The sequence below is a fragment of the Camelus dromedarius genome, chromosome 24, assembly GCF_036321535.1.
Source record: "Camelus dromedarius isolate mCamDro1 chromosome 24, mCamDro1.pat, whole genome shotgun sequence".
NCBI lineage: Eukaryota > Metazoa > Chordata > Mammalia > Artiodactyla > Camelidae > Camelus > Camelus dromedarius.
The window spans coordinates 13,019,661-13,251,252 of record NC_087459.1 but is presented as its reverse complement, the minus strand read 5'-3'; the positions used below and the strand labels follow the sequence as shown (position 1 = coordinate 13,251,252).

At 45.1% G+C, this 231,592-nt stretch overlaps 4 protein-coding genes across 14 annotated transcripts; 3 read left to right on the top strand and 1 right to left on the bottom strand.

The window, feature by feature from the left end:
• The first annotated feature begins 28,835 nt into the window (after positions 1-28,835).
• On the top strand, positions 28,836-43,693 carry CEP20 (centrosomal protein 20). Its single transcript, XM_010982606.3, has 5 exons — positions 28,836-28,895; positions 31,915-32,112; positions 34,137-34,221; positions 38,192-38,328; positions 41,904-43,693. Exons 1-5 carry the CDS (start codon positions 28,868-28,870, stop codon positions 41,978-41,980), a joined length of 525 nt encoding a protein of 174 aa, XP_010980908.1. The 5' UTR covers positions 28,836-28,867; the 3' UTR covers positions 41,981-43,693.
• A 5,655-nt stretch (positions 43,694-49,348) lies between these two features.
• MYH11 (myosin heavy chain 11) lies at positions 49,349-156,052 on the top strand. Of its 4 annotated transcripts, XM_031433155.2 has the most exons (43): positions 49,349-49,500; positions 63,423-63,784; positions 73,156-73,312; positions 90,213-90,240; positions 101,125-101,227; positions 102,936-102,956; positions 105,195-105,287; positions 108,065-108,128; positions 110,193-110,291; positions 112,947-113,090; positions 117,774-117,869; positions 119,937-120,055; positions 120,759-120,911; positions 121,828-122,001; positions 122,988-123,161; positions 124,773-124,887; positions 126,269-126,462; positions 127,790-127,911; positions 128,035-128,104; positions 128,233-128,393; positions 129,721-129,829; positions 131,471-131,602; positions 131,694-131,900; positions 132,847-132,984; positions 134,032-134,155; positions 134,504-134,675; positions 136,299-136,511; positions 137,731-137,875; positions 139,378-139,584; positions 141,021-141,125; positions 141,217-141,369; positions 141,596-141,844; positions 143,585-143,797; positions 144,153-144,365; positions 144,596-144,757; positions 145,097-145,225; positions 145,543-145,631; positions 146,043-146,166; positions 146,753-146,961; positions 147,823-147,931; positions 148,009-148,181; positions 152,312-152,350; positions 155,358-155,474. In XM_031433155.2, the coding sequence occupies exons 2-42, from the start codon at positions 63,440-63,442 to the stop codon at positions 152,340-152,342; spliced, it is 5,838 nt and encodes a 1,945-aa protein (XP_031289015.1). In that variant the 5' UTR covers positions 49,349-49,500; positions 63,423-63,439; the 3' UTR covers positions 152,343-152,350; positions 155,358-155,474. The 4 variants fall into 4 exon arrangements, with proteins under 4 accessions (XP_031289015.1, XP_031289014.1, XP_031289018.1 ...); XM_031433154.2 differs by lacking the exon at positions 152,312-152,350 and having other exon boundaries at positions 155,358-155,613; XM_031433158.2 differs by lacking the exon at positions 102,936-102,956.
• Positions 156,053-156,890: 838 nt separating this feature from the next.
• NDE1 (nudE neurodevelopment protein 1) lies at positions 156,891-185,308 on the bottom strand. 4 transcript variants are annotated; one of them, XM_031433159.2, is made up of 9 exons: positions 185,212-185,308; positions 178,500-178,625; positions 177,333-177,486; positions 172,831-172,979; positions 163,015-163,151; positions 161,638-161,817; positions 160,101-160,192; positions 158,973-159,124; positions 156,891-158,143 (listed from the first exon to the last, which is right to left on the bottom strand). In XM_031433159.2, exons 2-9 carry the CDS (start codon positions 178,580-178,582, stop codon positions 158,050-158,052), a joined length of 1,041 nt encoding a protein of 346 aa, XP_031289019.1. In that variant the 5' UTR covers positions 178,583-178,625; positions 185,212-185,308; the 3' UTR covers positions 156,891-158,049. The 4 variants fall into 4 exon arrangements, with proteins under 4 accessions (XP_031289019.1, XP_064334540.1, XP_031289020.1 ...); XM_064478470.1 differs by having other exon boundaries at positions 156,891-157,949; XM_031433160.2 differs by having other exon boundaries at positions 172,831-172,976.
• A 4,080-nt stretch (positions 185,309-189,388) lies between these two features.
• Positions 189,389-228,492, top strand: MARF1 (meiosis regulator and mRNA stability factor 1). 5 transcript variants are annotated; one of them, XM_031433164.2, is made up of 27 exons: positions 189,389-189,511; positions 193,168-193,366; positions 195,516-196,205; positions 196,971-197,145; positions 198,060-198,286; positions 199,326-199,443; positions 200,024-200,196; positions 201,698-202,123; positions 202,323-202,480; positions 202,568-202,726; positions 203,761-203,950; positions 204,669-204,847; positions 206,630-206,710; positions 208,968-209,204; positions 209,335-209,454; positions 210,149-210,327; positions 211,625-211,845; positions 212,583-212,725; positions 212,902-213,035; positions 214,292-214,494; positions 215,192-215,419; positions 218,792-219,022; positions 220,947-221,159; positions 222,404-222,464; positions 222,550-222,675; positions 224,056-224,226; positions 225,895-228,492. In XM_031433164.2, exons 2-27 carry the CDS (start codon positions 193,226-193,228, stop codon positions 226,134-226,136), a joined length of 5,226 nt encoding a protein of 1,741 aa, XP_031289024.1. In that variant the 5' UTR covers positions 189,389-189,511; positions 193,168-193,225; the 3' UTR covers positions 226,137-228,492. The 5 variants fall into 5 exon arrangements, with proteins under 5 accessions (XP_031289024.1, XP_031289023.1, XP_010980912.1 ...); XM_031433163.2 differs by having other exon boundaries at positions 203,758-203,950; XM_010982610.3 differs by having other exon boundaries at positions 201,695-202,123.
• Positions 228,493-231,592: the final 3,100 nt, after the last annotated feature.

The following is a 231,592-nucleotide window of genomic DNA, read 5'->3' as shown; positions in this document are numbered from 1 at the left end:
CATTCAGAGTCTTATGAACACAAGATAATTTTCAAAATTAGGGTCTTAGGGAAATGGGACTTTAAAATATATCTATATTATATATATAACTTAACATAAACATTTTTGTCACAGAGAAGTATGATCTAGTGATTAATTTTTTTAAAAACTGTAAGTATATTATATTAGAATAGAAATCTGTGAGAGCAATGGAATGGAAATACAAATTCAAAGAGAAAAAAGAGTAAAATAAAATTTCCAACAAGTTAAGAACTTGTTCTTTTTTTTCTTACAGAATTTTTCATTTATTTCTATGATGCTGTGTGATTATGCCTACGGATTTTTTAATGAAAGATGGTAGATAAATTTAAAAGTGTGAAGTAAAAATTATTCTAAAATATCAATATTTACAATAACTGGGAAATTAAGACTCTGCAATGATTTAAACTTATGATAAACAGAATTTAGGTGTCAACTGAAATTTGTTCAAGGGGCACAGAGTTCTTAGAAATTCTTTAAGGAGAAACACAAATCAAATACTTGAAGATCACTAAACAAGACATTTTGTCCATCTGTGGAGCAGTAACCATGTGCAGGCAAAATGTTTGAGATCAAGACTGACAGGTCCCTGATCTTACGAAGATAATATCTAGTAAGTAATAAACAAATATCAACAAAGGAAGAAAAATAGGATTTGATACTTTGAAGAGCACAATAAATATAATAGACTGTCCCTTGAGTGAAGGTGGGAGTCGGGGAGGGATGGGTTTATCAAGGTAAGTCTCACAGGAGAAGTGACATTTGAACTGAGACCTGAATGGTCAGGGTATCAGCAATTCTGGGAAAGAGAGATTCAGGCTGAGGAAACAGCAAGTGCAAAGATCCTGTGGCAGAAACAAACTTGGTCTGTTCCAGGAATAGAAAGAAGATGCTTGTGACTAGAGCAGGGTGAGCCAGGGGGCAGTGCAGAAAAGGTAGGTTGGAGCCTTGTAGGCTGTGCTGTGGAGTCTGAATTTTATTCTAAAGATAGTAGGAATCCCTTAGAACAGAGTTTCTCAACTTCTGCCCTATTGACATTTGGTCCAGATAATTCTTTCTTGTAGGGGTTGTCCTGAGCATTGTAGGATGCTGGACAGCATTCCTGTGCTCTACTGACTAGATGCCAGTAGCCCCCCATCACTGCACTCCCCATTGTGACAACCAAAAATGTCTCCAGACATTACAAATATCCTCCGGCAGCAGCGGATGGGGAAGGGGTCCCTATAATGGGAAACTTCACAGCCACCAGAAATGGTTATGCTGGTCTATAGCTGATGAACAGGAAAGCGCTCATGACCCCAGTGAATCATGGCATATTGAACATATTTTATCTCTGCTCCCTCCCATAACCTCCCTGAAATGACCACCAAGGAGTAACAAAGGTTTAAATTAATGAGAAAAAGGAGAATGGGAGGGGAAAAAACATCAGGTGAAGAATGCCAACAAAATTTCAGAAGATGGAGAACAGGTGGTAAATGAACATGGCGATGGAAGCAAGCAGAACTAAGCTAATCCCCACTGTAAGAGCCAGAGGAGTCCAAGAAACTAACTGAACACGCCTGTTACATATGGCGGCTGTGACAAGTTGGGACTGAAAGCTGAAGGACGGTGTAGAAGTCGGCATAAGGATTCTTCCCACCCTATGGAGCAGTCGGCTCTATCCTTCCCAGCCAAAGAATAAGACAGGATGTTTTAGAGAGTCTGGATTTGGGAAGGGGCATAGTAGATGACAGTGTGAGTCATGAAACAGAAAACAGGTGGATGAAGTGAGAGGGTACCTAGGAATGGTGAGAATCCCAAGCTCTCATCCCCACTTGGCTCCCACAGTGATGACAGGCTTCAACCTCTGAGATAGTCAACACAGGCTCAGTTATGCTGCAGTAATGAAAATCCCTAAATCTCATCGTTTAAAACAATCAAAGTGTGTTATTCACTCAGCTTTCATCCCCTTATGGGTGATTATATTCACTCAGTCTCTTGGAGCAGCCATGATCTTAAGGTGGACAATCCCCATGCCAAGGGGAAAAGAGAGGTTCAGAGTCCAGCTTGGAGTAATATGTCTTTTTTTTTTTTTGTATGAAATTCATATAACATAAAATTCACCATTTCAAAATAGACATTTCACTGGTATTTAGTACATTCACAATGTTGTGTAACCAGCAACTCTATTTGATTTCAGATCATTGTCATCACCCTAAAAGGACACCCATACTCATAAGCAGCCTTTCCCCAGACCCCTTTCCCACTGCCTCTGCATCCATCCATCTGAATTCTGTCTCTATGGATTAACTTATTCTGGATTATTTCATATACAGCTAATCCTTGTTATATGTGGAGTCCGTATCTCTGAATTTGCCTTTCTAAATAAGTGTTAATTTATTTGTACTTTCAAAGTCAATACTTGTGACACTTTCGTGGTCACTGGTGGTAGTAAATAGAACAGAAAAAAATTTGAGTTGCTCAACATGCATATTCCCAGCTGAGGCTGAAGGAGGCAACACTCTTCTTGTTCCAGCTCTCATACTGTAAACGAGCTTTCATGGTATATTTGATGCCACATTTTGCATTTTTGTGGTTTTTGTTTGTGATTTCCCTACTTAAAATGGCCCCAAGTATAGTGCTGACGTGCTGTCTAGTGTTCTAGGCCAGCTTTGTTCAGGCATGAATAATAGTGCTGTTGGCCGTGACTTCAATGTTAATAAACAAACAATACATATTAAATAAGATTTCTTTAAACAGAAATACATATACATCAAGGTCATGTATTGATTGGTTCATATAAATGTGACCAGCAGTTCACAGGAACTGTATTCCCCCAGGAGCAATGGTTCACTGTTAACCAATTCAGTGTTCCCAGTGATGTTGCGGAAAATAACTACCATGAATGATGAAGATCATCAAATAAATGGAATCACCTACTATGTGACCTTTTGTCTGGCTTCTTTCACTTGGCATAATGTGTTTGAGTTTCATCTGCTTTGTAGTATGTATCTGCACTACATTCCTTTCAATGGCTGAATAATATTTCATTGTATGGATATGTCATACATTGTTTATCCATTCATTTGGACTGTTTCCATCTTTTGGCTATTGTGAATAGTGCCTCTGTCAACACATGTGTACACGCAATTTTTTGAATACCGGTCTTCAAGTATATATATAAAATACATATATATATATATATATATATATGTATACACACACACACACACACACACACACATACATACATACCTAGGAGTGGAATTGCTGGGTCATGTGGTAATTCTGTGTTTAAGTTTTTGAGGAACCACTGTTTTCCACAGCAGCTGAAACATTTTACATTCCCATCAACAATATTTCAGGGTTCCAATTTCTCCAACACTTGCTATTTTCTGGATTTTTGATTGTAGCTATCTTAGTGGGTGTATTTATATTTCTGTGATGGCTAATGCTGTTGAACATTTTATTATGTGTTTACTGGCCATTGATTCTTCTTTGGAGGGATGTCTAATCAAGTCCTTTGTCTATGTTTTGGTTGGGTTATTTGCCTTTTCATTGTTGAGTTGTAAGAGTTCTTATATGGTCTGGATACTAGACCTTTATCAGATAAATAATCTGCAGATATTTTCTCCCATTCTGTAGGTTTCCTTTTCACTTTCTTGATAATGTCCTTTGAGGCACAAAAGTTTTTAATTTGATGAAGTCCAACTTGTCTATCTTTCTGTTGTTGCTTATGCTTTTGTTGTCATATCAAAGAATTCATTGGCAAACCCCGAATCATGTTTTCTTCTAAGAGTTTTATAGTTTTAGCTGCTATATTTAGGTCAATGACCAATTTTGAGTTAATTTTCGTGTATGGCATGAGGGAAGGGTCCAACTCCATTCTTTTGCACATGCCTATCCATTTGTCCCAGGGCCATTTGTTAAAAAGACTGTCCCTTCCCCCAATGAATGGTCTTGGCATCCTTGTCAAAAATCAGTTGGCCATAGATTTATGGGTTTATTTCTGGATTCTCAGCTGTATTCAATTGGTGTGTATGTCTATGCTTATCTTAGTACTACATGGTTTTGATTACTGCAGCTTTGTGGTGTTTTAAAATTAGGAAGTGTGAGTACTCTTTGTTCTTCTTTTTCAAGGGTTTTGTTTTTTGTTTTTTGTCTTGTTTTGTTTTGTTTTGTTTGGCCATTCAGGGTCCTTTGCAATTCCCTGCGAGGATTGGCTTTTCCATTTACGCAAAAAAGACCATTGGGATGATCATAGGGATCACACTGGTGTGGATTGCACCAGGTAACGGTGCCATCTCACTGATAGTAAGTCTTCCAATCCATGAACATGGGATGTTTTCCCATTTATTTAGGTCTTCTTTAATTTCCTTCAGCAATGTTTCATAGTTTTCAGTTTTTACAAGTCTTAAACCTCTTTGGTTGAATTTATTCCTAAGTATTTTATTCTTTTTGATGCTATTGCAAATGAAATTGTTGTCTTAATTTTCTTTTCAGATTGTTCATTGCTGGGACACACATTATTTTCATTCATACCTCATGGGTTAAAACTACTGACATGGTCCAATCCAACCTCAAGGGACTGGGTGTAGTTGCAAGGAGAGAGACAGAAATATTTTCTGAACAACCCCAATGACTACCAAAACCTTCAAGGAGGAGATTGCAGAATTCTTCTCTAGAAAACTGAGTAGCCCAAGAGAAAGACCTACAGACTGACGTTTGGAGCTCTCCAATGATGTGGCTGGGTCTCTCACATCTCCCTACAATAGATCTTACCAGTCTATAAACCTCTCTTCATAGCAGAGCTTTCCAGAAACTTTCAGTGACTCACTAAAATACAAACAGGCAGCCAGACTCCAGTCACCTGGAGAGAAAAGCTTTTATTATGAAAGACAACTCCCAAACAATTAGGAAAAGGGAATTTGGAGACACATTGACAATGAAAGAAATGAAGTAAACTTCTAAAAAACTGCCATAAACATCTTAGAGAGATAGGAGATGATAATAATTGATACACAGCACTGTATAAATTTAAGGTGTAAAAAACAGGATATCTTTTAAAAGGACTATCTAGGGAACAATAAAAATGAAGCTCTTGGAAATCAAGAGATTGAGAAGTAAAAAATGTTCAGTGAAACAAAGGGAAGAAAAAATTGAGGAAATGCTCCAAGGAAAAGAGGAAATAGAGAACATAAGAAGATCACAACAGAAGGTCCAACATCTGAATAATAAGAATTTGAGAGAAATAAAACTGGGAAAACAAAGGACAGAAAATTATCAAGAAAATACTAGAAAAAAAATATTTTCAGAACTGATGGACATGATAAGTTTTTAGCATGGTATACTACGATATTTAGGGTGAAATGTCATGATCTCTGTAACTTACTTCAAAATATTTCAGCAAACCACAATGAGATACCACATTATACGGACCGGAATGGCTATAATAAAAAAAGATGTCAGAAACAGATGTGGGTTCTGGTTTGTCTTTGTTTTTTCCAATTCACATCTAGTTTTTTTTTCTTCCCCCAACTGCTGGCCTTACTGATCTCCAGCAACTTTGGCTCATTGAATTCTCCACCAGCTTCCACAATTTTATAAGATTTAATCTCAATAATAAATCCCTTATTAGGAGTGGTAAGGACTCATAAAGGTTGTTTACCTGATCAAACCCTAACTGATACAAGTATGGTACTAATTCCCTGAGGAAAGGTGGCTGTATCTGCAGAGATGCTACTGTGAGCACAGAATGTCTCTGAAAAGGCCTCACCAGCCACTAGTAACAGATGTTTGGACGGAGGGGTTTCGAGGTCCAGCAGCAGGGAGGCTCTTCACCTATTAGTTTGTTTGCAATTTTTTTTTTTTTGCCTTGTGCATGTATACATTTTTAAAACACATACTAATGGCAAAATATAACATGCATCCAGAAAAAGTGCATACTATATGTACACTATGCAGTGGTATCTCATTGTGATTTCAATTTGCATTTCCCTGATTACAAATGAAGCAGAGCAGTTTTTTGTATGTTTATTGGCCAAATGGATTTCTTCCTTTTTGCAAGGCCTCTTAAAGTCTTTTGCCATTTTTGCATCAACTGTCTTTTTCTTAATGATTTGAAGGAGCTCTGTTGGGTCTAGGTATAAATGCTTTGCTGTTTATATTTCAAGTATCTTCTATTACTCTGTGGGGTTTTCTTTAACTCTGTTTTGAAGAGGTTTCTTTTGATGAAATGTGTATTTCTTCTTGGTATACTCTGAGTGTTTGTGTCCCCTACAAATTCATGTGTTGAAATCCTAATCCCCGATGTGATGGTATTAAGAAGTGGAGACTTTGGAAGATGATTAGGTCATGAGGGCAGAGCCCTCATGAGGGAGATTAATACCTTTATATAAGGGACTCCAGAGAGCTCCCTTGTCCCCTTCCACCACGTGAGGCCACAGCAAGAAGGCACCAGCTACCAGCCAGGAATAGGACCCTCCCCAGAACGTGACCAGGCTGACACTTTGATCCTAAGCTTCCCAGCCTCCAGCACTGTGAGAAATTTACTTCTGCTGTTTACAAGCCGCCTGGTCTGTGGTATTTTGTTACAGCAGCCTGAGCAGATTAAGACACCTCTTTTCTCGAAGTAAATGCCATGCATTGACCAGCTCTCTCACAGCCCTTTGTGGGCAAGCTGAGAAAGTGCAGGCCCAATGTTCGTGTTACTTGCGTTCAGAAGAGTTTGAATCAGCAAACCCCACAGGCGCTGATAAACAGGTCTGTGCAGAAACTTTGTTGAGCGTTACATTCTGTTGTTTGCAGTCCTTTGTGATCATCATTTATTAAGTTACAAAGATCCAGGCCCTGTGTATGCTACAAACTTTATATACTTGGCCTATTTTCACTTTTTCACTCCTCCCAGTAACCGGAACCCAAGTATCCATCAGTTGCAAAAGGCACAGTGCCTAAGGCCGCAATACTTCGGAGGTCCTGGGAAAAAACATTTGGGGGGGTGTCATTAGGTTTATTTATTTATTTATTCTAATGGAAGTACCAGACATTGAACCCAGGACCTCATGCGTGCTAAGCATGCACTCTACCACTGAGCTATACCCTCCCTCCTGAAAATGTTTTAATTCTTTAAAAATCAGAAGAAAAATAAATATAACTCTGCCTTTATTATATTCATCTTACATCAACACAATCATAAAATATATATAGTTCTAGATTTTTTTTATTGAAGTATAGTCAGCTTATAATGTATCAATTTCTAGTGTACATCATAATAGTTCAGTCATACATATACATACATATATTGGTTTTCATGTTCTCTTTCACTGTAGGTTACTACAAGACACTAAATACGATTCCCTGTGCTATACAGTATAAACTTGTTGCTTATCTATTTTATATAGTTTTAGATTTTTTTTTTAATGGAAGAAGGTGGCCTAGCCAGCAACCCTACAAGGTGGACACTATTGTTATACAGTTTATTCAAGGGAGAAAACCAAAATCTGAGAAGTGACTTGGCCAAGGTCAGACACCTGTAAAATACAGGAGCAGGGACTTGAATGCACCCCTGGGAACCCTGCAGTGCTGATGCTTGGCCACTAAGTTAAAGGGCCCCAGGGCAACACCTTCGTATCCAGGGGTTGTGTCTGGCTGGAGTAGGGAAGGTTTACCCTTGAAGGAAAACACTTAGAGGAGATTCGATACAGTCTTCAAATATTTTAAGGGCTGTCACGTGGAAAAAGGATTAGCCCGGTTTTGTATGGCTCCGGTGAACAGAGCTGGGTTAGGTGGGGTGGGGTTTCAGGAAAGCAGATTTTTTTTCTTTTTCTTTTTAATTGAAGTATCATCGATTTACAGTGTTGTGTTAGTTTCTGGGGTACAGCATAGTGATTCAGTTATACACATACTTACATTCCTTTTCATATTATTTTTCATTATGGATTATTACAAGCTATTGAATATAGTTCCCTGTGCTATACAGTAAGATCTTCTTGTTTATCTATTTTATGTGTAGTAATTAGTACCTGCAAATCCCAAACTCCCAATTTATCCCTCCACCCTCCTCCTTTCCCCTGGTAACTATAAGTTTGTTTTCTATGTCTGTGAGTCTGTTTCTGTTTTGTTTGTAAGTTCATTTGTGTCTTATTTTTTTTTTAGAATCCATACATAAGTGATATCATATGGTATTTTTCTTTTTCTTTCTGGCTTACTTCACTTAGAATGATGATCTCCAGGTCCATCCATGTTGCAGCAAATGGCATTATTTTATTCTTTTTTATGGCTGAGTAGATTCCATTGTATAAATATACCACATCTTCTTTATCCAATCATCTGCTGGTGGACATTTAGGTTACTTCCATGTATTGGCTATTGTCAATAGTGTTGCTATGAACATTGGGGTGCATGTATCTTTTCCAATTAGAGTTCCTTCCGGATATATGCCAAGGAGTGGGGTTGCTGGATCATACAGTAAGTCAGTCTTCAGTTTTTTTGAGAAATCTCCATACTGTTTGCAGGAAATTAAATTGTTGACCCAGTCACTTATTAGTGGCAATTTATCCTGCAAACCAGAGAAACAAAGTTTCTGTCTCTGACAAGAGAAAAAAAATCAAAACAAGGCTGTATTGGAGAGGATTACTGCCTTGGGAAGGGAGTTAGACAAGAACAAGATGAAATTTATGTCCCTTTAACATTAAGATTCTACACTTGCAAATATTAGTTCAGCAAGTGTAGAATTTCACCAATCTTCATCGAGCCCTCATGCACTATTAGTGGGAGTATAAATGGATAGTCCTTTTGGAAGAGCTATTAGCAGGGTCTATTAACATTTAGACTGTTCATATCTTTTGACTTAGCAATTCTATGTGCAAGAATCTATCCTATAATGTAAGTGACAACTATGCAAAGATACGCATCAAGGATGTTCACCACCGTGTGTTTATAATAGCCAAAGGCTGGTCACAACCTAGGTGTCCATCAGAGGAGACTGGTTAAATGATTCAAACATCACACATCCTGTTAATGATCCAGGCTCTGTTGGAGGCCCTAGGGATCCCTAAATGAACGTAAATGACAAAGACTCCCACCCTTGTGGATTTCCCCCTTGTGGAGAGTGGGGGGATTATCAGACAGTAAATAAACATACTGGATAAGTAAATCAAACAGCAGGTGGTGAGGACTGTGTTACAAACTTGGGAATGTGGGGTGGAGGTGCGGGCGGGTTGCAATATTAAGTAAGGTGTTCAGGGTGGGCCTCACTGAAAAGGTCACATTAGAGAAAGACTCGATGCTCCGTAGGACACCTTCCACTTCGGCTGAAGTTCCCTGGGAGACACCTTTGAAGGGGCTGGCGTCCAACAGACCCTGAAGGACAGTAGCTATTGTTTACTCCGGTCCCTGGAATTGAAAAGAGCCCATAGAATGTTTATCTAAGAAGATGCCTAGAAGTTTGCAAATGAGGAGAGGGAGGGCTTGGGCTCTGATGACTATTTTACCTGCCTTCCCAGAAAGGAGTCAAAACATCTCTTTGAAGGGGAAGGTTTCTGCCGTGTGTCTTGTTGACCTGCCCGCCATTGTAGCAATCCATCATCCCACTGTGTTTCTTTCCATCAGTTTCACTGTGTGAGGGAGGCTCCCCAGCTTCCTTGTCCTTGATAAAGCCCCAGAGGCATTAATGAAGCCATTGTTGTGGTAAGGTCTCCCCCTAAACAAGAGACTACTCACCAGAAGCTCCTTAAACCCTGGGAGTTGGTCCCTGTCAATGCATTTATTCTGAGTCTTGGCAACAGACAGATGGGAGGTACCAAAGGGATTTGTTGCTTTCCCTGACTCCAAGCAGGCCTTAGCTAATTCTTTCTAAAAGTGGCTCTGGGCTCTTTAGGGTAACAGGTATCTAATGGAATCTGCTCTGGTTTAGATGTTACCTGAAGTAGAGAAAGGGGCTCCTTCAGGGGGAGAAGAGACAAATAGACTTCTATACAAACCTAGAAATAAGTACCCCAAGAGAGATGAATGAAGTCCCAACGTGGGGGGGGGGGTGCGATAAGGAACATCTTCACTGGCACCAAGGATGCTGCTGGTGGGACTGGAAGAGACACAGCTCTAGTTTTGACACAGAGAAATGGGGGATGGTATCCCAGGCAGAGGGCACAGCAAAGAAAACTACACGGAAGCAGCTAACAATGGAGCATATTCAAGCTGTTCTAAGTAGTTCCTTTTGTCTGGAGCATAATGATAAAGAAAAGAATAAATAATAGTAAAAACCAACATTCATTGTATACCCACTGTATGCCTGGCAGCGTTTGAAACTGTTTCTACTCTATCTAATCCTCACAACAATTCTTTAAGAAAATATATTAATATCCCAACTCTACAGGTGAGGAAACAGAGGCAGGGATAAGTTAATAACTGGCCTATTGTGGCTGAGGGGTTTGTAATACACACACCACCACCACCAATGATAATAACCGCATATTATCAAATGCCATGGATTGATCACCAAGCACTTTCCTGGGCATTGGCCATACCACCTCCTTGCATCCAACCCTCAGACTATCCAGGTAAAGAAATTGAGGCTTGGGGAGAGTGAGTGCCCAGCTCAAAACCATGGAACAGGTTTATGGGTAGAGCCATGATGGAAATCCAGAACCAAATTCCAAATCGTGGTTCTTAACTACTCTGGCAACAGATGAAGATGTATTTTGTGTATATCCATTTGGCAACTGGAATTTGGAGGGAAAGGAGACAGAAGCCTTAATTCCAATGAGAAGAGTAGTTCCCAACCTTTCTGTGCATCAGAATCTTTGAGGAAAGTGTATTGAAGTAAAGATTCCTGGAGAGTCTGAGTCAGCAGATTTGGGGTGGAGTTCTGAGATCATATTTTTAACAAATATAATCCTAACTTCCACTTTATGGGCAGCATAGAAATGTGGCTAATGGATTCTGGAATCAGATAGTCTGGCTTTAAATTCCAGCCCCTTTTCTTATCAGCTGTGTGTCCTGGGAAACCTCTCTGTAACCCAGTTTTCTCGTGCACAAACTGGAGATGATAATAATACTTATTATTTAGAGTTGCTGTGAAGATTAAGTGCGTACTTTCATGTAACATGGTTACATCTGTATACAACACAGTCGGTATTCAATAAGCATTCACTGTTCAGCAATAATGATGGTGGTAATGGGCAGCCAAGTTTGGGAATTACTGAGTTAAGAGCCTGTAGAAATGATGTAAGCTAGCATTTCCCAAATTGTGTAGCTGTCTTCTGATATGAGAGATAAGAATTTTCTTATCATGTGGATTTATCAATGGACTATTTATTAAATTATAAGAGATGTTTTTATTCTTAGGAAATACAAAGTGAAGTCTTTAGATGCAAAGGGGCATAATGTATGCAACTTACTCTCAAATGGTTCAGCAACAGTTGTAGATAGATATAGATGTAAGATATATTATTATATCTGAGACATTTCAGAGTATACATTGAGGACATATGTATATATTATATATATTAGAGAGAGAGAGAGAGAAAGAGAGAGATTGACAGAAAGAGAGAGCACAGGAGAAGAGAATGTAAGAAAATGTTAACATGAATATATCTAGGTCATATATATTGGGAAGCTCATTGTGCTGTTTTTGCAATGTTCCCATAAAGTGAATTAACTTTCAAAATCTAAAACAAGAAAAGAATATCTGTTTCTTAAAAATCACATTGGCTTATTAAAGTTTCTGAGAAGTTCTCTAATAAATAAATTTGCATCCCCCAGTGCTCCCTGAATTTGTTTATCCTAAGAATCTGTTTCTTCTTTGTTACCTGTAATTCCAGACAACATGTTAGGCATAGTCTAACATGATAGAAGTGGGAATAAAAGAGAGAAAGGATACAAAAGATGCAGTAAAGTACAAACCACAACACTAGGCACATTGAGTCATGAAGTTGGGCTTTGGTCACAGGGAGGGTGATGGAGCTGTAGAATAAATTCACCTCCTCTGATGGATAAGAGTAAGAGCAGGTGGAGAAGTCATTAAGTTTTGCTTTAGGTACCTTTAGGACATGCAAGTAGAGACTCTGAGCAGACAGTTGTAAGCATGTTCTGGAAATGGAGAGAGAAGTCAGCTTTCATTCTGGGAATTTGATAGAGTTAACAGTAGAAGTCAAGTGATGGGTGAGATCTTTGAAAGATAGAGGTATAATGGACAGTTGTCATTTTTTCCAACTCAGCATCCACTCTCTCTGCTTCAACAACATCTTAGTTTTCTTTTGTTGAGCTATCTACTCCTCAATGGGAACATTCTTAATGAGAGTGTCAATCAAAATGCCTTCCCTCTCTGGCCAAGGAGTGGGCATGTGAACCAACCTGGCCAATTAGACTCTTTCTTCAAGAAATTTGAGTATTGAGTAAAGTGACATCATTTCCAAAACTTTGGATTCAATTTATTCCAACATCATTGCCCTGTAAAGATTCTGCAGGCACATTACGTATGTTGTATCATCTTGCCAAAAATGTTTAACCTGGATCTAATTATGAGGAAACAATGAGACAAATAGCAAGTGGGACATTCTATTAGACATTTGACCTAGGCTCTTCTAAAAAGTCAATGTCACTGACTTTAAAAAAAAAAAAGTGGAGGAACTATTCTGGACTGAAAGAGATGAAAAAGATACAACAACTAAATGTAACAAATAGCCTTGATTGAATCCTTAACTGAGAAACAAAACAAAAGCCAATTGTAAAAAACAAACATCCAGAATATCTAGACAAAGCCTTTAAGTCAACTATTTTAACTGCTCAGAGAACTAAAGGAAACCATGACAAAGAACTAAAGAAAATCATAAAAGCAATATCTTACCAAATAGACTGTATCAGTAAAGAAACAGAAATTGTTAAAAGGAACCAAACAGAAATTCTAGTGTCAAAAAGTAAAATAACCGAAATGAAAATTCAGTAGCATGGTTCAAAGGAGATTTGAGCAGAACTGATGAATTTGAACATAGCTAAATTGAGATCACGCCACTTGAGGAACAGTAAAAAAATGAAGAAAAATGAGCAGAGACTAAAAGACTTGTGAGGGAACATCAAGTGTACCAAAAAACACATAATAGGAGTCCCAACAGGAAAGGAGAGAGAGAAAGAAGCAGAAAAATTATTGAAGAAATAATGGTCCAGAAACTTTCAATTTTGATGAAAGTTGTGCATCTAAACCTTCGAGAAGCTCAATGAAACCCGAAATAGGATAAACTCAAAGATATCCACTTTGAGACACATTATAATCAAACTGTTGAAAGACAATGAGAATCCTGAAATCAGCAAGAGAGAAGCAACTCATTGCACACAAGGGATCCCTGATAAGGTTAGCAGCTGATTTCTCATCAAAAACCATGGAGACCAGAAGGCAGTGGAATGACCTATCAAAGTTCTGGAAGAAGAAAACTATCAGCCAAGAATTTTAAAACCAGCAAAAAATCCATCCTTCAAAATTAAAGGAGAAATTAAGACATTCCCAGGTAAACAAAAACTGGGAGCGATCATTGATGGTAGACTTGACCTACAATAAATGTTGAAGAGAGTTTTTCACACTGAAATGAAAGGACACTAGACAGCAATTCAAATCTACATGGAAAATGAATAACACTGGTAAAGGTAACTATATAGGTAAGTATAAAATTCAGTATTCACGTCATTACATAGATATGCTACATCTTCTTTATCCATTCATCTATTGATGTACACTTAGGATGCTTCCATGTCTTGGCAATTATAAACAATGTTGCTGTTAATAGTGGGGCGTATGTACCTTTTTGAATTAATGTTTTTGTGGGTTTTTTTGGCTATATACCCAAGAGTGGAATTGCTGGGCTATATGGTGGTTCTATTTTTAGGTTTTTGAGAAACCTCCATATTATTTTACATAGTGGCTGCACCAATTTACATTCCTACCAACAGTGTACAAGGGTTTCCTTTTCTCTACATCCTTGCCAACATTTTTTGTGTTCTTTTTTGATGACAGCCATTCTGACAGGTGTGAGATAGTGTCTCACTGTGACATTATCTCACTGATATTAGTGATGCTGAGCAACTTTTCATGTTGGCCATCTGCATTTCCTCTTTTGGAAAAACGTCTATTCAGTTCTTCTGCCCATATTTTAAATGGGTTGATTGTTTGCTTTATAATTGAAGTACAATTGATTTAAAATGTAAAACAAACAAACAAGCAAACAAACTGTATGCATCCCTTTAAAAAAGTCAGCATTCATGTATTTTTGGTTTTTTACTCCTCTTTTTTCCTATGTGATTTAAAGGAAACAACATAAAACAGTAATTACAAATCTATATTGATGGGCACACAATGTATAAAGATGTAATTTGTGACAGGAACAACACAAAAGGAATAATGGAGCTCAAATGGAATAACAGAAGTACAATTTTTGTATAATATTGAAGCTATGTTGGCATTAATTCTAACTAGATTGTTGTAAGTTAAGTGCTAATTATAATTTCCAAGGAACCACTAAGAAAATAACTGAGACATATATAGCAAAAGAGAATCAGTACCAATCCTCTTAAGCTCTCTCAAGAAATAGAAGAGAGGGTAATACTACCTAATTCATTCTATGAGGTCAGTGTTACCCTGATACCACAGCCAGACAAAAACATCACAAGAAAACTACAGACCAATATCCCTTATGGATATAGATGCAAAAATCCTCAACAAAATACTAGCACATTGACTCCAGCTGCATATACATTATACATTATGATCAAATGAGATTTATCCCAGGAATGCAAACGTGATTCAACATTTAAAAAAATCAATGTCACACACCAAATTAATAGAACAAAGGGTGAGGGGAACCACAGCTCAACTGATGAAAAAAAAAAGCATTTGGTAAAATCTAACACCCATTTTAGGCTGAAAATACTCAACAACTGGGACTAAAAGGGAACTTTTTCATCCTATGCAGTGATAAAAGACTTAAAGCTTTCCCCTCAAGATCAGGAACAAGACAAGGATGTCTGTATTTGCTACCTCTATTCAACATTGTACTTGAATGTTTTTAAATATAGATTTTATTATTATTCAGGTATGGTGAGGCTAACAGATCAGGAGATGACTGCCATTGAAAAGATAGTTTATTACACCCTCAGACCTCAAGAGAAGGGAGCATGCCACACCGGGGTCGGGGTGGAAACAGGAAAACACTGGTGTTTGTCAGGAGGTAGAGATATAAGGGTAAAATGTGGACAAGAGATTTTATTGGAACTTCAAAGGGAAGGAATGGGAAACGTAGGACAGGCAGGTTCAGGACTGGCTAGTCCGAATAATTTCAGTAACCTCTGGGGTTTAAGGGCTGCCCTGAGTTGTCTCATACCTGGCCTTAAGAATTAGAAAACATTGATGCAAGAAATTAAAGAAGACCCAAATGAATAGAAAAATATCATGTCTCTATGGATTGGAAGACAAAAGCAACCCACAGATTTAATGCCATCCCTATCAAAATCCCAGTGTCCTTTTTTTACAATCATGGTAAAGCCAAACCTAAAATGTATATGGTATTGCAAGGGACTATGAAAGGTCAAAGTGATACTGGAAAAGAACAAAGCAGGAAGACTCATGATTTGTGATACAAAATTTACTAAGAGCTACAATAACTAAACATTGTGGTACTGGCATAAATACAGACATATAGATCAATTAAATTGATTACATCAATGAAATTGAAATTAAAAAGGAGTTGAGAGTCTGGAAATAAACCCATACATCTATGATCAATTGATTTTTGACAAGAGTGCCAAGACCATTTATTGGGGGAAAGAATAATCTCTTCAACAAATAGTCCTGAAGCAACTGGATATTCACATGCAAAAGAAGGAAGTTGGACCCTGAGCTCACATCATATACAAAAATTAACTCAAAGCAGATTAACTACCCAAATACAAGAATGAAAAACTGTAAAATACTTGGAAGAAAACCTAGTGGCAAATCTTCGTGATCTTGGAATTGGCAGTGGTTTCTTAAATATGGCATCAAATGCAGAATAACAAAAATAGGTCAATTAGACTTCATCAAAAGTAAAAACATTTGTGCATCAAAGGATATTATCAAAAGGATGAAAAGACAATCCCCAGAACAGGAGAAAATATTTGCAAATCGCATATTTGACAAAGCTCTAGGATCCAGAATATGTAAACAAACAAGCAAACAAACAAAAACCAAACAAACAAAAAAACTTTTACAACTCAACAACAGAAAAACAAAGCACTCAATTCAAAAATGAGCCAAGGATTTGAATAGACATTTCTCCAAAGAACATATTAAAATGGCCAACAAGAACATGAAAAGAGCCTCAACACCATTAATTACTAGGAAAATGGAAATAAAAAACCATAATGAAATGCCATTTCACAGACACTAGAATGACTATAATAAAATAAATGGAGGAGAAGATGGTGGAGTAGAGGGACTGACAGCTTGCCCTCTCCCACGAATACACAAGAATTACATCTACAGACCCACTGAATCGCACAGAACACCTACTGAACTTCAGAAGAGTGTCTCTTGCTTCGAAATACAGGAGGATTCCTCACAAAAACTGGTAGGAGAAAAAAGAAAAAATAAATAAAAAGAGGAAAGAAATTGGTGTAGGACAGGTCCTGTGGCGAGGGAGTGGCAAAGGAAGAAAGGCACATTCACATTGGGACATGCCCTCTCTAGCCGGGAGGTTAGCAGGGACAGAAGTGGAGCTTCTGAAGCTTGGGAGAGAAAGTGGCAGCCGCTTGGCAGACAGAGCTAAGAGAAACTGGCACCGAGGGTCCCTGAGATCCCCAGCCCTAGTCTCTAGCCGGCAAGGAGGGGCCAGGACTGGCTGCTGGAGCCTGGGGAGAGGGCTGAGGTCCACTGCACAGAGGCAGCCTCAGAGGACTGGAGAGTGGTGTGAGCTGTGGCAGGGAGTGTGTCCAGAACAGAACAGCCTGGGACCCCCATAAAAAAAGCACCACTGCTGGTGTTCATGGGCAGGGGGTGGGGGGGGAGGGGTGGGGGGAGAAGGGAGCCAAAGCTGTTGACTCTGCTTGGCTCCATTGTTGGTGCATTCTCGCAAGAAGAGAGATGAGGCTTGCTCATATCCATCACATCACTGCTGCCCAGGCTCCAGGGCAGAGGCAGGGATGAAACTTGAATCCTTATCCAGGGGCCCTGCACCTTCACAGGCAGGACGGAGATTTGCTTACAAGGGGGTGGATCTGTTCCACTGGTGCCTTTGTGGAACCACACTTCTGGGATGAACAGGCAGTGAGCAGAGTTCTGGCTCACAGTGGGGGCCAGCACAGGTACAGCATTTAAAACAGGCCAGCATACAATACCATACCCAGAGACGGGGCTGGGGTCTGTGCTGACTCCGTGGCGCACCACAGATTCAGGTGTGTGACTGCATGGTCACTACGGTGGCTCCTAGCACCTGACGTTGGTGGATCTGCACTGGTAGTTCTGCGGGTGGAGAACCTGTGGGACACCAGAGTGGGTGGCTGGCATTCCCACAGCTAAGGCGGGGACAGAGGCAACGTCAACAAAGCGTGTTTTGTAAGCCCAGATAACTAGTGACAGATAACACCACAGAGGGCGCTGCCCAGTGGACATCTCCTATAGAGGTATACTCAGCAACTCTTCTTCCCAGCTGAAATGTTCCAAACCCACCTACCACTATAGAAATGGCCTGCAGAGGAAACTCTCATCCATTACCACTCACCACCATTTGCATGTGCTGACCTTAATTTGCATGCATTGACCTTCATTTGCAGGCCCCACAGGAAAAAGTACACTGTGCATTTCCAAACAGAAAGTGCAACTACTTTACCAACCCAAAGGAAGAATTTCTCCTTGCTCAGCAACAGCCCAGCCAATGAGAAGCCACCACCACCCTGAACTCCTACTTTCCTCCAATGAAATTTCATTTAGAACAGCCCCTCCCAACTCCCTTCTTTTCCCTATAAAAGCAGGCTCCTTTCCTTTGTTCTCTGGTCATGCATGCAGTTTGCCATAGATTGCATGTCTGGAACTGCAGTTCTTTGCTGTTCCAAATAAACCCATTTTGCTGGTAAAACTGGCTGCTTTTAGGTTAACAGTGTCATTCTCAGTGAATCTCTTCTCACTCAGAGTCAGAGATGAAACCCAGCACTTCAGCTAGATCCTGCCTAGCAACCCCCAGAAAAAGAGTGTATCCCTTGTCCATTAGCTCCAGGGATGTCTTGGGTTTGAGTCTCATTGGCCCTGCTTGGGTCACATGACCGTTCCTGAACCAATCGCTGAGGCTGGTGGGGGCACGTGGAATGTCCTAAATGGTGAGAAGTGGGTCTTATGTCCACTCCTGCAGCCCCACTGAAAGGAGCAGTTGAGGGGAATAAACGGTCTCCCAATGGTAAGTTAGGCTACTGTCTATTCTGGTAGAATGGACAAGGGAAGCTGAGAAGAAAGAACAGACATTTAAAGCACACGATAGACAAGGTCCTGCACGATCAGCCTCTTCAGATTCATTTTGTGTCTATCCTTCTCTCTGCCCCTGTTACTTGGACTTGCTTTTACTTCCTCAAATGTGCCCATTGTTCCACCTCAGGACCTTTCTACATGCTGTTCCATGTTCCTAGATGCTGTTCCACCACTGTGCCTAGTGAACACTGACTTATCTTTCAGCTTTCAGGTCAAACATCACTTTCTCAGGGAAGCTGTGGTAGTTATTTTCCAAATATGACTGCAGTTATATCTCCCAAGGCACACACTCTTCTTACAAGTTAACTTTAACACTCTGCCCATTGAGAAGTGTGGTCTGTGTTCCCTTCCGTTGAATCCAGGTGAGGTTGAGATGACCATCAACCTGGCATTATGTGCCTTTAAAGCTAGGTCATAAAAGGTGAAAAGCTTCTGCCTGATTCTCTGGGGACACTCAGTCTTAGAACTCAGCTACCATGCCATGAGGAAACCCAAGCAGCCCATACAATGGCCCTGATGGAAGGAACTAGGATCCCTGGCCCAAAGCCCTGGCTGAATTCCTAGCTGGCAACCAATTTGCCAGCCAGGTGAGTGAGTCATCCTCAGGAGAATCCTCCAGAACCTTGACAATATTAAGTGACAGAAGCTGACACAGAAGGCCACATTTATATGAAATGTCCAGAATGTGAAAATCCACAGAAACAGAAAGTAAATTAGTGGTTACTTGGGGCTTGGGAGAGGGAAGCATGAGGAAGTGAATGCTTATGTAGTCACTATAGGATTTCTTTTTAAGGAAATGAAAACATCCTGGAATTAAGTAGCGATGATGCTTGCACAACCTTGTGAATATACCAAAAAACAAAAACAAAAAACAAAAAAACCCCACTCAACTGTATACTTTGAAATGCCACATTTTATAGTGTGCAGATTTTTAAAATTTTATTTTTTATGGAAGTGTAGTTGAGTTACAATGTTAGCTTCAAGTGTACAGTAAAGCAATTCAGTTATATATTATAGTATGTGAATTATATTTTTAAAAAAGAGTGAATTCTCCAATCCCAGTCAGACTGCCCCAGCTGATGTTATGTGGAGCCCAAACTTGCTGTCCAGGTTGGATTCTGCCCAAATTGCAGATTTGTGGGCAAAAATAAATGACTGTTGTTATTTTAAGACACTGGGATTTGGGAGAGTTTGTTACAGAAGCTTTCCCTAACCACTTCCCCAGTTTAGGATGTGGCCCCTGTTGTCTCTGTATTTTTTTTTTTAATTATAGCATTTACTCTGTTTGTAATCAAGTATTTGATTAGTCACTGTCTTCCCCCCTGGCCGTCGTGCTCTGGCACTGTGTTTAACAAAGGCCAGTTCCCAGCAGTGTGTGTACCCACAGTGTTTGAGAACTCTGCGGCAGGTATGGAAGTGGATGGAAAGCTGGGAGAACTGGCATTGTGGGACACAGGTGGGCAGGAAGATAAGGACTGCTTGATGCCCCTCTCCTATCTGGACACCAATGTGATACTGATGTGTTTCTCCATTGTCAGTCCTGATAAAGGGACATTTACTGGGAAACATCAGACATTCATCAGAAAATATCCCAGAAAAATAGACTCCAGAAGTCAAGCATTTCTGTCCCAAAGTACCCATTTATCCTGCTTGGGCAAAGAAGGATGTTTGGAATGATGAGTGCAGAAGGTGGGAGATGAGCCAAGATAAAGCAGGAGCCGGGAAAACTAGAGAAAGCATCAGATGGTTTGAATGGTCAGGTCTCTGCCCAGCTGTCTGACCTTGGGCAGGTCACTGCCTCCTGAAGCCTTGATTTCCTTATCTCATCTTTACATCAGGATAGCAGTAATACTTAGCTCTTGGGATAAGGTGAAGATTAAACTGAATGATACATGCAAAATGTGTTTGACACAGTGTCTACTAAGAGCTGAGTTTTTTAAAAAGAAAAACAAAAACAAACAAAAAAAAACAAGAGCCACTCCTGTTTTCAGGATTGTGCCCAGTGCAGCAATATTGCAAATAAAGACAGTAGCTGTTTTCCTCCTTAAGAAATCCAGAAAGAATTTGAATTCTCTTAGGATTCAGACCTATTCTTTTGACTCAGCAGCTTAGATTTGGTTGCGATAGTCTCAGGGGCCATGAATGGCTTATGTGCAGGCATGTCACATTTTCAAAAGTTGCCTGGACTTGTCTGTTGAGGAGATACTGTTCCTATAAAGTAATTGCCTCCAATTTGTAAAATTCCATCAATGCATTCCCCGCCTTATTCTCCAGACAGCCTCTCCTGCAGCTCCTAAGAAAAGGCAAGCCAACTTAGGAGGGAGGGGACTAAATCTTTTTTAAAAAAATATTTTTACTGAAGTAAAATCAGTTTACAATGTTGTGTCAGTTTCTGGTGTACAGCACAATACTACAGTCACATAAGAACATACATATATTCGTTTTCATATTCTTTTTCACCATAAGTTACTACAAGATATTGTATATGGTTCCCTGTGCTATACAGTATGAACTTGTTGTTTATCTATTTACATATACTAGTTAGCATTTGTAAATCTCCAACTCCGTTTATCCCTTCCCACCCTCTTCTTCTCCTGGCAACCCTAAGTTTGTTTTCTATGTCTGTGAGTCTGTTTCTCTTTTGTAAAAGGTTCATCTTTTTTTTTGTTGTTAGATTCCACATATAAGTGATATCATGTGGTATTTTTCTTTTTCTTTCTGGCTTACTTCACTTAGAATGACATTCTCCAGGCTCATCCATGTTGCTGCAAATGGCATTATTTTATTCTTTTTTATGGCTGAGTAGTATCCCATTGTATAAATATACCACAACTTCTTTATCCAGTCATCTGTTAATGGACATTTAGGTTGTTTCCATGTCTTGGCTATTGTCAATAGTGCTGCTGTGTTGGGGTGCATGTGTCTTTTTGAAGTAAGGTTGGTAAGGGACTTACTGAATTTTTTTGCACTCAACCTGCAGCTTTTGTCCAATTGGGATCCTCTGATAGAACACATCAGCAGGTATCACCTCAAGAATTCCTTATCCTTAATACTCTCAGTAAACAAAGCACTGAATGAATTTATTGCTCATCCTTCCAAGTGACTTGTTGAAAGTGGCATGAGAATATCATTGTATCTGGCAGATCCATTTTAATCCTCTAAAGGACTGACATTAATATCCACTACCCACTCCCATCCTCCTGAAAATCCCATTTTAAAGTCTCCCTCATGGCAAATTTCCAATGTGAGAACTATGTACATGCTACCGTGGAGAAATCGGGACCTCTGATCTCTGTGGGTTCCATTTTCTCAGTCCCTGTAGAGGAAAAAGGCTGGGTTGCGACCCTGCTCCACCACGCATAGTCCAATTACTCTGGGTCAGTTATTTCTCTGAGTGTCAGTTTCATTTGTGAGATGAGCTGCCTTTCAGGACTTCTTTCATTCAGTCATTCTACAAATATTTGTTCTACCAGAGAGGAGCAAGGTAGGCAAGGTTTCTGTCCTGCAAAGCAGTCTGGCGTGGGCACCAGATGTGAAACAGAGAGTCACAGTGCTGTTTTGTGGTGGTGCAGGTTGGGGGAATTCTGACGAGTTCTGAGGATGGCTGTAGTTTAACATTCCTGTGCTCTCCAGGTGCAATGCAGGAAACGCCCAGGGCTCTGGAATCACTGAGTGATGAGTCACCAGTGAGCCTGGAAAAGGTAGGTGACCAAGGGCAATCTGATCTATCACACATCTCTGGAACTGAGTGGCAGGTTCCCTGCAAAGCCAACTGTGAGAGTTAGAATATTAGGAAGTTTATTAGGGAGGGCTCTTGGGATCAACACTCAGGGAGAAGGATTGGGAGAGGGGAGGAGGAAGCCTGACTGCTATGCAGTCCTGGAAAGTCCTCAGCTTACCCCTCCGGAAGGTCTGAAATTTGTGGGGATCTCAAGGAATTGTCCCAAGCTGAGGTGAGGTGACTGAACCTTTACATTCCAGCATGGACCAGGCATTGGAAGTTGTCTGCCCCGCAAAGGGGGCATGACTTTGGTCCCTGGATTGGGGGAATGGGCGTGGTGCATCTCTATGTGGAAGCCTTCTCCTATCTATATATGCCTCCCTTTTTTCAGCGCCTCCCACTCCCAAAATATATCTGAGAAGAGAAGCCTCTTCTAGCCAGAGAAGGTTTAGGAAGAAATAAGTTATCAACTGACACCTGAAGAATGAGTGGAAATTAACTAGGAAGGGAGAGAGAGCAGGAGGGAGCTTCCAGGTGGCGGGAAGGGCATATGCAAAGGCCCAGTGGTAAGAGAGCGGAGGACAGGAGAGAAATGCCTCTTGTTTCAGGATAACTGATAATAGTTGAGCAGGGGTCATTGGACTTGAGATCTTCCTAATTCTGCCATTTACTTAGAAATTACCTAAACTCTCTCATCCCCAGTTTTTCTGCCAATGGGGGTGATACCTGCCTCCCAGTTGCTTTTAGGATGATGTGAAATAACCCGCACACAGTAAGGGCTTCATAAACGTTAGGTGCTCTGTTTATTATTACTGGCTATTGCTCAGAAAATAATAGTCAGTTTGTTAATATCCCTTGCCTAGAAAAATCACTGGAACAAGTAGTCAGGAGTTAGCAAATTTTCCTTAAAGGATCAGATTAAGTATTTTAAGCTTGTGGACCATGTGGTCTCTGTTACCATTACTCAACTCTTGTTGTGTGAAAGCAGCCACAGACAGTACATTCTAAAGTGGCAATGGCTATGTCCTAGTGATGCAGGAAAAACGGATGTGGGGCATGAGGAGGGCTGTGTCTCAGATCTCGGTTGAGCCCCTGGATGTGCCCTGCCAAGTGTGGGTCCTTGGCTTCACGCAGGAAAGAATTCAAGTGTGAGCCACAGTTTAGTAAAGGTAGATGTATTTAGAGAGATACATACTACATAGAATGTAGTCTGTTTCAAAGGCAAGAGAAAGGCCACCAGGTGTGGGGGTTGGGTGCGCAGGTTAAAATAAAAGTAGGTACACACTCTGCAGACAGAGTGAGGGCCATCTCCAAGGAGGAGGGAGCAAGAAAGGCGGCCATGCGACACCATGTTGCCAGTTTTTATGCTAATATAAAATTATAATTTAATATATAAAACTTTATATACTAATAAGTAGAAGCACCAGTCTACCCTGGGGAAGGGGCTGGGATCCCCAGGAACTTGGCCATTTCCCACTCTTTGACCTTTTGTGGCTAGCCTTGGGGCTGTCATGGCGCCTGTGGGCATGTTATTTACCATTCTAATATGTTACAATGAGCATATAATGAAGCTCAAGGTCTACTGGAACACAAATCTCCCACCATCTTGAGCCTCAAGGCCTACTGGGGGTTGAATCTTTCACCATCCTGTTGTTAATCGTTGTGTTATTCCTTGAATGGCTGTGCCCTGTCCCCTTCCTGTCTCACTGGTAAGGCTTTATTTACAGAAGCAGGTAGCCAAACCCCAAAACCAGATTGTTAAAACACCAAAACAAGTCTCTGGTTCAAGAAGGCATTTCAGGTTCCTTTTCTGTGCACCCTTTCTCCCCTGGCTTGAAATGTTCTCTGTGCACCTCAGTTACATATATCTGAATTGACAGACAATATTTCATAGACAATATTGCACAAAAAGTGAGATGCAACAATAAAATTCCTTTTTGACATCATAAGAGATCATGAGTTTAGATTCCATGAAGTTCAAGACCTGCCTTTTATTGCACTTGAGATGATCAGTTGCAATGATCTTGTCGAGAAACAAGTTCATCATTGTGAGGATGAGGAACTGTGCAAGAACTCTGCCTTTACTTCAATTGTCCTAGCTTGGTTTAATCCGAAAAGCAAAATCTGAGTCAAGAACTTAATTTGGAAATAATTTTGTCGGGGGAAGAATTCTGAGAAACTGGAGTCGGGGAACTGTGACAGTGAACTTGAAAAGAAGGTGAAACCAGTGCAATGGTGAGTTATTGAGCTGGTTATTGCTCTGGGCAAAAAGGACTCAATCTCACTGGAGGCCTTCTAAGGAACTATGTAGAACAGGTCTCAGAAATGTCCACGTGAAGGACCTACTGTATAGCACAAAGAAGTATATTCAACTTCTTGTAATATGAAATAATGGAAAAGAATCTGAAAACATATGTGTATGTATGTATATAACTGAATCGCTTTGCTGTACACCTGAAACTAACATTGTAAATCAACTTCAATAAAAAAATAAATAAATAAAATGTCCACCTGAGGCACGGATTATCCACTGGCTCCCGCTGGTCGAGGGAGGTGTTAATTCCGTTACATTTCAAGAAGTGAGTAGGTCAAGGTTCTTAATGTGGTCAAGGGAGGGCTACAAGTTTCACCTGCACACAGCTGGTTGTGCACAGTAATGAATGCACATAATTGAAAATTTAAATTGAAACTGGTCTATGGATTGAAAAATCTCTCTCTCTCTGACCACTGACTCCTTGTCATCCAATCTTCCTCCCTAGGAACAATTTTGGTTTGTATTTTCTTATATATCTTTTCAGAGGGATGCCATGTATAGATGATACTGAAACAGGTTTGTTTGCCTGATGTGCAATAAGCCAAACGCCGAGGTGCCGAGGTTTGCAGCAAAGAAAGGGTTTATTCACAAGGCAGCCAAGTGAGTAGATGAGGGAACAAGTCTCAGATCTGTCTCCTGAAGGCAAGGGGCTTGAGATATTTATGGGAAAAAGAAGTGGGGGAAAGGTGATTGGAGGTAAGGAAAACGTGAGGTAATCACTGTTTTGCAGAGACATATCAGTTACATGCTTCTTCATGGAATGAATGTATGTTAAAAAAAATGGAGGTGATCTGAGGGTGGAGTTTTTACCCTCTTGTTACCGAGTCCAAACTCATTTTGCTCGCCACATCATAGGCCAATAAATCAGGAGACGAGGTGTTGGGGCAAGGAATAATGACTTTATTCAGAAAGCCAGCAGACCAAGAAGATGGCAGACTAATGTCCTGGAGAACCATCCTAAGTCAGAATTCAGGCTCCTTTTATACTGAAAAGAGGAGGAGGTGTGGTTGATTGTTGCAAACTTCTTGGTGTGGGGAATCCTTTATTCTTGCAGCTGTCCACGTAGGTCAGGTCGTGGTGCTCCTGCAGACCTCCAACAAGACAAATATTATTTTCTATTCTGCAACTTTTTATCTATCTATGAATGGGAAACTGTTATACTCTTAAAGGGCGGAGCCTTGAGAATCTAGCTATTCTGTATATTTCTGGCTATAGGCAACATTCTTTTACAAAAGGTGCAGAATCAGCATGACTAAGCACAGGAAACAGTGCACAGGTTTAGAGCCAAAGGAACATATCTAATATGGAATCAGCTTTGTTCTTCCCTGTTATACTCTGACATCAAAAGGTGATTCATCAGACACCTGCAAAGGCCCGGTTTTAGGGTGAGTGCTCCCAGGCTGTCTTAGCCGGATTAAGCTTGAACTAGACACAGCTGACTCCAAGTTCCTGGAAAACAATATCTTATTGTTTAGGCTTCTAGAAGTTTTCTGAGTATGCAATTTGCAACAAAATAATTAAGGCATACTTGCTCAGTGAATGTGGGCTACAAGCAGAGGGTTTTTTCTTAAGCACGTGGTAAGACAAGCTCAAGAATGTCTGTTACCAGTTTCTGTTAATCCTGAGGCACAGTTTCATGATGATTTTTTTTTAACTCCATGGAGCATGGTTTCATAGGCAAATACTTAGTATTTCCCCTTTCTTTAAATCACTGGTGACAGACTACACACTTTCTATTGGACCATGCTTTTAAAAATTTCTATCTATACATCTTCCTGATAATTACATATACATGTGTAGAGCTTCTTCTTGGAAAGACGGTGTATTATTTCATTTATGACTGTGCCTTAATTTACTTTACCAATCTCCCTATTAATGATATGTGTATTTCCAGTAATTTTTAAAAAGTCAAGTTGATTGAGGTATACATGCAGTAGTGTACAGCTCTATGAATTTTGATAAACATATACAAACATGTAGTCTCAAGCAAGAGGTGGAACAGTTCCATCACTCCAAAAATCTAGCAGTTGCATCTTTATACATAGTTCTCTTCATTCATCCCCAGCTCCTAGCAACCACGGATCTGCTTTCTGTCCTTTTTCTGAAGGGACTTTGCCTTTTGCAGAATGTCATATAAATGGAATTATACAGGATGTGGCCTTTGAGCCTTGTTACCTTCACTAAGCACAATAAATTTGAGATTCATCCACATTGTTGTGCATATCAGTGTTTGGTTAGTTTTTATTACTGAGTGATAGTCCACAGTACAGGTATACCATAGCTAGCTTATATCCATTGACCAGTTGGAAGTCATTGGGTTATTTCCAGTTGGGACAATTATGAATAAATCTACTATTATTGCATACTGGTTTTCGTTTGGACATTAGTTTTTATTTCTCTTGGGTCAATACCTCGGAGTGGGAATATGGGGTTGTATAAGTGCCTGTTTGACTTGATAAGTAGTTGTCAAACTGATTTCCAAAGTGACGATACTACTTTGTTTTTCCACCAGCAAATTATACAAACTCACCAGCATTTGGTATTGTCATTGTCACTTGTTTTAATTTCAGCCATTCTGTTAGGTATATAAAGATTTTGTCTACAATGAATATTCTCATACACATATTCTTTGTTATTAGGTGTGAGTGTAACTGAAAGATACATTCTTAGAACTAGAATTGCTGAGTCAAAGGGTGGGAAAGGTTGATTATATATTGCCAAATAGCCTTTTGAGAAGGTGGGGCTAGTTTACTTGCCAGCAGCTGGGTATGGTAATATTTGTTTCCCCACATCCTTTTCAACATAGTGTACTACCCAGTTTTATTGCATCATTACATCTTTAAATGAAATTTCACCTTAGGTGATTACCCTTTGAGTATCTATCTCACAGGGTTGTTAATGAGGACACAATGTAAAGCTTTTAGAGCAGTGCCTGCCACACAGAGTGGCAGTGGCTATTAGTTATTATATGATTACCACTATTCATCATTATTATTTGCCTCTCTCTGAGTTCCTCAGTATATTCAAAAATGCTTTCCTCTGATGAGCTCAAACATTCTACCTACTGAGTTTAATTAATCTTTATAAATCTCTTCAGATACTGGCCAGGATTTCAGGCACTGTGGGTTTTACAGAACAGGGAAGTGTGACAGGATAGGACCTTTCTAAGGTTACAGAACAGATCTGTGACCCGCAAGGTCAAAATCAATCTAGTCTGGAACAGGAATAGAGTCCTCTAGGTTACAATGGCTTTTAACATTTTTTGGACTGCCACTCACCTTAAAAAATACATCAGGAACCAGAACACACGTATATACCAAAGACAAAAGTTTGAAAAACAATACTTCTATGTTTTCTATTTGTTCCATTCCATTTCGTTGAAAGTATATTCATTGGGACATACTAATAAATAGATGGGATGAGACTAGTAGTTTAAAGGGCACTGTTCTAGGTCACAGATGTTGGACTTCCTGGCAATACAACTGGAATTATAGAACCTCACACCCAGTTTCAGGTACATTATTCCCACGTTCATTTTTCTCCAATTCCTTGAGATACTAGAGCATATTCGTTCATCAATTATTTTCACAATCGTTCTTGGATTCTTTATGTGTACTGCCCAGTATTAAGCACCGGTGGAGAGAAGAGGCTTTGAAGAGCAAAAGGCCTAGATTCAAATCTCACCTCCACCATTTACTGGTGATCTTAGTAAAGCCTCTTCAGTCTTCAAAGACTCAGTTTCTTCCTTTGTGAAATGGAGTAATAGAGAAATCAAGGAACTAACGTGTGTAGAGCACTTAGCCCAGTGTTAGCTCAGTAAGTACTTAACACAGTGGTTCTCAAGGTGTGATCCCCAGACCAGCAGCATCAGCATCATCTGGTAACTTGTTAGAAATGCAGTTCTCGGACCTCACCCCGGATTCTCTGCATGGGAAATTCCACGGGTGGGGCCCAGCAATCTGTTCTAACAAGACTTCCAGGTGATTCTGATGCATGCTCAAGTTTGAGAACCATAGGCTTAACACATGGTAACTGTTAACATTTAGTACTTGAGGCTGCAGAGACGAGCAGCGGGCAGATCATGAAAGGATTAGTAGGCTAAAAGTAAGCCCTAGGGGTGCCCGCAGAACTTGCAGTAATGTTCCGACTTGTCTCAGTCCCTCAGCAGGGCCGGCCCAGAGCACTCGCTGATTGGTGGGGTCTCTTGGGGGCCGTCACCAGTCACCCAACCGCGGAGAGCGTAAACTGAGAGGGGCGGAACTAAAAGACAGAGAACTGCGCGCCTATTGGCTACAGACCACGCCGCGCACAGAACTGCGCATGCGCACGACCGAGGCCCGCCCCTGGCGGCCGTTGAAAAATGGCGAGTGTCGCAGAGCTGAAGGCTGGTGAGTGCAAGTGGGAGGCTTGTCGGGTGAAATTCATCGGCCTTCAGCCTGTGAAAAGGATAGGACGAAAGGAGGGCGCGCCCAACACTAGAGTCAGCCTTTTCGTGGGTCGTTCGGCGGTGCCAGGGCCTGAGGAGCGTCTGGCAGGAGTGGCGGCCGCAGCGCGGGGGCCTTGCAGGGATGTGGTTGCCCAGGGGCAATTGTTAAACCGGCTTTGAGCTGAAGGAGTCGTCCCAGGATCCGCAGGTACCTGAGAGGTCTACAGTCCTGCACCTTGGGGCTCTGGCGCATCTTTCTGGACCCCGTGAAGGTCGAGGCCTTGGGCCGGGCCTTTCCCTCCGGGCTGATGGTTACAGTACCTAAACAACCGTTGTTGGTGTTCCGCACGGTCCTAAACCGTTTGCTTGGTTATCTTACTGAATCCTTACAACAACCTGCGAGTAGGTCCCGATTTTCTATCTGGAAAAACTGGAGCTAGAAGGGTGTCTGGCCATTCTCCTGTTTTCTTAGGAGAAGTTCCATAAAGGTTCGAGCCCTACAACCTGAGAACATTTGTACACCTCTCGTTTTTGACTCAGGTGTCCAGACAAGTAATAGTAACTGTAATTATTCGTGATCTCAACTTATGTGTCAGGCACGGCCCAACCCCGTGTTATGTAATTAATTCCATGTAACAGCCCTTTGCCCATTTCATAGATTAGGGAATTTGAGGCGCTGAGAAGTGAAGCAGCTCGCCCAAAGTAATCTAGCGAAAGGCAGAGTATGAGGACCTAGAAATGCTGCGCGAGGTCTGCAGGTCTTAGTTACCGAGTGACACTGGTGCCCGGCTAGTAAAACCAGTTCCAGTTTTCCAAGAACGTATGCTCTAAATCAGTAATTCTTAGAGATTTGGCGGGGAGAATATGATTTGAGAATATGATTCAGTAACTATTGATATAAGTGTATGTTTGCGGCTGTGGCCTGGCAGTCATTAAAAAGGCATACCTTTGTCCAAAAGGACAGACTTCACATGAATGGGTGAACCCTTTCCCCAGGAAACACAGATCACCTGTAATACTGCGCGCAGCTTCTGAGGACTTAAAGATACTTTGGGCTGTAAGCCAGGTTAAGAACCTCTTTCAGAAGAAGTTATGGTACAGTGTTTTAATAAGCATGGTAATAGAGGGGAGGTCCGGGTGTTATGGAACCTTAGAACCCTCTGGGGAATAGGGGTGTCTTACACAGATGTAAAGAGCCCTTTATGTTTTTTCTGCATTCCCCAGGTCTGAATGTGCTTAGTGTTCAAGAGAAGCTCAATGAAAATGTTTGCCAATTATCTTACCTTATATGGGCTTTTACCTTTGGAAGCACTTTCACCTTATGTTTTCCCACCTAGATTCTGCCCCTAAGAGAGAGAACTCATTATGTTGGAGAAAGTAACTGAGGCAGGGGTTGGTGATCCACCACTGAAGTAGTGATGCGACATAGACAAGTTTCCTAACTCCAGCTTCATTAATTCTCATTTCTCTGCTGAGTTTGAGGCTGTGCTATGTGCAAATACGTTGTACGTGGGGAAAAAAAATCTCTCCATCTAATTTCCAAAGGTGGAATTAGGGAATAGGGATTTGGTTATGATCCCAACATGATAAAGCTGTATTGTCCTTTTAGGGCCTATTACACAGTCTGATTGGGTGATAACTACACAATAACTACTCTTAACATACCTGCAAAAAAGGGTAGAGGGGATGATCTAAATGTAAAGGGCAAGAAAGGTTAAAGTCTGGTCTAGATAATGTCCCCTTAATCATGTGACCAAGGTTTTGTTGTTGATTATCAAAGCTTAAAAAATTTTAAGAATATGAAAATGAATATATGTATGTATATGCATGACTGGAAAATTGTGCTGTACACCAAAGTTGACACATCGACTGTAACTTCAATTAAAAAAACTGACTGTACTTCAATTTTGAAAAATTATAAAAAAAATTTTATGTCCATGCCTACATGAATACGCTCCATGGACTCCCTTTATAAATTTTCATTACTGTGGTATACTTATTTGACACAATACAGTATTCAACTGTATTTATTATACCAAGAATACACAGCACAGTATTATAAGGCCCCTAGGTAGCATTTATTGAGCACTTACTCTTTTCTAGGCACTATGGGTGAAATGTGTTGATTCTCTGGAGTTGTTATTTAGCCATTAGGGACAACTTGAGGGAAAAAAAAGGTTCCAGACCACTGCAAGGAATGATGCCAATTCGGCCCTATCCATATTAGCATTTATAGCTAAATCTCATTATAACTACTGGTATTTGTAATAACGACCCTTGCTCATCAAGAAGTTAGATTACATTCAGCATATATATCTCTGTTTCCTCAAGAGAAAGTTACGTGTTGGATTTCTAACTAGGCTTACAATTTCAAAATCTTACTGTTTTGAGTAATTAACTCATAATTGTCTTTAGAAACACACACAAACCCCAAAATAAAAACTCACCTTTTTGTTTACAATGGGCCATTTCTTAAGGGTTCTGGATATCAATTTTTATACAGAAGACAGGACATAGTCCTTCTTTTTTGGAGTATACTTGTCATCTTTAATCATCTACTTTCTGGACCAAAGGTTTTTAGTGACATATGGAACCTGTCTGCAGTGATAACCACTCTTGAAAAGATACAAGACATGGGGAGATAAGTTCAGGTCCCAGTGAACTAAGTATAATTCTATCCCCCTGTTTTTCCTCACTAAAGAATGTGTATCAAATTATAGCTTCCTGACAGTGGTGGTATTGGGAGGATAAACTTGCATTTGCTTAAATACACTAAGATAGTAAATCATTTCAACTTGGGAACTTTATTTTTTACTACAAATATGGTTTGTGGTAGCTAATGTGATTGTTTAGTTTGTCACAGCGTATAGATTCGAAGCTGCTGTAATGCCATTTACCTTTTAAACATTTTTCTTCAAAGTATGCCTAAGAATGACAAAATGTATTCTATAACTGAAGCATTAATGTTTTACATTTAACAGTTTTAAAGGATACCTTGGAAAAAAGAGGAGTATTAGGGCATTTAAAAGCAAGGATTCGAGCTGAAGTGTTCAATGCCCTAGATGATGAAAGTGAACCCCGACCATCACTGTCACATGAAAACCTTCTAATTAATGAATTAATTCGGGAATATTTGGAATTTAACAAGTATAAGTATACAGCATCTGTCCTCATAGCAGGTAAGAGGTTATTTACTGTTAATCACCTGAGATGAAATCTGACTCTTCCCTTCCCCCAATTCTCCGAAAGTGTTTAGCCTAGAAATCTAATTCCATAACCAAACAGTGTCATCTGGGACATGACTGGACCGTAGAAATCACATGACCTCTTTCTGTGGCTTGAACAAGTGCTCATGAGGCTTATTGTGTTGTTACAAAGGAAAACAGATACCAAAATAAACACTTAAACTAGGTGCGTACTTTGAAAAATCATCCATAATTCCTGATACTGAAAATAAGCAGTTGTTTATATTTTATCCTATTTGCTGCCAGTCTTTTTTTCTATGTATATGCTTTAAGAATACACATACACAGGTTTAATATGTATATTCTTTATTTTAAAAAAATTGGAGATAAAGCCTCAAAATATTAGTACTATGATGATTAGCCATATATACAAATGTATGTAAAAGTGTGGTATTTAAAAAGGGTTAGATAATCTATAGAAATTTTGAATCACTATGTTATACACCTGAAACTAATATAAAATTGTGAATCAACTGTACCTCAAAAAAAAAAAAAAGGAAAAAAGGGATTAGGAAGGTAAACTCCAAAATCATTCTAGTGATCAGAGGGAGAGAAATGGTATTAGGGGGAGGGGGTCGGCAGTTAAACAGAAATTTACTTTATCTGTTGAATTTTATTTCTTAAGAAAGAAAGCAAAAGAACTGGAAGGACATGCTCAGTAATCAGGACCAGCGTTACCTCTGGGCTGGGGGGAGATGAGGTTGGGAGGATAAGCAAAACCTCCTATGTCATTGGATTCCTTGCTTAAGGTTAAAATGTGCTTTAAGATGATTTTGTGCCTCAGAGATATGCCTTATCTCAGTATCTTCACTTTCTTCAGTTTGTTATAGATGGCTATACAATACCGTTAAGACTCAGAAAAGAAGAATATGAAAATATTATCAATTAGGTGTCTTGGATTTGCGCTTACCTAGAGTAAAATGCAGTGACAGCAGTCAAGTTTCAGCAGTGTCCTGGATTTAAAAAAAAAAAAAGCTGAGGTATACTTAACATATAATATACTTTACCATTTTTAGTATGGAGTTCTATAGATTTTTGCCAAATTCATACAGTTGTGTAACCACCACAATCACAATCATGATATAGAACATTTCCATCACCTCAAAAAATTCCCTGTGCCCTTCTGTAGACAACTCCTTTGCCAACCCCCAAACTCCTAGCAACCTCTGATCTGTTGTTTTCTGTACCTGTCATTTGCCTTTTCCAGCATGTCATGAAGGTGAAACCAGACAGAGTGCAGTGTTTTGAATCTGCTTCCTTTCACTTTGCATGACACATTTGAGACTACGCTGTGTTGTTTTCTCCCCCTCCAAATAGCATTCCATTGTAGATTGTGTCAATTTATCTATTATCAGTTGATGGACATTTGGGTTGTTTCTAGTTTTTGGCCATTGTGAGTCAAGCTGCCATAAACATTCATTTACAAGTTTTGTCTCAATGTTGTTTTCATTTCTCTTGGGTAAAGAGCTAAGAGTGGGATTGCTGGGTTGTGTATGGAAAGTGTACAGCAGCCTTTATAAGTGGATGTACCTTTTCACTCTCCTACCAGTAAAGTATGAGTGTTCCAGTTGCCCTGTATCCTTGCCAGCACTTCATATTAGTGTTCATTTAACTTTGGAATTAGTGCCCCCAAATGGATATCAGTGCTGTCATGTATTTAATTTATAAGCATCTTAGAAAATAGGACTTCTAAAGTCTAGTACATAAAAACAGTATTTTCCCACCTCAAAATTGTGAGATTTAAAAAGTAAATTTATGTTAAACTGTATGAAGTTATGCATTTAACAAACTAGATGTCTTGAAAGTCGTAAACTCACGTCCAGTTGGATCTACCCTGGTGTGCCATCATCATTCTTCCAAAATCTGAAACACGTGTATACCTGATAAGTGTGGTTCTTATCAATGTCTGTTTACTTTTTAGATTAGTAAAAACTTGGTGTTTTATGATTTCCCCCCAGAATCTGGTCAACCTGTAGTTCCACTGGACAGACAATTTCTCATCCATGAACTAAATGCATTTGAAGAATCAAAGGATAATACAATGTAAGACTTTTTTAAAAAATAAGTTTTAAAATATGGTTCTTTTGTAGTCATAATTGCATAGCGGTGGTTTTATTTCATTTTAATTCAGCAGGTATTTATTTGGGTACGGTGTGGGTCTAGCACTGTACCACATCCAAGGTGTGTGGTGGTGAGTAAGTGAAGACGAGGCTTCTCCTGTCTGGAGCTAAAGTGCCAGTGATTCCAGAGGACCGAGCACCCTTGCTTCACTCTACGGTCACACCTCTTGGCTTCTTGATCCATCCTTTTGCTTTTTGTCTGAGGCTTGGCTCCATCGGTCGTTTTCTTCCTCACATTTAATTCTTCTCACTGCTTCCTTCACTTCAAGTTAGGAATGTACTCAAATCTCCCCTCTCCAAAAAGACCCTTTGAGGTCCTTTTTACCACTGAACTTAGTGGAAGTCAGCCCTCTGTTTTCATTTTGTTATCCCCTTTCGCCCTCCCTGTGTTTTAAATTCTCCCCTCACCATTTATTCCAAAACTATGCTCTTGAAAAAGTGACCACTTTCTGGTAGTTTCTTAGTTCTTTTCCTACTTGAGTGTTTCTTAAACTTTTTCCAGAGGATCCCTGAGTGACAAAAAAAAAAAATCAAATCTAGGCGGCCTGGGAACATAGTCAAAGCAGCCTTCCCCTAGCAGGAAATCTCTCTGAAGTCTTATGTTTTCTCTTTCTAAAGGTTTTTTGAATTTTTTCATTCTACTTCATGGTATAGTTGTTTGTTTTACCATAAAAATGTTTTAAATGACATACCAATTAAATTGAGCTCTCCCTCAAATCTTTGTGTAAAATTAGTGCTCCGGGATCATATGCCGCCTTTATCCTGTACTTTATACCAAGCCCCTAGCACAAAGAGTGTGTCTATATGTATTTCCAGTTTGAGAAGCTCAGTTTTACTTGTGTTTCTGCAGCATTTTTTAATATTGACTACTCTTCCTTAAAACACTTTTTGTTGTATGTCTTTTATGACCCTTTACTTGTCTTGGGTTTTTTTTGTCTCCCTAATAGTCATCTCAGTTTCTTCATTGGCTCCTTTAGGGTTCCTTTAAATTGTGGGCACTCTCCAAATTTTGTCCTTAACTTTTCCTCTGGGCCCCCTGCCCACTTTTCTAAGTATTCTTGAGTCTTTAATGATGCCTCCATGCTGGTGACTCTGCTTTAAGTCTGGCAGATCTCCTGAATCGTGGGCCCACATTTTTGCTGGCATCTTAAACTCAGTGTGTCCAAAAATTAAATCCGTTATTTTCATCTCTTCAGCCTCCCCCTGGTCGCTTCTTCCTATAACCATCCAGGTCTTAACTCAGAGTTCACTTACACTTTTGGCTTGTTCTCATTTCTCCACTGACCACTTGCGAGTCCCTTTAATTCTCCCTCTGCAGTAGCTCCTGTAGGTCCTCACCGCCCTGCACTGTGCTGTTGAGGAGCTGTCCGTCCATTTCTCTCCAGTCACCCTCTTTCCCAGCATCTGCATCACACTGCCAACTGTTTGCTTTCTAAAAGACACTGCTTTGTTTAAAAACATTCTCATTAAAGAGTTTTCAGATTTTAAAAAGCAATATGGTACATACACCAAACACCAGGTGTATGTGCCAGTGGGAGCCTGAAGTAGCACTCAGAGTCACATTAATATTTTTCAGTGAAATTTAAGATTTTTCACACAAAGTAGGATAAAGTATATAATAGCTTTGTTAGGTCAAGCCATGCCACCAAATAAGTTAGTACCAAATTTATGAAGAAAATTATTTTTCAGAGTTTTTGTTTTTTTCAAAATTGCAAATAAGGCATTGTGAAGCTGTACTTTAAAAAATTATTTTTTTTAACTTGTGTTTTTTTTAAGAAAAGAAACCATAATTTCATGAAGTTGTGGGTTCAATGTGCTAGTTATGTATTTTCTAATAACAGTAAAAATATCTAAATCTTGAAAACTTTAAATCTTAAGTAAATTTTATTGTAAATTTTGAAAATAAACTTATTTTTTAATTTAAAAATCTTTGGCCAGTTAACACTTTGGGAAACATTGGTTTAAAGTATACAAAGAGACCTATTTTATATTCCTAGATGATGCTTTTATAAGATCTGAGGCATCTTATTATGTAAAGAAACTTACTCTTTTGGTTTCTTTGTTGTATGGAAAATTGCTTTTGTATGCAATTAGTTATTTATTGCTATATAGCAGATTACCCCAGAATTTGGTGGTTTAAAACAACATTTATTATCTGTGGTGAGGAATCTGGGAGTGGCTTCTATGGCTGATCTGGCTCAGCCTTACTCATGGATGGCCAGGTTTGCAGCCATCTGAAGGCTTGGCTGGGGCTGGAGGACCTGTTCCTGTGTGGCTTACTCACGTGGCTGTTTGTAGAAGGCCTCAGTTATTAACCACATGTGCCTTTCCATGGGAGAGCTTGAGTGTCCTCATGACATGGCCACTGACTTTCCCCAGCGAGAATGACCAAGAGAGAAGACCAGGAGGAAGCCGCAGAGCCTTGACCTAGTCTCTGAAGTTGCAAGTGCTGTGACTTAATGCCTTCCTCAGTTCATTAGAAGTGAGTTCAGCTCACACTCAAGAGGAGGGCAGTTAGACTCTACCTTTTGTAGGGGAAGAATGTCATCTTTTTTTCTTCTTTTTAAAAATAATAGCTTTATTGAGATGTAATTCACATACTATAACATTCACTCTTTTAAGGTGTACAGTTCTCTGTGTGTTTTTTTTTTCAGTATATTCACAATTGTGCAACCATCACGGCTACTAATTTTGTTAAATTTTTTTTCATTTATGTATGTATTTTACAATATAATTTTTTTTAAACTGAAGTATAGTTGATGTACAATATTATATGTTACAGGTATACAATATAGTGATTCACAAATTTTTAAAGGTTGTACTCTATTTGTAGTTACTATAAAATACTGGCTACATTCCCCATGTAGTACAGTACATCCTTGTAGCTTATTTTATATCTGATAGTTGTACCTCTTAAGGAAGGATGTCATACTTTAAACCATCCTACCTGCTAATACGTGGATAGATATCTCAAGAAGACCAACCCATTAAATTGTTATTTTCAACTGTGAAATTGGAAACAAGGGAAAATCTCTCGTTATTGTCATCGGAGCAGCTTCCATTTGGGCAAGGCCACTAATATGCATCTCCAGGCAGCACACTGTAAGGGAAAGACTGTGCAGCTTGGGGTTCAAGTGTTACAAATTTGTTTACTGTCTAAGCGATCTTAGCAAATCCTCTGTGAGCTGTGGTTTTCTCATTTGTAAATTGGGGATGATGGTTACGACATCACAAGGTGAGCATAAAAGGAAGAGAGGGAAGAGTGTTTTATAAACTGTCGAGTAGCTTTTTGAAACTAGTTCTTCCCTGACTCCTGTATAGCTTGCCATTTACCACATATACTATTTAATATGTGCCAGGCATAGTTCTAAACACTTAACATTTATTAACTCATTTGGTCCATAACTGCCCGATGAGGTAGGGACTACGCTTGTCCTCATTTATAGAGGAGGAAACATTTATGAGGCTGGGGATGTTAAGAATCTTACTGAGCTCAAGTGGCAGGGTCAGAATTTGAACCCAGGCAAGGATTTGTTAATCCAACAAGTGTTTATTGAATAGTTGTTTTGTACTGGAAAATCTTACACTGAACTTTGGAGTTTAAAGGCTGAATTCCTATGCATTGATTGAAATTGTCTTTCAGTTTAGATGAAGTTTAAGTTGTTAACATGTTTTCTTTGAGTCTTAAAATTGTCTTTAGAGTTAAATGGTACTCTTGAATTTAAAAAAAGCAGTCATCCACTGCTCATGTGGATAATGACCATGCAGCTTTTTTTAAGTCGTGAATTACTTGGCTAGTTTGGTGTCAGAGGCTATCTTTTTTAAAAGTAGATGTTTTTAAGCTTTTCCTATTTGTGCAAATTTAATTGATTTTGATTTTCTTCCTGCTATAGACCACTTTTGTATGGGATTTTAGCTCATTTCTTGCATGGAACTAAGAATGACATCCAAAGTACATTTCTGAAAGGCTCTTCACTTCAGCCTCCAAACCCAAATCTTGGCAGACAACTGAGTGGAAGAAGGCAAATGGGTATGAGTTTTCTGAGCATTATCATTTAGCTCTCAGAAGTATATTTTCTTCCATTTTGCTTTGGAGTAGTTTTTCATGAGATTTTGAGTCATAGTTTAATTTCATTTATATCTAATATAGTTAGCCTGTGTTTTTTTTATCCTTGAAAAAACAAAGTGCTTTTTGGCAAGAGAATCTTGGAAGGGGCAGGGGATGACTGGACAAAATTCTTAGATATAATTTCTAAAAAGAAGTATTGAAAAACTTGATTTACACATAGATTTGTACTCTTTGGAGCAGCTTAGATCCTTAGAGTGAAGAAAGCTTTTTATCAAGTTATTTTTTTCCCCTCTGAGACTGAAAAAAGGCAAGATCGTTGAATATGGATAGAGAAGTCACAGGTTTATGTGTCCTTTGCATTTTCAGGAGTCTTTTTTTTGCAGGAGGAATACTCTTTGTGGTAGTGTTGTAGTATCTACAAATAACAGATTCTTGGGAGAACAGCTCATACTTCTTTCCAGAGGGCTCGCTCTTGCAGTGAGCTTTCAGTCATTTTGATTATATCAGCAATAGGACCTCAATTTGATAATCTGAATTGAATGGTTCCAACTTACGGTAGAGAGTTGAGCTCTCTTTTTAAGGACAGTCATTGGCAGCTGATTATCAGAGCAAATATAAATCTTGAATGTTGAAATAAACTTTTAAGAAACATCTAAAATACAAATTGTCTTCTGTAGTTTTCCTAAACTGCCATGAGCAATATTGATCATGTTAAATATTTGCTTTGTCTCTTTAAAATCGGAAAGCAAAATATATGTGAATCAGCGTGATCTCTTTGAGGTTAGTTCTGACTTTACTAGGAGTTACCCTTCTATATATCTTAGAATTCTGAGTTGATGGAACAATGGAAAAGAAATTCCCGTCTACTTATTTTAAAATTGAGAAAACCAAGCCTAAGAGGTTCACTGACCGATCTAAAGCCTGTAGCTGATCATTTTTAGCAGAGTCAGGACCCTTGATTGCCATTCCTGTGCACTTTTCCACTTAAAGAACATGGAGTTTTCCTAGTTCCCTTTTCAAGTTTTGGTAAGGAAGTGTCACTAGTGCCTGTTATTTGGCAAGTGCTTAAAAAGCAAAACAAAACACACAGTACATGAGTAAATCTCTAAACATCAAAATATAATGTGAAATTCCCTTGAACCTCCTCCCTCCTTGTCTTTCCCTAAATCCTTGATTTCCCTGCCCTCTGCAGAAGGTAGCACTGTTAGCTGCTTGGTGGGTGTCCTTCAGGAGTCATTTGTACATATTCAAATGTATATGCAGTTTCTGTACATACTATCCTACAGTTTGCGTTTTTCACTTGTTTTATCAATTTATGTAGATCTGCTTCTACCTCATTCTTAACTTTTTGTAGTATTCCATAGTACTACTGCTAATCCCTCTTTACTGATGTACTTCTGTGTATTTAAAATTTTTTTTGCTTTTATAGTATTGCAGGGTAGCATTTCTTCTTTGTCCACACAAGTATTTCTCTTATGTGGATGCCTAGAAGTAGAATTGCTGGTTTAAAATATATGCATATTAAAAAAGATAAAAGATAGATATACAAAAATAGTAGATATTGTCTAATTCCCCTCCAAAAAGGCTTTACCAGTTCATATGCTTACCAAGAATGTATGATAATACCAGTTTCTCTATTTAATCATCACCAGTGGATGTTGTACGCATTAATATGTGTTAACAGAGCAACCCCATGGTGTTGGTATTTTTAATTCTAATGGGGTGGCCTGGGGTGGGCTGGGATAGGGAGTGCTGGAGAGGATGTGGGAGTTCTGGGTTACTTTGGTTCCTCTCTGTATAAAGTGCCAGGGACATCAAAGAGTCGAGTTCAAGTCAGTAAAGCTTTGGGTACCTATTCTGCAGAAGGCGTGGAAAGGAGGCTGACTGCACTAAAAGTAGAACAGTGATGTTGCAAATTATTTTTCATGATCATCAAAAATGTTCTTGGCACACAGGAACCTCTTTGTGCAATGACTCGTGAAGAATTGTTAGCCCCAAATTGCACTGTGTTCCAGTACACATTTAGGCATTCCATTTACTTTCTTAACTCCAACCTATTGTTTGAAGGATACATATGTTTTATTTGACAACACTGAGAAGGTTATAAAGATATTAAAATAATTATTCTTCAGATTATAATACCTTCTCTCTATACAAACTCATACAGCCAAAATATAAAACACTAAAATTAAATTCCCTTTTATTTGAAAATAAGTCCAAAGCATGCCAATATGAAAGCACTTCTTTTTATCAAAGCTCTCAAAGTGCAGGGGTAAAAATGAAGAGGTTTTATATAGTAGGCACACTCATCTTTGAAATGGTGGCCATTAATGCTGCTGATATTAATGCTTGTGATACTGAATGCAAGGTAGTTTTTGCTGCAAATAAAAGCCTAGATATTTTATAATAGAGAAAATCATTCTCAGCTCAACTTTATTGCACATCTATGACATATATGGATAACATACTTCACGTTTTAATGACATTTTTCTAGAAAACCTAAAATAGTTTTCGCCTTAAGGATATGTTCATCTTGTTTTTCCAACGAAATTGCCTAAAACTGAGGGAGGTAGGTTTTCATCTGTGATCCAGACCTGTGGCAGTATGAGCACTTTACTTTACTTACGAGGACGATCAGCTGCTCTGGACTAACAAGACTGTGTGAGTCCATCAGGTGGTCCTCAGAATTAGCAAACCGGTGTGCATTTTTGGTGCTAAAATTGCTTATTTCCAACAACTTGTCTAAATGTGTATTCTTTGTGTCCTGTTACCAAAATGGTCCTTAAGAAGGTTTTGGTTTTTTTTAGTTGTAGAAAGTGTTTGGGGAACTGGTGGTGGTGGTGTTGGGGGTCATGTTTTCTTAGGAATTTACTTTGTCGCATTTTTGTTGCATTTGGATTTTAAGTCTCTAGGTTCTTTTGTGAACACTTCTGCCTTCTACCCTCTCCCCTAAGACAAAAGAAATGAGGCAGAAGTGACTAGGGCCCCCTCTTTATTATTCTGGAGCGCAGTGTGTGGTCCCAGGGGCTCTGGTCTCCTATGAACCCTCGTGGAGCTTTCTTACTTTGTTTTTGGCTGAAGAACATATTTTACACTTTCTTGGATGGTTTTCTGATTTTGGTGGGAAGATGTAAACCGTGCTAACTTTTCTTCTTGCCACAAGAGGGTGCTGCTGGGGGGGATTTCTATTTGAAGAAAAACTTTTTTTTCTCTTTAGATGAGCTTTGGCATCCCTCAAAATACTAACTGAACACGCAGTACTTTCTTGTGAAAGCCATCCCTTACATATAGTGTAAGGGAAGCTTGTAGCCACTTTTGTGTGAGTCTACTCCAGGGTGTGAATAGAGTCCAAGTACTAAACATTTCTGGTTTCTTCAATAGTGTTTAAAAAATACCTTTTTTCCCCATTGTCCTAAGCCATCTAAAGAACTCACACAATATTAAATATATGACATCCCCAAATCTGTGTAGATGAGTCTGCCTCCTGGCCGCTCTGACTTGGGGTGAGTACTGACATTCGTTTCTGCTAATTGCAGGTGACCACCTGCGACAGGAGAAGGGGAGGAGGATGGATGCTGAAGATCCACATGCTTCTTCCGCGATGAAGAGATGACATTTCCATCTGGGGCATCTTTTATCTTGAACTTGTGTGTATTAAGTAACTTATTTATTCTCCCAACATCACCAGAATTCATCACTAATATTTGTACCATGTAGAAATGTGAGTTTCTGCAAAACCTGTATTCCCTCGTGTTTTACTGCATTTGTGAATAAAAGCTAACTCTGTCATCTAGCTTACCGGATTTGACTTGAAAGAAATGCATTGTTTTTAGGAAAAATTTAAAGTTCCCTTAATTTGTGAGAAATGAAAGGGTTTTTTAGTACTTTATAAATTCTTCTAAAAAATTTCAGGTCTTTATAGCCATATGCTCTTTATGTTCTTTACCATGTTCTTTACCATGACACATTAATTAAATTTTCTTCAGGCTGGAATTATGTGGATATATAGGAAAATTCATTCATGTTTTTAAAAACATTTAAAAGAATACTAGAGCCAGAAAAAACTATAATTCCTATAAAGTTTGTTTTTTACAGGGGGTTTGGGGGGGGACTAGTTGTTTTTCAGATAACCATTTATAATTAGGTTAAATATCTGACTTACTATCTAAAGCCAAACTTTTTAAACTAGGTAACAATGTACTTTTTCTTTCCTTAGACCATTTTGGCTTCTCCTGGGAGATTTAATTAAAAGGTAGGGGGGAAATAATTCTTTCAGTTTTGCTGTAAGTAAAACAAAGAGTTTATTACATGAAGAATGTGGAATAAGCGTGAAGAGACAGGCTTTAGGAAAAACACCAGAAAGTACCTTTTAAAATATGTCATTGTTTAACCTCCACGTGGCCTTCACTCGTGCAATTACAAGATGAGCTCTGAAAGTCTTAGTAATGTCGATTTTTATTCCTGGGATAGAAAAATAGTAAGAGTACTACCTCTGAAATGCTACTTTGATATTTATTGACATTTTTATAATATGGAGTCTTCAAACTGATTTCATGGAAAACAACAAACTATTATAGTAGACAGAGCGTGCTTGGCAAAAGTCATAAGGTATGTTCAGACCAAAACGGCATGGGCGCCTGTACGCTGACAACGTTTAGCTTAAACGTTTTCCACGGGGAAAGTGGTAAGGGCTGTAGTTGGCAGAATGGGCATTCTTTCCAGGGTATTCCTTCCGTGCTGCTTTTGGAAATTATTGAAACTTTTGATTTTATTTTTTGGTGCTAGTCAGGGTTCAGTCCTTACAGATCAACCAAGAATTTTTATCTAAATGTAGAAAATTATTAAAGAAATCTCCTTAAACCATACTTTACAAGTCAAAGGATTTTGAGAGGCCCTATTTCTGGGCTAAAAATTACATATATAGATGTAGAAGTATTATTATAAGGGCTCACTTCCATTTTTTAAATGAAATCTATAGTATCTGATTACAATTATGAATTACATTGTGATATATGTGGAAATATAAATATCTGAATTCTTCTCAGAGGATTTGGTTTACATCCAAGGATGTTGGCAGTGGACACTTAAGTTTTACCTCAGGAATTGCAATAATGCAGGGCTAGATTAAGAAAAAAAATGATGGAGTTTATCATTTTGGATACTGATATAAAATCATCAAAATAGAAGCTAAATAGAATTGTCACATGTAGTCCATAGTGCTTTTGTACACATTATTCCGTAACTTGTTTGTACCTGGGCAACTTTTATACTTTCAGTGTATCGTTTAATAAAAATAAAAGAAAAAAGCAATTCACCTTTGTGCAAAGGGTGTTCCTGAGACTGTTCTGTCATTAAGAGGTGTACCCTGGGACCAGAAGAATGTTCTCTAGGCCTTCTGTTGGGATCTCCAGCAGCCTGGTTGTTGGAGGGTGTAGAGTGAGGTTGAGGGAGGGGAGCGTTTCCTGATGGACGCGTACTTGGCATTAGCCATTCGCCCTGGGACAGTTACTCTTAACAGGGTGGCAGTGGGCGGGGGCGATGGTGTTACTCGCTGAGAGGACCCTATCATAGCATGTAGGGCCACATGTGGTTTGAAAAAGCACATTCAGTCTTACATTTTTATATTTGGAAAAATGAAAACCACCTAATTTCAAAGTACTCACTATAATACTTTTATGATTATCCACAAAGGAGGACTTGGGTTCTTAAAAAGTTGAGAAAATCTGCTCTAGAAATTTCTAAACACAGGATTTTTGAACAGTGTCAATTTATATTCTAGTAGTTTAATAAACAGTTGCATGAGCTGAAACACTTAAACTCAAGGAAGGAAAGACAAATATAAATATAAAGAATCCATCATACTATTCTCATAAACTAAACTAGTACATCACTGCTGGTGGTTTTCATGGGGTTGTTGGGAAAAGTGATCCTCCAAAATGCAGGAGAAGTTTTAGGAGAAAACTTGAATTTATAAAAAAATAGGATGGAAATTAGACCTGGAAAGAGATGTAGGAAACGTAGACATTTAAAACTTTGGCAATATAAAAATTTATAACAGGAGCAGAGGTGGCTTTTGAAGATGATAAATTTAAGCTTAGCATACATGTTTGCTTAGAATAAACTAATAGCTTTATAATTATGTGCAAGAACATATTTGTGTATGACTCGCATGCCTGTATGATTATGTAAAATTTGATGTGTTCTTTTAACCTAAAGCCAAGTGTACGTGAAGGATTTAACGTTTGTGAGAATACGCCTTTAAAGGCATTTAGGACAATGCTTCCCAGCCACTTGGCATTTCATTTTTGTAACGAATGTTCTGCAAGGATTGTGTAATCTTCATAAAGTTTTTAAAAATGAAAGTGTGGTAAAATTACCTTTTAAAAATACTTTTTTTAACATTTAAAATTTTATTTATTTATTTATTGGTGGGGGAGGTAATTAGGTTTATTTATTTAGTTATTTGATGGAAATACTGAGAATTGAACCTAGGACCTTGTGCATGTTAAGCATATGCTCTACCACTGAGCTATATCATCCCCCCATGACTTTATTTTTTAAAGCAGTTTTAGGTTCACAGCAAAATAAAGTGTGAAGTACAGAGTTCCCACGTACCCCCTGGCACCACACAGTCACAGGCTCCCCCATTATCAGCATGCCTCCCCAGAGAGGTACATTAGTTACAGTGGATGAACCTACACTGACACATCATTATTACTCAAAGTCCATAGTTTACATTAGGGTTCACTCTTGGTGGTGTACATTTTGTGAGTTTGAACAAATGTATAGTGACATTTATCCACCATTACAGTGTCACACAGTAATTTCACTGCCCTAAAAAATCCTTTGTGTTCCATCTGTTCATCCCTCCTTCTCTTCTGACTTCTGATCTTTTTACTGTCTCCATAGTCTAGCCTTTTCCAGAATGTCATATAGTTGGACTCATACGGTCTATGGCCTTTTCATATTGGTTTCTTTCACTTAGTAATATGCATTTTAAGTTTTCTGCATGTCTTTTCATGGCTTGATAACCCATTTCTTTTTAGCGCTAAATAGTATTTCATCTTCTGAATGTACCACAGTTTATTTATCCATTCACCCCCTTAGAAGGATGTCTTGGTTGCTTCCAAGTCTTGGCAATCAGTGATTAAAGCTGCTCTAAATAAACACCTGCGTGCAGGTTTTAGTATGGCCGTGGGTTTTCAGCTCATTTCAGTACATCCCAAGGATCATGAGTTGCTGGGTCATATTGTAAGAATATGTTAACTTTTGTTAGAAACTGTAGAAGTACTTTTATTGAGAATTTTAGGACCCTTCCTGATAAAGGTAGAAGATCCAGAGTTACCAAGACACCAGAGCTGGAAACTGGTGATAAAGAAAAGAGCATTGCAGGTTACTGTGCAATTCGGTCTTGTACTTGGAGCGGCACGGGAGCCATGATGAGTGAAAGAAGTGCTTTTGTACAAGAGAGGTGGAGCTGAACCGTGTTTGTGGTCAGGAGAGAGGGCCCTTTACTCACAAGGAGGCAGAGTCCTGGGCAGATGTTGAGCTGGATGACCTGAGTGCTGATGCACTTTTAAATAATTACAACCCACGTGCAGGGAGCCGTATTTGGACCCACCCAATCTTTGATGTTATTAAAAACTGCAGGGAGTCATGCTTTGCAGCTTTTTGAACCTAGTAGCTAAAATCAAAGCTATTTGATTAAAAAAAAAAAAGAGAGAGAAATTTCCCTGCTGCCATCTTGTTCCATGAGTTCATGGAAACTCCCATTATACAGCACCTCCCAGAAGACATGCCAAGGAAACTTACTCGATGGCCCTTAGTCATAGTACCGTCTTTTTTAAAGTAACTGTCTTTTCCCTCTTTAACTGACTTTGAGCCATGAGAAATAAAATGGAGACGTCTGATTTAATTATTGTAACAATGCACCTTTGAAGATTCAAACATCTGAGTTTCTGCATTGGACGGATATTTATTGAATGACTGTTATGTGCACATACTGTCCCTGAGTACTTCTAGAGTGTGCCAGGAAGGTATGAAGCACTTTATGTAAGGCCTTCCCACGTTGAGGCAAAGATTCTGACCATCTGTGCTTTCCTTTGAGAAAACAGGCTCAGAGAGGTTCATGACAATCCCATGGCTGCCTGGCTGGTGCTTAGCAGATGATGAGTTCAAAACCTCGGACTTCTCATTTATTTACCATGGTTTCCATCACACAGGTGGGGTTGGAGTTCCTGCTCCACCATTAACTAGCTGGGCTAACTTGGCTGGTTATTTCACTCACCAAACCTGGTTTCTCCACAGCAAAATAGGAAAAAAAAAGTTTTAAGTCCCTACCTCATAGGGTTGTTATAAGGATTAGGTGAGATAATGAATGCAGTGCGATTCACTGTTATAAAGCCTTCATTTGTTAGAATTACTCTCTTTTAAAAGTTACCAAGTTCTTTAAAGAACCAAATGCAACCCTCTGGAATGTCAGTGTCAATGCCTCTGGAAAAATGCCAGTTTTTAGTCTGAGGCCAGCAAGTTCAACACTGACAGCCGGCTCTGGATTATCTTTCCAGGATGGGAAGGTGATGATCAACTTCAGTTTTTCCCCCTTCCTCTTCTCTGCTCCACATCAGCTCTGTACTAACGCAGGGACAGTTTCCACTCCTTTTACAGTGTAGACATGAAAAGGCATGTGGGGAAGCAGCCCATTCATCACTTTCGGAAGAACTTTACCCCTGACGTCCCAGCCTGCTGAATGCTGGCTGTTCTTGACTCTCTGACTTAGGCCCACTGAGAGGTAGGGAGCTGGGCCTGGTTGTTTTCAGGAGTGAAAACCCGGTGAGATGTTGGAGGGATGAGGAGGGGACCGAGAGGGTCTGACATACAGAACTCTGCAGAGGGGACCAGCAGCCTGCAGGCCAACACTGGGCAGGACAGTCTCTTACCATATGTCCCCAAGGCCTGGTGCAACTCTGTTTGGTGCCATGTTTGTTGAGAATAATAGCAGCTGACATGAAACAGTGTGCTGTATTCCTTTTACATGGGTCATCTTGAGGACTGTTTCCAAACATCTGGGAAGTGAGGTGAATGATGTTCTCCCCATTTTACAGGTAGGGAGACTGAGACACAGACAGTTACTTGCTCATAGTCAAACAGCTAGAAAACAGCACTGACAGATTCAAAGTTATATATCTTACCTCAAGGCTACTTCTGGGCATTTCCCTTTAACATCTCTGAAGTGAATCATGGCAAGGGTGGGCTGTAGACCCAATGAGGGCTGGGGCAAACCTCTTCACTCCTCCCGGACCTCAGTTTTCTCACCTGCAAAATGGGGGTATTAGTAAAGGCCCTACCTTCACGCGAACTGGTGGCCAGGGGAGGGTTCGTTGGGAAAGATTTGGACAAACAAGAGCCTGGTAAGGGTCTTCCAATTCCTTTAACCCTCTCTGCAAACCTCTGGCTGGAAGCAGCTGGGACCCACGTGGGACTGGGGAGAGCTGCCCCCTTCTGGCTCTGCCGCCAGCAAAAGGGGTCCCCTTCCCACCCCGCTGGCCTTGGATGCCGCCCCCCCAACCCCCGCGGGGCTCCGGGAGGCCGCTCGGCACCATATTTAGTCAGGGGGAGCGGGCAGCCCCAGGCTGGTATGCGGCACTGGGAATTCCTGCAGGAAGGAGCCTGCGCCTGTCCTTTTTGGGTTGTCTCCCGCCCAGCGCCCCCCGCCCACCCGCCGCGCCTAGGGAGGGAGGACCGGACCGGGAACCTCGGAGTTGGTCCAGGAGGGGAGCGGGGCGCCCCGGCTGCTCGCGGGTCCCCGGCCTGGCCCAGGGCCAGCCCACCGCTGCGGCTTCCTTTTATGGCCTGTGTGCGTGCGAGTGACAGAGAGGAGAGAGGCCGGGGAGAGAGCTAGAGAGGGAGGGAGATCTGGAGCCAGAGATACAGGGATCAGAGACAGAGAGATATAGAGACAGTAAGAGACAGCGTTGTTCCGAATGTCAGAGACATACAGAGTGGTAGAAAAAAGGCAGAACAAGACAGAAATGGTGATGGAGATACACTGTCAGACACACGTAAGGCCCATAGGGAGGGACCCAGGGGTAAGGGAGTGGTACTAAGAGGGAAAGAGACAGGGAGGAAACTTAGGAGCAGTTTTTTCATGGGCAAGAATTTTTTGGGGGTGGGGAGGAGCAGGTGAAGGGAACTTTCAAGACCTGGGTGGCACTCACATTCTCTTTGCATGTGACATGCACCTTGCAAATTACATAATAATCACTCACACAAAAACACACTTTTCAGCTTCGGACACTGAGGCTCTGAGAAGGGAAATGACTTGCTTGAGGTCCCGCAGCCAGCGAATGGCGCGCCCCAGGGCCTGAAGTCACAACAATTGGGCCTTTTTTTTTTTTTTTTTTTGCTTGTGGGTGGAGTGGGGACGCCAACTTGGGAAAAGTAAAAACTTCCCCTTCCCGCACGATTCCCAGCAGTCGAGGGCTCCTGCCTTGTACTTTGCAAAGTTCAAAAAATCCCCTTTCCCTACCCTTCACGCAGCACGGCCGGCCCCTTTCCAGGCAGTGGGGGAGGGCGGTGAATAAAATGGGGAGCGGGGAGAGGAGGTTTGGTCAACTCTGACCCCCACCCCAGTTCCTCCCTTGCGGCGGAAGCGGTTAAAGCCCGTGCGGCTGAAACTGACTCAAGGAAGAAATTCTCAGGCATCCGCTATAGACGCTCGCCGCTTGACCCCTTTCTCGAGGGACCCAGAGTCTCGGTGACTGCCCCGCAGCCGGGGTTAGACACCGACCCCGAACGTCTCTGCCGACTGCACCGTGCCCAGGAGCCTTGCGGCCCCTCGCGCCCCTCTTCGGGTGCGTCCCTTGCCGGGCGCCGCCGCAGGTGCGCCCAAGCCCTGGACCAAAGCTGCGCTTCTCCGACCCTGCAGGGGGCGCTGTGGAGGGAGCAGCGCGGGACTCATCCCTACTCCTCCCGCCTCAGCCGCCTCCCCTTTCCCACCCGCGGGCAGCTGTGGGTCTATAAAGAGAGGCCTCCGAGGCGAGCGGGGAGATTTGGATGCCCCGGCCTGGGAGGTGTGCCAGATCTGAGTTCTCTGCCCAGTTTCTTCTCTGCTCTGCCCCCAGTTGGAGATTTGTAAGTATGTGGTCCTGGTTGGGGAAGGGGAATTGAGTAGAGAGTTTAAGGGTCCTACAGGGCAACATACAGGAGCTGGGGAGCAGTGACACGCATCTGTTGTCATCCTCTTAAGGACTATGGGGAGGGGCTGGGGGTTCACAATTTTCATTTCTCTCTGTCCAGTCATCCTAGATTTTCCCCAAACTAGTATCTCCTAAGGTAGCCAATGATAAGTACCACCTTAGGGGTACTTATTAAAGATAAGGCCTGAGCCCAACTCCAGTTACCCTAGAATCTCCAGAAAAACCATACTGTATGTGTATATGAGTCCCAGCTGATCCTTTTTATGAGACAAACCTGGGAGATGTACTGCCTTAGAAATCTCAGCTGTCCAGCTTCCGCAGTCAGGCTTCTAACTTACTCAGGGCACAAAAAGAGTGCAGCTGAACTTCACTGAAAAGTCATTTCATATCACTCAAAGTAGGCAAAGTATGACTCCGAGTGGAGCTGGAAGCGTTGCTTAGTTCTGTTAATGCATTAAATCAGTTAAAAACACATGGGCAGAAAAGGGAGTGTTTTTCATCAGTCTAGAGGATGCGCTGTTGATAACCCTGGAGTGATAATGCTGATTATGATCCAGTTCATTTATTACAGCCTGAGTTTCTTCCAGACGCACCTCCCTCCAAATTTAAAAAAAAATCTCATCCAGGTTGACCCCAGGGGCTTCAAATACTCAGATACCAAGGTCTGTGTTTGCTTACTAAAGCCTGTAGGTGTGTTAGATAAGATGGGGCTGGGATTTCCTGCAGAGCATCCAGTGCACGTGTTACTCTTGCGTCCCACAAAGTGGGCAAAGTGAGAGAAAGTGGCTGCTGCCTGTTTTAAGTTCTCTTTGCACAGAGAGCTAGCTGGTGGGGGTTTGTCTGCTTGAGCAAAGACACTGTTCAAAGCCATACTTATCAAGAGGTAAGAGTAAATATTTAGAAACCCCAAGAAAGGAAGCATTTAAGACAGCATTAAGATTAATGTTAGATTAAATTGCAAACTGGCCTTTTTATACAGAGAGGAAGCTTGAAGACGCTGAGCTGAAAGTCATTCGATGGCAGTGTGTGAAATAGGATATTGAAGGTCCATGGAAGGAAATGCAGTCTTTCTTTGGTGCTTTCTCATTGAGAAAAGCTATCATTGATGGAGCATTTCTGTGCCAAGCACGGTAGCAGTGTTTGACTTAATTGATCTCATTTAATCATCACAACATTTTAAGGAAGGCGTTATGATGCCTGTTTAGTATAAAAGGCAGCTGAAACACAGAGAGGGTAAGTAATTTACCCTATGTCACACAGCTAGCAGGTGGTGGAACCCATTCCTGATGACAGTTCTATACCCTTGATCCCACTGTCTTTTTTCTTTATGATGAACAAAAGCTCTGTTGGAATCAGGTTTCTGGTGGGATCAGATGCGTCCAGTCAGGCAAGTGTTTATCATCTCCTCTTTGAAGAAAACATAAACTGACCTTTTGCAAATTTAAAATAAAATGCACTGCTTGTCCCCTGGTGGCTTGGTAATCTAGTTGGCCCAATGGTCTTAGGTGGGCTGCTGTCTGGGGAGTCCAAAATGTGAACTAACCTGGCCTTCCTTGAGAAGCTCCTGGGGCTTGTAAACACCATGTATTTTATTATCATGTCTGAAAGAGACGTGTTATTCCGTACAAGGTATTTGTTATGGATTTGTTATCATGACTTTTCTGTGCGAGGGCTGAGATTGAGGCAAACATGCCCATTTATGGTAGCGTTTTCCATGAGGCCATCCCTGGCCCCCTCACAAATTAACCTTGTATTACAGCTTTGTTGGTCCTGTCTCTGGGGATTTCTCTGCCCGTGTCCTCCCCATTTGGAAACAAGGAGGGAAGTCCAGAGGAGAAGATATTTGCGAGGAAAGGGAGATTACCTTCGCCTGCTCCCTCTTGTTTGGAAGTCTTATTTTGGGGATGGAAAAGTTGTCTTCTACTTTCCTCAGTGCATCGAGTCCAAGCAGGTGGATTTTGTACTGTAGGCTCAACCATGTGATGCTAAAATCCAATACACGTTAGATTTTTCTGGAAAACCACATCCAATTTTAAATCCACCAGAATCCTAGCATGCCACAGACAAATTTAGAAATCATCCATGTTGGTTTTCCCAAACCTCAGTTTTCCCATTTGTAAAATGGGGCTAATGAGACTAGCTAACGTCAGTCGAGCGCTTTTGCTGGACAACAGGCTGAATCCCTTATGGGCATCATGTTACTAAGTTTTCACAACAATACTTTGGAGCAGATACTGTTATTATCAGCCCTGTTTTACAAATGTGGAGTCAGAATAACTTGCTCAAGTTAGCTCGACTAGCCAATGAGGAAGAGAGAATTCTACCAACCCAGCTCTTTCTAACTGCAGAGCCTTAGGGATTGCCCTGGTGGGAGGATTCAGTGCGACCATGCCACTGAAGGGTTTAGCACAGTGCCTGCCCCTGGGGAACTTCAGAGGGTGGTTATTTATAACATAGATGATCAGAGACCTTAAGGATCTTGCTCAGGGTAGCCCAGCTGATACTTGGCAGAACCAGGAACTTGGTGTAGACTTTCGGTAAAAGAGAAACTTGCCCTTAATTTTCTTTTTGTGTACTCTCTTTTCATAAACTCAGTTCCTATTTGGGTAAATAAAGGTGGTAATTAGAATCTTCTTCCACTCTAACATAGCCTCATTTCTTCCCCTGTGTCAGGAACAGGACAGCTTCCAGGTATCTCGGCCCATTTGTGATTCATTTAGGGTCTCGAAGACATCCTTTAAGAGTTCACATGGGAGTGGGAGGAGCTGTTTCGTTTCCAGGATGGCCTCTTTACTCCCTGGGGTCTCTTCCTTCCACCCCTGACCTTTAAACACATTTAACCACAGCCTCGCTGTAGGGGAAGAGCTGAGTTTGGAGAAGGCCTAGGGGGAATTTGAAGGAACTTTTGGTTTTGTTGAAGTATAGTTGACTTTGAAGGAACTTTTGAAAGGGATCAAATGATGGAGGAAGAAGCTAGCGCTGCCCATTGTTCCTAAAGGGGGACATTGGGCATCTTTGACTTGAATCAGGGGCTCAGGAGGAACAGCCCCCATCAAAGTCCCTAAGAAAGGGCCACAGGGCTCACCTCCTGCTCCCTCATGCACGCTTCAACTTCCTCACCTGCACTGATGAAGCCCGCAGCAAATGACTCAGGATCTCAGGAGCAGTGTGTCTGAGACCACTGGGGGTCGTTACAGCCATTCCCCGGGCTCCAGGTTAAGTACCTGACCCTCTTCCTCCTCCCCTGCCTCTCTACTCCTCCTCATCTCTAGAAAAAATCATGGTTAATGTATTCTTGTGCATCTTTCCAAAACTTTTCTATGTCAAATCTCTTTTTTACACAAATACTGGCATTCTGTAAATTAGGTGTTTTTCCCACTTATTCACATATCTTCAGCATCTTTCTGTATCAGCACATTTTGCTGTTTTCCTTCTTATCATCTGCATAACACTCTATTATATGGAAGTACAGCATCTTATTGAAACATACCAGCTTCACTCCATCATTTATTATAAACAGGGCTTCAGGGAAGATCTTTGTGTATCTATTTATGTCTGATTATATATGAGTTTATCTGTAGGATAAATTCCCAGCAATGCAATTGCTAAGTTTAAGAGCATGCACGTTAAAAATGGATAGATATTGCTACGTACTCCTTTAAAGGCGTTGTGCATTTAAACTACTAATGGTCACATAGGAGGCTGCATTTATCTTAAGCTTTGCTAGGCCAGAGTTGTAAGATACAAAATGCAATGGGGCTTCTAGGGCCAGAAATGGCCAGTTCTCTCTCAATCCTCAAAGCATCCTCCGTGGGAGCCACCCTTCCTCTTGCTAACCAAGTTCTCTATAATTTAGCTTTACTAGTTAAAAGAACTTCCTTTGGAAATTACTTTAAAAACAATTAGTATTCAAATGAGTTAGGCAGATATCATAAAGGGGTTCAGTTGGTGGGGGAGCAGGAATTGGGGTAGCCCACACCAGGAAGTGAAAACAAGGAAGAGACTTTCTGCTCAGAGTAGATCAGGTGTCAGACAGATCTGGGTTCAAATCTTGGCTCCAATGTTTCCAAGTGATGACCTTTACCTTCGTTTACTTTCCAGGATCTCTGCAGTCTTATAGGAATAATAAATAATGCCCACCTCACCGAACACTTAGGAGAAACAGTGAGATGGTGTATATGATAAATTGCCTGGCCCGATACCCCATGAATAGGAAGGGCCCAGTGATTACAGTGTCTATTATTAATAACAGATTTGGAGTCCTGACTGCCTCATGGGGACACTTTGGGGCCCGGAGAATTGGTGCATCTGGGGAGCCCAGTCCCCACCCTCTGCTTCCCTGTCCACATTGGCTCCTCCCACACGTGGGCCAGGCCTTGAACAAGTTTCTCCACTGCAGAGGTCCTGCCAGCTGGTGGCTTGTGTTCAAGGTCAGGCCCAGAAGGTTTTCTTTCTGCCTGCATGGCATTTGAAATGAGCGGTGGTTTAACTTTAGGAGCAGGTGTTTTGTACCTAAACACAGACTTTTGAGTCTGTTGACAATCTGGCAGTGCAGGGTCCACATTCTCACTCGGTGACCACAGGGGGACTTTGGAAGGCGCCACCCTCTCTGAGCAGGACGAGAGGGCTCTGCCCAGCCACCTCCATACATAGCAATGTAGGGCTCACTCTACATTGCTCACCTGACCCTGGAGACAGTTGGCTTGGTGTCTCTGGTCTAAAATCTTGAGCTGGTGGCTTGGCAGGAAAATACTGAGGGGAGCTGTTGGCCAGGTCTGATGATGTGCAAATCCTAAACTGGGCTCTGGGGTATTCCTTTTTCATTAATACAGAAGCAGAAGGGGCAAGATCTTTTACCACCGAGTTCCTCTGGGGAAAATAAAACCGATGCTAAAACAAGCTAAAATAGCTCAACATTCTCAGTTGGTCCAACTTCAACCCTTTGATCCGGAATCACAGATGCCATAAGATGTTAGAACTAGCCAGCCCTCCATATTTTTTCCCCCAGTGAAAAACATGCAAGGCCCAGAGAGGGAGAGTGATTTGCCCAGAGTCACCCAGCAAGTTTGGAGCAGAACTGGGACTTTTGACCCTTTTAATGAATAGATTGTTTGTACTCAAAGAATGAAGCCGTGTGTTGTTGGTGAGGAAGCCAGGATGTGTGCAGGGCTGACACACTGGGCTGGGTCAGATAGCTAATGATAACAGTGGCAGAGTCCTTTGCTTTCATCAAAACATTTGAGAGCAGCCGTTGATCTTGAACTGGACTTAGTATCCATCAGTCCTGTGTAATGACGCTGAAGGTGTCCTTCCAGCTCTCAGAGCTGGTGCAGGGCGTCAGCCGGGGGGCTGGTGGAGGGGGAGGGCTTGAGAGGAAGAAACCAGGTGTTTGGGGAGTCTCCTTGACGTCTGGCATCTGGGCATCTGTCTCTGGTCTGCTCTGATGTGCCCACACTCCACCCATGGGACCTTCTACGGTTGGCATTCCAGGTTAGGACAGGTTAGGGACAATTTTGCCCTCCAGGGGACATCTGGCAGTATCTGGAGGCATTTTTGGTTGTCATGTCTTGGGGGGAGGATGTGCTACTAGCCTCTTTTGGGTAGAGACCAGAAGTGCTGCTAATTGTCCTGCAATGCACAGGACAGCCCCTTGCTGCCTGCACTCCCCCGCCCCACCATCTTGCCAGCCCCAAATGTCAATAGTTCCGAGGTCGAGAAATGCAGCTCTAAATTAAGGACCATAGCAGGAAGCTGCAGGCCAAGTTTTCCTTCCATTTGGTACATAGAGAATTCCATCTCTGGGACTGCTCTCTGCTCACTGCTGCAATCTTGCAAACTGCTTTTCCTTTCTCACTGTGCCTCACCTAATGCCTGACCTGACACTTTTTGCCTGGTTGTCCACTACCTCAAATTTTGAAAACTCAAGACTCTGTGTGCATGCCCAGGCAAGTCCATATAGCAGTACAACCAAATTACCTGGAGCCTTCAAGGTGCCAAAGACTGATCCAGGATGAGTCCTGTGTGTGCTTGAATTTCTTTCCATTCTCTCCCTATTTCAAAGAAGGAGGACAAAGGAGAAAAGATCACTTTGAAAATAATCTTTATGCAGATTCCACCATAACTAGCTGTGCTACAATAGGCAAGTTACTTAACCTCTCTGTGCTTCAGTTTCCTCATCTGTAAACCAGAGGTAAAAGTGCTTCTCATAGCGTTTTTGAGGGGATTGAATGAGATAATAGCTGGCACTCGATAAGATTGAGCAGATTATGATTATTGATATTAGTAATATTGGTTTGTGAGGCTCACTGCATTTTCTCAAAGGCAAATCTCTGGGGTTTAATCAGTGTTTGGTGAGAAAGAGGTCTGTGCCTAAATGCTTTGAAAAGCCGTGGGTTCAAAGGGGTTCAATAGCTTTCAGATTTCAGGACCTTGAATATCCTCTTGAGAGCTCTCCCTCTCGATGGTGGGGAGGGAATGTGTAGCACTTTTCAAATGGAGTTGACAGCAGCATCGATTTTTGAAGCGTCTCAATCTCCATGAGTCCTGCCCCACTCCCACCCTGAATATTTCGAGGGATTGGGGTTCCAAGGAGCACATTCTGGGAAATGGCATTTAGAGTGAAGCCAAGTTCTCCTTCTCTTTTCCTCCTCCTTTTCTTTTCTTTTCTTTTTTTTTTTTTTTTTTTTGACCAAAGTAGATTTCACACATCGTGACTGTCAGAGATCTCAAAGCCACTGGAAGCCGACCAGCCTCTCTCTCCCTTTTTTGGACAGAGACCAAATCTTTGTGCTTGATCTTGTTTGTATTTTTGAGCCCTAGATTAGACAGGAATCCTGGAAGTGGGGATTCTTGTGTCTTTTTTTTTTTTTTTTTTTTTTTTTTTTTTACTGTTGTACCTTTTGCTCTTTTTCTGTCTTTAAGGGTGACTCACAACATTGTAAGTAGGAAGAGCCCACTTGGTTGTCAAGCAGCTCGAAACAAAACACTTTTCCCAACCCTCTTGGGTATAATTGGCTACTATTTAAAAACTTTTCACTGATTGTACTTAATATTACTGAACTGCACAATCAGGTGGTTAAGGTGGTCAATTTTATGATGTGTCTTCTACCATCATTAAAGATAAAAGGAAAACAGAAAAGAAACTGAAATTTTTCATTGAAATGTACTTTGTATCAGAAAAATACACATCCCTGGGGGTAGGCAGCGTGATGAATTTCCACAAAATGAGCACACTCATGTCACTGGCGCTCAGACTAAGAAGCATTAGCCCCACAAGTCCCCCCCGTGCCCTACCCTTCCATGACAACATACGACATGTGTCACCACAGCTCAGTTTTACCTGGTTTTGAGCCTCACACATAGGCATACCTTGTTTTACTGTGCTTCACGGATCCTGTGTTTTGTTTTTGTTTTTGTTTTTGTTTTTGTTTTACAACTTGAAGGTTTGTAGCAAACCTTGACTGTCTTTTGATGCCATTTCCCCAACAACGTTTGCTCGCTTCATGTCTCTGTGACACATTTTGGTAATTCTTGCAATATTTAAAGCTCTTTTGATTACGCTATTTGTTATGGTGGTTGATCTTTGATGTTGCTACTATGACTCACTGAAGGCTCAGATGATGGCTAGCATTTTTTAGCAATCAAAGTGTGTATCTGTTTTTTAGACATAATGCTATTGCACACTTCATATAGTGTAAATATAACTTTTATATGCATTGGGAAATCACTATTGCGATGGTCTGGATCCCAGCCCCCAGTGTCTCCCAGGTCTACCTGTAAACAGAATCCACAGTATGTCCCTATTGTGTCTGCCTTCTTTCACACGAGTGTGTTTGTGAGATTTGTTCTTGTCATGATGTGGAGTTGTAGTTCACTTAATCTGATTTGGGTCCCATTTTGAATGTTTATTATGTGCCAGTCACTGTGCTCGGTACCTTAAAGGGCTGGTTCATTGATTGCAGATACTCCACCGAGTTTCTGATAAGCCCATCCAACTTGTGTGGGAGGCAGAAGAGCACAGGCTTTGAATCAGACCTGGGTTGGGATGCCAGCTCTGCTGCTTTTTAGCTGTGTGACCTCAGGCAGGTTCCTTCACCTCTCTGAACTTCAGTTTCCATATCTGTAAGGTGGAGCTGACTGTCAAACCCAACTCCTAAGGCTGTGGTGGTGTCACGTGATCCCCGACGTGAAGGGGTTAGCCCCAGGCCTGTGAGGGGGCCACGAGTGTTACCTATCATTATTCAGCAAGCTTCGCGCTGCGTATGACTTACCACCGAACGGGAGATGGCATGATATTGACATTGCTTACAAGTAGAAGATCATTTTATAAATTTTATATAGGAATATATTTCCTTTTAAGGAAAATGTCAAACATGCAAAAGTAGACAACAGTTTAACCCCTCTCAGGTACCCCAACCTCAGCAATTAACAACACCTGCACCAGTCTTGTCTCCCCTGACCCTACACCCTCCCTACTCCCTCGCCCCAGCCCCACATTGTCTCCCTGCCTTGATTATTCTGAGATAAACCTCAGGTTTATTATGTCATCTTTTAAGTACTTCGCAATACCTCCAAAAGGAAAAGACTCTCTAAATAGACGAAATCACAGTACTATTTTCACACCAGAGAATTTAACAAATTCCCTAATATAAAACACATTGCGTCGGTGCTCACATTTCCCTGGTTAGCTCATCAATTTTTCTTTTTGGAGGGATTGGCAGGTAAAATTTTATTTGTCTGACAATTACAATTGCTCAAAGCTTTCCAGGTAAAGGGTGGCTTTTTGAAACTGCAAAATACACCTTTATTTCTGACTTGCTCTGTGTGTGGACGTGCGTGTTGGTGGGTGGGGGAAAGAGGGTTCTTTTCTTGCCTCTACTTTTGTCTTTTACTGTGTTTGTTAGAACTAATTCATTATGGAAATTTTCAAACATACGCAAAAATACAGAGAACAGTATGATGCACCCCTGGGTACCTATCATTCATCTTTGATAATTATCATCACTTGAGGCCAATCATTTTCCCTCCACCCACCTCCCATTTCTCTTATGCATCTCAAGTCTTTTCTGATCTATAGGTTTCCCTCCTATAGACGCAGAGATTTCATCCACTTTGGCCCCCGACCCCCACCCCCTTTCCCTTTTTGTAAGAATATTTTATCGGTGGTGGTGGCACTTCTAAGGCATCCATCTAAGCGCATGATGTCAGATTCACTTTCTTTTGCAATGTTAAGGTTAATTAGTGGGTGTGTCAGCCGATCCATCCACTCACTGAGTGTGGACCCCAGACCAGCATCCTCAGCATCCCCTGGGAACTTGTCAGAACTGCAGATCCTTAGGTTCATCCCAGACCTACTGACTCAGAAGCTCTGGGGTGAGTTCAGCCATCTGTGATTTCACAGCCCCCAGGAGAAGCTGAGGCACCAGGAAGTTTGAGGACCACTGGTCTGCTGTTTCAGCAGTACTGATAGTCATTGCCGAGACTCATTATTTTATTCAGAGTTGCAAAACTGCTACATTCTTCTTTCATCATTTCTTCTACATTTAGTGGCTGGAATTCTAAGCAGAAGGTAGTATTTTTTTTTTTAACGCAGTGGAAGTGGGATGAAGGGAGGATGCTGTTGGACTCATTATGTCCCAAAAGAAATTCAGTAACAATTTTAAAACGCAGGAAATGTGATCGTTAAATCTGGGATGGTATACGTTCTCTACAATCCTTTAGTTCACTTTTTTGAATAACTGAAGTGATTATTCAGAATTAGGGAATGATTTGCTCATTTTTCCATCTTTTTTTTTTCTTTCGAATGAGCTGCTAGATCAGGTCTCCCAGGAGAAACAACCATCCCTTCTGAACAAATCAGTTTCTGATTCTTATTACTGTTATTTTTACTCTGGAAGAGGAGAGCGGGAGTAATGACCCTCGACCCTCTGATTTTTGCCTTGTGAGGTCTGCATGTCAGAATTGGCTGACCAGCTCCAGGGGCCCTTTGATGGGATATGGGGGTTACTACATGTCCGTGGGATTTAAGGCCCAAGCATGGGGATTATTTTGGTTAAGTCAGAGGAGCTGTGAACTGAGTAGGGACATCAACCACACAGTATGTCCTGGTGGCTATACATCCTAATTCAGCCAGCACCTTAGTTCTTTGGAGCATAGCAGCAGTGGGTAGGGGAGGAGAGATGGGGTGGGTTGCAGGAGCTGGGTGAGAGCAGGTGTGACCTGGGCAGATCATGCAGACATGATCAGAGGGTCTGGAATGGACCAGCAGACAGACCTATAGTTTGCTGTCTCAGCACCTTGCTCATGGACACATCTAGACAACACGATGGTGAATCTGTCACAAATGGGCTCCCCACATTGAGAGGACTTTTAATGACTTGATATTTTATATAAAGGCAGACTTCTTGTCAATTATTCAGTGACCCTGAGAAACAATTTGTAGAAAGGCAGAGTCAATGTTTTCATTTCCCCTCTTTCTTTACCAGTTTTCAAAATAATGTGTTGGTCCCCTAGCCTCTTACAAGGATGATCTGTGAATTTTAAAAAAATTATGTGCTCATGGATTTAAACACAATCATCTTTCAACCCTTGTATTTTTCTTACTGAAGTTCAAACTGTCCCACATTTGACCAAATAAATCATAGTTTAATATTTTAGTGCGTCATTTGTTAGACTTTAAAAAAATACACACATATATAAAATTATAGGAAAGATTCTATTATAAATATTTTAATCATCTTTATTGACATATAATCTATATACAGTAAAACTCACCAATTTTTTCAAAAATTCACTGATCTTTCACAACTGTACACAGCCATGTAATCACCACCATAATCAGAATATAGAACATTTTCATCACCTCAAATGTTCCTCTGTGCCTCTTGGTGAGTTCCCTTCCCGTCCACTGGCAGCTACTGATCTGCTATTTTATTGTGTAGTTTGTTCCTTTTTATTGCTTAGTATTCCATTTTTACATATTGTTTTTAATCTGTAGGTATATTGTAAATACCTTTGCATGGTCAAAAGTCACCTATGATTCCATTTATATGCCATGCAAGAAAAGCCAAATCTATAGAGACAGATGGCAGATTAGTGGTTGCCGGGGGTTGGGGGCGGGGTGGGAATAGGGAATGACTGTGGACCAGCATGAAGAAATCCTTTTTGAGGTGATGAGCATGTTCCAAAATTTATCACGATGATGACCGTACAACTCTAAATTTACAAAAAAAAAAAAAATCATTGAATTGTGTATTTACAGTGGGAGAATTTTAAAGGATGCAAATCACAAATAAATATGTTAAGATGAAAAGGAAAGATCTTTGTGTGGCATAAATAGCAGTGTAGCTCAAAGTTTTGGTAGACTTCTAGCATTCTGTTGCCGGGGTGTTCTACAGTTTAACAAGGCACTCACTGAAGGCCATTCAGGTTGCTTACAGGTTTTGCTGTTCCAAACAGCACTGCAGTGCACCCTCTTACACATCTGTTAGCACTTGTCTGTCTCCTTAAGCTACATTGCTAGATGTGGAAATGCAGGTCAGGGTGTGTGCATGAATTCTAGGGCTTTTCCACCCATAAGGGCGATGTATGCAAAGGCCCAGCCCCTACACTCTTGACAATACTGGATTTCACCAGTAGTTTTCATCTTCGCCAAGCTATAGGTGAAGAGCGACATCTCATTGCTTTAACTTGCATTTCTTCTTTTACTAGTGAGGCTGAGCATCTTTTTTTTTTTTAACATTTTTTATTGATTTATAATCATTTTACAATGTTGTGTCAAATTCCAGTGTTCAGCACAATTTTTCAGTTATTCATGGACATATACACACTCATTGTCACATTTTTTCTCTGTGAGTTATCATAACATTTTGTGTATATTTCCCTGTGCTATACAGTGTAGTCTGTTCTACAATTTTGAAATCCCAGTCTATCCCTTCCCACCCTCCACCCCACTGGTAACCACAAGTCTGTATTCTCTGTCTGTGAGTCTATTTCTGTCCTTTATTTACGCTTTGTTTTTGTTTGTTTGTTTGTTTGTTTTTTGAGCATCTTTTTCTTATTGACTATTTGAAGGTCTTTTAAAGGTACCTATTTTTGTTGATCATTAATTTAGTAAAAGTTATAAAACTATAATATAATAAGAACATAATAGAAAGTACATCGATGTCCAGAGTAGCATTATTCACAATAGCTAGAATGTGGAAGTAACCCAGATGTCCATCAAAGGATGAATGGATAAACCAAATGTCATATATCCATACAGCGGAGTATTATTCAGCCTTAAAAAGGGAAGGAAGTTCTGATTCATGCTACGACATGGGAAAACCTTGAGGACATTACGTTAAGTGAAATAAGCCAGTGACAAGAGGATAAATACTGTATTATTTCACTGATATGACGTTCCTAGAGTAGTGAAATTCATAGAGACAGAAAGTAGAGGGAAGAGGCAATAGGAAATGAGTGTTTAATGGTGTTCAGCTTGGCAAGATGGAAAGAGTTCTGGAGCTGGGTGGTGGTGATGGTTGCACAACAATATGAATGTACTTAATGTCAACGTAGACTAAAAAAATGAATAAAGTAGTAAATTTTGTGTTATATATGTTTTACCACATAAAAAGATTGGGAAAAAACCCATAAAAAGTAAAAAATCCCTTCATAACTGTACTCGATAAGTGCATATTTCTCCAGTTATTTTTCTATATGGATTCTGTTTTTAAATTGTTTTTGTTTTTGTTTTGGGGGGAGGTAATTAGGTTTTTTTGTTTACTTATTTATTTTAATGGAGGTGCTGGGGATTGAACCTAGGACCTTACACATACTAAGCATACACTCTACCACTAAGCTATACCCTCTCCCCTTATATGAATTCTAAATATTTTTTAAATTAAAAATGGGTTATTATAACTCCTGTTTTACAATCTCCCCTGTATTTCATTTTTTAAAAAAAGTTTTATTGAGATATAATTTACATACCGTATAGTTCATCCATTTAAATGGTACAGTGGAATGACTTTTAGCATTGAGTTGTGCACCCACCTCTGTAATACATTCTAGAACATTTTCATTACCCCCAAAAGGAGCGCTGTGCCCCTTTGCTGTCACTTTCATCTTCTCCCAGCTGTTGGCAACCACTACTCTACCTCCTGTCTCTGTGGGTTTGTCTATTCTGGACATTTGATAGAAGTGAAATCCTAGAATATGTGGCCCTTTCTGGCTGGATTCTTTCACTTAACGTAGTGTTTTCAAGATTCATTAATGCTGCAGCACATATCAGTATGCCATTCCTTTTTAATGGCTGAATAGTATTCTATTATATGGATAGGCCACATTTTATTTATCCGTTCATCTGTTGATGGACATTTGGGTTTTTTCTTTTTTTTACACTTTTTGGCTATTAAGAAGAATGCTTTTATGAACATTCAGCTACAAGTTTTTGTGTGAAGGTATGTTTTCATTTCTCTTGGGTATATACCTAGTAATGAAATTGTTAGATCATATGATAACTTAACCATTTGAGGACCTCTCCTTGCCTTTTTACAGTAATTTATAAGACTTGAATATCTTCCTCACATGTAGATGCACTTGTATCTTAACCCCCGGATGGCATTTCATTGTACGAAAATATGATTTACGTATTCACGGCATGTCAATGGACAGTAGGCAATGATGCAGATCCTCTCCTAAGGGCCTTTGGGTTGTTTCCATTTTTTGACAGCATAAATCATCCTGCAGGAAACACCCTTGTGCTTTTTGGGATGTTTCTGCAGACTGAGTTCCCAGACATGACAAGGTGAGGGTTTTATCTGTTTTTAGGGCTTGATTTTGGCCCAATTCTGACCCTATTGCCTTATTCCACAGGGGACCAACCAGGCACCATGGCACAGAAGGGCCAGCTCAGTGACGATGAGAAGTTCCTCTTTGTGGACAAAAACTTCATCAACAACCCAGTGGCCCAGGCTGACTGGGCTGCCAAGAGGCTGGTCTGGGTCCCTTCAGAGAAGCAGGGCTTTGAGGCAGCCAGCATCAAGGAGGAGAAGGGGGATGAGGTGATCGTGGAGCTGGTGGAGAATGGCAAGAAGGTCACGGTCGGCAAAGATGACATCCAGAAGATGAACCCGCCCAAGTTCTCCAAGGTGGAGGACATGGCAGAACTGACTTGTCTCAATGAAGCCTCTGTGCTACACAATCTGAGGGAGAGGTACTTCTCAGGACTCATATATGTGAGTATCGTGGGGCAGCTGGTCACTTCGTTCTGGCCTCCTGTGTCTCTAAAGGAAGGGAGGGGTTTAGAGATGTTGTCGGGGTGCAGGTTGGGAGGCTGAAATTTTCACTGAAGGAGGCTGCATGGTGAGATGTAATCATTCTGACCTGGGTTCACATCTCATCCTGCCCTACCAGTTCTGTGACATTAAACAGGTGATTTCACCTCTTGAAGCCTCAGTTTTCCCATCTGCAAAATGGGAACAATCACCCTCCCCACATAAGGGAGGTGCAAAGATTTCATGTGATCACATGGGCAGGGCACCAAGGCACGTGGCAAACACCCAACAGATTTCAATGAAGTAATTCCCTGTTCTTCCTCCAATAAAGAAGAGCTCTCAACCCCCTTGGGAAGGCTGGCCCATCCTGGCAACCAAGTAGGTAGGAGACATGAAGATCTTGGCTAGTTTTGGTGGGGGCCTTCCCTTCCTAGGTTGGAGCTGGACTCTTCTGGGTGGACTGTGCAGATCAGAATGGACTAAAGCCTCACTGTCCAATAAGGTAGCCACTGGCCACAGGTGGCTAAATTTAGATAGAAATCAATTAAAAATCAATACTTGAAAATCGATCAGTTGCACCTGCCACGTGTCAAGTGCCCAACAGCCTCCTGTGGCTAGTTGGCTGCTGCACTGGACAGCACGGGGGTAGAACGTTTCCATCGTTGCAGAAAGTTCTATCGGACAGCCTGGACTAGACGATGTGAGGAAGTGTAGCTCAGGGTACAGGTTCCTTGTGGGGTGGACCATCTCCGCAGATGTAGAGGGACATGGTAGCCCCATGAAACCAGATTGGTGGGCAGAGGATCCCCCAACCCAGACTTTGTCCATCTTGCCTCTCAGAGAGGGCCTGTTAATCCCTTGGGCGAGTTACCTAATTTCTCTGAAATTTTACTTCCTTTTCTGTAAAATGAACACAAGAATGGTACCAGCCTCACAGAGTGGGCTGCTCTGCAAAGAAAGCACTGGGCATGCTTCCTGGCACGTTGTAGAAGCTCAACAGGCTTGGTGTTGTTTTCATTGGTTTTGTTGCTGTTGTGTTCATTTTTGTAATTACCAGACAGATGTTCTTGGCTCCTTTGCAAACCTGTGGCAACAGTCACCTCCATCTTTAGGCCCTTCTAGTCCTGCCATGTTTTGTCACGTGAAAATTACAAAACCCCCTTGTCATCTCTAAAAATGTCCTGCAGATTTTTTTTTCCTAATTAGGAAAATAAAGCATATTCATTCCAAGAAGTGAATAAATTTTGGAAAACTCAGAAAAGCACAGCAAACAACCAAAAATCAGTCCTCCCCCAGACATAATAGCTGATAAGATGCTGGTGCCTTCTCCACATCCTTCTTTGTAAGAATGGTGCCTGTTTGCATATTTCAAAGCCAGTGCCCACAGGCTGGGGACCTGCTCTTTTTTCCACACACAAGTCAATGCTGAGCTTCCCTATTGCTCAGTCATAACCCCAAATGCCTGTTTAAGGGCTTGGGAATCTATCCCATGGATGAACCATAAATAATTACCCATTCTTCTTATGGATAATTCAGAGGAGGGTTACAGTAGCTTTTTTATAAGAGCCAAGGGGGCACGGGGGAGCCACTCATAATTATATAAATGCCTCCTCTTTATCTCATTTAATCAACACAACATCCATTGAATTCACTATGCCTGTCCCATCTTACAGATAAGCAAACTGAGGCTCAGAGTGCTAAAGACCATCCTTTCTAACTAATCAGGGGAAGTCTTTTTTGTCCACACTACTCCTTGTATGGAAACATTATCTACCAGGGGCTGTTGGTACAGAATGGATGTTTCTAAGGACACCAGTCTATGGGAAGCCAGAGGGGAACCTGGGCTCTGTAGGTCTCCTGTCTAAGATAAGTCATTTCCATCCAGGGAGGTCAAGGAAGGGCATAGGTATGAATCTTGCTTGCTGTCCCCTGACACAGTTGTTTGAGCCCAAAATAGAAATCAGGAAAAATGAGGGTCTTATGAAGGTCCCAATACCCAGAATATCTTCTGACAGCAGATTAAAAAATGAATCAAAGCTTCAAATTCCTGCTATGCTTCTCTGGACAGATTAGATAAAAAGCCTTTCAGCCTTGTGACCATGCGCCTACTCCTATCTTGTTCCTTTCTGGTCAATTTAATCGCTTAAATAGAAACCGTTGTCCGTGACAGAGGAGATAAAGGAGGAAAGGGGTGAGGGTGAGGGGTACAGAGAGTTACTCGTCCAGCGCGTGATGGCAGAAGGCATGGCCCTTGTTACAGGTGGGCGGCAGGTGATGCCCAGGCAGCCGGCCGTGCCCGGCTTTGCCCTTGGTAAAGGAGAGACCTTTCCCCTCCATCCTGCAAGGCTCATCTCAGACAATGCGCTTTTGCTTAGGTCTTGGAAGATGTCTTGTCTTCTTGGATCTAGGCAACATAGAAGGCTGAGGGTCCTGTCTCCTAATCTCAGAGATGCAGGTTCTTGCCTGAGCTGCCACAGATCATCCGTGGCACAGATGGGGGCACACATGTGGCTCTGATTCCTGGTCCAGCCTTCCTGTGCTCTTCTGGAGTTTTGCATGACCACCTAGCAGTCTGCTCTGTCACTGGTGTTTGGCTGGGGGATGGGACAAGGATTTCAGGCAGAGGGAGCTCAGTGAAGGTGTGGGTTTTGCCTCTACTGGCTCCTGTCCCAAGTCCTTCCCAGCCCATTTTGTCCTTTACAATGACAAATGATGACAATGATGAGAGCAAAGCTCACATCCCACCCTGCACATGAGATGACTTGCCTGGGAAGGGACCAGATCACACACTGGCTTGTCTGCCTGTTAAGTGCCCTTGGCTCTCCTGCCTCCTTCTCTGTGGGATGCTGAGTCACAGGGCCTGGTCCTCGCCCTGAGACTGCTTGATAATTGAGAGGAGGAAGGTAAGACATGCTTGAGCTATATGCAGATCAGGACACAGATTCTAAAACGATGACTGCATGAAGACACGGTGGTGTATACACCATACACTGTGATAGCTCAGCTTTAAAACAGAAGGAAATCCTGCCCTTTGTGACAACGTGGGTGAACCTGGAGGACGTTATGCTGAGTGAAATAAGCCAGTCACAGAGGGACACACCCTGCAGGATCCCATTTACGTGATGTATCTCAAACAGGCAAACTCAAGAGAGTGAAATGGTGGTTGCTATGGGCTGAGGGAAAGGGAAATGGGGAATCGCTAACCAGTGGGCATAAAGGCTCAGTTCTGCAGGGTGAATCTGCTCTAGAGCTCTGCTGTACAACTTTGTGCCTGCGGGCAGCAATACCGTATTGTACACTTAGAAACTGGTTAAGCAGTGGGGGAGGGGATAGCTCAGTGGAAGAGCATATGCTTAGCAAGCACGAGGTCCTAGGTTCAATCCCCAGTCCCTCCATTAAAAAGAAAGAAATAAAAACCCAATTACCTCCCCCCTAAATAAAATAATAAATTTAAAAGAAATTTTTTTAAAAAATGGTTAAGCAGGTAGATCTCAAGTTAAGTGTTCTTACCCAAAGAGAATTTTTTTTTCCTAAAACGCAGGGTTCTGAACTCAGCACCTGTGAAAGGGTACTAGGGTGCAGCCCTCTGAAGCTTAAGAAACTTTGTGCATATGTACCTGTTTTTCTGGGTATAGGGTCTTAGCTTTCATCAGACTCAAAGCAGCATGATGACCCCCACAACAGTAATGATGGCAGCTGCCGGTCACTTCGACTGTATCATCACCGGCTTCTGCTGATACATTATTATTGTCACTACTGTTCTTTTCTTTGTGTAAGGGAGATATATGATCATTTAGCCCTATTTTTACAGATAAAGAACCTGGGACTTAGAAAACTTAAATAACTTGATGAGAAGTAGCTGGGTCTCAAACCCAGGAAGGCTGGCCCTAGGACCAGTGCCTTTAACTGCTGCCTCCCTGAATCTTTCCAATGATCCTATGACACAGAGGCTAGTACCCCTTTTAGAGAGTAGGACACTGAGGCTCAGATGTGTTCAGTCTCTATTGCTGGAGGTGGGCAGAACTGGGATTCATAGATGGTCTGTCTGCCTTCGGGGCAGGGCTGACTTTCTATGATGGTAAAGGACCTAGGGTACCAGGAGGCTTGGAGCAAGACATGATGGGTGTGGGCTGGGGCAGGTGGCGGTGGAGCCACAGGCACCATTCGCTTTGGGTTGGACAAGCTTGAAGTGCACAGAAGGAGGGAACCTAAATTTAAGTTATGATTTCTTTTTTGTTGTTGTTATGATTTCTTGAGCACCTACTAGGTGCTAAGCCAGAGACTGCAAAGCTTTTGGCTCAGAGTGAGTTATTTTTTTTTAAAAAAATGAGTTAGTTTGATATATCTCCCTGCCCCCAACAACCACCAAAGAAAATAAAGAAAATCTCACTTTCTGGCATTGCTTGAAAAAGCAGAGGACCTGGCACCCCTGGACCCAGGTTGCCAGGTCACTGTCCCTGTTAGATGGTCTGTGTGCACTGTTTTTCCACAGGCCCTACCACTCCCTTTTGTCTCCTAGACCATAGAGCTGAGTGTTGTTGACCGTTGATCACACCTGGCTGACTGGAGGTTCCTCTTTACTGAGCTGTGAGCTGACTGTTTAGATCTTTCAAGTTGTTACCGCTTCAAAGAACTTCCCCAATAATACAAGGCTATCCATGCAAAGACCACAAGAGGCTATTTAAAAATAAGCATTGTGTCTCACCTACTTGGTTCCTATAGACAGTGGGACCTTTCACCCGTGTGCTAAACCTCTGGGATTGACCCAGAGCCCAGGTGGATGGACCCTCCTGTTCATTGGGTCCCCAAGCCCAAATTCCCCACCCATGAACCCAAAAGGACATTTTCCTGCTTCATTGATTTCACTGTTGCAGGCAGGCTAGGGGCAAGGAGAGGCCCTCCTTCCAAATTCCAGTGGATGGTAGTGTTTTCATCATCGGTACCAGTTGGTCCTAGCCTTCTCCACGAGTGTCTGCCCAGGGAGGCTGGAAGCAGGCTGTGCGCAGAGGCCTTCTGGGCATCAGAATGTCCTGGAGGGTGGGGGAAAAAAGTGTAATTTTGCATTACTGGGCCTTGGAAAGTGGAAAGAGAGCACAGCTGGAGGCTCCCCTTTATTGAGCTGTGAGCTAACTATTTAGATCTTTCAAGTTGTTTTTGCTTCAAAGAACTTCCCCAATAATACGAGGTTATCCATGCAGAGACCACAAGAGAATATTTAGAAATAAGCATACATCATGCCCTGTGGCTTTTTCTTATGTCTGTTCATAACTATCTAAGTCAGACTCAAAACATTTTTTGACTGGACAACACATGTAAATGTTAAATAAAATAGTATATAAGTGTATTTAGAACTTTCTCTTTCATCCCCATCCCTCATCTTCTGATTCCCCTCCTTAGAGAAACTGTTCACCAGTTCCTTATTCCTTCCAGCAATATTTTATACATATACAGGCAAATATATGTATATTTGTATGTATATATTCTTTTTAAGGGCAGCAGACCATGATAATTGAGGCGGTCCCCCATTGATGGATATTTAGGTTGTTTCTAGTCCTCTTTGCCATTAAAATCAAGGCTACAGCAGATCTCATTCTTGGTGGACCCGGTCTGTCTTTGGGGTAGATGTTCAGAAATGACACGGCACTGGTGAAGGAAGCATGGTTATCCATCATTTTATAGGTGGGGAGGAAGAGGCTCCGGGGTTGGGCGCCTGGCAAAAGTCACACAGGCAATGAGGGCAAAATTGAGGTCCAACCCTGGATGCTGTGACTTAAAGCCTGCTTCTCTTTCACCTTCCCCCACTGTTCCTCATTTCTGCCGAAGGCCATGGGAGCTCAGGGCGCCACGGCTGACCATATAAAGTGCTGGGGAAAAACTGAAGTTGCTTCCTAATACGGTCACAAGAGGGAAACCCTGTGCCTGCAGCTGGGACCTGCTGGTGGCACAGGGCTGTGAGATGCCGGCTGGGACACGGGAGGCAGAGATGTTGAAACCTCTGAACTTGACCAGCTGGAGAGGGGCTTCTGAGGGCAGGGAGGCAGAAACACAGCCAAGTGCAGGTGGGCTGGGTCAAGTGAAATCGACTAAGATGGAGCGATGGGGAGTGATCGTCCAGATTCTGAGGCCCAGATGCTGCATGGGGCATGCTGCTGCCTGCCCATCTTTCCTCTCGGGCCGTTGTGCCCTGGCTGATGTACTGAACTGGACAGAGGTCAGATCTGCCTGGAAGCATGGATTAAGTGCTTGCTGTGTGCATCGCACCAGGAGGTGTCCTAGGCAAATAGGAAGAAGCTGGTAATGGAGGTGGGAGAGCCATGCCTGCCTGCCTTCCTTTATTTGTTTTATTCAGCAAATGTGTACTGAGTGTCTGCCACGTGCCTGGCCCTGTGCTGGATGCTGGAGATACGATGGTGTGCAGCTGGCAGGCCAGGAGGTGACATTTAGACGAAGCCTGGAAAGAGCAGACAGAAATGGCTCTGGGAAGATTGGGGAAGGTGTTCCAGGGAGAGGGAACAGCACATGTGAAGTTGCCAAGGTGACAAGGTTTTCATCATCATGAAACAAAGGGAGCATGGGATAGTCACTCGCATTATTGAGCCCCTGCTACGTACCAGGCTCTGTGCTAAATGCTTCACGAGTGCTATCTCACAGCAGACCAATGAAGGAGCTCTGTTATACCTGCCCATTCTGCAGATGAGGATAACTGAGGCTGAGAGGCTAGGAGACTTGTCCAGGATCACATAGCCAAGAAGTAGCAGAATGAGAGTTAAAACAAGTCCCTGGTACTCAATTCTGTACCCTTAACCACTGCCCTTTACTGCCTCCAGGTCCCTGGAGGGGGTGGTTTGGGCTGTAAATGACACATTCTAAAAAGGATGTGGCAGCCTGGCAAGAGCTGGAGGTGGAGTTGAGGCCTGAAGAAGAGGTAGGGCTTAGTTGACCTTCATGCAAACCCTCAGTCATTTATTGGGCACTCACTCTGTGGGGGCCCCGAGCTGGGGACCAGGACACAGATGAACAGGACACACAGGCCCTGCCCTGGAACAGCTTTGCCACCTCTTCAGTGAACGTCCACTGAGCACCTAGTATGTGCTGCCCAGTGCAAGGCCCTGGGCCACAGAGATGAAGGCAGCACTGCCCCTGCTCCAGGGAAGCTTTGCAATTAACTGACCACTCAGGCATTCAGTGAGCACCCACTGTATACCTGAGCTGATTAACACCTTCTTATCTGACAAGACTCATAAGAGGGAGTACCTCCCCCTGAAGTTTCTCTGAGCAACCCCCATGTGAGTTAGGGCCCTCTCTTCCTTGCTCTCATAATCCACTGGGCTCCATCCTTGTTCTTATGATGTTATTTTTAAACATCCTTGTCTTCTATCTGTGGGCTTTCTGAAGGCAGGGGTGATCGTTGATTTATTTATCTCTAGCATCAAGCACAACCTGGTATACAGTAGGTGCTCAATAAGCGGCAGATGGATGTTTAGATAGATCTCATGCTGACCTCATTCCTGCCCTTTTGGGGGAGTGGTGAGAACCTGGGCGATTATACCCTCTCCCTAACCAGTTCCGTCCCTTTTGAGGAATACCGTTCTCCCCCGGACCTGGCCCAGCTCACGTCATCATTGTCCCTTAGTGATGGAGCTTCTGAAGGGAGCCTCCCACTCTCCAACCAGCTGCCACTGTGACCAAAAGCCCCCTTGTGGGCAGGATCTTGTGTGTTTTATCTTCTACTGTAACCCCAAAGTCTTGTGCTGTGTCTAGGACACACATTGAATGGATGAATGAAGGCATAAGTGAATGAACAAATGGTTGACTGTTTCTGTTTCTTTAGCACGAGCATAGGTCCACAGCCTAAGGGACAGTGCTCACTCCTGGGAGTGGGCCAAGAGGGGCTCGGTGCTGCCAGGGTCTTGCTGGGTGACTTTGGTCCAGTTGCTTAATGTCTTTGGGGTTCGCTTCGCCCTGAGTGTAACCCAGAGATGGAATATCTGCTCCTCCTCCTTTAGTCACTTCTCGGGGGAGCTGGAGGGAAGACATGCTTCGTGGCCATCAGAGCTTCAGGCAACACTGATGTTATCATTTGGAAAAGCAGTTCCTGTGGGACAGGTTGGAGCCTGTCTGCCGAGCTGTGGCCTCAGCCCGTGGGAAAGGCGGGTGTACAGTAAGGGGCAGTAATCACCAGGACGGCGCCCGGCACCGCGGGCTGTGCGAGCGCCTTCACGCCCCTTCCCTGTTCAGATCGTTTTCAGATGCTCCTCTGCACTCGGTAGGGCAGGACAATGATTTTTTTAAGTGTGGTAAGATCCCTGTAACATAACATTCAGCATTTTAACTAGTTTAAAGGAAAAAATTCAGCGGTGTTTAGCACATTCACAGCGCAGTGCAGCTGTCACCACTATCTAGCTCGGGAACACGTTTATAACTCCGAAAAGAAGCCTGTCCCAATTAGCCATCACTCCCCCTTCCCGTGTCTCTCCAGTCCCTGGAAACCAGAGACTGTTTTCTGTCTCTATGGATTTGCCTGTTCTGGACATTTCATATAAATGGAACCATATGATATGTGACCTTCTGTGTCTGACTTCTTTCATTCAACATAATGTTTTCAAGGTTCATCCATGGTGTAATGGGTCAGTACCACTCCTATTTAAGGATGGATGTGTTTATCCCCATGTCACGGACCAGGGAGTATGTGTTTTGTTCATGGTTGAGAGGGTGAGGTCTGGGGTAAGCAGTTGTGATTGTAGTTCCAAATGTCCTCTGCTCTGTGTGACCTGATGGCAAGTGCATCGAGCCTCGGTTTTCTCACCTGTCAAATGGGCAGTGGGGAAATCATAGTCACAGGGCAGACGTGAGGACTAAATAAGAAGGCATCTGTGCAGTGCTTAGCTCAGTGGCTAGTGCATCATAGGTGCTCCAGAAGCGGTAGCTATTACTTAAGCCTGTGAGGTTCAGGGAGGTGAAGTGACAGCGAGTGGGAGTGGAGCTGGGATGTGAACCCAGAACTGTTTAAAACCACACAGTTATAAAATATAATACTCAGGTGCCCTAGAAATCCAGTCTTGCTCCTTGCTCCTCTTCCCCTATACCTGGAATCAGTGATGCCAAGGGGTTCCCAGTAGGACTCTGAAACTCAGTTTCCCCATGTCTAAAATGAGAATCTGAGTGCATCTGTCTAGCAGTGCTGCCATGAGGATGCAGTGAAAAAATGCGCACAGTGGTGCTCGGACAATGCAAGCATTGTGGGTGTTCTCATGACCAGACCTTATGGCCTCGCTGTCCGAGCTGGCCTCCCCGCCATGTTCCGGAAGTAAGCTTGGTTCTCTGTTTGGCAGACGTACTCTGGCCTCTTCTGCGTGGTGGTGAACCCCTACAAGCAGCTGCCCATCTACTCGGAGAAGATCATCGACATGTACAAGGGCAAGAAGCGGCACGAGATGCCGCCCCACATCTATGCCATCGCCGACACGGCCTACCGGAGCATGCTGCAAGGTGAGCCCCCCGCCGGCGCAGGGGTCGCCTCCGCCAGGGAGTCCACCCGGGCTGCTTCCTGACAGAGCGCTGGCTCTGCCCAGGCCCCTCCTGTCCTGCCTGCCTGCAGTTCTCGCCAAGAATGTGGAGTTTGGCAGGCGATGTTGGGTGACAGGAGGGCTGTGACTGAAAAAGGGAAAAAGCAAGCTGAACATCTGTGCTTGCGGCCCGGGAGGGTGAGGGAGGGTGAGGGAGGGCGAGGGAGGGCAGACAGCTTGGGCAAATACGGGCATGGGCCCACTCCAGCTCCTGCTCCGGAGTTCTCCATCCCTCCGGCTGCCCGAGGGCCTGGCCAGGCCAGCTGTCTGGAAAATGGGAGGATGCCCTCACCTCAGAAGGGAAGAGGGTGGGGAACAGCCCCAGGGCTGAGCCAACCAGATCTGGATTTGCAGCCAATTGTCACCCCCTGTGGGCTCCTGTGCAAATGTCCTCTCCAGCCTCAGTTTCCTCATCTGTGAAAAGGGGGTGATAGGATCCAGCTCAGAGCTTGTTGTCAAGATTGTAATGCAGGCTTTTCCACACTGAAGATTTTTGCATATTACCTCCTAGTTTATGTATTATGTATTATTATTATTATTATCATCATCATTTTTTGTGTGTGTGTGTTTGAGGGAGGGAAGCAATTCGGATTTATTTATGTATTTATTTGCTTACTTCCTTACTTCCTTTTAATGGAGGTACTGGGGGGTCAAGCCCAGAACCTCGTACATGCTGAGCACGTGCTCTACCACTGAGCTATACACCCTCTATAGTATTATTATTATTACTATCATTAATAACTTTTTATGGAGGTAGAACATACATGCAGTAGAATGCAAAAAGTGTACAAATTTAGTGTCCAGACTAAAATTAATGTTTACAGATGTCTACAGTCATATAATCGACCACCCAGACCAAAATGTGAAATATTTCCAAAAAGTTCTCTCCTGCCTCTTCCCTGTCAATACCTCCTCAACACCCCCGAGAAGTAACTGCTGTTCTGACCTGTCACCAGCAGTTAGTTTTGTCTGTTCTTAAACTTCATATAAACTACATGGTCATAGTATTTACTTAATATTTTTCTTATGAGCTTCCCTCCACCCCCAAATTTACTTCAGAGCAAGCAAAGCACAGCAGTAAATACACTATTTTAGTTGAGAGCATGAATTCTAAAGCAGGGCTGCTGGTGTTCAAATTCCAGGTCTGCCACTCACCAGCTTTGTGACCTTGAACAGGCTACTTGAACGCTCTCTGCCAAGGTTTCCTCATTTGTGAAAGAGGATTATAATACACGTGACCTAACACATAGAGCTGATGTGAGGATTAAATGAACTATTGCATATAAAGTGGTTAGAATGGTGCCAAGTACTTAATGAAAACTCACTAAGTCTGGGCTGTTATCCTCCTCATCATGTACAAAACCAGATATTGGACATGGCAACTATACATAACAATTAAAATAAAATTTATTCGCCTGGGTGGCACCTAAAATCACTCCCCTACCCTTTAGGGCACATGGAATTGGAGTATTCACTGTGTTTCATGTAATGCCTGGTTTGGCAAAAGCTTGAAAAGTAGAAGTTTGCTACTGTAGGGCTGCTTCTCAGCCTCAATTTCAATAGGACTTTGGGTCCAGGCACACATCCCCTTCAACACAAACTCACACATTCTCTCTTTTTTAATCTTCAGCCCCGTTCTGTGAGGTAGGGTCAATGTTACTGCCTCCACTTTACAACAGAGGCAAATGAGTCTTTGAAAGTGCCTGGAAACCAAGTGGGGCTTATCCCAGGAACGCAAAGCTGGTTCAATAGTCCAGGAAACCAATCAATATAACGGTCTAAAGAGGGGGAAAAAGCATGATCATATCAGTTGATACAGAAAAAGCATTTGACAAAATGCAATATCTATCCATGGTAAAAAAAAAAAACAAAACAACTCTCAGGAATGATGCAGGAATAGACCTGCATCAACCTGATAAAAGACATTTACAAAAAAAATCTGCATCTAACATGATGCTTAAGAGTGGAAGTCTGAGTGCTTTTCACTAACATAAATAACAAGGTAAGGATGTCCAATTTTACCACCATTATTCAATATTGTACTGGAGGTCCTAACTAGTGCAATAAGGCAAGACAAAGAAACTGGGGCATCTTTAAATTGTGAGTTTTTTCCCATTCAAGAACCTTGGTTCTCTGTCAGGAAATCCCTTATCCTCCAGAGTTAAGCCCTTGCTTTTCTCATCAAATGTTTTGGGTACATAATAAAAAGGACAGCATCCATCTCAGTACCATAAATCTTTGGGGAGGCATGATGAGATTTTCTTTCCTGTAAATGGGTCTGGTCTTGAGATGCAGGATTCCTGTCCTTACCCTTGAAAAGGGCTTTGGCAGTTTTAAAGTTGTGCACAATTATGTGATTCTTAGGTGAGAACAGTCTGGAGGTTGTGAACCAGCAGCTGGCAGGCTGGATCCAGCCTTCAGATAAGTTTGGTTTGGTCCACGTGGGGTTTTAAGGATTCTTAAATTAGTTGCCAACTTTTAAAAATTGGGAGATTGTACATAAAAATCCAGACTTCTAGGTTATTTTGAAAGTATTGGAACATCTGGCAACACGTGATCCTATCTGTCAGCTGCCCTTTTAGAGGAGATATGAGTTGTCCAGTTCCCCAGTCCTTACCCCTCCTGGTGCATTTGTTTGTGTTAACTGCCCAGGCCCTGTGTTTGACTTTGCAGTCCCTGAAATAGCCACCTCCAAGAGCGTTCTGAGTTAGGAATTGAGAGGAACCCAGTCCTGGAAGCTTCTGAGGGCAGGGATCTAGGTGTGCCTGGGAGATGTACCTCCACAGGTTGAGGGGCTCAGGTAGAAGTCCCCCAAGTTACTGACAGGGTTACATACTTGCCTACAAGTATGATTCAAGGTGGACCACTCCAGACACGGGATTACCATTAACTCCAAAAACCAGCAGATGAAGCCTTGCAAGGAGGATTGTGGAGATACAATCTCAGGTTGTAAAGTGATGACTCTTGGATTTAGATATATGTATTTGTAAAAAAAAAAAAAAATCCTTTGTGGTCTCCCTTGTTGGAAAAGTATAAAATGGTGGTTCACACACCTCTTTGGGAAGCTGAACATCACAAAGTTACAGTGTTCATTCATTTAGGGTGCTTTTGGTTGCAAGAATCAGCAACCCATTAAAGTGGCCAACAGGAGTTTATTACCTCACATAACAAGTAGTTTGGAGTTTGAGTTTGATGATTTCAGGGTTAGTTAATTCAGCCACTCAAAAACAGACTTCTTTTGAGATTTTCTGGGCTGTTTCCTCACAGTCACAAGATGACAGCTGTAGCTCCAGACATCACATCCTCATGTGATAATATCCAAAAGCATGGAGGAAGTCGAGGGTTAGGTTTTTTTCTCCTCTGTCTCTTTTTTATCATAGAGAAAAACCTTTTCCAGACACTCCTCAGCAGGTATCCCTTATGTTTGGTCACTTGCTAATCTCTAAACCAATCATTAGGAAAGGGGTTTAGGACATTCATGATTGGTTTGGACTAATTCTGGTTCCTTCCTGGACCTGAGGGAGCTCCCACTAAGCAAATTTTATCTGAATACCAGAATGAAAGAAAATTCTGTTAGCAAAGGAGAAAGGGGGGAGTAAGTGGTAAGCCACAGTGTATATGTGTCATTTAGAAAAACTTTAATCTTGTGGTAGAGCACATGCTTAGCATGCAGTAAGTCCTGGGTTCAATCCCTAGTACCTCCTTTAAAAATAAATAAATAAATGTAATCACCCCCCAAAAAAAACCCCTAAAAAATACCCAAACTTTAATCTCATATATTCATTCTAGACATATTAAAACATACATTTAAGCAAAACAGAACATACCAGCACCCATAATTCTGTCACCCAGAGATCACCACCATTAACGTTTTGCAAACTGAGCTAGATGGCATGAAATGAAGGAGGTTTTGACTATCTGAAAATAATTGGTTCCAGAAAAAAAAAATCACTTAAAACAGGGATCCAGGTTTCACTGTGGATAGTAAAGGGGGAAAAAGAGTTTTGACTGGACTTGAAAAAATGACATTGCAAATTATGAACATAAGCTTATTTTATTTTACATGTATTTGGGGATTTTATGGTGATTACAACTGGATGCTAATTCTTAGACTAAGTATAAAATTAATTAAGGGTTTTTTTTTTTTGCCTTAACTTTTTGGGGACAAAATCATGTGAGAGCATAACATACCATTCTTTATGTCATGCTTGATTTCTGTGGTGTGGGATCAGAGGATAATTTTTGCAGACTTACTGAAGGGATGACCACTTTTGCCAAGAGCTTCTTTTACTTATTTGGTGTTTAACAGTCTTTCCTGTTGTGTTATCTTTCATGATGACTCTCAGATTTTTGGTTGTGAATTGATCTGATTTTTTTGTGGCCTTTTGGAGTTCACTGTCTTGTGACTCTCTGCACCTTCAGGGAAAGTCAGTGATTTTGCAGAGTTGCCACTTTGTTTTGTGTTTGTATCATGATGGTGGATGTTGACACCCAATAATTGGCAAGGTGAAGGCTTTGAGTTGATGAGCAGCAGTGGTGCAGACCAGGGAAGGATGTTTTAGTGAGGTCTGAATTTCCTAAATATTAGTCAACTTATTGAGGAATATTTTTATGTTGTGGTAACTTTTGCCTCCATAGATAACTTTCCAACCATGAGTATTATATGTCAGTGTCTAAAGGAATTCTTTATTACTTTTTTGCATTTTTAGTTTTTATTTTTATTAAAGGTATATGTGAAGGTGGTTTGGAGTCAATTCTTCAAGGCTTGTTTAGAAAAATAGCCCTCCTTTGCTGTCTCCCTAATTTCCCCTTCTCCAGAGGTAACCATTATCAACTCTTTCAACTGACTTTTTGATATTCTGTAATTGCTAAAAGAAAAAAACTTAATTAAGTTGCTGATATGTTAAATATTTTTCTCAGTTTTAGGTATGACTTACTGACTTCATGGAAGATGAGGATTAACTCACTCACTCTCTTGCTTTCCCCCTATGACCTCCTCCCAAAATACATGCACAAACACCCCACCTCATAGACTCCCAATATTGTTCTGTATTAACTTTGATGAAGTCTGTATTCAGAGTTTACCTTATTATGACTGTGTAAATGCTATTCACGGCTGAGCTCTGCACTGTCTTATGATTACTTTTCCTGTACCATCCTTTCTTTTCCCTGGAGTTAGTAATTGCCTTTCTTTTTTCCAACTTGGTATTCTATGTACTTAATCACTAATCTACCCTAAGTTCTCCTTCTTAATATGTTAATCTCTTTTTAGTATGTCTAGATATGTGGTGAGGGTCCTATTTATATCCTGTCCTTGAAGGTAATTGCTTCTGGAGCCTTCTGATCTGCCCTGGCTACTGTCTATGACTGGAGCTGACATTTGGGATCTTGCTTATCATCCTTGGAATTCCCTTCAATGCTCTCATGGTGGATTCCTTGTTTCCTAGTTTCCATATCTTCCTCTTCTTTGATTTACTCCCCTGTTTAAACAGAGCATTTTCTCTAGTGGCTTCTCAAGAAAGGACGTATATGAGGCAAATTGAGATCTTGCATATCTGAAAGACTTTATGATTCTCTAATATTTAAGGGATAGTTTAGCTGGGTTTAAGATTTTAGGCAAGAAATAGTTTTCTTTCAGAATTTTTAAGATATTACTTCATTGCCTTCAAGCTTCAGTTTTATTTTTGAGAAGGTAAAAGCCAGTCTGATTCTTGATCCTTTGTATGTGACCAATTCCACCCCCACCTCCTTCTCTGGAAGCTTTTCTTGAACTTTTCTTTATCCCCCTGCTCATGATAGTGGTTTTTCTTTTTTTTCCCCACCAATTGTGCTGGGGACTTAGTGCATCTTCATAATCTACAAACTTACGTCCTTAAATTCTGGGAAATTTTTGTGAATTATGTCCTTGATGAATTCTTTCTGTTTGTATTCTCTGTTCTGTTTTTTTTTTTCCAGGAGTTTTCTTATTTCTATAATGGAATTCCTAGATTGTTCCTATGATTTTCATCTCTTTTGCTTGTCTTTTTCTCCTTATATTTTTTATTTTCTGGGCCATTACCTTGACTTTTTCTTATAACCCTTCCATTGAGCTTTCTTTTTTTAAATTTTATTTTTCATATGAATTTTAGAATTAGCATCTCTGATTCTAATGTTATTTTTTTCCATTGAGTTTTCAGTTTCTGCTATCATTAAAAAAATTTTTTTCTGCGAGTTCTGTTTTGTTTCCTGAATGTTTCTTATAGTATTCTTTCCCCAAGGATGTGATGTCCTTTTTCTTGTAGGATATTTATCCACGCATAGGTCTCTGTTTCCTCCAAGAAGCATATTTTTCCTATTTATTTGTTTTGATTTCTGTCTGTCTTTAGTGGTTTTCTTCAGATGCCTGGTGATTCTTGGCTGTCCATTCATCTGGGAAGTTTTAGTACGTGGGCATCAGAAAGTTGACGGGAGCTCCGTGCCTGCAGGAGGAGCTTGCTGATGATGAGCTTAGCTATAAGATGATGGAGTTGGGCTGCTCCTTTGGGGCACTTCTGATGTATCTTTCAGTGTTTTTCTTGGGCTGGTGAGATTCTTCAGAGAAGATTTGTGCAATCTTCTGCCTGGAAGATAAAGTTCTATCTACCATCACTTTGAGGGTCTAGTTGAGAAGAGGCTTAAGGGATTCAAACTGTGCGATAAAACTTGCATGTTATCTTCCTGCTTTCATTATGGCCCCTGGTGTCCCCCAAGACAGACATCCTATATTTCTCCCTTTCCAGAAAATAAATCTACCCTCCTTCTCTGGCCTGTGGGTAGGGCAGTCACTTGGCTGCTAGGGGTGTAGAAGTTACCTGGAGTATCTAGCGGCTTCTCAAGCAGACATTCAACCAACCCTTACGTTTTTCTGTCTTCCACTCTCTTCCTGAGGCCCCTGGGGCTGCCAGTTACTGAGCTGGAGGCCGTGAATCAGGTTGCCGCTCAGCTGTCCCCACCGCCAGCTTAGACTTCTCTCCCGGGACTGTCATCCCCTGTCCTGTTTGCTGGCTTCCCAGGTTGTGTGGCTGTCATTTCCTCTCCTGTCCATTTGAACTGCTTCATGTGTTTTTGAAAAATCCCATTCCTGTCATTTCAGTAAGTTTTGGGGAGGGAGGAGCACTAAATGCTCATGTTTGGCCCACTGTCTTTCAATGGACATTCTCGCACACCTATTCTGAAGAAGCGGTAATGATGACAGTGGATTTTTGTTGCCTGCTTCCTGTGTGCACAAGGATTTACAGGAATATTCTCACAAATCCTCACCACAGACTCACAAGGTGGACAGGATCAGATTAGGACCTTTAAAATTAAGCCCTGAAACTATCATGGCGCCGGCATATGTAATCCAGAATAAAAACAATACTAAACTATACAGTAAGGAAAGCCAACAAAGTTTTTATTCTTCCCATTACATTTACCTTGATAGTTTTTAAGAAATAGCAGATGTTGACTCCTTTAAAAACGGTCTTTATTTTTCCCTCCCTCCCTTCCTTCGTGTGTGGGCATGTGCTCAGGGGCCAATGTATACGTGACTGGTTGGATCATTCAGCACTGGAGGCAGGTGCTATTATTAGTCCCATTTTATTGCTGGGGAAACTGAGGCTCAGGGAGGTGAAGAACTTGACACAGAAGTGTCAGAGTGGATTTGAACTTGGTGTATCGGATTCCAAAGTTCAAGGCTTTCCTGTCCAGGGGGAGGCACTGAGATGCTGCATGGGCCCCCTCCTGCTCTGGAGAAGGCTGTTGGCTCCTGCAGGGCTGTCTTCTTGCATCTCAGGGGGTTAGTGTTGAAGTCCCAGCACTTCGGAAGCGGAGTTAGTGACTTCAGTAAATTAACATGATGAGTGTGGGGGAAGCATCACCAAAGCTTTCCTGACCAAAGCCACTTTGGATCTCCTGTCTCCCCAGCGTGGGTCCCTGGGGTCGGGGAGAGGTGTGAAAGGCAGGTGAGATTTCATGTGCGGTCTAGAGGAGCCGTCAGGATCTGTCACCCTGTGCATGAGAGCGACTGGAAGTGTCCTGTCCTCACCTAATTAGCACCAAACGGCCACTCTCAGGAAATTAAAAAAGAAACAACAGCCGCAGACCTTTATCAGCTCGGGCCCTTGGCTGAACCCTCTCCCAGCTGCAGGGAAATCTGGGAAGTGGAACGACCCAGACTCCACTCTCTGCTTTGCAAGTTCCCACACTCGGTCTGAACCCTCCGTCCATGGCTGGCAGGCCCTGAGGGGCTGGCTCGTGCTCACCCAGGCTGCTCTGTAAACTCAGCAGGGACAGGAGGGGCAGTGATGGGCTCTGGGCTCCATGCCCCGTGGATCCCACGTCGCTCAGTCCTCACCGGTCCCCTGCAGGGCAGCCTCCCTGTTTGACAGACTGAAGAAATGGAGGCTCAGAACACCACGTGGGTTGACCCCAGAGCTAAGTGTCAAACTTGGCGATGTCACCTTTGGCCACCCTTGAAACGTTTTTTTGTCCCTCTGAGACATCACAGTAGACGGCATAGGGCTCTTACTCCCATTTAACAGATGAGGAAACAGGACCCAAAAGGCTAATGACGTGGCTTAGGGCTTATAATTAGAAAGGGTTGAACGTGGCCCGACACCCTGTCCTCCTGGGACAGAATCACTGCCATCTGTGACCACTTCACTGGCTCACCGTTGTAGAGGACAGTGATGATGGCAGTTGCGGTGGCAATAAAGACAAAAATAATAAGAGTTACTGAGCTCTCGAATGGGCCTCGGGTGCTTCTCAGCTCTTGGTGTACCCAGCCTCAGGTCATCATTTTCAAAGCCTTGGAAGGCATGGGTTTTTATCCCTATCCTCCTGGTTGGGAAGCAGATGCTCTGAGTTGCCCAGGAGGTGGAGCCCAAAGTAATTCCAGGTGCTTTTGCTCCAGAAACTGTGTTCCTACTACACGGCCCCAGAGAAGGGGCCGGCTGGCGATTCTCTGCCTCTTGGAGACTTTGCTGCTGCTCTCAGCTCTGCGTCTGGCCCGGCAGGGTGAGCGCTGATGGCGCTGCATCCTTCTGGCCTCATCTTCACTGACGCTTTGGGAGGAGCTGGTTGGCCCTCTTGAGTTATCCTGAGGAGATCACGTTCTTTGGCAGGAAATGGGGGAAAAGGATCATCTGATTCCAAGGAGCCTTTTCTGGACGGCCCACAGTGTCTTGGATGCATGAGAGCTAAGGCTTTCAATAAGCAGTAAATACTGAGCTGAAGTAGCAAGCGTGCTTGAGAGGGTGGATTTGGGAAGTGCTGGTTGACATTGGGTGACGTGTTCTCGTGGAATATGCGTGCTCCAGCCTCACCCCTGTCTCGCCCTCCCAGCCCCAAGAGATTTGGGCTCCTCCTCGTTTCCTTTTTCATCTGGAATTGTTGACTGAGGCCCCACCATGGAGGCACCCACGGTGGGTGGGGCACAGTCTACTGGAGGTGGGGTGCAGATGTAAATCAGAGCATCCCTCAAGTACATGTGCTATGTGGGGGAGGTCCAGAGAGCTGTGAGGTGGACCCTAGGGACCTGGCCTGGGAGGGCAGCAGAGGCCTCCTTGCAAGGTGACACGTGGGCTTAACAAGGAGTTGGTGAGATCCATGAGGCTGTGGGGCTGGAGTTGAGAGAAGGAGGGAGAGAGTGGAGGCGGGAGCTGAGGCCCAGGAGGCCACCGGGAGAACGCTGGCTTCCTGTACCCTGGCCCTCTTAGCTGGCCAGTTCTGCTATTCATGGTGCCAGTGCTTCATGTGGGTCTGGAAAATTCCTGCTGGAGTCCAGCACAAGCTGTCAGTGCTTACCCAGAATCTCTTCCTACCTACTTTGTTGGGGGAGGAGGCTGGGGAGAGAAAGGCCTGGTTTAGAGCATCACCCTTGAGCTGGCTTTGGATCCCAGCTCCACCCACGTGCCCACTTCTCTGCATCTCAGTTTCCTTCTCTGTCCCATGAGGGTGGCACCTACCCTGGCTGTTGTGCGGATTGGTTTGGACAGCGCCTGGGGAGAAGGGTGCTGGGCAGGGCAAATGTAGGGCGTGAGCTGTCACCTGGCCAGGCCCAGGGTGGAGGCCCAGCACTGACGTTCACCTTGGGTCTGGAACCTTCCGGCGTCCACCTTCGTGGGTGGCTTTAGGGAGGGAACCGCCTTTCTGCACGCGGTGGAGGCCTTTCTGCGGGGATGTGGACCTGGCCACCTTCCTCTCGCCAGGTCCCACAGCAGCCTGGCACTGGAGGGAGGGCGGGAAGCAGCTAGCCCGGGGCCGCTCTCAGCCCCAGCTTGGTTTTCTCCTTTTATGGTCAGCCTGCAGGCCGCTGGCTCCCCAGCCAGAAACTGTGAGCTCGTGTTGGGATCAGGCCGAAATAGCTGGTCTGCGGGGAGCTGGGCGTCTCCCGGGAGTCTCAGGCCTGCTGCAGGGGAGGCAGCGGGGAGCCCTTTATCTCACCAGGAAGCTCCCCCGCACACTCGTGATGGCATCCATGGCCAGACCCTGAGGCCCGGGAGACAGAGGGGAGAGAGGCACGTTTAGGGCTGGGGTGTGGGTGAGGCGGACCCCAGGGCTCCGGGCTGGGCGGCTCAGCGGGTAGAGGTGGTGCTGGGATGTGGGGCCCAGCCCGGCCTTCTCCGTTTCCGTTCTATGCTCTTTTCCCACCTACTGTGGCCCAGGTCCTCTGTTTGGGATGCTTTGTCTCCTTGAGGGCTTCTCCGCCTGGGGATTCCTACACATCCTCCTCCATGCGGCCGGCTCAGTTGTCACCTTGGCTGCTAAGATGTCCATCTCCCTCTCAGGAGCCTCAAAACCAGCTCTACCTTCTGCAGTGCTTTGCGTAGAGACCTGTTGTGCATTTGTCCACCTCAGATCTTTGCCTGTCTCACCCCAGCACTGGATGGTAAGCCTCTCAAAAGCAAAGACTAAGTAGGTCTTAGGAACTTGTGTTCCCAGTGCCTGGTGCATAGCTGGGGCTCTGGACTTCTTTGCTGTGGGAATACGTGAACACAGAACTAAGTGTTTAGCATTGCTTCCATCTGAATTGCCTTCTGAGATTGACAGAGAGAAATTGATTGGCTGAGATTAATTCAAGTCAACAGGTATTTCCTGAATACCTACTGTATGTCAAACATTGCTCCTGGCACTAGGATCAGGCCCAGCCCTTGACCCTTAGGAAATCCTGGGCTAGGAAGAGAAATGTTAAAGGCAGTTTTGTAACTGTTGGAAAATGAATAAATCTGTGTGAAGTTTATGGAATCAGATCTCTTGATTCAGAGATGGTGTAAAATTAACATTGTTTCTTTAAAAAGCTTTATCATGGTATAATTTAGATACCATAAATCCATTTTAAGTGTACAATTCACTGGTTATTGGTGAATTTACAAGGTTATGCAGCCATCACCACAATCTAAGTTTTTGTTCTTATTACCCCAAAAAAGAAATCCTGTGCTCACTTGTGCCCTGTTATAGTCATTCCCCGTTCCTACTCCCAATTCCATCGCATCACTAGTCTACTTTCTGTCTCAATAGATTTGTCTATTCTGGGCATTTAGTATAAGAGAATTTTCTTCCATCTGCTGAAAGATTGTTCTAATGAATATACAAGTATACAAGTCTTTTATCCCCTGAAAGATTGTTGTAATAAATATACAAGACCAATGTGAATGGTTCTCCCTTAAAGTTATGCAGTGTACAACTCATACCACTGTCCATGGCAGCCCTGAAGAGGACATACAGTAGAAAGGCTCCCAACTTAGCTTGAGGGAGGTATGGAGTTAGAGAAAGAATCATAGAGGAGATGACTCTCAAAATGAAATTTCAAGAATGAATTAGGACATATAACCCAAAGAACTGAAAACAGGTACTCAAACAACAACTTGTACTTGAATGTTCATAGCAGCATCATTCACAATAGCCAAAAGGTAGAAATAAACCAAATGTCCATCAATGGGTCTATCCATACAATGGAGTATTATTCAGCCATAAAAAATGAAATTTGATACATGTTACAATGGGGGATAACCTCAAAAACATCATGCTAAGTGAAAGAAGCCAGACCGCAAAGGCCATGTGTTATACAATCATGTTTGTGTGAAATGTCCAGAATAGGTAAATCCATAGAGACAGAAAGCAGATCAGTGGTTGCCAGGAGTTATGGGGAGTCAGGAAGGAGAGTGTTGAACGGGTACAGCGTTTTATTTGGAGCTGGTAAGAATGTTTTGGAACCAGATAGAGGTGTCAGTTGCATGACATTGTGAAAGTACTACATGCCACTGAATTGTTCACTTTTATGTGGTTAAATTTATGTTGTGTGAATTTTACTCAATGGGGAAAAAAAGAGAAATAATGGATTAGGCAAGTGAAGAAGTGGTGGAGACGGTGCTCAGGGCAGAAGAAAAAGTATGTGCAAAGCCTGGAGGGATAACTGCTCTGTCCTCTCAGAGGACTGTGCTGTCTGGTGTCAGACATGAACTCAGGGAAGGGATCGGCTAGAAGGCCCCAGGAAGTCGGTCTCCTGGCCGCCTCACGGGTCAGCCAGCAGTACCCACGCCGAGTCATTCTGCCCACAACCCAGCAGGGCTCAGTTAGCTTCCCACGCTTGGAGGCGGTGTGTTTCCTATGGGAACGTCCCAGGCCAGACGTCCCTTGGCAGCCGCCAGCACAGAGCTCCCCTGCCCCCTGGCAGTGGCTCCCTCTCCTGGGGACCTGTGAGGAAAAGCCTCAGGATGGGCATCTGACCCTATAAATCTCTGTGCTCTGGGTGCAGGCTTCCAAGGCTGCTAGGAAAGCCTGCCTCTCTTCCTGAAGCAGATGGATGGAGATAGCCCGTCCATCTGTCAGTCTCAAAATCACTCCTTAAAATAGTGGATGCTCTGGGCCAGCCCCAGCGGGTTCTCTCGCTGCCCAGGTTCTGACTACGGGACGCTGCTTCCTCCATCCCTCGCGCCTCTGCCCCTTCCTGAATCCATTTTTAACTGATTCCCTATGTTGCTCTCTTCCCCAGCCGACTTCTCCCTCTGGGAGGACATTGGAGGCACAGGCATCCATAGTCCCTCAATTCCAGTCCCAGGAGCTGGTGGCTGTGCCAACACACTTCCCTCCACGCATTTCTCTGGCTGTCGGCTTCTGTCTCTCTCCCAAATGTACTGGGGAGAGGAAAGTTTTATTGTTTTTATTGTTTTTATCCTGGAAGGATGTGTCACCATTGCACAATCATCTGAGCAAGGGAAAACAAAGGCCTTTGGAGTCATGCAGACCTGGGTTCGAGTCCCCACACAAATTTGGTGACTTAAAACAACAGGAATTTTTTCTCTCACAGCTCTGGAAACCAGAGGTCTGAAATCAAGGTGTTGGCATGGGTGGTTCCTCCTGGAGTCTCTAGGGGAGACTCCGGACCAGGCCCCTCTCCTGGCTTCAAGTGGCTGTCATCGGTTCTTAGTGTCCTTGGCTTGTAGACACATCAGTTCAATCTCTGCCTCCTTCTCCACGTGGCCTTCTTCCTGTGCCTCTGATCGCCCTCTCCTGTCTCATTAGTGAGGACACTGGCCATTGAGTTAGGTGTCATCCTGAAGCTGGGATGATCTCACTTACAGATCCTTAATTACATCCCCAAGACCCTAATTCTGAATAAGGTTGCCTTCTGAGTTTCTGAGTGGACGTTTCTCTGGGGGCCATGGGTCAGCGCACTGCGGTGACCTCGGGCAAGTCACCTCAGTTTGCTGTACTTCCCTCATCTGTAGAGTGAGGGTGGGGCCAGTGCCCAGGTCAAGGGGCCGAGGTGGGAGCTGAGCGGGTCACCACACCCAGGCGCTCAGGGCGGGCCCGAGGCGTGGTGAGTGCTCGGAGGTGGGGGCTGCTGGGGGCACTGCGGGCGCGCAGCTCCTCCTTTCTTCTCGTTCCTAAGCTTTATGGTCATAATGGTTTCCTCAAGAGCAATAAAGATTATCTTTACATTGGTTTTTTGGCAAGATGAGGGGACCGTTACACATACTCATAGCACAGACATAAGCAGGACGGAAGTGGGTGGAATGAAAGTAGGTCTCTCCCGTGTCCTGGTTCTCAGTCCCTTGGACCCTCTCCTCAGGGACAACCAGTGTTGGCTGTGTCAAGGGTAGCTTGACAATATATACAACATACGCAAGTATTTGAAGATGGATGTGTGTGTGTGTGTGTGTACCTATACATATGTATATATGCACTTGTGTGCATGTCTGTTTGTGTGAAAATACATCCCTCTTTTTAAAACATAAACACTCTATCGTCTAGCCTTTTATTTTTTAGCTTAGTGTATCTCAGATTGTTCTGCATCCGTCCGTGAAGATCTGCCTGGTTCTTTTAATGGCTGATTCTGTGGCCAGGTCGTACCAGGTTTTAAATACCAGAATGTGGTTAATGAGTCTTCAGTTGATGGACCCGTAACGTGGATTCCTTTCTGGTCTTTCGCTTTTGCTGATATTTTTGCGGTGACCAACTTGAGTGTCTGTCCTTGGGCACATGTGTGGGTGTTTCTGATGTGGATGTTTCTCGAGGGTGGTAAAGCAGCCAGGAATGGGAGCAGAAATTGGGGGATGTAGGGAATCAGTAAGCTGGAATGGAAGGTGGGACTTTGTGGTGATGGAGGGTTCTGATGCCGAAGGAGGGCACCCCCTCTCTCTGTCCTGTTTGTTCCTGTGTCCCTTTTCCCTGCAAGGGCCTCCCCTCCTTTGGTCCTCAGCTCAGAGGTCAGACTTGCCTGAGTGAAGCCTCCCCCGACCCCCTGAACATGCCTCCTGTGGGCAGCTGTGGCCAGTGCTGCCAGCTCAAGGTGAGGGTGAGGAAGAGGAATTAAATGGCTTTTCCACCTTTTGTCCTGAGGATCTGGCTCAACCAGGGAACCAGAATTTCCATCTGTTACCTGAGGGAAAGGAGAGAGATTGATTGGAGGTGGGCATAGGATCCATGGAACTTGTCCAGTCATCTCACTCATCTTATCCTGGGGTGGACCAGATCTTCTTTATGTAATGTAGGTCTCCCTCCCACCTCCAGATATGGTCATTACTGCCCTCTCTGGCCCCCATTGATGATAGGGATGGTCTTCTCCAGTCCCATCCATCTGCCCGTCCGTTCATCCATCCATCCATCCTCCCTCCAATCCTTCCATCTATCCTCCTATCCATCCATCCATCCATCCTCCCATCCTCCCATCCATCCATCCTCCCATCCATCCACCCACCCATCCATCCATCCAATAAATATAACTGAGCACCAACTATACACCAGGTACTTGAGATACAACGTTAAACAAAACCGACAAGCCCACTCTTCCCCAGTAAAGTTTGCTTCCTAGTGCAGGGAGACAAACACATGAGGTCATTCCAGATGGGTCTAGTGGTGTGAAGGAAATAAACAAATTGCCTGAGTGCCCAGAGGTTGTGGCATGCATCCCTGTGGACAGAGAGTTAGAAAAGCCCTCTCTGGAAGTGGAAGCCCCTGAGATGACGGGAAGGCATCACCCTTGGCAAGAACTGGGGAGAGAGGTCTTCCCAGGCAAAGGCCCTGGACGAGAAGAGTGTGTTCTCTGTGGGAAGCAGGTGCCTGTGTAGGAGCTGAGTAGGGATAACGAGAGAAGGGTGCCAATGAGGCGGCTGGGTGGAAGAGCTCATGGTCCATGGTGGGGAGATTCGGGGCCACGGGGACTCCCCAGCTGGTTTTGGCCAGGGTGTGGCTGATCCAACTGTTTTAAGAAGATTCTTCTACTACAATGCAATGCCACCTAATTGTGAAGGTAGATGCCACTCCAATGGAGAGGAAGTCTTGGCTAGTGTTAAAGGCTCACCCTAAAATTTCACAATTAGCAAGCACATTGTGCTGCACTTGGTGATTGGTGTCATTTTTTCTTTAAAGAGCTAGGTACATAGTCAGAAGATACTAACTCAGTTTAGAAGTGATCAGTAACATCTGCTTAATCATGTTTAATCTCACGGTGCCCTCAGCATCCATCAGGGTTCTCCGGTGGTAAGCAACAGAGACCTTAACTAGGAAAGGAATTTGTGGAGGAGTATTGGGGAGCTCACAGATGGGGTGGGATGAGTGGGAGCCAGCCTCAGGAGATGTCAGAAATTGGGGTTGCTTGAGTTTTGGAGGCAGGAAGTGAGGCCCCCTCAGGGCTCTGCCCACCCTGCTGTGCTTTCCTGTCCTTGATCCAGCTCAGAGTTTTAGCTCAGAGAATCTGATTGAGGTAGCCTGGGAAACGTTGTTGCCTCTTGGCTGGAAAGCTTGTGGGTCAGTCCTACCAAGACTGTACATGGTGGCAGGGTCGGAGCAGGGGACGAGTCTCCTTTAGGAACACAGGATGCTCTTCCGGGAAGAAGAGGGAATTAATGGTGGTTTGTCAAACCAAAAATAGTCACTACCCCATATTCCAGTTAAAGAAACTGAGGCATGGAGAGGTTAAGAATACTCACCGGAGGCCACAGAGCTGGGAAGTGGCCAAGTGGAACCCCAGTCTGTCTGGATCCAAAGTCTGTATCCAAATCTAGGCAGAGTGGGTCTCCTGGGAACCTCCCAGACCTGGTGGGGCTGGGATGCTCACTGCCTCCTGAATGAGTCAGACTCCAGCATCTTTCTGGGGCTGCCTCTGGGACTTTGGGGTAGGAAGAAGTATCTAAAAGAGCCCTGCTGCCCTCTCGGGCTTGGCTTGTCCTTGTACCCTGGGCAATGAGCCCAGCTGGCCCCTTGTCGCCCCTGGTGGGGCCAGCATGTAGGGGCTTAAATGGGAGGTCCAGGAGGCACCATGTTCAGACCCTCAGCTCAGAGTTAACTCTAACTCATGGCTCTTCTTCTCTTTCTGTTCTCAGATCGGGAGGACCAGTCCATTCTCTGCACGTAAGTGAAGCTGCTTTTTCTTCTATTTTTCTGGAGTTGCAATCCAACCTATCAAAGGAAAAAGTCCTTGAGAACAGAGCTGTGTGATTCGTTGGCCATTCCATGCACCCCACCCTGCACCTGGCACAGTGTAGGTGCTCACTGAATATTTGTTGAACAGATGTTCTGCGGAGGCAGGCATCTCTGGTGCCGTCTTATTCTACACTGCCTCCCTTTTTAAAACTAGCATTTATTGAGCACTTACTGTGTGCCAGGCCCTGAACTAGATATTTTACAGACAGGATTGCATCTAAAGTGCATTAACAGCTCTGTGAAGGTAGATGCCACCTCCATTGGAGAGGAAGTCTTGGCTTGTATTAAACGGTCCCCCGAAAACGTCACAATTTGCAACCACGTTGTGCTGCCCTTGGTGATCGGTGTCATTTTTCTTTGAAGAGCTGGGTACATAGTCAGAAGATATTAACTCAGTTTAGAATCATTCAGAGAATTTTCAGTATTCAGGGAAACCCCTCATGTGGTGGAAGAACACAGGCATCCCTTGGAGATATTGTGGGCTTGGTTCCAGCCACTGCAAGGAAGCGAGTAACGCAATCCAGTGAGTCACACGAGTTTTTTGGCTTCCCAGTGCATAGAATAGTTATGCTTACACCATACTGTAGTCTAGTAAGTGTGCAATAGCATTGTGTCTTAAAAAAAAACAATGGACACACCTTAATTAAAAAATGCCTTATTGCTAAAAAGTGCTGTCATCTGTCCCTTCGGCAAGCTGTAATCTTTTAGCAATAGTAGCATCAAAGATCCCTGATCACAGATCATCTTGACAAACATAATAATAATGAAAAAGTTTGAAATATTGCAAGAATTACAAAAATGTGATGCAGAGACACAAAGAGAGCAAATGCCGTTGGAAAAATGGCCCCAATAGACTTGCTTGACACAGGGTTGCCACAAACCTTCAATTTGTAAAAAAAGCACAATATCTGTGAAATGCAGTAAAGCAAAGTGCAATAAAATGAGGTCTGCCTGCAGTCGACCCCCAAAGAGCTCCGCCTCCTAGTCACCAGAACCTGTGAATATGTCAGGGGATGTGGCAGAGGGGAATGAAGGTTGCAGTGGCATTAAGGTTGCTAATCAGTTGACCTTAGAATAGAGAGAGGATCCTAGATTATCCAGGTTGGCCGAGTGTAACCACAGGGTCCTTACAAGTGAAAGAGGGAGGCAGAGGAGGAGTTGGAGGGGGGGGTGCAATATGAGAAGAATTTGACCCACCATTGCTGACTCTGAAGATGGAGGAAGCCGAACGTGAGAACAGTTTCTAGAAGCTGGAAAAGGCAAGGACATGAACTCTCCCCTAGCGCTCCCGGAAAGAAACACAGCTCAGCTGACACCTTGGTTTTAGCCTAGTATGATCCGTGTCAGACTTCTGCCCTCCAGAGCTGTAAGATCATCACTTCGTGTTGTTTTAAGCCACTAAATTTGTGTAATTTGTTACAGCAGCAGTGGGAAACTAATACACCCTCCATCCTTCCTTCCTTCTTAACCCCTGTTCCTACCCCTAACGTTAGCAAACAGCTCGGCTGGTTATGGCCAACGTGAGTTGTGTGTGTCAGGGGTGGTCATGGCCGTTATAGGTCGGGTTCGGCACTGGGGTCTCAAACTGTGCATGTAGCTTAGGAGAAACCAATCACCTGATCTAGTGCAGGTGAGGGGACCACCATCCACCCAATGAATGTGTTCCAGAGTGAGGAGAGAACAGACATCGGACTCCGCCCAGCCCTCCGCTGGGCTCGTTCCCCTGTGCCCTGACGGCGTGAGCATCTTGCCTCACCGAGCACGCTCCCTCTCCTGTGTTGTCCGTATCGTACACTCGGGATCCCCGCGTCTAGTTGGCATGTATACATAGAGGCTGCTTTGGAGGGACGTTGCGTACAGTCCCAGGTGTGTTGCTTTTAGGATGTTTTAAGGAATTTTTTCAATTTTACCTTTCTGTGAATTTGTTGACTTACACACGGGTGGTCCCCAGCCTCCATATCAAATGTGACTCCACTTCTCTGTGGGTCTAGGTTCATCCATTTAAGTGTGGCCTCGGGGTTGTCCATCAAGCATGTCACTGAAAGGCTGTTTAGGGTGGGGTTTGTTAAAAGCCAGACTATCCAGGTTTCAATCCTGGCTCTGCCTTTTACTAGCTTGTAGCTTCAGGTACGGAATTTAACCTCTTCATGGCTCCACATTCTCACAATAAAGTAGGGAAATGGGGATGATAATAATGGTACTTAATTCATAGAGTTGTGAGGTTTAAATGAATACTTATGTGTATAAGGATAAGTATATGTGTGTATATATCTGTATATACACACACATACTCATTTATATATATATAATGTATACAGATATATATGTACACACATACTCATATATATGGCTAAGATGTACATCTGACTAAGAACCAAGCCCTGTAAGCTAGATATTCGTATGTCATGACTAACATGTGTCCTGGCAGAGGAGAGATAAGAACCCACTGCTCAAGTCTAGTCACCTCATTTTTATAGAGGAGGAAATCAGAGAGGTTGTGAGATTTTCCCAGAGGCACACAGCAAGTTTTTGTCCACCTGGAGCTAAATTTCTCAAGGCCAGTTGGAGGGCTCAACCTTATCTGTTGGCTTTCATAAATGAGGCGGCCACAGCCCCACCGGCCCCTGTCCCACCGTGGACTGTGGACATTGGAGTGAGGAATGGCTGACATCTTTTGTATTTAGTGCATCGGTTTGGAGGAAATGGTTTGCAGCCCGTCCACACTGGCTCAGCCACTTATGGGGTAAGAGCTGATACCTGAGTAATGAGAGGGAGTCAGTCCCAGGGAGAATTTGGGGGAGATTCAGGTCGGGGAACAGCAAGGGCAAAGGCCCTCAGGTGGGAACCACTTGTGTTTTGAGGGGCAGGGACGGTCCAAGGGGCTGGTGCACAGGAGGAAGGTAGAGGGTAGGAGGAAGTGGTTGGCGACACTGTCATGTAGAGCCTTGCAGGCAGGGGTGAGCGTTTGGACAGGAGGTAGCACAGATCTTTCTGATCATTCAGGGAGGCCAGCATGCCGCTTGGGGACAGACACTGATGTTCTCAGAGTCTGGGAGGCCTGAGAGTCACCTGGAAACAGTGCTCCTCCCCTGCACCCCGGCTTGGGTTGCTTGGACTCAGCAGCAGGAGATGCAAGTGTTGGGTGGTTCTCCTGTCCAGGGGAGGCGACTCAGGCCAACAGATGCCTTCCGTCATTCTCCCCTGGGGCCAGCACTGACTCTTGGAGAACCGCAGGCTTCCCAGGGGTCTGCCTTGTGTGCTTCACCATGGCCTGTGTCTGCTCCCAACCAGGCCTGCTGCTTCGACCCCACCTCCTCTTATCCCTTCCACCTTGTTTATGAAAAAGAAGAAATACTTTCTGGCAAAGGCCCGCAGGATTTTTAAAGGTGTTTTTGATAACAGAGCACAATGTCAAAGGGGTGCAGTAACCTCAGGAGAGCAGCAGCTGTGGTTTGCTGGCGAGGCCGTGGAGGCACAGATCTTGGTTTGCTTTCCCACATTGCTGCATACTAGCTGTCTGTTCTTGGGCAAGTTGGTTAAGCCTCCAAGCCTCAGTCTCCTCATCTGTAGAATGGGGATATTGGTTGTACCCATTTCCCAGGGTTGTTGGGAGAATTGAAGGAGCCATGTAAGGGGGAACTGAACACAGCTTTGGCACAGAAGGGGTACCTGTAATAATCCCCTAGGTTTCTGACCCGTCGGTGCAGGCCCTGTGGTAGGAAAACTTCTGAGGTTACCTGGCGGCTACAGGGGTTAATAAGAAGCCCCCACCCCAGTCTTGGCTCCAGAGCAGCCTGGGCTGGGAGTAAGCCCACCCTGGGGTCAGGGTCCTCAGACTGTTTGCCGGCTCTCCTGGCTGAGGAATTAAAGTGATGGGGGCATTTAGGTCCCTTTCGCTCCTAAGCAATGCTGTGACAGCACTTGGAAGCCCTAGCAAGGTGACACAAGGACATTTTGGCTCCAGGACAGACCAGGTTTTCATTTTGGAGGTGGTTGGTGTCCGAGACAGAAAAGGACAGAGTCCTGGTCTCAGCTCTGCCATATTCTCCTGAGATGCCCTACAGAAAGCCACTTATGCTTTCTGAGCCTCAGTTTCTTCATCTATAAAATGGACAACTGCACCTGCCTCACAGGGAAGTTGTGAGGAATGAGTGAGTGAATTCATAAAAAGCACTTAGCACGGTGCCTGATGATGTGTTAATGCTCAGTGAACATAGTTGTTATAAGTTATATTTGAAACTTCCACTCAGCCCTCAGCCATGCTAAGTGAAACCAAGGAAGAAAGTATGGGGTAACAATGCATAGTAGCTATTAATACTGGCTTCTGTTAAACTATGATTATTTTATCTTAATGCATTTTTAGGCATGGCCAGTGAATCTACAGCTGGCTGTTTAGAGGTAATCATTTTATCCCCAGACCAGGATCTACACGTGCAAATGCCCAGAAGAACCTGGCAGGTAATAGAAAGAAGTGAAGTGGGCCAGGAGTGGCAATAGGGAGTGGTGGAGACTGTGGCAAATTGGGAAGTACACATCTATTTAAGGGAGCAGCTGTGATTCTGCCACAGACAACTTATCCCATGGGAGAATGTTGACCCAGTGTTACTAGAGTTGCTTGGGTTTGTCCCTCCCCAATAGAAGCCAGAACTCTGGATTTCATAAATGCAATGGTTGCATTCTCCTTGGTTTTTCTACCCAGCAGTATATCTTAAAGTGCATTCTGTCTGATCATATATAGATCAATGTCCCTCCTTGTAGTGGCTGGAAATGCTGTATTTTATTTAACCAACCCCTGTTGATCAAAATTTTGGTTGTTTTCACACTTAAAAAAACATGTAACTATACATAAAGATATAAATATGTACACATGCACAATTGAACATCATTATTCACTGATTTAATATTTGCAGATTTACCTACTGGTAAAATTTATTCGTAACCCCTCATCGAATACTCATGGGGCTTTCGTGGTCACTTTAGGCCATGTACAGTGCTAAAATCTGGGTCACCAGACACACATGTTTTCAGCTGGGAGGGAACAAGCTGACATTCAACCTCCTTGTTTTAGCTTGGACTGTAAATAAGTGTCCTCTTTGTGGATTATTTAGTGCCACGCTTTTTGCATTTTTTGTACCTTTTTTTGTTTGTTTGTTTAGTGATTCCACTGTTTAAAATGGCCCCGAAGCATAGTGCGGAAGTGCTGTCTAGCTTTCCTAAGCACAGATGTCTCGGATGTGCCTCATGGAGAAAATACATGTATCAGATAAGCTTCCCCCAGACCTGAGGTCCACTGCTGTCATCCATGAGTTCAATGCTAATGAATCAACAATATATATTAATTCAAGTGTCATTAAACAGAAATACACGTAAAACAAAGTGATTCTACTGTGATTGGTTGATGAAAATGTTGGGACCAGAAGCTGGAAGGAACCTATCCATGTATTTCCCCCGGGAGCAATGATGGTTCAGTGATCACTAATTCAGTGTCTGCAGCGACTTTACAGAACATAACCACTGTGAACAAGTGACTGTGTGTGTGTATCACGCACATATACACACCCAAACGTATATATTTTTAACTTCTAACTGGTATTTAACATTTCCTTCCATTAAAAACAATGTCTATACGTCAATCAAAAAAAGAAGAAAAAGTTAACAAATCCCATTATTCACAGACTTATTGACAGTATTAACAGATAGTAACAATAACCACTTTGTTTCTAGACTTTTGTGACTGCAACTTTCCCTGCACGTTTAGAGTTGTGAATGACAGGTTCTGAGTTCAGGTGCTAAGGAATTCTAATTGCTGTAGTCTTGAAAACGGAGTCTCTTATCTGCTTTTCAGAAGCATTTTCTAGCTTTTTTCTCCCAAATATTTTTTTACAGCAAACTCCATAAGGTCAGGAGGACAGATTCTGGCAACAAATACTTACTTTGTGCCAACTGGCACCAGGCAGGTGCTAGGCCTGGGAGTCCTGGTGGTGAACCAGATAAATAGGAATTTCAGGTGGCGATGGGTGCTGGGAAGACAATGAAATGCAGAGAGAAGGTCTGTAAAAATCGTAATAAGTTTGGGGCTGAGATGTATATACACACATATACATAGAAAACTGGGAAACACTAAAACAAGAAAATTATTAATTCTAGGGGAATTAAATATTAATTCTAGGGGAATTTTATGGGAAATCAACATTTGATGCTCAAGGATGATCCGGAATGAGTGATATAGTGCTGTTTAGGTGTGTGGATATAAATGCTAATACAATCTGACAACTTGGTTTCCTAGTCTTTTCTGGTGTCCAGGGGCCACTGACATTCCTTGACTTATGGCCTTTCTCTCCATCTTCAAAGCCAGCATTATAGCATCTTCTAATCTCTATCTCTGCCCCCCAACCCCACCTCCCTCTTATAAGGACTCTTGTGATTGTACTGGGTCCCCAGGATGATCCCAGATAATTATCCCATCTCTGGATCTTTACCTTAAAAAGTCTCTTTTCCCCTATAAGGCATTCACTGATTCCTGAGATTAGGATGTGGGCATCTTTAGGGGGTGACGCATGAGATCAGAGAGAGGTGGGTGGGGTCTTCTAGGCCCTGCGGAGGAGTTTGAACTTTAATCTAAAATGGACAGGAAAGCGCTGAAACATTTCAGCCAGAGGTTGGCAAACTCTGACCCATGGGCCAAACTTGTCTATTCTTTTTTTTATTGGAATATAGCCACACCCATGTGTTTACACATTTGCTTTTGTGCTGTAAAGGCAGAGCTGAGTAGTTAGGACTACTCAGTAGTTAGTAGTTAGGACAGAATTCAAAACCCACCAAGCCTAAAATATTTACTATCTTTCCCTTTACAGAAATGGTTTGCTGACTCCTGGCTTAAACAATGGAAAAATGTTACATTTTAGTGATAGTATGAATATTGAAGATACTGATATAAACAGAATATATGAGCATTAGGGGAGAAATGGTTGTAAAAGTAACAGTAGCTAACATTTTTGTGTACCTGGCATTGTTCTAAGTGTTTTATATATCCACTCATTTAATCCTCATAGCAATCATAGAAGTGCTTTTATTATACCCACTTTATAAATAAGGAAACTGAGGCACAAAAGTAGTTAAATGATTTGCCCATGGTCGTATACAGGTAACTGGCAGAGCAGGGATTTGAACTCAGACAGTCTGGCCCTGAAGCCCATTAGTGCTGTTCTGCTGATTGATGCTGCTGGGGGCAAAGGCACTGCTTTTGCCTGAGGAGTTGGAGGTAGTATTCAAAATAGAGGCAGTGCTTAACTGGGCTTTGCTGGATGAATAGGAGTTGGACAGTACAAATGCCAGAGGACTTTGCTGGCTTCAGGGGTGGGAATCACATGAGGACTGAACAACTCTTGAGATTCAGAGACAGTTTGGCTTTGCTACCAAGGGTAGACCACAGGCTGAAATGGACTCGGAAGCGGTGTTCAACCCTGGGAGCCAGGACCAGCTAAATGATTTGTAAACTTATGCAAAATGAAAATGCTGAACCTCTTGTACAAAGATTATGAAGAATTCCAAGGTAGCAATTTCAGAGCATTAAATCAAGCACAGGGCCCTCCCACGGGCCACACCCACGAAGTTCGCCCTGCTGGGGGCTGAGGGACTAAGCAGCCAATGGGTAGCTCCTTCCAGGCTCTGGGGCTGGACTAATTAAAAGGACTTGGCAGTGGGATAATTACAAGGTCAGGAGGCCATACATGGTCATGAGTCCAGATCTTTCCCTGGTATGAGGGAGCTGGGCACCAAGCCCCTAAGAAACAGGACAGAGGTTTAAGGTGCTCAGACTAGGAAGACATCTTCATCCCCAGAGTCTGGGGGTCAGAAAAGCAAAGATATTAATTTTCTGAAGCAGCCCTGGGCACATCAATCTGCAGACGCCCATGATCCTGGAGCTTGGGTTGTTTTCTTTGGCTGAACATCCCAGGACAATTTATTTTTATCAATAAAGCTTGGAAACAGTTGGGCCAAGCAGCCACGGGAGGAGAAGCAGATTCCCAGAGTTTGCGTCCCACTTCCCCCCCCTTGCAAAATGGTCATGCCTGTGTCTCTGCGGTGAAAGGGAGGAGGTGGGAGAGGCGGAAGGCAGAGGTAGAAAGTGAGGAAATCACTGTGGGAAAGGAGAGGGGCTGTGGTGATTCAGGGACGCTGTGTGCACTGCTGTCCTACTGTTGGCTTGGACCTGAATGGGCCAGCTATGTAGATGATTTCCCATACTCAGATTTTCTCTTCTTGCTCTGAGAAGAACCTGGCCTCTTCAGTTTGGGGTAATGTCTAGCAAGTGTTTAGATATTAGCCTGATTGAAGTAATTCATACTAAGGTGTGATTGACCAAGTGGCTTGGTTCATTGGTTCCTGGTCACATTTTCAAAAAGCCTATTAAGGCAAGTGAAGACTCCCAGTATACATGCAAGAAGTCTTTGATGGAGTGGGGTCAGACTTTGCTCTGTCTTTTCTGTATTTCATCCCTTTTCTCACTTTAAAAAATAAAAGGGCAATGGGCAGATCATGGGCTCTGGCATTAAGCAGACTCACATTCAAACCTCACTCCTCCATTTCCTATCTGTGTGATAGAGGAGCAGTTGTGACCTAGAACACTTTACTTCAACTTCTCTGAGCCTCAGTTTCCCCATGTGGGTAATGGGGATAATGAATGGGTCCTTCATTAGTTTGTTGGATTAAATGAAAAGACTTGTAAGCCCAATAGCCTGGAGTAGCCCTTCAACACGTATCATTTCTTTTTCCCCATTCCCTTTCTCTGGCCTTAGAAAGCAAGTTCCTAGAGGCTTGGGCCTGTGCCACGGAAGGGCTCGGCAAAATGTCGTAGAGAGTCCTGATTGCGTTGGAACCAGAGACCTGGTTTTAATGCTGAATGTGCCCTTGCCTCACTGTGTGACCCAGGGCAAGTTGCTTACCCATTCTGGGCCAAACTTCCTCTTCGTAATAACATGAAAGTGTTATGTGCTACCTTCAGGATTGAGGGAGGGGAGGTAAAGGAGATCATACATGTGAAACAACTAGCACAGGGTTTCTGCTCCCTTTGAAAAGTCAGTTCTCTCCTTAAAATTAAAAAAAAAATTATTTTTGGACTCAATTTTCCCCCCTCAAGAAAATGAGGATAATGCCTCCACAGCTCCCATTTCATAAAGTGCTTCTGAGGACACGTGAAATAATGTGACCATTGGGAATAAGGACCATTAGGAAGAGGGAGAGGACAGTGTTAGCATCATCATGAGATGCAGTGAGACATTTCAGCCTTCTTGGAGATCAGACACCGTTTCTGGATGGATTGGGCCTAGCAATTCAGGGCACATGTTCCTTTTCCTTCCTCCTTGCCTTCTTTCTTACTCTCTTTCTCTCTCTTGCTCTCTTTCTTTCTTCCACGAGCCAAGTTATTAATGGGCCCTTGGGAGAGCAAATTAATTTCTTTATTTCCTAATTAGGAAAAAGGGCAAGCTCTGCACTTGCACTGGTGGCACGGGTTCAGCGTGGAGAACCTTGAACCGACCTCGGGGTGGACACATTCAGACTTTTAAAAAAATTATTGCATTTCAGAAAATTCAGTGAGCTCAGCAAATGAGAGTCTAGGCGAAGGAAAGAAAAACAAACAAAAACAAGCAAAAAGAAAATTAGAGGGGAGGACAAGAAGGGTGGAAAGATTTGGTTGAGGTCATCTTTCCTTTCACTAAAAATAGTGGGAGTTAGAGGCAGTGACTGGAACCCTTGGATAAAGCAAGTCCACCAAAATATCTCCAGTGGCCAAGAGAGGTAGCTGGTTCAAGAAGGCTGTTTTGGTAAAAAAAAAAAAAAAAAAAAAAAAATCCACCACTTATATTCTAGGAGTACTTTTTTGATAAGACAAACTATGCCCTACTGATCTAAACTTACCAGTCATTTACACTTTAGCATGAATTACTTCAATCAGGTTTACCCTTGGACACTTGACAAGATCATTAGCTACCCAGCTGGCAATTAGTGTGGGGTTCTTCAGAGGATAAAGGGCTTATGTCTGCTCAGTGGCTGATGGGATAATCAGTCCTTCTCCTCCTCCTTTTCCTTCCTCTTTTTTGTAAAGGGGATCTTCTAAAACTTTTACCTTAGATCCTGGTACTCTGAGAAGTACTTATGTCCTTCCTGGAAGGCAGCTTCTTGCCTGATTTTTCCATCTCTAACGACTAATAATGTCCTTAAGGTAGATAATCTGTATGATGTCATCTGTATGATACTATAATAGTGGCTACATGTCATTAGACATCTGTCAAAACACATAGGATGTATAACACCAAGAGTAAACTATGGGCTTTGGGTGATGATGCATCAGTGTGTGTTCATCGATTGTAGCAAATGGACCACACTGTTAAGGGGTGTTGATGGTGGGGGAGGCTGTGCAGGGAGAAGGGGCAGGGGGATATAGGAACTCTGTGCACTTCTGCTTAATTTTGCTGTGAACCTAAAACTGCTCTAAAGAAACAAAGTGTTTTTTAAGCAGACAGTTCTAAATAAACCTAAGTTTGGACCTTGGAAGGAAAACTCAGGTTTTCTCTTTTATTCCTTTCATCAGCTTCCTTTCCTGCATCCTCTCGGGAGGAGTAGATTGAGATACTGGAGCAGGGTTTGAAGCCCAGCCCAGCTCTCTACCAGTGGTGTGACCTTGAGCAAGTCTCCTCCCTTCTGGGAGCCTCAGTTTCCCCATCTGACAAATGGCCCGGAGTTGTGGAAAGGTGCTCACAGAGCACCTGTGTGGGCTTATTTCTGGTGAGTCACTGTTCCCATGTCTTTCAGAGGCGAGTCTGGAGCCGGGAAAACCGAAAACACCAAGAAAGTCATCCAGTACCTGGCCATGGTGGCCTCCTCCCACAAAGGCAAGAAGGACACCAGTATCACGGTGAGTGGCAGCTCTGGTTCCGTGGCCATGCCTTAGCAGATGGGCCTCCGGGCTCGTGGGCTGACTAAGGTAGAGACAGCACCGGTGAGAAGGCCAGGACTCAGTGTTTCACTGTGTTTCACTGTCCCTCCTCTGACAGCTCACTGCAGGAGTCTTTTTCTACCCAGGCGGGCCTGTTTGAGTCTGGGCGATTCCTTGCCTTAGCCAGGATCATCATCCTGAGGGGTTCTGTTCTGTGAAATGGGAGGAATCCTGATTTACATCAAGGCTTCTCAGTGTGGTACCGTTGTCATTTTGGACTGGGTAATTCTCTGTTGTGGGGCTGTCTGATGCATTGCAGGAGTTTTAGCAGCATCCCTGGCCTCTCCCCACTAGATGCTGACAGCAGCCCCTCCCCTAGTTATGACATCCAAAAGTGTCTCTAGACATTGCCAGGTGTCCTCTGGGGGGCACAGTCACCCCTGCTTGAGAAGCATTGCTTGAACTGAATCTTCGTAAATTCCCAAGTGTTGAGACACACCTGTCATTCCTCCACATGTCCCTTCAACTGGGGCCCCTGGGGATGGGAACATTGGTATCCACGTATAGGCTCTGGTCCAGTGTCCTTGACTGAGCACCCACTGTGTGCCAGGCATTGCCAGGAAGGGGCCCAGCAGTGAGTCTGAGACGCTGTCATTCTAGTCACTGAGCTTCCAGTGATGGTGACACACTTCCCATGATGACACAGTTTGATTAAGGGCTTAGAAGGAAAAGACGAGTAGTTTTCTAGAATCATCCCTTCTTGGGTCCATCCCTCTCTTCCTCCTCCATCTTAGCCCTGCTTCGTCTGTCCCAGAGGAGGGGACAGGCAACAGGGCTGTGTGAAGGACTTGCCAGCGCCTCTGTCTGCAGGTCCAGGGCTGGGAGGATGGCAGAGTAGGGGCCTGAAGATGGCTTGGCATGTCATCGGTTCCTGCCATTCTGGGTCTTGCTTCCAGGGCTCAGAGGCGACGCAGGAGGAGTCATGGAGACCAGCTTGTCTGGAGACTCTCAGAGATTGGGGGTGGGCATGGGTTGTAGCTTTGGAACCTTTGTCCCTCAGACAGATGCAGAAAACCCATGGTCTGGCATTTCCGGACTGTCTGTGGCACGGTGTATAAGAACAAATCGCCCCAAAGTTTACATGGCAGAATAGTAAAAATATGAAATAAGAATACCTAATAATAATCACTGATTTTTATCAAGCTGGACACTTTTTTCTCTGCGTGTGAGGACACATCTCAGACAGCATCTCTCCGGATACGGCTTTAAAAGAGTGCGCCTTGGCCCCAGCAATGACAGAAACCTTTTTTTTTTTTTTTTTTTTAATATTTTGTTTTGTTTTGTTTTAAACTTGAAGGTGGTAATTAAGTTTGTTTGTTTATTTAGATAGAGGTACTGGGGATTGAACCCAGGACTGCACTCTACCACTGAGCTATACCCTCCCCCCATAAAAACCTTTGAAATGTCTGAGTCGCCAAGAAATTAGAAAGGAAAGCAAGTGAAACAGAGAGAAAGGAAACCGAATCAAGGAAAAGTTGCTGCTTTCCAAGTTGGAGAATCTTGGAGAATCCAAGCTGTCTGGATCAGGGTGGGAGGGGGGGTTGAAATCATATATTCTCCAGACCTCAATGTATGCGGGACCGAAATAACACTGCCGTTTGTTTTATACTGTATTGTTCAACCACAGCAAGGCCCATCTTTTGCCTACGTGAGTAACTGAGAGTGTTTTCCTGGTGTGTACGGGAGGCACGGAGTGTGTGTAGATCTGCATGCTCCAGTTGCACCCACCGAGTCCCGTAGCTGATGGTAGAATGGACTAGACCCCTGAGTTTCACCACCCGGACCAGCGAACACACTGAAATACTGTCCCTCGGGTGTCTGATGCCGGCGCGGGGCATGGGGGCGCGTTTGCCCACCCGCAGGAATGGAACCCCCAGGGTTGTCCTCCAGCCTGGAGTGGATTTCTCCAGCTCAAAATGAATCCCCTTACCCTTCCCACCAACGCGCCCACCGCCGGTACCCCTGACTGAAAGGCCCTAGAGATGTCTGTCCTGTCTGATGGAGCCTTTTAGGACCTTCCGGCCCTAAAGCTTCCCTGGCTTGATTGACAGTCGGTTAATGACACTGCTGTGGCATGCCTCCCCCTCCTCCCTGCCATTATCCCTAAATCTCTCCCCCGAGCCCTGTCCCCTGTGCACTCATGTGTCCCGTGCATGTGTGTGCAGTGTGTGTCTGTCTTTGCATGCCGGTTGCTTGACCCAAGGCTCCAGAAACAGGGAGTCTTGGGGTTCACGATGCCCTAGCTTTGGTGGCACGGTAAGGCCCCAGCTATGCGACACACAACCAGGCCCTGCTCAAACCCCTGCATATGTGGACTCATCTCTAACGCAGAGCTTGGGGGCGGCTGGCATATGGGTCCCAGCCTGGAAGAGACCCTCAGATCAAGGGATCCTAGTGTGTGCTAGGATCACCCCTAATCCATCTTAGTTAGACGTGGGCAGCACTGTCAGGAATGGATCAGAAGGAGAATCAGTCTTCTCATTTGAGATCTGCTCCTATGTGACCTTGGCCAAGTCACTTAACTTCTCTGGACCACTGTCTCATCTTCCATAAAATGAGTGGTTTGGACCAGATCTCCATATTTAAAGCTCTCCTGAAAATGACCTTCTGGCTCCACCAGCTGGAACTCCCATTCTAGAAAGGGAACCTTTTTCTGGGGCTATTCGGACCCCAAGTTCTGTTGACAGAAGCGACCCCTTTAGTCTTCTTCTCGCTGGTCAAGCAAATCCCATTGCTCTCATTGTAAATTTCCACAAGTCCCCATTACGGGGGTTCCTCTTGTGGCCGGCATTTTCACAGAAATGACACTTCTCTTTCCTCTTCTTTGGGAGCTATGAAGGAGGAGGGCCTATGAATAAATAAACACATGAATTGGTGGTGGCTTCCTGTTCTGTGCCTTTAGGGACAGACACCCGCGATGCCCTCCTGGTGCAGGGAGAAAGCCACGTGCTCCCTTTTTCCCTTCTAGAACCCTTCCCAGCTTCTTTTTAGCCCGGCCCAGCCGCCCTGGCAGAGGGCAGGGAAATCAGCAAAGAGAACAGAAGAAATCCCTCAGAACCGAACACTCCCCAGGGGCGGCCTGGAGGAGGAGTTGGGCAGGGGAGCCGCTGGGCCAGTCTGCAGCTGCCACGTTGTGGGGCTAGGCAGAGAGCAGCTCATTGCTTTCCCGGCATGATTTACCTCATTGGTCCTTTCCCGCCACGATTAATCACGTGACCGCATTTGCGCACAGGAGCCCCCTCAGAGGGGGCAGGTGGGCTGTGTACGGTCTCAGCTGCATTTAACCTAATGAATGGAGCTCAGGCAACCTGCTTTGAAGCTTTGTTCTGCAGTCAGTTCGAAGTATTTCCGGTGGGTTTTGCACATTCCTTACTTATCTTTCATAGAAGACTTCAGAAAATTAGTCCTGAGAAAAGAAAAACTGCAACAAGATTGCACTAAAACCATCAGAAGGATTGTAATGGTTTAGGCTTGAGGAAGGCTGCTTGTCAAACATAAGCAGCAGTAGGACTGCCATGTACAGCAGGGCAGGTCGTGCACTGCACAACTCCAGGGAGCATCATGCACTATGATGTAAATGACATCCTGGTGTTGCGCAGTGCCAGAGTTCTGGGTGGCAATGATATCGCATAGATGAGCAGGCTGTCTCTAGGGAAAAGTGGCCTTCCTAGGGAACAGATGTCCTGGCTCTAAGAAAGCTCAGTTGTTTCTCTTCTGAAATCCTCCAGTAAATCTGGACATTAGCCTTGGCGTCTGAGAGCGGATAGGTGATAGAATAGGAAAGAACCTATGGGTTAAGGGCAGAGTTTTGTGACAACTTGCATCCAGGGCAGAACTGTCAGTGCCTGCATCACTTCTCCCATAACTCGATGTGGATGAATTTTAGGGTGAGCTGGAAAAGCAGCTTCTACAAGCAAATCCCATTCTGGAGGCTTTTGGCAATGCCAAGACAGTCAAGAACGACAACTCCTCACGATTTGTAAGTAGCAAAGCCATGTGGGTTTTCTGGAAAAGTCTTGGGTCATTCTGGAAAAGTCTGGTGTCAGCTCCTCCTGAGTGTGTGTGTGTGTGTGTGTGTGTGTGTGTGTGTGTGTGTGTAGGGGATGTCTGAGGCTGAAGGGGTAGAGCTGTGCAGCACCACAGCATTTTACACTGTTGCCTTCAGTCCTGTTTTGACCTTACAAGTCTGCAAGCGCTCCAGACACCCACTCCCTCATTCACTCATTCACTATTCATTCAACAAATATTCATTGAACACCTGCTGTATACTCAGACATATTTGACATTCATAATTTATTCAGTTCGTATTGACTGAGCACCTAGTAGGGGCTAGATACTTACATGCAATATTTATTTATTCAGCAAAACACGAATTGAGCACCTACTATGTACCAGGCACATGCAACTTTCAACATTTACTAAGTGCCTACTGTATACAATCATTCTGGTAGGCATTTTTATGCACACTGTTCTCTCTTGCTTTTTTCATTTGCTTCATTCATTTTATTAAGCACATACTGTATACTAGACCCTGAACTAGGTTGACAGGATCACAGCGAATAGTTCTGACTTCACAAAGCTTGTGGTCTAGTTGGGGAGCCAACAGTAAATGAGACAGAGTTGACACTTCTCCACACAGGTTTTGCCAGGCTCCAGGGACCTCCCCTTCCTCACCTGAGCCTAACAGGGACGAGACAGCCCCGAAAGTGGGTGGTTGATGGCACAGACAAAAATTATTTTGTTGCACAAAAGAAGGGGGCTGCTCCATAGGACAGTCAGAAAGGTATCTTAATGAAGAAACTCAGACGGAAGACTGCATCTGAATTCCAGTAGTGAGGGGTCCCCTGCTGATATGTGGGAGACCCTCTGAACTGTCAATCACTGGAGGGGACCCTGTGAAAAACCCTTCATGGGCACCTCTGCTCCGCCCACGTAGAGCTGCCCTACTGGGTGTACCCGTGTCCTGCGTCTTCACCCACCCCCAGCCCCGTCAACCCCAGGACCCACTTCTAACAAATAACCATACAGTGTCCCCTTTCCTTTCCTGAAATCAGAATCATAGATAACATCACCTACTATACACATCGGATTAGAAAAACCCCAGTGTGATGCCCTAGCTATAATATGAAGGAGAAACAAAACAAAACAATTCATAATTAAAATGTGCATTTCAGCATATCAGTGCTCAGACCAGACCACATATGAAGACACAATGAACTAGTTAGATGTTTGCATTTATACCTGGAGTCACTGTGACCTTGACAGGCACAAAGGCAGATTGAGACAAGGAGGATTCGTCTGGGGACTGAGGCCATGGGTGAGATTTTCCAGAATGATGACATACTCTTGGGAAAGCTCTGAACCAAAGAACAATTTGCTCTAGGTTTACACAAATGTGATATTCTTATATCAGAACAACACTTAACCTTTTTTGTGTGTGTTTTTTTAATCTAAAACACCATTAGGTCTAGGCTCAGCTAATTACAAACTGGTTTTTCACCTCCGTGAGTATCCTAGGGGGCATTTGAAAGTCGGAGGGGATGTGGCTAGTGCTTGGTGTCTGGGACTCTCCTGGTCGTTGCAGGACGCCCAGCATCCTTGGCCCCTGTCCATGAAGAGCAGTAGCTGCCACCATCATGTGACAGCCCAACAGTCCTTCCCCCTTTCCAAAATCCTCATGGTGGCTGTGCTGCCTCCACTGAGAAACACTGCATTTGTCTGTTGCAATCCAGTGCAAAGTTTCTGACATGTCAGCAAATGACAGCAAATTCAAAGTTAACCCCTAACAATGTCCTCTGCTCACTGATGCCTTCTGCCTTCTTGGGAGGGGGAGAGGGCTGGCACCCAGGACCAGCAGGTTCCTCTGCTGCAGCTTCAATGACTGTCATTGTCCCAAATTATTCTACTGTCAAACTTCCTGATGGAAAAAGAGTGAGGGTTTTGTCGAGGCCTGAGGGAACCTAGGGGAAGTTGCCTCCCACTGCGTACATCATGGGTTGTGGGTGGTGGTGGTGGTAAGGTTGTGATGCTTTGCCAGCTATTAAGAAAGTAGGAAAAGGGCCGGTGCTGCCAGGTGCTGGACCTGACTGTCCTTGGTTCTGTGGTTCGGCTGAGGCAGAGGGCAGGTGGATTGACATCTTCCCCAGGTGGAGAGATGTGATGGTCCCCTGGTCCCTGGGGCTGAGGGCATGGCCCAGACCTCCTGGCAGAGCCCCGTCTGCAGGGCCTGCGTGGATAGCACAGCACCCTGGCATTACTGTTCATACTCACCTGCCCTAAAGGGGAGGTTTAATTTGCAGCTGGATGACCTTGGGCCTGATGGATCATGGAGGCCCAGGATGTTTCTGGGCAGGAGGGCAGGGAGGGAGCCCTCCAGCCACTCGATGTGGCAAAACATGCCTTCTACTTATGGCTCTAACTCTTACGAGCACCATCATATGGAGCAGGTTCCACTAGCTCGCTCAGCCTTGGTTTTCCCACCTTTAAAATGGGGAGAGCTATGATGCACCGAGGGTCATTGCAAGAGCAAGTGAAATTGACTTGTGAAAGTGTTTTCTAAGTTCCCCCGTAAGACCCTCAATCATCCCAGCTTAGCAGGTGCTGACCTGTGAGGCTCGAGCGTTCGCAAGAACCTCTCTCTGGTTTTTTCTTTTTCCCCTGAATGTTCCCTGACTTCTTCCTCCCCATTTGCCTGCTGCATGGGGGTGAGGGGCCGAGGCTGGGAACCCACTGTGAGCTGTGTTTTCCTGTCGGCAGGGCAAATTCATCCGCATCAACTTCGATGTCACGGGTTACATCGTGGGAGCCAACATTGAGACATGTATCCTTTGCTGAACCTGGGCCACATGGGACCCTGACCCCGCGCCCCACCAACCTCCTGCCCAGCACTTGAGGGGCTCCAAGAAAGGCATAAGAGCCATGCCACCCCTCTCTCCCCAGGCTCTTGGGTGCCATCCAGAATAAATCTTCCTTGGGGTTGTTTACCCTGAACAGCAAGCCTTCTAGTGTGGTGGTCCCTGGATTTGGGGACTGCAAGCAGCCTCCGTTTGATTCTGGGTGGACCTCTCCCTAGCTCAGTGACCTTGGGCCAGTTACTCAACCTCTCTGAGCCTCATTAGTGAAATGGGGATGGTAATAGTACCTGCCTCATAGAGGTATTGTGAGAATAAAATAAATTAATTTACATAAAGTGCTTAGAACCATGACAGAGGAAGGGCTGGTTGAGTATTGGCTATCGTGAGATCTCGGCTTCATCCTTATTAATCCAGAGTCCAAGCCCAAATGCCAGACCCCTTGTCCTTCTTAGAAACAGAGCAGCTCCAGCCCACAGCCAGAACATCAGTGGAACCAGAACTTTCCCAGAGAAACAGCCTGCGTTTGGTAAAGCAAACAGGAAGCTGTTCCTGTAAGTCTAAAGAATCAGAATTCCACCAGCCCACCCGTGACCGTATGTGCCCCTTAGCATCCCCGGGGCGGGGCTCAGGGCATGGCTGGGGCCACCTGACCACGCACCATCCCCACCTCCTAGGGCTGGGCCAGGATTAAATGAGATACAGCAAAATACACCAATATTCTCCTATGGGGGGTAAAGAGACCATAGATAGTCTTGTGTGGGCTCGGAACAGATATCACCACCGAGTTCTGACTTTTAGAAGTTTCTGGATTTTGGAATTGCAGATGAGGGTTTGTGGGCTTGTGTTATGAAGCCTTGAGGAGAGAAATGAGTCTGTATGACCTGACATGAGAGAGCGGGGGGAGGACACAGTCTAATCCAGTGGATTTGGGGACACAGAGGAGAAGTGATCATTCATTCTTCAGCCGTTAGGGTTTTGCTGATTTTGTTATAGTCAAATAGAACCTGCTTCTTACATGGGAAATCCACCTGGTACAACAGCCCAGCCACCCCCGGGCCCTTCCTATCATCCCCAAGCCCCATGGTCTCTATACCACTGACCCCCCAAGGTCAGAACAGCTCTCCTGAGATTAATTAGTGGAGTCTGTTTACAGTCTCCTGAGGCTAGTTGGCTGGTCAGCTGGGTCAAGGTCACTCAGCCAGCCGGGGCTGGTATCCAGCTCTGCGAAGCCCAGCCCCTTGGCTGGTGTGTTTTTAGCCACCACGGACACTTGGCTTGGCCACTTCCTAGCTGTGTGCTCCTAGGAAATTAGCCTTCTCCGAGCTCCCCTGAGCCTCAGTTCCCCTACATTGAAAATGCAAATATTTGCACTTAGTCCCTAGGATAGTTTATGAGGTTGAAAGGAGACAATGCATGTCAAACCTTTAGCACAGGGATTAATAAATCATAGAGGATGTAATTATTTTTACTCTGTTATCTAAAGACAGGGGTGGGGAGGGTATAGCTCAGTAGTAGAGTGCATGCTTAGCACATACAAGGTCCTGGGTTCAATCCCTAGCACCTCCATTAAAAAATAATAAACTTAATTACCCCCCCAAATTTAAAAAGTAATAAAATAAAAAATAATGTAAAAAATAAAGACAGCTCACTCTACAGAAGTGGGGTTGGTGAGGTTGTTGGGAAAACATCTCATTCCGTGCCCCTCCCATGAGTCTTGGACCCTGGAATCCTTTGACTCCTGTCTTTTTATGATTTTTCTTTTCCCTCTGTTCCCCTCACTTCTCTCTGGTACTGGGGCCCACCAGCAGCACCCAGTGGTCTCATTTTGGGTCAGTGAGCCAGAACTGGAAGGTCAAATCACATGGATCAGGCATGGATGGGTTGACCCTGCCCCTGCAATCAGACTCTCCAGAACTCTCCAGGGAGCCTCTCCCGGGTCCTGGAGATGTCCCCCTCCAGCAGCTGGTGTGACAGGGTTTGGGGAGGAATACATGTGATATCCCCGGAATTCTTAACTCCTCCCATCCCAGATCTGCTAGAAAAGTCCCGTGCGATTCGCCAAGCCAGAGACGAGAGGACGTTCCACATCTTTTACTATCTGATAGCTGGAGCCAAGGAGAAAATGAGAAGTAAGTGATGAGCAAGGACATGTGTTGGGAGATTTCAGCCCTCCCTTTCATCATGATCCAGGGTTAATCAGTCGGCTATTAAAACAGGGTCCGAGATCCTGCCGGAGAAACAGCTGTATCGCTGGGCAGCAGATGTTCCCCCTCTCTTTTCAGTGAGTGAGGGTGGCTTCTGTTCAGTCATTTTTGTTTACCGAGCACCTACTGTGTGACATAGTAGACATCAAGTTTAGTTAGGCGTTGGGTAATTAATCAAGCCCAATTAGACACAATCTGTGCCTTCTAGAAAGAAAGACGCTTGCCATATTTCTACATCAATGAGATGCATTCTGACTTTATCAGGAATTTAGAAGACCAGTGGAACTAAGCACTTTTCATTGTACCTGTTTTGAAAGCAACTTTGAAGTGGCTGTTTTGTAGGACAGGGGTCAACTACACTTTTATGTGAAGAACCAGATAGTAAGTCTTTTAGTGTCTGTCACACTATCCATCTCTGCCCTTGTAATGCAGAAGCAGCCGTAGGCAATGCCTCAGCAATGGGCATGGCTATATATTACAATGGAATTTTATTCACAATAATAGGAAGAGACTGTGTGCTGTAGTTTGCTGACCTCTGTGGTAGGAAAAATATTTTTTCCCATGAAAACAATATACTGTATACCAGATTCCAATAGGAAATTCTATATTCTAGGCATGCAGGAGAGTTACTCTATTAACTCTTGAAAAAATATACAAATCAGAGCTGAAAAAAAGAGTATACCAGTAAATCCAGGTACATAGTGTGGTCTACATCCCAGTAATACGTTTAAGTCCTAAATTTTAAGAGGACAATGCAAAATTTGCTTCCCATGAGTTTTGTGACCCAGGGTTAGTTATTTTGCATAGAAAATTACCAAAAGTATGTGTGGGCTGGTATCTTGGCTGAGATGAGGTGCGAAGCAATGATGTACCACTAGGGGGAGGCAGCGTTCATTATTTAATCTTGATGCGTGGCAATTTGGGATAAAAACAGGGAGGCTGAATGGATGTTACACAGTAGCAAATACGTAAATTAGCAGTTATAGTGCAGACACTATGGGGTGGCCCAGAGAGAAATGTTTATATTTCTCTTCCATCTATTTGGCACCAAAGTCAACAGGTCGTTTGTTTAGTAACTTGGATTCCGGTTTTGTGCTCTGGTTTTAGTCTTCCAGAAATCAAGCAAAGATAAGGCTAACAACTAAAATTCCTAGGAACCATGTGTATGCATGATGACAGATCTGGGAAGAGGTTTGGCCTTTAGGCCGAATCAATCTTTTTAAATGTATCCATGGTCTGGATAATGAAATCTTGGCAAAGCCTCAGATCCTTGTGACTTTAATCAGGCATTTCAGTTAATCCAAAGGCTTGAGTTAATTAGTGTCTTGGGTCAATTTAACCTTGGATTTATCAAGTAGCTTCCAAGTGGCTTGACCCATAAAAGACCTTTGTTTAAAAAGAAAAGCATCTTGCTGACTTCCCTCCAAAAGAATAATCAAATCCAGCCTAATTAAAGATTGACCTGGAAGAGGACACTTGATGTTTTAGAGTGTCATAAAAACCAAGAGTACAAGAAAAAGAGAGGCAGTTTTATAAATTTAGGTGAGAAAGGGCTGAATAACAACAAAGGAATGTAACCACAGAATTCACCTTTACAGAGAACAATATTTTATAGATGTAATAAACAAGGAGTTGACAAATGCTTATGCTAAAGGGTCAGATAGTACATACTTTAAGCTTTGGGCATCATGTGGTTTCTGTTGCAGGTATTCATCTCTGGCTGCCATGTAGTCTGAAAGCAGCCGTAGAAAATAGACAAGGAAATGGGAGTGGCTGTGTTTCAATAAAGTTTCATTTGCAGAAACAACCAGCAGACCAGATTTGCCAATCCCTGATATAAACCTTATCTGTTGATTCAACCAGAAATAGTTGGAAGGGAGGGTGGATGGTATAAGAGCACTAGGACCTTTTCCACCGTAGCAGGAAGTCACTGGGTAATATCTAATTTTGCCATATGCAGAAATGGCCATTAATATGATATATAAACATAATATAATATATAATAAGCCTTTTTTATGGAGTGATAATGGGAACGTCAAGAAGAAACAGCAAAAAGTGATAAAAGCAGTTATTGCAGGGTAAGGTAGGAATTGGAGAAAGGCTAGGACAGGTAATGGTGTTTTTATTTTAAACCTTTGGGTTGTCATTGGTTTTAAAAATCCATTTGCATGTACAATTTTGATAAAAGTTTAAAAATTTATTTATAATAAATTTATAAATAAAGATTGATTTCGCTTTTTAGAGAGCTTTGTTCCTGAAGGCAGGGTACCTTTGGGCAATTGAGATAAAGGCATCCCTTCCTCTAGGCAGATACAAAGTCATGTCAGGGGTCATGGTTTAGCAAGTGGAGCCAAGGCTGGAGTTCAGCTGCCAGGTACCCTGGGGCAGTGCACAACCTGCACCACTGTTTGAGGCAGGTGTTGGCCTCTGTGTGATGAAGCAGAAGGAAGGTTTTAAACTATCCAAGTCTTGGGAAAAGGAAAGAAATTATAATGAGCCAGAACCTTTACCAGGCTCCTGTCTCAGGCTCACAGTAGACGTGTGCCTTCCTGACATCACCCCATCTTCCTCTCCTTCTAGACGACTTGCTTTTGGAAGGCTTCAGCAACTACACATTCCTCTCCAATGGCTTTGTGCCCATCCCGGCTGCCCAGGATGATGAGATGTTCCATGAAACTGTGGAGGCCATGGCAATCATGGGCTTCACTGAAGAGGAGCAGCTGTGTAAGTCTTCCTACCTTGCAGAGACCTAGGTTCCTGCTCTTGGTACCACTGGAATCAGTTAGGGATTCTTCTCTGGTCAGGACAGATTTCTGCTCTCTGAATTTCCTATGCCTGCAAAAAAAAAAAAAAAAAAAAAAAAAGAAAAGAAAAGAAAAAAAGAAAGAAAGAGGATAAGAAAGAAAATTAATATTACTTTAGGTGCTTTATTCATGTTCTAGAAAGATGGCTGCATGAGATGGGACTCTTTCAGTTATCAGTGACCCAAACTGGCTTAAGCAAAAAAGAAAATGATTTACTCATAGAGCTGAAAAATTCAGAGATGCTAGTTTCAGGAACAGCAAGTTCTAAGGACTCCAAGGATGTCTTTAGGACCTGGTCTCTCAACAACATTGTCTTTAAGTAGGCAACAGTTTCTTGACAACAAAATAGTTGCTGTGGCGCCAGCCCTTACATCCACTGAGTTTCTGTCCAGCAGAAAAGGGCAGAGTGAATTCCCTACATGAGTCCCTGAATAGAGTCTCATTGCCTAGGCTGACGTGCATATTCCTAAGCTACTACTCACAATGAGCCAGAGTTGTAGAAAGCTCTCTGTCTCTACGTTATGGTCTCTATTCCATTCTTGGAGCTGGAGATAAAGAGGTTGTTGGCCTCATCAAGAGCATGTGGGCAGAGGGCCAGAGGAGTAATTGAGGCAGTGCGTTTACTTGGATTCTTCCTGGAAAGGCAGTTCTGGTGATAGACCAGTATTGATCAATATCATCAACCAATGACCAGGAAACACATTTGGTCCTGAGAACAGGAAAGCTTATAGAGATATTCCTGGTTTCCATACTGTGCTTCAAGGCACACTTTTCCTTCTGGGTTAGATGTCCCTTAGTGTTCAAGGTTAATCTTTTCTGGGAACACCAGGACAGGATTGTGGAAATTTTCCCTTTCTTCCCATGCCTGCACCCCTTTGGAGTCCCAGAATAAGGGTTACGATAGTCAAAATGCAGTGTGTAAGGAAGGGCAGCTCCTCCCAAGATAACTTGGGGCCCACAAAAAGAAGGCTCCATGGGTCAGATGACAAATGGGAGGTGTTTGTGGATTTTGGCCAAGATCTTTCTTCAGAATCCAATGCTAACATCATCCCTTCCTGAATTACATTGGCTCTCTAAGAGTGATTCATTTTATTTGGAATGTGAGTCAGTTTTACTTCTAATCTTTGCTTTTAAAAACATGGCAATTAATGATTAGGTACTTGCCGTGGGCCAGGTATTTGCTAAATCCCCTTTTTAAAAAATGTACCAGGATATCCAATTTTATTTAAATAATAAAAAAAGAACAAACTGAAGTAGTAATTGATAGAAGATTTATTCAATTATTATTTGATCTTATGAAAGAAAGTGGAGTTTTTAAAATCGTTTTAGAAAAAAGTTGCCTTATGTGGAAATGCTTCTAATGTATTTAAAGTGAAGCTATCAGGTGAAAAAAACAATATGCTAAGTGCTTTATGTGCATTATTTAATATCCCAACAGCCCTATGAGGTGGCTGTGGTTACCCCAATTTGCAGATGAGGAAGCTGAGTCACAGAGAAGTAAAGAAACTTACCCAAGGACACACAGCAAGTTGCAGATGGAGTTGGGATTCACTCTCGGGTCTCATGGAATCCCAAGCCCCACTTTATGATTCACTGTGCTGTTTTTGTTTGTAGGAAGATGGGTTTTGTTCCTTAAACTTTAAAAAAAAAAATCTATGTCAGAACCAAGGTATGGAAACCAAAGTTAGAGGAAGCCCACAATGTTCTGCAACGTGGACTTAACATCCCTGGGTGATAAATGATGCAGACACCCACTGTGAGGCGGCGTTCCCTTCTCCAATCCCTGTCAGTTCTGATGATGATTTTCAAAGAGAAGAGCAGTTTGGTACCTACTAGGTCTTCAGCCCCTTCCTGGCATTTGCTAATCTTCCTTTTAACCAGAGAGCAGACCCCAGGCCCAGCACTTTGGGCAGGCCCCAGGATCTTGCTAGAATTTGATAATATGATTTATTTTTCTTATATTTATTTTGATAGTTGCCACCTGTTTGTGGCAAGGGAAGCTGACTTTTCACCTAAGATAGTTTCCTATTAAAGTAAATCCTAGGAAAGATAAGTGAATGTAAAGAAAAATGTTGAGTAAATGATAGAGCAGATGGTACACATATAGAACAAGCATTAAGATAAGGGTGTATACATGACTGACGCCCATGGGACACGGACTTAGACCAATATGTATACAGATCCTGGTTATAAATCTAGGGCTACTCCCGACCATCCCCAAAGAGGCCAAATGAAAATGGGGGCCACCCTTGCCATCTGGGTAGCCCCCTCCAGGTTGCCACTTTGCTGTCCACTAGATCTTCTAGGTGGCTCATCTCTTGCAATCTGGGAGTGGTGAGCATTCTTTTGTCATTTGTGTGACCCTGTTATCTATACCGGAAAGTGCAAACTGACAGTGCCCACAGGAGAGACTGGCCTCCATAGCTGTTAAAGTTGTTTTAAATTGAAACATGGGTAGATTTCACAAAAATCTCTTTCCATCATCTTTGGAAAAAGAAATCTGACAGCTATGGGCTTGCTTCTCCTGTGGCCATGATTGGAGTAGCAACTGTCCCCCTTCATGCTGATTTGTGGCCCCCATGAGTCCCCATGGTCCCCACCAGTCTGCTTTGTTCGTTTAGACTAGCGGTTCCTAACCAAGGGACGGGTGGTCTCCGTGGGACACTTGGCTATGTCTGGAGACATTTTTGGTGGTCCCAACTTGGGAGAGGGTAGCACTACTGCCATCTAGTGGTTGGAGATCAGAGATGCTGCTAAACATCCTACCATGATGCACAGGGCACCCCCACAGCAAAGAACTATCTGGGCCAAAATTTCACTAGTTTCACTGCTTACCAGGGATCTGCAGGCATTTCTGCAATCCCTAGTTTACAGTTTAAGAACTTACAGTTTAAGAACTGTGAATATTGCCCTTGGCAGTTTACAAAACCCCTTTCATAGATGTTATTATTGAAGAAACTGCTTCAGCTGTGTTCAGAAGCTTTGTTCATTTTGTGGAGAGGGTTTCTGCAGTGGGACCATATGGCTATGAGGTCAGCAGGTAGGCCTTTTTCCTCCTGAGCTGGGCCAGGATCCCTAAGGTGTGAGAACAGATGTTGTAAAGGGCTATCACCCCTCGTTTGGCCTGAGGAATCAGAGAAGGCTGGAATCTCTAGCTTTGTTCCTGGAACACAGTGGTTTGTTCTTGGAAATCCTCGTTGATTTGTACCTGAGTTTTTCTAAAGCCAAGCATTTGCTCTAATCAGTCTTCTCTCCATCCATCCAACCATTCAGTCATCTGTCTACCCATCCTCCATCTGTATGTTCATCAAGCCATTGATCAATCTATCCATCCATTATCTATCGATTCATTGATCCATCCATCCCTCATCCATTTTCCTTCCTTCCATCCAACCACCATCCATCCATCCATCCAGCATCCATCCATCAAACATCCATTCATCCATCCTCCATCAGTCTTCCCTCCCTCCCCATATGCGTCTGGACACTGGAGTAGGCTTTGGGAACACAAAGATGTTAGGACAGTCCCCCACTCCTCAGGAACTCATGGTCTTGTGCGAATTTCAGACTCAGAAACTATTTTGATAGTGACATGGGCTGAGTCAGAGGGTTCCAACGATCTGGCAACACCGTGTTTTGTCTGGAGATACCTTGACAACAAGTGGGGAAAAAAAATTCCCCCTTTTTCATCCAAACAATCTCACATACCCAGCCAGAGTATGTTAAGAAGCACAGGGTTTAGTTTTGCCTTTAAATAGCTTTTGTTGACATGTGTTTACATTTAGAAAATTGTGTGTAAGTTCAATGAATTTTTATAGACTGAACACACCTGTGAGACTCGCGCCCATTTTAACTAAGAGAACAGGAACACCACCAGCCCCTATGAAGCTCCCTCATGTTCCTTCTAGTAGCTTCTCCCAGTCAAGGCTAACCACCATCCTGACTTCTAACCGCATAGTTTTGCCTACTTTTGAACTTCCTGCAAATGGACTTACATGGGATGTTCTCGTTTGCATTTGGAGTCTTTTGTTCAGCATTTGTGTTTGTGAAATACAGCAATTTTGTTGTTTGTAGTTGTAAATCGTTCAGTCTCCTTGCTGTGTAGAAGGGGTTGACAAACATTTTCTATAAAGGGTCAAATAGTAAATATTTTAGCCTGGTTGGGCCCATACGATCTCCATGGCAACTCTTGAACTCTGCTGTTTAGCACGCCAACAGCTGTAGGTATTATGGAGGTGAGTAAGCATGGCTGTGTTCCAATAAAACTTTATTTATAATGGCAGGCAGTGGGCCAGATTTGGTCCACAGGCTACAGTTTGCCAACCCCGGCTGTATAGTGTTCCATTACAGTGCAAGGTTTTTAGCAACCGTCCAAACATATTCTGCTCCCCTGGTCCAGTTTTCTCCCCTCTTTGCTGGAAATTGGGGTAGTTTGACTTTATTCTAAAAACGCTGACCTGAGTCTCTTTAGGGGAAGGATGTAGATTGGCTCTGGGTCCTCAGTAACTTTTTCTTTCTTTCTTTCTTTTTTCTCAGTGGTTTTTAGACTCCAAACCTTGATATTGACATCTGTGTCTTATCTGTCCTTCTCTCCTCATTTCAGCCATATTGAGGGTGGTGTCATCTGTCCTGCAGCTTGGAAATATTGTCTTCAAAAAGGAAAGAAACACAGACCAGGCTTCCATGCCAGATAACACAGGTATGTGCTGCTTTTTCGTAGTAACTGAAGACTTTGGTGATGGAACGGAAGGTCACGTTGTCTTTGATTATATTTCTGGATGAGGGTATCTGGGGCATTAGCAAGAACTAGTCTAGGTTATTATCACTTCATTCTCTCTTTTTCCAAACTTTTCACTGTTGAAGATCCTACATGGAAAGTTCCTGAGTCAGAGTGTGAGGGGACAAGGCTAAGTTTGGGATCAGATCAGAAAGGATCCTTAGGGAGTGTCTCGTCTAAAAACCCCAGACACATTTGCTTTGTTAAACAAATATTTTTGTTTCTGACACCTGCTATATGCCAGGCACTGGGATATAGTAAGAGATAAGATAGGACCCGTCCCATTTCTTGTAGCGCATACAGTCTTGTTGGGGCGACAGACCTTAAGTTTCCCTGCACACGGGGTTGTCAGAGAAAATGCAGGGTGCCCAGTGAAATGTGAATTTCAGATAAACACTTTTGATTTTAAGTATGTTCTAGGCAATATTGGGGACATAATTATACTAAAGAAAAAATCTTCGTGATTTATCTGAAATTCAAGTTTCACTGGGCATCCTGTATATTTTTCCTAAATCTGACAGCCCTGCCTGCAAATAAGCAGTGTTTTGTGTTTTGAGAAGATTGCCTGGCTACCAAGGTTGGCAGCTGAGCCAGAAGGATGACTTAGGTTCCCAACTTGCTCAGCTGTGGCCTCAACACCCCGCACCCCCTTCCAGGAGGTACATAGGGTTGCTTTTCCAAGCTCCATTACATAGTCAATTGTTTCTCATGAGTTACCCTCCCAAATACGGTGAGTTAAAGGAATCCTCACTCTCACGAGAGACCTTCAGGGAAAGAGAAACCAAAAGAGCACCGTTGCAGAGAGATGGACCAAAAAAAAAAAATCCTAAAACGACACCATTAACCATCCATCTCACCCATCCTAACCATCAAGTGTTACTAGTCTTCACATCAGGGGAGCAGCTAATGGTGGATTTTTTTTTTTTGAGAAAGAGCTTTTAAATGCAGAAATTCATTAATACAATAAGAACTCATGTGTCCACCGTTCAGAAGTGACATTTGTGAATCTTTTCTAGTACTTCTTTGTCTTTAAAGTGAAACAGACACGGTATAGATAACCTTGACACCTCCCCTTCTCCCAGCTGGTCCCTTTCTTCACCCTGAACCTCCTGGCAACCACAGCTGTTCCTTACCTCGTGCCCAGCCTGTCTCATTTTTATACTTTCACGCACATGTATCTGAACGATATAGAGTGTTGCTTTGTGAGTGTGTTTTTAATATACATGAATCATATCACACGATATGTACATCATTCTGCAACTCGTTTGTTTTTGGTTTTTTTACTCTAAACTCACCGCTGTCTAGGTCCATGTTTCTGAACAATAGCACCCCCTAGCGTAACAGCCCAAAATGTCTCCAGACGTTGCCCATGACCCATGGGGGCAAAATCATCCCCAGTTGAGAACCACGGGTCTAGAGAGAAAGAAAAAGCAGTCATTCCTTTAATTGCCATTTTGGTATTCTACCTTATAAAAGCTTTGCTCCTGTATTCGTGGACATTTAAATTGTTTCCAAATTTTCCCACTACACATGCTGTAATATATATCTTGGAATGGCGGGACAGATGCTTATTGAGTTTAACTATCTGTCAAGCACTTTACATACCTACTTCATTTAATCCCATTGACAACCCAACAAGGTACCAAATGGCTGATCCTTTCTGCAAGCAGGACTCTGGAAAGTTAAGTACTTTTTCCAAAATCATATGGCTAAGAAGTGAGAAGGGAGCAAGGGCTTGAACCTGGTTCTGACTCTAAGCCCACGTGGGGCTTACCTCTATCCCACCCCCGTCACTGCCTCTTAGCAAAACACTGGGGGTCAGTTGCTAACGACATCAGTTTTTAAGACTCTTTCATGCTGTGTTCACTATCATCTCACCAAGGAAAAAAACCAATGTATACATAGGGCACAAATATCCCATGTGATGTGCCTTCTTTTCCAAGCCTTCTCTTTTGTGATCCACTTAATATGCTTCTTTTCTCCATCCAGCTGCTCAGAAAGTTTGCCACCTCATGGGAATTAATGTGACGGATTTCACCAGATCCATCCTGACCCCACGTATCAAAGTTGGACGGGATGTGGTACAGAAAGCTCAGACAAAAGAGCAGGTAATGATGGGTTTGCCACTTATTCCTGCAGAATCTTCCATCCATCTACTCATCCATCCATCTATCCATGCAACCATTCATCCATCCACCCATCCATCCATTCACCCATCTATTAACCATCCATCCACCCATCCGTCTTCCTATCCATTCATCCATTGTCCATCCACCCATCCATCCATTATCCATCTATTATCCACCCATTCATCCATGCATCCATGCATGCATGCAACATCCATCCATCCTTGTATCCCTCACCTATCCAATACTAGAATATTCAAAGTCCCACATTAGGTTTTGAAGATACAGTCCTGAACAAGAAGAGCAGAGCACTTCTGAGCTCATCTTGATCTCTTAGTTGAAGTTACAAGGTCTGACCTAAGAGATTTATCTTTGAAAATGACTGTGTACCCTTCCAGGCAGGACTGACCCCACCCTCTAAATGATCCCTGGATGGAGCAGGCTCCACTCTGTTCCAGGTCCCTCTGACAGGAAGTGGTTACTTATCCACAGGGTCATTCCTTAGGTCTTACCACTCTTTCCCTTATTGCTGGTTGTAGAGCTGATCGAATTTTCTTTTTTGTTTGTTTATCTTTTAAGGACTGATTTTAGGTAGGGGGAGAATAAAAATCCGAGCCACTACCCAGGCTCATGTGAAAACACAGCTCATTGGGAATAACCGTGACCCCTCTACTCTCCCCTGCAGGCAGACTTTGCCGTAGAGGCTCTGGCCAAGGCCACTTATGAGCGCCTTTTCCGCTGGATACTCACCCGTGTGAACAAAGCCCTAGACAAGACCCACCGGCAAGGGGCTTCGTTCCTGGGGATCCTGGACATTGCTGGATTTGAGATCTTTGAGGTACAGCTTGGTGGGAACACGACAGACATGGTCTTATTTCTCTGGGATGAAGTTTCCACTTGGGGAAATCATTATTTTGGAGAAAAGCAGGCAGCTACTATAGGGTGGGAGGCTGTCTAGTTAAGGTGAAATCCTTGAGGGTGTAAGAGGCAGAAATCTAACAGGGAATGCACTGGTTTGTGAAACTGAGAAGGCCAGAGGTACAGCTGGATCCAACAGGCAGGACCTGATCTCCTGCTATCTCCCTCTCTCTACCTTGGCTCTGTCTTAAGCAGGGTCTCCCCTCTTTGGCAAGATGGCTGCCATTGCTCCAGGTGGCCTCTCAGCAACCCAGGCAGTTCCAACCAGTTCCAACTCTTTCCAACTGTCCCACCCAACATCTTTCAACTGAGTCTTATTGATTCTTCTCTGAGCTGGGCCACATGGTCACCTCAGAGCCAAGCACTGTTTTAGGGTCTTTCAGTACTTCCTGGAGTGTAAACATGGCTACTGTATCCCACTCCCCCGGGTTGGAGGGGAGTTCTCAGTGAAAGGGAAGACATTGAAATTGACAGATATTCCAAAACATATCTACTCTGGAATTACTCCCTCTCTGAGCCTCAATTTCTACATCTGCTAAATGGGAGTGATGAAATACTTTATACGGTTATTCTATCCATAAATCTGTGCAGATGAAGATAAGCATCCTTAAAACCATGTGTGTAGGGGGCCACATGACCTGAGAATAAGTAACTTTTGCCAGCCCTCGTGAACTTGGGACAGCCTTCGTTGGGGCCTGAGTCCTCTCTGGGTACTGAAATGGCAGGACAGGCTCGTGCATGGGGCTGTCTCCGGCATGGAGCTCCCCTCGGGGCCCCAAGTCCTCTGACTTCACACTGTGATGCTCACGGGGCCTCCCCCGGTGTCGTGTGCTCAGGTGAACTCGTTCGAGCAGCTGTGCATCAACTACACCAACGAGAAGCTGCAGCAGCTCTTCAACCACACCATGTTCATCCTGGAGCAGGAGGAGTACCAGCGCGAGGGCATCGAGTGGAACTTCATTGACTTCGGGCTGGACCTGCAGCCCTGCATCGAGCTCATTGAGCGGCCGGTGAGGCCCTACACCACACTCGCATGCGTGTGTGGCCTCTTCCAGCCAGCACGCGGACCCCGGGCTCTCTCCGTGTATGCATGGCTTCCCCCATCACCGAGTCCTGCAAGGCTGTAACCTGAATCTTTGTGAACTTAATCACACTGTCCCTTAACCCACATTTTCACAGCAAAGGCATTTCTTGCTTATTCCCCCTCTCCCCTCCTTGCCCTGCCCTTTCCCTTTTCCTCTCTCTCAGTCATTCACTCGCAAAGGCAGAGATCTTTGTTTTATTCACGGACCTAGCCCAAACTCCTAGAACCACGAACCGAGTAGGCACACAGTAAATAATTGTGGATGACCATTTACTGAGCACCTACTATGTGCCCTGCCCTCTCATCTGGCTCAGTGAATGAGCTGGATGTGGTCCCTGCCATCCTGGAGGACCAGACAATGAAAACAAACAAACAAACGAGGCAACTAAAACCCCTATGAGGCCAACTGGGAGAATGGTTTAGGGATGGCTGCTTTGAACAGAATAATCGGAAAGGTTCCTCTGATCTGAGTCCAGAAAGTGAAGACCATTCCAGCAGAGCAAATGGCACGTGCAGATTTGGTGGTTCTCCTAACCCCTTAGTTTAGACTGTCTCAGCCACGGGGAAGCACTTTACAAAAAGGAACCCTGGGGTGAATTTCCGTGCAAAGGATCCCATTGCTTTGCCAGAAGTGTGAAATCTTTGTGATGTTGTATGTGTATCGCCCACTAGGGGGCAGCAGCAAGCGTGTTCTGATTTTGGTGCTGGCCCTTCCATCCCTAGTGCTGGTCCACTGGACACAAAATATTTTGAGAATAGATTGCGGGGTGGGGGAGTGGAGGGCATAAGTCCATCTTTATATGTAGGCAGATACGGTAATGGAGCCTATGCATGTGTTTGGGTGGCCAGCTCTTCCTGGCAAGCCTGAAGTTTGGGCATCATTGCCATGATCTGCCCTGCTTTCTTCCACAGAACAACCCTCCAGGCGTGCTGGCCCTGCTGGACGAAGAGTGCTGGTTCCCCAAAGCCACAGACAAGTCCTTTGTGGAGAAGCTGTGCTCGGAGCAGGGCAACCACCCCAAGTTCCAGAAGCCCAAGCAGCTCAAGGACAAAACTGAGTTCTCCATTATCCACTATGCTGGGAAGGTACCAGCCAAATGTCCCAGGGGCTTCTCTGTCGCAGGGGACCCAGGCAGGATGCTCAGAGTAGGAGCACCTTGGGAGTGGCAGAACCCAAAGACAACTGGTATAAATCAAATCCCAGCCAAGTCTTACATATGATTTGTCTAAGCATCAGTAAGGGACAGGATTTAGGTATAAACATATAATAGAGAAGCTAATATATATAATACATGTATATTAGAGATATATAATATATAATAGAGAGGCTAGTATATATATATAAATACGTTTATATTAGAAATGTAATATAATAAGCTAATATATATGTTTACATTAAATACATACATGAGATATATAATGTATAATGTAACGGTATGTATTATATATGTAATAGCCTCTCTAATATATTCCAGCCATGGTGGCCAGGCAGTTCTTTCTTGTATAGACTCTAAATCCTTCCTACTACAAGTTAAACCCAGCAGGAAGGGCCAATTGGAATGGGATGATCAATAAACCCACTTTGGGATCCAACAAGAATCTTTTATCCTGGCCTTGGGTTTGCCATTGCCAGCCTGGGCCACCCATGGAAATCTACAATGTCATCTTCATCATCATCATTTTCACCGTCATTTTCATCATCATCATGTCCTAGCTCTTCATGTACAGGACCTTCCCCTATGGCTCCTGGATAATGTAGAAAAGACATAGCTTACTCTGCTTTGCAGAATCTTAGACTCCCCGGTATCTCCACTGGATCATGGGAGCAGGCAATGCCCTAAACCAGGTGTTGGCAAACTACAGCCCAGGTGCCAAACCTGGCCCACAGCCTGTTTTTGTAAATAAAGTTTTATTGGCACACACACAGCCCCACGCATTTGCTTGCATAATATCTATGGCTGGTTTTTCACTCTAACGGTGGAGGTGAGTAGTTGTGGCAGAATCTGTGTGGCCTGCAAAGCTGAAAATATTTATTATCTGGGCCTTTTGCCAGAAAAATATTCCAGCTCCTACCCAGTATTCAAGGGAGTATAAGTCCCCTCAAGCACATAGCAGTAACCTTTTCCCTCCAGTTTACAAGTGTTTCTTTTTTTCTCCACTCCTTAGATCAGGCCTGGCCATCAACATAACAACCCTCATTCCATGATAACCCTCCAGAGCTATTTTATCAGTTCCTTCCATTTCATAGTCACAATAGTAAAATTAAAAAGAGGTCCCCAAATTTAATTTAAAAGCCAGATTGTTGTCAAGCCTTCGCTGGATGAGAGGAGAACTTTGGGTGCCAGGGGAGGGCATTGGCTACCAGCAAAGCTCTGTGCCTTTTGGAACGTGCAGGCATTGTGCCGGGCTCCGGAGAAAGGAGGCCACCAAAGGAGGCTTACTAGGAGAAGGCAAGGATAGAGAGGAGGCCTTCCCAGCAATGGTCACCATTGGCTGATGCCCTGCTGTGCGCAGGGCCTGTAGAAGTCTTGATCTGTTGATCTCCTCATTGGTGTTTGTGGGTTTCCATCATGGCAGCTATACTATTTCCTCTCTGACCTCAGAAGATCCGGAGGGAAACGGGAGGACTGGGCCCCTGCCCTCCCTTAGTTCATAACTGAAGCAGGAGCACCTGACCGGTGGGATGGTCCTTGGCAGGTGGACTACAATGCGAGCGCCTGGCTGACCAAGAACATGGACCCGCTGAATGACAACGTGACTTCCCTCCTCAACGCCTCCTCGGACAAGTTTATGGCTGACCTGTGGAAGGACGGTAAGGCCCTGCCCCCTGGAGCAGGAGGACCGGACCGAACACCCGGAGTCCTCTGGCCCCATCCAGCTGATCCCATACCTGCTCCCAGGATGGGTGGGGAGAGGGCAGTGTTGGCAGGTGCTGGACACACTCAACCACTTCCTGAGCCCTCCAGCCCCACACCTGGACCCCAGGGAATAGGTCCTGAGTCAGGGCTCAGGCAGTGATGGAGGACATGTCACATCATAGGAGGCATGTTGAGTCAGGGCGCCCCCTTCTGGAGTCAGAAAGCAATAACTGCATTCTCATCTCTGCCACATACCAGCCGTGTGATCTTGGACAAGTCACTTGACTTCCTTAAGCTTCTCTGTTCTCATTGGTAAAACCAGGAAAAAAAAAAAAAACCCCACCACCCCCAGGATTATTGTGAGGGTGAAATTAGATCAGTGGGGCCAGGCTTGAGCATGGACCAGGATCCCCTGGAGGGCTTGTTAGTAAATTCAGGTGATCCCCGGGCCCCATCACCAGAAGCTCTGATTCAGCAGGTCAGGACGGGGCCTGATAATCTGTATTTCTCACCAGTTTCCGGTGGTGCTGATGCTGCTGGTCTGGGGACCACACTTTGTTTCCCTTTGAGAATCAGAGACTAAATAATCCAGGCGAAGTGCTTGGCACCTGCCGGGCCCACAGTAAGGACTTAGTGCGCATCGGCTGCCGTGAGGACTGTCACGGGTGGTGGGCCCTGCTGCCTTGTTCCTGGACCTCAGTGCTCACAGCAGATTTCACTCTTGACACAGAGCCTCAGGCTTGCAGGACTGGCTGCCCTTGCTTTAGGCCTGGGGGTCAGTTCTGCCAGTGTTTACTGACTGCCAGTCACGTTCCAGGCCCTGGGATGGGGGGGGCAGGGGGTCTGTGTTTTGTTCACATCTGTATGCCCAAGGCCTGGCACACAGTAGGCTCTCAATAAATATTTGGTGGTGAATGAAAGACTGAAGGCAGGCGGGGAGTGCTTTACACACCTTACTCGCCTATTCCTGCCCTAGGAGGTAGATGCCGTTATCACCTCCATGTCGTAGATGGAGAAACAGAGGCGCAAAGTGGCGCCAGGGCCATTGGCAAGAGCAGGATTCACTCCCTGGTCTCTGTGACAACGTCAGGGGGCAGTTGTTCTTTCTGTCACTCGGGAGCTGGACCTCCCAAATAGATAATACTTGGAAAGCATCCCCGCTACGCCTCCCTTTACTGATTACTGGAGGGAAGGTGTTGGCTGGCAGAGGAAAGAACTGGGGACCATGCCCACGAGAGGAAGCAAGCGATCTGCGGTCTGGTCCCCTGGCCTATCATGGGAGTGCAGAGCCCCTGGGTGGGCCAGAGGCTGACGCCACCCTTCACGTGCCCACAGTGGACCGCATCGTGGGGCTGGACCAGATGGCCAAGATGACGGAGAGCTCGCTGCCCAGCTCCTCCAAGACCAAGAAGGGCATGTTCCGCACGGTGGGGCAGCTGTACAAAGAGCAGCTGGGGAAGCTGATGACCACGCTGCGCAACACCACCCCCAACTTCGTGCGCTGCATCATCCCCAACCACGAGAAGAGGGTGAGGCTGCCCGCCTGGCCCCTCAGGTGGTCAGAACGTCCCCCCGGGGCCTCAGCAGGGTCTGCGGGGAAAGGAAGGCTGGCTTGGGCAGAGGGGCAGGAGGAAAGCCCGCCCTCACCCCGAGGGCTCCATCTGACATGGGTGTGAATTGTCCATTTCCCATCCTGGAGGCAAGGGAGAATGCATCCAGAGTCTTGGAGCCCTGGAGCGGCTGCACAGGGTATCACTCATCTATTCATTATTCCAGCTGATATTTACCGAGCTCCACCTGTGCCAGGGGCATGGCATACAGTGCTGGATAAACTGTAGTCCTTGCCTGCAGGTTTCTTACAGTCTAGGGCAAGAATGCTTAGCCGGGGGCAGTCTTCTGTCCTCCCTCCCACTGAAGGGGAAACCTGGCCATGTCTGGAGATGTTTTTAACTGGGAAGGGCTATTACTAGTACCCAGTGCATAGAAGCCAGGGATGCTGCTAAACATCCTACAGGGCACAGGGTGGCCCCCACAGCAGAGAATTATCCAGCCCAAGAGGTCAGTAGTGCTGAGGTTGTGGGAGATCCATTGGGAGAAGCAGACACATGAGCTGAGAACCGTGATGTAATGCGGTAAATTACAAGAACACAAGACTGAGGGCTCCCAGGGCTCAGAGATGGCTTCTTAGAGAATGTGAACTTGGTGAAGCAGAGGGCAGGGTGGGGAGGGCGTCCTAGGCTGAAGGTCCAGTATAAGCAAAAGCATGGAGGTGAGAAATGAAGGGTCTGGGCAAAGAACCGCTAGTTAGGTGGTTCCATGCTGATGTGTGAGGCAGGGATTGGGGAGAGAGGAGGCTGAGTTGGCAGGCAGGGGCTAGATCATGGAGTTCTCCTTGGGTTGACCAGAGCTTGACCTCCCTTCTGTAGGATGCCACTGGGGGATTTTAAAAGGGATATGTCATGATCAGATCTACATTTTAGAAATTGAGGGGGTGGGGGAGGGGCAGGGTGGGGTGGGAAGGCAGTTGGAGGCTGTTGTGGTTGTCTGGGCAGAAGATGGTGATGAGTGGGTGGCAGTGAGGATGGTGGTGGAGAGAAGTGAGTGGATTGGGAGACATTTAGGAGGTAAGAGCCATAGAGCGGGTGATGGACAGGGAGTGAGGGAGAGAGGGAGGGAGGTGATCAGGAGGAAGCCCCAGGTGATGTTAGGGCCACCAAGTACGAGAGATGGCATCTGAACCCTCTCATCTGTTGCTCCCCTGTGACCTGGCAAGGTGGGCCATCCAGGCCTGAGATTCGGGGCTTACTGCTCCCCAAGACTCCAGCTGCCCACCCAATGTCTTTTCCACCTTTGCAGTCTGGCAAGCTAGATGCCTTTCTGGTGCTGGAGCAGCTGCGGTGCAACGGGGTCTTGGAAGGCATCCGAATCTGCCGGCAGGGCTTCCCCAACAGGATTGTCTTCCAGGAGTTCCGCCAACGGTGAGCGCACTGGGGCCCAGGCACAGGAGGGATGGGGTGGGGCCAGGGGTGAGCAGGCTGGGCGGAGGGACAGATGGACGACAGAGATGATCTCAATCGGTGACTTCTGCCCTGTGTCTCAAGCTACGAGATCCTGGCTGCCAACGCCATCCCCAAAGGCTTCATGGACGGGAAGCAGGCCTGCATCCTGATGGTGAGCCCAGCCCAGCCCCTCCCAGCCTCTGGCGGCACTGCCAGCAGCTGCTCTGGGTGGGACTCTCCTTAACCCCCAGCCAAATGGCTTAACCAAGATGGAACCTCTTATCCTCTTTCCTTCTGCAGATCAAAGCCCTAGAACTCGACCCCAACTTGTACAGGATTGGGCAGAGCAAAATCTTCTTCCGAACCGGGGTCCTGGCCCACCTGGAAGAGGAACGAGACTTAAAGATCACCGATGTCATCATGGCTTTCCAGGCGATGTGTCGTGGCTACCTGGCCAGAAAGTAAACACCCAAACCTTTGCCTCCCCACGAACACAGACCAGAAACACACAATTTCAGGGAGCTTTCTGGCCGCATGTTCTGACTCCCTGATTCTAAGAGGCATCACTGTGATTGAATGGCAGCCTTTTCTTGAGGGGGAAGAGATGCTACCACTTTAAATACATGCACTAGTTATAAGGGCAGGACAGGAAGGAGTTAAGGCCATGGGCTCTGGAAATTTAGACCTAGGTTCTTGTCCTGGTTCCTCTATTTATTTGCTGAAGAACCTCGGGCAAGCTACTCTACCTCTCTGAGCCTTCGGAAAATGAGCATAATCCTTTCTGCCTCATAAAGTTGTATGAGGGGGTCAGTGAAATCCTACGTGGAAAGGGTTGACAACAGTGCCTGGTTATCCCGTCAGAAGTGTGAGGATATGATAACGTATCTGAAGAAAGAATATTTGGCCGTATCTATATCCCCACATCCAAGTGGGATTCATGAGGCAAGGTCTTGGAAGACTTGGTGCCTCCTCTGCTTTGGGAAGTCTGGGGGCTGGGTGAGGGCTAGGGTCCCTCGGTGAAGGTCACACCCCAGTCAGGACTGTGGGGGCTGGTGGAGTAGCTCTCTGTCCAGGGCATGTGTTATCAGGAGGTATGGACCACAAGCCCATCTGCAAAGCCCTGACTGTGTCAAGCTGATTCTTTGCCAAGTAGACCCCAAATGGTCAAGGCCAGAGCTGAAGAGCTCTTAGTCCAGGGGTAGACCTGGCCTGTAAAGTTCTCATTGCCACTCCTCCCACTTCCATACTTAACTAGGGCAATTTTATTCTTCAGGTTTACTCAACGTCCAAGGTGGTAGCCACACAGAGGCAAAAGGGTGGGGCTCACTGTTCTGTGGTTTTTCAACCCCAATAGCCCTTAAACGGGAAGGGTGCTGGTCCTGTGTCAGGTTTGGGAGTTTAAAATCCACCTGAGGAAAGGCTTGGTTGTCAGGCACCCAGCCTTGGGGAAGATGTGGCTCAGCTGGTGGTGTGTAGGGTGCCTCTAAGGAAGGGGGTAGCATAGATTGATTTCCGGACCACAGATCTGAATCCAGGGCATTTGTCCACTGAGAAAGGCTCTGGCCTGCAGATGATATCCTGGTACTGATGCTCAGAGCTTCCCGAAGAATCTGAGCTGGAGAAGCTGGAGAGAATGGGGGAGGTCCTTGCGCTAGTCGCAAAATCACCAGCCAAACAGACGCATACCGCTTTCAGCAGCTGCTGGACGGGGTGCTGTGAGAGCACAGTGAGCTCTGTGTGGCCGACCAGGACCAGGTCTTCTCACAGCTCCCTCTTTCCTCTCCCCAGGGCCTTTGCCAAGAGGCAGCAGCAGCTGACGGCCATGAAGGTGATTCAGAGGAACTGTGCTGCCTACCTCAAGCTGCGGAACTGGCAGTGGTGGCGGCTCTTCACCAAAGTGAGTGCCTTTACCCCCCATCCCGTCTTGGGTCTTCCCTGGTACGCTGCAGATGTGGGCCTGGAGATGGTTGACAGCAGGTGTGCAACTGAGGATTCAAACCAGACCTCGCCTGCTGGCCATTTTCCAGGCCCGAGAAGGGCGCCCCCCTCTTTGGGATATGGATGACAGCCATGACCTTAACACGGATCCAGAGCCTTCCCATCTCTACCAGGACCCCTCCTGTTGCCCATTCACACCCTACCCACTTCCTTCCATAGCCCCTGGCAAGCACTCATCTTCTCCATTTCTATAATTTTTGTCATCTCAAGAATGTTATATACATGGGGTCACCCAGTATGTTACGTTTTGAGATGGGCTCTGTCCCCAAAGCATCCTTCTCTGGATATCCCTCCATCCAGCTTGTTGTGTGTACCCCTTGTTCATTTCTCTAGGTGTAACTTGTTCTTGCAGCGTTGCTGGCTGCCCTGAGCCAGCTGCACAAAGATGTGCTCTGTTGGGATAGACACCACCTCCTCTTAGGTGCCCCGCAGTGTGTACACCGGCACAACTTTACATTTTTATTGAGCAACTCTTTACTGAGTGCCCACTGTGCACCAGGCGCATTTGTGGTGCTGGGGATACCCTGGCCTCCTGAATATTCTAGCTGAGGGGGGGATCAGATAATAGGTGATCACAGGAACCGGTACCTCATGGCAGACGAGGGTAAGTGCAGGAAGGAAGGCACAGTGTGTTTGCCAGGGGTTCCCTAGTGCCAGGCGGGGCTTGAACACGAAGAGTTAGGAGTCAGCCGGGTGAAGAGCAGGGAGGGGAAGCTGCTTTTTGGAAATGTGCATCTCCACCGACCCAACTTCTGGAAAGCTCTCCTAAGAAAACCATCAGAAATCTTTAAAAATCAAGAAGTAAGGGCATTCTCTGTGCCTTATTTACAACAGTAAAATTTCAACACACAGCCCTGGCGGACTGATGAAGGATGGCTCATCTGCCAATGGGATACTTTTCAAGTGTTAAAAATGATGGTTAGCTAAAGATCAAGTTGTAAAAACGACGGAACACCATGGGTGTGATGATTATCTTACTGTTTTTGGTAATAACAGCAGCACGAAACACCGGGCAGCATGATCTCAGGTATATTTTTTTAAGGTGTAGGAAAAAAGGCTAGAAGGGAATGCTGGCCAATAATGACTTTGGGGAGGTAGGGTGTGGGGGATTTTTTTTTCTTTTCTTTTCTCTTTGGAAGAAACCTATCGGCTTGTCAGCAGTGGTGCTTTCTCAGGACAGGACTAAATTGAGGGAGGGGAGACTTTCTCCTTTCACTTTGCACTTTTCCGTGGTTCTAATTTAGGATTTCTCAACCTCGGTGCTGTGGGTATCTGGAGATGGATAATGCTGTGTTGTGGGGGCTGTCGAGTGCATTCTAAAATTTTAGTAGCATCCCTGGCCTTTATCCACTAGATGCCAGGAACATCCCCCACCCCAGTCATTACAGCTAAAACTGTCCCCAGAAATTGCCAAATGTCCCCTTAGGGGCTGCGGGGTTGGGTAAAATTGTCCCTGGCTGAGAATCACTGATGTCATTTATGACAAGAGTATATCCCTTGTGCCATGAAAACAAGTGATGGGCTGATCCCGTGTGTGCAGGTGAAGCCCCTGCTGCAGGTGACAAGGCAGGAGGAGGAGATGCAGGCCAAGGAGGATGAGCTGCAGAAGACCAAGGAGCGGCAGCTGAAGGCAGAGAGCGAGCTCAAGGAGCTGGAGCAGAAACACTCACAGGTAGCAGGCCGGGGGCATGGCTGGGGCTGTGGAGGCCTGGACGCCTGCTCCTGTGGGGCTCACTGGCCGTCTCCCCACCCTCGATGTGCAGCTGGCCGAGGAGAAGAACCTGCTGCAGGAGCAGCTGCAGGCAGAGACGGAGCTGTACGCGGAGGCCGAGGAGATGCGGGTCCGGCTGGCGGCCAAGAAGCAGGAGCTGGAGGAGATCCTGCATGAGATGGAGGCCCGCCTGGAGGAGGAGGAAGACCGGGGCCAGCAGCTGCAGGCAGAAAGGAAGAAGATGGCCCAGCAGATGCTGGTAAGGCATTGCAGAGGCTGCCCTTGGTGGAGACCAAATCATTTGGCCCTCACAGCTGGCCTGTGAGGTGCATCTGATGATATGTGTTCCCACCAGACAGAGAAAGAGACTAAGGCTTGGAGAGGAATGGCCATCTGCCCACTCTATTCTCCTGCCCTGCCTTTCATGTGCAAATACCTTTTCTCACAATAGCAACCCTGTGTGAGGCGTAATTGAGTTAGTAAGCCATTGTTGCAGAACAGAGCACCCCAGGACTTAGCAGCTTGGAATAATAAACATTTATCTCACACAGTTATGCATTTGAGAGTGGCTTAGCTGGGTGGTTCTGGCTTAGAGCCTCTCAGAATGTCACAGTCAGAATGTCGGCTGGGGCTGCAGTTATCTGAAGGCTTGACTGGGGCTGGAGCACCCATGTCCCAGTGGCTCACTCACATGGCTGTTGGCAGGAGGCCTCCTCAGTTCCTCACTCTGTGGGCTTCTCCATGGGGCTGCTTGAGTGCCCTCACAGCATGGTGGCTGGCTTCCCCTGGATGGAGTGAATCAAGAGAGAGAACAGGGGAGAACGCCCAATGCCTTTTACAGCCTGATGTCTGACTTACACTCCATCACTTCCTCTTGATTTTATTTGTTAGGAGCAAGACACTAAGTCTGGCTGACACTCAAAGGGAGAAGAATTAGGCTCCACCTCTTGCAGGGACGAATATCAAAGAACTTGTGGACATATTTTAAAACCACCATGGTATCTACTGTCCCCATTTAACAGATAAGGAGACTGAGGTTCCCTGAAGCAAAGTGGCTCACTCAAACCTTTTATTTCCAATGAAAGGAGATTGCAGAGCCCTGGGGGACATCAGGTCCTGCCTCTGGATCAGTTGGTCCCCAGAGCTCCAGGAGAGTGACTTTGTTTTAAGGAAGGCTGTGATTCTTTTCCTTCCTCCCACAAAAGGACCTGGAAGAACAGCTGGAGGAAGAGGAAGCTGCAAGGCAAAAGCTACAACTTGAGAAGGTCACGGCTGAGGCCAAGATCAAGAAACTGGAGGATGATATCCTGGTCATGGACGATCAGAACAATAAACTGTCAAAAGTGAGCGGGGGTTGAACACCTTTGTTAAAATGGCAGGCTCATCAGGGCTGAGGACTCCAGATACTTTCCCTTTTTTTAGCCAGATACAAGGTACCGAAGGCTGAGCAAATGGTTACCTCTGGCATTAATGTGGTGGCCTCGTGACTGCTGTCTGGATGCAGGTGTGCCGTGGAGAGGGTCCCTGGTGGTCCCACCAGCACCAGGGCTGCCACAGAGCAAATCTCATAAACACCATGACCAATGGAACCCCCAAGTTGTGCAAAGGCAGGCAGGCTAGGTGCCTGAGATTCAGGGGTCACTCCCACATTCTCACAGACCACTTTCACTTAGCAATAGGGGGACCAGCTGTCTTGGGACTGAGGGATTTCTGGGATGTGGGACTTTCAGCCCCCAAACCAGAAAAATCCCAGTGCAAACCAGAATGAGTAGGTCACCCTAGTCAGTAACCTCTAAGCAGCCCCAGTGAGGGCAGGCTACCTTTAGTCCTTTGAGCTGGATGTCAGCTGTGCACCGACTGTGAGCCAGGCCCTGTGTCTGAGGAGGACAGTGTCCTCTTGGGGCTTATATTCTAGTGAAAAAGCAAGTAGGAAATCATACACACAACCATTAATTGCCATTGTGATCAGGGTTCTGAAGGAGGTGTTCACCATCTTTTAAGAGCAGAGCACTAGGGGATGGAGGTGGGGGATTCACAGAAGGCTTCCTGGAGGAAGTGACATTTAAGTGGAACCTGAAGAGTGAGGGGCAGTTAAAGGGAGATGGGGTGGAGGCACATCCCAGGCAGATAGTCCCATCTGTGCAAGAGCCCCGAGGTGCGGAGGAGCCAGCCTGTGTGTAGGAAAGAGGGCCTGGGACATGAATGCCAGAGGTGGGGAGTGGCCAATCTTTGGGGATTATTATTGTTAAGAAACTTCTCTTTTCCCATTTAAATGGGAATAATATGGGTTTTCCTTTCAACTGTTGATTTGGAAATTACTAACAGTGAAATGTAGAACCTGAAGAAAAGGAAAAAACGAACAATATTTCTTTTTCTTTCCCCCCATAAAGGAGCGAAAACTTCTTGAAGAGAGGATTAGTGACTTAACAACAAATCTTGCAGAAGAGGAAGAAAAAGCCAAAAATCTTACGAAGCTGAAAAACAAGCACGAATCTATGATTTCAGAACTGGAAGGTAGAACGGCTACCCAGGGAGACTTTGAGTGGATATTTTAAAACTGGGAAAATCAGAGAGGAAATTTAAAAACAGCAGGTTATTGCAAGAGAGGGCCAACCCTGTCCAGGCTGCCACTCATCCTTGGTGAACACACACATTAATTCTAGAAGGTGCCTGTCACCAGGACTGACTTTCCTTCCACAAGACAGTGGCGTGAGCGGGTCAGTTACCAGCGAGTGTGTATGTGTGTGTGTGTGAGTTTCATGTTTGTGAATTTCCTTGTGTGAAATGCCTGAGGGAAAGGCTGGTCCTCCAGGGCTCTTTCTGGTAGTGTCCACCTCCTGAAGGGCCCTGGCTTTGTCGTAGTGCGGCTGAAGAAGGAGGAGAAGAGCCGGCAGGAGCTGGAGAAGCTGAAACGGAAGATGGACGGTGAGGCCAGCGACTTACACGAGCAGATCGCAGAGCTGCAGGCACAGATCGCCGAGCTCAAGATGCAGCTGGCCAAGAAGGAGGAGGAGCTGCAGGCGGCCCTGAGCAGGTAGAGGCGGGCAAGGCCTGTCCTGTGTGTTCACATGCCCCGAGGGTCCCTGCTGATGGGCAGGGGGACCCCAGTCTTCCTCCTCCTCCAGGCAGGCCTCCATCTCCTGCGAGGTGGCCTGGCCTGCTGGCACCTCCAGAACCTCTGCTTTGATTTTCTTTTCTTCCCTCCAAACTCATCCTCTCTGCTCCCCTGCTCCCAGCATGTCTGCCTCTTGGGTGCCCAGCCTTTGTTGTCTATACCCTGGTTCCGGATTCCTGGTTGCACACAGAGTTAGTTCCATTAGCATATTAAACACCATGTGTCTGAGGCTGGGAGGTCCCTCCTATCCCCGCCCCCTCTGTCTAAGGTCCCTCTTTTTGTGAATGCCAGTCTCCTCCCTAGTGTCTGCCCACTTCTCTTCCCTGCACAGTGTGCAGCAGCCCTCGGATTCGGGCCGTCCTGTGAGATGTGCCCCACACCTGTTCCTCTGTGCCCTTCTTCTCCCAGCTCTTAGCTGGGCTCACTCTAAGGGCCTCCCCCTGGGGCTACTGCAACAGCAACTAATGGTTATTTACTTGCTCACCGTATGCTAAGCTCTCTTCAAGCAGTATCTTTGCAGACACCTGGCCAGGTGTCTGCTGTTACCTCCACTCACTGAGGTGGGAGGCAAAGGGACAGTGACAGTCACCCGGCTTTTAAGAGGTAGAGCTGGGATTCGCTTCCTGATTGATCTCCTGGCCAGCTCTCTCAGCCCATTTGTGCCACATGCCAGTGCTCAGGTGATGGACCAAAGACATCACTCAAGTTGTGAACGTGCTCAGAAAACTTTGCTGGCTTGTGCAGGAAAAGCCAGGTTCCTCAGCCTGGCCCTCACAGCCACCCGCCCTCCACAGTCTGACCCTAACCTAACCGCTTAGCTTCCTCCCTTGCTGCTGCCCATTCACAAGTACAGTAAATATAAGAGCCGGCCTTGCCTCACCCTGCAGAGTTCCACCTTGTACCGTCCCTCATACCAATCCCTTTCCATCCATTGTGGACAAAACCGGAGGCAGCCCCACCATGGTCAGGAGGGAGCTCCCTTCCGTGACATTCAGGCAGTGCCTCCCCCATCCACTCTGACCCACAGTCACTCCCTCCCCTGGTTTTAACATCCCCCCAAGCAGTGTCTGGCCAAACGCTTTGCATGCAACAGAACTCAAGACACTGAGCAAACTGAAGAAGGAATGAACCAGTAGTTGCCAGGGAAGAATGATTGTCTAGCATTCAGAAAGCATCTATTAGGCTCCTACTGTGGACAAGGCACTCTGCTAGTCTAGGACCAGTGCCTTGCATTGTGTCTCTCTGTCTCTGCCTCTCTCTGTCTCTGCCTCTCTCTTTCTCACACATACACACACTTACATGCCTGTGCAACATGTCTTGCTTTTTTACATCAGACCTTGGAACTCGCGTCCTACATAAATCTCCAAGCAGTCCAGCCTAGCAAGGAGTCTGCCATGTGTCTTGGGACACAGTTGAACATGTTTTCACATCTATGGAACACAAATGGCTGGTTCCAGAAAACCAGTTTTGGCCACATTGCGGGATGCACTGTAGGGGGCCCGGGACCCCAGGGTCTTAATTCTAGCGACCTGTCTCTGGCAGGCTTGACGATGAGATCGCTCAGAAGAACAACGCCCTGAAGAAGATTCGCGAGCTGGAGGGTCACATCTCCGACCTCCAGGAGGACTTGGACTCAGAACGGGCCGCGAGGAACAAGGCTGAGAAGCAGAAACGGGACCTGGGGGAGGAGCTGGAGGCGCTGAAGACAGAGCTGGAGGACACGCTGGACAGCACGGCCACCCAACAGGAGCTCAGGTGAGAGGGTGGCCCTGCTGTCCCGCCGCACCGAAGGGATGGATGGTGGAGAAGGAGCAAACCTGAGCAAATCCTGAGTCACAGGGTTCTTCAGGCCCGACATGTACTGTCCTGATTGCGTTTGGCTTTAACTCATAGAAGCGTGTTTATTTTCAATCTTATTTTGCATCATAACAGGAGGACATATTCAATAAAAATGATTTGGAAACTATAGAGTTAGATACTAAAAACATCACCCGCAGTCCCACCACAGTTGACATTCTGGGGAATTTCATTCCTGACTTTTTCCTGTGTGTACTTAGTGTGCATAATAAGTAAATCCCCAACATCCAGTCTCCAATTGTGTGTGAATAACTTGTGTTAAATTTTTAAAATAATATTGAACAGATGGCTCTTTGATTGGAGAGTCACTGCTGGCTGGTGGACAGACAATAGCAACCAAAAACCCAAACCAAAACAAAACCCACCACAAAAAAATGGGTCTCCTGCCAGATAATGAATGCTGCCTTTAGTGAAATAGGTCATTTATTCATTCAACAAATACACCAATGTATTTTGAGAGCGCCCTGTGTCAAGTACTGTGCTAGCATTGGAATTTATTTCCCACATTTCGGGTTTCGGCTGTATCACTTACCTGGGCCTAGAAGCCAGCACAGTATCCTGCTCCCTTCCCTCTGGCCCAGTGCAGGGGCTCTGAGTCAGACTATCTGGGTTCAAATTCTTGCTCTGTCACACAATGGTTTTAACACCTTGGGCAAGCTGCTTACTCTTTCTTAGCCTTCGTTTTCTCATCTGTAAAATGGAAATAACAATATACTTGCCTCTTAGGGTCGCTCTGAATATTTATATGAGATGGTATATACCCAGAACTTAGGCCAGGGCCTGGCATATAGTGCATGCTCGGCAAATAAGAGCTAACGTTCATATGTGCAGAAAATTTTGCAATTCGCTTTGCAAACCTTCCATTATCATTTGTTGGATTTTGTGTATTTGTTTGCTGGTCCTGGGAGATTCTGGACAGGTAGCAATGCTCCTCGTTTTGCAGCTGAGGAGATTCCAGGTCCAGGGAGGGTAGGTCACTCACCGAGAACACACAGCCAGGGAGGGGGTGGTGATGGAGACTTCAGGGTCCTGGGAAAGCTCTCGTTCTCTGTGCAGCACTGTCTGAGGTGAACTGCCGTCTCCCCCTGCTGCCACCTACTGTGCTCTTCCCACCCAGAGCCAAGAGGGAGCAGGAGGTGACGATGCTGAAGAAGGCCCTGGACGAGGAGACGCGGTCCCATGAGGCCCAGGTGCAGGAGATGAGGCAGAAGCACACACAGGTTGTGGAGGAGCTCACTGAGCAGCTGGAGCAGTTCAAGAGGGTGAGTTGCAACGCCTTTTTTGTGATAACAAAATAAAAAGAGCAATATGTCAACAGCTTCAAAGAACTACATATCAGGGACCTTACTAAGACCAATTACGAGCTATAATGTCTCTAAGGAGTGATGGCAGCCTGCATTTATTAAGTGCTTACTGCACACTGTCGAGTCATCTTTACAACCACCCTATGGGATAGGGACAAGCCCATTTTACACACGAAGAAACTGAGGTCCAGAGCACCTAGAGGTCACACAGCTAGTCAGTCTTTCTTTGGAAAGAGCTGCTCGCACCACCAGCTGACAGCATCCGTTTCTGACCTGCGCAAAGCAGGAGCGGGCTGGGAAGGCCGGCCCACCATCTCAGGAGCACTGAAAAGGAGGGCTGTCTGTGTTTTACCTCTGAGCACTTTTCAGATTGTTGGGGAAAACTGGTGACATCATTCCTACCTTGGCTTCCTTTACACATGGGTAGTTTTGTCACTGTTCTGGAAAAAAGGGTTTAGGGGAGTCCAGATCCCATGAGGTCCCCCAGGGTCCTTGCTTATCCGCATGCACTGCTACCCTAAGAGGCACTTTGTCCCTGTCCGAGGTCCCAGCAGTGCTTAGTCATGCCTGGGACAGAGGAATGGCATCTGAGGCTGCCTGGGCACTGCACAGCACCTTCCTGGGGGCTGAGGAGGAGCCGAATGCTGTTTCCTCTGCTCTTGGGACCCACACGCTTCTCTCTTGCTTGTTTCTGCCTCCCTACAGCCCTGGGAGAAGCCTCCTCCTTTTGCATGCTTTTTCCCAAAACATGGTTTTTTTCTTAGGGAAACACACGTGCCTACAGTAGCTGGTTAGGTAAAATAACTTCCTCTTAACTTTCACAGAAAGAGCAGTGTACATTTGATGATTAATGTGATGGGCAGTAGGGAGTGGTGGTGACTGGGGCCAAGTGGAGCCTGACTGCCCCATTTACAGGGCCAGCTGCTACGCAGGTCCAGCTGATTGTTGCCTTGGAGGAGGGAAAGACCCCTGTTTCCAGATCTTTAGTTTGTTTTTTGAAAGTCAGAATTATTGAGGTGCATGCAGTAAAATTCAGCAATTTTCAGTGTATAGGTCAATGAATTTTGACAAATGTATTCATTAGGGTAACCACCACCCAGTCTTGATATGGAACATGAGATTTTCTAAAAAAGAAGCCTGGGAATCCAGATTTTTATGTGATGTTTCTTTATTAAAGTGTTAGAAGGCACTGCATGGATCAAACAGAACATGATGGCAGGTTGGCTGTAGCCCAGGGGATGCCAGTTTGTAACTTCTGAGCTTTCAGAAAACAGAATCCAAAAAGTCTCACTGGTGATTATGTGTCCCTTCCCTGAGGTGGGGAGCACAGGTCCCCAGACCTACCCCGAGGGAGGGAAAGGAAAGAGGAAGACTCCCCAACAACGTAGGTCCGTATCTTAAAACGCTCTCCCAGCCACAGCTATAATGCCTTCTTCCCTCCCCCCTGTTTCTCTGGCCAGGCCAAGGCCAACCTGGAAAAGAACAAGCAGACGCTGGAGAAGGAGAATGCGGACCTGTCCGGGGAGCTGCGGGTCCTGAGCCAGGCCAAGCAGGAGGTGGAGCACAAGAAGAAGAAGCTGGAGGTGCAGCTGCAGGAGCTGCAGTCCAAGTGCAGCGACGGGGAGCGGGCCCGGGCTGAGCTCAACGACAAGGTCCACAAGCTGCAGGTGAGGCGGGTGTCGCTGGGACCGACCCTGGGAGGGACGGAGCTCCTCCAGCCAACCGAAGCCTCTTGCGCTGCAGAGCCAGTCTGTTTCCTCTAGTTACATTCCACGGGGAGATGAGATGGTTGCCCTGTTCAATTTAATATTTCAAAACCCTCATCTGTTCATTCAATGAGTATTTGAATGCCTGCTGTATGCCAGGCACTGTGTTTAATCCTGAGATACAATGTAAGGAAGAAGACAGACCCTGTGCCTGCCCTAGGAAGACTCCAGCCTAGGGGAGAGAAAGACATTAATAACCACACAAATGAATGTCAAATGATGCTGGAAAGGGGAGGCTAATCCAATAAATGTAAATATATGGGGGCCTGGCCTGCAGGAGGAGGAATCAGGAAAGGCTTTCCTAAGATGGACATGTAGTCTGACAGATAAGTAGAAGTCTATCTACTTACAGGCAGAGGGAACAGCATGTGCAAAGGCTCAGTGGTATGTGGGAAATTAGAAGCGATCATGTAAGGCAAGCAGAGCTACAGCGTCAAGTTGGGAAGGGAAGTGTGGCACAAAATGGGACTGGGGAGGTAGGTTATGGCCAGAGGACAGAGGGCCTTCAAGGCCCTATTTCTGGTCTCTACTCTGAGTGATGGGAAACCACTGATGGGTTTTAAGCTGAAGAATGATGTGGCCTGTTTGTCTTTGGTTTTAATTAGCTTTGAATAGCCAAATGTGTCTTTCCTTTCACGGAATATTTTTGATAAATATTTAATGTGTTTACAGCCTGGGATGAGGGACAGGGAAGCATTAAGTATGAATTTCTCACATCCAGGTGAGCGCAGGGGTTTTGCTATCCCAGTACAAGCAATGTCCCGGAGGAGTGGGGTCACGATCATTGATATCCTCATTGTAAATGGGAAGTGAGCACGGATGGTGAGCTAGTATCTCCAGAAGGAATTGCTCAGAGATACCAGGGCCTGCAGTAAAAGGCAGAGAAAGGCAGAGGGCTTTTACCTTTAGTGTCTGAGTCTTCGGTTTTGCCATAAGGGTCAGTGAAAGGGCGAAGAGTAGGGGTGAGGAAGAGGGGTGGTAGGGGTGGGGCCCTTGGAAGTGGAGGTAACACCTGCAACCTCTTCTCTAGCTTTAGAGGCAGATATGTCTGGACCATCTCTCAGTGTCTGGACCCTCAGACCTGCTGCTTCATCTCCCCACCTCGGGAGGGATCAGGGCCCAGTCAATAGAGCCTAGGGCTCTAACCGGGTCTTAGAAGCAGAGTTTACAGCCAGGATTTGCAACTTGAGTGACTGTGACCCAGCCCTCTAGCTCAGGGATACTTCTCAATCAGTGGATACCCCAAGGCCCGTCATATGAGTTAAAAGGGCTCTTCCTACTTAACGAGGGTCCTGTTCTAGAGGTCCCGACTAACGGCAGTCTCTCGGCACCCTCAGAATGAAGTGGAGAGTGTCACGGGGATGCTCAACGAGGCGGAGGGGAAGGCCATCAAGCTGGCCAAGGACGTGGCGTCCCTGGGGTCCCAGCTCCAGGACACCCAGGTGGGTATCATGCCATGTCATCGAGTGGCACCTGGGGTACGACCTTCTTGGGGGTGGGTCCCTGGGACTTCCGCGCGTGTCCTTTTCGTAGGAGCTGCTGCAGGAAGAAACCCGGCAGAAGCTCAACGTGTCCACCAAGCTGCGCCAGCTGGAGGATGAGAGGAACAGCCTGCAGGACCAGCTGGATGAGGAGATGGAGGCCAAGCAGAACCTGGAGCGCCACATCTCAACTCTGAATATCCAGGTGCTGGCTGCGTGTCCTCGCTTCTCTGGGCCTGAGCCCTTAAGGGTAGCCTGGGGGCTCTGGTGTGATGACGGGTGAGCGCTGGCGCCAGTGTGCTTGGCTCGCCGGCTTCCCCTGATGTTGCATTTCTTCAACCTTCAGGAGAGTGATTCTCAGGGTGCAGGGGGTAGGGATGGGACTCCCTCACCGCCCTCCTCTCACCCCACCCTGGACACTGCCATTTCAGCTCTCCGATTCGAAGAAGAAGCTGCAGGACTTTGCCAGCACTGTGGAATCCCTGGAAGAGGGCAAGAAGAGGTTCCAGAAGGAAATCGAGGGCCTCACCCAGCAGTACGAAGAGAAGGCAGCTGCTTATGACAAACTGGAAAAGACCAAGAACAGGCTTCAGCAGGAGCTGGACGACCTGGTCGTCGATTTGGACAACCAGCGGCAACTGGTGTCCAACCTGGAAAAGAAGCAGAAGAAGTTTGATCAGGTAGGGGCTGGGGGGCCCTCCGCTCAGTTCACAGACACTGACTGGGGCGCGGGGGGTGGGTCTGCAAAGCAGCCGGTGTGGCTGCTGTGGGTCAGCATCCCCTCCCTGCTCCAGCGGGGGGCGATGGAGGGCTGGCCTGCTTTGGGTGAGACAGGAGGGCTCCTGGGTCAGAATGGGGAGCGCGGCAGGGCCTCGACAGCTGTGACCTTCCAGGTCCCACCACCCCGAGGACCATCCAGAAACCCAGTCATGCAGTGCTTTCTAGCCCAGATCAGAAACAAGGCTTATTAATTTCATTCACTTAACAAGCATTTATTGAGTGCCTACTGAGAATTCCATTTAGCGTCTACCCTTTGAATACCATTTTCCCCTAACATTTTGTTACAAAGAATTTTGAGCCCACAGCAAAGCTGAATGCCTTGTACAGGGAACACCTGTATCCCCATCACCTGGGTTCGATCACGAACATTGCACCATACAGACTTTATCACACATTTATTTGTAAGGGTGAACTGTCCCTGTCACCTGCATCTCACCTTTTGGATGCATTCCAAAGCAAATTAGACATCTGCTCACTTGCCCCTTGATCCCTCAGCATTGCACATTAACTACGGTTCATTAAAATTTTTTTATATAGATTTCATTCTTTGAACTTTTCGGGGGGAGAGGGGACAATTAGCTTATTTATTTATTAAATGGAGGTACTGGAGATTGAACCCAGGACCTCATGCATGCTAAGCATGTGCTCTACCACTGAGCTGTACCCTCCCCCTGCATTCATTTTTAAAAATAATTTTTCTCCCTTTGAGGTAAAATTCCCTACAATGAAATGCATACATTTTAAGTGTACACTCACTGAGTTCTGATAAATACATACACCTGTATGACCCAGACTCCTCTAAATACCAACTTTTCAGGTATTTACTCAGATTTAATAAATATGATTTGGTTTACAAGTGACTCAGGTAGGGGAGGACATAGCTCAGTGGTAGAGCATGTGCTTAGCATGCAAGAGGCCTGGGTTCAATCTCCGGTAACGCCCTTAAAAAAAACAAAACAAGTGACTTGGGATTTATTCCAAAAATCAATTTTGGGATTGTACTCTGAGGCCCAATGCCTGGGGTGTGGGGGCTCAGTGCCCCTCCCGGACTGGACTCAGTGCCGGGCTTCCGTCACCCATCCCTCCTCTGCGCTGGAGGCTTGTCCTCACTGCTCCTAATCTGCTGCTTCATTATCTGGTCGAGGGCCTGACGTTGCTTTTTTCTTTTCCTGTCACATCCAGTGGAGAGTGTGTTGACTGCTGTCTGGGAGTCCCTGTTATTTACCTGTCTTTGCTGAATTCAGGCCGTCTGGGTTTTGGATGTGACCACATATACTTTGTCTCTCTGAAGATGAGATTAACGCCTACCGCACTCATAGGGCACTTCTGTGAGGGAGCTACTGTGGCCGTGAAACAACAGAGGAATAACTGGCCTCTGGCAGGATTAAATGTCACTCTGATCTCAGTCGCAGTACGTTCTAACCAACGTTAGTGATTTCAAAGCACAAAGATGCAGCAGATGCTGGCTCTGCATTAGGGTGACCTAGAAGTTGGTGAGGACTATTGTAAACTGTTTCCACAGACTTACTTCCACCTGCACCAGGATGCATTCAGTGGCTCCTTCCCCGTGTTTGCAGTTAAATGCAGCCAACCCTCGGGCAGGCCTAGAGCTCACCTCTGGGTCTTCTGCTGTGTTGCAGTTGTTAGCCGAGGAGAAAACCATCTCTTCCAAATATGCGGATGAAAGGGACAGAGCCGAGGCGGAAGCCAGGGAGAAGGAAACCAAGGCCTTGTCCCTGGCGCGGGCCCTGGAGGAGGCCTTGGAAGCCAAAGAGGAACTCGAGAGGACCAACAAGATGCTCAAAGCCGAGATGGAGGATCTGGTTAGCTCCAAGGATGATGTGGGCAAGAACGTAAGTCGCTCTTCTTCGTCTCTGCTTGTCCAGGTTTCCCCCACCCGCCCTCTCTGCTGTTTTTCAGTCCATGGTCGGGGAGGGGGTGGTTGGCTCTGTGCCTTTTTCACGATAAGCAACCATCAGGAACTGAAGGCACCCTCAGGCTGGTGCAAAGACAGAGCCTGGCTGCCAACAGCACTTGGTGTGGGGCAGGTGGGGTGGGGATCTGAGTCAAGGTTCTGAGGAAGGCTCTGGTCTGGACTCCTGGTCACACATCCTGTGGGTGGCAAAAGCCATCTCCTTGACCTTGATGAACTGCCTGTCACTGGGGTGGCTGGGCCATCCTCACAAAGTCAACCCTCATGTAAACAAGGTCCATGAGCTGGAGAAGTCCAAGAGGGCCCTGGAAACCCAGATGGAGGAGATGAAGACCCAGCTGGAAGAGCTAGAGGACGAGCTGCAGGCCACAGAGGACGCCAAGCTGCGGCTCGAGGTCAACATGCAGGCCCTCAAGGGCCAGTTCGAGCGAGATCTCCAGGCCCGGGATGAGCAGAATGAAGAAAAGAGGAGGCAGCTCCAGAGGCAGGTAATCCATCTGGGGGGTGGAAGGGTGGGGGGAAGGGGACATGGGGCGGCCTGCTTCCTTCCTTCCACCGCCACTTCCTGGAGACTCTGATTTCTCACCTGTGAGTACGGGATGAGAAACCCACCTCGCAGGTGGTTGTGCTCACCTGGGCGCTGGGTCAAGGCTGCGGCAGGGGGAAGGGCTCCGAGGGGCGGTCCTGCCCCCCAGCACACGTCCCTCTCCTCGCTCAGCTTCACGAGTACGAGACGGAACTGGAAAACGAGAGAAAGCAGCGTGCCCTGGCAGCTGCGGCCAAGAAGAAGCTGGAGGTGGATCTGAAAGACCTGGAGCTGCAGGCCGACTCGGCCATCAAGGGGAGGGAGGAAGCCATCAAGCAGCTTCGAAAACTGCAGGTGGGTGATGCCCTGAGAGCGCGGTGAGGGAAGTCGGGTCAGCAGCAGGCCTCCCTTGGTCGCTGCTGCCTGTTCTACACCATTTAGCTTTTGGTGGCTGTTTCCAGCCCTGGGTGGGGCACTGTCATCAGGCATTTGGCCGCAGCCCTCAGGTCACGTCACCATGCCTTAGGTCGGCTGAGCCCAGCTAGAATGGTGCCCCCAAGCAGCCACCTGGCCACCTGAGGCTGAGGGCTCTGTGGTTACGTGGGAAATCCCAGGTGTTGGTACAGAAAGGCAATCTGAGCAGCAGGTCTCAGTAAGGACCTCCTGGCTTGTCCCTCCTGTTGACTCACGCAGGCTCAGATGAAGGACTTCCAGAGAGAGCTGGAAGACGCCCGTGCCTCCAGGGAGGAGATCTTTGCCACGGCCAAAGAGAACGAGAAGAAAGCCAAGAGCTTGGAAGCAGAGCTCATGCAGTTGCAGGAGGTGAAGACTTCTCCTGGCTCTGAGAGCCCTGGTGGGGAGACTGTGGTAGCAGCCCTGGGCACCCAGGCTTGTGCACCCTAGTCCAGCATCCCACATGGGTGGACCCCGTAGTGAGGGCAGGGAGAGACACGGGGTTTTCTCCATGATGTATCTGCAGGCCTCCCCCTGGGCTCAGAGGAGGCAGAGCCACTGTCAAGGGTGGCCGTGGAGACTGCTGGGGGCCTGGTGACATGAGCAGGGTGGATGCTTGGGGCAGGGGATTCAGTCCTTCCCTGGCGGACAACAGGTTTCCTTCCCCACCGCCTCCCACCATCCAGGATCTAGCCGCAGCCGAGAGGGCTCGCAAACAGGCAGACCTGGAGAAGGAGGAACTGGCCGAAGAGCTGGCCAGCAGCGTGTCAGGAAGGTATGAGCCACATGGGGAGGAAGGGGATGGTCCCTAGACTCAGATGATGAAGGAGAGACAGTCACAGGAGAGCCTCCTGGACCCCATTTTAATGCTGAAAATGATGCAATGTTCAGCTGAGCTCGTGATGGGGGTCATGGAGATTTCATACCCTATTTGGGGGTGTAGCTCAGTGAACAGCAGGGTGGGAACAGGCATCCGGGAAATCAGGGAGGAGAGAGCTCATCCTGGTCCCAGGCCTGGCTCTGCTGATCCCAGCTGACTCCCCACTTCCCAGCTGTGTGACTCTGGACAAGCTTCTCTGAGCCTCAGTTATAAAAGAGGGAAACTCCACAGCGTTGCTCTTTTAAGAGAGGAAGTTCTCTGAGGCGGAGGCGGCTGGAGGCCCCAGAGCTGCTGCCTTCCCCTTAGGAACACGCTGCAGGATGAGAAACGCCGCCTGGAGGCCCGGATCGCGCAGCTGGAGGAGGAGCTGGAGGAAGAGCAAGGCAACATGGAGGCTATGAGTGACCGCGTCCGGAAGGCCACGCAGCAGGTGGGCACAGGGCAGCACGTGCCTTGGATCTGCCCTGGTTCAGGACATGCCTTACAGGCTCCTGTGTGCCAGGCCTGGGTTGGGGTGATGACAGCGTGGAGACGGGGAGTAGCGACCCGCCGTGTCCACTCCCATGTACCCATCCCCTCTTCCGGTCACGCCAGCACCCTGCTCGCTATCCTCGGAGCACTCAGCACCAGCCTGCAGGGTCCCCACTTGGTGGTTCCCTCCAGCAGACGATGCGTGCCTTCCTGCTCTTTCCCCAGCCCCTATCAACAGTGAGCACTCAGTGACATCACTGGGCACCACCAGCTCCACGATGGGGACCATTGTGTGACCTAGAGCCAGGGAGCCCGGGTGGCACTAGGATGTTGCCCGGAAGAGCTGTCTCTTGAGCTGAGCCTTAAAGGATGACTAGGAAGGAGCTGGTGGCTGGAGGAGAGGGGGAGGACTCCTGGGTGCTCCAGCTCCAGGGACTCACACAGAGGCGGACAAAGGCTGGGGACTGCGGGGAAGTTGTTCATCTCAGTTGATCACCTCTATGCCCCCTGTGCCCTCCACCTGGTGACCTTACCCTCCTCTCCAGGCTGAGCAGCTCAGCAACGAGCTGGCCACGGAGCGCAGCACCGCCCAGAAGAATGAGAGCGCGCGGCAGCAGCTTGAGCGGCAGAACAAGGAGCTGCGGAGCAAGCTGCAGGAGATGGAGGGGGCAGTCAAATCCAAGTTCAAGTCCACCATTGCAGCACTGGAGGCCAAGATTGCACAACTGGAGGAGCAGGTCGAGCAGGAGGCCAGGTACGACGGGACCAGCACCCCAATGACAGCCTGCTGGCCAGTGAGTGGCAGGGTGTTGGGGGTCAGCCAGCCCCTCTGGGCATCAGTTTGGGCTGAGAAATGAGCTCAGTGGTACCCACGCTGCAGCTGTGCTGGGAGAGCTAAGTGAGAACACAGGAAGGTGCATGCCCTTGCCTGGATCCTCACTGACATCAGCCAGGCTCCCCAGGAGCTCACATCCCTTTACCTAACCTGTGTGTGCAGGATGTCACATTAACAGGGACACAAAACGTCAGGCTGTTCAGCACACGCAAACATGGGAAGTCTTCTCCCTTAAATACGTGCGGTCACAGCGCATTCATGGCCCTCAGCTAGGGCTGGAGTCCTTGCATGCCTTTTTCTTCTGGTAGATGACTCACATGCCACACAGCTCACCCACTGAAAGTGTACAGCTCGGTGGCTCTCAGTGTACAGTTTATAGGCAACACTCATCACAGTCAACTGTAGGACACTGTTACCACCTCAGGAGGAAACCCTGTACCCTTAGCCATCACCCTCTCCCATCCCCAGCCCGGGGCAACCATGGATCTACTTTCTGTCTTTATGGTCCATTCTGGATGTTCTGTAAAATGGAACAACACAGCAGGAGGCCCCTGGTGACTGGTCCTGTCACTGAGCATGTTTTCAGGGTCCCCCGTGATGAGCAGGTGTCAGCACTTCGTTCCTTTCCCTGGACGAATACTATTCCAGGGATGAGCCCTGATTTGGGCTCCGGGAAAGCGCCCACAGTGGGTGGGTATGGTGCCGGTCTGGTTTACACACCGACTGCAGGGGAGGCCCTCCCCCTCTGAACCGTCCCCGCTCCCCGCCCCATATGCACAGAGACAAACAGGCGGCCACCAAGTCGCTGAAGCAGAAGGACAAGAAGCTGAAGGAGGCCCTGCTGCAGGTGGAGGAGGAGCGCAAGATGGCAGAGCAGTACAAGGAGCAGGTACCCGCGCCCCCGCCCCGCCCAGCCCTGCTGCCTGGCCACGGGGCCCCCCTGACCCCCAGGTCACTCCCTGACAGGCCGAGAAAGGAAACGTGAGGGTCAAGCAACTCAAGAGGCAGCTGGAGGAGGCGGAGGAAGAGTCTCAGCGCATCAACGCCAACCGCAGGAAGCTGCAGCGGGAGCTGGATGAGGCCACGGAGAGCAACGAGGCCATGGGCCGCGAGGTGACGGCACTCAAGAGCAAGCTCAGGTGAGGGCCCGACCCCCGGGGGCCTCGTCTCGTGGGCCGGGCACGCAGGTCAGCCTGGAGCACCCGCAGAGACTCGGGGTATCGACGCAAAGCCTCCCTCTCCCCAGAGCCCTGGCGGCTTTCCTGCTCAGCATCGGGGACGCGGCGCCAGCCAGCGGGTGCGGGATGGGGGTGGGGCCAGATCACACTGAGCAGCACGCCTCCTATTCTAACAACCAACACATCCCATCCTCCTGGTGAGGAGAAGGAGGAGGCAGCATCTCCATCTCCTGAACTCTTTCTTCACTGCATCCTCGACAACTGCAGAATCCCTTCTCTCTTAACCTTTTCTCTGGACTTTCTCTTCCCCACCTTTCCCTCAATCATGGTTTCTCAGCACTGCTGATGTTTGGAGCTGGACAATTCTTTGTTTATCGTGGGCTGCCCTGTGCATTGTAGGATGCTGCACTGCATCCCTGGCCTCCACCCACTAGATGCAGTGGCATGTCCCCGGATGTCCCCCGGGGGTGCCATCATCCAGCCAAGACCTTCTGCCTTAGGTGGACTGGGGGCCTCTGTACCTCTGAGCTCCATCCCATCCCCCAGTCCACCTGCTTCCCTGAATGTTTCAGCTCTGAACTTCCTGTCACACTCGCTAACACCCTCCAGGTGGATGATCCAGCCTCTCCAGTCCCTGACTCTCTCTCCTCCAGAGCCCGCCACTCCCTGGGCTTTCCCAGTTAACTTTCAGCCCCAGCCTGACCATCAACCATCTGCCTGCCATCACCTTTCTCTGGCTCACTTCCTGTGTCTCCGCTGGGGTCTTTTTAGCCCCTCGGCTCATCCTCCCTCGGGTGAGACTCTGTGGTTACGGTCAGCCTTTCCCACATCCTCAACACTCTGGTCCCTCCTGCTGTGTTGTACTCACTGGGTTAAAACACAGATTAAACCCAGCGGCCCACCTTCTGCAGCTCAGAGTGGTGTGGGAAAGCAAACAGGCGTGCTGCCACTGCGCCTGGAAACACCAGGCTGACCCCCTAGTGCTGCCTGGACCTCCACCTCCCCCGTATCCTCTCACTTTTCACCCTCCCTAAACTTACTGTCTCCACCATCCTCACTCTCAGCTAATGGCCTCACCTCCTACTTAACGGGAAGCCAGAAACGTTCACTAAGTATAAACAAGCTCCCACCTCCCTCTATCCCTGCTCGTTTCATCTACTTTTCCCAATTCTGTGCTGAACTGTCCAGCGCCAACTGAGGCCAACCCCTGTTGGGCTCCCCTTCTTGTTTATTTGAGGATATTGCTCTAGAAATTCTTACCCTCCTCCCGTGCAAATCTTCTCTCTCACTGAGGCACATTCTGTCAGCTGAACAAGCCTCCTAACCCCACTTCCCTGGTGTCTTTTACCACGAAGCTGTAGCCCAGTGGTCAGTCCTCAGCCCTGGCCTGACTCGGCAGCACGTGCTGCTGCTCACTGCTTCTCCTCGCTGCCCTTCCTGGGCACTCCTCTGGCTTCCTTCCCACCTTTCTGGCTGCCTACCTTCATCTCTTCTGCAGGTACCTCGTGTCTCACAGCCTGACGGCCGTCAGACAGCCCAGGCCACCTTTTTGGTCTCTCTCCATCCCCACCTCTGCCTGCCCAGGGCGCCATCTTGGTTCTCTCTTCATCTCCATCTCTGCTCATTCCCTAGGTGATCTCAGTCTGTCTGGTGGCTTCAGAACCCCATCTATGGCTAGTGACGTCCAAGTTTCTATCGCCAGCCCAGACCTCTTGGAATCCTGGGATCCCCGACCTGTTTGACACTTGCACTCAATGCCTAACAGGCAGCTCACACCCAGCATGCCCCAGCCTGAGCCCTGACTGAGCCCCTTCACCCCAAGACCAGCCCTTCTCACAGCCCACCCCAGCTCCAAGCTGCCGCTAACCTGAGCCACAAGCCTTGTGGTCATTATTTTTCTCTCTTACACCTTATATCCAATCTGTTGGGAAATCTGGCCAACTTTCCCTTAAAAAATGCTGTACCCCCAGAATCCACTTCTTGCCACCCTGGTCCCACCTGCCCTCTCCTCCCGTTTAGACAGCTTTCTCAGCCACCTCCTGGACCTCTCTGCTCCCATGCTGACCCCCTTATAGTCTGTGCTCAATGGAAATTAAGTTGGAGTGTGTCCTTCCTTCATTTGGGTCCTTCCATTGACTCCCATCCCACTCAGACCAAAGCAACATCTTCACAATGGTTCAACTAGGCCCTACATGAACTCTGCCCTCTGTCCCCTAAATTACCACTCCACCTCCACCTCGTCCTACACCGCCCCAGGGCCTTTGCACTAGCTGCTCTCCCTGCCCGGACTGTTCTTCCCCCAGCTCCCTGCACAGCTGGCTCCCTCCTTTCCTTCCTTCAGGTGTTTACTCATCCATGTTACTAGAATTTCCCTACCTGTCTGTAATTTCCAACTTTACTCCCTCCAGCTCTCCTCTCTCTTCCTCCCATCGTCATATAACTTGCTATTTATTTTATTTATCTCGTTTACAGTCTGTCCTCAGTCTAGGCCTGCAAGCCCATGAGCACAGAGGTTTTGTCTGCTTATTCACCCCCAGGGTCTAGGATAGTGCTGGGTACAGAGTCAACCTTCAGTCACGGAGTCAGAGATGACGTTTCTCCAACCTCATTCTCATCCCACCGTTGCCACTTTGCCTTAGCCTCTTACCATTTACACTTATGTTGCCTTGATGTTTCCTTTGAAGTTAACTGTGTGAATCATACATGTATCTACTTACAAGTGATTCTTACCACCCCCTGTATTGTTACACCAGTGTCATTTGCATCGACAGGTCACAACGAAATTAAACACAGTGAAAACAAAGCAACAGTGAGTTCTAGCTATTGTGGCCACAGATTGATGACTGTGACCTGAAGGCCTACTTCTCAGTTAAAAAGGAGATGACGGAAGACATCAGCACCAAATAGACATTCTTCGACATAATCAGATGTCTTTAAGAGTTGAAAAGGGAATGCCTTTCTCATTGTGCAATTCAGTTACTCATGGTGTGCCCAGGAACCTTCTGAAATCACCTGGCATCTTGACTCCAGACTGAGAACCACTGCATGGGACAAGGGGAAAGCCCAAAGCCCTTTTGAAAGGGGGAAGATAGCAGCTGATTCAGGGGACAGGGATTAGGGAAGGAGCCCCCTGACTATGCAAGGTGAGGGGTGGTGTGTCCCCACCGACAGACACCCCCGAGACCTCACTCTGCTGCTAAATGGACACTGCCTTTCCTCAGAGGCGGTCTACGTGGCGGGGAAGCAGTCAGCCTCTCCAGCTCTCTCACCTTTCTGTTGTCACTGCTCCCTTTCTTGGGACCCATGATTCTTGCTGCCCACATTCACCATCCCCTTGGATTCCACCCCAGACAATCAACCCTTCTGAGGCCGTCCAGGCTGGTATCAGACCACCCCTTTTTTACACTTAATATGAACATACATGTAAACGCAGGTAGAAGCCAGGTCCTACCTTTTCTGCCTTCTCTGAGTCTTGTAGATATATAAAAACACAAAATCAAGCCCTGGAGCTTTGAGTGAGGCTGGCAAGCCCAGCCAGCTCCTCAGCGAACAAGGAATTACAAAGCAAGTTTCACCAGCCAGATAAATTTCAACACAAGCTGTTCTTAAGAGCCTGACCAACGTATCCATCATTTCGCATGTTGCCAGGCATCTCCACGTGAGCTGCCAAAGGTGCCCACCTCCACTGTGGGCGTAAAAGGCCACGAAGATAGAGTATAAAGCGAGAGGCTGCTGCAGGCTCCTTGCCCGAATCTGTTTGGGTTCTGTTCCCACAAGTCTCTTTAGTACTAGCATACTCAGATTCCTTTACCTTCCTGACAGGTATGCGAGTGAGAGGACACCATTTCCGTTCTTAAAAGCAGCTCTGAAGGATAGAAATTTGCTTTTTAATTGAAAGAGAGAGAGAGAGAGAAAAGAAAAGGCGTCCTTCTATGTGCCAGCCTCGTCAATAGCTCTTGGCTTCAGGTGCTCCGCCGTAAGGTTGACTTAAAGTGCCTTTAATTATTTAATTGAAGCAAATGCCTCTAATGATTTAAAAACGCACTTGAGCGGGAAGATGGTAACCACGGGGGGCTCTCTCTCTGTTTCAGAGGTCCCCTCCCCCAGGAAACTCCGCAATGACTCACCAGGTATCATGCCTTCAGCTTCGCGGCTCATGTGTGTGGCTCTTGGTTTCCATCTCCTTTCTGCCAACGCACCCTCCCTGTCTGTCCTCACCCCGTTGTTTTAGCCCTTGCAAATTTCTGAGATTCCTACAAAATCTGAAGGCCTGGATATCTTAGTTCAAAACTGTTTCTCATCAAAACCAAGACTGACACAAGGGAACCTCATCTCTGGACCCATTTCCCCTTTCTTCCTTCCTCCTGCTTTGGCGTATGACGTGGCACTAATGTGTCCTTTCACCGCGTGCTCAGAGTTTAGAGGCTTTGTGTCACTTAGAGGGTTCTTACCTGCGTGCGAGGCCCCTCTTCCACTGCGAGGACACGCGGCGGTGCTGTCCCCCCTCGTCTGGTTCAGACACTGCACTGAGTGGGTGTGACAGCTCCACCATCTGGGTACCTTCCTGGAGGATGGCTTCCCTCTGGCTGGTCTGGTTCACAAGTCAGAATTAACACAGCACAGGGTCATGGTGACTGAGGCCCAGCAATATGCCCCCCGTGGTGGGGTTTTCACACACATCTGCGAAGGAAACAAGCTCTCACCCCGATGTCTCACAACCACTGGGCTGCGTGAGGCTTAAGCGAGGCCTAGCTGCTAACTGCATCCTCGGTGCACGTGGGCCACGCCGGCCACCACGGCCAGTGCGGGCCGGGCAAAGCCTTTCCCGGAGGCCTCACAGGCATGTGTTCGTGGGCTGGGGATGGACACCCAAGACCCACGGAGCACATGGGGGCCTTCACAAGACAGGGTGAAGAGGCCTCAGCTTCTCTGGGATTCTAACAACGTCTTCACACGTGAAGTTAGCCCCCTGGGGCCTGGCTTCCCTCTCATCCTCCTTGAGAGGCCCAGCAAGCCCTGTCTTGTGTCTGTCTTCTGTCTTGGAGAATCTCAGCTTTGCTGTCGTGACCCAAATACTTAAAGCTGGGGGAGGTCTTGGCAGGGGTTTAGGCAGGACTGTTGTTCCTCTAAGACACAGCTTCTGAGCAGCTCTCCAGCCAGCTCGTTTGGATCACAGGATAAGCTGAACTCTAGGGCTGGCTGGAGTGTAGGGCCCACCGGCTGATGGAAACTGAGTCCTTGCAAAGCAGCAGGTGCTTATACTCTTGTGCTGATTCCTGTCATGTCAACAGTGGCTTAGATGAGTTTCTGCATCCATGAATGGAATCCAGATTCTCTAGGATCAGGCCTTGTGACAAATACAGCCAGTGTCAACCTTTCTCCAGGATTTGAAGCTAGTTCCTTCAAGAGTGTCCCCCGAACCTGAACACTCTGACTTGCAGGACTGGTGCCTGAGCAGGGGGTTTACAGGGACCCTGGCACGATTTACTTCTTAGATCAAGGGAGCGCATTTATCAATTAAACCCTTCTAGTTAGAAAGTGCAGACTCTTCCAAGAGGCAAAAGGAGTGGCTGGAGCCTAGAAGCTTGGGTGAGGCACTGTCTCCCAGCCCCAGGCCGTCCCATCCAGCTGTGAACCTGGAGGAGGACAGAGGTGGGTGGGCAGCTGCTGCTCCTCTCTCTGCCCTGTATGCCCGACACTCCTCGGTCCCAAGTTCTGGGAGAACACGGTGTTAAAGAAAGGTGAAGGCTTTTTAAGGTCACCTCCAGAGGGTGAGTGATAGAAAGTTAGTTCTAAAGTAGCTGGAGGTCAGGAAGCTTCCCTCTGACGGGAGAGAGGCTGACCCGAGTCTTTAGGTGGAAATGGCTACAACTTTAAGTATTTATTCCTGATCGCTGCCCCCCGGGAAGTACCATCCGCTGCACCCAGTGGGTTTTACCAACCTGGGTTTCTCCCACCCCTAGACCCCACAGGCTCGTGTTGGGAAGCCCCTTCTCGGCGATCAGGAATCTCTGGGCCTTGCTCGTGTCTCTGGTCTTACCTGTCTGAGCTGTCCCTTTTGACTGAAGAATCAGTAGCTGGGATGGGCTCACCCTTGTGGCTTTTCTGTCCAGCCTTTGTGTGGCCAAGTGGGTCGTTTCTGTCGCAGAAAGTCTGCTTACTTCTTAGACCTCCTAAAATGGGGTTAAGACCTGTCCTCCGATGCAGGTCAAACAGGGCCAGATGGCTGGAGCCCAACACGATTATCTGCTGTGGTCACTGAAAAGAAGGTGAACGTTGCTTCCAAACAGTTAAGTGCAGGCGGGTCTGACTTCCTCCTCCTGCCTGCCCCGCCCTCCTACACAAAGCCTCCCTTCGGGGGGACCAGGGCCTCCAGCAGGATAGCCAAGAGGAGATGGGGGAGTGGTAGGGACAGAGAGAAGAGGGTGTCCTACCAGCTAGAGCTAAAATACACCTTGGATTAACGTCTTATTTTTCTGACAAATACTCAGTGAGCACCGATTCTGTGCTTTGCACGGTGACTGCCATGGTGAGCCCAAAACAGACGAGATCCCCGCCCCGGGGGAACTCACTCCAAGAATTGTGCTCCACAAAAGCGGTGGGGGGCTCTGCGGAGCCATTACCCAAATAGCTGCTTTCTGGTCCCCTCAGCAGCCTCCTGCCCTCTCAGGGCCGCCCTTGATGATCATTCTCAACTTCTGCAAACTGAAAACCTGAAACCCTCCCCCTTTTCCTCCTGAAGCCAAAAAGGTGCAGACATAACACTTCCCCTCACACCTGCCCACAAGGGAGGAATGAACCCATGGAGACGTCTCCCCCACTTGCCCTTTCTTCCCTTCTTTTCTAAACAGAAGTCCACAGCAGACCAGGAGCCAGTGACCAAGCCAGACATTTTTTTAAGCAGACGGTCCTGCTTTGAAAAACCTACTTTGCCCCCATTCCAGCTGATAAATGTACCCACACCTGAGACTAGTCAGGATTTGTTCTCGTCCACCTGAATATTTGCGTCTCATTTGTTTTGAGTGTGTGTTTGTTTTTTGTTTTTGTTTTTGTTTTTTTTTTGCCCTGTCCGAAAATCTCTTCCAACCTCGAGGGAGATTTCTGTCCTAAAGAAATGTGTTTTCTCAAAACCCACAGGCGGGGAAACGAGACCTCCTTCGTTCCCTCTAGAAGGTCTGGAGGACGCAGAGTTATTGAAAACGCGGATGGTTCCGAGGAGGAAATGGACGCTCGCGATGCAGATTTCAACGGAACCAAAGCCAGTGAATAAACAACTTGCTCAGAACAGGACAGAAGCAAACCCCAGTGGACTCCGCTTAGCACCGTCTACATCCGTTTTCAGACTCCAAACATCACAGCCACCTCTCACGATGAAATTAACACCACCCTGCCTTCAGGGCATCAAAGTTGTGAATGACATGCCGAATGAGAAAAACCCAACAGGAGACACAGACACACCCACTCCCTCTGTCAAGAATGGTGCAGAGATTTTGAACTTTTAGAAAAATGTATCCACGGTAATCAGTCACTGGCAACTTAGTTTACGTGAAACCCGGAGAAAGTCACCACAGTGGGTGCTGAGGCCCCCATCCCGGCCCTTCCTCCCATGGGCCCGCCTCGTCCCGTGGGCCCTGGTTTGAGACTTCCTCTTCCCCCCGGTTACCACCGTCAGACGCACGCTGCTCACCGAGACCAAGTGCCTTCCGTAGTCACGTGAATTAACAAGGAGACGCTGCTCGAACGGCTGAGAGCAGGAATGTCACACTGTTTTATATGCACCCCGATTGTACTTCAGGACACCCTCACTAATAAAAGGTTATAAATCACTAGAATGGAGTCGGCTTTTCTGTTTTCTACAGAGAAAAAGGAACGGGGCGGGGGGGCGGGCAGCCTTGAATCCCCACGACGACCCTAGGAAGTCAAGGTTATTACTTCACTGAATGGGGAAACTGAGGCCTAGGGAGGTGAAGTGAATCATCTGAGATCCCGCGACTGGCCGGGAGGAGAGAGAAGAGCGCAGAGGGAGTGTGAGGGACTCCAAGCAGGTGGGCGGCTCCAGGACCCAAGTAGGGCCTCGACCAGGAAGAACATCTTTATCAATCAAAACAGTAGGTACTTAATGCAAAGAACGTAAGATTTCCTCGTCTGAGTTAAAACACAACTTCCCTCGCCCAGCAGGGGTCAAGAGACTTTCTATCTGAAGGCCCAGAAAAATATTTTAGGCTTCATTACGGTCTCTGTCACATTTTCATCTTTTTTTTTTTTTTTTAATTAAACCACTCTTGTAAAAACTGTCCTTGGTGCGGGGGCCATAAAATCCAGGCCTGGGCCCTTTCCTTCCTCAGCCTGAGTGTTCCAGAGACCCCTGGCAAGGGTCCACTCAACACAGACGATTCCGGGCACGACACCATGTGACCAGCTTGGAGAAGAGGGAACATACGGAAACGGGACTTACCCAATGACCAAGCGCTAACACACCCTGCACAGCACACACGCGGGTCCCAGATGCAGTTCTAAGAGGCTGACTCAGAGGGAAATTTTTTAAAAGTTAGATTTTTTTTTTCATTATTTAGTCACTTGGTTAAACAACAAAAGTTCTTCACCACCAGAGGAGCAAACACAGAAACACAGAGGCAGCAGCATTTACTGACCACCAAAACCAGCTGAAAATCAGTTTCCCTTGATTTTTATTGCTCTTTTAAAAAAATAAAAGTACATCTTTTGCTGATACAGGTTAGAATGCTGCTAGTGTGATGACGTGGGCGCTCAAGTTTAATTCTCTGCCGAATTTCAGTAGCGCTTGAGAAGTTCTGCTTTCAACTCAACGATATTTTTGCTGTTCTTCTGGAAAAATAACTTAGTAATGGACAGCCGTTAAGCTGCACACTTGCGCCTGAATTTGTGTTTTTTGTTTACTTGCATCCATCCAAAGTGTGACACGGCCGTTCACAGCAAGCAGGGCTGAATGAGCCGTCCACCGTCCGCGTGGAAATTCTGTGTTCGTTCTTCTTGAATAAGGAAGCACCCAAGGACAATGCTTGTGGTTTGATGTTACCTGAAGGTCACCGCAGTTATTGCATCATGGCTTTGAAAGAAGCCCTGTTCTTAGGGGCTGCCATGACCATTATACCCCAGTGACCCTCAGGGTCCTGAAGCAGAAGTCACCCCCAGGCCAGGGTGAGGGGCTCAGGACAAGTAACAGTCAGGCTTGGATTGGACTAAAAAGGACACAGATTTTCCACGGACCTGGTCCCCATAAAATTTACCCTGAAACTCTAAAAGCCTCAGTGAGAGGCAGATTAAAAAGTGTCGGAGGTACACCACACCACAGTTTCAATAAAAAGTACACGGCCTATTCTATTCTTCGCTCCTAGACGTGATTTCAGTGTGCTGGTCCCTGCTGTACCACAGGGCACTGGAGATTTTGTTCTGGAAGCAGCTCCAGCTGAGTGGGGGCTGGGGTGAGCCTGCGATGGGCTCAGACTCCACTTTTAAGGTGTCTTCAGGCATTAAAAACACCTCTCAAGACCCATCAGGGCTCAGGGTGGCTGAAAATGACGGGACAGCCTCAGCGCCCACATCGCCCCTTCCACAGGGTCCGGTTTGTCCCTGTCCACTGGCAACACCTCAGCAAGGAGAGAGCATTTCCCAGGGACAACCACCAGGGGCCACAGGCGATGACGGCCTCAGTCATTGGCTAGTGTTGACTGCTTGCTTGTATTTCTCAGACTACTTAAAAACAAAAACAAAAACAAAAACCTAGTTTAAAGCGGGGAGGGAGGATAACGACTGGGCATAGACACCAGGGGCCTCGGCTTCCGTGGATTTCCTAAAGCAACATCTTGACTACACCCTGGGCTGACGGCAGCGATGGTGAGGACATATTTGAAGGCGGCTTCCCAAATTCCAGGCGTTTTCCCAACCTTCAGACAGAGCAAACCAAATTAAGCGGACATTACAGCTGTTACAGACTGGCTAGCACGGGGGCCCACGGGGTTACAAGAGTGAGTATCAAGGTCAGGAGCAGTGTCTCACTGGGTCTCAATTTTCTCTCCTGTGAAATGAAGAAAAGGACACTGGCCATCTAGCGCTCACATCCCCGAGGCCACACAGAAAGCCCAGTTGCCGAAGACCCTCTGAAAAACGTTCACGCCTACAGGTGCGGCAGTTACGTGCATGCAGGGGAAAATGACTCTCCGTTTCCTGTCCTCTGTCTGCCACTGACCCCCCAAATTTACGTGGCCTGGGGTCCAGTGACATGGTGGCACATCTTAGAGCATTTCAGAAACTGGAAGCTGCCCTGATACTCTTCAGGCAAGAAAATAAATAAAGCTGTTAGTGGTTAGATTTGTGTTTTCCGATCAGGTGACTGGCTTCAGGAATCTAGTCTGGCTGAAATTTAGTCTCCTGAATGTTTTAAAGGTTAAAAAATAAAAATAAAACTATCTTCTGGGGGAAGCAGAGCAGTGTTTGAAGCTTGAGTCCCAAACAAGTGATTTACACAGAGGACATCCTCACAGCACAACCAGGGGGAGCTGGAGCTACAGAATCAAGTAATAAGAATGACCCTCTCCTTGGCTGTCTGCCCAAACCAGAAGACACCACCTCTGTCTCCAGGGACGGGGAGGAGGATAAGGTTCACTGACACAGTCCTGCAACTTTCAAAAAAGGGCTGTCGGTTGGGGGTCAGAGGCTCCTGGCTGGAGTTGGGGGCTCTCCCAACACGGAGAAGGAGCAGCAAAAGGCACTCACCCTTTGTCACCCAGAGGCACACTGGTGCTGCCTGCCCGTCTGTCGCCACCGTCTCTGTTCTTGCTTCCCCGCCCTGAGGCCGGGCCACTTGGTCGGTTTGGGGACTGATCGTACACGAAGTTCCGACAGGAAGCAAGTTTGGATTCCAGAGCCTGGAGAGAAATATGCTTTCATCTCTCAAGTTAAAGACAAGAACTCTTACCTTCCATGAGAGTTCACACACAGGGAATAACTTAAGACAGTGGTTTTCAAACTGTGTTGTGTGGTCGAATTCCAAAGTGTGCCCCTAAATCTAGCTCATAGAACCTAAGATATTTAGGCGCTCCCTGAGTAGTCACTAACCCTACTATGACCCAACTCGGACTACAAGAAAAATGAAATCAACTCTTGGAATCATTCACTTTCTTGGTTGCCTTGTGAAACATGCCCCAAGTGGCAGCAGGTCTGAACAAAGCCCCTCTGCAAACCAAACGGGCACTGAGATCACCTGAGGCTTTCTTATATTCTACATATTAAAACCTGTTTTAATACAAACAGCAAACCAGAAAACCAAAGCCCAAAGTAAAAACATAAGAAACGAGTTGTAAGTGTCTATTAACTCTGAATACACATATTCTGGGTCCTCCCAACGACAGACTGGCAGGATTTAAAAATCGTTAAAAATAAGCAAAACAACTACAGAGAACACCTACATTATTTCTTAAGCACAACAGACTCCTTCCCTGTAATTAACAAAAATACTGTGAGGTCATGTCCTGTACCCTAGCCTTTCAAGATTTTCTCTGTAACTCCCCGAGAAAATAGAAAAAGAGAAGGCAGTTTTCAAATGTTTCTCAGTTTTTTCAAATTAAGAAAAAATACACTGACATCACTTGAATTTCCCAAAATGCCAGGATAAATGGTACAAGGAAAGAAAGATGTACCCGGGGACCAAAGGATGGCTCAGAATCAGAGCCCCGGGGGTTTGTCAGATAGAAGCACGACGACTCTAAGGGACACGAAGAGCCAGGGCCTAGACCTACACCTCATAGAGCCTCTGCCAGAGGGGAAGGAACGGGTAAGGTCACCCCTCAAATATCCTGAAGACGGGAAGACGCCACACAGGACCCCGGGAAGGTGCCAACTTACCCCGACTTTGCGCAGCAGGTCTCCCACGATGTTGAGGGCAGATATCCGTGCTGCCGGTGTGAGGGGGGTCCCCCCAGTGGACTCATCCAGACCTGCGTGTGCAAAGGGAAACACACATAACACCAACACACAGTCAAATTGTGCACTAACATCTCTGAGTGTGAAACCTGGGGGTGGGTGAGGAAGCCCCTCTCCCCTGAGTCTGGATGCTGCCCTGTTTTATTCTAGTTTGCTGTCTAACACAATGAGACTATTTATGTTATTTCATTTCGGGTCTTTTTGCGGGGTTGGGGGGATGTAATTAGGTTTTTATTCATTTATCTTAATGGAGGTCCTGGGGATTGAACCCAGAACCTCATGCACGCTAAGCATGTGCTCTACCACTGAGCTATATCCTCCCCCCCAGCAAGACTATCTGATGACCAACTTCTCGCAGCCTTATAATGACTATACTAAATATTTATCTTGACATGTTATTTTTTTTAAACAAGATCAAAACAAGCCCTCTTAAAATTCTCGGAGTTCCACATAGCTCATTAACAGTAACAGCATCTGAACAAGCCACAAAGGTCAGGATTCTACTCCTCGGAGCCTCCTTTCCCTCCAAAGCAGGGCTCCTGGACCAGCAGGCTTGGCACCCCTGGGGCGCCTGTGAGACATGCAAGGTCTCAGGCTCCACCAGACCTGCTGAATCTGAGGTGCATTTTAACAAGACGCCCAGCTGAGTGGTGAGCTTATTAAAGTGCGGTCCAGCCTGGAATCCTGGATGTGTCAGGGATAGGCAGGACGTGTACGTGGTGGTGTGAGTCGTGGAGCCGGCCTGCCATTCGCCAGCTGGGTGACCGGAGGCGGTGCCCTAACCCAAGGCCTCAGCCTCCGCACCTGTCACACAGGAACAGAGCTTGCATTACCTGCTTCTTGGGCCGAGGTGAGAATTCAGGGAGGTCATATGTATACGCAGAGCACGGTAAGCAGTGATTGCACACCCTGAGCCCTCAACAATTGTCTACTATTATTACTATTACTTGCTATTAAGTGGCCCAATCAGTCTCAGAGTTAATCAGTCAGCAGAGGGGCGACTTAAATTTCTTGGTTTTTGCCATACAGCACAGGCTACACTGGCTGCGGTTCTAGATGACGTAATGCTGGACCCACAAAGAGCTTTTTAAATTTTTCATTTGGTCCCTGAAATCTTTAACTTGTGAGATTTCATATTTGACAAGAGGATTTCTGGCTTCTGGTGAAGAGTGAGATGTCTGCTGCGGCTGGGCCCACCTTTCCTGCAGTCAGAGCAGAGTGCGGCTGCCCCTCTAGATGAGGCTCCCCTTTTCCAGTTTGCCGCAGACTCCACTGTTCCCTACTGTCTTATGCCCAAGAGGCTCCTCTCACTTACCTCAATGGTCTGCCCCTCTGAGCACCCCAGCTTGCTCCCTGCTGTACAGCCTGGTCCAGTTTCTCCCTCACCCAGGACCCACCCTGGGTTCTCACCTAAGCTTTGTGAAGCCACAAAAACCCTCCCGAATCCCACCCCTCTTACCACGTCGGAACGTCCCGGGTGTGTTCAAGCTACAGCCAGGTCCTCGATGAGTGATGGGAGTGGACGGCACGGAGCCAGTGGCCTGCACAGCTGTGTCTGTCCTTTCAGCTTCCACCGAGCTGGGCTTGGGGGTCCTGGGTTTCTCCTGCTTTTGCTGCACAGCCAATTCCTGCCGCAAATCTGGGCCAGGAAAAGGATTCAGATTAAGTCCATGCTTTGGGCGATGGGACGAGGGGAGGGTCGGCAGTAGATGTTGGTCAGCAAGAAGAACCACTAGAGTGAAAAACTCCGGGTGGAAACCCTTGATGAAGCAAAACCCATAGGACCTTGCCCAGCAGGCCTGCAAAACTACATAGTTTTCCTTTTGAGTAAAAACAAAAAAGTTAACTTTTTTTTTTTCATTATGGCAGTGATGCACTAATGCTTTTACTATTTCAAGAAAATTTCAGTGTACCAAGGCTCACAGAATACTAAGTCAAAATATGCTTTCCCAACCATCCCCCAAAGGTCCCTCCTCACCCACAACCATATAATATGGGGGAGTTTCCAACCTTTTTTCTCTGCATTTTCACACATATAGTTCATATATGTATCTATTAAGCATATAACATGAATAATTTTTATTAAGCATAAATAGAAACATACATCTACTGTCTATGTATTTCCCCCTTCAATGGTATGTTCTAACAAGTTTTCTATGACATTTATATCTACACTTTGTTTAACAACTGTTTAACATACCACAAAATAAGTCTATGTAATTTACCTAAGCAGTTCATTTCTGATGGGCATTTAGGAACAACTACCTTTTAAACTTAAGAGTTTTTCTTTTTAATCCCCCTTCTACTGGCTACCCATTAGAAACCAAATGAATGTCATCAACAGTGAATTGGGACTTTGTCAGGACTGATGGACCCAACATGGATGATTTGCTAAAATCTCAGTTATAAAGCTCCACCTCCAGAACTGCTGCCTCCAAAGAGCGGACGCTGATGAGACTCCGGAGTTCTAAGCCACGTGTATCAGGTGTCACCAAGTCACAAACATGATAGGCCAGCTAACTGTATCAACGGGAATTTTCTCCCCACAAAACTCCTGTGCTCCTGCTGAGCATAAAGCTGGCGCTGGGCTTAAGTACCCATGAAGGGTCTTTACAGGGCTGGACATCTGACAATTCTTAGCATGGAGTGGGGACCACGGCTCAGCCTGCTCACTGTGGTCTCCACCCTCAGACCAAACAGCCCATGTGCCAAGCAGGGCACGGATTTCCAGCAGAGACAATGCTGGCAATCCTGTGGGACAGGACATCCTCAGGTGGGGAGAGGGCACAATGCTGGTGACACACACACACACAGAACAAAGCCAAGGCCTTCTGACCTCTGGCTTCATCCTTCAGCCGCTGAACAGATTCTAGGAGATTCTCCTTCTCGTCCAATTCACTCTCCAGGAAGGCATTTCTTTCAATGGCTTGATTCAAGCGCTGTTCAAAGTCCTCCAGAGACATGATCGTGGCCCTGGGTAAGAGACAAGTAAAGCTGTCCAAGAGAGCAAATGACACATCTGTCTGATGTCTGGAGACCCGGGAGACGAGCAAGGTCACTCACACGGGGTGCGAGTCCCAGCACTGGCACTTCCTAATCCCACAGAGCCGAGCAACCCCCTCAATCTGCCAGGACTGGGCTCTCCACCTGCACAACAGGAACCATCTCAGCGCATGAGGTGCATGAGGCCATCCCAAGGGTTAAATGAGACCATGTCCATACGGCACTTAGCAACAAGTCAAGACCTCATTAGGACCATATACAAGCCCCGGTGAAATGCCAAGAGTGGCCTGTTCCATCTTGTCTCAGAGACTCACAATGCAATCAGTATTCAGAACACCCTATAATACACACATGCAATGTAATAACAGGAATTTAAACAGGCAGAAGAGGCCACCTTAGTCCCTCAGTTACCTTAAAAAAGTTCAGAACACCTAGCCCCAGCCCAGCTGCCCTGCTAACAACCACTTCTTCTCTTGAACAATGTAGGCAGTCACTGGAATGCCATGTCAAAGTTGCTGAGAAGTCCTGCAATCAAACCTTTTCAACTCTGTCTGGACAAGCTACCTTCTCTGTGCCTCAGTTTCCTCATATGCAAAGCAGGGGAGTAACAGTCCCTCCGCACTGGGAGGGGTGGGGGGTGGCTGGGGGGGAGTGGAGTAACACGTGACGCAAACAACAGATGTTTCAAACATAAGTGCTCGATACATGTCAGCAATTTTTCTCACTGATCCTGTTTGTCTCCAGAAGACCTTTAACATCCTGCTAATTGTATCTCATGGTGATTAGAAGCATTTGTTTGGAGTGGAACCCATGAGTTAACACCTGGCTCTAACATGTAAGACTAGCTAAGTGTCCTTAGGTGACTTAACCTCTCTGGGCCTCTGGGCCTCTGGGCCTCTGGGCCTCCAGCGGCAAAGTGAGGAACAATCATTCATTTATTCAGCACATCCTATGTTCAGATTGAGTCATCTTTGTTCTTACCTCAAAGGGTGTTTAGAGGTAAAGAAAATAAAGTGCCTGATTAAAAACAACAAAGGGATGGTATGATACTGGAATCAGTTAAAATGACCCCAAGGCTGGCATGTCAAACAAAAATTACAAAAATAAAATACCTAGGAATTCATGTAACAACAAACATGTAAGAATGCACTGTAGGGCACAGAGACTAGTCAAAATGCAGGCATATGGTATTTATGAAGAGGAAGACCCCAAATCATAAATCAATTCTCCATTAGCTACCTAATACGTTTAACACCATCCTAATAAAAATATGAATAGGTTTTTATTGGGGGACACAGGCACAGGGGGATTTATCTGAAAGATGATGTGATAATGAAATAAGAATGGCCAGGAAAGGACTGTTAGCCACAAAAAAGAATGAGATCTTGCCATCTGTGACAACATGGATGGACCTGGAGGGTACTAAACTTAGTGAAGTAAGTCAGAGAAAGATAAACGCTGTATGATATCACTTATATGGGGAATCTAAAAAAACAAAATAAATGAACAAACATAACAGGAGAGAAACAGAGTTATAGATACAGAGAATAAACAGGTGGCTGCCACAGGGGAGGGGACTGGGGGAGGAGGGAAATAGGTGAGAGATTAAGAAGTACAAAGTTCCAGTAGCAAAATAAATGAGTCACAGGTATGATGTACAGTGTGGGGAATACAGTCAACAACTACGTAACATCTTTGCGTGGTGATCTTAAACAATTTATTGTGGTAATCAGTTTGAAACACATAGAAATAGCGAATCACTATGTTGTATAACAGTAACTAACATAGTGTTGCAGGTCAATTATATTTCAGAAACAAACAAATTCATAGAAAGAGATCAGATTTGTGGTTACCAGAGGCAGGGGGTGGGGCAGCTGAGTGAAGGTGGTCAAAGGGTATAAACGTCTAGTTATAAGGTATTAGGGATGTAATGTACGATATGATAAATATATGAAAGTTGTTAAGAGAGTAAATCCTAAGAGTTCTTATCAGAAGGAAAGAATTTTTTTTCTATTTCTTAATATGTCTGTATGAGAGGATAGATGTTCACTAAACTTACTGTGATCCTTTCATGATGTGTGTACGTCAAATCATGCTGTACACCTTAAACGTATACAATGCTGTATGTCAATTCTATCTCAATAAAACTGGAAGAAAAAAGTGGCAAAGAGAACTCTGAAAAAGAAGAGATGGGGGACCCAGCTCTGACAGATACAAAGAACATTCTATCATAAACCATCAATAATGAGCAGTATGGTGCAGAGTGAAGCAGTTATAAGATCAGACAGACCAAGGAGAACTGAAGTTTCCAGAAACAGATCCAAATACGCGTAAGAACTTAAGTTTTGATAAAGTTGGCATCACAAGTCACTGACGAAAAGATGGCTGGTTCTATTCTAGGTCTGGGGAGTAGCAGGGAGCCCCCTGGAAAAAAATTAATGTTGGATCCATACCCCAAGATGCATTCCAACTGGATCCAAAATTTACACTCAGCATTTGGCTACAATCTCCTACTGGCTTCTGGGAGCCAGAGGAATGGAACACCGACATCAGTGGCATTTCTGGCCTCCCCAAACCTGTGTGGATCCATGACCACTTGGGTGTATATAATCAGCATCAGTAACACCAGCAGGGCACAGCACTTAGATTTTTGTTACTATGCGAATATCTGCTTTCAAATAAAGGTAAGCATCCTGGTTGTCACGGAGTGAAAATAGCTTTATGTGCTTTATATGTTGAAATTCTGTGAACTGATGTATAGAAGCATATTTATTATCATAAGAGTAAAAAGCTGCAATATATAATGACTGAGAAAGCTGTTAATATCATGGGCAGTTATGAGAACTTGCAAATAGTTAAGCAGGAAAATAGATGTTCAGTAAACATAAATATTAAGAGATGCATTTGTCTACACCTGAACCTAATAAAATCTTATGTTAATTATCTGAATTTTTTTAAAAAGAGATACATTTGTTAGATAACTAAGAGAATATCCTTTTTGAGCCAATAAATGCTTTAAAAGTCTGTGTCGGGGGGAGGGTATAGCTCAGTGATGGAGTGTGTGCTTAGCATGCACAAGGTCCTGGGTTCAATCCCCAGCACCTCAATTAAAACAAACAAACAAACCTAATTATCTCCCCATCCCCAAAGTAGATAAAAAATAAAATAGTTGGACAAAAAATAAAAATAAAGTCTATGTGTCACCTCACACCCATCAGAATGGCCTCCATCAAAAGAACAGAAAAGAACAAGTACTGGTGAGGATGTGGTGGGAATGTAAAATGGTGTGGTCATTATAGAAAACAGTATGGAGGTTCCACAAAAAATTAAAAATAGAGTTATCACATGATCCAGCAATCCCACTTCTGGGTACATACTCCAAAGAACTGAAAGCAGGATCTCAAAGAGATATTCGTATACTCTTCGTTCACTGCAGCATTACTCACAAGAGCCAAGAGGTGAAAGCAACCCAAGTATCCATTGACAGATAAAAGGATAAAGAAAATATAGTACATACATGCAATGGAATATTACTCAACCTGAAAAAGGAAGGGAATCCTGTCACATGCTGCTACAACATGGACACATCTCAAGGACATCATGCTAAGAGAAGAAGCCAGCCACAAAAGGACAAACACTGCATAACTCTATGCATAGGGAGTACCTAAAGTAGTCAAAATCACAGAAACAGAAAGGGGAAAGATGATTACCGAGGGAGCAGGGAGCAGGAATTAGAGTTCAGTGGGTATAGAGTTTCAATGTTGCAAGATGAAAATTTTCCGGAGAGCTGTTACACAATAATTGAATGCATTTAACACTCCTGAACTGTACCCACTTAAAATGGTTAAGGTAGCAAATTTGATGTTAAGTGTTTTTCTACCACAATTTTTTTTTTTTTTTTACAAAGTCTACGTAATAACACACAGAAAAGTAAAATTAGAATCAATGTTAATCTTTGTAGAACTTTTTGGTATGCCAACACTTGTATATTAAACAAAATAACATTTAAGGAATGTATTTAATTTTTAGTTAATTCCCTTCCTCAGTTAAAAGTGAGTCATTCAGTTTTACAGACTTACAGCAGAGAGGCCATAAGAAGCAAACAGTTGATGGTGCTGAGAAGTTATTGTCCTTAGTCCGCAAACGATAAATGCTGGAGAGGGTGTGGAGAATAAAGAACCCTCCTACACTGTTGGTGGGAATGTAGTTTGGGGCAGCCGTTATGGAAAACAGTATGGAGATTCCTCAAAAAACTAAAAATAGAGTTACCATTTGATCCAGCAATGCTCCTGAGCATATATCTGGAGGGAACTTTAATTCAAAAAGACACATGCACCCTGGTTCATAGCAGCACTAGATACAACAGCCAAGACATAGAAGCAACCTAAATGTCCATCACCAGATGACTGGATAAAGAAGTTGTAGCATGTATGTATATATGTATGTATGTGTGTATATATATACATATACACACAGACACATATACATATACATACACACACAATGAAATACTACTCGGCCACAAAAAAGAATAAAATAACGCCATTTGCAGCAACATGGATGGACCTGGAGAAGTGAAGTAAGCCAAAAAGAGAAAGAAAAATACCATATGATATCACTTATATGTGGAATCTAAAAAAGGGACAAATGAACTTATTTACAATACATAAACAGACTCACAGACATAGAAAAAGAACTTTTGGTTACCAGCAGGGGTAAAGGGATGGGAAGGGATAAATTGGGAGTTTGAGACTTGCTAACGACTACATATAAAATAGATAAACAAGATTATACTGCATAGCTAATGGTTACCAGCAGGGGTAAGGGGATGGGAAGGGATAAACTGGGAGTTCGAGATTTGCTAACGACTACATATAAAGTAGATAAACAAGATTATACTGCATAGCTAAGGGAACTATATTCAATGTCTTATAGTAACCTATAATGAGAAAGAATAGGAAAACGAATATATGTATGTATATGTATGACTAAACTATTATGCTATACACCAGAAATTGACACAACATTGCAAGCTGACTATACTCCAATTTAAAAAAAAACTGTTTGTGCAGCAGCAGGCTGTCAGATTTTCCAAGTATAACTATTAAAATTTTATAATAAAATTATAAAGTTGTTTTAAGGTTTTTTTAAAAAATAAAACTTCAGTATTCCAGAACTTTATTCGTTTTATAATGATGATTTTGGTCTCAATGTCATCTGATTTTAACATTCAATTACTCAGTATTTGGCCAAATGTGAATCCAATGCATCTTTAGAAGAGAGAGAGAAATGGGTGTGGGGGGGGGGGGGAGCACAGGGGAGGGGAGGGAGAGAAAAAGAGAGAAAGAAAGAAAACATTTAAAAAAAAAAACTAGAAGAAAACATAGGCCAATTGTTTTATAATCCTTGGATGGCAGAGGGCCCTTCTAACTATGACTAATGAACTTGACTATATAGAAATCCACATAACTTCAGACAGTAACATATACAACACCAAGCTGGAAGACATTTGACAAGCTCTAAACATTTTCAATTCAGATTATAGCCAAATACATAAACATCTCCTAGAAATGGATGAGAGGAAAAAACAACCAGCAACCAATTTAAAAATAAGCAAAGACAGAGTTCACAGAAAAAGAAAGAAAACAGATATTAAATATATGAAAAGGAACTCAAGGTCACTCATAATTCAAAAATGTACCTATTTGTCTCCTGTGAGATTGGCAGAAATCCAAAGTTTGAAAAATGCTGTTGGTGAAGCTATTTGGAAAATGGGGACTTATTTACATACCTGTTGGGAATGGAAATTGGTACAAATACAGAGAACAATTGGGCAAAAACTATCAAAATCACATATGCACATATATCCTCTGACCGAGCAATTCCACTTCTGGGAATTTAGTACACAGATCTACATCTGTGCAAGCAACACCCATCATTCATCACAGCTGTGCTTACCACTGCAAAGGAATGGAAATGCAGAAAATATTTACCCACAGGGGGATGGATAAATAAATGATTCTGCATCACACAATACCAACCATACAATGAATATTATGTACTTGGGGGAAAAAAAACCCAACAAAGAATGCTCTGTATCCTACTACAGCAAGACCTCCAAGATCTATTATGTGACAAAGTAAGATGTACAATAGTGTGTACAGAATGCTCTTTTGTGGGGTGGAGGGGGAGGAATAATACAAATTTCTATTTGTTTCAATTTGCATTAAAAAAAAAACTCTACCCCTTTGTATATTATTTTTGAACAATATGAATGTAATATCTCTTTGTGATAAATTGCATTATTGGTCCCAATTCATCATCCTCCCTGTATCCACTCCCTTGCTGTGGCCTCACTGTGGGTAGAAAGTACTTTCCCACCCCTTGGCAGAGCTTGGCCATGCTTTGATCAGTGATATGTGGGTAGAAATGATTGTATGCCAGTGGCTTGCCAGAAATCAGAACATGCTACCAAGCCACAGTAACCAAGTCATTAAGGCATTGGTGTAGTAATTCACAAATTGCACACAAGACCAAAAGAGAGAATCCCAAATTAGATCCCAGAATATACAGTCAGCCCTCCCCATCTGTGAGTTGCACATCCTTGGATTCAACCAACTGCAACTAAAAAAATACTCAGAATAAAAAAAAAATCCAGAAAGTTCCAAAAAGCAAAACTCAAATTTGCCACTCACTGGCAACTATTTATACAACATTTAGATTGTATTAGGTACTATAATTAACCTACACATGATTTAAAGTATATGGGAGGAGGCACATAGGTTATATGCAGATACTACACCATTTCATATAAGGGATTTAAGAATCCACAAATTTTGGTATCCACAGGCATCCTGGAGCCAATCTCCCATGGATACCAAGGGTTGACTTGAGAGGTTAACATATGGCAGAAATGAGTTCAATTCAGTGGAAAAAAGATGAAGTGTCTAATACACATTACTGGCACAACTGTCTGTCTATCTAATGAAAGTAAAATGAGACACATATCTTATACTAGATACAAAAATAAATTTCAGGTAGATTAAAGGTATGAATTAAAACAAGTAATAAAAAAAAATATTGCAAAAACAGAATAAGAACATACATGCAAAATCAAAGGATCAAAGAGATTTCCCTAGTGAAGTCTGGAAAACTGGAAGTTACAAAAGGAGACGTAATTGATGAGCTAAAAATGAAAAATATTTGTATGGGAAATGATATCACAAAGTCAACTGAATTCTGTAAAAAATATTTTCAATGCAGGACAAAAGATTAGTAGCAAAAATACACAAAGAACTCTATACAAACCAGTAAGAAAGGACAGTCCACTTCTGGTAATGATAAGGTAGCTTGTATGAGACCAAACATCCTACAGATACAAATTCTGGGTAAAATGAGAAGAACAATGATCTGAAGGTACTGTCAAAAACTGGGAGGGAGCCAACACTGGGAAGAAGAGAACAACAGTGGGTGAATTTTGCATCTTTATAAACAGCTTTGTGCCGACGGCTCCAATGATAGAAATCCATCACCACAGGGGAGTCCCAAGTTCTGCATATGTCAACTTTTCCCACATCTCTGGCTGACCCCTGACAGGGCATGTGCACGGCAGACTTCAAGCATCCTAGATAACAAATCAAAGAGATTTTGGCTACTGCCCATCAAGGGGAGACAGAGTTTGGAGTGTGAGTTCAGCCTACTTAACAAGCAAACAAAATTAAAAATAAAAACATTACAGAATCCATAGTTTCTGCAACACACCATCGTAATTCCCAGAATATAATCCAAAATTACTAGATGCGTGAAGAGCAAGGAAAATGTGACCCAAACTCAAGAGAAAAAGCCAGATGAGATAACCCAGATGTTAGAATTAGCAGAAAAGGATCTTAAAGAAGCTACTGTAACTATGCTCAAGGATGTAAAGAAAGAAATCTCTATAGAGGAATAGAAATTATTAGAAAAAATATAATATCTAAAATAAAACATTACTGGAACTGGCTTAACAGCAGGTTGGAGGAGGGAAGGATTTAGTGAACTTGAAATGAGATCAACACAAATGATCTAATTTGAGGAACCAAGAGAAAAAGGATTTAGAAAAAACATGAACAGAGATTTAGTGACCTGTGTGATGGTATCAAAAGGACCAACAGGTGTGTAGCTGGTGTCCCGGAAAGACAGGAGAGAAAGAACAGGGCAGCAAAAATCTTTGAGGAAACAATGACCAAAATTAAATTTGGCAAGACAACTCTACAGATCAAAGAAGCCCAGTAAACCCTATCAGGGTAAGTACACAGAATCTAGGCACACCACCGTCAAGCTGCAAAAAAAACAAAAATGAAGAGACATTCTGAGAGCAGCCAGAGGGAAACACCCTGTTACTGACAGGGGAGGGACTATTCCAATGACCACTAACTTCTGACCCCCAGTGAGGAGACCAGGAGACAGCGGGACAACATCTTTAATGTGCTGAAAGAAAACAGACACCCGTCAACCCGGAACTCCACATCCAGTGGAAATATCCTTCAAGAATGAAGACAAAAGACAGTTTCAGAAAAGCTAAAGCAAAGAGAATTCACCAGCAGACCTGCACCCCAAGAAATGCTACAGGAAGTTCTCCAAGCTGAGAGGAAACGATACCAGAGGGAAACTTCAGCAAGACATGAACAGAAACCGTCAATATATGTGGGTAAATATAAAAGGCTATCTTTTAAAGTTATTTTTTGTGGGGGAGGGAGGTAAGTAGATTTGTTTGTTTGTTATTTTAATGAAGGTACTGGGGATTGAACCCAGGACCTCATGCATGCTAAGCATACACTCTACCACTGAGCTATACCCTCCCCTCAAAAGGCTATCTTTTTACCCTCTTACTTTCTTTAAAATTCACTTGGCTTTTTAAAGTAAAAGTTTTAACAATGCCCTGTGGGATCCATATAACTGGTAGATGTAATAGCATTACAACTGTAATATAAAGTTCAAGGATGGTAAATGGCCCTATAAAGTTGCAAGGCTGTTGCATTTGGTACAATATTAACAAAGTAGACTGATAAGGTGAGTGTGTGTGTTGTGATCCCTAAAGCAACCACCACAATGCAATGCAAGGAGCTGTGGCTGCAATGCCAAGGGCCCGTGTCTTAACAGGAGAGGCGGCAGAGGGGGTGGGGTACGTGAACACATGCATTTGTACAAACTGATGGAGCTGCGCACTTAAGATCTGTGCATGGTGCTGTATCTCATTTGTATCTAAATTTTTAAAAGGTGTCCTCTTAAAAAAAAAACCCCGAAACTGGCTTAGAGTAGTTATTCAATAAATGGTAGTAATTATTGTTAGTGATCTGCTAAACTACAGAATGTCAGTTTAAGAAACAACTGTCCTTCCTACATTAGGGCCTATTTAGCACATACTGCCCTTCTACCTGGGATGACCCCTCAGTCTGCCCAGGCACCCCTCGGCCTTGGCCTAAATGGCATTTCCTCTGGGAAGCCTTGCCTGATATTCTCCCACCAATGGCCAAATGAACCCATCCGATCTCACGCCCCCGCAGCGCCCTGGATTTGCAGCAGTTTCTGCCTACTGTCCGCTTCCATAAGGCTGCAGGACCGACAAGGGCACAAAAAGGCTCCGAAGCCCCGTTTCCCCTTCCCGACGCACCGTTTGGCTCTTTCCAAGTCGTCATTGGCCTGCTCCAGCTCTCTGATGTACTTCTGCAGTTGATCTTTAATGGCTTTTGTCTGGGCAAGGTCATCCTCTAAGGCTGAGATCTGCCGGTAGCCCTCAGAATGCTGCGTTTCAAACTTCTCCTGAAGGACAGAATCAACACTCGGTGACTGACTTAAGACTTCCAATGGGTCTGTTTATGTCTCTTCCCTGGCACCTCCTTAAAACACTGATGGTCCATCCTGGGAGGCAGCGCTCCTGTTGTAGTGGACGTGCCTTTCTTAACCACTGAGTGTCTGCTCCTCCCCCTCTGCACAGCCCACCAGTACCCCTATTTCTTTAGGGGATTTCTCTCCCTTATTCTAGGGTCTGATGCGACCAGCCTTCCCATCACACTCACTCAGGAGACCCCGGGCTTCCTCTCACAGCCTCTGCCACTGCCAGGGGACTGACTAAGCTCAGTCAGTAACACCTTCTGTCCACAGACATGGGCTCTTAAGCAAGTGAGGGGAGATGGCAGGAACAGGGGCCGTCATTCAAGCTGTCAAGTCCCGAATGCTTCCTGCCTCCTGGTCCCCTGAATGTCTTGTACCCTGTCCCCTCTCCCACACTGGTCCCTGCAGTCTCTGGTGTCGAGAAGCCCCCAACAATCTTCAGAGCAATCATTTTGCGCAAATGCCCACAGCCACAAAAAAAGGCACGTAAACCTCCCTGGGCCTCACACACAAGGGCAATTCCTGCAACATCCCTGGATTAGAGAGACTGTCGGGAATCCCAGCAACTTTGTTTGCTTGTGTCTCATAGTAAAGAGGAGGACAGCATGGACTTAGTTTGACAACTGTTTCGACTTTGTGATCCAGGACACTCCTTGCAGCACAGGGGAATTAGAAGGAACTTCTGGACCTCTGGGGGAGGGAAGGAAGGAAGGGAAGAAGGAAAAAAACCCCCAAAACTTACTAATTGCCGAAAGAAGCTTACTGTCATCTGGCCAGTGCTTTCTAAGGCAAGGAAGCCCAGGTGGTTTCTCAACAATCTGCTGTTGCCCGACTGCAGGCGCTAACCCTCTGCGTGCTTACTCTGCCTCTGGGCTCAGGGCACGACTCACGTCGCCTCATTTAGTGCCACTTCAGAGCCGTGGGAACTGAGCTGTCACTTCTTCAGCCCACAGTCAACTGGAAGCAAATGCCTGAGCCAAGATCCAACCCGCTCACCTGGGCTCGGGCTCTCAGAACCGCAGTGCCAAACTGCCCCCAACAGCCCCCTGATCACACTCGCAAAGACACACTGACTCACACGCACTCACGCTCACTCCTGTTCTGGCTCCTCTTTCAAATTACTTTTTGTCACCGAACACCCTTAGCACCTTCCCTTCATCTATAAACATGAAAGAAAATACGTCCCACACTCACTTGGGAAAGGCCCAAGTCTAATTAGAAAGTTAAGAGACGGGCCAACTTGTCATCTTTTTTTTTTTTAAAGGGCATGATAGTTTATTTTAAAAAAACTGTAACACTGATCATCATGACCAGCATACACATGATGATGGCTCTTCTCTGGGATGCTGACATGGCAGCACGTTTGTACCCTGAAATGTTTCAGCAGCACCCACTCCTCTTCTTTACTCCGCTGAGCAAACAAAGCTGTTGCTAGAAACAGTCTGGAAGCACAGGGGAGTGATGTAATGGTGCCCGGGCCAGACAGGCGTGGCAAGAGCCACTGAGAGGAGAAGGTCCGAAGAATGAGCAGATTATTTACAGGGTGAGGACAGGGAGGGGCGTCACATCCTCACACTGCTCAGTCCCCTCTGGGCTCCGTTTCCTGGCTGTGAGCACAGGAAGCACCTCCACTCAGACAAGCAGGGGCAGACCCGGCCCAGGCATGGGCGAATTCCCAGGCAGGGCTCTGATCACCTCACACCCTTTACTTGGGTGCTTCCCTAAATAATACAGGAGGGGACGGGAGCCTAGGTGGTTAGCCTAAATTCAAACACAGGTTCCAAGATGACACAGTTAACTTGAGGGCTTGTTCACCAGTGTAAAGATTCAAATGATGTCCTTTGAACTTGGGGACATGAAAAGCTGCTACGCTTTCATTTGGAGCTAATTATAATAAGCTGTCAGCTGATGGAGGCATCAATAGATGCTCTGTTTGATCCCTTACAAGCTTTTTTTTTTATTCATCTTGCGATGAATAAGCCAGTTGTCTAGAAGTTCAACTCAGCTGAAGACATTTCTCTTAGGGGACTGAGAAATACGTGCTGGTGGCAGTTCTTTATTCCAAGATAGTTCTATTTCCTCCCCTTCTCTACACCCACATCTCAGGCATCTGGCATGTGGTTGCAATGAAGAGGTCTTCTGCTGGTTCAAGGGCTCAGTTTTGAAGCGGTTAATTACTTAGCACCTGCTTGGTATTTATTCAACATCTGTGGAGGTCCTCCTGCCCTCTGCAGACTGTGGCTCAGACCACTAGTCTTGCTTCCACACAGCTTCCCCTGCCCAAGTCCCCTTCAGTGTAAGAGCTATGACGATTCCCCAGTGCCCAAGGCAGGGGTCAGGCTGTTAACAAAATGAGTGAAGTGGGTCAGGCGTTAAGGAGCAAATGACACTCAGCCCCTAGGATCACAGACGGGGAGGGAAGGACAGTAGTGGGGACCAGGGCAAAGTGCAGAAGGCTTGTTCTGTCAAAGCAACCACAACCTGGCTTTTTGCTGGTGTGCAGAAGGCAGGCCTGGTGTGGCCAGACCCACCAAAGGAAGATCAAAGGCAAAGGGAGAGCAAAGGAAGTCGGAAATCCAGGTTTTTAAAGGAAGCCTCACAACTTTGAATGCCGATATCAAGTATCTTTTAAAAACACTAAAGATATAAATTTTACTGTTGAAAAATAAACTGTAGGCAAACCCCCACCTCTAGTTAACAGCCTGCTGCGTATTTACAGGGAAGGGTACAGATGTCTGCGATTCACTCTGAGACGCACTGGAAAGTAAGACAGACTTATGGATGGATAGATATGTAATAAAGGGCAAGAATGGCAAAGATGATTGGTAGAGCCTAGGTAGTGGATACACAGATGTTTCCTGGAAAACCACTAAAGGCTTAAAACAAACAACATCTACATGCCAGACTGACCTGTGGATGGCCAGTCTGGGCTCTGTGGTCTACAACACAATAACCTGAAGTCCACAGTGCAGCTTCCAGGGTCTGTGGGGTTTTTCCTCTACTACTCCCATCCCTCAGTCCCAATCCATTTGTTGGTCCCACTTTTCCTTGTGTGCCAGTAAAGCCAGATTCCCCAGGTCCACTGGACACTCATTCTTGCTCCTGCCTATGGCAGGTCCAGATTAACTCACCATCAAACCCCTGTGCACCAAACTGCTGGCTAGACAGACAGAAAGACACACACAACCACCACTTCAAACACCAGCTCAACCCCCCCAGCTCCTCCATGACCCTGTGTCCAGCCCATGCACATCGCTCCCAGAATGATCTCATGGTCAGTACGATGTGACCGAGCACCCTTTCCCTAAGTGCTTCAGCTGTTACGTTTGTCTTCCTCACGAAGCTTCCAGAGGCCAAAGGGCACATCTCCTCCCGCTGTCTAGCACACCTACCCCTGGGCTCACATTGCAAGGCCTTGGCTCTTTCCAGCAGCTCATCCAAATTTATATGAGGAGCTTTGTTTAAAAAAACAAAAGACATGCAAACATGCCAGGGTGCCACCCAGACTTACTGAGACTCTCAGGGCGGGGCGGGTCCAGGCCTGGCGACAAGGGCTGAGCCTTAGGCTCTAAGGGCCCAGCGTTATACTTAATGATCACCTGCTAAGCCCAGCAGTGTCCGAAAGGCAGCCTTCGCCCTGCACAGCAGTGGTTCTCCAGACACTTGACAATGTCTGCAGATATTTTCAGTTGTCACAACCCGGGGGAGAGTGTGCTACTGGCATCTAGTGGGTGGAGACGAGGGATGCTGTTAAAAACCCTACAATTTTTCCGAGAATTATGTGGCTTCTAACGTCAACAGTGCCCAGGCGGAGGAAGCAGTACCGTCCAGCAGAACTTTCTACAACGATGGAAACGTTCTACAGCCTCTCTGTCCCACAAAGATACCCACCAGAGACACGCGGCTACTGAGCACTCGAAATGTGGCTAGTACAATCGAGGAATTGAATTTTGATTTATTTTAATTAAATGTCAGTAACCACACACAACAAGGGGCTACCATACTGGACAGCATAACCCTGGGCCTCATAAAATAACGATCAGCAATTCTCCACAGTGACATTCCACACTCTAGAAAGGTCTACCCTCCACGTGCCTCATGGGAGCGTCATAACAGCCAAGAACGGCCATGGGACACGCGTGAGACTAGGCTCTCACAGAGTGCCTCCTTCGGGGCATAAAGTGTCCAAGCGCCACACACACTGGCCAGCCTGGGGCTCCCTTTTCCAGTCACATGCTGGAAGCCCCCAACACCTGCGTGCGTCTCCTTTCGCCCCCTCACCTTGATGGTTTCCAGCTCCATGCGAAGGCGGTTATTCTCGGACAGGAGGTCCCTGTTCCTGGTTTCGATCTGCTGCAGCTGTGTCTCCAATTCAGCTTCATACTCTCGGCTGCCCTCCTGGAATTCTCGGAGCTCCTCCTGCGTGTTCTCTGCCCTACAGAATCCCCAGATGTCAGCTGACGACGTGCGGAGCGCTCACACGCTGCTGAGTGTTACACGTGGATCAGCTCTTTATTCAGCTCCCTTTTGAGGTCGAAACTATCACTGTCCTCATTACACAGATGAGAAGATGAGGTGCAGACAAGTGACTTGTCTCAAGGTCAAAGAAGAAACAGACCTTGGACCCGCACCCAGACGTACCAGGCTCCACAGCCCTCTCTTAACCAATTCACTCTTCACTTATTCCTTCCACCTGTATTTTTGGAGCCCAACGTGTAATAAATACACTTTGGATTATGTATTCTCTGTGGATTTATTTGTAAGGAGAAATTGGACATGATACAAATGTTCACTTATCACACTACTGTAATGTGTCCCTGCCCCACAGCCTAAACACCCAGTTCTAGTTTCTCAACCCTTAAAACTCAAAGGATATATGTATTTTTTAAACACCAAGCCTGAATTATCCTTAAATCAAACTAAGGATAAAGAAATTAGAGGAACGGGACTAAGACCTCCATGCGGAGATTATAAGAATCCATGAGAAATAAAAAGAAACAATGTTAAGCACACACACAGCTGCCAGATATGGGCGCTGCAACACTGGGCTCGAATTGAAAAATCTGTAACAACTCATTTTGCTAGCCCTAGGAGGACGTTCTTTCTCCACACACGAAGGGCGGACCGGATACAGCATCTGGGAGCTGATAAAACTCCGCCAGAAAATACGACGGGAAGTAGCAGAGCAGTTTGCTCAGGGCCCTAAGCTTCGGGGTTCAGACTCCAGCTCTGCTGCATGCCCTTGGGCAAGTTACTTGCTTTCACTAAGGCTCAGTTTCCTCATGTGTAAAGTGGGGTGAGAATGGTTTCTTCGCGGGGTAATGTTGAGATTTAACTGAGATCATGTAGACTAAGCCCTCATAGCGCTTGTCACGTAGTAGGCCTACAACGAATGGCTGCTGCCGTCATGGTGGGAAGAAAGCGCACGGGGAGCTTTGGAGAACTGACCTCTGCTTGTAGGTCATAGCCAGATCTTTCCAGTAGTTAGCTTCTTCCTCCTCAGAGCTGAAGGTCTTTCCCGAGTCCTCCATTGTGGAAGCAAGGGAAGAGATTACTCTTCTTGTGGCATGATGTCTAGGAGAGAAAGGTTTAAAATTACTACCCACATCTGGTTAAATAGCTGATCTTTAATGAGGGGGAAAAAAAAATCCTGAACTTCACGCTGAATTAAATTTGGCAAAAAACATTGCCAAAAAACTAAAAGTAATCCCAGACCAAATAGAGTCCACCCGTACATTACATTCCATGGCTGGAGAAATCTACTGGGATTTGCTGATTTAATACGTTTGGAGGGAGAGTAGGGGAGGACAGCTCAGGGGGTCTAACTTAGGCAGCCAGGTGTCACCACCATCCCCATCACCAGCGATGGAGACTATCAGAAGGAAAGCCTTTAGGGCGAGGGGATAATGAACCCAGTTTCGGACACTTGTCGTTGGACGTGCCTATGATACACGGGGATGCAACACTGGATCTGAACCTTGGGAGTGAAGTCTGGGTTAGCGATGCAAATTTAAGAGTCATGAGTTTGTAACTGGTTCTTCCCTTTTTCTTGTGCCAGAACGACGGGAGAATCTAATGAGGCCTATTTATGGAACTCTGAGGGGTGCCAGTGTTTGAAAGGTGGGCAAAGAAAGACACAGGACTGGAAGGAGACAGTGGAGAAACCCAGTGAGAGGGAAGTGAACCAGAAGAGAGAGCTGTCCTGGGAGCAGGTGGTTTCCAAGGAAAGAAGGGAGTGTCCACAGTATCTGAGATGCAACAGAGAAGCTGGTAGGACAGGACTGGAAAATACCCACGAGACTTAACGAAATGTCAGCCATGGATGATGCGAGCAAGAGTGGTTTCAACATAGTGGAGCAGGGAGGAGGGATAAACTGGGTGGAGGAGTAACTGGGAGGTGAGGAAGAGGAAGCAGATGGGATTTTGGAGAACTGGGTACGAGAACAAAAGGACACAAATTAGACAGTCGCCAGAGGGAGTGGTGATAAGGGGGCCTTGGCTCTGAGGACTGAGCTATCCAGAGCAGAGGTTAGGGAACGAATTTCTATTAACAGTTATCAGTCTATGGACTCCCTGCTGATAGCACCTCTCAATGTAATAGCTTATTTTCTCAATTTATTTAAGACTCTGAGCTTGTCCAAAGATCATCAGGAATCCAAATGAGCTCTCTCCAAAGTCCCTTCTTTCCCTCAAGTGAACTCACTGTTCTGTCTTTGGGGACAACTCCTCACTCTGCAAGACATGACTAACAAGCTGTATTTCTGGCTAAAAATACAAATCATTCTGCTACGTATGTCAACGTTGGCACGGACACATCACCAACTTCTGGATTCCCGGTAGAAAGTAAACAATGATGCCTATATCTGAGCACAGCACTTGCTGATAACTCTTATTTTGTTAGGACTTGTGGTCACATCTTCTCTCCCTTCCCTAATTCAGAGAAAACATGCCATGCCTCCACCTACCCTCTTCTGGGGAACAGAGTTTCTCTGAAAGCTTGATTGAAGCAGAGAAGCTAGACAGAGTAGAAATCTGTTAATTTGATTTTTTCCACCCAATCCAGCGTTCCTTCGTCCATCTTCCTCTAACGGTGCCCCAATATCCCCTTGAGGAAACCAACCCTACATTCATGCCATGGGGCTCAGATGGACCCAATATCACCTTTTACATCTGGGAGAAGGCACATGACTACTAACCAATACCTCCAGCATCAGTAACTGGCTCAGGGGTGGGCCTAATCCAAGCTAAACCAATGACTGGCTTAGGGGTGGACCTAACCCAAGCTGAGCTGACGAGCGTCAGGCCCAGGCCTTTTGCAGAGCTATCAAGAAAGAAAACCCTCTGGAGGTGTTAACTAACCTTGTTGTAGTAATTATTTCACAATATATACATGGACCAAACTATCATGTGGTACACCTTGAGCTTACACAATGTTATATGTCAGTTATATCTTCATAAAGCTGGGGGGAAAAAAGGAAATTCTCTTTCCATGAGGGTCCATCCATGGTGGTCATCTTGCTATCGTAAGGGAGAAGCCTGCCTGGGAATGAAGCCAAAGGAAAGCAGAGCCAAGAAGTGGAGAGACTGGGTCCTGACGGTATCGTTTGGACACCTGTACCTAGTCATACCTGATTTAAGTTATGAAAGATAATCAACTCCCTTTCTTGGTTGTACCAGTTAGGGTTGGATTTCTGCCACAAGAGAGGCCTGATTAATATTTACAGTGAAGGATCTTGTTTGCTGAAAGTAAAAAGGACAGAGTACCTAGAGTGTAAAGAACAGTAATTACCACGGTGATGGGTGAGGGTAGTCCCTGCTCAAGCCATAGGCTGTAATGAGCCCAGATCTCATCTAGTATGTAGTCACCAAACCAATGTTCATAGTGTCCAGAGCCCCGAGCCCATGCAACTGTAACTGAGTGCTGTGTGGCCATTAGTGATAGTACTGAGGACAGTCTCAATGGCACAGCATGGGAGGAAGTCTACGTACAAGAGGGCGAGAAAGTGAGGAACTAGGAATCACAAATGTACGCTGACTTTGCTGCTGTTTGGAAAAAGATCATGGAAAAACATCATATTCAAGTTCAACATAAATTAGTCCTTGCCTACCTCTCTAAACATTTCTTACACCCCTACCTCTCCCTCTTTTATACTGTAGCCACACTGCCTTCTTTCGGTTCCTTGAGCACATCAAGCTTGCTTCTGCCTCAGGGCCTTTGCACTGGCTGTTCTCGCTGCCTAGAATGCTCTTCCCTCAGCTCTCTGCCCGGATTTCCTTCCTGCCATTCATATCTCAGCTGAAATGCCTTTCCCAGAGAGACCTTATCTGAATATCTCACCAAATATCTCCTCCAGACCTTCACTATCCTATTAACACCTGCTTTATCACTTTATGAGTTTTGTTTTTATCTCCCCCCCCCCACCGGAACATCAGCTGTTGAGTACAGGGACCTTCACCATCTGGCTTTTTTATCCCCAAAGCCTTGAACAGTGCCTGGCATACAAGAGGCATTCAATAAATACTCATGGAATAAAGGCACACGGGGGAAGATAGAGATTGATGGGGATATGAGGTTAAGAAAAAGCAAGCAGCAAGAGACCCTCTGAAGGCTAGTTTACAGTTTATATCTGTAAATCCCTAAGGCACTTAACAGGATGGGGAAAACCTTTCATTCCCTCAGCACCTGAGTGGCATCTCATTAATGGGAAGGGGCTGGAGGATAGAGTGCCACGTTGGAAACGGCCCCCTCCCCCGGTTTACATCATAAGGAGTATGATACAGTTACTGGAGCTTAATGGCGTTCATCCTGCAGTCTTATGACATATTTAGACAATTTTAGAAAACGGCTCCTTAAAACACTGTTATCATGGCCAGTGAGGTTTAAACTGAAGCTTCAGGAAAGGAATGAATTTGAGATGTTTTAGGAGGCACTTCCACTGGGGAAGAGGCTCTAATTACAACCCCTGCATTTTTAAAAACATCCTTAGGGAAGAGGAAAACTATGCTTGGGCTAAGAGGAGAGAAGTAACATCTGAACTTCACTTTATGAAACAGCAATCTTAAAAATCTAAGACCTTTTTTTTTTTTTTGCCATCTGAAAATGTCTCAGGAAGTTCTAATGTATATTATTCTCCACAACAGATAGCAAGTAGGATGACTCGCAAAGGTCCCCCTCTTATCATCACCTATTTGCGGCATGCTAGGCATTTAACACATTATTTCCAAACAACTTGATCCTCTTATGCTGTTCAGGTGTAAGAGGCTGGTAGGCAAGACAATCATTCGGTTTCTTAGGAGCGGAAGCTGGAGCAGAAACACTGTATGCCTGGGCCATCTCCATAGGTGCAAGGGAGTGACAGGGGCAAACCAGAACCCAGTGCAAGGGAGTCTCTGAATTCAAATTCAAAGTCTGCCTGGGGTTACAAAAAGGCTGACGGGAGGGCAGATTCACTCTTTGGTCCACGAAGTCTTTCAAAAAGTACTGTGGCAGGCAGATGTTCATGCTTGGTGACAGTATACACACCTTTATACCCATTATCTTAAAAATGGACACTGCATGCATTTATTGCCTCTGGGAAAAGGGATATGGCATCCTACCTCGCCTTCTCAATATAGTATCATGCCCTTGTGTCCCAGCAGCTCTGTGGACAAACTGACAGGCACCTCAAATGTATGTGCTATAGCACGCAAGAACAAACTGGGATCGAGTGGTTCGAGCAGCGTTAATTTTTATCTTGGATAAATGAGATCTACTCTTACTCTACTACTACTAACTCTTACTTTTGTTTCAGCAAGTTTTCTTGTTTTGTTTTGGCGTGTTTATCACAATCAAACTTAAGAGGAAAGTCTGAAAGCACACTTGAGACACACACCTTTGATTTCAAAACTCTAGAAAAAACAAAGCCATCTTTCTCAGCTTTCCTGAGTGAAGTAAGTCAGCACGGCGCGTCAGCAGCAATACACACGTATAAATCATCAGGAATTAACTCACAGCTCTTCTCCGCCCCAACCCCAAGCCTTCCCAATCAGAACACCTGGGAGAGGGAAGGGGCAGGGAGGGAGAGAAAGAAGCTGCCAAAAGTCGGCACATGCTCCTATGGCAATGTTATGAGGTAGGCTTTGCATTTTGCAGAAGTGACAGCACTGGGGTAAAATCAGTCAAGAGTCAGCAAGTCTGGCTTCTGTCCCTGCATTTTCAGAGTCTGTAATGATCTACCTACAAAAATCCTCACTAGGCATGCAAGGACATATGCTCATGGGTGTACACCCTCATTGACTGATGTGGAAAACTGGAGAAACAACTGTCAACAGAGGACTGATTGGGAAATCACATCGTTGTTACGAAGAATTAATTAATACCAATATGGAAAAAGGTTCATATGTTAAGAAAGAATGCCAGTTTTGTTTGCAAATGTATCTCCCTCTGTGTACACAAACAGGATCGAGATGGATGTACCAGGATTGACAAGCACTGAGATGAGAACTTGTACCTGATACATTGTTTTGTTTTGTTTTTTACAGTAAGCATATATTGCTTTTGAAATTTTAAGAAGCTTAAACTTGGACCAAAAAAAACCAGAAAAGCTATTGTCCAAGGATAATTTTATTCTATTGAACCAAGATACCAAGGAAGGAGTTTTTTTCTACTTTGGCTCCCCCTCCTCCATTCCTTTTCACTCATTTCCCAACACCTACTAAGGGCTAGGCACTGCTGAGCCAGGCAGACAAAAAGCACCTACATCAGGGCGAGGTGCAAACAATAGTACGATAATAGGAAATTACCTTGTGAGGAAGGGGAGTGTAATCTGGGCTCACATATTTGAAAGCAAAAGAACACACTTTGGAAACAAAAATAACATCTTAACAGAACAAGCCAAGTTAAGAAACTATTATCCAAAATGGGGTAAAATATACCAATCAGAGGCCTCTGCCACTTTAGGGACATAGTTCATCTGTATCTAATCTGATACAAAAGACACTAAGAAAAAAGATGTATGTTTCAAAAGTGGTTAAACAGCAATGAGGGGTGGGGTGGGGTGTCAGGTAACAAGTGGCTCTGGGAGTCGCTAGCATCCAATTATTCTTCAAAGCACCCTACCCATGTCCTAAAACGCCATCCTATCCTACAATACATGAACGAAACTAGCATAGAAAATGACAAATTTCTATCCAGCGCGTGCTGCAAAGGCCACTTCTTTACGATTGAAGTTAAAAGGGGTCTCAGGCTGAGAGAGGAGAGAGGCACAGCCTGGTACAACCCTGGACGAAGAAACCAGGGAAGGTCAGGCCCTCAGGAGACAGAGAACTTGAGATGACTGGAGAAGATACTGTAGCTTCCCAAAAAGCAGTGTCAAGGTGATGGCGGCGTTTCCTATGACCTCAGAGAGGCACGTAAGCCCAGCCACCGCATTCAAGCTGTAGAATTAGCGTTTTCATCCTTTATTCAATCCTCTCCCAAAGTGCTGTCAGGGGAAATCTGAACCGTCCTGCAACAGAGATCTGAGAAAAGCGGAGGGAAGAAGACTGTTCCAAACACGTTCCCAAAGGGAGGGAAGTGCCAAGGAAGGGCTCTGGAAAGAGGCCTGCACTGAGGGTAGAAGCTGGGTAGGGAAGTGGGAGAGAAGTGGTGGGCGGGGGGGGGGGGGAGGCTACAGGGAATGAGGGGGAGGTGGGGGCAGCAGGGGAAAAGGGGATGGCGAGGACTAAGGGGCAGAAAACAGAGCGAGAAGAAAGTATAGAGGAGTCCAGGAGGGGAGGCGAGGTGGGAGGGAATAAGAGGGCAGAGCAGCCGGACAGCGGGCACCCAGGACGAGGAGGACAGAAGGACTGAGAAGTCAAGGAGGAAGGGGAGGGCAGCAGGGTCGGAGAGGCAAGTGCAAAAAGAGAAAGTTGGCAAGGGTGAGGAGCCAGGAGCGAGAGACACAAGGGTGAGAAGGCACAAAGTTAGGAAGGGTGGCTCCGGGAGAGCGCTATTTTAGAGCCCAACGCCGGCGAAGCTACGCGCAAGCTAGGGGCGCGGCAGGGTCTCGGCACGGCGGCGGCCGGGGGTCCCGAGAGCGCGGCGGGCGCCAGGCGGCCAGAGTAGTTTTCCGGCGGCCGTGGCGGTGGAAGTGGCAGTCCTCGGGTAGCCCCCACCCAGGGACCGCAGCTCCGCACTTACCAGAGCTCAGGGTGCGAGGACCGGACCGGCGGCGGCGGCGGCGGCAGCAGGGGGCAGCGAGGCCCGTGCCTCCGGCCACCTCCCCCGCCCCCGCGCTCGCTTCGGGCGCCGCCCATTGGCTGCCGCGCCACGGGACCGCGTCCGCCTCGGCCAATCAGCGCCGAGCAGCGCCTTTTGGAAACTTTTTTTTTCCCAGGGCCCGGGCGCGGCGCGGCCACGCGGCGGCTCTGGGCGGGCTGAGGCCTGGGAGGTTCCCGCTGCTGGGCAGGGTTCTGGCCGGCCTTGGAGGATGCTGGCTGCTCCCTGGACACCGGGGGAACGGGCTTGGACTTAAGGGCCACGCACTTCAGGAAAATATGACGCCCACCCCTTTGACACCGATTGCTTTTTCCTGTTCTTGCCTTTTCCCCAAAGCAGATAGAGGGACAAAGTAGGTCCATTTAGGCTAAGCAAGCAATGCCCCATGTTCTTCTGACTCCTTTACACCGAATATAAAATTTTCGACATCGTTATCTTCTTCAAAGGCAGCAAAACTTAGTGTATAAGAGTTTCATTTGGAGCCTGGCTTTGAATCCTAGCTCTGTCCCTCAGTAGCTGTGTGATCTTGGGCACGTTACTCAAACTCTATGACTTAACTTTCCTCTTCTATAAAAGGGTTCATGATAGGATTCTACCTCATAGGGTTATGCAGAGACGAAATGAGTTAACTTGGCATTTGTAAAACGCTTACGACACTGCCTAAGCACTGCTAATTAAGTACAATCTATGGGGTGATCATGATTTTTTTTTTTTATTGTTTATCTGTATCAGGCACAATACTCTCTTCTTGATGTGGGTTTTCTCCTTTAATTCTCACAGCAATCCTAATTGTTCCACAAATATTTACTGAGCATTCATTCACACTTATAGCACAACAAACGTCAGACAAGACGCCTGTCCTCAAAGGGCTTACACTGTTGATAAAGACACTAAACCAGCAAACAGAAAAAAATGAAGTAATTTCAGATCCTAATAAGTGCTATGAACAAAGCAAGGTCACATGATAGAAGAGGGCCGGGGAGGGGTCACTTCAGATAGAATGACAGGGAAGGCCACTCCACAAGGTGACAGTGGAGCTCAGCCCCAGATGATGAGAACCACAGAAAGCACTTTTACTGTCCTCATATTTAAAGATGAGAAAAACAAAAGTGCAGGAAGTTAAATGCATTGCCCAAGTTCTTGCAATTACTAAACAACAAATCAGGCTTCAAAGCTCCATCTGTTTAACTCCTATACCAGTGTTTTTCAGCATGATGCTAGAGGCAAAGAGATCGTAGTTACTTTGAGGCCTCCAACCATACTCACAGAATCCCTCCTGCATCCCAGCCATGGTTAATAATGACCTTTCTCTAATTCTACTTTGTTTTGAATCCTTGCTAGTTCCTGAAAGAAGCTGAGAGACACAAGAGGTAAGTACCACCTACAATAACAGGGTTAAGGAAATCAAAATGTGTTCTAGGAAACCTCCACCTGGTCCCACATGCTAATAAATCATTTACACCCTCTTGACACTTTTGCTCTTGTGCTTTCTAGAAATTTGCTTTGACCCTCACCATTCTCTGAGGTTTCTGGGCAGGGAACACTCACTCAAGTTAACAGACAAACTGAAACACAAATTGTTGAGGTATCAGTACTGACTAAATGGCATTGGTCAAGTCATTTACACTAGTTGGTTTTCAATTTTCTTCATTTTCCATTTAAAAAAAGGGAAGAAGACATTGAAATGATTATCATTAAAGTTTTCTTCAGGAATAGGAGTTTAGGTAAATGGGTTTGTCATAAGGGTTTAATCCTTAAAAATGAAAGGGAAATTCTGGTGTACTTTAAAACTTTTTCCTTGCTTTATTCAATCTGTTTTCTTTGTAGCTTTTAGATATAAAAGAGCAGGAAGCTGGGTTTCTCTTGCTTAAATCCTTCCATCATAATTTCTCATTTCAAAACACTAAACATGACATAAGCAGAAGTTGCTGGGGTAGAAACTCTTGGCAGCTAGGTTAATTTAGGAGCTGAACTGAATGTAAAGTAGCCACTTAAGTTATGCAAAAATAAATCTTCATCCGGATTTCATAAACATGAATACTATAATTTGGATAAGGAAAAAACTGAAAGTTACTCTTACTTTCTGATGAAAGAGTTTGCAGAGCAAAGAAATAGAAATAAGATTAACAGAGGCTATACCTAAGAAAATATCTTAAGAAAAATGTTAAAACACTTTTCACAAGTATCAAATTGTATTTTGATGCGTAATTGTTTGCTTCCAAAGGCTGGTATGTTCTGCTTAGGTTAGTTCTCAATAGAAAATAATTTTTTTAAATGTGTACTTTAAAAACTATTTGTAATTCAGACTTTTCATTAATCTTCCAATTGGTATGATTGACTTGTTTTTATTTACTGCATTTTACCTACTGACACCAGCTAAAGCTCTGGACTTGAAAGAATGTCAAGCAATGTCAGAATATGTCTGCTCTCTATTTCTAAAACCTTTTTAAAAAAGCAATAAAACTTCCACAATTATTTTGTTTCCTCTTTATACTTTGAATTAATACTGTCTGTGTTTAGAGACATTCAACTAGAATTAAAAGAAGGGAGAAAAACGTCTTTAAAGAGAAGCATATTTTTTGGTACTCTGGAAAAAGCTGAATGCTAGAAACAGGGTTGCTTTTCATCTGTTTTAATTCCCACTTGGAGAATACTACCCACACACAGAAACAATGAAGATTTAATTTACTCAGCAGTAATAAATACCTAAGCAGGCACATGATGTGTGTACTTGTCATCTCCCTTCTGGAAAATAGAATACAAGCACAAAGGATTCTTCAGATACGTGCCTGATCTTGCCCTCCACCATACATGTCTACAAGTATGTCTACAAGGATGTATTAGCTTCCCCTGAAATCTCCCCCACTTAATGTGGATTGCCTAATGAAGTTGCCTGACATTATAGATTTTGGGGGAAAAGAAGTTCTCTTTTGGTAATTTTTACTTACTTATCAGTCTGCAGTTAACCTGTTTCTTGGCAAACTTCAAAAATAAACTTCTACCTAACATTCAGCTACTGCAAAATAAACTACGTCTAGATTTAAATATGTGCTTTGTTTTTCTCCTAATTTGCAACAGGAAATAGTGAGCAGCTGGCAGTTTCAAAAATGTTCGTTGTGCGTACTGAAAACTTCTTTTTTAATTTCTAGTAAAAGTAAAGGTTGTTAAGGAAAAAACAAACAAACAAAAACAAACAAAAAAACACCCAAAATCAAAACAATCCCCAAACAAAAAACCCAAACATGGCATATCTAGCCATCAAAAGCACAAGCTGTTACTGGCTCCATAAGGCTTTTGCAGCTATTAAGTCTCCTTTTTGCTCGCCCAACCAGTCACTGGAAAAGTTGTATTCATTTGTAACAAGCTTTAGACCAGGACTTTCAAAAATTCGTTTTCTTACTGAAGTCATGAGGACCTCTTAATTCTTGGTGACAAAACCCAGCCTAGTCTTGGCACACGCTTTATTTTTGCCAGCTGGATCGCCACTTCGCGAGAAGCCCTGCGGGCCAGAAGTACCTCGTGGGCAGCCCAGTTGGCAGTTATTTTTTTCTCCACTCGCCACTAGGTTGCACTAGATGAAGGATGCTGTGGCAAATATGCGTCATTTAATTTTTTTTTAATAAAGTAGAATCATCACGTGACAAGAGCGAATGCGAGAGAAAAAAAGCGAAAACGATCGGGTTTTTCATCGAAATCCCTTTTAAATCGCCTTCCTTCAAAAGACTGAAAGAGCTGAATGGAATCAAATCCCGGTTCGCAGGTTTTTTTCCCAGGTTCCACACCACAAGCTCCCTAATTCTCCGCTTTCAGGTTCCTTTCCACTCCACAAGTATAAGTCAGGGGCAAGGCCTCCTTAAACTGGGGGTTTTCGCCAAAAAAGCCGGGGTCGCCCCCCGGGAAGGTCCCTATTTAGGGATTTATCGGGAGGGGACTGAGCCTGACGAGGCTGCAGGGCCGCGAGGCCCCGCCCCCCCCGGGTTCCCAGCACGCCCCGCGCGGGGAGGACGCAGCGGCGGGGGAAGGGCGGAGGAAGGGGCGGAGCCAGGGGAGAGAAGGGCGTCGGTTTTGCGACAGGGGCGGGGCGGTGCGGAAGCGGAAGTGAAGGGTGCGCTTGGCGGCGGCGGCGGGAGCTGCGGAGTCGGGAATCAAAACAAAGGGCCTGGGGGGGCGGGGGGAAGGCGGCGGGGCCGGAATGTGAGCGGAGGTGGAGCTGGTGGTTGAGGTGAGTTTGCTGGCAGCGCTGGGGACTAGTCCCCGACGCGCCCACTGCTCTGGGGACAACAGTTGGAGGGGGGAAGAGTGTCCCCTCCTCCTGTTTATTGCCGGCGGCGGTGGGGGGGCGGTTGGCTAGTCAGAGGGGTACGACTGGGGCTCACTGGTCAGGCCCCTACTGAAGGTTCGGGTTGTCTCCCCTTCAGGTCTGTTCACGACTGTCAATGCAGCGCCGCTGCTACCCTGTGGAGGTGTCTGGCTCCCTGCCCACACTAGTCTCCCTGCTCCCTATGAGGCCCTCCAGGTGCGGAGAGCATCCTTTCTAGAGCAATGTGTACAGTTGGAAGTTTAAGAGAGAAAGAAAAGGGCTGGTGTTTTTGCAACCCTCTTGAGCGTTTTGCATCCTCCTGGGTCTGTCAGTACTCCCTAGGGTGTAGCCTCTGGCTTTAGCACTCTCTAGGGTGTAGCCTCTGGCTTGACCGATAGCGTTGAATTGCTTCAGGGCTTGAGTCAGTTGAGTTGCATTAGGGCTTGAGCCACTCCCACTAATTGTAATGCGACACGGTAATACACCTTAGAGTTTCCCTGGCACCTTTCTGTTATTGCCTAGAGTTTTCCAGTTAAATCTTTTGGACTTTACAACATCTCTGAGCTCAGGTACTCTGTTTTGCATACAGGGAAATTGAAACCAAAACGGTTTTCCTGCATATTTATTGAATTCTTCATTCAGCAATTGTTGATATGTGCCAGACAATGTACTAGGTGCAGGAGATACAGTAATGAGTAAGAAAGCATGATCTGTACTACCATGGTGTTTATATTTGTAAGGGAGACAGATAATAAAAAGCAGGCAAGTAAGATAATTTTAGATAGAAGAGCTATGAAAAATAACAGCAACAACAACGAAAACAGGAATGGGATGAGGTGACGTGTGGTGTGTTTGAGGACTAGGTTTGATGTTCATAGAAGGCCACTGCTAAATTTTCTACTTCGATTTTCTCATTTAATCCAAACAGCCGTGTAGGTGCTACTGTTATTATCAGGTCCATTTTACAGATGGGATCTGCGGTTCAGAGAACTTGTGATTTGTCTGAAGCTGCATAGATAGGAAGCAGGAGGACAGGGGATTAATACAAGGGCAGTCTGACGTCACAGTTTGCTCTCAACCATTATCTGAATTGCCCAAAGACTCAGAGACTTAATGGCGGAAGTGACACTCCCACTCAAATCAAACAACTTGCTTTGGCTACCTAAATTACTGTGTGTCATTCCTAGGAATATTTAGGAAAATTTCCGGGTGCAGGCCACTAACAAACTAATATGCTTGTACTTTCTTTTGCTTTTGTGGACCATACTGAAGGTACCTTGGTATAGTGGGAAGAGGTGGACAAGCTTGGTTATGTCCTCTTTCTTCTTGAGTGATCTTTGACAAGTTAAACAACTTTATTAAACTTCTGTTTCCTCCTCTGTAAAAATATGGCTGATTGCTTCCTTGTCTTTCACACAGATTTACTGTGGGAAAAAAAGGTTACATAAATGGATCTTACTGTCTTGTTTTCATCATTGTATCCCTTGTGCCAAGCACAGGCTTGTTACATAGTAGATACTACATAAATATTTTCAGAGTGAGGAAATAAATAAAATGTTAAGTAAAAATGCTTTGCAAACTGTATTTAACTTGACCTGTTAGCTCCCTTTCATGATTGTCCTTGAAGAGGCTTGAAAGAGCATGTTGAGTTGTATATACCATGAACATCACAAATTTTTATGATCTAGAGAGGAGATTGTTGGGGGATAATATAAGATCTGTATTTAATAGGAAAATCAAGTACCATAATTTACTGTCATTGTGGCAGTTAGCTCCATCTCTGTCTCCAGATTAACTCTTACTTTTGTAGGTAGCTGCTTTATTTATTCTCTCATTCAGCAAATATTTACAAAATATATTCTATGTAGAAGGCTCTGCTTGGCACAGCAATACAGTGATGAAGACAAACAGGTGGTGGGGTCCTTTATCTAATTTTTTTTCCCTAGTAATGCTGTGAGGTGCACAGGGAAGAAATTAGGCACACTTGACGGAGGAAGAAACTGAAACTTAATAACATTTTGTACCTTCCACATAGGGCCAAAGAGTATTTCTGGCTCTGTGGGCCTTATAGCCTCTGTTGCAAATAATTAATTCTGCAGTTATATTGGAAAAACAGCCATGGACAGAACTTAAATAAGTGTGTTCATAGACACTAAAATTTGAATTTCATATAATTTTGCCACAAAATATTCTTTTGATTTCCCCCAAGAATTAAAAAATGTAAAATACATTCTTAGTGCACAAGCCGTTTAAATACAAGCAGCAGTGGACTGGTTTTGGCTGGCAGGCCATAGTTTGCCTTCCCCTGCTTTATGTGATCAGTTCTCCTAGATCTTAGATAGAGTGCTTATAGTGCCGTCTCTCCCCTTACCGCACTATGCAGATGTTAAAATCTCTTGAAAAGAGCATCTTATTAGGGAGATAGCTAAGATAAATTCCTTTCTGTATTCCCAGATGAAATTTCTGAAAGGCAGATTAATAACCTTAAAGTGGCCATTGCAGGTAAGAGTAGATAGTGGTTGGGGTATTATGGCTAGCACTTGAAAGTGGGATTCAGTTGTCCTTACCATTGACTGCCTCCATGCGCAAAGGGTACTGTTGATTTGATCTGCTTTTATTGTACTGCTTAAGACATGTAAGAGTGTTGTTGCTCTGGAGTAGACACAGCACATCTGGGACTTGAGATTTCTCTGTTAGATTTTTGGTGGTATATCAGATTGCACTTTCATAATAAGTAAACTAAGAAGGTGGTTCGATTTGTTCTGTAGCAGAATCATATTCAAAGTCCACAGAGGTCACTTAATTTGGACTTTCCATGCTCATATCAAAGACACAGTGGGATAAGTCACTCTGAAATTAATTTCAAAATCTTACGTAATTGATAATGAGGACTTGTTGTTCTTTTACTAAAATTACATGCTCTCTTCTGTTAACTGTTTAACTCTCATGGAGTCTTTAGGGAGAGATAGTCGAGAAGAATTAAGAAAAACCAAAGAAAATGCCTTTTCCGGGCTAGAGGATGTTGGCTCCAGTGAAGCAAAAAGGATCAGGGATATGCAGTATGCAAGATTTGGTTACTTCTCTCAAGCATGGGCTTATCCAGAGTTCATTTTTATTTGAAGAGCTATGTAATGTAAGGAATGGATAGAAGTTTATTGATATTTTATATTTTTTTATTGAAGTATAATCAGTTTACAATATTGGGGCAATTTCTGGTGTACAGCAGAATACTTCAGTCATATAGGAACATACATATATTCATTTTTATGTTCTTTTTCACCATAAGTTACTACAAGATATTGAATATGGCTCCCTGTGCTATACAGTATAAACTTGTTTATCTATTTCATATAAATTAGATTATAGATATTTTTTAAAGGTCAGATTGTTAGAATCCAAGCATAGTCAACCAAGTTTACCAATTTTAGTAACCTGTAATATGCTTTGATAGCCATTCCACTTTTGTTCCCTAAGATCTGACTTGTTGGAAACTATTGTACCAAAAATATAGTCACACAGTTAATTGGTAGAATTTGTACTAATGCAGATAAGTAACACTGAAATCTCATTCTTAACAGGGTGGAAGAATGAAAGAAAAGAAAGATGAAAGAATGTTGAACAAATTTGTATGGCTGTATGATGGAAGGAAACGGAACTGAGAACTGCAGTAGAACACTTGGATGGCTTCAACAAGATAATGATGCTAAGCCATGGCTTTGGAAATTCTCTAATTGCTTTTCTCGTCCCGAGCAAACGTTGCCACTTAGTCCCCAAACGGTAACTATGTGCAAGACTGAGGACATAGAAAATTCCTTAGGCAAATAGATGAGAGATCATTTGGTCTGGGGCAGTCTCTCTCCCTGGAGTCCATGCCAAGTTTTCCCTCGCTTCCTTCTTATATTACTCCTTATAGCATGTTGTTATAGTTCCTGATTCAATGAGGGCATACTTTTTTAACTCCTGTACTTCCACACTGAATAACAGTAGATGTTTTACATATGTGATGTTAAAATTTGGGGAAGATTAGTTTCTCATTAAAGTCACAGATTCCAAAGACAGTGTCCACACTGTAGAGTAAAATTGGAGGAAAGTACAAAACAGATTTTATTTTACTGTAGCCTTCTGAGTTTTGAATCGTAAAAATCAAGGAAAGATTGCTAAGATTGTGTTAATAATCTTTTTCTGTTCACGATTTCTCTTGATTTTTTTAAAATATGTGTAGAACTTCTTCCTTTGTCTTTTCATAGTGATTTTGCTTTTTCTGATTTCATTTCCTGTGTCATGTTATCACCTTTTTTTTTCCTGTTATACTTGGAATTTAAATGAGATGTTACTATTTATATAAGGGTATAGAAAATGACTTTTTAAAAAATTAATTGAATTCCTTATTTTCTCCAAGCTTTCATTATACAGTGACCTTTGTTTCTTGGTGTCGGTAGTTGGGATAGTTATTTCTTCCAGAAATATTTCTTTAGGGACAGTTAAGGTTAGCTGCTCAAGTAGTGCTTCCCGGGGTGGCAAGTCTTTCCCTCGTAGAGTCACACAAAGCAGAATTGCACTTTCAACTTCATAGGTCCAGAATCTCAATTTTTGTCAGTGGCACCTATAATTGAGTCTATTCAGGGAGACCAACTGACAATAACCCTGCCCATAAGAGCAAGACCTATATAAATCCAAAAGCCAATGAATTAATTTTCAGCCTGAACTGTAATAATTACCAAGAGGGCAGAACACCACTACTTATTGGCTGGTCAGACCATTGCTGTTAACCTTTTTAGGAAGAGCCTAACTGAAAATCCAGATTTCTCCCAAATGAACATTCCCTCCCAGGTGAGTGTAGAATCATAGCAAAAGGAGTGAAATCATAGCAGTCAGATGGACCTGTCTGTCCTCTAAGGGATAACTGTGTCTCAATCACTGTATCAAGACGTCTTCTTCATCTTTATAGTGCCTGCACTCAGCCAATAAAGAGTATTGATTAGTTAGATCCCCCTTCAGCGGCCAGGTACTGTGCTGAGTGCTTAAATGAGATGCATTATCTCATTTTATCCTTCTAATAACTGAAGGAGGTACATTCTGTTGTTCAACTGAAAGATGATAAAACTGAAGCCTGGAGAGGTTAAGTCACTTACCCAAAGTCATAAAACTGTTGAATATCGCATTCAAACCCAGGTCTCTGTCACCAGTGCCATGCTATATAACCTTTATAAACACAGTAGCCTTCTGTGTCTATTTTGGAGGCATATGACAAACTATTTCTCTTGTATCTTTTTTTCAGGTAGTTTTCTAATTACTCTAGTTCTTTCCACTGGCTACAAAATAACTTAGCATTATAGTTTTATGTCATGATACCCTAGGGTTTGCTAAATGTTATCAGCAACACTTTTAAGACCTATTCACAGATGGGCCAAGTGGGCTGATGGCTCATCTTACCCACAGTGTTTGAAATCTTCTCTGGAGGACCTTACTAAAACTCCGTATGGTCTGACTGCAAGAACCATTAAATATTTTCCTTAAAGCACTTTGCTTATAAGCCATCTCTGGTGAATGCTGTTGTGACTGTTGTTTTCATCCCACCTGTTTTGTCTTCAGAAGACCCTGTGAGGCAAGGGGAAGTTATCAAAAGGAAGTCACTGAGACACAGGTGGTTAACCAGGCTTGCTGAGGATGTAAACAGACCCCCTCCCCCGGTCTCTTAAAGTTCAGAAAGGACACAGTCTTAATTTTAGTCATCTGTTTTGATGTTCACTTCCCATAGACCTCTGAAGGGTGCCCCTGGTTTTAGCTGCCATTCCATTTTGTGTGGTTATGATTGAGTGATGTAAATATGTTTGAACACTTGCCATTTTTTAATGCAATGGGATGTGAGTAACCAAAAGTCACTGGCCTCAAAAAATTAACTTGTGTTCTGGTTTTCTCTTCTCAGAAAGATTACATGGAGAATAAGAAAGTTGCTGTGGAATTAAAGGATGTACCATCTCCCCTTCATGCTGGCTCTAAACTTTTCCCAGCAGTCCCACTTCCAGATATCCATTCTCTTCAGCAACCTAAAATACAGCTTTCAACTGTCCCCAAAGTAAGCTGCTGTGCCCATTGCACTAATGAACCCTCCACTTCGCCAATGCATCTCGGTGGTGGCGGTGGTGGTAGCGGAGGGACTGGTAGCTTGATTCCCCCGGGCGCACTGTTAGACTCGCAAAGCACCAGGACAATCACGTGTCAGGTAGGGTCAGGGTTTGCTTTCCAGTCTGCATCTTCACTCCAGAATGCCTCAGCTAGGAACAATTTGGCCGGCGTCGCAAGTGACTTTCCCAGCATGTGTCTAGAAAGTAATCTCTCTTCCTGCAAACACCTGCCCTGTTGTGGAAAGCTCCATTTCCAATCATGTCATAGTAACGTGCACAAACTGCATCAGTTTCCGGCTCTCCAGGGCTGCACCTCCTCCGCTGGCTATTTCCCCTGTCCTGATTTCACAAGTGGGGCTCCCGGGCACTTGGAAGAGCACATTTCACAGTCGGAGCTAACGCCTCACTTATGCACCAACTCTTTGCACCTAAATGTGGTACCTCCGGTTTGTTTAAAGGGCTCACTTTACTGCGAAGACTGTCTAAACAAGGTTTGTATCTTTTTATTTGTTATGTTGGGTGCAGCTGAGGTTTGAGGAATGACTTTTTTAAATAAAGTGAATATATCTTGAAAAAATCTTTATTTTGCATGGGTTGAAGACTCCGTGTGATGTAGCTTTCTCCCCATCAGCATAACTTCTTATGGTCTTGAAGAAAGCACAGGGTAAAATGGGAGGGACTGTTCAAAAAAGTACAGAGTAATTAATTATTCATCTAGTTTATGCTTTTAGAGTCTCTTGTAATAAATCTGTTTCCTACAAGTGAACCTAGCTCGGCAAAGCCTCGTGTTCTGTTTTGCCTTTAAAGGCCAGAACATAATTATGGCTTCTTATAGCTAACACTCACCTGATACATGGACCCATTCATGTAATATAGGTAACTGCATGTTGTTTTTTGGTAGTAATTTGGGGAACTTGAAACTTGGCCTCTGTCATGCCAGTGTTCAAGTGAAGACTTGACTTCCTTTTATGTAAAGTGTGTCTGAGGTCTCCATTGTAGCAGACACATACCCCAGAATGTAAAGATCTGATCATCTGAATGTTTTCCCTCATCATTTCAAGTCACTTCTTGAAGTGAGTTTATGCATTGATAGCTGATAGTTCTGGGAAAGGTGATTTGAAAATACATTTTCCAGAGGTTAGCAGATGGAAAGGAGAAACACTTAGAAAATGTATTTTCAGTTGTAGTATGTAACTCTGGGTTCTGAAATGATGTGTCTGAAACCTCCTCCTCTTTTTAAAAAAATTTTAAAACAGCCGGCAAGAAATAGTATAATTGATGCTGCTAAAGTCTGGCCAAATATACCACCTCCAAATACTCAAACTGCACCTGTTACTATTCCTCTGTGTAATGGCTGTGGAACCAAAGGAACAGGGAAGGAGACCACGTTGTTATTGGCGACCAGTCTAGGCAAAGCTGCTTCGAAATTTGGTAAATGACAGTATCATATAAAATGTGCATATTTAAATAGTGTTCAGTATCTGATACCAACACCACATTTAATCGCCTTTAAAAGATTCCTTGTGGTTTTAAAGCTACTGGGTATGTGAGTCTCCATTTCCATCTCTTGGTACAAATCTTTTTATTCTTATAGACCAAAAAGTCACTTGCCGTCTATGTTGGGCTGAGGCTGTTTGAGATCAGAAGCTTTGTATAGAAAAACGGGGGGTATATTAGGAGAAATAAGTGCTGGAAGGGACTTGGGGTCAGCTTAGGTTCACAATCACACTTGTTGGCTCTATGCTCCCTAGAAGTGCTTAGTATTTAGGAAGATTAGCAATGGCTGATGAAAAACAGTATTTGAAAATCTAAGATCATTTCTCTAAAAAGTAGTTGATACCTTATCTTCTAAAAACATTTTTTGAAATTTTGAATCAGATGTTAATGCAGTGTTAAAAATCATTAAAATCAGGACAGGAACAACTTCACCCTCAGTCTCCTCTTTATTGTCCTCCCACACTGAGTCGTAGACAAGTGTGAGCAGAGCATGAAGATCAGGCCCCAGAGCTACAGTGTCCGTTCACCTATATGTTAGGGTTCAGAGGGGTGTAACTGGCCAGCATGAGGATGGCTCGTGCTTTGTGATGGATTTATTGTGGGCTTAAAGTAACTGGACTTTTAGATTTGTTCTCTCCTGAAGAATAGGAATGATTGCTTAGAGATACTTCGGCAACTTGAGGATCTTTGTCTTACTGGGTCAGCCAGTGGGGCTTGGTATCCTTAAACTTAACATCAATCAATAATTTCGTTTTCCTGCCACTAAGAATGATAGGTAGCTACCTATTATCTTTAACATGTTACCTCTTTTTTACCATATGTAATTGAAAGTCTTCATATTTCTTAAGGGTCACCAGAAGTTGCGCTAGCAGGACAGGTGCTAGAAAACTTACCCCCCATTGGAGTGTTTTGGGATATTGAAAACTGCTCAGTCCCTTCTGGCCGCTCAGCTACTGCAGTTGTACAGAGAATCCGTGAGAAGTTTTTTAAAGGCCACAGAGAAGCAGAATTCATCTGTGTGTGTGACATCAGTAAAGAAAACAAAGAAGTTATTCAAGAGCTGAATAACTGCCAGGTAAAAAAAAAAAAAAGAATTTTTATCTATTTTGATAGAATAAGCTCCTGTGATTTTTTTTAAAAGAATTCCAATTCAAAATTTATTTAATAATACACATTTTTGCTAAGTTTGCAAGTGCAGAAAATAAGCAAAAAATTGTTTCTAAAGTATTGGAAATTATTTAATCATGTCTGTACTTTCAGTAAGGCTACTGAAGTGTGACTAGTGCTTGCCTGGTGTAGTGGTTACATACGTATCATTTCCTTTGATTTTCATAACTGCTCTGTGGACAAGGATTTATTATTTGAAATTTAAAAATGTGAAAGGCCCCAAGAGCTTAAGCAACTTTTTAAAGATCAGATGGCCAGTAAGTAGATGAGCTTAAATTTAAATCCAGATTGATCCCAAAGTCTCTTCTTCAGCTGAAATCAGAATCCAGTTCTTTGCTGCCTAAAATTGTGTATTTATGTTTCTTAAAAAAAAAACTAATAAATCCCATTGTGTATTGTATGTAGTGGAGGCACCTCTTGAAACAAACTTTTCCTTGCTGTGGAGATTTTAATGTGAGCCTGATAGTTTGAACAGGAGTAAATGTATTTTAGCACCCTTAGGGGCAGAGGCCTCGCCTCTTCCACCACCTGATGGCAGGAGCCATAGACGATGTATGGCGTAGATGAAGGACATCACATACAGCCCCAGATCTCGTCTTAATCTTACAGCAAATCTCTGCTGCCCACAGATGGTTGGCAAAAGCTATTAGTGAGAGCTAATTTAACTACTTCAAATTCCACTTCTTTTTATTTATTTTCTGAAAGGGGGATGGATGAAGTGCAAAAGCAGATTAGACACAAAAAGTAGAGTTAATAGTGGATCCAGTTAATTTGTATGGAGAACCAAATTTGAAATTATTGAGATTTGATTGTAATTTTTTTCCTCCTAGGTGGCAATAATAATAAAAGAGTTTCCCCAAGAACTGTCTATTAAGATGTGGGCAGAACACATAGTGATTTTCTAACCTCAGCTCTTGCTCATTCATCCTTGTTATAAATTGCTGCAGGTAACCGTTGCCCACATCAACGCTACAGCAAAGAATGCTGCTGATGATAAGCTGCGCCAGAGCCTCCGAAGGTTTGCAAATACCCACACTGCTCCTGCCACCGTGGTTCTTGTGTCAAGTAAGTGTAGAAACATCTGCTAATTTCAGCTACACTCACTATGTGTGAATTATCATAGAAGCCAAAAACTGTTAAAGTAAAATCTGCCCCCAAAGATGCTGAAATACATAGGACGTATTTATGCTTATCTCTGAAAACTGTTTTAGGTCAAAAAAAAAATGGGTCTACATGGATTTCTGTATTTTTCTCCTAGGAACTTGAGTAAGGAGTCTTGTGGAACCAAGTTTATTGAAGAAAACGCAATTTTTTAAAAAATCCTGGGCCCTGTATTGCTAATTTTTAAAAATCTAAGATGAATGATTTTCAAAGTTGAGGCTCCCCAGAATATTAACATTTGCTCTCTTTTACTACTGGAAGTAACATATCTTGGGGTTCAATATAAGTATATGGTAAAACTGTCTTGTCATGTTAACCCTTCTGATACGAAACGTGCTCCTGTTCTAAAAAGAGGTGGTGGTGGGGGGAGCGGTTTTGAATACAATCCAGCCATTCCTTTCTTCTCAGTGTCGGTCGAGTTGCCTGTCTCTGTCAAGTGTTTCTAATGTTTGGGGCCGGGGGTGGGCTGTACCTTTTCTTTCAGCTGATGTCAATTTTGCATTGGAACTTAGTGACCTGAGACACAGGCATGGTTTCCACATAATTTTGGTCCATAAAAACCAAGCCTCAGAAGCACTACTGCATCATGCTAATGAGCTGATCAGATTTGAAGAATTCATTTCCGACCTGCCCCCCAGGTTACCGCTCAAAATGCCAGTAAGTGGATTTGTGTTCTTTTTTTTTTTTTTTTGCCATTTTCCAAAGTGAGATTATGAAGGCTGAAGACAGCCCTTCATAGGAGGTCTCCAAGCCTAGGTGAGGCTGTTCTTTGTAATAGGCTGGTCAGATTTTGAAATTGGCCTAGAAACTTTCAGTACTTCTCTTACAAATATACGGAGAATTGATGTATATGAGTTTTGGTGGTTTTTTTTTTTTTTTCAGAGTATGGAGAATTGACTTTTAGATTTACCTTACTGACAACCACTTGCCAGTGACTCCAAAGCTAGCAGTGTTTTGTGTCAGGTGGCTAGAAGTAATGGAATGAGAATTATTACTCTTTTTGCTTCCAGGTTTTTAAGGGAAGAGAATATGGTGATGGTTTGCACATACTGTTATGGTTGGAGTGAAATAAGCAGAGTAATTGTACGGTTGTTAGGCATTTGATCCTTAAGCTCCAGCAGGCCTCTGAGTTTGTTTTCTATGGTTGCAGTGCCTGTTGTGCGTGGGCACAGTTAGGAGCAGTGGTTGCTACATCTGTAGCCTATTAAGCCACTTGATAGGATTTCCAGCAGGATGAGCATTTCTGAGAGTCTTGATTTAGGGTAAGAATGTATTCTGCAGTACTGAGCTTATGTTGAAGCTATTTGGAGAATATGTACGTAATAATAGCAATAATGGAGAAGAGCTATGGTGTAGGTGGTCCAGAAGAATGGATGCAGTTTTAACATATTTTAATAACTTCATAGTTACAGAAGCACTGTAGGAATGATCTCTCCCAGTGTCCTCATTTTAGGGGGGAAGAAGTCAGCACTTAGAAAAAAGTAAGTGAGCCGTTGGAGATCACACAGCTCAATTGCGGCAGAGCCGAGGCTGGCCCTTGGTCTCCAGATTCAGGCCCTTGTTCTGCTAGTCCCACTGCACCCCCTGTACCCAGCAACACCAGAGTCTGGCCTGAAATTAAACACATGCTAAGGATGGTTTGCAGTTGGGGATCTCAGAGTCTTGCCCAAGGAGTAACATACATAGGCCCTACTCTGGTGTTTGGCACTACTCTCCTAATTCACTTTTGTTGGTATTCAACATGTTTTTAATCTGTTGACTATAGCTTATTTCCTCTCTTCCACCTCTGTTTGATAGTCACTTTTTTAACCTGAAAGGCCTTTAAGTCAAATGTAGCATTTTAGATGAGAGATTGCCCACTGTAGAGATCCTTATTTTTTATGACTTTAAAAAAAAAAAAAAAAAGACCTGATTATTTAAAACATAAAATCTTGCCACAGATTTTTCTCTCATTCATCAAAGTAATCAATCATCTTAGATATATCTCTCGTTTTCTGTCTTTTTTCAATCAAATTACATTTACCCTCTCCCATGGGAATCTCTGTTAGCTCCCCTCCAAGGTCATTAGCGAAATGGAGGTCACTCATTGTTCTCATTTTTTAATTGAATGTGTGCCCTCGGGTGACCCTGTTGTAACACTTTTCCTCTGTACCAGCAGTGCCACACCCTGCTCTATGTGTATAACCTACCAGCAAATAAAGATGGCAAGAGCATCAGCAACAGGCTCAGACGCCTGTCCGATAATTGTGGTGGCAAAGTGCTGAGCATCACGGGCTGCAGCGCGATTCTCCGCTTCATAAACCAGGACAGTGCAGCGCGGGCTCAAAAGCGAATGGAAAACGAGGATGTCTTTGGTAATAGGATCATCGTGTCATTTACTCCAAAAAGCAGAGAACTCTGTGAAACAAAGAGTTCGAATGCAACTGCTGATAAAGTGAAGTCTCCCAAAAAACTTAAGAATCCAAAATTGTGCCTCATCAAAGATACAAGTGAACCATCTTCCAGTGCCAAAGCCGCACCTGGAAAAGGGTCGCAGGCAAATTCTGGATCTGCCACCAAAAATACCCATGTTAAAAGTTTACAGGTAATTGTGATACCTCTTGCTTTCTGAAGTTTATGGTAGGTTTGCTTTCTTGGTCTCTGTGTTTTATATGCTCATTCGCTTTTGGTGTGTCCTTTCCTCCCATTTTTGAGGATACTCAAAGCCAAGTGGTATCCTGTACAAGGTCTAGCATATCTTGGGGACTTAACTGTTAAACTCCCTTGCTCTTACCTCTTTTAAGGAGCTGTGCCGCATGGAGTCAAAGACTGGCACTCGAAACAGTGAGCCCCAGCAAGGCCACCCGAAGCCGGTAGCACCTCCTCACAGAAACTCAAGTGCTCCCGTGCCCACACCTAAAACCTCGGGGGCAGCAGAATCCGTTTACAAAACCAATCTGAAGTAGGTGCAATATTCTCCCTCCTAGTTGCTGATCTTAATGTGAAGGAAAACAAATGACCTTTTCCCTTCGCCGTTTCCCTCCATTAGAAGAGAGAACCTCAGTGCCCGCAGTGTTACCAGCTCTCCTGTAGAGAAGAAAGATAAAGAGGAGACTATGTTCCAAGTGAGTTACCCATCTGCTTTTAGCAAGCTGATCGTGTCAAGGCAAGTCAATCCTCTGCTCACGCCTCAGTCTTGGTCTTCTCGGTAAGTGGTTCTCGATCCACGGAGTGGTTATGTGCAACAGAAGCGGTTATGAAACGATGTTTGTTTAACAGAACTCAAGCAGTGCAGAGGTGCGTAATAAAAATAAGAGAAATCTTGCATCTCTCCTCAGCTAGTCCTGTTTTCCTCAGGTCACAATAGCTAACGTTTGAGGGCAGTGCTTCTCACCATTTCTCTCTCCTCCACGTGAGAATCTTGGTAAGCAGAGGTCAGAGGCAAAAAGCCTGTCCTGGAGTCCTTGGCCAATGATAGGAGGCACAGTAAGACGTCCTTACCATATCCTCATCTCTTCAGCGAGTTGAGGAAGAAGCCCAAGCTGACATACATTGGTTATTCTTACTCGTAGAGTAGTTCTAGGAAGCTGTTTGAGAAATGAGTGTCTCTGTAAACCACTGTAATGATCTGTATAACTCTGACCTTACTTAAGTTTTCTAAACTCACATGGATTAATTCTGGAAGCTTGCAAGACAGAGGGAGCCATAAGGCCATGTTGCATCCCATGAGCTCCTTCTAGCGTTGTATTTGTTCTGCTGAGTTGTAGAAGACTCACTATATTAAGTGACTTTGGACCTGTAAAATGACATCTACAAATTCATACAAAAATTTTTCTTCTATGGAGAAGGATTGCAACATGTGAGCAAGAATATCTAGCTTTTTCAGAGCCGTTTCGTTAGGGAGGGGTAAACGACTTACTGGTATCACAAGCTAATTTTCTAAGAATAAATGCCCAAAGTAGAAAACTAATTCATCAGGCCTGCCTGTAATTTCCACCTTCAGCTTTAAAGAATCCAATAAAAGAATATTTGATATTAAGTAATGTATTTGTTTTTGATAGGGTTCAGCAGATTGTACTTTTGACAGTGAGTCTAAATCTATGTATAAAAGCACATTTGAAAACCAAATTGTATTGTAGAAAGATGCTTTTTTATAGCTTCAAATGAAGTCAAAATGATATAAACAATAAGTAGAATAATAGTTTTTAAAAATAACCTCAATATATATGTTTTTTTAAGCAGGAGTATGTCTCCAAACCTTTTAAACAGAGCATCCCCACTTGCTTTCAATGTTGCAAGTTCAAGCGTTAGTGCCGACTGCCCGGACCCATTTGCAAATGGTGCTGACATCCAGATTAGCAACATAGACTACAGGTTATCCCGGAAGGAGCTGCAGCAGCTCATGCAGGAGGCATTTTCTAGGCATGGCAAGGTAACCTTTGCACTTTTGTTCTTCCCTTTGTTTAACCCCTTGCTGGCATTTCAAGTTGAGGGCACTTAATTCAGTACACGTAGCCACAGCCAGGATATAAGCATTGTTGAATGAGCTTGAACCCCTTCCTTTTTCCTCTGGTCTGCTCGTGAGGTTGCTTCCTGTTCAGTTTTTAGGACACAACCCCAGAGAGCAAGAAGCCTGGCAGAGGAGCACTAGTGGTCGTGGGAGAGATTTAAGTGGCACTTTGGGAAATAAAACACGGATGGGTTTTAGTAAGCTCTGGCTACTGAGAGATGGAAGTAAGATTCAAAATAATGTCATCTGTTTTTGTTAATCTCTTTCTAAATCTGATTCAGTTTTTAGGTGCAGTTTGCTAAAAATGCACCTTTTACTGGTTCTTAAAACAGCTCTGCCCCAGGTTGTTGCAGGGGCTGGAGAAGACCCAAAAGACTCCCTGTGTGTGTTGGCCCCTGAGCCTGTTCTCAGAGAGCTGTGTGTGCCAGAGCACCCTGGCAGGCCAGGCTGGTGTCACATCTCTGAAGGTCACCCATCCCAGCTCACTTAGGTTCTGGTTGGCAAGAGTGCAGAGTTCGTACAAGTTCCCCCGTGGCCTCACTAAAGTCCACAGACCAGCTCCTTAATGATTCATATTCAGTTTTGAGATAACAGTGTTCTGGGTAGACAAAGCATTCTGTTTTCCTTTTTACTCTTGTAGGTGAAAAGTGTTGAGCTCAGCCCCCACACAGATTATCAGCTCAAAGCTGTTGTTCAGATGGAAAACTTACAAGAAGCCATCAGCGCGGTGAATAGCCTCCACCGATACAAAATTGGCAGCAAGAAGATCCTGGTCTCTCTTGCCACAGGAGCTGCTAATAAATCACTCTCTTTACTGAGGTAAAGAACAAACAAACAAGCTACTTATTTCAGGAAATGATATTTTGGCCCAGAAACAATTTTAGAAATAAATAAAAATAAATTTTATCCCATTTGCAGCCCTCTTCTGATGATCACATGTGCAGTAATGCTTATCCTCCATTAGTAGAGTTTGAAATAAGGTAGAAGTTAGGAATAAGCTAGTTAGAATAATTCATCTTGTTCAGGTCATTAATCAAAGATGAAGTAAGCTTAAACTTGGCAGGCACTTTGAAGTAAAATAATATGCCACATCTCCAGAACAGGTTCTAAAAATAGTAGACCTCTACAATAAAAGTTTATAAGCCTGGAAAGCCTGAAATCTTAGTGAAGGATGGATTTGTCTATAAGGGGTATAAGGTATAGAAAGCTTCAAGCTCTCAATCTGCAGATATATCCTTAATGTCAAATAGACACCCAGCCCCATAAGTCTATATTGCAACTAGATCTATCTTAGAAATTCGGTGATGATTTTATTCAGAATATACTTTGATTCTTCTTTGATTCTCCCTGCCTTGAGGGGGACTAGTAAAACAGAACTCACTCCTAAATATGTTTGGACTCTCAAAGATCTTATCTGTAATAATGTACTTCACCATTATTTTATTTTATTGTTATAATTTTTTTTCCAATTTTATTGCGATTTAGTTGGCACACAGCACTGTATACGTTTAAGGTGTACAGACTGATGATTTGTGCACCAGAAATTACCATAGTGTTGTAGGTCAGTTATCCTGAAAAAGACAAATGAACAAAAAAACTCATGGAAAAAGAGATCAGATTTGTGGTTACTAGAGGTGGGGGGTGAGGGAAGGAATAATTGGATGAAGGTAGTCAAAGGGTATCAACTTCCAGGTGTAAGATAAGTACTGGGGATATAATGTGTAACATGATTAATATAATCAGTACTGCTGTGTGTTGTATGTGAAAGTTAAGAGTAAATCCTGAGAGTTTTTATCACAAGGAAAAAAATTTATTTTTCTTTAATTTTGTATCTATGTGAGATGATGGATATTCACTAAACTTATTGTGGTCATCTTTTTATGGTGTACGCAAGTCAAAACTTCACCATTATTTTAAGTTACGTCTTCATTTCCTAGAATAAAAAGAGTACTTATTGAAGAAAACTTGGAAAGTTCAGAAACAGAAGGGGATAAAAAAAATCATCCATAATCCTATGGCTCAAATCACTCTTTAACAGTTTGTATTCAGTTGAATATCTTCAACTATGGGAATTCCTCTCCCGTGTCTCTGATACAAACTGCACTGTGGCAAGAGACATTCAAGCTATTCTGCCTTTTGCTCTGAAATAAGGTGTTTGTCTCAGTGAGTGAGACACAGATGTAGAAAGCCTTATGCTTGAGTCTGATGAAAATCCCAGTATGTGACTAAATAGTCTTTAATTGCCCTACCCCTGAAGCCTGTTCTTTTGAGTTTTTCTGGGAGATCAACTCTGACGTAAACATGAGTACATTTATTTTGCATACACATTATGTTAATCAGTTTTATTAACTCTTTATAAAATATAACTTGAAAGGGGGAGGGCATAGCTCAAGTGTTAGAGCGTGTGCTTGGCATGCATGAGGTCCTGGGTTAATCCCCAGTACCTCCTCTAAAAATAAATAAACCTGATTATCACCCCCAAGTAAAATAAATAAATAATACAATAATAAATAAAATATTTTAAAAATAATAAAATAAGCTATAACTTGGAGTGGAGAGGAAATCATCTGTTCTCTAATTGATTAAAATTTTGTCTTGCAGTGCGGAAACAATGTCTATTCTTCAGGATGCTCCCGCCTGTTGTCTGCCTCTTTTTAAATTTACAGATATCTATGAGAAAAAGTAAGTCAGAGTTGTTTTTTTCCATCGATCCAGTCAGTACTGACGGGTGACTTTCATGCATTAAACTGCAGTGGTGACTCTTGAGGAACTTCCAGCCTAGCGGAGGAAATGAGACAGACAGCAGTGGGCAGATTTAAATGCCAGTTTTAACACTCATTTTTAAAAGTTCGTTCATTTTTAGCAAGTTTAGACCTCAGTCTCCAAAGCTGTACTTTTTTTTTCCTTCTGGTCGACTGATTCGTTTTGTTATTCATTGAGTGAACATCTTTGAGCACCATCCAGACTGTAAGCTCCAGGACGTTAGGCACGGGGTCTGACCTAACACCGTGTCTTCAACACGCAGCGCACAGGAGGCACTCAACAAATACTAGTGGAATGAGAGGCTCAGTAGAGGATGCAGAGCTAGGAAGACAGCCCTTGTCCTTGAGGAGGTTATGTCTGGAAGGGAAAAGATGCTTACTATTTATTGTATAGAACAAAGAAAACTGTCCTTTAAAAGGAGCAGTGGGAAGGAGAAGATGCTTTGAGGATACAGAGGATGGAAAGAACTAGGAGCTTGACCGTTATCTGTGGATTCTGGGAGCCACTGAAGTGTTGGAGGAAAGAGGGGAGGGGAGAGGTGCGGTGGTGGGAACCACGCGTCAGGGGGCTCTTCAGGTGGCAGCGTGTCAGAACGAATGAACAGGGGAGGGAGTGTGTGCACCAGTCCCAGCTCTGAGCAGATGCTACTGGAACAGAAGGAGCTGGGCACCACAGGAGTTTCAGATGTCGGTGAAATAGGACTCAGGAGTTAGTTTTACGTAGCAGGCAAGGTAAAAAGTAGAGGTCAGTTTGATGCTGAGTTTTTTGTCCTGGGTGACTAGGGGGAAGGTTATGTGGGTAAACTGGAAATAGAGAAATAAAGAAAGCTTGTTTAGGCGGTACAGAGAGTTTTTGATCTTGGCTTTGGATGTATGAGTTTTAGGGGGCTGTTGGAATATCTGAATAGAGAGGTCAAGTGGTCTTCTGCACATTTGGAGTCTCCCTCGGGAAAGAAGGTCTTAAGATATGGCAGTTAGTTGCCTAAAGATGATCCTGAAAGACTGGGGAGCAGCTGAGCTCAGAGGAGAGGGAGGAGAACCGAAAGAAGGGCGGAATTGGATGGAATGCCACCAGGGACAGGAAGCTGTGAGAACCCAGAGGCAAGGGTGTTATCAGGAATGTGGGGTTGGCCTGAAGAAACGGTGTGAGGTTTGGGGTGGAGGAGGAGGTTGCTGGTGACTTGCCGGCCGACTCTGAAGAGTCCTGCAGAGAAGATCCTAAAGGGAAGGGGATGGCAGACTGGACGGGGAAACAGCCGAGGCAACTTCTGAGCGACCGACTGTTTCCATTATAGGGAAGATGAGAGAGCTCCGGACTGAGTGAGAGCACAAAGGAGACTATGTATCCGTGGAGTGGGCAGCATGGGCTGGGGGAGGATTTGAGGCTGGTGTTGGTAGTTTGGGAGATCTGAGCATTTAGGTTGGGCATTGGGGAAAGACCATTGGAGCAGCTGACATTTCAGGAGCACTTAACTATGTGCTAAGCTCTCTCCATACATAACCACATTTAATCCTTACATCAACCCTGTGAGGTAGTGATCATCACCCCATTTTACAGCTGGGAAAACTGAGGCCTAGGTTGGTTATGTAACTTGACTAAGGTCACACAATTTAAGTCAGGATATGAACTCAAGTCTGTCTGCCTTCAGATCTTGTGCCTTTAAGCTCCAAGTATGAAAGACACAAGTTGGGGGTGATTCGGGCGTCCAGTCTTAGAGGAAGTCTAGGTCTGGAGGCTGAAGCATAGGGGATTCAGGGGTGTAGCAAGAAAGGGGGTATACCTCTTTGGAGGGAGGTGGCAGAGCAGAGATGGTGAGAGGTAATACAGAGAGATTTGGAAGTGAATGGGAGGCCAGTTTGAAAGGACTCATAGCAGATAGCTTTCCATCTCAGAAAATTAGGTGAGGCATTTATGGAGGGTGTGCAGGGTTGGAGGGTAGGTACCAAATGATATGTATAACCACTGTGAGAAGCAGCGGGCCAGAGATGACTGGGAGGAGTGCCAGGCATCATTAGTTCCACAGTGAATGAGTTTATAGTAGAATTATCCCAGTTTTACTTTCAAAGAGACAGGGGAACTGTCCTTGGATATAGCCCTTTATTTAAACAGGTCAGGTATTTCTCTACAATCAAAGAAAAGTGTTCCCTTTAGGTCATCATCTCTTCCTTGCTTTTAGGTTTGGACACAGGTTGAATGTGTCAGATTTATATAAACTAACAGACACGGTCGCAATCCGTGAACAAGGGAATGGAAGACTGGTGTGTCTCTTACCCAGCAGTCAGGCCCGCCAGAGCCCCTTGGGGTCTTCCCAGTCGCATGATGGCTCTTCAACAAACTGCAGCCCAATTATATTTGAAGAGTTGGAATATCACGAGCCTGTCTGCAGGCAACACTGTTCCAATAAGGATTTCAGGTACATTGCCTGTTTCCCTTGAGAAATCATCCTTTTGTAAAAGGTCGTGGAGCATCTGTTAGAATTACCTCGGGGATATTCCAGACCACTGAGAAATGTAAACTGTCTGTTTTGTTCTTTTTTTTGGCAGTGAACATGAATTTGATCCAGACTCTTACAGGATTCCTTTTGTGATCCTCTCTTTGAAGACATTTGCGCCCCAGGTTCATAGTCTTCTGCAGACACACGAGGGCACTGTGCCTTTATTAAGGTAACCGTGTCAAAGCCATTGTGTTACAATGCCTTTGCTCTCCTCTTTGTAGAAAGTCTGCCCTCAGCCTGCACCTCTTCCAGACCGAGTGCTGTACAATGCTTCAGATGCTTCAGCCCAGAATTTTTAGCTACCGCTTGTAGTCAAAGTATATCTGAAGTGGGATCCATTCACTCAGTATTTCAACAAGAAAATTTGTGTTTATTGCTGAATTTTAGAAATGTCAGCAAGAATAGGGCAGTTTCTTCTCCACAGAGAAGAGATTATTGGAAAGGCTATAGCAGAGGTGTGCACAAGTGCTGTGAGAGAGTGCACAGGAGAAGAGTCTTCTTCAGGAGTTCCTTTAACCACTTGTTGGGCCACCTCATAAGCTTAAGGCAACCATGTTGCCTTAAAGCCACCGAACCAATGTGTTAGAGGGGATTGAACTTGGAACCTAGTTAATTGCCTTATTTTTAACCCCCTCTGTTAGAAAATTGTCCAGGAATTTCTAGTCCCATCAGAATGCATCAAAGAGAGAAATGCCACAGGGATTGCCTTCCTAGGACCTTAATTTGTAACTTTCAAACCCAGATCCTTGGCATCTTAACAGAAATTATTTATTAATGGATATGTTCAAAGAAAGGCGTCTGTTTAGTGGGTGCTTTGCTTTTCCATCATTTAATTAACCTTTTTTCTCCCCACCACACTGCAGCTTTCCAGATTGTTACGCCGCAGAGTTTGGCGAACTAGAAGTAGTGCAGGAAAGCCGAGGCGGGGGCGTCCCTTTAGAACACCTCATCACCTGCGTTCCAGGTGTCAACATTGCCACTGCACAGAATGGCGTCAAAGTAGTTAAGTGGATTCACAACAAGCCCCCACCTCCAAACACAGGTAGGTGTCAGGTGTTTGGTCCTCCTGAGCCACCGTCTGCTGCAGGTGCAGGCTGGTGGCTTTTCTCTTCAACAGCAGCACTATTTCCCCATCATGAAGCACCATGGGCGTCTCCTATGATCTTTTAAAAAGTGCTGAAGGTTTGGCAGAACTAGGCTTTTTGAAAGTACCAGTATAAATTATGTAAAGAATTTAAAATCCCACAGTTATAGATCTCTCTAGTTACATAATTTTGTAAAGCTTTTTGGCTTGCCTTTAAAAGGCATTCAGGTATTTGAAGGAAATACCTCTTGAATGCAAATTTACTTTGGAAATGTATTTTGATGGACATTTCTGACTTTGTTAAGTGTGAGAATAGATTTAGCTCTAAATATAAGGGACCAGGACATTTGAACCGAGATTCGGGTGAGTTTCTGGGCAGCCCATGAGTTGCAGATGTCTAATCTTGTTACCTGTACCCAGCACTGTAAGTTGTTGCCTTCATATTGACACTTCCTTCTCTTTGGCCCCAGACACTTCCTCCTTTTCTTCTCCCACCTCCCCCTGCCCTATAGGGAGAAAAGTAAGGATAACTAGGGAGCTCTGTTTGTCCTGAGCTTCTTACCCTCCTCCTCCTGCCTTTCCCCTCAGGCCTAGATCCCTCCGGGTCCTGTGTGTGAAGCTGCTCCCTCCTTTCTTTCTCCTGTGTCGTTAGCCCACTAGGCTTTTATATAGGTTTCCATTTGATTAATTATACTTACATGATTCAAACTTCTTAATTACATGAATGTTCAAGATAAATGCAAAAACCTGTTTTTCAGTTTTATCTCATGCTAGTTTTACATCCTTGCTTTCCATGGTTTCCTGGGCAACGTTTTCAGCCCCTCTCTGGGTTAGTTAGGGTCTTCTGGGCTACCTGCTTGGTAACGATTTATAACTATGTTTCTGTGAGAAAGTTTATTAGTGTCCAAGTTACAAATGGATCTTTGACGTACCACCAGTTTATAAGCTGGAAACTTTCTGTGTATTTACACTTCCCCTTTAAGTTAACGCTGTGGGGAGCTATGCTCTACTTTGGCAACTCAACTTGGAGAAGTAGTGGGAAAGCATATGCCAGCCCGTGAAGAGGTTGGGCTAGCCTGTTGGTTACATCGGACCTGGGTTTAACAGCTCTCTGAGAAGCAAAGTGGCTCTTTTGTCTTGTCTGCTTGGTCGTGACCGAGCTCAAGCAAGGGAGTGCAAGGTTACTTTTCCTTTCCGCTGGTGGAGTCCCGGTTTGTACCTCATGCGTGTTCTTGTTTTCTCCCCACATGTTTAGACCCTTGGCTTCTGCGTTCTAAAAGTCCTGTGGGTAACCCCCAGCTGATCCAGTTCAGTAGAGAAGTGATCGATTTACTGAAGAGCCAACCATCCTGTGTCATACCAATTAGTAATTTCATCCCATCTTACCACCATCATTTTGCAAAGCAATGCCGGGTATCAGACTACGGGTATTCCAAGCTGATCGAATTATTGGAAGCCGTGCCTCATGTGTTGCAGGTAAGGAGCGCTGAGAGAGTATTTGTTTAAGGTTGGAAATGTTCCTCCACAGCTTTGGCTACCTTGGCCAGAGAAACAATGTAGCTGGTAACCCAATTCCTAAGAAGTCAGCCCATCAGTCAACTGTCTTTATACACATATTTTGTATACGATGTGGCTTCTCAATTTTTCAGAAAGCTGTGAGTTTCCAACTTAAAGGAACTCCTAAGTGCCCTGAGGAGTATTTTCCTTCCAGTCCCCATAGACTGACCTCCTCTCTCCCAGCACAGTCCTCTCCAGAGTTGTGCACCATTAATATGGGAGCTGCTATAACAGGGGTTTACCTTTCTTATGAGGGAGTTGAAGACCATTTACTAGGCTGGAGCCTGGCTTTGCTTCCTAAGGAGTCTCTGTCTATTAACTTACAGTGCTATGATAGCTTCCCACTTGTAAATGGCCTGTAAAACTTCAGCTGTCTTTTAGAGACAAAATTAGTTGCCCAGACTGATAATACACTTCATTTCTGTACTCATGACTCCCTAGGAAAAAGTGCGAGGGAAAAAAGGAGATCCCTGGCACGTGAGCAGTTCATTCTGATGGCTGCATTTTGTTGAGCTATGTGTGTTTCAAAATGCAGATATCATACAGAAAAGATGTATTCCCTGAGGGCGGTGACAGAAAACAGAGAGCTGTCAAAAAGAAAGTCAGTATCTGCCGAGGTCTTATGAGTATAAGTAACCAAAGTGTTTGATTTGCAGATTCTTGGAATGGGCTCCAAACGTTTGCTGACCCTAACCCACAGGGCCCAGGTGAAGCGCTTTACTCAGGATTTACTAAAACTTCTCAAATCCCAAGCCAGCAAGCAGGTCATTGTGAGAGAATTCTCACAGGCTTATCATTGGTGAGTTGATGAGAAGGAAAAAAAAAAAATGAAAGCAAATATTTTAAAACACTTGTTCTTCCAAATTTAAAATAATTGTCCAACTTTTCTGTTTAGCATTCTTCTGGAAAATGTATCAAGTTATTTTGCCAAGTGCTATTTCTCATTCTTCACCGATTTCCATGGTTAAAACCTAGGTGTTTCTCAAAGGACTGGGACGTGACTGAATATGGTGTTTGTGAGTTGATTGATATCATATCAGAGATTCCAGACACAGCCATCTGCTTGTCCCAACAGGATAATGAAATGGTGATTTGTATCCCCAAAAGAGGTATGTGACTTAAATTTGCTGGAACGAGGGTCTGTCTCAGCGGTTGTTTTCACGTGGAGTCGTACAAGGGATGCACTTCCCACCTGCTTTCTGTGATTCCTGAATATCCCATGCAAAGTGCAGTGTGAAAACTGCTCTGGCGGGCTGTGGACCCTAGGTTCTTCAGAGTCGGTGAAGCCACTGGTTGAGAAGAAAATCAGGCCAGTTTTTCAGAATTCACTCTAAGGGGAAGAAAGGACATAACCAGCACTTTCTTAAAACGCCTCTTTCAGCCTGACTCTGACTATTTTATGCTGTAAATTTATCCATTTAAGCTAGTTACTGTGGCTTTTGCTTGTCTCTTCTTTTTAGCTCTGAGATACTTTACTGTGCACACTTGAGAAGGGAAAAAAACTCAAATGGTTGCTTTCATCTTTCACATTTTAGTGGTTTCAGTTGAGGTCTGGGAAATAGGACAGAAAAAAATCCACACACTGTTGTGTTCTCCCACTGCTGCCCATCAGTGGTTCTAAAACCGTGCCCCTGCGGACACTGGTACCCGTGAAATCAGTGTCCAGAGCCAAAACAACTGATGTCACTCTGTTTAAAATTGTAATTTCAAATGAATCGAAACGAATTTAAGAAACTTAAACAGAGGTTTAAGGTTTTTCTCCCGTTTTTTTATTAAACTTCTGGTGCCTGATACTCTGTGCTGCTAGCAATTTTAACTGAAGATCAGAAGAATAAACAAAGCGTGTGAACATTGAGAAGTGGGACTTAATGGAAATAATTTCTAGATGACTTTTTCAAGTACAGACACCTGTCGTGTTCATATATATGGGGTGGGTGTGGGGAGGTGGAGGGGCTAAAAGAATTTCTCTCTTATAAATTACATAGGTGTGCGTATGTATCATGACTTCCTGGTGTTCTGCCCTTGATCGACTTTGAAAATCATCTAAATGGGTAGGGTGTAGCTCAAGTGGTAGAGTGCATGCTTAGCATGCACCGAGTTCCGGGGTTCAATGCCCAGTACCTCCTCAAAAATAAAGAAATAAATAAACCTAATCACCCCCCCCCCCAAAAAAAAGAAAAGAAAATCATTGGGAAAGAGAGAAAAGTATGTTTGTTTTCGGTTGTGAGTGTTTGAGAGGCAAAGATGGTAACTCTCATAACCTGTAGTGTAGGACTAACTACACTACTAGTGTGATTTATGTGATTTATGTGATTTATGGGGGTTTTTGTTGTTGTTGTTGTTGTTTTGGTTTGTTTTTTTAAAGAACGTACCCAGGATGAAATAGAAAGAACAAAACAGTTCTCCAAGGATGTTGTGGACTTGCTGCGGCACCAGCCGCATTTCCGGATGCCCTTCAATAAATTCATCCCCTCCTACCATCACCACTTTGGCCGGCAGTGCAAACTCGCTTACTATGGGTTTACCAAACTACTTGAACTTTTTGAAGCCATACCTGATATTTTACAAGTAAGTGAAGAAATTCTAATTAGATTTTTCAGAACAATATAAGGAGGAATTTTTTTTTTTTTAATGTTCATGCCTGTTTCCCTGGGAAGTAGGGAGTTATGAAATAGGATGAAAATTTGAGATAATTTCGATCAGAGAATCTATGTTGTTGGCTCATTAGTATTTTTAGGTAAATGTGGTTTTTCCTTCAATAAAAAAGTAAATCATCCTTGAGATCAGTTTCAGGGTATCTACTGAAGATAAGGTTAAGTGGTTTAATTTCGTAAAGTGAATCGTCTCTCATTAGCTCTATACTTTTCAGATCCCTTATGCTGGAGGTGGGGATGAGCAAATGAGGTGATAACAAATGTTTGGGTGTTAAGCTGTTACTAAGCAAAATCAGATTTCTGTTGTTGATTTTTACTATTATTACTGTTTTTGACCCCTAAAATGCTTTCAAAGAAGAATCTTTTGTGTGGTGAGCTATACATTAGCTGCTTCACCATTTCTAAGTGTACAGTTCAGTAGGGTTAAGTATCTTCATATTGTTGTGCAGCCAATTTCCAGAACCTTTTAATCTTGCAAAATGGAAACTTGGTATCCATTAAAAAATTCTGAAATGCTTCCTTAGTTCCTAATTGTGCACATTTTCATGCCCTTTAACCCCACGAACAGTCATGGCTTATCCTCCCTTCCCTCCTCCTGTGTGTTTTCCCAGGTATTGGAATGTGGAGAAGAAAAAATCCTCACTTTGACGGAGGTCGAACGGTTCAAAGCTCTCGCTGCCCAGTTTGTTAAACTCCTTCGGTCCCAAAAAGATAACTGCCTTATGATGACAGACCTGCTTACAGAATACGCTAAAACTTTTGGTTACACATTTCGTCTTCAAGACTATGACGTCAGTTCAGTTTCGGCTTTAACACAGAAACTCTGCCATGTCGTAAAGGTAACAGGTTTTTTTCCTTTTTCCACGTGGTGAAGCTTGTGTCGGCGTGATCCTTGCTAGGATGTTTGTGTGCGATTTCTGCATTTACGCTTCACACTGCTTACTGTGGCTTCACAGCTTGTTTTCTGTGTGGTTAATGCCTTGCTAGGAGATGGCTGGGGTGTGACAGTTTGATTTTTGGTCTTGCCCTTGTGTCTCTGTTAGTGGCCTCGCCAAAATAATGTCTTTGTGAGCCGAGGAGGTCACTGGCTTGTCCCAGGGTGTTTATTTTTGGCTGTCTCAGTGTCAGTCCTGCTGACCTGAGGTTGGAGCCTTCCACACAGATCTTTGCCCCTGACATTTGAGGGAGACTGAAACCACAGATCTCTTCCCTGATTCTGACTCACCTGGGGAGTAGATTTAGGAGCAGGCTCGGACTCAGCATGGCCTTGGTTGCTAGTAATGCTGGAATGGAGAGGATAACTTCCTCTTCTTCTGCAACCTGGACTGAACTGACCCTCCCTTCCTGGGCAGGGCAGCTGCACAGTTTTCAGGCCGCTGCCACCATAGGACCAAGAAAACTCACTACAAGAAGGAGAAAATGGAAAGGAAAAAAGGTGGTGGCAGCCCCAGTCACAGGTCTGGTAGGAGTCTGTTTCTCTACTGGTCAGTTAGAGGGGGCAGAACCTTCCTGGGAGGCACGGATGCAGCTGCTGGGGAGTAGGAGGAACACTAGGAGTAGGGAGCATCCAAGGCAAGGAGGCGGAAGGGCCAGCAGCATCACGTGCTACTGAGACGGCAGGGGAGACGGGCACCCGTTTGACCTTTGGGCCCAGCTGAGTGGAGGTACGCCGTGTTGCCGGCCACAGCAGGGTCAGCCTCAGTGTTACACAGGACTGAAACCACACTGACTGGGCTAAGAAATGAGGAGGAGGAGGTGGCGAGAAAATGGCAGCAGGTGATCTAGCCAGCTTTTCGGTTCATTTGCTTATGAAGGAGAAGAGCCAGAGACCGCAGGGCTGAGTGAGCATGTGGGTGTTTTGGTGGCCGTGTTCTTCTTTCCAGCTGGGGAGATTTGGCATGTTTGAGAGCTGTCAAGAAGGATCCCCTTGAGAGAGAAGGTCAGTATACAAATGCGGGACGGGGTGATGGGGTGAGGGTCCCGAGGAGGCAGGAGCTGTGGGGGGTCAGCCTTCAGTGGAAGGAGGGACTGCTCTCATATTAATACATGGACAAAAAGGAAGAGAGGTCGGGCAGATGCAGACATGGGTGTGATGTGTGTTGCCAGGAAGAGGAGGGAGTTACCTTCCAAGAGCCATTGCTCTGTCAGGTAGGGGATGAGAGCAAGTCTTAGAGGGAGAAAGAGATGGGATTCAAGGCTGATGAGCTGAAAAGGTCTGAATGGTTGCCGGGGTGAGCAGCAGTGGGACCTGGGCAGGAAGGCGTGTCGGGTGCTGGGAGGGCGGAGCTCACTGGAGGTGGGGGCTCGTGGCTTTCCTGTGGAGACGGTCATTATGTGGCTGCTTACAGACAGGCTCAGGGAAAGCAGAGTGTTGGGTTCAAGGTGGGGTTTTGCCAGGGACAAAGGAGTGTAGAGTGATGACAAGAATGTTCATAAACTAATAGCCCATCAGTGCCAAGATGGTTCATGAAAGAGGAAAGTGGAGAAAGGAGAGAAGGCTTGTGAGTCAGGAGGAAGTAGGAGTCCACACTGGTGAAGTTGCAGAACCAGGGGGGTTGAGCATGTGGCTCTCTCTTGTCTCCCACCCCGTGTCTGCTTCAGGCCTCCCCCAGCATGCAGGATGCGTGGGAGGGTGAATGAGTGCTTCTGGACGTGAGCAGTGACAGGATCCCCAGTGTGACCTGGGGCGGGATCTAGAGTGGAACTGAATAGAAGAGGACGTCACTGGAGATGAGAACGTTGGGGAACCGGAAAGCCCTGCTGGGGGACAGGCCCGGCTGTTAGTCAGGATGATGGCAGTGTTGGGCTTTGGTGGCTCAGCCGTGACCACAGACTGTGATGAATCAGGGCAAATGATGCTTGAGGGTGAGCAGTAAAGATGGGGAAAGATGGGAGAGGCTCCCGCATGCTACCCAGGCTGCCCTTTGCTGTCTTGCGGGGAGCTTCTGGGAAATGCCAAGGCCAGACTTCACCCCTGCCTCTGTGATTCTTAAAGGATTAGCCCAAGTGTGTGCTCCTGGGTGATTCCAGTGTGTAGGCTGGGTCAAGAATCAAGAGGTCTGTCTAAGTAGCATCAAGGGAGCAGGATTTTATTTGTTCTCCTTAATAATGGTCTGGGCGTCTAGGAAGATATCTCAGACTCCCATGGACTTGTATCTGTTGATTGATTAAAGCCCATGTCTGCTGGGGAAATCTGTCTGAATCTTCACAAATCCATCACCATGGTTAGTAGAGTGGGGGTCAAACCACCAGCCCCCGCCTCAGCTCCAGGTGGGCATCGGCTCCAAAGACACATTGGTATTGGGATGGCTCCTCGAGTGCCGCCCACCTCTCTGTCTCCGAAGGTCCAGAGCTCCTGAGCTTGACCTGTGGTCCCGGCTCAAATGCCAGGTAAAGTAGAAGACAACCATGATAGGAAGCAGTGGTTTGCCTGCCCTAAGCGGTGTGTCCTGCAGCTCTGCCTGCCTTCGCTTCAGTGACGCTCACTTCGCAGACTTGTCCCCCCACCACGCCCAAGGCCTGCAGGTCTCAGTCACCAGGTGACTGTTTCTTCACATGCTGTTTGGCCTCCAAGTGATAACCTGTGTCTCTTTAACAGTTTTCCTCCAAATGCGCTTAATTGGTTAAACTCTTTATCTCCTTGAGCATCCGAAAGAATCGAGAAGTAAATGTATAGTCAGACATGGAAATGCTATCTTTTTTCAAGTACTAATGGGTTAGAAGAACACGACTTGCCCTGCAGTCAGTGTGGGCCCTCCGTCACCTCCCGTGTGTAGCCCCAGGACACACGGGGCAAGCTTAGTGCAGAGCAGCTCTGTGGAGGGTCGCCTGCAGTCTGACCACCATCCCCCTTCCCTCCTTCCTGGGAACAGCACCCTTAATTCACAGACTTGGGCCAGAGGGCATCAGCTGGCTGGGTTCACCTCCTCCTGGGGGAGTGGAAAGAATGCCCTGAGAGGGGTGTATTGATGGACACTTCTGGTTACGGACCAGCAGGGAGGGAGTGAATGATTTCTTTTGCGGTTGATCTGAAGTGCTGGTCTGGTGTCCCAAAGAAGGTGTAACAAACCCACTCACTTTACTTCAGTTTAAGAGAAAAATTTAGAGGTTTTCGTCTCCTGGTCTCATTTGCCAAAATGAAACCAGATGAGCTGGGTATGACTCAGGCTGTCTCCTGAGTTCAGAAAAGTTTAAACTCTTCTTTTCCCCAGGTTGCTGATATGGAATCTGGCAAACAGATTCAGCTGGTCAACCGCAAGTCTCTGCGCTCTCTCACTGCCCAGTTGCTGGTGTTGTTGATGTCCTGGGAGGGAACCACCCATCTTTCTGTCGATGAGCTCAAGAGACATTATGAAACCACCCACAGTACTCCTCTCAACCCCTGTGAATATGGATTCATGACCTTGACCGAACTTCTGAAGAGTCTGTCTTACGTAGTTGAGGTATGAATGCTAGTGGCCCCAGAACCACTGTAATGAAAGCTGTTGAACTGGGTGTTTCTAGATCACCTGATGGTCTGGATTGGACTGATCCGTCATTTTATAGATGAACAGACCGAGGCATAGGTGGGTGCAGGCACTTTGCCCAAACACGTGCCGCGCCAGGATGAAACCCCTGACTTCCATTTTCTTTGTCTGGGCCTCCTGGTTCTCAGACTGGGGTGCTTGTTCCTGGATCAGGCTGGATTCTGCCGCTCTTAACTCTTTCTGAATTAGATGGCGTGTGCAGTGGCTGCAAGTAACTTGTCAGTCAGATGCAGGTCAGAAAGGAAGGGCAACTGGTCACCCAGGTGGCCTTACAAGAATGGGATTTCAGGATTAGAAGAATTCTAAGAGAATACTGTGTGCAGTTCTGGGGCAACAGATATAAAAACCTAGAGGAAATAATAAGGTCCTAGGGAGAAAAAAGTCAAATTGACTCCAGAATTTTTAAGAAGTTAAAAATCAGACCAATTAACATGAAAGAGACTAAAGATCATCGAAATTTTCCCACTAAAAAAGGCAACAAGACCAGATGGATTAAAAACTGGGTTTTAACTCACCTAAAGAACAAATTAACTCCAACTTTGTGAAATGATCCTTGGGCCACTTTCTTGGAGGGTGAAGAAAAGATAGGAAGTACGCCACTTCTTTTATGAAGCCAAAGTAATTTTAATACCAGAAACCTAATACGTCCCCCCAAAAGAAAGTGATTCTAAGTAGAACGTTAACAAATTAAACCTAGCAGTGTAAGAAAACAGTGATACACCATTGTTATCATAGAACCATGTGATTGATAATTAAACAATTGAAAGATGCTGACAGAAGCGCTCTCCTTGGCCAAACGTTAGTCAGGCTCCCCTGAGCCACCTTCTAGACTGTATACCTTGTCCTCAGGCCCTGCCCTCAGCCCTGATGGGCCCACACAGCCCAGTTTTAGAGAGGCTCTCCTACCCTTGGTGTCTTACCCTGGCCTGCCTTCTGCAAGAATCCTGTTAGGTCAGCTTACAAGAATTCCCACAACCACAGACGTCCCTCCCCACAACAGCCTGAGGCTATGAATCCGCACTTTCCGTGCATCTGGGATGGAGCCCAGTGCTGCCCTTGGGTCTCCTTTCCCCTGTTTTGATAGTCCTGAAGAAAGTCTGTTTTTACAACTTAGACTACTGCTGTCCAGCTCCGATTTTATTTCACAGTGTCAGATCCAACATTTTCTAAACTTTGTTAATTATCCATTGTATGAACACTAGTCCTAGGCATTGTTAATGAACGTTGTAGGACAAGAGGTTTTCTTCCATGGCCAGCTGAGGCTAGGGAAGATCCCTTCTCTGTGAGGCTCCCAGTGCATGTTAAAGACTCAAAGGCTGATGGTAAAGAAATTTGCTTACGTTACTTAAGGACAAAAAGAGGTTCCTGGGTTTTTTAATTTTTGTTTTGTTTACTTTTTACTTTTGTGGCTTTCTGTAAAGAATATTGATGTCCTGTGTCACAGCATTCCTTGGAATACCACTTGGGAAGCTGAGGTTCAGTGGCCTCAGTCCCTGCTGTCTGATACAGCTCTGTCCACCCAGGGCTTCGCCCCCCCTCTTCACTGCCTTCTCTTGTTTGAGACCTCAGTTTCCCAGTCTCCTTCCTTTTTGACACTGTTTCTTCAGACCTCTGCCATCTTAGACCTACAGATAGAACTAGCGTTTGCTCAAGGCTCCAGCCTTCTCTTGGAGGAGATCCTTGAATTAATCTCTCCTCTTTCCTGGCTTATTGCCCATTTTCAAGTTGACTTGGCATCTTTTCACTCTCAGATAGAGACCCTCACTTTGCGGGGGTTGAGGGGGGTGGGCAGGACCAGTCACTCTAGAAGCTTCTAATGCAGCATTTTCTCCTGGACCAGGTGTTTACTAATGATAAGACAGAGGAGTGTGTGAAGCTCACAAGTCTGTATTTGTTTGCCAAGAATGTGCGGTCTTTACTTCATACTTACCACTACCAGCAGCTCTTCCTTCATGAATTTTCCATGGCGTATACCAAGTATGTCGGAGAAGCACTGCAACCCAAGACGTATGGCTACAGTAGTGTGGAGGAGCTCCTGGGAGCCATCCCACAGGTGGGCGTTGTCTGCCTTTCATGGAGAGTGTCTTCCTGAAGAGCCACAGGCTCGCTCTCCTGAGCAGAAGAGTGAACCGGCAGGCATTTTGAACAGATCCTTTCAAAACATACACACCGTTGGTGTAAAATGCATGACTTCAGTGTTTCTCCTTCATTCTGCAAACTGTCATTAGATCCCTAGATGCCAGGTGACTGAGTCCCGACCCCGCCCTCATAAGGGTGTCGGGTAACGGAGAGTCAGGACACCTGAGCAGGTGACAGGTCGGTGTGGTCAGTGCAGCCGTCGGTGAGTGCCCTGAGGAGGGCCGTGGGCAGCGCTCACTACTGGGTGCAGGGCGTCCCCGAGCAGGGTCCTCAGGGATGTTTAAAGTTAATTAGCCACGTGATGGAGAAGGGTAAGGGCAGGCTGTGAGAGCAGACACAGAGCAGTGAGAAGTAGTGTGGAGCGGCGGGGGCTTTAAAACCCCAGCCGGACCTCACAGGGAAGTATGAGCTCAGTCATGGAGGACCTTGGGCCCTGCGGGGTGAGGGGGCCCTCAGGTTGGTTCCGAAAGCGCCACCGTGGCTGCTGTCCATGGTAGAGTTGGGAGAACCGGGAGGGGACAGGGAGCCTGGCTTCTGCGGAGGCCCAGGTGAGAGTCATGACTGGCTTGCACCTGAGAGAAAGTAACAGGGATGTAGAAAAGGACGCAAGGGAAGGACAGCTTGGGAGCTGAGATGAGGGACTTGGTGACAGAGCACATGCAGGGCCCTAGGAATCGGGGACATGCACCTCTCTTGGTGGAGGAAGCGGCGGGCAGCATTTTTAGATGGGGGCCATTGTTTTAGGTTTAGGATGATGAGCTTGTTCTGAAGGGTGCACGAGATGCAGATCCACTAACTCTTCGAAGGTGCATTTCCTGTCTGGAAAAAAAGGTCTGAGCTCCCACGTGAGAACTAGCTTCATTCATACACCAACAGTGGTGTTTGGGAGATGACGTTTTTAAGAGACGTAAAGAATATTTTTAAAGCTCAGTCTCACGACTTCTAAGACTACACAGCTTTTTATAAGGAGCATGTTTCTGCCAACTTCTGTTGCTTTAAAAGCTAAAGAAAGCGTAGAAGTAATTTTTTGTGGCATTAATTCAGTGTTTAGAGCTTACTATGTCTAAGGCAGACACAGTAGGTCACACTCTTCCTGAATTTTAGAGCTTATTTTCTCTCCGTTCCCGCTGCTTAACCAGTGGTATGTCTTATGTGCAGGTGGTCTGGATAAAAGGACATGGTCATAAGCGAATTGTAGTGTTGAAAAATGACATGAAAAGTAAGTAAGCCCCATCCCCTCCCCTCTTACAGAAGACTCGGTTCTCGCACCGACTCCCCCCTGATGGGCGCTCTCGGTCCTGCAGGTCGCTTGAGTTCACTTGGTCTCTCCCCTGCCAGCGATGAGACCCAGCCCTCAGCTCCTGAGCGTATCCTGGAGGTGCCCGAATCGGCCACTGCCTCAGGACTCAAACCTGGAGCAGATGGCGATGGTAAGAGAGGAAGAACAAGGCAAACTGGTGAAAGTTTTGGAAAATGGCTTAGGGTGGGACTGAATAGGGGGGATTTTCATTAATATTCATTAATTTTCATTAACTAAATGGAGATTTTCATACATTTTTCCAAAGCAGTCTGGTGTTTGGTTAATAACGGGAAAAACTGGCCTGCATTTGATAGCATTTTGTGCTTGACTGGTTAAGATTCTTGAAGGATGCTTGTGGCCCCATAATGACAATATGCCAGCCCAGGTCAGATGTTCAAGGAAAAATTATTCAGACACTTGTTAAAATAGTACTTCAAGAGGATTGCAGTGGGGTCGACTCTACTGCCCTCAGGGAAGAGATGGAGCTCAGCCATGAGTGCAACAAGGACGAGCGGGAATTTACAGACAGGGAGCAGAGGGGAGGGGTCAGTGGATGGGAGACCACCAAGAGGAGATGTCAAGGTGGGGGGACTCCTGCTGACCTAAGAGGATTCTTGCTAAAGGCAGGCCGAGGACTTAGAAGTGAGGGGTGGGGACAAGGAGCTTGTTATGTACCAAGGCTGGGAGATTTTTGCTAAGCTGCTTTCCCAAGTTCCTTCCCAGGATGAGCAAGGACAGACAAAGAAGGCCAGGGTCAAGGCCTGGTGGGGAAGAGGGCTCAGAGGAGCCTGACGATAAGTTAGGTCTTTGTCCCAGGACATCCATGGGACAAAGTCATGCATTCATATTTTTCCAAACACCACTGAGTCACTCCAATCTTACGTTGAACCTTCTCTGTGCTAGATAGAAGCCTACTCGCTTGAATTCTATAGCAGTTTCGACTTTATTGAAAGACTTTTGAGTCCATTGCTGTATATGAGAATTTTGCCTTCCTAGGACTCTGCAAGCTGTTACACCGTTACAGTGTTACCGTGCCCTGTGGCTACAGGACGGTCAGCTGTGTAGCAGTTTACATTTTACAAAGCACCTGAATGTAGCTGGTCCCCTTACGCTGTCAGCACAGCCTCAGCGGGAGTCATCCCCCTCCTGCAGGTCCGGGGGGTTAAGGAGCTTCCCCAGTAGCACTCGGACAGGAGGTGACAGGACCGGGACCCAGTCCTGAACTTGTGATCATTTAGCTGCTTTCTGTTCCTTCTGAGGGTTTTAAAATTTCCCCTCTTGGGAGTCTCCAGAGACTGCAGTTCCAGAGAACACAAGTTGGGAGGTCCTGGCTGTGGCATTTCACTTACCGAAGGGTGACCCAGAACTTTGTGTTCATGACTTTTTTCGATTAACCTGGAGTTCCTGAGTACTTCCTGACCCTTTTCATCCACGAGGCTCAGAAGGAAGCCCTCAGGCACAGACGGGCTGGCTGCTGTCCTGAGCAGGCCCCACCCACCCTCTCTTCCAGGGCCCTGTCCAGCAGAACAGGAGCTTCTCCGCCTGACCAACGACTCCCCCGTGGACCTCCTGTGCGCGCCTGTCCCCTCGTGCCTGCCGTCCCCTCAGCTGAGACCGGATCCCGTCATCCTCCAGTCTGCTGATCTCATTCAGTTTGAGGAACACCCTCCGGAGCCTGCTGGTAGGACGCACTGTGTTGTGGTGGGGTTTTCTCTGTGGTTTAGTTAAACAGTAAAGCCATATGCCAAGATGTTGAATGTTTGATGGAGGTGGTGCTGGGACCCTACCTTTTCAGGTACAAAAATACCTGTGCAAGTTATTCAAGACCCTCTTTCCCTGTTAGGGTTCCTGCAGAATTGGGTTCACAGCCCGAGGTGGCTGGGGGAGCAGAAGCCAGGGGACGAACGGGGGGCGATGCAGCTGGGCTGAGGGGAGCCCACGGAAGAGTATGGGGGTCTTCCTGTGCTGGGCTCCCCCACCTTTGTGGAGCGCAGCAGCTCTGGGGGCCACACCCATCACCAGACATACCTGTCACCCGCGGTCTGGCCCAGAGCTGATGACTCCCCAGGGTCCTGGGCTCTGTGAGGGTGAGTAGGGGAGGGCGGGGACGTCCGTGTCCTGCGGCCCTCACCGCGTGTCCTGCTGGGCTCGGGCTGCCAGGCGCGCTCCGGGTCATCCTCACCACAACTCTGCACATTGTTAGGTGGCTGGGGTGCTAGCTCGTGCCATGGCTAGAGATGACACTGCCCCAGGCCTCCCGTCTCTCTGTCTTGTCACTGGCCCGAGAGGACGGCTCTGTCCAGGCCCTTCCCTTGTCGTCTTCCTCTGTCGTGGTGGGTTCTTGCCCGCACTGCTGACGCTGCCGTCCAGGAGATCACAGACCGCAGCCTTGGGCACTGTCGTCCAGTGAAAGGACTGAGGCTGTTTATCTGGAAGATAAATCTAGATGGAGGCTGATCTAGACTGAGGCTGTGGTGACAGCAGGGGTGTTTCCTCTAGAAGCACCGACTTGGTGGGAAACTGACGTTAGCTGTTTCGTGGCTGTACCCTTGGTGAGTGTAGCGCGCTGAGCTCACCGGACGCTGTGACGGGCTGAGCAGTAAGCCGAGTGGTGTTGGCAGTTCTGTCGCTGACCTCAGTGAGCCTCAGCCTGAGGGCCGAGGCTTGCGTCCCCGTGTCAATCTGGGCGTCTGTGTGCCTCCGGTGCGAGAGCCCCTGGCCCAGACAGCGGGAGCCCAAGGTGTAGTGGCACGTCTTTTCCAAGCAAGGCAGCTCTATGTATCCAGCAGGCTCAGCCAGAGAAAGAGCAGCCGGTGAGCCCTGCGGGGACAGCGGCTGTCGGGCTTCCTGGAATCCCCAGGGTAGTTCTGACTGCGCAGTTCTCTCCTCTCTGCCTGCCTGCGCTCCCCACCCACCCCCGGCCCACCGTAGCTCCACGTGGAGTACAGCCCTCTGCCTGTGGACTAGGCCAGGGCCGCTGATACCAAGGCCCTTCCTGATCTGTAAGTCTTCAGGTCACATGTGGCTTATGGGTCCTTAACTCCCTGACACAATGAATGGACAGAATTCAAAGTGGAAAAAAATGTTTTTAAACCATTGTTCATTGATCTGTAGTCAAAAATGAAGGTCTCTGAAATTTTGTAATTCAAGGGAGAACTGAGCTGCAGTTTATAAATATCTGACTTTGGTGACCCATAATATTGGCCACAAAGCTGATAGGTAAATTATGCCATAGGCCTGACATTTGGGGGTTATTCTAAAAATATTTTTCGAGAAAATGAGAGGAACTGAAAACTAATACTTCTTGCAGGTCCTAGAACTGAACCTGTTTGCTTTCCTCTGTTTACAGAAATTACAATTTTAAACCATGGAGAGAAAATTGAAATTCCAATAGCAGTGAAGAATGAGAGCCAGTCCCCGGATTCCGGAACGCCTGGCGTGTCAGCGGCTGTCCCGGTGCCTCCCTGCCCCTCGGAAACCCCAGAGTCGCTGCTCAGCAAGGACTCTGTGGAAAGCCCAGCCAAAAAGCAACCCAAAAATAGAGTAAAATTGGCAGCCAACTTTTCCTTTGCCCCTATAACTAAGCTTTGATTCTCGTTGTGAACATAAAATAAGGATGGGAAAACACTGTCTGATTCTGCACACAAAAGTGGGTTCAGAGAACACAGCCTTTTCTGTTTTAGTGAAAACCCCCCAGAAGCCACTTAACTTCATCTTAGACGTATTTCATAACGTTTTGTTTCTTTTCCATTGATCACAGTTTTGAGCTGAAGTTTTTCTTTCTTTTCCCCCCAATTATTTGAAAAAAATGAAAAAACAAAAAGTTTTTGATATTTGTTAAAGAACCCTTAATATATTTTAACAAATTTTTCTTAATTATTATGGAATGTAATGGTTTCTGTAAGAAGACAACAGTAAGGACTCGATTAGAAGGAAGTGGTTTTACTTTCTTTAAGCCACATCAGTGGTGAGATCTTACACGCAGCATGGTTATAGTCCCTAAGCCTTTGCTTACTGATTTTTCAGACAGTATTAATCAAATGCATGATGTGTCTTTGAAGCAAAGCCTGTTCAGTGATCTCGCGTGATCACACCAGCTGAAGAAGGGTAGGCGAGGAGGTAAGAATGTATTTTCAGGTTGGATATGAAGGTTCCTGGCTTCCGTGTGACTTGTAAGCGTGCCTTGTTTTTTATTTAACTATGTCTGTAGTTGACAGATATGGCTTCATCACAAAATTTTAAAAAATGTTTCCACCTTGGGGTTCCATTCAGGAGCTTTCTAGAAAGTTGAGGATGTTTTAAGCTTCCCTTTTATGTTAAGTTCCAGTTTGATATGGATTAGGTTAAGGAAAAGGAGATGGTCTTGGTGTCATGAATTTAAGTCAGCATTTGAATTCCAACACACATTGTGTGTCGAGAGTCAATGTTGGGAAGAGAGTCTGATTTTCTAAAATATGCATCAGATGCATAAATTACAAATCAGAGCTGAGGAGGGAGGTGCTTTAACAGAAATGGTATCGATGCTCTTTCCACTAGGAAGAGACAGAAATTCTATCTATACATATGAAGGCCAAGGTTGATCAACTTAACCTTGTATTCATAATTTTAAAGCTGGTTTTGGTAGCTGGGAAGCTTTCTGTGTATGTATGTGTTTGTGTCTGTTAGCTCAGTGTCTTTTAAGAATGTCTGCTTTTACTCTGTTAACTTCTCGCTGTTGGAAGCATGTTTGGGTTTTTTGTGGTGTCTGATGTTGGCATTTGGGAAAAGCCAGCCTTTGAGGGAGCACTGCCCTGTGGAATGACCTTCGCCTCGAGGTGGCCGAGGCATCCGGTGACGGGCAGCCTCTCACGCCTCCTGGAGAAACCTGACATTTACAATGGGTTGTATTTGTTGGGCAAAAAGGCGGATTCATTCATAGCGCAGAAAGAACCTGTTGGCATAGGTCTTCCACTAGTGAGATGGCTTCTTTGGGGAAAATGTTTATATTTTGTAATTCTAGAAAGCCAGAAAATGGGCTCTGATTTCATAGCCAGCATTTTGATAAAATGCCACAAAATAAGGGCTATTGAGAGATTTTTACAAGTTATTTTTTTTGTTGTTCCCCAAATCTTTTAAATGAAGCCAGTGATTCCCAGTTCTCAGCATGTGGCCCCAACCAAGATGGAGTGGCCCTGGGAAAGCCTTCTAGGCATCATGGCACTCTGAAACCTCCCGAAGGCATTTCCTCTACAGACATAGTGTGACAGGAAGTAAAATGCAGAGGTGCACTTTTTTTTAAGAAGCTTTTAAACAGTGTGATAAAATTGGTGTTGAGAACATCAGTGGCCTTATTCTGAGATTTCATAAGGCTGAGTTTGCACACGTGGACATAAGTTTTGCTCACAGGTAAAGAATTGTGGACTTTAAAAACCTAAGAGGCACTATTACAAGTCACTAGGACCAGTCTCAAAGAGCAGCTTCTTTGGGCAACAAAGAGACTGGAGTTGTAGGCTGTCGTGTGAGTGTGGTAGAACCGCTCACTGGAGTCGCCAGTGGCCTGGGATGCGCGTGTGACTCTAACAGTCGCTGTTTGAGGATGTGAGAATACGGTGAAGCTCGTGTTCCTTAATGTACTCCACAGTGGCCAGTCCAGTTGAGATCTATTTTTTTATCCAGAGGCTTAGTTAAATGATGTGATAAAATGATATATGAGAATTAAGACAATGAAATTCTTTATTTCTGGGTAGAAAGCAGTACTGGATTAAATTTATCTGTTAAAAAAAAAAAAAGAAAAAAGTTATCACCCAAACCCCCTTTCCCATCTTGCACTTTGTTTTGGATTGGGCTTGGGGGAAGAGATGTTTTTCTTAACTGTCTACTTTGTTTGAACACTTTTTTTGTGATTCAAGTGCTGTTTTGTGTGTTGGGACCAAACAGTTGTCAATAAACTTTACAAGCAAGCATCTAATTTGAGTTTTCCAAGTGAGTGTTTTGTTTGTTGGAGGGGAGGGATTATAAACCAGTCCAGTTCTGTCATCTTTTTCATTCTGGGTTCCGCCAACTTCTCACCCTTTCTGAGCATCTGTAAGGTGGAGAGCAAATTGGTCTCACATTTGAGAGCCCCTTTGAATTTGGCATCTGGCCCTGGAAGGTGACAACTATTGACCCTTTGTAGTCAGGACCCCCCGAGGTTTCCAGCCTTGCTCCAGCATATAAATTGTGTGGGGAAAATACAATAATCAGAAATTCCCTCTGGTTATAAAGCTTGGGATAATTCCTAGGCACTCTTTCGCTGTGAAAGAAATCCATTTTGCAGGCTACCTTGGATTTGGTCACTGCCAGGCCATGCTTTTTGAATAAGCCTATTTGCAAAAGACTTCTTTCACAGATTCCAGTGTGCAGTCCTTTCCCCGAGACCACTGTTATTCCCCACCAGCCCTCCATCCCCCTCTTAACAGTTTTGAAAGAACCTAAAAGAGACTTGAGTGTTTGGGTAAATTGCTTCTTGATGAAGTGCCATTTTTTATTTTAAGTTCAACATTAAAAGGCTTTTAAAATCCCCTGGCGATCCTTTCAAAAAATCTTTCACAGTGGCCAGTTTTTGCTGGAAAACTTGAGAAACCACTGTGTCCTTTTAGAGCAGGGCAAGGAGGTTTGGAGGGTCTGGATGGGGGTGCCACATTTATCTTTGTGCATTTCCTGTCTGGTCTGGAGATGGCAGCCTGGCAGACATGGTCAGAATGAGGGCAGACCTGTCCTAGGGGAGATGGATGTGATCGAGGACCTGACTCCAGATGGACAGTTAAACTGTTCCCTTTACCATGAGGAGCCTTGTGCCTTGAGACTTACCGTCTCTGGTTTCTGGCTGTTCCGTGTGGGCAGAGACTGAGTCATCAGAGATCCCTTCCCCTCCGCAGCAGTGACTTGCTCCAGCCCCTGTTTGCTCTGCAGATAGGGACAGGTCACATTGGCTCTGGGGCTCGGGAGGAGCAGGAACCCTCACTGTGCCCCATAAACCAGCAGTCAGTGAGGTCTCTATCACCGCTTTATGTGACCTAGCACCTCCTGCGCTGCTTTACTTCAGGCTCAGGCAATCATTGGCCAATCTCCAGGTTGCTAAAGTGATTACAGCATCAGCCTCATCTCATTCCTCTCGGGGGAGAGATGCAGCGAAGGCTGGTCCAATCTGCTTGTTCAGATGAACACTTCCAAGGCTGAGTGGTGACTCTCTTTCCCAGAGGAATTGTAGTCTCTTCCTGGGAGGTAGGCAGCCCCTGGGGACAGCTTAAGTGGGAAAAGGAGGAAACCTGGTGGCCTTTGGGATGCAGTTGGCAAATTATAGAACTGGTGGGAAAGCAAGCCCCTCCCTTTTCAGGTGTGTGGGACAAGGAGCTGAGAGATGGAGGGCCAGAACTTTCCTCAGCAAGATGAAGAGAATTCCCATATCCTGGGAAGGAAGGACTTGGAAATGGGGGATTTAGGGCACATAGGAGGAAAGGGGAGGAGACATCTGTAGTTCAAGCAAAGGACCCAGGTACTGGGCCCCTCACCCCACGTTGGTGAACCAGCTGGGGGCGCTGCAGTAGTCGGGGTGGCCCTTCCACCTCTGCCCGAAAACCTTACCGTTGTGGGAGAACCCGGCTCCCACCTCCCACCCCTTCTCCCTTGCAGACAGGTCACCTGCAGGCTGCGGGAGCCCAGCCCTCGGCATTAGCAGCCATTGAACCTGGTGTGTCTGGGCCAGACACGGAATATTAGGAAAGAAGTTTCAGAAATCTGTGTTCTAACGTAGAATCCCTGTTTCATTTCTATACGTGGAGAGACCAATGACATTTTGCACATGGATTCTGAGGCCTGACCCCTGCTGACCCTCTCCATCTGCCCCCTCCTGCCTGAGGACCCCAGGCTTTGCTGGCTGTCAGCTGGAAGCCACCTGCAAACCCTGGAGGCTCCTCATAATTGAGGCTCAGCTCAAAGCCAGCAAGGAGGATTTCCCCTCCACTGAGAGAGGCTTGCCTAATGTAACCTAATCAAGGGAATGACTTCCTGTCATCTTTGCCAACTTCTACTGGTTACGAGCAAGTCACAGTTTCCACCTCCTGGACGATCCATCAGTATTTGATGAATTTGAGTGAATGACTGACAAAGGAGGCCTGAGACATCCAATCTAGCTCCTGGCATGGGAGGAAAGGGGTTCCTGGGCTCAACCCTCTAAAGGTCAACAACCATGCTTCAAAGCTGCAAGGGCTTAAAGATGGACTCATACAACCACCCTCCACCTCCAAGCTGAGTAACAGTGAGGCTGGCGAGGGCGAGCCATTGCCCAAGTCACTCCGTGCGTGGCGCAGCTGGGCCTGAGGCCCTGGTCTACACAGCTCCCAAGTCTAATCTTTGTTGAGCCCCCACTGGGTGCCAGGCACTGAGCCAGGTATGAGAACCCCGATGAGTAAGTAAGACATGGGCCCAGCCATACCTTCCTGCCTGCCCCCAGAGTGGTGATTCTCAATTCGGAGAGGGTATCAGAATCATGAGGGAGACATGTTTAAAATGCAGGCTGTCGGCTAAAGCTGAGATAGGCTGGGACCTGGGACCCTCTACCAGAGTGTCTGCACCTGCACCTGGGTGACAGAATACAAAAAATACGTAAGGGACCAAAAACAACTGGACGCATGCACAGTTGGGGTGGTTAGGAACAATAAGATACAGAAAGGCCACAAACCCCCTGCCATTTCTGAGGTGCCAGGAGCAAAAGCAGGGCACTGCACACAGTTCCACCAAGGGGGCGGGCAGACCACCTAAGCCACCTCTCCAGCCCAACCCACCCGTCCATCTGCCCCGACCCTCACGCCATTTAATGATGCGCTCTTCCCACCACTGGACAGCGAGCAAGGGCGCCTGTTGCTTGTTTCCTCTCCCTCGTGCTGCATCCTTGCCTGAATTTCTCATCTGGCCTCTTACCAATTTCTATTGATTGAAGAGTCCAAGGGTCCGGATCAGTAACGAAACCACCGGCCAGAGCTGTCACGGGCATGGAAGACAAAAAGACTGAAGGAGGGTAAGGAGACGGG

What these genes read in the sequence shown, in the direction of transcription:
- CEP20 (XM_010982606.3), top strand. Translation starts at nt 28,868, where the DNA reads ATGGCGAGTGTCGCAGAGCTGAAGGCTG. An exon ending in TGTCGCAGAGCTGAAGGCTG is followed by an intron (nt 28,896 to 31,914) that starts GTGAGTGCAAGT and finishes TACATTTAACAG; the next exon opens with TTTTAAAGGATACCTTGGAA. An exon ending in GAGTGGAAGAAGGCAAATGG is followed by an intron (nt 38,329 to 41,903) that starts GTATGAGTTTTC and finishes TGCTAATTGCAG; the next exon opens with GTGACCACCTGCGACAGGAG.
- MYH11 (XM_031433154.2), top strand. Translation starts at nt 63,440, where the DNA reads ATGGCACAGAAGGGCCAGCTCAGTGACGATGAGAAGTTCCTCTTTGTG. An exon ending in GGGAGCCAACATTGAGACAT is followed by an intron (nt 108,129 to 110,192) that starts GTATCCTTTGCT and finishes CTCCCATCCCAG; the next exon opens with ATCTGCTAGAAAAGTCCCGT. An exon ending in GGCTGACCTGTGGAAGGACG is followed by an intron (nt 124,888 to 126,268) that starts GTAAGGCCCTGC and finishes ACGTGCCCACAG; the next exon opens with TGGACCGCATCGTGGGGCTG.
- NDE1 (XM_031433159.2), bottom strand. Translation starts at nt 178,582, where the DNA reads ATGGAGGACTCGGGAAAGACCTTCAGCTCTGAGGAGGAAGAAGCTAAC. An exon ending in GCTGAAGGATGAAGCCAGAG is followed by an intron (nt 161,818 to 163,014) that starts GTCAGAAGGCCT and finishes TTCCTGGCCCAG; the next exon opens with ATTTGCGGCAGGAATTGGCT. An exon ending in GTGCCTCTGGGTGACAAAGG is followed by an intron (nt 158,144 to 158,972) that starts GTGAGTGCCTTT and finishes CTCTGTCTGAAG; the next exon opens with GTTGGGAAAACGCCTGGAAT.
- MARF1 (XM_031433162.2), top strand. Translation starts at nt 193,226, where the DNA reads ATGATGGAAGGAAACGGAACTGAGAACTGCAGTAGAACACTTGGATGG. An exon ending in CACCGTGGTTCTTGTGTCAA is followed by an intron (nt 199,444 to 200,023) that starts GTAAGTGTAGAA and finishes CTTTTCTTTCAG; the next exon opens with CTGATGTCAATTTTGCATTG. An exon ending in AAATCACTCTCTTTACTGAG is followed by an intron (nt 204,848 to 206,629) that starts GTAAAGAACAAA and finishes TTTGTCTTGCAG; the next exon opens with TGCGGAAACAATGTCTATTC.